The sequence below is a fragment of the Callorhinchus milii genome, unplaced genomic scaffold (assembly GCF_018977255.1).
Source record: "Callorhinchus milii isolate IMCB2004 unplaced genomic scaffold, IMCB_Cmil_1.0 Scaffold25, whole genome shotgun sequence".
Classification (NCBI taxonomy): domain Eukaryota; kingdom Metazoa; phylum Chordata; class Chondrichthyes; order Chimaeriformes; family Callorhinchidae; genus Callorhinchus; species Callorhinchus milii.
The window spans coordinates 859,965-1,102,206 of NW_024704766.1; the positions used below are offsets into that span (position 1 = coordinate 859,965).

General features: G+C 49.5%; 4 protein-coding genes and 1 long non-coding RNA gene across 5 annotated transcripts; 4 read left to right on the forward strand and 1 right to left on the reverse strand.

Moving 5' to 3' along the window:
• The first annotated feature begins 10,945 nt into the window (after positions 1 to 10,945).
• pknox2 (pbx/knotted 1 homeobox 2) lies at positions 10,946 to 28,099 on the forward strand. Its single transcript, XM_042343910.1, has 10 exons — positions 10,946 to 11,049; positions 13,351 to 13,487; positions 17,199 to 17,370; positions 19,721 to 19,909; positions 23,142 to 23,253; positions 24,116 to 24,213; positions 24,839 to 24,961; positions 26,322 to 26,398; positions 27,360 to 27,532; positions 27,750 to 28,099. Exons 1-10 carry the CDS (start codon positions 10,963 to 10,965, stop codon positions 27,992 to 27,994), a joined length of 1,413 nt encoding a protein of 470 aa, XP_042199844.1. The 5' UTR covers positions 10,946 to 10,962; the 3' UTR covers positions 27,995 to 28,099.
• Positions 28,100 to 37,330: 9,231 nt separating this feature from the next.
• On the forward strand, positions 37,331 to 53,312 carry robo4 (roundabout, axon guidance receptor, homolog 4 (Drosophila)). The gene is made up of 19 exons (XM_042343991.1): positions 37,331 to 37,628; positions 39,257 to 39,586; positions 39,849 to 40,006; positions 41,038 to 41,158; positions 41,688 to 41,826; positions 41,997 to 42,124; positions 42,261 to 42,331; positions 42,870 to 43,080; positions 43,310 to 43,431; positions 43,999 to 44,170; positions 44,825 to 45,013; positions 45,312 to 45,354; positions 45,823 to 45,947; positions 46,403 to 46,669; positions 48,105 to 48,249; positions 48,846 to 49,061; positions 49,859 to 50,265; positions 52,311 to 52,586; positions 53,036 to 53,312. Exons 1-19 carry the CDS (start codon positions 37,571 to 37,573, stop codon positions 53,197 to 53,199), a joined length of 3,342 nt encoding a protein of 1,113 aa, XP_042199925.1. The 5' UTR covers positions 37,331 to 37,570; the 3' UTR covers positions 53,200 to 53,312.
• Positions 53,313 to 61,791: 8,479 nt separating this feature from the next.
• On the reverse strand, positions 61,792 to 149,113 carry robo3 (roundabout, axon guidance receptor, homolog 3 (Drosophila)). The gene is given in 30 exon segments (XM_042343889.1): positions 61,792 to 61,839; positions 65,980 to 66,131; positions 66,975 to 67,175; positions 68,403 to 68,491; positions 70,431 to 70,637; positions 71,238 to 71,480; positions 72,101 to 72,236; positions 72,710 to 72,988; positions 73,494 to 73,642; positions 73,772 to 73,814; positions 74,614 to 74,637; positions 75,113 to 75,163; positions 75,166 to 75,303; positions 75,753 to 75,924; positions 77,853 to 77,977; positions 79,035 to 79,251; positions 79,857 to 79,978; positions 80,214 to 80,380; positions 82,502 to 82,670; positions 84,003 to 84,084; positions 88,198 to 88,403; positions 91,788 to 91,956; positions 93,250 to 93,374; positions 98,218 to 98,229; positions 99,763 to 99,890; positions 100,064 to 100,202; positions 100,897 to 101,017; positions 101,423 to 101,580; positions 132,426 to 132,752; positions 149,018 to 149,113. Coding segments are annotated over 30 exon segments (4,224 nt in total). The 5' UTR covers positions 149,079 to 149,113; the 3' UTR covers positions 61,792 to 61,827.
• A 59,033-nt stretch (positions 149,114 to 208,146) lies between these two features.
• LOC103180273 lies at positions 208,147 to 213,619 on the forward strand. The gene is made up of 3 exons (XR_488078.1): positions 208,147 to 208,316; positions 213,096 to 213,164; positions 213,253 to 213,619. It is a non-coding gene; the product is annotated as an uncharacterized LOC103180273 (long non-coding RNA).
• Positions 213,620 to 225,266: 11,647 nt separating this feature from the next.
• Positions 225,267 to 234,017, forward strand: LOC103180274 (myb/SANT-like DNA-binding domain-containing protein 2). The gene is made up of 6 exons (XM_042343822.1): positions 225,267 to 225,409; positions 225,542 to 225,746; positions 227,309 to 227,642; positions 231,188 to 231,248; positions 231,761 to 232,529; positions 233,763 to 234,017. The coding sequence occupies exons 1-6, from the start codon at positions 225,267 to 225,269 to the stop codon at positions 233,763 to 233,765; spliced, it is 1,515 nt and encodes a 504-aa protein (XP_042199756.1). The 3' UTR covers positions 233,766 to 234,017.
• The last annotated feature ends 8,225 nt before the right edge of the window (positions 234,018 to 242,242 follow it).

Here is a 242,242-nt window from a genome sequence, read left to right on the forward strand (position 1 = left end):
GCCCTAATTCAGAGGCAACATCACCTTGGTGCGAGGACGGTAGCCGTCAGTTATCCCACGCAGTGAGTGAGTGAGTGACAGCTGACACTAAAGCAACGATTGACTAAAATTTCATCACATACGTCTGAACGCCCTTTCTCCTGAAGTCTGACCCCACGGGGAGTGCCTAGGTCGGATGCAACCCAGAGCCAGACTCAGACAGACAGACAGACAGACAGACAGATGGACAGGAAGGTCCTGGGTTCATCGTTCTGTCTGGGCTGAATTAGCTGATCTCAGCGAGGACAGCGGTTGTAGCTAAATCGCCCCAACACACAACTGTGAGAGGAGTGATTCAGCCGCATGAGAAATCAGGAGCAGAATGAGGAATACAGGGAGAGGGGATTAATTAAAAAGAGGGAACTCACACAGAGAGAGAGAGAGAGAGAGAAAGGGTGAAAGGAAGAGAGAGAAAGAAAGTGAGAGGGAAAGAGAAAAAAAACAAGAGAAAGAAAGAGGGAGAGAGAGAGAGAGAAGGTGAGAGAAAGAGAAAGAGAGAGAGAGAGAGAATGCAGCGGAGTGCACACTCTGAATCAGTGCCCGGGGATGGTTGGACGTGGGAAGTGCTGCTCTTGGGAGATTCCCACAGCACTGCGCTAGTTTGGCCGTTGCCTGCCGGCCGCGCACACCGCACATTCCTGCGCGCGGAGCAAACCCGAGCTGGGGCTCCGGCACGGCCAAGAGCCGTCCGGAGAATGCGGACCTCCAGCTGGTTGCCAGGGCGACAGACATACCATAACTCTGACCCCAGGGAGGGGTTACATTCTCCCCCCAGCAGGAAGCCGTCAACAGCTGCTCGACAGCTGTGCAACCCCTGGCTCCCCCACAATGCGCCGCTCGCTCACTCGCCGCACGCCAACGACAACACGAAGCAGGAAGCTGGGAGTTGTTTCCGTGCCCTAAACCTGCCTCGCCTCTCCAGTAAAAATAATAACGTTAATAACGACGATCTTTGCATTCGATACGGCGCCTTATCACGTCTTATCACGAGACGCCCCCCCCCCAAGCGCCTCGCAGGTCACGCCGCAAGGCGGACGGACTCTGCTGTGGCGTTGTTTTGTGGGCGAAGCCCGGCAGCCAATTGGGCTGAACGACGTCCCACAAACAGCCGTGGATTAACAGGGGCGACCGACCGCTCTTTTTCTTTCGGAGGGATCATTGCTTCCGGGTTCGGAGCCCGAACCACAGAAGGAGAAGCTGTCCCGAGACACAAGAGGTTCAGGCAACACAGCTCGCAGGAGGGGGTCCGTGCGTGGACTGGGATTGCAGGCAGACTGCTCGCTCGCTGACTCACCTCGGCGGGGCTGGGCTGGGCTTTGCCAAACACACGCTGGCACCGGGGAGGGAGGGAGGGAGGGAGGGAGCGGTGTGATTACCTGCGGCTTGACACAAGTCAGCTCAAGCCTGCGGAACATCAGCCTCGCAAGGAATTCAGGGCCGGGGTGAGGGGCTGGAGATCACAGCAGCTGAGCTGTGAGGTGCCCCCACCCACACACACACACACACACACACACACAAGATACACACCACACAGCCACACTCACGCACACACACACTCACACACTCACTCACTGACACACACAGACACTGACGCACACACTCAATGTGATGAAATTTTAGTCAATCGTTGCTTTAGTGTCAGCTGTCACTCACTCACTCACTGCGTGGGATAACTGACGGCTACCGTCCTCGCACCAAGGTGATGTTGCCTCTGAATTAGGGCTACAGTGAAATAGGAAAACATGTCTTCGCATCGAGGAGGATCAGACAGACAGACAGGTTGTCAGTAGATAGATAAACAGACACCCCCCCCACATGATAATCTAGTAACAATCCTTGCATTTGACACAGCGCCTCATCTCATTGTCGAGACGTCTCAAAGCCCTTCACAGGATATACTGTAAAGTCAAATGACTGTGTATTTTGTGGGCAAAACCCGGCAGCCAATTGTGCGCAGCAGCGTCCCCACAAGCAGTCGTGGATTGAGTGACCAAATTTTTTTCTCCAGTGAGAATCGAGCAGCTATTTGGCAAAGGAATTGATTGATGGATGGATACGTGAGGTAGAGGAATGTCAGGGTATTTATCAACTTTACTTGTCAATGGCCTATTCTGGCACTAGACTTTGCTGTTTTTCGAGTACGTGCCAATGGCTCAATATAGTGATGGTTATATATGAAAGTAGGAACTGGAGTAGGCCATTCAGCCCCTCAAGCCTGTTCCATCATTCTATTAGATCATGAAAGCCATCTGCCAATCGACCAACAAGCGGGTTCCTACTTACTGCTTGGTCAACAGAGGCGTGTGGAGTAAGGAAACTTGCCTGAGGTTTCGCCCGGCACAGGAATCAAACCCGGGTCCTTTTGCTTGCGAGGCGCGTGCTCTAACCACTACTCTACATATAGTTGGTCATACATTTCATGGCTATTTGTGGGACCAAACTGTGTGCAGATTGGCTGCCTATAAATACAGTCACTACACTTTCTAGAAAACCTCCATGAAGCATTTTGAGACGTTTCAGCGTTTCAATATCAAAAGTAAGGATTGTCACTTGTGCATTGGGAATGTTTCCTGATTGACCTCCTGTGAATTATGCTCTCTCTCTCTCTCACTCCTCGCTCACTAATTGCTGGGGCTCAGGGCCAAGAATGGGTGGGGGGGCGGGCAGTGAGGGGACCTGAACATTGCCTTGAACCTCAATAATAGCAATGAATCTTTCAACACATCTTAAACCTGACTCCTGCGATTGGATGGCATCCAACCATTCGCTTGTTCTTTGTTTCACAGAAATAAACATTTGCTGTTTCCATCCAATATCTTTTTCTGCTACACGGAGGGCCAATGGCTCACAGCTGCCAACCAACCAACCAACCAACCAACCAACCTCTGCCCATTCCTCACCTAAATATCTCCAATGAGACTGGACATTCCACAGTTTTATTGCTGGAACTCTCTACTGTAATCCCATTCCCTGCTCTCTCTTTCTGTTTCTCCCCATCGTGTCCGTGCTGGTGCTCGCTCCCCCACTGGACCAGAAACAATGGAAGGGAAGTCTCTTCGGAGCAGATTGGTTAGAAATTGCCTTCAGCAAAGTCTGCGTTCTCTCTGCTAACAGATTTGGCCCCTCAGATTCCCAAGAATTCCAGTGAAATATTTGCGTTGACGAGATCCAGAGAGACTAAATCTGTAAGGACTGGGTACCTTGATAGCTGTGTGAGGTCTTATGGGACCCCTGAGCTCTCCCTCGCTCTCTCTCTTTCTCTTGCTCGCTGTGGTCTCTCTCTTCTCTCTCTGTCTCTCTCTCTCTCTCTCTCTCGCACGCATGCTCTCGGTCTGTCTCGCTCGCTCTCTCCCTCATGACTATATTTGTTGGAAATGAGCAACTTTGACGAGTTGCGCCCCAACACGGTCAAAAATCATTCGAGGAATAAAACATCCTAATCCTGGCTCCAGCTGTTAGGAAGCGTCTGCTTTACGATGTGTGGAGTCGAGACTTCACAGAGGTTTTGATGAACAGGATTCTGAACCAGGTTCCACTTTATGACTCGCTGCACCTCACGTTTTCTCTCTCTCCTTCTCTCGCTCTGCTCTCCCTCTCTTTCTCGCTCATCTCTCTCTCTTTCTCCCTCTCTCGCTCTCCTCCCTCTCTCTCTGCTCTGTTATTCTGTGCTCACTGTATAAGACGGTATTGGTTGCCGTATAGAAAAATGATAACTCGCTTTCATCTCGCTTGACATTTACACCAAAAATATTTTAATTAAAATCAAACAGCATTCTCCCTGCTCAGCTTATCTGCGCTGGACTACAAAACTAGGGGAAAAGCTATCCGTTTGGCAGGTGGCCTGGAATGACTAAACAATGATATACCTGCACTCGATATACACACAGAGGGGAATTTTCAGAGCAGGAGATGGCCATTTGGCCAATTGCACCTCTCCCACGCGAATGATTAATTCACTTGTCAGTGGCTCAGTCGTTAACGCTCTCGCCTCAGAGTCAGAAGGGTTGTGGGTTCAAGCCCCACATCAGGACTTGGAATCCAATACGGTGTTGGGGTTTTGCTGTATTGTTGGAGGTTCCATCGTATGTGGAGTCCTGTAGCCCAGTGGTTAGAGCGCGCGCCTGGCAAGCGAGAGGACCCCGGGCAGGGCGAAACGTTGAGCAAGTTTCCTTACTCCACACGTCTCTGTTTCCCGAGCAGTAAGTAGGAACCTGCTTGTTAGTTGATTGGCAGATCATTTTTCCGTGGGTAATAATCCTTTACGAGAAATGGTGTCACTCAATCCACGGCTGTTTGTGGGGGACGCTGCTGTGCGCAATTGGCTGCCGCGTTTCACCCACAAAATACACACAGTCAATTCACTTTGCATTATATCCTGTGAAGCGTTTTGAGACGTCTCAATGACGTGTTAAGGAGCTGTGTCAAATGCCAGGATTATTATTATTATTTCACGTCAGTACTTTGGTAATCAGATAGGAGGAGGCAGAAGGGGAGGGGGAGAGGGAGTGAGGGAGAGAGGGGGAAGGAGTGAGAGAGCGCCACACACGTTCCTGTGTTTTTCAGCCGGTTTGGCTGATATGAAGAAATTATTTGCTCTTTATTTTCTGCTCAACACCTTGCTGTGATCCCGCCTTGAATTGCCCCCCCAGTGATGAGGAGAGGGAGAGTGCGAGAGGGAGCTGCCAAGTGCGTGCGGGAATGTGTTGTGCATTTGGAGCGACCGAGCAGAGAGCCGGCTGTGAAAGCCCAGCACACACATGTACCTGGCAGCCTTAGGAGTAAGTAAGAATCCGGTTGTTAGTCCATTGGTGGACGGCTTTCCCTTAAAAAAAATGTTTTTCACTCAATCCACGACTGTTTGTGGGGGAACGCTGCTGTGCGCAGTTGGCTGCCGCGTTTCGCCCACAAAACATACACAGTCAATTCACAGTCAATGCCCTGCAAAGGGCTTTATCAAACACAAGTATTATTATTATTCGAAGGAAAGAAACTAGTCAAGTTTCTGAGCACATTATTACAGGATCCAGGACCTGATTTACTGACGCAATGAACCGTGTACTCATTCCCCTTGTCGTTCACCTTCCCAGTGTAACAGGTCGATCCTCGGGGACATATCTGTCTTGTGAACCACACTGAGGCCATTAGAGCCCGGAATGGTGATGTACTGAGAGCTGCCACATAATCTCATCCCAGCCTCGTCAGCAGAGAGGTGACAATCTCAGGAGAGAAGTCAGCCTTGCAGATGGTGTTTGATGATAATAATAATAATAATAATAATAATCAGAACTTTATTTCACAGGGATATACCGTTAAATTTGGCGACTTTGTGTTTTTTGAGCGAGCGAGTGAGGGAGGGAGGGAGAGAAGGAGTGAGCCAGCGACAGAGCGAGTGATGGAGTGAATGAGGGAGTGAGTGTTTGAGTGAACGAATGAGCGATTGAGTGAGTGATTGGGTGAGCGCGGGAGTGAATGAGGCAACGGGTGAGTGAGTGAGTGAGTGAGCGACTGAGGGAGTGAGCGAGCGGTTGGGCGAGTCAGTGAGTGAGCGACTGAGCGAGCGGTTGAGTGAGTGAGCGACTGAGGGAGTGAGCGAGCGGTTGAGTGAGTGAGCGACTGAGCGAGCGATTGAGTGAGTGAGCTGGAAGACAGGACACCGGGGAAAGACTCCTGACGTTGCGGGAAGGGGTTAACACCAGTCCCCCGCCACCGCGCCGGTTTAGCATTTAAGAAAGTCTCTCCGCAATTATGACTATTTCTTTCAATTGGGTCATAACGGGAGTGTCTCCATGGTAACCAATCTCTCCGGCTACCCAGCCAGTGAGCGGAGCCAGCAGCCAATCGCAATCGGGGTTGGGGGGGGGGGATTACGGGGATTTAAGCAGATAGAATTTTTTTTTAATGAAAATGTTAAATGCGGCAGATGAGCCTCAGTGTCCGAGAATCTCTTCTGCATAAAACAGGTTCTGACGTGATATCAGCATCATATCATTACTAGCGATCCCTCCCTCCCTCCCTCCCTCCCTCCATCTCTCCCTCCCTCCCTCCCGTCCCCACCAAAGTAGCTTCATAATAGTAATAATAACAATCCTTGCATTTGATGCAGCGCCTTATCACACCTTCGAGACGTCTCAAAACGCTTCACAGAATATTTCGCCCACAAAATACACAGTCACTCCACTTTACAGTATATCCTGTGAGGCGCTTTGAGACGTCTCAACGACGTGATGAGGCGCCGTGTCAAATGTAAGGATTATTATAACAACAGCAGCAACAAATGACATTTACATGGCAACTTTCATGTCAGGAGGACGACCCCAGGCGCTGGACAGTCAGGGATTTGGACCCGAGCTGGAGGGTTAGGATCAGGAGGGGGTGGAGGGCAGGTTGGGGGGGGGGTAACCGAAGGCGTCGTCGAAGAGGAGGGTCTTGAGACATTCCTTGGAGGCGAGAGACGGAGCGAGGCGAAGGGACTGTGGGATGATGGAGTTCCAAAGGGGTTAAGTACGACATAAACAGCGGCTACGGCTTCTCGGGTTACCCTACTTTACTACTCTCTGCTACTGTTTATGGTTCAATTATTCCAAGCTGCGGAATTGTTCACCAGGCCCCAGGGAGCCAACGTTTGACTTCACGTCCGATTCGGTTACTCCAGAAAAACGTCACTCTCTTATGAACATTTCATCTCCTACGTTTTTCTTATTGTACTTTACGGCTCTTTTCTGTCCCCCCCCCCCCCCCCCATCCGTCCCGAGCGGAGGAGAGGAGACGACTGTGTTTTTTCAGTCCTCTCTCTCTCCTCGTGGGAGGGGAGGAGCGAGCACCAGCACGGACAGGACGGGGGGAGAGGAGGGGAATGGGATTCAGAGTAGAGAGCTCGAGTGGGGGAGCGAGCACCAGCACGGACAGGCAGACAGACAGACAGGAGAGTGCTGAACAGTCTCCTTCTGTGCTTGTAAAGACGCTGCGGATTCCGCCAAGGGGTTAAAATAGTTGTGGCAACGTTGTGAAAAGGTGTGTGTGTGCGTGCGCGCATGAGCGAGAGAGCGAGTGAGCGAGGAAGCCTGGTGGCTCCCAACACTGGCTGCTCTGTTTCCCCTCCAGCCTGTGGGGTTGAGCTCTGGTGTTGTGGCTGCTGGCCTGGCCTGGCCTGGGCGAGGAGCTTCTGGCTGTATATTTTGACAGAAGTCGTCTACTGTGTGTGGATTCCTGCCTCCGACCCAACCAGCCCGGAGCTCTGGCCAAGACCAAAAGGAATGAATGTTGACGGCTGGTTGCGAGGCTGTGGGATCTCCACAGATCTTGGCGGAGTTTCTGCTCAGACCAGGTCCTCTTGGGAAGAGCGGTTTTCAGAAAACACTTCCCCGGGGACCTCGCGTTCTGGCGTTGGGTGGAGGTTTGGTTTGAAACTTCCTTTGTGGTCTGTGGTACCTTCGTAACCACCTGTCCACCCACCCTCCACCCCCGCACCCGACCGACCGACCGAGTCCACCAATCGACTTGGTACAGAGCCTATCACACCAAGAGGATCTCTCAGTGCGCCTCACAGGAACATGGGATCAGGAGGAGGCCATTCAGCCCCTCGAGCCTGTACCGCCACTCTACTAGATCATGGCTGATCTGTACCTCAACCCCAATTACCCGCCCTTGCCCCGTGTCCCTTGATGCCCTGACCTCACAAATATCGATCCACCTCAATCTTGGGAAACGTGAATAGATCCACAGCCTTTTGGGGGAGAGAGAGTTTGTGATTTCCATCGCCTTTGTGTGATAAACTGCTTCCTGAGTTAGCTCCTAAATGGCCAAGCTCTAATTTTAAGATCCAGACCCCCGCACCCACCCCACCCCCCCCTGTTCTGGATGCTCCCACCCACCCACCCACCCACCAGAGGAAATAGTTTCTCTGTATCGGTGGTATTCCTGAATTAGCGTTACATAACCGGCCCACGCTCCCTGCAAGGTGAATCAGGAATAATTATTGGAAAGTTGGTTGTTTGCTTGTGATGTGTTGACAGCCTTAAGTACCGTTTAAGAGTGAATCGAGCCGGCGACTTGTGGCTGTTGGAGAGTGTTGACAGACAGGGCTCTTAAAGCCGGGTCTAAACACCGGCAGTAAATGTGTCTGGAAGTCACCCTGTAATGTTGTCAGGTATAAACCCTCTAATCTCGCAGATTGTGATGGACGGTTTTGAAGCCGCTGGTTTAAGGCACGGAAAGACATGCTGTAGATTTTCCTCGCTGACGCCCAGAAGCCCCGGATTCCGCCCGGTCCTTAGCCTTAAGAGCCATTGTTTCGCTCGCAAAGCACACGATCCACTTTACAGTATATTCTGGTGAAGCGCTTTGAGACGTCTCGACCCTGGGATACGGCGCTGTATCAAATGCGAGGTTTATAATAATATTACTGTTACCGTCGCGAAACTTCAGATCGCGCGGAAGTTTAGAAATCCCTCGGTTTCGCCCGGCATTTGGAAACCGGGATTTTCCGCAGGTCTTGACGAGAACCAGCCTTAAATTTTGCCTCTTACTCTTTCAAGACAATTGCCAGATCCCAATAAAAGTGACCGGGGAGCTGGGGGTGGGGTGCGTGTGGGGGTGAGGCGGGGGAGTGGGACTGTATAGGCAGCTCTTAACCAGGTTCCTACTTACTGCTCAGTAAACAGAGGTGTGTGTGTGTGTGTGTGTGTGTGGAGTAAGGACACTGCCTAAGGTTTTGTGCTGCCCGCCCGGGAATCGAACCTGGGTCCTCTCGCTTGGTGAACTCCCTAACCACTGCCCTACAGGACTCCCAAGGATTAAAGTTGAGACAGTGGAGCCAACAATTCTGTAATATCCCTCACAGATCTCCGCTTAGTGGAGTTCGTAGTCTCGGCTGGACATTGCAATTAGCAATGCTGGTTAGTCAGAGACATGAACCTGTCCGTCCGTCCGTCTGTCCGTCCGTCCGTCCGTCCGTCCGTCTGTCTGTCTGTCTGTCTGTCTGTCTGTCTGTCTGTCTGTCTGTCCAGGTGGCTGTTGAAGATCCCGTGGCGTGACTTGAAAAGAGAAAGAAGTTTCTTCTCTCTCCCTGTGTTCTGGTCAACAATCCCCCCACCTCCCGCCCCAAATAAAATTGGTCATTTGTTTTGTGGCGGTTTGTGGGATGTTGCTGTGTGCACATTGGCTGCCCATATTTGCCGACAAATACAGTCACTTTCTAGGAAAACTCTGTGAAGTGCTTTGAGACATAATGACGCTTACGACATGAAATGGTGCAACAACGGATGCAAAACTATTAAAGTTTCTGCTCAGTTTTGCCTATTCACTCCCTACTGAAATGTATTTTCTTCAGTAAACAACTTTGAGGTCAGTGATTTGCCTCACTTTCTCTCTCTCTCCCCCTCTCCCCTCTCTCTCTCTCTCCTCCCGAGTCTCACTTGCTACTCTCTCCGTTAGTTGGAAACGTGAGTGCTAGTTTAGCTTGGTTTGGTTTAGTTTAAAACTAACTAATGGATCCTTCATCCGTGACTGCAACTGACATAATCTGTCAGCTCAGCTCCTTGAAATACCTTTTTTTTATCCCGGACACTCTCCTTTTGTGCTGCCTTGGCTCAGTTGGAAACGTTCTCGCCTCGATGTCAGAAGGTTGTGTGCTTGAGCTCAGTCTGGGCTCAATTTCAGTGCAACGTTGCTGGCTGGTCTGGGTGAGTGGGAGCTGGTGCGTGTGTGTCTGTGTGTGTGTGTCTGTGTGCTGGATTGTCGGAGGTCCTGTTAAATTAAGGTCTTGTCCTCACAAAAACACGAGCGATCGAGAAATTCCCAAACCGGGAAAACCGCCGGACGCAATTCGTCGAGGGCCGACGCAGAGCACCTCCTTGTGTGGCCGGTTAATAATAATAATAATAATAGCGACAGTCGTCGTCGTAATAATTGCAATCCTCTTATTTGATACTGCGCCTTATCACGTCTTCGAGACGTCTCAACGCTCTTCACAGGATATACGGTAAAGTGGAGCGACGGTGTATTTTGTGGGCGAAACGCGGCAGCCAGGCATGGCGGTGGGAACGCTCGCCTCGCAACACATCTTGAGACGTCTCGAAGATGCGATAATGTGCCACATCAAATGCAAGGATTATTATTATTATTATTATTAAGTTTGCCACAAGATGGGCAGCTTTGCTTTACTCCCGTCCCATCCCGTCCTGTCCTGTCCCTCGTGACACATGCCTGATAAAAATACTCAGGTTGCCATAGGGACCGAGCACACTGTTAATCCTCTGTGATGTTTTCCCAACAGGAAATTAGAAACCAGGAGGGGAAGTAGCTACCCTACATGGTAGATTCAGTGGAAAAGGGGACCTTGTCAATAGGCCCAGCGGCTCGCTTATTTAAGATATTTAATACCCTGCTTTACCCATTTCCTACCGTCCCCGCTTTGTGTAGCTTTCAGGCAGGAAAAGAGACTCGTGGAGTCATTCACGCAGTTTGTGGAATAATAAACAGACCCTGGGTGGTCTCGTGCCAGGGGCGCAGTGACAGATTGCCCACCCTCGCTCGGTTTGAGATCATCATCATAACAATAATAATCCTTGCATTGGATATCATGTCGTCGAGACGTCTCAAAGCGCTTCACAGGATATAATGTAGAGTGAATTGTGTATTTTGTGGGCGAAGCCGGCAGCCAATCATACTGGGTAACATCCCACAAACAGCCGTGGATTGAGTGACCAATTTTTTTGGACGGGATTATTACCCCTGGAAAGTGATCTGCAAATCAACTAATAACTGGGTTCCTGTGTGTGTGGGGGTGGGGGAGAGGCTGTGGGGAGAGGCTGTGGGGGAGAGGCTGTGTGTCGCTGTGTGTCGGACACTATAAGGCGCTGTGAGTAACGTCCCGTCTGTTTGTCTGTGTGTTGTCTCCTCAGGTTCTAGATGTGAAGCAATCCCATGATGCAACATGCGTCCCCTCCACCCTCACTGACCATAATGGCATCTCAGAACGTGCCCCCTCCTTCCTACCAAGAGAGCCAACAGGTAGGCAACGCCACTCAGACCCTAATAGGGTTACACAGCGCCCCTCACCCAGGATAGCGTCCCAGAGCGCTTGACAGAGGAGGAGCCGGGGGACGGTGGGAGGTGACCATAGGCACAGTTGAAGAGGAAGGTCTTCAGGTGCGATCTGAAGATGGGGAAGGAGGGGTAGGGAGGGGGAGGGGGGGAGGGAATACCACAATGACTTAACCTAAGTCTCTTTGTTCTTCGCACGTATTATTCGGTCCGCGAGGCTTTAAGGCTAAACGATTTATAACAAGCAGCCAAAGCGAAAGTTTGACCCCAACTCCAGCCCCAGCCAAGCCACCGAGATCTCTGGGGTGGGTGGGGGTGTGTGTGTGAGTGAGCAGAAACCCTGATATCTGGTGTGGGTGCGACGGAGAAGAATGAAATGAACCCTGTGGAGATGTAAGAGCCGGGAGTACAAAGGAATGTAGAATGGGGTTAGTTAAGTGTGAAGAGTCCAATTTAATTCACACTGAAACCGGGGTTTAAGAATTTATGGCGTTTGAAGGAGCTGGTGATGATAGGGAAAAACTGCCTCATCCTCCTCACTCCCCGGAGAGGCTGACAGACTGGCTAATAAAACAGGTTTGAGGCTGGAGTCCTGCGAGGAATATCCTGAGGAAGCGGGGGGTTTGAGGGGGGAGGGCAGTGGAGAGAGCAGCTTTACAGTCTTCGCGACCACCCCCCCCCTCACTCCTCATGCCATTTCCGGAATTAGTTAAGCAGGATGCGCCCGTCCAGGGAGAGAGAGAGAGAGAGAGTGCATTTCATTCAACAATCTATCTCTGGGGTTTCCACGTGTAGTTGGGATGCGTGGAATTCTCTGCTTGGATTTGGAGACTCTTAAACACGGTGAATGGGTTTCCGCACATGTCAGACCCGCACACGGTGTGGGAAGAGGCTGTGGGGCAGTCAGACCCTAATACAACAGCAACAACAACAACGTGCATTTACACAGCGCCCCGTTCTGGGTGTGTTGCATTGTCCTGTGGCGCTATTCTCTCTCTCTCTGTCTCTCTCTCTCTCTCTCTCTCTCTCTCTCTCTCCCGGTGTCCTGGCCAACAAATCCTCCAAATAAAATAAAATTGGTCACTCGCTCCATCCATGGCTGTTTTGGGGGACATTGCTGTGTGAAAATTGGCTGCCGAACTTCACCCACAAAATAAAGAGGTCCGAGAGGCTGGGGAAGGGTCCGAGGCTACACTCTGCAGTGAAGTACCATGGAGGGCTTTGAGACGTCCTCTCGAAGTGAAAGGAACTGTGTCAAGTGCGTGGATTGTTGTCGTTGTTACGGCGGGAATGAACGTGAGAGCCGGTGATGGGAGCTGGTTGTCTCCTGTTCAGTGGCTGTGCTCACTGCCCCCACTCCTAGCGCCCGGCGTTGTGTAGGTGGCAGCAAATAAATTGGAGCCCATTTAGCTCCTTATGTTAAATGCTCACAGGGTGCAGAGCATGTAATAGGATTAAGAGGGAATATTGTGAGGCAAGAGCGGGTTTAAACACTTAATGTGAGGATTTCATGCCTATTTGAGCTCCACTTCAGCCCCTTAATCTCCGCCGCTTTGTTCTGTCATGTATAAAATCTTTAGATGTCGCTGGGATCGAGCCTGTGATGGGGTGGGTTTTAGAGGCAAAGATAAAAACGAATTGATAACATTTTGGAGTTTCTAATTTTTTTGCTCAGTTTGTCGCCGTTTCCTCCCCGACACCTCCCCCCCCCCCATAATAATAATAGTCCTCTCATTTGATACGGCGCCTTATCACGTCTTCGCGACGCCTCAGAACGCTTCACAGGACACACTGTAAAGTGGAGTGACTGTATTTTTGTGGGTGAAACGCGGCGGTAACAATTACGCACAGTAGTCAGGGAATGAGTGACCAAATTATTCATTCGTTCGTTCGTTCGTTCATTTGTTTGTTTGTTTGTTTACTGTCCCTGGAAAACGATCCACCAATCGACTAACAACCGGGTTCCTAATTGCTGCTAGGTAAACAGAGGCGTGTGCGTGTGTGTGTGGAGTAAGGAAACTTGCCTAAGGTTTCGCGCCGTCCTGCCCCGGAATCGAACCCAGGACATCTCGCTTGCTAGACCACTGCGCTAACCACTGAGCTACGCTAAAAGTTCTGAGCCTGGTGCACAGTAAACCCGACATGGCAACTCCTTACTGAGTAAACTCCCTGGGACAGAACGACGCACAAGACAGAGGATATTGGAGACTGTTGGAGGTTGGGCTCTGTCAGCGGGACATAATGACGGGGATCTTTTTCCATCCACAGATGACTGCCACTCCTCAACAGCCATCCAAGACCCAACCCGGGCACCTCCCAACATCATCAGCCGCTGCTACCCCTGTCCCCAACGTCCCCCTCGACCCACAGGCCCAGCTGGAGTCTGACAAGAGAGCAGTGTACAGGTAACTCAACAACAACAACAACTCGCATTGACACAGCGCCTCTCACCTCATGCAAGGCAGTGTCCCAAAGCGCTTGGGGAGTAACGAAGGGTGGGGAGAAGGAGAAGGAGTCGGGGCATTTGGGGGAGGATGGGGTTGGTCAGGTCATGGGCTGCAGCCCAAAGCGCCCGTAGAGACTGGGAGCAGAGCGATCAGCAGAGCTAATCAATACCCTGAAGAGCGGGGTGGTGGGGGGGAAGAGAGAATGAGAGAGAGAGACTGAGATCTGCTTGAAAGCCTAGTGGAGAGAGAGAGAGAGAGAGAGAGAGAATTCTGAATTGCTGTCAGCCTAGTAATGGTTTTATTTCAGGAGCAGACTGCCAGTCGTCTTATCGTCCTGGGGAATATATTTATGTTTCTGTGCACCAAGGTTGCCTGGTGTGTGAAGTGTGAGCGGCTATATTTAGACGCCCCGTGTTCTATCTTTGAAGTCAGTGCAGTCATTTTTAGATAAACCCCTCAGTGGAAGTGACTATTAAAAAATACACTGTATAAAGTCGCTTCTTTCACAAAGTCTGAAGCCAGTCAACGCAGCGAAATAGTTTGGGACCAGTGTATAACTTCTGATTGTAATAATAATAATCCTTGCATTCGATGCCGTCCTTCGATGAGATGTTAAACCCAGGTCCCGTCTGCCTGTTCAGGTGGATGTTAAAGATCCCGCGGGGCTATTGGAAACGTTTCTCTCTCTCTCTCCCGGTGTCCTGGCCAAGAGTCCCCCAAATAAAATTGGTCGCTCACTCCACGGCTGTTTGGGGGACATCGCTGTGGGCAAATTGGCTGCCACATTTCTGGATAAAATCCCATCCGCCCCCTGCTGCTGCTGCTGCTGCTGCATGGATTAGGGGGAGAGGAGAAGAGAGAGAGAGTCTTGAGTTCTGCTTGGAGGTGTAGTGACTGTGTATTTGTAGGCGGAACTACACTTTTCAGACAGTGAGGCACGGAGCGGGATTCTGGGGAAGGGCAAAGCCTCCTTTAATTGAGTCAACCGCCACTACTTGTGAAATGGCAACACAAACCGCTTGTGTTGGGGGCTGTGCTGGGATTAACGTTGGGAAACACAATCTTGAAAGGATTATCGAAATTATTCATTCAGTGTCCGACTTGTTAAACCCGGCGCTGCCGAATGTGCTGGATTAGCCCATTGCGCAAATTAATTTGCATTTTTTTTTTAGCCAGTGTCAAGTCCCCTGTTTTTTTTCATTAGCTGAGCACAGTTATGACCTCCCGGTTTACAGTAAATGTCAACGCAATTTGTGGTGTGTTTTGTGTTCGGCTGCTGGGGGGAAGCTGGAGTGAGACTCGAGTTGAGCCCTCGCTTGAGCGAATACTGGGCGATGTGACATTTTTTAATTCCCCTCTTTCCTCCACACACCCCCCCACCCACCCCCACCCCTCCCTCCCCCACTCCCTCCCTCCTCACTCTCTCCCTCCCTCAAGTCCTGACCTGGGCTGGTTCCAACGCACTTCATAAAAAAGCTGTGTGTGTGTGTTTGTGTGTGTGTTTGTGCGTGTGGGGAGGGGAGAGGAGATGAGGTCAGACCTGGGAGAGATGTGCCTGGTATTTGACTGCCTTATTAATTCTAAGTAATTTGCTGGCCTCATATTGAGCCGGTTCCAGCCGAGCTGAGCGGCTGTAATTGATCGGGGGGTTGTTAAATGGCAGGAGACATTTGTTGACAGTGGAAGGGTTCATAAGGTGCGGAATTTCATAACGCTATAATACTATCTGGAATTTACCATTCATAACTCCGTGCTGATTCCCCAGGGAAGATTTTCCCCGGGAATGTATTAAAGTGGGATCAGACGGAGCGATTGTAATTTTGCAGACATCGTTCGTTTGTTGGGTGTTTGCCTTGTGCACATTGTGGGAACCAGGAAAGACAGAATCTCATCATCTTTTATTTTTTCTTTGTTTTTCTCTTCGGATCTTCTCCCCCTCGCGCTCCTCAAATCCTTCTGGAGTCCTGAGCGGGTAACTTAGCGGTTAGAGCTCTCGCCTTGCAAGCGAGAGGAGCCGGGTTCGATTCCCGGGTAAGACCGGGGCGAAACCTTAGGCGACTTTCCTTACTCCACCTGCCTCTGTTTACCTCGGAGTAAGTAGGAACCCGGTTGTTGGTTGATTGGCAGATCGCTTTCCGGGGGTAATAATCCCTTAAACAAAGACTACCACTAATAATTTGGTCACTCAATCCACCACTGTTTGTGGGACGCTGCTGTGCCCAAAATACACATCAGTTCACTTTACAGTGTATCCTGTGAAGCGCTTTGAGACGTCTTAAAGACTTGGTAAGGCGCTGTGTCAAATGCGAGGATTATTATTGTTGTACACATAATCACGTGAAAACACAACACACAATCACAAATACACTCATTCATAAACAGGCACACGCAAACACACACGCACATACAAACACATACATAATCATACACACGTATAGATACACACACGCGCACACAAACACCTTCGCTCTCATTCATGTCACTGGAGCAAATGCTCAAAAGATTTTAATAAAGAAAGTAAATATAAAATTAAACTCTTTTCCTGAGCATTTTACGGGGAGATGCAGTTAGTATAGAAAATGTTACCTACAGCCTTCAGTCAGTCGCACTCTTACCACTGGCTCAGACGGTTGAGGTTTGAGCCCCCACCTACTTTAGACTGACACCCCAGGAGAGAAACTATTCAGCGTCCCACAGACTGTTTGGAAGAGCAGAGTGGCTCTCCCCATCCTCTGCTGAACAGTCCTGCCCCGCTCCAATTCATCACAAGAGAGATTAATTGGGCATTTATCTCATTGCCCGTCTATGCCACGATTCTGGTGCAGATTAACTGCCGCGTTTGTCTGTCTAAAAGTGGCGACACTTCAAAGTCATTCATCGGGTGAAGAGCTTCGCATGTTTCAACATGACAAACTGCTGTGACAAATGCAAGGAATATTCAGCTACCTTGTCGCTCTAATCAGGTCAATATCTCACTGGCCACAGGCCAGCTGCTCTCTGCCTCCACACTTGGCTTTGGGAGACAAGAGGTTGGATGGAGCAGAGCGAGGAATGTGTGACACAGGGAGGGATTGTTAGCTTGTGAACTTGGAAGGTTTCAGGAGTAATACGTAATAATAATAATAATACTCGATCCTTCAGATTAGATGTTAAATCGACTCTTGCAACTCAGGGGTTAGAGCACTCGCCTCGCAAGCGAGAGAACCCAGGTTCGATTCCCGGTCAGGGCGAAACCTTAGGCAAGTTTCCTCACTCCACGCACACGCCTCTGTTTACAAGCAGTAAGTAGGAGCCCGGTTGTTAGTCGATTGGCGGATCGCTTTTCCGGGAGTAACAAACCCCGCAAAAAATATAATAATTGGGTCGCTCAAGCCACGACTGTTTGTGCGCAGTTACTGTCTCAGGCTGGACCCAGTTGGATATTGGGACAGTTTATTATACATGTGTCCACCTGCTCCGTTTTCCATTGCCCGTTCCCAGCGATAATCCCGATCAACTGCCTGAACGTCCTCACTCGGGTTTCAATTCAATTTAAAGACGCACGAGGTTGACTTGTCTCCATCTCTGATTCTTCTTCCTCCACCTTTCTCCCCGCTCTCTCGCCCCACTCCTCTCTTCCCCCACCTCCCTCCCCACTGTTTCCCCACCCATTCCCCTTCCCCCCCGCAGACACCCTCTCTTCCCGCTGCTGGCCTTGCTGTTTGAGAAGTGCGAGCAGTCCACACAGGGCTCGGAGTGCGTCACCTCGGCCAGTTTTGACGTGGACATCGAGAACTTTGTCCATCAGCAGGAACAGGAGCACAAACCCTTCTTCAGTGATGACCCAGAGATTGACAACCTGGTGCGTTCCTTCTCTTTGGACCTTGATGGCTTTTCCCCCTCTNCCCCCTCACTCTACCCCTCCTTCCCCCTTCCCTCTTCCCCCTCCCTTCCTCCCTCTCCCCACTCCCTTTCCCCCTTCCCTACCTTCTCCCTCCCCCCTCCCTCTCTCCCTTCCCTCTCCCCCCACCCTCACCCCCTCCCTACCCCCTCCCTCTCTCCCCTCCCTCCCCCCCTACCTTCAAACGTATTTCCCATGTAAATGAGGAGCTAAGTGCGAATGTAATAGGCAGTAAAATATTCTCTTTTAGTGGGTCACGGGTCCTCTAATACTTTTTTAATCGCCAAAATTAATCACTATAACTAGATGTTCCATTACAAATGGTCTTGTGGTTTCTCTCTCAGTGGAAACACGACACCATTAACGACCCTTCTCTCTGATTGCTGTTATTAATCTGGAACACAGCAAAGTTCTAGGGAGCTGTGATGTTGTGGCGGTGGTGGGGGGGGAGCAGTGGGAGGGGTGGGGTGGGGGGAACTATGAGGTGGGCAGTTAAGATGCTGTGGAAGTTACGATGTATTGCAAGTTACGATGTTCTGGGATTTGCGATGTTCGTTATCTATTGGACCGTTGGGTGAGGAACTGAGAAGGAAAAGCACTGAACACTGTCCACGGTTCAGACACTCGTGTTTCTCAGACACACACGACTACACGTTTCGGCCACAAAATACACAGTGACGCCCACTTTACTGTATATTTTGTGAAGCGCTTTGAGACGGCTCAACCCTGTATCAAATGCGAGGATTATTATTATTACACATGGTGTGTGTGTGGGGACGTGTGTTTGTGTGTGTGTTTATCTGTCGCTGGACAGTGAGGGATTTGGACCCGAGCTGGGGGTTGGGATCAGGAGGGGTGGAGGGCAGGGAGGGTTGGGGCAGGAGAGTGGTCGAAGGCGCGGTCGAAGAGGAAGGTCTCGAGACGGGCCTTGAAGGAGGAAATGGAGGGAGCGAGGCAAAGGGATTGTGGGATGGATTATCAGAGGATGGGGGGGCAGAGAAGCTGAAGGCCCAACTACCGATGGGAGGGGGACGTGGAGCAGGTCGGAGCCCGTTGAGCGGAGGGAAGGGGCAGGTTGATATGGGGCTAGCAGATCACAGAGGTAGGGGAAGAACAAAGCCATGGAGGGCTTTGAAAGTGAGAACGAGGATCTTGAACTCGATCCTCTGAGAGATGGGGAGCCAGTGGAGCCGGGAGGGGATGGGGGCGATGGGATCATGGGGCCGGGCTGGAGGGAGCCCGGAGCGGGAGTTCATGGGCCGGGTTTAGGCGGTGAGGGTGGGGGTGGATGGGGTGGGGTGGGGGGGGGGTGAAGTGGGGGCGGGGTGGGGGGAAGGTGGGGAAGAGTACAGCCAGAGTGTTGTGAACGGCCTGTCATATTTTATAATTGCTGAGCTTTCTGCAGGCCTGTATGTACCAGAGTAATTAGGAAAGGTCAGCACTTCTCATTATCCGCTAAATCAGGCAGAAAGTGCTGTGCAGTCAATTAATTTTGCATCTGTATTTTTTATGACCTGCTCACTCTTTATATCTGACAGCAGCTCTGTATTAGGACAGATATACTGCAGCCTCGCCCGCAAATGAGAAGATCCGAGCCAATGATCCTCAATAATTGGCAGATTTATTATCATTTCCTCATTCCACACACACACGCACACACACACACACACGTCCTTGTCAGTGTCTTTAGACATTGCCATCAACTTAGGGAACCATCTGCCCGCCATGACCCAAGTTTTGCTTCGATCTGATAGAACTGGGTGCAAGTTCGACCACAAGGTCTCTTGCACTAACCCGCCTGGTTTTGTTGGTGGCGTTCTCACCTCCTGGCCAAAGGGTTGTGGGTTCAAGTTCCACACACACACGGTACCCCTAATTTGAGCTCACATAGTCTAGTTTGAAACCAAAGTGTTGGGGAGTCCCGTAGAGTAGCGGTTAGCACCTCGCAAGCGAGAGGACCTGGGTTCGATTCCCGGACAGGGCGAAACCTGAGGCAAGTTTCCTTACTCCACACGTAAACGCTGGTAAACTGTTTCCTAGCAGTAAGTAGGGACCTGGTTGTTAGTAGATTGGCGGATAACTTTCTGGGGGTAATAATCTCTTAAAACAAAATACGGTCACTCAATCCACGACTGTTTGTGGGGACACTCCTGTGCACGATTGGCTGCTGCGTTTTGCCCACAAAATACACAGTCAATTCACTTCACAGTATAATATGTGAAGCGCTTTGAGACGTCTCGAAGACGTGATGGGGCGCTGTGTCAAATGCCAGGGTTATTATTGTAGCATCTTATCGTGGTCTACATTACAGATGGTGAAAGCGATTCAGGTGTTGCGGATTCACCTGCTGGAGCTGGAGAAGGTGAACGAGCTGTGTAAGGACTTCTGTAACCGTTACATCACGTGTCTGAAAACCAAGATGCACAGTGACAACCTCTTGCGGAACGACCTGGGAGGTCCGTACTCCCCAACGCCCGTGTCCCACAACCTCCCCTCACAGGTAGGGGCCCCGACAGAACAACAACAACGACGACTTGTGTTTATATAGCACCTCTCACTCAGGGTAGCATCCCAGAGCGGGTTTCAACGGGTCTACAGCTCCCAAGCAAGCCATTCGATCCATCGAGGCTGCCCTCGTGATTTACCCACACGAGGCACTTTCTCTAATGTCACTCTCTATTGGTTAGAGCCTCACAAGCGAGAGGGACCTGGGTTCGATTCCCAGGCAGGATGAAACCTTAGGAAGTTTCCTCACTCCACACAAATGCCTTTGTTTACCCCCCCGTTCTTAACCCCCACAGCCCTGCAAATGTTTCCTTTTCAAGTACCTATCCAATTCCCTTTTGAAAGCTGGTATATTCTGTGAAGCGCTTTGAGACGTCTCGAAGACGTGACGAGGCGCTGGATCAAATGCCAGGATTATTATTATTATTATATCGGCTTCCACCGCCCTGTCAGGCATTGCGTTCCAAACCGTAACAACTCTCTGGGTAGAATAAAATGACTACAAATGAGGTGATGTGGGGGTAGGGGGGGGTGTAAACGCAGGAGTGCCGTGGGGGGGGAGTGTGAGGTTGTAGTCTTCGCTGATGGGATTGGGGCCGAGAGCAGGAATCACTGGGGACGGTTTGGGCCGGGATCAGGATTATCATGTTAAACACGACGGGATCAGGCTCTTTGTTTTTAGTGATTAATTTATTGGGTTTTATTGCTGCTGCTCCTCGGTGTGTGTGTGTGTGTGTGTGTGTGTGTGGGGGGGGGGGGGGGGGGAAGGTGGCTGTAGCTGTGGCTGGAGGGTATGTGGGAGTCAGCATCACTCTCCCTCCACCTCCCTCCCTCCCTCCCTCCCTCGCCCGCAAAATACACCTTACAGTGAAGCGCTTTGAGACGTCTCAACGACGTGATAAGGCGCTGCATCAAGGATTATTGTTATTATTTCCTTTCTCCCTCTGTTCTCACCAACCTTTTCTCCATCTCTTCCTCTGTCTCGCTCCCTCCCTCCCTCCCCCTCTCCCTCTCTCTCTCGCCCTCCCTCCCTCCCTCCCTCGCCGGGAGTGAAGTTATAAACAAGGGGAAGGCTTAAAACTCCACTGGAACGACATCCAGTGGGAATGAGTGGGAACAGTTTGGACGCTCTGCCTCTCTCTATCCTCATACCTCTTTCTGAATTACTCGATGTGTTATTTTTCTCCATCTCTCCCTCTCTCTCTCTCTCTCTCTCTCTCTCACTCTTCAAACCCGCAGTATCTCTCTCTCTCTCTCTCCCTCTCCCTCTCCCTCTCTCTCTATCTACGGCAGTGGAGCGTTGCCTCGTGAGATAAATTAGCAGCGAATCTGCATATAAGGGGGCTCGATAATTGCGAGCCGGGCGTCTACTTTGTAATTTATTAGTTCCTATTATTGCGGGTTCCCGTGGCAACGGCTCACAGACGAGGTGATGGGAGAGATGCTGGGATAGGCGGTGATCAAGCTTCCAGACCCAGCAAATTGAGATGCACATTTTTTATCAGCAAATTTTCTGAAATAATAAGCAGGAGGTTAATGAGATGCAAATATAGCCCGTGGCTGATTCCGCTTGTGTGTCTGCGCGTGTTTTTTTTTTGTGTGTGTACTCATCCCCTCCCCACTGCCCGCACCCAACCCCCCCCACACCACCCCCACAACACACACACACACGCGCGCACATATATGCACATACACGCGCATTCACACAAGCGTACGTACGTACATACATACATAGATACGTACACGCTCACACGCATTCTGATTTTTTTGGGGGTGGGAAAAAAGCAATCTAATTAGAACCCATTGGGCAGAATTAATGAGGATTATATTAATCGCTTAAGACAGAAGGCTGGAGTCCAAAGGGCTTGGAGTGTGCGGGAAAGAGCGAGGCGTAGAGAGATAGAGAGAGAGAGAGTGTGTGTGTGAGAGAGAGAGAGAGAAAGTGAAAACTTTGCCCGCAAGCAAATTTGCCGAGTGTCGGAGATAATCGGAGTGTGTTTTTATTCTTGTTAGGAAACGAGTGTTTTTTTTTAATCTTTTGCGTATTGATTTCAGTTCTTGGGATCTGTGTGTGTGTCTCTCTCTCTCTCTCTCTCTCTCTCCGCTCACAGACCCCAGTCAGAGAACGCAACTGTTAGATGCTAAAACGCTCCCTTTCTCTCTCAGTAAATAATGATGATAATAATCTTTGCCTTTGATGCAGCGCCTTGCCACGCCCGGGGAGAATAGCTCAAAAAGCCCCGCACAGGATTATACCGTAAAGTCTCGTGACTGTATATTTTGTGGGCGAAACGCGGCAGCCAATTGCGCACGGCGGTGTCCCACACACAGTGACCAAGCTTGTGAGAGAGGAGAGGGCAGTGGGGTGGTGGGGAAGGATATGTGGTGGTGGTGGTGGTGGGGAAGGGTGTGTGGTGGAGGGGTCAGTTTCCCTCGGACACAGTTGATAGAAACCACATCAGTTAACGCTGTGTCTACACATCGGGTTAATCTGCACCTGGAGGAGGGCACAGTCTCCATCGCGCTCTCACTCCGCGCTCCCTCCCTGGCTCAGCGCCAGCCGCTGGAACCCCAGGCTCTGAACTGCTGCCCGTCTGCGGGATAATAAAATCAATCCTCTTAACTGTGTTTCTCCTGTGACGGTTTAAAGCGATCTGATGAGAGCCGAGGGGCTGGTGCGAGAAAGAGCGAGAGGGGCAGAGAGAGAGAGAGAGACTCTCTCGTGTTCTCATTTAAATTGGAACCAAAGCGAGAATTTTTTTTCCTAATAAAATGTACGAGACCCAGGCGGATTCTTACTGTCATCGAATTGCTTTGAATTTTATTTTTCCTGCACTTCGGATAAGACGTTAGGACCGAGGTCCCGTCCGCCTGTTCTGGTGGGATTTAAAGATCTCGCGGCGCTATTCGAAAAGAGAGGGGAGTTTGTCTCTCTCTCTCTCTCTCTCTCGGTGCCCTGGCTGACAACCCCCCAGATAAAATTGGTCGCTCGCTCCACGGCTGTTTGTGGGACACTGAGGTGCGCAAATCGGGCTGCCGCCCTTGCAAACAAAATACACAGTCACTCCACTTTACAGTAAACGAGTGAGTGTGTGTGAGTGAGTGTTTGAGCGAGTGGGAGTGTGAATAGGTATGTGTGTGTGTGAGTGAGTGTGTGAGTGAGCGAGTGAGTGAGTGAGCGCGAGTTGTGCACAACCTGACCGTGACCTTGTGGTTTCCTCGTGTAGAACTCCCCGACGTCCCTGACAGTCACCAACACCATGAACTCACAGGGCATTGTGTTGCCCACATCGGCCCTGCAGCCGGGAAACACTGCCATGGCCACACAGGTGGTGACAGGTAAGGCTGTGGGGGACGCGTTTCAATTGTTTCTCTCCCATCTCTCGACCTCTCGCTTCCCCGGTCTCTGGTCTCTGGCAACTCGCTGTTATTCCGAAGAGTATTGGGCGCAGGTTTGGCAAGAGCCAAGACTTGGTGGTGTGTGGGGGGGGGGGGAGCCCAGAGTGTGCGTTGGGGGTGCCTGCTGGAGTGTGACCGGCTAAAACCACGCAGCTTGCCCCGTTTTGTTTCACGTCCGTTCCAAAACCGCCCGAGCAAACAGAGGGCTCGCCTCTCGCGTGCGAGAGGACCCGGGTTCGATTCCTGGGGCAGAGCGGAACGTTGGGCAGGTTTCCTTACTCCACACACACGCACACACACATACACACACACACACACACACATACACACACACACACACGCACACACACGTCTCTGTTTACCAGCAGTAAATAGGAACCCGGTTGTTAGCCGACTGGCGGATGGCTTTTCTGGGAGTAAAAAAACAAATAAATAATAATTTGGTCCCTGAATCCACGGCTGTTTGTGGGGGACGCTGCTGTGCGCAGTCGGCTGCCGCGTTTCACCCACGAAATATACAGTTAACTCACTTGACAGTGTATCCTGTGAAGCGCTTTGCGACGTCTCGAAGACGTGATGAGGCGCTATAACAAATGCGAGTATTATTATTATTATTATTATTATTATTCTCCTTTGTCGTGAAAGGCGGCTACATACCACAGCACTTTCACTGTTGTCGAAGTTTTGCCCATCGTGGTTTGAGGTCGGTGGGGGAGAGGCCCAAGGGATGGGTGTGCGGAGCTTCTGAAAAGAGAATTTCCCCCGGATTCTCAATGATCTTTTCTGTTGTATTTCTTCGCAGGTGGAACAATATACCAACCAGTAACTATGGTAACCTCACAGGGTCATGTGGTGACTCAGGCCATTTCACAGGGTACAATACAGATTCAGAATGCGCAGGTGAGAGAGAGCGAGAGAGAGAGAGCGAGAGAGAGAGAGAGCGAGAGAGAGAGAGAGAGCGAGAGAGAGAGAGAGCGAGCGGAGGTCAGGCTCCAAACCTGGAGTTGTATCCCAATGGGATTCCGTACCCAGTCGCGGAGGGAACTATTACTCCATTCCTGTTAACAGGACCGTTGGCCGGTCACTGGGGGCAGGAATCCTTCCCACTCGGCTCCCGTTAACCCTACAAGCCAAAGGCCAAACAGGGTAGGGCGGTCCTCGCTGGACAAGCAGCGGGAAAGCTTGCCAGAAGGGGTTCTCAATGGGGTTATGTGGTTTTAGCCGGTTAGACTCCAGCAGTTACCCCAACACACACTCTGGGCTCCCCCTCACTCCCCCCCAACCCCAAGCCTTGGCTCTCGCCAACCTGCGCCCAATGCTCTCCTGACTGAGGTGAGTAGGATTGGGACTGAGTTCAGGGTAAGAGTGAGTTAAGCCCAGAGGGTGATCCTCATTGACCGAGGGTCTTGCTACTGTGGTGTAGGGGTGGAGGTGGGGGAGTGGGGAGGCAGTGGTGTGGTCTGTGTGTGCGTGTGTCCGAGCCCAAGCCACTAACCCCGTCCTCGGTTTCTCTTCCTCCGTAAAGGTGAACCTGGAGTTGACGTCTCTGCTGCAGGACGTGGATGACAAGAAATCGAAAAGCAAGCGTGGTGTGCTGCCCAAACACGCCACCAACATCATGCGTTCCTGGCTCTTCCAACACCTTGTGGTAAGTCACGTGGTCCAGGCTGACGCGCTGGGGCAGAGCTCGGGGAGCGCTGCATTGTCTGAGGTGATGTCTTTGGGATGAGACGTTCAACCAGAGTCCCGTCTGCCCGTTCAGGTGGACGTTACAGATCTCCCGGGGCACTATTGGAAAAGAGAAGGGGAGTTTCTCTCTCTCTCTCTCTCTCGGCCGACGAGTCCCCCCCCACACCATATAAAGATCAGCCGTGATCTGACGGAACGGCGCAACAGGCTCAAGGGGCTGAACAGCCTCGTTCTGTTCCTAGGAGCCCGTCTTTATAGAGAGAGTGAAGCTACTGATCAGGTTCAGGCCACACGTCAGGGCTTTGAGTTCATCGCCCGCAGCATCTGTGTGAGTTCAACACACACAGTCTCACTAACTTATAATAATCCTGGCATTGGACACAGCGCCTGATCACGTCTTCAAGATGTCTCAAAGCGCTTCAGAGGATACACTGTAAAGTACAGTGACTGTGTATATTTTTGTGGGCGAAACGCGGCAGCCGATCGCGCACAGCAGCGTCCCCACAAACAGCCGTGGATCGAGAGACCAAATGATTGGACCGCCCACTCCGATCCCGACTGGAGTTATTCCCGTATCTCCGGGGGGGGGTGGGGTGGGGTGCGCGGTGGGGTGCGGGTGGCTTCCAAGGGCTGGACCCGCGGCCTGCAGCTGTTGGAAGCAGCTCAGCCCAACGGCAGTCGCTGGCACTGACCCAGGCCGTGAGTTAGTGGGAAAGAATGTGTAACTCACTGGGGCCGAGATTACACCTCACACAACTCTACCTCCAGCGTAGACTCCCACCACCACCGTCACCAACCGCCTCCCATCCCACCTCCGTGTGCACGACACACTGATCTCAGCCCTCGCCTGCGAAAAAGCACACGCCGTCGCGACACTTTAGTGGGAATAATAATCGTGTGTAATAATCCTTGTGTTTGATACAGCGCCTGATCGCATTGTTGAGGTGTCTCAAAGCGCTTCCCAGGATACAGGGCAAAGTGAATTGACTGTATATTTTTGCGGGTGAATCCTGTGAAGCGCTTTGAGACGCCTCCACGATGTGATCGGGCGCTGTATCGAATGCAGGGCTTATTATTATTAATTATTATCATTGTTAATTATTATCATTATTAGTCCAATGCAGGGCAAGGCCTGGCACAGTGTTGCGCTGTTGGGCGATGAATTGGGTGTGGTAGCGGGCAGCAGATTGCCCTGGCGAATAAGGGCAATGCCTTGCAAGGGGGTTGCGTTGGTGCTGTGTCAAACACTGCATTGGTGCGGTTGCATTAACACGTGCGTGATTCCTCCCCCCCCGCTGTCTCTCTCTCTGTGTCTCCAGCATCCGTACCCAACAGAGGATGAAAAGAGACAGATTGCAGGACAGACAAACCTCACACTCTTACAGGTCAACAACTGGTGAGTTCCTGGTGCTGCCTCCTCCCCTCCCCTTGGCCCTGCGCTGCGAGATGGGCCAGGGAAGCCCACCCACCCACCCACCCCGAGACACAGCCCACAGACACAGCAGATTTGAAGAAGAACAACAACTTGCATTTGCACAGACCCGCCCCCCCCCACTTCGCCCGGAGTGCTCGACAGTGGCGGAGTCTGACCCCGAGCCGGTCGGGGATGGGAGGGGGGGTGGTGGCGGTGGTGGAGAGGAGAGGGAGTGGGGGAGGTGACCGTAAGCGCGGTCAGAAAGGAAGGTCTTTAGACGAACGAGGAGATAAGTCCAGTGATAAGAGAGAATTCCAGCGGAGGAGTTCTCGCACACTCTCGCACTGGCTCGCTTCCTCTCTTCTCTCTCTCGCTCTCTCCTTTCTTTCTTTCTCTCTCTTTCTCACACTCGCGCGCACACCAAAAATATATCTCAGGTACCTGGCTGACCCCTACCCCCCCCCCCACACCCCCACTCACACTCTCTCGTACATTTACTGAGCTGTTGCTGCCACCTCGTGGCAGAGCGCCTGTAATGACCATTATCCTGACCGGTCCAGAGGACCTGTTGCTTTGGGCGACTCTGGCTGTGATTTTCTGATGTTCCTCAGTTTCACTGCCCTCCTGTTCGCCTCCGTGCATCACCTTTTCTCACGACACATCGCTCTCTCTCTCTCGCTCTCTCTCGCTCTCTCTCGTGTCGTGTCAGCGTCCTGGCGTGTCCTCCTGGCGTGAAGAGCTTTATAGGCAAATGCGAGCTGTCGCTGTTGCTGACCATGTAACGGAAACGACAACAACTTTTCGGAGAGCTTAAAAGTGTCGGAGAGAGAGGAAGGGGTGCGGGGGGGGGGGTGGGGGGAGAGGGGGCTGGTGGGGGGGGGGCTGACCGTGTCCGTGGTTGAGGAGTTACATTGCTCTCTCTCACTCCCCGCCGTCTCCGCAGGTTTATTAACGCCCGGAGACGTATCCTGCAGCCGATGCTGGACGCCAGTAACCCTGACCCCGCCCCAAAAGCCAAGAAAATAAAGTCACAGCATCGGCCGACACAGCGATTCTGGCCGGACTCCATCGCAGCCGGAGTGCTCCAGCCAGCGGGCAACCCCACCAACCCCGACAGTGAGTCTGCGTCTGTGTGTGTGTACTTATCTGTGTGTGTCTGTGTGTGTGTCTGTGTACTTGTCTGTGTGTGTCTGTCAACCTTTTTGTCTGTGTCTGTCCGTCTGTCCGCGTGTGTGTATGTGTCCACCCCCACCCACCCGCCAGACACTGTCTAAATCTCTAACATATTGCCCCCCACTCTCCCCCCCCCCCCCCCCCTCCTCCACCGGGGCAGGTTCGCTGGGAGGGGCGCTGGACCCCCTACACCCCCACTCAGACAGCGCCGCACTGACCATGATGAGCGGCCCCGGGGGGGATGGATCTCTGGACGGGACGGACGAGGAGGACGAGGAGGAGGACATGGGGGAGGAAGAAGAGGAGGAGGAGGAGGAAGATGAGGAAGAGGAGGACACTAATGGGGACCTGCCCACCGCCAATGTCAGTGACTTGGGGCTGAACCACAGCGAGACGTTGGGGTAGAACTGGCTCTCGCCCGGCCTGAGCCTCGGCAAAAAACAACCCACGTACACAATAAACTGATCTTTTTTTATTATTATCGACGAAAGAATCTTCACGAAGCAGTCGCCCCCCCCTCCACCCCTCTCCCGCCCCCCTCCACCTTGGAATCGTTGGTGTGTCTCTTCCCCCCTCCCTCCCCCCGACATCCTCCCCTTCCCCGACCCCCCATCTCTCCGTGTGCTGGTTTTATCCTGTATTTTAATGAACGTTCTTGTCAATGTCTCAGTTCATGTTCCGACAACTGTGTGATTTCCCGCCCCCCCTCTCCCCCAACCCCCACCCAACCACGAGGAGACACGGGGAATCTGGGCTGTGAGGGCGAGGGGGATGGTGGGGGGAGAATTGAGGGAAGGGGGACCTTCTGGCCTGTTTGTTTGATCCACAGCCCCCCAACCCCCCCACCACCCCCCATGCTCACACCCCCAGGTTGTAACTGCAATGATTTATACCCTAACTTACTGTCACCCGTGTCCCACTGGAAAGAGAGAAAAGTGGAGGAGGAAAGGTGACTGAAAACATGGTTGAAAGGTCTTGGGGCAATAGGTGTGCGTGTGGGAGTTGGGGTTATAAGCGCGTTTGGGAAAGGGTAGGTGGGAGGGCAGACCAGTCACTGGGTATAGGGTGGTCCTAGCTCAGAGGCAGCGGGTAAACTTGCCAGACAGCGATATCGATGGCCAAGCTATGTGTGGTTTTATCTGGTTAGACTCCAGCCGTTAGCCCAACGCACGCGCACTCTGGGCTCCCCCCCCAAGCCTTGGCTCTTTGCTAACCTGCGCCTAATACTCTCCGGAATTTGGTAAACAGGGAATGCGTCCCTCCAGGGAGAGAGTGTGAATCCTGGCCCAGATATGGCAATTTCCACGTGAGGGTTGGGATGCATGGAATTCTCAGTCTGGTTTGGAGACTCTTCAGCAACAACGGGGACCGGTTTCCGCACATGTCAGACCCCCGGCAAAGGTTTGTTTCAGGACCTGCTTTGGGCTGTTTCCAACCACATTTGGGGCAAATACCGGGGAAGACTTGTGCTGCCTGATTTGTTTTGCATTGAGGCGAAAAGAGCGGAGATAACCAACGTGTTAAATGTTTTACATCCGCTGAGAAATGTCTAACTTTGTTACAAGTGCTTTTTTTTAAAAGGGCTTTTCTCTCTCTTCTCTCCCCCCTCTCTTCTCTCTCCTGCCCCACCTCTCTTTCCCATCCCTTTTGCCCCCTCTCCATCTCTCTGTCTCCCCTCCTTTCTGTCTGTCGCCCTCACTCTCTCCCCCTCTCTCGGCCTTCCTCTCACTTCCTCTCTCTCTCTCTCTCTCTTTATCTCCCCACCTCTGTTATCGTCCCCTCCTCTCTCCATCTCCCCCACCCCCAAGCCAAGCCTCATTGCTATGTTACCCTGTCCAAGCCAGCAGAGGACACAGGTCAAACTACAGATTCCTTAGGGACGCCATGAGATATTTGTTGGCACGAGTGCTTGAGTTGAACACTGTATATATCTGTGTAAAAGAAGAAAAAAAGGGAACGTCCATTTTTAAAAAACATTGTCCTTCTTTTCCCTTCTGTGAGCTCCGCCTGTGGCCATCAGGGAAAACCTTTACAGGGCTCATTTATTGTATTAGTAGAAATGACGTGAAGTAATTTTGACTCTCGTAAAAGTCCTGGTTTGGCTTTCAGAAATCTCCCTGAAACATTAAGCCAATGGTACTCATACAGTTACTTGGGGGTTGCGATCTGGGGGTTGCGATCAGGAGGGTTGGAGGGCCGGGAGGGTGGGGGTAAGAGGCTGACCGAAGAGGAAGGTGTCGGGATGGGCCTTGAAGGAGGCGAGGGGAAGGAACCGTGGGATGGAGTTCCAAAGGGTGGGGGCAGAGAGATTGAAGGCCCAACTGCCGATGGTGGGGTGGGCGAGGCGGGGGACATGTATTTCTGGGGCTCGTTGATTGGCGGGTTCTGTGAGCCGGCTTTTGGCATCGCCAACCTTCCAAAATTGTCTTGGGAGTCTCCGGGAATTACAGATTAATCTCCTGGACGCTGCAGTGAGCGAGGGAGCGAGGGAGCGGGAGAACAATCAGGGAATTCTCAAAAGGAATGACGACCAGCAAATCCGATATCTCCTGTTGTCAGCTTCCTGCACATCCAGAAGCTCTACGACCAGCCAGTGTTTGACATGATATAAGGTAACGCGCTCTCACTCGCTCTCGCTCCAGCTCTCGACCTTCTTATTGGTCTATCGGTGGCGTGACTTATGTTGTCTAACTCCCCTCCAGTCAGCGGTGCCTTCCTTTACGATAGCGACCAAACACAGCCCCCCCCCCTCTCTCTCTCTCTCTCTCAAAGCTCCATCGGTCGTCTGTCCACCCGTTGCCTCTCTGCCCCCACCCTTTGGAACTCCATCCCACGGTCCCTTCCCCTCTCCTCCTTCAAGGCCCATCCCAACACCTTCCTCTTCGGTCAGCCTCTTCCCCACCACCCTCCCGGCCCTCCAACCGATGCCATTACCAGATGGTGCCCCCAGGTGGCAGGCCAGGCACACGCTGGACCAGCCACGGATGGCCGGACTCAAGTCAATGACCAATGTTATCGGGTGCAGATGGATACACCATCTCTTTTTGAGTCTAGATTTTTTTGTCGTCGCAAAGTCTTTGACATCCGTCTTGAGAAGGACGAGGTTAGGCCCCCAGTTTAACGTCTCATCTGACGGCCGGCACCTCCCGTCAATACAGACCAGGGAGCGATAGAGAGAGGTAAGAGAGAGGGCGAGAGCCTCGGAGAGACGCAAATAGAGAGATAGAGAGAGATGGGTGGGTGGGGGGGGACGGGTGGGGACGGGTAGAGAGAGGGAGAGAGATAGACTGCGTGATGGAGAGATCGAGAGAGGAGGAACAGAGAGAGATGGACAGACAGAGAGACAGGGCGAGGGGGAGCGGGGTGGGGGGTGAAGGGGCGGGGGGGGAATGGGATGGGCTGGTGGGGGAGGGAAAAGGGAAGGGAAGGTTGTTGACATCTTAGACGAGGAATGTAAGCCGAATTTCTTTTATAAGCCAAGTGCCGTCCGGGGTAAAGAGCGAGACGTGAATGCAAATTGTTGTCGTTGTCTCGTAGAGTTTTTAAATCCCTTGGGTTATAGCGTGTGGTGGGGGATGGGGCGGTTGTGAGTGTGTGCGGTGCGGAGGGGGAAATGGGTGCGGTGGGGAAGTGGGGGGGGGGGGACGATGGTCGTGCAACTGACGCGCTGACAAAAGGTCCGAAAACGCTCAGTTCGCCTCAAAATGAAAGCAAATTCACTGTAACAGTCCATCCCAACCCAGCTCAGCTCAGCCCAGCCCAGGCCAGCCCAGCTCAGCTCAGTCCATCCCAACCCAGCTCAGCCCAGTCCAGCCCAGCCCAGCTCAGCTCAGTCCATCCCAACCCAGCTCAGCCCAGCCCAGCCCAGCCCAGCCCAACCCAGCTCAGCCCAGCCCAGCTCAGCCCAGCTCAGCCCAGTCCAGCCCAGCCCAGCTCAGCTCAGTCCATCCCAACCCAGCCCAGCCCAGCCCAGCCCAGCCCAGCTCAGCTCAGCCCAGCTCAGCCCAGCCCAGCTCAGCCCAGCCCAGCCCAGCCCAGCCCAGCTCAGCCCAGCTCAGCCAGTCAGACGGTCAGGAGCTGGAGCCTGAGAACAGACTTTATCCCATCCCAGTACAAAGCCTGAGTGAGAGACTGTGAGATCAGCCCCGTTCCACAGCCGTCTTAATTATCCTGGCCAGGGAGAGGGCGCGTGTGTGTGGGGGTGTGGGTGGGGGTGTGTGGGTGGTGTGGGGGTGTGTGGGTGTGTGGGTGGTGTGTGAGTGTGTGTGTGCGTGTGTGGTGTGAGGGGAGGGGGTGGGGGTTCTTTCACCAAATCAAACCACAGGTTTCCTCATTCTCCTCGGAGTCAGAATGCTGTGGGTTTAAGCGCTCCCCCCCCACCCCACAACACATCGGGACTTGGAATCACTTAGTCTGAACTGAGGCTCCGACGCAGCCCTGGGGGTGGGGGGGCGGTAGGCGGTGGGTGTGTGTATTGTCCGAGGTGCCATCCTTTGGATGAGACGTTAAACCGAGGTCCCGTCTGCCTGGAAATTGACGATCTCCCGCGGGGCTATTTGGAAAGAGAAAAGTTTCTCTCTGTCTCTCTCTCTCTCTCGCTCTCGCTCCCTTTCCCCCGGTGTCCTGGCTGACAAATAAAACCGGTCATCCGCTCCACGGCTGCTTTTTGGTGGTGGTGGGGAGGGTGGGGGGGGAACGCTGCTGTGCACAAACTGGACGCCCACACACAGCGTTTCGCCCACAAAATAGCACAGTCGCTGCACTTTACGGTATCTCCTGCGAAGCGCTTTGAGACGTCTCAGTGACGTGATAAGGCTTCGTATCAGACGCAAGGATCATTATTACTATTATTATTGAGGTGGGGGGGGGGGGGGGGGTCTGTTCAACATCACACACTTGTTTTGCACTGAATTCCTGGGCAGAGACAATGACTGACCGGGAGGGAGTGAAAGTTTACAGTAAGACCCTGTGAAGCGCTTTGAGACATCTCGACGGAGGGGGAACGGGGGGGTGGAGGGGTGGGGGGGGAGGGGGGTGTGAGGTATGACGATAAATAAAATCGTCTTTGTAGTCGGGCGGTGTTTGCTGCTGGTGGGGGTTTATTCTCGCCGCCGGACTCACTGTAAAAGTGTACGGTAATAAGTCCGGATCAGTTACAGTGTCGTGGTCTGGTCTGTTAATGTCACAACAACACCACACACACATATATATATATATGTGTGTGTGTGTGTGAGGTCTCGCTTGTCAGTCAGTCACAACGCTTCTGAATCCAATCTGGGCTAATCATAGCCCCCACCGCCACCGCCACCCCCCCCCCCCCCTCACCCTCCGCCACTCTCCCCTCACCCCCCACCCCGTGACCCACTTCCTCCCAGCGACCAACCAACTCTCTCCCTTTTTAGTGGGAAAATAACCGCAACAAAAGCGGAGTTTGGCTGCCGTGTCACTCCCCAACCCCCCCACACACCCCGCCCCCCCCCCCCCATCCCCGGATCGGGAACATTGTCTTTGTTACTGAGGCAGCTGCGTAACGCCTGAATGAGGGAGACAGCAATGACCCTGGCTCTCTTCCCCCAACCCCCCTACTCTTCCCCCCACCCCCCCATTCCTCGCCCCCCCCCCCCACCACTCTCCCCCTCCCCCCCCATTGAGTTCCAGTCACGCGGAACTCCATCACAACTCAGCCCCATTGTCTCAGCACAAAACCCACTCTCAGTCGCTGCCTCCGACCCCTTTTCTCTTCTGGCTTCTGCATTAGGATGTTCGTGGAAATTAACTAACTCTCACAACCATCTGAAAACTCTATATCTGGTCTCTGTTGAGAGGGGAGGGTGGGGGGGGGTTGGGTTGGGGGGGTGAGAGACGGAGACAGAGGGGGCGTGTGTGAATGCAATATAATGGGACCCAGTTGTTAGTCGATTGGCAGATCGCTTTCCACGGTGGGTAACGATCCCTTCCAATAAATAAATACATACATAATGTGGTCACTTGATCCGCTTCTGTTTTGTGGGTTACGTCGCCGGGCGCAATCGGCCGCCGCGTTTCGCATCGCAGAAACACACGGCCGCTCCACGTTGCCGCGTATCCCGTGAAGCGCTCTGAGACGTCTCGATATCAGACGCAGGGGTTGTTGTTGTTGTTATTGGGATTATCAATGGGCGAGGCAGTGTGTCCGTGGAGGACGGACAGGCAGATAAGGAGGGAGAGGTGGGGTTGAGGGTCGTGGGGGGGGTGGGGGGGGCGCGAGAGAGAAATCCTCATAAGCAGCAATAGCTTGTGTGGTCTCGGTCCCTCCGAGCTCACCTGCCGAGAGAGCGCACAAAGCTTTCCTGCCGAGGCCACAGACTCAATCACACTTACCATGTTGCCAGTGTGTGGGGCTGTCAGGCTGCCTGTCAGAACCACACAGCCTCCTGCGGCTCAGCAAAATGGCCTCCCGTAAGGAGGGGATTACACGGCGTTGTTCGCCCACCGTGATGACTGGAGCGTAAATTAGAGGTCAAGTTAGAAGGCAACGAGTACCCGTTGTCGTTTCCGTCAGTTACCTGACAGGAGAGAGGGAGGTTTTCGGTCGTTCTTGGGCCCTGCGAAGGGATTCCCTGGTGAAAGGACGTAGCACAAAGTGGCCCCCAATATCCGCCCGCCCCCCACTGTCCCCCGTCCCCCACAGTCGTTCTCTCTCTCTCGCTGCCGCCCGCCACGAACGGTAGCCGTTTCCGTCAGCCTGTGGCTCGGTCGCTCGCGAGTCAGAAGGTTGTGGGTTTGAGCCCCAGCCGCACGTCGGGACTCAGACTTATGTTCCAATGCAGCGCTGTGCGGGCTGGGGTGGCGGGTGGGGGGTGTGGGGTTTGGGGTGGGGAGGGTGTGGGGGGACGCGGTGTTGCATTGTTGGAGGTGCCGTCCTTCAGGTGAGACGTTAAACCGAGTTCCCGTCTCCTTGTTCAGGTGAAGGTTAAAGATCTCGCGGCGCTATTGGAAAAGAGAAGGGAATTTCCGGCCAACAATCCCCCAAATAAAGTTGGTCACTCACTTACCGACTGTTTGTGGGGACGCCGCAATGTGCGCAATTGGCTGCCGCGTTTCGCCCGCGAAACACACAGTCACTACACTTTCCAGCATGTTCTGCAAAGCGCTTTGAGGTGTCGAGAAGACGTGATAAGGCGCTATATATCAAGCGCAAGGATTATTATGATTATTATTTCTAAAAGTCCCGGCATCTTTTATGCGAAGGGCCGTCAAAACACATCCCATTTAAACCTCTCAGGTTCTGGGTAACAAACAGAGAAAAACACAGCTTCACTTTCCCTCTGATGGACGGTGTGAGTGAGTGTGTGAGTGTGTGTGTGAGAGTGTGTGTGTGTGAGAGAGAGAGTGAGTGTGTGTGAGAGTGAGTGAGTGAGTGTGAGTGTGTGAGAGTGTGTGTGTGAGAGTGAGTGTGTGAGTGAGAGTGAGTGTGTGTGTGTCTGTGTGTGAGTGAGTGTGTGTGAGTGAGTGTTTGTGCTGAATTTCACTCAAGAGAAAGAAATCCGAGGGAACGATGTAGTTCTGTACAATGTGTGAGTAGTTTCCTTGTCTTAAGTCATGTTGGAGAGAGTTGGGGGTGTGTGGGGGGGGGACAGAAACGTCTACTTTTTAAGCTCATTTGATGTCAAACAAGTTGCCAGTCACTATAGCTCCCCCCCCCCCCCCCCCCACACACCCACACAGCGGGGTGCCACAGTCTCTCTCACCCCCCCCCCCACCACCCCCAACCCCCCCCCTCCTCTCTCCCCTTATTCCTCCCTCATTGTCTGGAAAGCCCGTGAAAAAAAAACACAGACAAAAAAAGCACAAAAGCTGTTGCAAACACGAAATTCCAATAATTTACCACGACTCGAAAACAGACAGACAGACCCGACAGAGAGAGAGAGAGAGAGAGACAGCGAGTCAGAAGCCAAGAGAGAAAGAGAGAGGGAAGGAGAGAGCGAGAGAGAGAGAGAGGAGAGAGATGGTACTTTGGTCGAAACTTGCGAGAAGTCGGCTAAAGTTTGCTGAACAAACTCCGCAGTGATTTTGTTTTCTTCTTCTCCTTTTAATCCGTTTTGTTTTATTCGGTTGAAAAACAAACATGCGTCGTCTCCCTCTAATATTCCTCTGCGTCTCGTTCCTGACCGGGGGAGCGATGTGTGAGGTTTGCCTGTGTGAGTGCAAGTGTCCTTCGCTAAGACCCGCGAGACAGACCGACACGCAGAAACCCCGGCGATCGCGAGGTAAGTCGGCGCCGTTTAACAGCAATCGTCGCAGTAATAAGCCTTTGACACGGCGCCCTATCGCGTCGTTGGGACGTCTCAAAGCGCTTCGCGGAACACACTGCAAAGCGTAGTGACTGTGTATTTTGCGGGCGAACACGCGGCAGCCAATTGCGCACAGTGGAGTCTCCCACAAAAACAGCCGCGGATCGAGAAGTGACCGCATTTTTTTTGGGGGGGGGGGGAGGAATTAATACCCAGGGAAAGGGATCTGCCAACCGACTAACAAGCGGGTTCCTACTTACTGCTGTGTAAACCGAAGGCGTGTGGAGCAAAGGAAACTTACCCAGCGTTTCGCCCGGCCCGGGAATCGAACCCAGGTCCTCTCGCTCGCGAGGCGAGTGCTCCAACCACTACACTACAGAACTCGACACGTAATAGTCGATAAAGCAGGTCCCACAACAATCGAGTTGGGAAAACAGAGACTAACAACACTTGTTTTCCAGATTAGCCCTTTACTCCCCATTCAACGGAGCTAATTATAAATTTTAATGACCCTTGATGTCCATTAATACCTTGTCTCATTGGGTTGGAGTTAATTATATCTGCGTCCTTCTCTTTAGACACATACAGAACGCAAACTTTGCTTTGAGCTCTGTTGAAAAAGAAACGCAGCCTCTTTTATACAGAGTCTAACATCATCGAGCAAGTTTCTTTTTCTTACTCACTTCCTATTGAAATGTAGATTTCAGGTCAGTTCGTGTCAGTCAGACACACAATTCAGTCTTGGAATTTGAGACTCTTAAGAAACATTGTTTTGACCGACAGAAATGCTCGTGTTTTTTTTTGCAAAACTCAACACTGCCGTCCGTTGAAAAATTAAACCACCCCCCACGCCCCCACCCCCCACAAACACCTCCTTTTACCTGGATTTCCTTGTGACAGATAGGTTTTTAAACCCTCCGATACTCTGTACGGGGTGAAGGACGCTATATAAATGCAAGTTGTTTTTGGACGGGAGGAAAACACATCAACTGAGTAAGACTGATTTGTGGAGAGGGTTGTGGTGGTGGGGTTGGGGGGAGAGCTGAGCATCTTGATTTCCACCCCCCACCCCCCTGCCCTGCCCTGCCCTGCCCCGAAAACAAAAGGTAACAGGTTGTATTTTTTAAAAAAATGCCAATAATAATTTGTTCACTTATTGCTGCCGCATTTCGCCCACAAAATACACAGCCACTCCACTTCACAGTACATCCCGCGAAGCGCTTTCGAGACGTCTCGAACGACGTGATGAGGCGCTGTATCGAACGCAAGGATTATTATTTCCAGCGGCGCAAGGGTTAAATGTCAGCGAGGGAGGGGCCAGATTGAGTACACAGGGCTGGGGAAAAGTTAATTCAACTTCACTCTGGATCAGAGCAACTTGAACCAATTCTAACCAATTCTAATGCAGAAGAGAAGAGAGGAGAGACAATGAAAACAGACAGACGGACAGATAGATAGACAGACAGACGGACAGACAGATAGGTAGACCTTGTAGGATGAGAGTGAGAGAGAGAGAACGTTGAAATAAGACCTTAGAAGTAAAGGAAGAGCCTTGAAACTCAACTGAACCCGAGCCAACAATAGCCGGCAGGAGGCTGGAGGCAGATAAGCTACGCAGATAGTCTTCGATAAAAGTTTTATGAAACTTTGATAAAAGTTTTTTTGTTGTGGCTGGGTCATATATTAGACCTTTAATGAGCAGGTGGGGATGGAAAGGCTGATCTCTCACTTATTTGTTCTCTGGAAAGTTTTCCTCTTGTTGGAAGGTAAGTCAGAAGATTTTTCTCTTAATATTAATAATAATAATAGTTCTTATAAAAAAAAACTTCAAACTTTTCCCACTGGAAACTAAATTATTTGCATTTATTTCTTATTAAGGTACAAAAAAACACGCTTGCTAAGTACAGTATTTATATTTTTCTCAATATTGATTAAAATGTTCAGTGAAAGTTTTGATGGAGTTTGAGAATGAAGGAGATTAATCTGTTAATTGACATTTTTTATATCTTTTTAGGTTTAATTTATTTATTTAGATATATATGTGTGTATATATATATAGGCGACTTAAACCCTCCATTATAATAACGACAATGGTTAATTATAATAATCCTTGCATTTGATAAAGCACCTTATCAGGTCGTCGCGACGTCTCAAAGCACTTCGCAGAGTATAATGTATAGTGGAGTGACTGTGTATTCTTGTGGGCGAAACGCGGCAGCCAATTGCGCACGGCAGCGTCCCCGCAAACAGCCGTGAAACGAGTGACCAATTTTATTCGGGCGATAAAAGTCTGGCAGGACACCGAGAGAGAGAGAGAGAGAGAGAGAGAGAAACTCCTTCCTCCTTTCGAATAGCGCTGCAGGATCTTTTAACGTCCAACTGAACTGGTGGACGGGACCTCTGCTTTAATGTCTTATCAGAAAGACTCGGCTGTTGGACTGTGTGTCATTGGACTGCAGAAACTCCAGAACAATAGTCCGTCAACAACAGGGATCAACCGGATAGCCTGACATCAGTGCTGCCTGTTATTGTGTTCAACCTTCGGCCAGACTTACACCCACCCACCCACCCACCCCATCGCTTCCTGCCTGTGGGGTAAACAACACCCACCCTCCCCCCAACACACACACGCACACATACACAAACACACACCCTCCCCCCAACACACACACGCACACACACACACAAACACACACCCACCCTTCCCCGTCGCGAGCAGAGCAGTCTTCAACGAGACTTGAGTGAACGTGGACAGCTAATCTCATTCACTGCCAAGTCCGCCATGTACTGCGGAGCTCACCACTGTGTTTGTGTGGGGAGATGGGGGGAGTCACGATCCTTATCGAGGGGTGGGGGGAGTTAAGGGTAATACAAAGGTAGTGGTTGAACAGGAAATTGTGTCTCGCGATTTCCTGTTTCCTCAGCTGCGGTGGGGAAGCAATGTGTCTGTTTCCGTCTCGGTTTCTTCCTCTGCCTCTTCCCGTCTGGAAATTCTTCCTGGAGGGATGTGACGGACACGCACGGACACAGACCCGACGAGTCCCGAACCCTCGCGGGGGAAAGACAAAAAAAAACCCCCACCATCTCACCCGCAAAACCCACAGTCACTCCACTTTACGATATATCCCGTGAAGCGCTTTGAGATGTCTCGACGACGTGCTGCGTCGCTGCATCGAACAACAATATTGGGGCTTGCGTGGAGGCAGGAAACTTGCCTAAGGTTGGCCCCGGGGGAAATGGAGGTCCTCTTCCTTGCGAGGCGACGGCTCTAACCACCGAGGTACAGGACCCAACCCACCCCCCCCACCCCGCCTCACAAATGCATTCACTGTAGTTGGGAGTGGGACGGACGGATGGGGTAATGGATGGGCTAAAGGCCGGGATGTGTTCACAGGCTCCCGGTTGCGTTTGGAGGAATCGCTCCCCGAGATCGTGGAGCACCCCAGGGACCTGGCGGTCTTCAAGGGGGAGCCGGCGACGCTGGACTGTCGAGCCCAGGGCCGCCCGCGACCCATCATCGAGTGGTACCGTAACGGGGAGCGCGTTGAGACCAGTGAGGACCACCCCCAGTCGCAGCGCACGCTCCTCCCGCACGGCTCCCTCTTCTTCTACCAGCTGAACCCGGGCCGCAGGGGGGCGCGGTCGGACGAGGGCGTGTACACGTGTGTGGCGCGCAACCCCCTGGGCATCGTCCAGAGCAGGAACGCCTCCCTGTATGTGGCATGTGAGTAAGCGGGTTGTGGTTCGAGGGGGGGCTGGGTTTGGGGATTTGGGGCGGAGGGTCTGGGGTTGGGGTCGGTGGGGTTGGAGTTAGGGTTGGGGCTGGGGGGCTGGTGTTGGGGGGCTTGGGTTGTGGGGGGTGGGGTGGGGGGTTGGGGCTGGGGGTCTGGAGTTGGGGTTGGTGGGGGTTGGAGTTGGGGGTTGGGGGGGTCATGGTGTGAGAGACGAGGCCGATACCCGTTACTGTTTTTGCTGTTGTCGCCCAGCGCTGAGGGAGGAGTTTCGGCTGGAGCCCAGTGACACGGTGGGGGTGCTGGGGGAGAGGGTGGAGCTGCCGTGTCTACCCCCCCGAGGTCACCCCGAGCCGACCATCCGGTGGAAGAAAGACGGGGTCTGGATCAACGAGAGGGACGAGCATTACCGGGTGAGTCTGTTTAACATAACATAACATTTAGGAGCAGGAGGAGGCCATTCGGCCCTTCAAACCTCTGCCCCGCCATTCAATCATGGCTGATCTTCCAATCTAACTCCGGCTCATAACCTGACCCCCTGCCTTATCCCCATATCCCCCCCCAACCCCCAGCCTTATCCCCATATCCCTTAATCCCTTTAGCAATAAGAAATCTATCTCTCTCAGTCTTGAATACGTTCAAGGACTGAGCGTCAACAGCCCTTTGAGGTAGTGAGTTACAAACATTCACTGCCCTTTGAGTGAAGTTCTTCCTCAACTCAGTGTGAAAGGGTTGGCCTCTGATTTTAAGGTTGTGACCCCTAGTTTTAGTTTCTCAAAACGGAAAAAAATCTCCCACTATCTACTCTATCATTGCCCTTTGACGATCTGATAGGTTTCTGTAAGATCCCCTCTAATTCTTTTATATTCGAGAGAATATCGGCCCAAAATTGGTCAACCTATCCTCGTAACTCATCCCCTCCATCCCTGGTACTAACTCAGTAAATCTACGCTGCGCCCCTCCACGGCAAGTACATCCTTCCTTACATAAGGAGACCAAAACGGCACACAGTATTCCAGGTGTGCTCTCACAGGTGCAGTTGCAGAAAGACTTCCCTACTCTTATACTCTAATCCTTTCATAATGAACTCTTAACACACCGTTCCCTTCCTAATCGCTGCTGTACCTGCAGACTAACTCTCTGTGACTGGTGTACAAGGACACCCGAGTCCCTCTGGACGCCAACACCTTCCAACCTCTCCCCTTCTAAAAAATAACCCGCTCTACTGTTTTTGATCCCGAGGCGGATGACTTTGCACTTCCCGACATTATACGTCACTGTTTACCACCTCCCACTTCGGCTTTTGCAACCCCCCCCCCCAACTCTCCTCTAAGCGAGAGTGTTGGAGAGCAACGAGGCTAATCCCCAATGTTTGTGGGGAGCGGGAGGATCGTGGATCGCTGTTAAACGTCCTGAACTTGTATCTCCCCCCCACACCCTGTAGGTCACGGTGGGGAAGCTGATCATTCCCATGGCCGAGCCGGCTGACTCGGGCGTGTACGTGTGTGTGGCCGGGAACAAAGTGGGTCAGCGCCAGAGCAGTGCGGCGGCCGTGACGGTGTTGGGTGAGAGAGAGCGACGTCCAATACACAAACCCCTCCCACCTTCTCGCTCCGTCTCCACACCCCCCACCCTCCCCTGCTCGGCCCCCTCCCCACCCCATCTCAGTAATGGGACACCATCGCCCCAACCCCAGCGCCACCAACCCCAGCGCCACCCAACCCCAGCCCCACCCCAACTCCAGCCCCCCCAACCCCAGCCCACCCCAGCCTCAGCCCCCTCTAACCCCAGCCCCCCCCAACCCCAGCCCCCTCCAACCCCCAGGCCCCCCTAACCCCAGCCCCCCCAACCCCAGCCCCCCCCAACCCCAGCCCCCCCCCAACCCCAGCGCCACCAACCCCAGACACGAATGCCTTTGGCTGCGCCATTTCACCCACAACATACACAGTCCCTCCATTTTACAGTACATTCTGTGAAGCGCTTCAAGGCGTCTCGTTGACGTGACCAGGCGCTGCGTTAAACGGGAGGATTATTGATTATTGATGATCAATAATCATTGGAGAGTCTGACTCGGGATTTTCTCTCTGGTTGCAGAGCGACCCGGGTTTGTGAGGAGACCTGATGACGTGACGGTGGAGCCGGGCGGCACTGCCCGCTTCCCCTGTGAGCCTCGAGGTGACCCCATGCCCCGCGTCCACTGGCAGAGGGAACGTGGAGAGCTGCCTGCGGGCAGGTGAGTGGCCAAAAGCTCCGTCCGCCTGGACAACCTTCCAGAAACTTTCCATTTCATTCCCAGGAGGTTTCGGTGTTTGACTGTAGTTGACGAGCTCCGAGAGGAAGTATTTACCCCTCCCCCTCGCTCCCCGCCCCTCCCCGTTTCTGACGCTGCCTCGTTCCCCACAGGTACGAGGTGACCCCTGACCACACATTGAGGATTTACTATGTGGCCCCCGGGGACGCCGGGGACTACACCTGCCTGGCGGAGAACGAGGTTGGTTTAGCCTCTGCGTCCGTCCGTCTCGTTGTTCAAGGTGAGGGCCTGTCTGGTCAGTGGGACTTTGCGCGTTATTTGCTGATTAATTGGTGACATTTCACCCTGGGATGGCACCGACCCTCACTGGCGTTCTCACTCCCCCTCTCTCTCTCTCTCTCTCTCTCGCTCCGCAGACGCGCACACTGCTGACGAGGGCCAGAGGGAGCCTCGCGAGGACATCACCCGGGAGTTGCAGCAAGTCCAGGTTTATCTCCACCATCTCCATCTCCGTCCTTCCTGTGTGGATGTTCGCTCTCCTCTCCTCCGATCTGCCATACAATCCCCTCGATCTCCCGGCACAGTCGCTACACTGTGAAGCTCTGCCACTCTGTAAGCGCTCCGAGAGGGATATGGGGCAAAAAATATGGGTGATTGGAGTTGAGCTACAGATCAACCATTATAGAATGGCAGAACAGGCTCGAAGGGCTGAATGGCCTCCTCCTGTGTGAATGCAAGTTTTTTTGTTGTTGTTGTTGCCTGTTCGTGCCCCCCCGCTCAGCTGAGTTGGACTTTGCTGTGTGACCCTCACCCCCTTCGCACCTCCATCCACGGCCGAACCTTCAATCACTGAACCCCTGACCTCAGAAACTCTCTGCCTCTGTCCTTCCGTCTCACCCTCCTCCTCCACCGCACCTACCCTCTCCTCGCCCATCTCCCTCGCTTGGCGTCAACCGATCGCTGCCGACATCACTTCCTGTGCTGCCTGGCTGTAAACGCTCCTGTGTTCTCCCCTCCCCTGGAAGGTGGTCTCGCCCTCGCGGCCTGTGGAGGAGTTCAGGATGTCGTACCGCCCGCTGGTGCCGGGGAGCTGGGAGCGGGCGGAGCGGGGGCTTCCTGCGAATCCCCAGGAACGCAGCGAGTTGCTCACCGGCTTCAAGCGAGGCCACAAGAACGAACTGAGGGTCCGGGAGCACAGCGGCCAACACCGCAGCCCCAACAGCAACTCCGAGGAAGGTGAGAGGCCGCTGTGTGTATAACTTATCATTAAATAATAATAATAATAATAATCCTGACATTTGATACAGCGCCTCATCACGTCTTCGAGACGTCTCAAAGCGCTTCACAGGATATGGTGTAGTGACCGTGTACTTTGTGGGCGAAACGCGGCAGCCAATTTTGGAAACAATAGTGAATAATAATAATGGTTCCAATGTTTTAATGCCTCCTCTTGTTTCCTACGTAGTGCCTGACGCCCCACCTCGTAGCCTTACCGTAGCCACGGTGGGAGGTGGGAACAACAGCCTCTTGGTCCGCTGGGAGCCCCCTCCACCTGCGTCGCACACCGGGATCCTGAAAGGCTACAAGGTGCTGACGGACTCCGTGTATACCGTACATTATTAATCTACTTTATTATTGCAGTAAATCTCACGTTAAAGTCGTATCAGTCGGAGCCATACGTTCCACACGACGTTTGCACACGTGTGAGATACGGTCAAACGTACACAGAACATAACCTCTTGTATGTATGACTATGATACGATCGGTACAGATCAGACTCGCGCGAGTCTCGCTGTGTGCGCAACTGGAGGAGTGCGGTCAGTTGTGGGCACCTGACTTCAGGTAGAAAGTGGGTTGTGGTGGTGGTGGTGGGGGGCGGTGCAGAGGGGGGGCAGGTGAGGGGAAGGGGGAGCAGAGGAGATTCACGCCAGTCAGACCAGGGACCGGGGGCTTCAGGGCTGAGGAGAGTTTGGAGACGTTGAGAGCAACAACAACTCGCGTTTACATAGCGCCCTTCACGCCGGACAGTTTGCTCTGAGAGATTGGTGCAGATTCCAAGGGCCGAATGGCCTCCTTCAGCGCCGCCGCTGCTGCTGTTGTTGTTTTGTTTGTTTGTTTGTTTGTTTGTTGTAAACGTCTGCGATCGTCCGCCAGGTTTGGTGTCTGGGCAACGAGAGCCAACACAGCAGGAACTGGACGGTGGAGGGGGGGAGCCTGGAGCTGGCCATCGATGGACTGACCCCCGGCATCGAATACCGCGTGCGGGTCGCTGCCGTCAACAGCGCCGGGGTGGGGGTGGCCACGGAACCGCAGTACGTCTTGATAGGTCAGTGCCTCGCGGGGTGGGGGCCCGGGGTGGGGTGCGGGTGGGTGGGGGGAAGAGGGAGGAGACTGTTCGGGGTCAAGGCAGTCGATTGGCGGCTCACTTCCCGAGTGTGGGGGGTGGGAATAATCCCTGCAAAAACAATAATAATAATAATTTAGTCACTCAGTCCCGCTCGGACTGTCCAGCGACTTGGGACGTTGTCCCGACGTGAAAGGCGCTCTACACGTGTAATATTGTATTGTTGTCGGGGAGGGGGAAGGGGCTGTGTTTCGGGGGGTGGGGCGGTGGGCGCTGTATTTTGTCGGAGAGTGAGGGGGTGGGGGCTGTGTTGTGTCGGGGAGAGGTGGGGGCTGTGTTTTGTCGCGTGTGGAGGCTGTGTTTTGTCGGGGGGGGGGGTGTGGGGGCTGTGTTTTGTTGGGGGGGTGGGGGCTGTGTTTGTCGGGGGTGGGTGTGTGGGGGCTGTGTTTTGTCGGGGGGGGTGTGTGGGGGCTGTGTTTTGTCGGGGGGGCTGTGTTTTGACGGGGGGGGGGTGTGGGGGCTGTGTCTTGTCGGGGGGGGGTGTGGGGGTTGTGTTTTGTCGGGGGGGGGTGTGGGGGCTGTGTCTTGTCGGATGCTCTGCTGCCTGTGATCCCCGCGGCTGTCGATGTGTTCCAGCGCGGGCCGATCGTGAGGCTCCGGCCCCGGTTCCCCTCCTGCGGCGGGCGCTGTTGTGGCTGCGACGGCCGCTGGTCATCGGTGTGGCCGGGGCTGCGCTGTGGGTGTCGCTGCTGCTGATCTGTGTCTCCGTTTACTGCCGACGGCTCAGAGCCTGGAGGAACCGCAGCTTGTACAACCCCAGCAAAGGTGAGACCTGCCCACAGCCGGCGCTCGCGCACACGCGTGTGTGTGTGTGTCCTGGCTTTGGGTGTGTGTGTGTGTGTGTGTCCCGGCTCTGTGTGTGTGTGTCCTGGCTCTGGGTGTGTGTGTGTGTGTGTGTGTGTGTCCTGGCTCTGGGTGTGTGTGTGTGTGTGTGTCCTGGCTCTGGGTGTGTGTGTGTGTGTGTGTGTGTGTGTGTCCTGGCTCTGTGTGTGTGTGTGTGTGTGTGTGTGTGTCCCGGCTCTGGGTGTGCGTTTCACACTCCCTCCTCCTCTGTCTCTCACAGCGCTGTACAGACTGGCCAGTGAGGACCTCATCATCAAGCACAGGTACGTGAACACGGGGTGGGGTGGGGGAGGACAACAACAGCAACAACTTACATTTGTATAGCGTCTCGGAGGACAGAGCACGATGCCGAGGCGGGGGGGGAGGTGACCGTGGGTGACCGAAGAGTAAGGTCTTCAGGCGTGATCTGAAGATGGGGAAACATGGAAACAGGAGGAGGCCATTCAGCCCCTCGAGCCGGTTCTGGCATTTTATAAGAGCGTGGCTGTCTCTGCACCTCATATCCAGTTACCCGTCCTTGTCCCATATTCCTTAATCACCCTTTATCCGAACAAATATCTATGTGCGGGAAGGAAGGAAGGAAGGAAGGGGGCAAGGTGGAGGGGCAGAGGAAGAGCGTTCCAGAGTTTGGGGCTGTAGTGGCTGGAGCAGGGTGGGGGATGGGGGGTGGGGGGGGGTGTGTTGCTGGTTGGGAGGGGCCGGTGCTGACATCTCCGATTCCCTGCTCAAAGGATGAGGCTGAAGGATACACCGTGGCTCGCTAACAACTGGAATTCCAGCAGCTTCTGCAAGAACTTCAGCCCGACCGTCACTCAGCCTCTGTGGCTCAGCAACGACCAGAGATCGCTGGACACGGGTACGAGGGGAGGGGACGGGGGAGCGAGGGGAAGCTGGTCCCAGTCGAACAAACACCCCGTACCGAGCTGAGGGAAGAGGGACTTGAAGACAGATAGAGGTCGGGGCGGGTGATGGAGGGAGGTCCAGAAATTAGGCTCGGAGAATGGGAAAGGTCACTGGGCGAACCTGCCCGAGTGAGGGGAGTGAGGGGAGTGAGGGGAGGGGAAGATCCGAGAAGCAACGTCAACAACCTGGGCCACGAGGTGTAACGTTGTCACTCAATCCCCGGCTGTTTGCGGGGAAGCTGCTGTGCGCAATCGGCCGCCGCGTTTCACCCACAGGACCGCGCAGTCACTCCATTTTACCGCGTATCCTGTGAAGCGCTTTGCGGCGCCTCGAAGACGTGACCGGGTGCGAGGATTATCATCGTTATTATTATTGTTATATTATATAATTGTTTTTTTCCTCTCGCAGAATCGCTGGAGGAGGAGAAGAAACCCCAGAGCCCCGGAGACCAAGGTGTCCGGATCGTGCCCGATAGTGGGATGTACGGCACGTTTTACGTGGATTTTGGGGGTAAGGATATGAGGCAGTTCAGCGTTCCAGCCGGACCCTCCCTCAACAACTGCGTTCCCCTCAACAACGCCAAGGCCTTGGACACCGAGACCCCCACTTTGCCGTGGAAACCAGCGTTCCCACCGCAGCCTCACCTGGAATCGTGGGATAAAAAACGCGTTAAAGGTGAGAGAGGGGGAACGAGACTCCGTCTGGGAATAACATAAACACCGTCCTTCAAGGCTCGAAGCAAACCTCCGGCCTCGAACCCTCGGATTTTTAAAGTTACCTTTCTCGGAAAGTTCCTGAAACCCATCTCGGTTTGGCAGACGGACGCGCCTGGTCTCTGTTTCCGCCCTCGAAATACACCGGTCACTCCATCCGCTTTACGTCACGTTGCCCTGCGAAGCGCGTCTGAGACGCCTCGGCCACGTGATCAGGCGCTGTGCCGCACGGAAGGGAAGGATTGTCTTGTTTTAAAACGACGATCGTTTTCAGGCCACGCGTGTGCGCGTGCGCGTGTGCGTCTGCGAGGAAAGAGAGCCACGGAGGGAGGTCCGGAAATTAGGCTCGGAGAACGGGAAAGGTCACTGGGCGAACCTGCCCGAGTGAGGGGAGTGAGGGGAGTGAGGGGAGGGGATGATCCGAGACGCAACGTCTACAACTGAGCTACGTGGAGTCCTGTAGCTCAGTGGTTAGAGCACTCGCTTTGCAAGTGAGAGACCTGAGTTCAATTCCAGGCAGAGGGCGAAACCTCGGGCAAGTTTCCTTACTCCACACAGAGCCTAATAATAATCCTCCAAAACCAAAAACAATAATAAATTGGTCATTTTCAATCCACGACTGTTTGTGGGACATTGCTGTGCGCAATTGGCTGCCGCGTTCGCCCACAAATATACAGTCAATTCACTTTACAGTGTGTTCTGTGAAGCGCTTTGGGACGTCCTCTCCCGACGTGAAAAGCGCTATATCAAATGCAAGGATTATTATTATTATTATTATTACAACCTGGGCCATGAGGCGCAACGTTGTCACTCAATGCGTGGCTGTTTGTGGGACTTTCTTGCCGTGTTGTGTGTTCAGTTATTGACCGCGGCCGTTCTCCCCGGACCCCCTTTTGAGCACGACGCAGTGCCCGCTCTCGGCCAGCGGAGGGCACCACGCACCCACAGTTTTGCACCAATATCCCACCTGCGGTCGCTAACTCAAAGCTCTGCGGGTAAAGCCCCCCCCCGCACCCCCCCACCCCTCAAATAACACCGAGCACAACTCCACGGCCATCCCGGGCGACTGTCGGGCTCCTGCGGTGTTGGTTCACAGATCCTGACCTCGTGCGTCAGCCTGGCTCAGTGGGTAGCCCTCTCGCCTCGGGAGTCAGGGAGTCGCGGAGCTGAGACCCCCCCCCACCCCCAACACCTCCCCCCCCACACCACGCGACTGTTCGTGGGGACGTCGCTGGGCGCAATTGGCTGCCGCGTTTCACCCACAAAACACGCAGTCACTGCACTTTACAGTACATCATCCCGTGAAGCGCTTTGAGGCGTGTTCTCCGGCGTAATAAAGACGTTATATCAAATGCAAGGATTATTATGATTAATATTATTATTATCATCTCCGGCAGGGACAGGGCGGAGCATGATGAAGACTTTCTGCTCCCCAAAACTCCCCCCTCGGGCTGTGGGGTTACAGCTGGTGGACGTGCTGCCCCCTGCCCCGCCTCGCCCCAGGGAGGAGCAGGAGCCACGAGCCGAGCGAATGATGGAGGGGTGAGTGAAAATTGCCGGTGTGGGGGGCAAACATAACTGGGGAGGGGGTGGGGCGACGTGATGTGATGATTAACACGGCATGCAACATTCTGTACCCGGAGACTTCCCAGTCGATGCAGATAAAATTAACCGTTTCCCTCCTGGCTGTGTGTGGGACATTGCTGTGAGCAGTTTGGCTGCCGGGTATCGTCCACAGAATCTGGTGTGTATGTGTGTGTGTGGTGTGAATTGTGCGTTTGTGTGTATTATGTGCGTGTGTTGTGTGTGTGGTGTGTGTTGTGTGTATTATGTGCGTGTGTGTGGCATGTGTTTGTGTGTGTTGTGTGTATTATGTGTGTGTGTGTGGTGTGTGTGTGTTGTGTGCATTATGCGTGTGTGTTGTGTATGGTGTGTGTGGCGTGTGTTGTGTGTGTGGTGTGTGTATTATGTGTGTGTGTTGTGTGTATTATGTGTGTGTTGTGTGGTGTGTGTGTGTGTGTGTGTGTGTTGGTCGATGATCACAGCGAAAGCTCTTTGAGTCGTTCTGACGTTGTATTAAATACCAGGATTAATACGACTGTCAAATGAATAAAAATGGATCCGCTTCTGTACCCCAGGTCAAACAGGCCTAAGAATCTTCCGGAAAAGTCCCCAGAAGTCCGCAGGAGGGATGGACTTTGGTCTGCTCGGGGAGACGGCGAAACCTCCGCCCGGTACAGCCGTCTCTCCTCCGTCTCCGTCTCTGTCTCGGGCGGCGATGAGAACGAGTCCGTCCTGACGTGGGAGCGCGCGTTGCGGAGTCTGGAGCTCGCGAGGGAGGAGTCGCATCCCAGGTGAGCGTCGCTGGGGCCACGTGAAGTGGAGGAGGGTGTGGGGGGTGGGAGGGGGGAGCTTCTGCCTGTGCCATCGTGGGGTCCGGTCCCTGTAGCTCAGGGGTTAGAGACCTCGGCTCACAAGCAAGAGGACCTGGGTTTGACCTAAGGTCGGGGTGAAACCTTAGGCGAAGGAGGGAGGGCGGGAGGGAGAGAGGGAGGGAGAGAGGGAGGGAGACAGGGAGGAGGGAGGAGGAGGGAGGGAGAGAGGGAGGGAGACAGGGAGGGAGACAGGGAGGGAGGGAGGGAGGGAGGGAGGGAGAGAGGGAGGGAGACAGGGAGGGAGACTGCAAAGATGTTACGCACACGCTCTCTATCACCTCCACATCTCTCTGACCTCCTCGCGTCCCACGGCTCACCTCCTCCTCTGCTCTCCCAACTCCCAACTGTGCTTCGCAGGAGGGTTTCCGAGATGCGTTTCCCTGCTCCCCTCTTCCCCCCCCACCCCCCACCCCCCCAAAAAATAAGGGCTGTATATATTCCCAAAGCGCTTCCCTACGGAACATATTGCAGAGAGGATAGACTGTGTGTTTTATATCTGAGACAGACGTAGCTGCCACCGACAAAACCAGGTAAGGTTTGTGTTCCTAACCCCGACATCTCGCGGAGACAAGGTCCATAAGTTTGGGACACGACGTGTCGATGAACGCCGGGGGGGTGGGGGTGGAAGGTGAACCAGACGGACCTTTTCGGTCCTCTTTCCTCCAGCGAACGCTCTTGTTCTCGGTGTTGTTTGTCGTTTTGTTGCTCCACCTCAGGCACTTCACGGACACTTTAACCCTTCGAAGACCCTCCTCGCGCCCCCTCACCTACGGCTACATCTGCGGTCCGACCCTCTCTGACCTCGAGGCCGACTTTGCCGCCGCCGAAGACGAGGAAGAGGACGACGAGGACAACGAGATGGCCCGCGGGAGGCCACGCCTGCTCCTCCGGGGCCTGTGCCGGGCTCCGGGATCCAGCGAGAGTGGCGGCAGCTCGGAGGCGGGGTCTCTGGCTAATGGCTGGGGGTCCGAGTATGAGGACCCCGGCACCAGCGCCCGCTGCAGCCTCGTCAGCTCGGACGCCTCCTTCCTCATGGACGCCAACTTCGCCCAAGCCCTCGCGGTGGCCGTCGACAGCTTCTGCTTCGGTCTCAGGAAAACCGAGCCCCGGAACACTTGCTCAGGTAACCGGGAAAACCAGGGACAGCCTTCCTACATCAACATCTCCCTCCGCACTGTGCGTCCACACTCCCAGGTCAGGGTTACAGACACAGTAACGCTCCCTCTACACTGTGCGTCCACACTCCCAGGTCAGGGTTAGAGACACAGTAAAGCTCCTCTACACTGTGCGTCCACACTCCCAGGTCAGGGTTAGAGACACAGTAATGCTCCCTCTACACGGTGCGTCCACACTCCCAGGTCAGGGTTAGAGACACAGTAATGCTCCCTCTACACGGTGCGTCCACACTCCTGTGACAACACAAAACCGCTTTTTAAACCCGCTGCCCGAATCGAATCGGGGCCAGATGGGAGAGAATGTTTAGTTTGGTTCAGTTTAGTTTGAATTCACTGCAATTCATTTGCATGAGGCCTATTATGTGAATATGGTGCAGATGTGGATAAAAGGGGAAAGAGCAATTCTCTCGTTCTCTCTCTCTCGTTCCTGCAGAGCAGATTTGTAGCCTTGTTAATCCATCCTCTGGTCTCCTCGCTCTCTTTCCACCCCCACCCCCCCTTCCCCGGTCTCTCATTTTCTCCACCAATCTCTCTCGGATCGCTAATCCGAGTATTTAACTTGCTATAAATAGCGTTAAAACCCTCGGAAAAAAAAACAACTCTCACAAACCATTTCGTGCGAGTTTTTAATGCCCGACATCAGGGCAATTTAATGCTTCATTTTCATCGTCGGCCTCGACAAATCCCTGTCCGTCAGTGTGATTCTGTCCCAACACTTCGCAGTCAGTCGGCTGGTGCGGGGAGAGAGGGAGAGAAGAGGGGAGAGGGAAAGCGGTGGGGGAGGAAGGGGGGGGGAGCGAGGGAGTGATAGAAAGGGAAGGGGTGAAACAAGAGAGGCAGAGCGGAGGGGAGAGAGATAGAGAGAGAACGAGGTGGTGGGATGGGGGGGCGGGGGGGGGGGTGAGACGTGAAATATATCTGTATCTGAGAGCCTGTATCCTGGGGAACATTATTTACTGCCGTTTACAGACGTGTGTGTGTGTGTGTGTGTGTGGGAGAGGGGCGGTGAGGCCGGACTGGGTGTTTATAAAATTCACTGCTATATTATTCATGTAATTGAGAGGAGAAACCCACCCCCCCCCCCACCCCCCTCACCCCGACACACACCTCTCGCTGTCACTAACACCTTGTTACAACACACTTTCACACACCGGTATTTACCCTCAACACCCTGTTCTGCGGACCCCACAGTAGCCCCTTTCCCCGGGCGCTCAGCTTAACTCAGGGGTCCGCGGGTTAGCCTGCGTGTAGCCCACTCCCCGTCCGATCGCATCGCCTGACCTTTCGGCAGTCAGAGCCCGTTTCCCAAATGGCCCGGAATGCAGATGAAGTGAAACGTAAAAGTCTGGGTTTTTAATTGGAATTGCTCGCCTGCTCATTTAGCAGCTCCGCGTAAAACCCACTTAAATTGGGGTCAGTCGTCCCTTATTGGATTTGTGCCTTGCCTGAAGCCCCGATACTTTACGACCGGCATTACCGAGAGCGGCTTTGCTGGTCTGGCCGCCCCACGGAACTGCTGACGGAGCTGCCCAGACCAGACAGCACTTCGATTAATGAATCTGCTGCTCGCATCCGGTCTCTCTGGCCCTGCGTTCGGTCAGCCTACTGCTCGCTGAAGCCTTGCCCTGTGTTTCCGTGTGCGCGTCTCGACGTTTTACAATGAAAGAGGTGTCCGTTTAGAAGAGAGATAATAATAATAATAACAACAACAATAATAATAATTTGGTCACTCGACTTCGGTGTGCAATTGGCTGCCGGATTTCGGCCTCAATTCACTTTTTAGTGTCTACACCCGGGTCCTCTTCGCTTGCGAGATGAAGGTGCTGACCACTATGTTACGAGACTCTATACATGTTCAAGTTGTTGTTGTTGTTATTGGTCCCCATTAATTCCTCCTCTTCCCCCCCCCCCACCATTGGGCCCTTTTCCTGGGCAAGTCCAATTTACTGACCGCCTCTCTCTCTCTCTCTCTCTCTCTCTCCCCTGAACCCAGACCTCTCAGCCGCCTCCTCTCGACCAGGCTCCATCCTCGACTCTGCCCTGTCTCACGAGCCCTCCGAAGGGTCAGAGGTCACCGGCCGGTTCCCGGAGCCGGAGATGGAACCCGGTTGGATCTGGGAGTGGAACCCGTCGTGGGCCGGTCAACTCAGGGACCGGGGCCCCCCGAGAGGGGAGGCAATGGCACGTAACCCAACACCCGTTCCAACAAACCCCGAGGGAACAGGGAGATTGCCAGACGAACACCACCGACGAGGCAGATACATTGCCGGTACGATAGTCAATAGTGTTGAATCTCGTTCAGTGTGTTGCTGCCCCCGCGTGAAGGGGGTCCATGTAAACACAAGCGTGTGTTGTTGTTGGTACGGTAAAACTCGCTTAAGCCTGATCTGTATAAATTGTGCACTTGCGTCTTAAGTCGGACATAATAATAATAATAATAATTTGGTGGCTTCAATCCACGGCTGTTTGTGGGGACGCTGCTGTGTGCAATCGTCTGCCGCCTTTTGCCCACAAAATACACGCGTCGCTACACTTTACAGTATATTCAGCGAAGCGCTTTGAGACGTCTCAACAACGTGATTAAGAACGAGGGCTCTGTATCAAATGTGCGGTTTATTATTATTATTATCATTATCCACGTCGTCTGCTGATCCTCAGTGTTTGGAGAGAACAAGTGAGAAGCAGTAACACTGCCCCCGTTTGGCTTTTGCTCTCCAGATGTTTACGGCTGCGAGCGGGACAGACAGGCGGAGTCGTGGGTGGGAGGACCTCAGGTCTCGGTGGCTCCTGTCCGTGTGCCCGGGGCCAGGAGGGAGCCGGAGCGAGCGGGGGCAGGAACCTTCCCCACTGACCCCAGCGCTGTCACCGTGGCTAAGGTGTAGGAGCAGCCAGGGCGGAGACGAGAGCGGTTCGGGAACGTTCCGGAAACCGGGCGCGGTTCTTTGTACATACGGATTGCACGGACTTGAGGGGAGCTGAGCGAGAGCCACTACACGAGATGGAGATGGAGATGGAGAGAGAGGATTGAGAGAGAGAAGCCATATTGGGCCACACCAGGCCAATATGGTTCAATAGCGATCAGGCCTCTGCCTGAACAGTGGCTGTGCGGGTGTGGGTTGGCATTGACGTAGCTCCTTGGTGAGGAACTCCCAAGATCCCAAGACCAAGCTCCGAACTTGTGGTGGGTTTCCATAGCCAGGAGTCCTCTCTGGCTGGAGGGTGGGACTGAGCAAAGGCCAAGTCCCAGGGACAGAGGAACTGGCTTGTAGATTCTGTAGATGGGCATTTGCTGAGATGATTGAGAGGGCATTGAACACCGAGGCAAGTAAGTCTGTCAACCCAGGGGCACCCGAGTGTGAACATATACAGAGCGCTGCCAACCCCTGGCTCGTTACTAACCAATCTAACAATTATATTTAAATTTAAACGGCTCCAAGGCTGACAGGTAGATTCGCCCCCTGCCTCCCTCGTCTCCTTCAAGAACCTCTGCTTTGACCGCGCCTTTGGTCACCCTCCCTGCCCTCCACCCCCCCTGATCCCCAACCCCCAGCTCGGGTGCAAATCCTTAACCTGTCCAGCTCCTGACGTGAAAGGTGTGTAAATGTGATTTGTTGTTAAAATCTTAGAATATCTCAAATATACGCAAAAGTACATTTGCGCCTTGCGGGGGTGGGTGGGTGGGTGGGTTTGGGGAGAAGGGGGTTCATATGAGCTGCGAGGCTGGTGTTGTGACTGACTAACGTTGGGAAGGGAGTCAATGTGAGCTGCGAGCTGCCAGGTCTCTGTTGGATCTCTCTGATGTTTAGTGTCCGTGAGGCGAGACGAAGGTTCCAGAATGTACTAATTTGCCCTCGAAGCCTCGCCGAGCTACAAGGCTGGTTTTGCGCTGCCCATCGTTGGCACAGACCGACTTAACCTTAACCTTACCTGCCCCAGTGTTAATCAATCTAACTACTGACCGATTCTGCCATGGACACGTGCCATTAAAGTAACACAGAAAGGCTTGGCTTGGCGTGTGGATTATTGTGTACTCGGGCTTTGTCTCTGAATAGCAGCTCTGCGACAAAGTAAAACCACACAGCGGGCTGGTCAGAGTGAGTGTTTCACCCTGTTTCCCCAGATAGTGGCTTAAAAATAATGTTAAACACCTTAAAAGCTGGAGCTAAAGGCCACTGTGGTGGCTAGAATTTTAACAATTTCCAGGGGGATCTTTAACAGTCACCCGAACAGGTAGACCGGACCTCGGTTTGACGTCTCATCTGAAGGACGAAACCTCCAACAATGTGGCTCTCTCCCCCCAGCACTGAACTGGAGCATCAGCCTGGACTGTGAGCTCAAAGTTCTGATGTTGGGTTTGAACCCACAACCTTCTGACTCCGAGGCTACGAATACTACAGACTGAGCCAGGCTGACACCTGAAATCACATTAATTCAGGATTAGCACCAGAAGGGGGAAAAAAAGGAGTTGGTTCGATGTGTCTTATACACAGAGAGAGAGAGAGAGGGGGAGGGCGCGGGTGTGGGGGGTGGGGGGTTGGTTAGAATATCGAACAGCTTTAACACAGTCAAAGCTGAAACCGTAATCGCATCTGAAAGGGAAACGGATAACTGCTTGTGAGGAAATAATAAGGGCGTGAGTGAGGGGATGGGATTAGAGAGTTCCAATGGGGAGTTAGCACCAGCACAGACACCACAAGGTCAATGGCCCCCTCCTGTGATTTTGTTTTTCAGGGTGGGGTGGGGGGGGGAACCGGAGCAGTTTTACATAAATTCACATTTACCGGATCACAAGAGCTTGAGTTTGTAATCAAACTGGATTCCATGAGCTGCTGTCACTATTCCAGGATCAACTGCAACAACCACAACTTGCATTTTATATAGAGCCCTTAGAACATAAGGATTTGCCGGACGAAAGAAGACTGAGCTCCATCCAGTTCGCCTTCCACCATCCTGGCCGTCGCTTGACATGTCGTGTCCCAAACGATGCACTGTAATAACCCCGGGATATTATTTCCTACAATAAATCTCTCTAATTTGTTCTTGAAAACAACAGCACTTTCTGCTTCCACCGTCTCCCTGCCATATCACCTGCCCGGTTTCACCTGAAGACCTTCCTCTTCGACCGAGCCTACGGTCACCTCCCCTCCGGCTTGACATCAGGCTCCGCCACTAGCCGTGACATGACCCCGAGAGCGAAGGGTGCTGTGAAAACGCAAGTTGCTGTTGTTGTTCAATGGCCTCCTCCTGTTAGGAGATGAAAGGGGACTTTGTTAAATTACCCAGCACATTGTTGTTGATTGTTTAGGACCAAGATGAAAGCGTTAGGAGCTAATTGCTTGCTTCAGTCCATTAACACGGGCAGTGAATGTGGATGGGAGTACACCTGAGGGAGCTCTCTCACCAGCTGCAGGTCCCCATGTGATTAAAACACTCACCATAAAATCCACCGTCAACGTGACAAGGCAAATAACTGTTATTTTTACTAATTAGTCCAGGAATTGGGAGGCATTAATCCTGCTCCAATCCAGTTTTCACACAGCAACTGTCTGCACAGTAGGAGAGGCTGTTCAGCTCATCGTGTCCATACCACGGGAATCCTGTTCTTCTAAATCATCTTTGTGTTTTAAATCATCTCATTTCCTCTCTCTCTCTCCTCACATCCCTTAATGTTCTCACTGACTATTGAGTGGCCTTTTGTCCGACTCCACTGATCAGTAATTACTTGTGGAGTCCCGGTAGCTCAGTGGTTAGAGCCCTCGCCTCGCAAGCGAAAGGACCCGGGTTCGATTTCCGGGGCAGGGTGAAAAGTTGGGCAAGTTTCCTTACTCCACCCGCCTCTGTTACCGAGGAGTAAGCAGGAACCCGGTTGTTAGTCAATTGATGGGATCGCTTTCCGGGAGTAACAATCCCTTCAAAAAAATTGGAGGGGGGAAAATGGTCAGGGTGAGGGAAGGGAGGGAGCAAGGAGGGGGAAGAGAGTCGAGAGGGGGGGGGGGTAAATGTACTATTTACATTTACACAGTGCCTTTCACGCAGAGAGGACATCTCAAAAGAGCCTTACACCCACTCCAGCCCAAGGGGTGTGTGTGTGTGTGTGTGGTGGGTTGGGAGGGGGGAGGGAGGGAATAAATGACCAAAAGCTCGATGAAAGAGAATAAAAAATGGAGGGGATGGGGGCGGGTGGTGAGATTGCAAGTGGGTCATTTACGAAACCGAGTGAATGATGAACGCCAAACCCGAATGTGGGTCACCTAAAAGCAAGCCGACAGAGAAGAGATTGAGATGAGCTGGACACCAACAGGGCAGACGAGCGTGGAAGGTTATTGTGGGCCAATTGGCATCTTCTCTCTCTCTCACACCCGCCCTCTCTCGCCTTTGGAATCCAGAAGCAGCAAAACCTTTCCTGCCGGCACAGTCAGGCCTGTGTCGATCACGTGGTGACTGTTAATTGTTTATCTCAACCAGAATATTGAGGTCAGGAGAGGATCGGGAGAGAGGATAAGAGAAGAGGGGAAAAACAGGCTCAACTTTTCCAACCCTTCACGCCGACAATTATTGCTTCTCTCTCTTGCGCTCTCTCTGTTTAGATCAGCCAGGATTTCATCTCTTTCGTTAAGCCGACAGGGACACAAACAAGTTAAGATTCTTTTTTTTTTACAAAAAAGACCATCCAGCGAAGCGACAGGGAATGGTATCTGATTGAGAAGTATCTGAGGCCAAGCTAACGACGCACTTCCTGTCTGGGATCAACCACTTCCTAAACCACAAACCCTGCTTCGCCCACAAAGCACACAGTCACTACACTTTACACTGTGCCCTGTGAAGCGCTTTGATACGTCTCGAAGATGTGATAAGGCGCTATATCAAAATGCAAGGTGTTGCTGTTATTATTATTATTATTAACAAAGACTAGTTCTGTGGGAGAGGAAAAGAGCCATGAAAGAGGAGAAGAGCAGGGAGGCCGAGCAATGAGGAGATCGAGGGGAGAAGGGAGGAGAGGGGAGAGGCAGGAAAGAAGAGGTTCGAAGAGAAAAAAAAATTTGAAGCCCGAGAAAACACAACTTTAAGTAAATTTCCAAACGATTCAGAAACACCGAGAATGTTTTTTTTTTGGGGGGGGGGGGGGGGGGGAGAGCAGGAAATAGTAAATGAGAGAGATTCAGTGAAGACCTTGCTCCTCAAGCTCAGCATGACCTCAGTGGCCGTGATTTCACAGAGAGCAAATTGCAGCACTCCCCCAGACGGATGACTCCGAAAATAGCAGCCGGGTTACCAGCAGATGATTGACCTCGGCAGAAAACGATCATTCAGACCCGAGGTGACCGAGGTTTCTCACTGATCAGTGAGGAAGGAACACAAAGAGCATCAATTCAGACAATAACCAGGTGGCCACGGGAAGATTAGAAGATCTTTCTCACCTACGTCTGGCTGAGTGCGTCTCGTTTAAGGGGAATTGGATAAGGAATTCAGTTAAAAAATAGTATAGTTCTTACAGACTGCTGATTGCTATTCAGGGATGTACAAGGTTAGGGTGTGCGCGACTTTCCCTGTGAATCCTTCCACCTCCCGACCCCCTCCCCCTCTCATTCTGTCTTCGTATAAAAAATTGTCAGCACCTTTTTGATTGGGGAAAAAGGCTGCGTTAAAGTCGCATCTCCCCCGGGGATGTTGTTTTCCCCAGTGATTCATGTCATCCTGTCACACGCAGGTTTTGCAAACAAACAGAGTGTTCGAGCCAAACACATTTTAAAGAGGACGGTGCCCTTTAAATCGTGGGATGAAGGAAGGAATGAAGAAATTAATGAATGATTAAACAGTTTGGCCATGCACATTCGGACACCGGTCATTAATCAAACCCAAACTGTGGAGATTGCAATCCTGGATCCGCTCCCTGTTTATTTGCCCGTCAGGAAGCCCTGATGGAATCTGGTTGAGAAATTGGGGAGGATTCCACAGACTTAATGATCACAAAGGCTCCGGTGCCGAACAGAGGGGTTTATTCCCAGGAACAATGGCACTTTAACGTGGGAATATCCGCGTTTCCCTGCCCTCGGATCTGTACGGAATAGTTGGGGAGTCGCAGCTTTTTTTAACCTCGTAAATTTAACACTCTCCCAGGGGGCGAGAGAACAATAAACCAGGAGTCTGGATGGGTTTACGACTCTAATATATAAATAAGAATAATCCTTGCATTTGGTATAACCTAACGCTAACCCTAATGTTTTGCCCACCAAATACACAGTCAATTCACTTTGCATTACATCTTGTGAAGCGCTTTCAGACGTCTCAACGACGTGATACGGCGATTTATCAAATGCAAGTTATTAATATTATTATTATTATAGCGCCTTTCATATCAGAAGGATGTCTCACTGCGCTTCGCAGGATTTTACCGTGAAGTGTAGAATCATAGAATCTTGCAGCACGGAAGGAGGCCATTCGGCCCATCGTGCCTGTGCCGGCTCTTTGAAAGAGCTGCCGACTAGTCCCACTCACTCCCCTACTCTTGCACATGTTTCCTTTTAAAGTACCTCTCTAATTCCCTTTTGAAAGCAATTATTGAATCTGCTTCCCCCAGCTTTTTAGGCAATGTGTTCCAGACCGTAACAACTCTCTGGGTATATAAAAAAAATTCTCGTCTCAACTCACATCTCATCTCACCTCCCGGCTCACTCCGTCCAGTAACAATTTCTGTAACATTAGGCTCACCGCCTTGATGACAGAAAGTGATTTCCTGGTCGCAGCAAAGGAGGAAATTTAATAAATTCCTGCCCCGGTCACTGAACCCACAGACGGGAAATGGCGCAGGAAGCCGAGTATCTTACCTCATGTTTCCTACAGATCCCAACTCTCGAAGCACCCGGTGTCCTTGGTTTCAGAGACGTCTGTGGAGTCTGGGCCCCATTTTCCTTTTGTGGGGGCTCGAAGGGGTAGATTTCGGAACCAGGAACTCAGGGCTGTTCACTGTAGGAGCCAGGAGACGATATTCAGTTAGGTCAAACGGGCACCGACAACACAATACAGATTTACGTTTACGCAGTGGCTTTCGTGTCAGGAGGACTTCCCAAGGTACTTAACAATTGGCTCCCGAGCTGGGGGTGGGGATAGGGGTGGGGAGGGGAAAGATGGCTGAAAGCAAGGTCTCAAGATGGACTTGGAACGAGTTAAGGAGAGGGAGTCAGAGGAACTCTGGGGTGGAATGTCTTGACACACACATGGAACCCTATCACCGTGTCTCCAAACCAGATAAGGTTCCACATGCACATAAACAGGGAGTCTTCACCATGTCTAATGTGGAGGTTACACAGTCCCCTCAAAAGGGACTCACCTGTTCACCTAATCCCAGAAGGTATTACCGCAGGACATCAAGAGTGTGTGTCGAGGGGGTTGTATAGGAGCTGTGTACTCACCATTGTCAAATCGTAGGTTTACAAGGCCGTTTGCGCTCGATCCATCAGAACAATGTCGCTGTAGCTTCTCCCCTGGAGTCGTGCTCTCTCTCTCTCTCACTCGACCCTTTTCTATTCTTACTCTTCAATTATTTATTCATTTCCTTTTTAACTGTTGTTATTGTCTTGGCTTCCGCACGGCTCGCAGACAAGTATTCCGTGTTCAAGTGAGGCTCACACGCCAGCGGACACGTGTACACTTACCCTGACGCACACCCAACTACACACGCGCACACACTCACGCATTCACCCTCACACATACACACACGCACGCGCACACACTCACGCACACACTCACAAGCCTACACTCGCACACGCATTCACCCTTACGCAGTCGACACGCTTGCACACTCGTGCTCGCACTGATTGCACTCGCCCACGCACCACAAAGAGACAGCGACGGATCCCCTTTTGAATCTTTTAAAATGTTTTAATTCTTTTAAAAAATTATAGTCTTCGGGTTAGAGAAAACCAGAGTATTTTTTGGTCAGGTCTAACAATAGCATTATTTTTTTGGTACAATTTGACTTTACATCGTAAACCGGCAACAGAAACCACGGAAACCCTGTCAGCAGCCTGGGCAGGAGCGCGGCAACGGCTCGCAACACTCAGGGGACGGGTGACAGGGGTTGGGCTGATCAAGCCAATGGGTTCCAAGGCTTTCATCCTACATCTCACTCACCAGCAACCGCCCCAGGACTACCATTGCGACAACACTTCATTGTCCATCTGGTTAACAACTAGACCTGCCTCTGACCCCATCTCCCAGTCCCACAACGTGATTGACTTGGGCATTGTGGGCAGATATCGATCGATTGGCAACGATGAGGGGGGAAGTGGGGGGGGGAGAGCAGTGCTGCTCCACCAGCCCACGGGATCGCTCGCCCGAAGCACCTGAAGTCGCCCACTTGAAAACCACTCTCTGAAAACCAAAGCTAGACGGTGCCTTTCAATCTTGACAGACACCCACCCACCAATCTTGCGAGGTCCCAGTCACCGCTTCATCTCCCGCTAACTCCCGCTTTGAAAAAAACCACAGCCAATTCTCCCATCGAGTCTCGATTTCTGAAGCCTCCGATATTCTTAAGAAAACGGTTTCCGGGACCGGAGAGACCGAATTGGGAGGAATTGGCCCCCGAATTCCAGAGGAGCCTTTCCCCAAATCCTGCGGTATCTTAGAATCTTTCAAGTTTTTCAAGCCAGACTCCTAAGGATCTGGGGAACCTGGGGAACTACTTTCCTCCTTTTAACAAGCGTGGAAACCCATCACCGTGCTGAAGAGTCTCCAAACCAAGCCGAGAAGCCCCCGCCTCCCACCCACACATGGAAATCCCAGAGATAGATTGTTGGAATGGAATTCTCTCTCCCTCTCCCTCGCTGGAGGGACACATCCTGTTTACCTAATTCCGGTGTGTATTAGGCGCAGGTGGGGGGGGGGGGGGGGGCGGGGGGGGGCCCAGACTGTGAGTTGGGGTAACTGCTGGAGTCTGACCAGCTGTGAGCGCCCCCTGTAGTTGGGTTGCTGTTGGGGTTGTGCTTGTGTGTTAACAAGTGCAAATCGAGATCCAGCTGTTAGGTTTCTGAGACTCGCACTTGCTGCTGATAAAAAGATTGGCACATTCAGACATTCACTATGATATCCAACATTATCCTTACTCGCTCCCACCCCCCCCTCCCCCACCCCGCTCAATTTCCCCTCCCTTCCCCCTCTCTCTCTCTCTCTCCCCCTTATTTATAAATACGCTCTCACTGGAAAGCCAGGAAAATATGTGGAGAAACCAATTAGCACCGCTCCCACCCCGAAACCCCCCCCCCCCCCCACTATGTACAAAATGAACACGAGTTTTTTCCTGACGTCTCAACAGTACGGTCATAAATTAAAACGGAAACCTTTTAAAATGTTGCTGACTTTCTTTTCAAACAAGGCAACAAATTCTGTACAGCGGCGGGGGGGCGGGGGGAGTTTAGCAGGAGCCACTTCCCCTCCCCCACCACCGAGCCCCCCCCCCCCCCCGCACCCCCAATCCACCCTCTGCCCCCCAAGTGTCTCAGGTCTTCTCTTCATCTGGAGTCCTGGGAAGGAAAATAAAAACAGTGTGAGATTCAGAGCCCAACTCCACACACAACACAGACCAGAGAGGAAGACTTTTTATAGCTCCATATTCCCCCAAAATGAGCGTCTAAGGGAATAGCGAGGTGTGAGAGAATAATAATGATATAATAATAATTCTTGCATTTGATGTAGCGCCTTATCACGTTGTTGAGACGTGTTAAAGCGCTTCACAGAATACAGACAGGAACTTGGACCTGAGCTGGGGGTTGGGCGCAGGAGGGGTGGAGGGCGGGGAGGGTGGGGGTAGGAGGGTGACTGAAGGCACGGTCGAAGAGGAGGGTCTTGAGATGGACCTTGTCGGAAACAAGGGAGGGGGTAAGGCGGAGGGACTGTGGGGGTGGAGTTCCAAAGGGTGGGGGCAGAGAGGCTGAAGGCCTGACTACCTCTTTGAGGGAAAGAAAAGTGAGAGAGAATTCTGATTAAACGTATCAACCGGTGTCTCGCGGCCTCTGTTCTTGGATGGTTTAAATATTTCAAGTTCCAAAAGTCTCCGGTTAAGGGGAATTGTAGATTGCGGGGCGTTAACTGAACAAGAGTGAAATGTAATCAGGCCATTGACATTTGCTGACACCTGGAACAAAGGCTGAGATAGTTTCAATCTCTGAGGAAGGCCCCAGCCTCAACCTATCTCCAATCTTATAGGAACTCATCACTCCTCTCCCCGGGGGAACGAATGCTTTGAATAGATCACAATTAAGACACGAGGATTTCACCCCTGATGCTCCGAGTCAAAGAGGATCATTGTTTGCAGTGTTGCTGTCAATACAACACACCCACACATACACACACACACACCCACATATACACACACACACCCACCCACATACACACCCACACACACACATATACACACACACCCACCCACACACACTTACAAAACACGGTAAAATTGCACTTAACTAAATCACCAGACAACGTTTATATTTCTATACCGCCTTCACACAGGGTGACGTCTTAATAAAAGTGCATTAATAATATTTTATTATCATAAATAATAATAAAATTAATTGATAATTATTACCCCCCGGAAAGCGATGCGCCAATCCACTAACAACCGGGTTCCTACTTACTGCTGGGTAACCAGAGGCGTGTGGGTGGAGTAAGGAAACTTGCCCCACCTTTCATGTTGCCCGGGAATCAAACCCAGGTCTCTCGCGAGGCTCTGACCACTGAGCTACAGGCGATCAGCAACTCAGTCCAGAGAGTCCAACCTTGACCTGCCGCTCACTCCACGTGACAATGCCTTAAGCCACGGCGGGGAGGAGTGGGGAGCGGGGGGGGAATTGGTGAAGCAAGAATTTGAGTAGCCTCTCAGGACATTCCCCCACTTTGCTCCCTGACAATGTCTCCATTCACTCCCAGCAGCTGATCTGCGGGGGGCGAGGGGCACGACAGCGTCAGGGAGTTTCCCTCTCCCCACACCCCAGCCGAGTGTGTAACAGTTGCCGGCCATTTGTCCATCTGCCGGGGAGAAAAGCTGTGACCTCTGAACGTTGGGAGTCAATCAATTTTAGGGCTGTCACGTTCCTTGTACATTGTACTGCACCGAGCAGAACAGATCAGAGATTTACAGGGTGAGATTTGCCTCCCAGTGTTTTGTGGCTTGTGATATCCAAACCTGTTCCTTTTCCTCTCCTCCTCCACTCACCCCCCCGCCCCCACCCCGCACACACACAACTAAGTACCAGCACCTTTACCCCCCCCCACTCCCCCTCCATCACGCACGTTCACACACTTATACACACACACAGTCAACATGACGTCCAGCTCTTGGGATCCAAGCTCTTGTTATCGGATCCCCCCAGCACCTGCTCACAAAGGCAAGGCTCCCCTCAATCTCACGGCCTTAACTAAATCCTTTAAAGATGTCTCTTACACACTGCAGGAAAAAAAAGGATCGGGCTAAAACAACAGTTTCCCATCAGACGTCCGAAAAAAAAAGGAGTGGGTTTCGGTTCTCATTAAACGATCGTGTTGCAACGACCCTGATATCTGACTCCGTTTCACATTTTTCTAGCACTCCTGACCTCAGGCTAAACAAAATAAATTCCTTCACTGCCACCGAGCGGCCTTTGAAGTCTATCCCATAGATTTGTAATTCATATATTAAAGGCATGTTCAATTCATTAGAACTTCGGGGAAAGCTTAATACATTCTGTTCCCCTTTAGGGTGCGATTCACCGTCAAGGCTTGCGAGAAGTTTATCATGCACACACAGGCCTCAGGTTACATCTGCGACAGAGCAACTTAGGCCAACTGAGTGTTTTCAGAAGGAAAACTAATATATATTAATTTCCAAATACTCATAACGGAATGTTGGCTTTGCAGAAAGCTCACGTCCGCACGATAACAAAAAATTAAGATCTAATAATTGCCAAAAATCTGGGTTTGTGTGGGGCCTACAAACCCATCGAAAGTCTGGCTACTGGAAAAGCGTATTAACAGGACGTGAAGGTCTGAATGTGAGGCTGCTGTCAAGAGCGATGGGCCTCAGAAACCCACCCGCCCGCTGCGGTTTTCATTGAAAAGTAAGAGGTGGATTCAACTCTGTCTGTAGTTGTTCAGAGGAAGCCCGTTCAGCCCTTGGCGGGCCCCAAATAATGCTAACCAGCTCTGCTCAGGAAGAGTTTATTGCTATGATTGTGACAGATTTGGTCTCTATCCAAACAGGTTGCCTGAATGTACTGCTTTCCATTAGTTCATAATACAAGACAACTCCAGTCATGTAAAGCCCTTGCTACTGGCACTGACTATCACACTGACTACGACATTGATTATAACATTGAGCATCGACAATATCAACAACAACAAATGACATTTACGCAGCATCCCAAAGCCCTGGATATACAAGAATTTGGACCCGAGCTGGGGTTTGGGGGCTGGGATCACGAGGGGTGGAGGGCAGGGAGGGTGGCGGTAGGAGGGTGATCAAAGGTGTGGTGGAAGAGGAGAGTCTTGAGACAGGCCTGCCTTCAATGGACAATATTCTCTTGTGAATCCTGTCTCGTACATTTGTGGGTCGCTTCAGATGTCTCCTCGCTCCGTAAACTCGAGCCGACTGCATGTCCCTCTCTACCCCCCCCCACCCGTGCTTCCCGGCATCAGCGGGGGCGAGCTTGTTTAGAACTCGAATTGAATCAAACCCCCGTCAAATCTCCTCAGAAAGCACTCACTCCCATGACAAACACACACACAAACACACACACACACACACAAAGGAAAAGTGGTTCGAAAGAGCTGTGAATGATGGAAGCCTCCAGCAGGAGGGGGAAAGAATTGACAGCTCTATGCAGCTGACATCGCTCTCACAAACCCATCTTTTCATTTTCAATGGCAGCCTGAGTCAGGCGGTATCAGGTAGATAAGGAATGAATCTTAATACAATGATTAGCTTTGTAATTTAAGCTGGGTAATAGAGCTGTAAAGCACTAAGGATTCCTGACACAGTTATCTGTAAATACTTGCCCGCAGGAACGGGTCATACAAAGCAGCCACACAGCACTCGTCAGCTAACCGTTCCTCCGCTTCTGTAAGCAGTGATAAGTTAACTCTTAAAAGGCAACTGCTCGTTTTTTATCCTTCTTTTTCGGTGCCCGTTTCTCCTTTTCTTCTCTCGTTCCCCCGCGTGTCCACTTTGTGCATCTATAGAGTGAGTCTCCAGGAGGGGGAAGGGGAGAGGATGTGTTGTTGGGGACGCCCCGCTTTTACTGATGAAGCTGAGGTGCCCCATCTCAGGTGGACGTTAAAGTAGCGTAGGCTCCTGTAGTGTAGTGGTCAGCTCGTTCGCCTCGCAAGCGAGAGGATCTGAGTTCATTTCCCGGGCAGGGCAAAACATTAGACAAGTTTCCTTACTCCGCACGCCTTTGTTTACCTAGCGGCAAGTTGGAACCCATAACATAACAAAACACTTACAGGTTATGGAGGGAATGGGTGGGCCAGATGAAATTGGAGGAGGGGGAGCGGCGAGACAGAATCGGTCCACCAGTTGGATCACCCTAGAATAGAGAATGGCATCTTCACCCAGTTTCCTGGCCAACGACTAGGTCTCAGCCTGGCTCATGTTGGCCGGTAAGAATTCCCTGGCTCCAAGGCCCACTCACCTCAGCACAGTCTGGCCCTCTGTTGCGCCCCGCTCCGTGGCTCCGAGAGCCTGTTGAACCTCTGGAAGATGAGCTTCCTGTAGTGGAGCAGTTGCTGGAGACCTGTCCTCGCGACAGGTAGGTGGGCTTACTGTACGGTATCACGTCATCGTCTGCAACCACACAAACAGCAATCAGAGGAGGTATCATCCAACAGCACAACATCCCCAACCCCAACCTGCTCGAGGAGAACACAGTAAAACCTGCGGACGTCTGATCTGTGTAAACCTTATGGTCGCCTAAATCATGGGCATCATCCAGCCCACCCACTCCCCCCTAAACCTGCAAACGTTATTTTCTCAAATGGGGTTTTTTCTGGAATTCCTGTTAGAGAGTGTGAGAGCCACTATCTCCCTGCCTAACCCTAACCCACTTCACCCAGATGACACCAGCGTTAATGGTTATGGCTATGAAGATGAAACTCAAGTCTTCACTGGAAGAGAGGAAGTTAATGGCGAGTTAGCAGAAGCTTTCACAACCTCTGGGGCGGTTTGGAGAGGACACAGATTGTGAGAGGTTATTCCCGCTGGTTGGTGAGTCAATAACTAGGGAGCCTGAGTTCAGGATCAACCCTGGAGGAGTTAAGGAGGAGGTTAGAAGAAAGCTTTTCACTCAGAGGGTTTTCGGAACAAGAACGCTTTGGTACAAGTAAATTCTGAGGCTGGGATCGTGAAGACAACTGTGAGAGAACTGGGTAAACATGAGAAGGAGTCAGCAATCAAAAAAAAAGAGCGAGGCATTAGGATTAGAGTACGCAGCTCTGTTTAGCCCACTCGAGGCTTGATAGGCCGAATGGCCTCCTTTTCTCTCCCTAACCCAGCACTCTTAAGGACAACACAACCTTTTCTGAGGTTCTGATCTAACGGAGTAAACGCTGACTGTGGATGAGGCTCAACTCCAGTCCATTCCCAGTGACGGTGTCCATCCTTTCCAAGTTCTGCCACCTGTCCTCTCACCGTTTTTGTGCCTCGCCGACCCTGCTCTGCCGTGGGGATGCCCGCTCTCCGTCCGCTGATCTGCCGACGGCCTCCTCTCTATGGACAAAGAGCTCCCTTCGCGGTCCAGTGAGGTCAGGCTGCTCTCCGTGCCGGGGGACTGTAGGTGAAACCTTTCCGCGGATCCCTCAGCAGGGGGGGGCTCGGGCGGGGGAGGCAGGTCTGTCCAGGACAGAGATACACGGAGTCAATATATGGTCCCTCAACCAATTGGCTCCACCTCCACTCCGGCCAGGCATCCAGTCTACTGACCATCTGACCAGGGATCTACTCCACTCCTCGCAAGTGATCCACTTCACTCCTGGTCAGGTGTCCAATCCATTCCTGACCGCCCAGGAATCCACTCAACCCCTGGCCCGCGATCCACTGCCCCCCACCCTCACACCCCTGGTCTGTGATCACCTCAGCTCCAATCCAGAGATCCACTCTCCACTCGGCAAGTGATCTACTCACAGTTAGCCATCCACTCTACACCATATATCCACTCCATCTGTGGTCAATGATCCACTGTACACCCACCTGAGATCCACTACGCACTCGCCCAGACATTTCATCCCGTCCTTCTCCATAGATCCACTCATTCCTGGCCAATGATCCACTCACCACCTGAACAGAGATCCACTCTACTTTCTCAGAGCCAGGGATCCCAAACCCGTGACGAACTCCATCCACAACCGGTAACCCAATCCCATGCAAGGTATCTGCTGCACTCCCGGTCAGTGATCGACCCATTTGCCATCTGGCCAGAGACCCACTGACAAGTGATCCATTCCAATCATGGCCAGTGATTCACTCCACAACACAGATCTACTGCATCCACGGTGGCTTGAAAGCCACTCCACCTGAGCCACTGATTCATTTCACTACTCGCAAGGGATCTGCCCCATCCAGAACCAGAGATCCACACATCTGGCCAGGGATCCACTCACCCCTTCATTTGGGACATTTTCTGCACGGAATTTGGTGGCCTTTTCCCATGACGTCTTGTTATTAATCCCATTTCCCAGCTCTCTCCCCACATCAGATGTTTTCTGATCCCATTGATCCAGCCTCAAACAGCTCTTTGTGGGATGACATCCCAAACCCTACCCAACCCACTGAGTGAACAGATTCTTTCTCACCTCCTCCCTAAATCTTTCCGGAAACCTTTACAGGTAACGGGTCTGTGTGCTGTGTTTCACTTGAACCAGGTGTCAGGTACAGAATTCTACGGTGTCTTAGCCTGTGTGACTCTTACAGTATATGAGTAATTCAGGACATGACATGTGAATGTGACTGCCAGGATGGTGGAAGGTGAACTGGATGGACCTTGGTATTTTTTTTTGGTTGAGCATTTTCCTATGTTGCTAACTGTCCGGACAGAGAGGCCGGACATTGTCTCACACTCACCCCCCTGAGCGAGGTCACGCCGGTAGTGGTTGGACTTGGCTTTCTTCTTGGCTCGTGCTTTCTGGCTGGGAGGTGTGCTCACGCCTCCGCTCCCCACCCCTGGGGGTGTCTTGTCTTCCCTGGTAAACGAAACAGAGCAAAATGATGTTGAGAGAGAGAGGCGAGTAGAAGGCGGGGATGTTTTTAAATGTATTTTTGATCGGCTGACCCATTCGTCTGACACACGCGGAAACCCGTCACCATATTAGGTGCAGGTTGGCAAGAGCCAAGGCTTGAGGAGAGTGTTGGGGTCACCGCTGGATTCTAACCAGCTAAAAAAAAGACATTGATTGTCATTGATATCGCTCTCTGGTAAGCTTTCCTGTGGCTTGTCTGGCTAGGACTACCCTACCAGTCAGGGCTTTGCAGGAGATGGGGAAGAGGCACTGACACTGGAGTGTCAGCCTAGATGTAGGCCAATGCTTGTCATTAACCTCTTCTCTAGAGACCTGAACCCTCTCCCTGCAGTACTGAGCTCCATTCCCAGACCCCCATTCATCACAGCTTTCGCAATGTAACATTCCACTTGGCTCCATCAGATCAGACGCCCGATTCATTCAGAGCTTCAATAAACCAGAATAAAATAATTATTCATTTATCGGTAATTTGCTGTCTGTTCTCCCCAGTCAGTCGCTTCCCTCCTCACTGATTTCCCTCACGTGCACATAGTGTTATCTTTGTTTTTCTTGTCGAGGGGGTGGGGGAAGTGGGGGGGGAGAAGGGAGTGGGCGAACACACGATTTGAATGAAAACACAGAAGCATTGAGCGTCTCCATTCGTGCAAGTTCCAATAGAGGTAATTGAGTTAAATCTGTGGCATTTCTATAGCATTCACTCCTTAATTAAGGGTTGACACGTGTGTTGAACCACCGCATCCACCCATGATTTTGAATAAGCTGGGACGCCACCCTGTGAGAGGGGCCCCATGTAAATGCAAGTTGTTGTTGTTGTTGAATAATGGACGCACCCAAAGGTGGCTGGTAATCTTGGGAGCCTTTCTTTCGCATTTCCCACAGTCGTTACGGCTTCTAATCTAAGACTTGATTTGAAAAGGATTTTCGACCAATTCTGGTTCCATATTAGCATTCGAAGGGAAAATGGCCTCGCAAGCTAAGACCAGGTGGAATTTCGGGCCACCAGAGTCCTAACGTCGTTTAAAATTGCGTGCCAGTTCTGGGCACATGACTCCTTGTGTTTCAAGCGACTCACTCATTTTAAAGATGATATAATGGGATTAGAGTGTATCTCATTTGGCCTCATTACTCGGGCACAGAGCTACGGCTGCTTTCAGACTTGCAATTACGCAGCCTATTCACTTACACACATTAATAGGACAGCACATGAAATGGATTCCTGGCTGACAATCCGACAGATGAAATGCTTTGCTCGCGTCACCGGCTGTTTGTGGGGCTTCTCAGTGTGGGAATCGGCTGCCATGTTCACCTACAGAACATGCACAGTCACTTTCACCCTTTACGGTAAATCTTGTGAAGCCTCGTCGAGACGTCTTCTTGACGTGGATTGACTGTGGCATTTTGTTGCGTGACTTTTATTTGGGGGGATTTGTCGGCCAGGACACGGGGAGAGAGAAACTCGCTTCTCGTTTTGAATAGCGCCACCAAGGGATCTTTAACGTCCAACTGAACAGGCGGATGGGACCTCAGTTGAATGTCTCATCCGGAGGGCGTCGTCTCCGACAATCCAAACACCCCCCGCCGCACAGCACTGCATTGGTGCGTCGGCTTAGATTGTGTGATTCCTTCCAGGTGTGGGGGGGATTGAACCCAAAACGTTCTGACTCATATATATATATATATATCATAGGTGAGAGAGGGAGTGCTGCCGACTGAGCCAGGCTGACACCACAGAGATGTCGCTCCTGATCTCTGCTGGGAGGTGCGAGTGAGGGTAATTTATCTGGAGGATCATTGGCCGGAACATGAGACACCACTCTCTCCCCCCCGCCCCACCACCACCACCACCAACGACCCCCAGTTGTTGTGTTTCTCACCTGCTGCTGATCCGCTGACGTTCTCAGTACTGCCCGCGTGTGTCTGGCTCAGGTTGCGCTTGTGCCCGTGCCTCTGGGCGCTGCCAGATTCGGATGCCAGGTCCTTCTCGGTGTTGGGGGTTGGGCTCTGGGTCAGGGGAGGTGTTGGGGGTCTGGGCAGAGGGACCGGTCCGATGGCTAATCTCCTGAAACAGCAATAACAAGCAGTGAGAGGCTGGGAGCCTGGCACTGACCTGGGAGTTGTGCAAAGACAACAGTATTGGAGGAGGGAAATGGGCTGAATGGCCTCCTGCTGTTTAGAAGGTTTCTGTGATTCTCTGCAGGACTATTGCTGGGCTGGCCTGGGATGTGGGAGGGTGGGGGGTGATCGGGCAAGAATTTTGCTCGCTCTAAGGTCGTATCTATATGAGCTCTTGGGTTAGCTTTTGTCACCATCTAAACAACAGGAGCTTTCATCGAGCCTCGCTCCCAGCACTCCCAGGTCAGAGATAACACGGATTAGAGACAGAGTAAAGCTCCCTCTACACTGTGCATCCGTCCACACTCCCAGGTCAGGGTTAGAGACACAGTAAAGCTCTCTCTACACTGTGCGTCCACACTCCCAGGTCAGGGTTAGAGACACAGTGAAGCTCCCTCTACACTGTGCGTCCACACTCCCAGGTCAGGGTTAGAGACACAGTAAAGCTCCCTCTATGCTATTATCTATCACCGATGGTTGCTCCTTCTCTAGCTTGTTCCAGGTTGTTACAGACTTCCCCTCAGCCCTGCCTCTTGCCCACACTCACCGTGGCAGCTGTGGGATCTCAAACTGATGTAGCCTGGGAATATCCTCGGACACACTGGGCCCCGCTAGGCGGGCTTCATCTCGCGGCGAGGGGGTCAGGGTGGCGGTGGACTGCTGCCCATAGGACGTGGCGGGCGAGGATGCCTCTCCCCGGGGTGGGGGCGGTGGGACTTCTTCATCCTGCTGTCCGTCCATCAAATAGGTCCTCTCCGGGAGTGGGGGGCACCACTCCTCATCTCCAGACCTAACGCACAAAGAATGACACTGAGGGGAACGTCAAAGAGGAAACAGCCGCTCAACCTTCACGTGCTCATCATCGTCGCCCCCAGAAGTTTCCCACCAGCTTCTCAGGCAAATAGCGCTGGGCAGCACCCAATAATCCCTCCCAAATAAACCAACCGACAACATTTTGGTCACCCAATGCACGACTGTTTGAGTGGGGCACTGCTGTGCGCAATTGGGCTGCCGCGGTTTGCCCACGAAATACACACAGTCGCTGCACTTTACAGTATATCCCATGAAGTGCTTTAAGACGTCTCAACGATGCGATAAGGCGCTGCGTCAAATACAAGGATTATTATTATTATTCAAACATACACAGCGCAGGTCCACACAGACCAGAACAGCGATGGGGAATTCTCAAACCTCTGGAACTCCCTCCATCAGTCCCTGTCTCTTTCTGCCTTTAAATCCCACCTTAAAACCCACCCCTTTTACTGCGACTACGGTCACCTCCTCCCTGCCCATCTCTAACCCGGCTCGCGGTGGCTGATCCCGGGTCACTGTGCTAAGCTACGCTCAGGCTACACTATGGCTAACACTGCATGGCCTCTGCAGTGCCGAGCCGAGGCTCCCATCACTCACCCTTCCTCCTCTTCCTCTTCATCATCATAGACGTCGAGCTGTGTGGTGGGAGGGGGAGGCGGCAGCAGGTCTGTCCAGTTCAGGTTTGGACCCTTCACTGGTTTAGCGTTTAGCTTCTGCTTCCCACTTTTAGTGCCTGTGCGAGCGAGAGCGGGGGAGAGAGCAGGAGAATGAGAGAGAGCGGGAGAGCGGGAGAGAGCGAGAGCAAGAATGAGAGTGAGAGAAAGAGAGAGCGGAAGAATGAAAAAAGAGAGTCAGGGAGCGGGAATGAGAGAGAGAGCGAGAATGAAGGCACGAGAGAGAGAGAGTGAGAGCAGAGAGAAAGGGAAAGTAGGAGTGAGAGAGAGAGAGAAAAAGAGTGAGATTTAGCGAGACTGTGAGAAAGATCGAGAATATGAGATAAAACGAGAGAGAGAGAGAAAGAGCGAGAGAGAGAGAGAGAGAAAGAACGAGAGAGCGAGAGCAAGAGAGAGCGAGAGGCAAAGTGCGAGAGCGAAAGAAAGAGATCATGAATTAGAAGGAAGGGCGGCTGCAGATAACCTACAGTGTTCCTCCTGTGAGAGACCACCCAGCCCTCCGTGACTGTGACTTTCCTAAACCAGCTCTTACCAGGCTCTGGGCGGCCTCTCTCGGGCTGAGCGTACTGTGGGTTGGAGGGTGCGGGCTGGAGCCCCCTGTGCCCGCTCATGGGGTCCGGGCTGTACTGGCTCTGGGCAGCAAGGGGCACCACGGGGGTGCTGGCGTAGAGCGTGGTGGGCTGGGCTGGGAAGCCGCTGTTAAAGGTCCTCATCTCGTCGCTGCCGGAGTCGATGGTGCTGTAGATGGGGCCGTCCGAAGCCACCGTCCCAAACTTCTCGGTCTGAGCGATGTAGTTAGAGATCCCTGCGTCTGAGGGTAACGGGACACGAACAGCGACAATCAGCTAGAATAATAACCCTCGCGTTTGGTACAGCGGCGCCTTCTCACGTCGTTTTGAGACGTCTCAAAGCGCTTCACGGAATTATACTGCAAAGAGGAGTGACTGTGTTTTTTTTGTGAGAGAAACGCGGCAGCCAATGGCGTACAGCAGCGTCCCCACACACATGGGTCGTGGGTTGAATGTTGTCTTCTTGAGGGATTATTGCCCCTGGAAAACGATCGCCCGCCGATCGACTAACAACCGGGTTCCTACTGACTGCTCGGGAAAACAGAGGCGTGTGGAGGAAGGAAACTTGGCAAAGGTTCCGTCTCCCACCTGGGAATCGAACCCGGGTCCTCTCGCTTGTGAGGCGAGCGCCAACCAACAACTATACTACGGGATTGCCAGTGGCCTTGTCATGGCTCGACAGATTGGTCAGTGAATCTTCTTCCCCCCACCCGATTGGCGCAGTGATGGGTGTCTTGACTCCCTCACCGTTGTAGAATCGTTCCGAGACGTCCAGCTTCACGGCACAGCAGTTGGCCGCGGCATCTTTCCCGATCCCGTTCCGCACCAGGTTGGAGGCCGGCCAGGAATCCGCCAGCCAGGGGTAACTGGTCACGTTAGCGTTCAGGATGCCCGGCCTGGGAACACACCCCACCCCCCCCCCACACAAGGTTAATGATCACCAGCGCTCACCACCAGCACCCTCGGGAGCAAATAACGGGAGAGAGAGAGAGAAAAAAAAACGAGCGTAAAGTACACGAGGTTACCTTCCGTTTATGGCTCCTGAACCCTCTGTCCGTGGGAAAGCCACTGCGTTAAGAGAAAGAACCGGTTAAATTGGAACAAACTAGTCGTTACTTTCTGACAGATCTGTGGTCAAGAGTTTTAGATATTCCGTTTCATTGGGATTTATTTATTCATCTGGTTATTTACTTATTTATTTACGACTTTTTTTTATTTGGGGGGGAAAAAAAATTGTAATTGATTAATTAATCAAATTAGATTTTTAAGTGGGCAAATTTCCCTTGGTTTACCAAGTCTCTTTGTTGCAAAAATATCATTTTAATAAGCCCGCAGTTACTGTTTTCCCCAGTGACAAAGCTCGCTCGAAAATTGGGTAAGTAACTTGATGCCTGAACAATCTGTGTTAATCCAATTCATTTCATGAAAAACTGTTCAATTGAACGCTTTGTCCTGTGGGGCAGCTATCCAGCCGGCCGGGCTATCCCAGCAAACATTCGGCGCTATAATAATAATAATAATCCTTACATTTCATATAGAGCCTGATCACATCTTCCAGACGTCTCGAAGCGCTTGACAGAATAGACTGTAAAGTGGATTAACTCTTAATATTTCGTGGGCAAAACACGGCAGCCAATTGCGCACAGCAGCGTCCCCAAAAACAGTCGTGGACTGATATCCAGTGAAGCGCTTTGAGTTGTCTCAACGACGTGATAAGACGCGATATCAACTGCAAGGTTTATTGTTAGTCATGAGGCCGAAAGATTTTCAAATGAGGAGCTTTTTTCATTCCGTTGCCTTTGTTATGTGTGTTTAAGCGCTCGGTCCCATGTGACAGACAGAGAGAATGGAATCATTGCTCACATACCTGCGGGTGTGTAGGCAAACGAGGCTGTGAAGGAGGGAGAGAGAGAGAGAGAGAGAGAGAAGGGGGTGAGCAACATTGTGGTGTGTGTGATTGTGAGTGTGTGTGAGTGAATAGGTCAGCGCGTGTGGTGTGTGTGTGAGCGAGGGTGTGAGTGTGTGTGTGTGAGTGAGTGAGAGCGAGTCAGTATGTGACTGAGGGTGAATGAGTGAGTGTGAGTGAGTGTGTGAGTGAGTGAGCGAGGGTGTGAGTGTGTGTGAGTGACTGAGAGCGAGTCAGTACGTGACTGAGGGTGAATACGTGAGTGTGAGTGAGTGTGTGAATGAGTGAGTGAGGAGCGTGTGAGCGTGTGAGTGAGTGAGTGAATGAGTGAGCGTGTGAGTGAGTGAGTGAGCGTATGAGTGAGCATGTGAGTGAGTGAGTGAGTGAGTGAGTGAGCGTGTGAGTGAGTGTGTGAGTGAGTGAGTGAGTGAGTGAGTGAGTGTCTCGGTGGCTCTCTGACCTGTGTAGTGACTCATCTCTTTCCTCTTCTTGCGCCGACAGTACAGCCAACACTGAAGCCCATGAGGATGAGCCAACAGGCGCCACCGATGCCAGCGATGAAGGCCGGCTGCTTCACCACGTCACTGATCTGCTCGGCCAGACTGACGTTCTGCCCCTCCGCGGGGACGGAGGCCTTCTCCGGCAATGCTTCTGGGTGGGGTTGGGGGGTGGGGGGGCGAGGAGAGGTGGGGGTGACTCACTGCAACAGCTCACACTGCCTGCCCAGCCCATGTCACAGGGTCTGCCTCACACTGGGTACATGAACATGGTGATCACCAACACCCCCCCCACCCCCAACACACACACACACACACACGACTCCTTCCCCCACCCCCACACCCCTCCACCCACACACACACACTCACTCCCCAAACCCTCCCGAGACACACACATACTCCCCTCCCCACCTCACACACACACACACTGTCCACCCCCCCACACCCCCTCCTCCCACAACCACACACAGAATAACACGCGTGGCCGGGACAGCAAGCCTGTGTGAGTCTGATCCTGTCTCGCCACACACACACGCACATGTTCCAGCAGGGAGAGGTTCCAGGACACCCCCACCCCACTCCCCCTCCGAGCCTGTGACTCACTGATGAGGACGGTGACGGGGGGGCTTTTCACTCCCACCCCTGCACTGGTCGCCGCTGCCACCAGCACCTGGTACAGGACCCCGGGCACCAGCCCCCGCACCACAGCCGACTCCAGCGTCCCCTCAGTCGTCTTGTTGACATGGAAACGGGTCTCGTTCCCCAAACACCAAATCTGCCACAAGGAGAGAGAGTGAGAGAGAGTATGTGAGAGTGAGAGAGAGTGAGAGAGAGAGAGAGTGAGAGATTCCCTCTGGGGGATAGCAAGTAAGTAGGAACCCGGTTGTTAGTCGATTGGCGGATCGCTTTCCGGGGGTAATAATCCCTCCTCAAAAGAATAATAATAATTTGGTCTCTCAATCCCCCACTGTTTGTGGAACAATCGCTGCTGTGCCCACTTGGCGGCCGCGTTTCGCCCACAAAACACACGGTCACTCCACTTTACAGTATATTCTGCGAAGCGCTTTGGGACGTCTCAATGACCCGATAAGGCGCTGTATCCAATTATTTCACCCCATCAGCAAAACACAGCTCATGTTTCGAACTGAAAACAATTAAAACTAATGGGGGGGGGGGACCGGGGAGAATCCTATAATCTTATTTACACCTGTGCTTCACCTCTCTGCCCGTTTGTGGTCTGTAGCTGTGGCTAAGGTTTGCGCTAGTCAATGCTTTCAGCTCAGCGTTTCTCCACCCAAATAAGAACAAAACTCTTAAGTTATTAACGTGGAATTAAGCGATTAGAGACCGAGCAACAATGGAACAGTCTGGAACATTGTGCAACAAGCGAGGGATTAATAAAGACTGACCCCGTGGGGTAAATTATTAAATGGGTTATAGAATCCAGCAAAACATTGCCACAACACAGAAATCTGTGCCTCTTAATTGAACACCTATTACTTTTGGAATTATTGTTATTTACAGAAATTAAAGTGAAAGATTGCCGGCGTTTTAATGTGTTTTTAATGTGTAGCTTAATAATAACTGCCTACGCTCTGGCTACAGATTGTGTTAAAAGTGCCCTCAGACTGTGTGTCGGGGTAATTACTGCCCCAACAACCGATCCCTGTGTCTCTTTGATAAGTTTCCTGTCTCTGGTGAGATCGTTATTGAACCGGTGATCTCTCGGCGCACAAACAGCCCTTTTCCTCCCCGTCATATTTCAACTACAACTTGAATTTATTAATTACAACGATAATAATCCTTGCATTCGATACAGCGGCTCGTCACGTCCCCGAGACGTCTCAAAAGCTCTTCACAGGATATAATATAAAGTGGATTGACTGTGTATTTCGTGGGTGAAACGCGGCAGCCAATTGCGCACGGCAGTCGTGGACTGAGTGACCAAATTCTGTTGTTGTTTTTTGGAGGGATTATTATCCCCCGGCAAAGCCATCCATCCGCCACTCGACGAACAACCGGGTTCCTACTTACTGCTGGTAAACAGAGGCGTGCGGAGTGAGGAAACTCAATCCACGGCTGTTTGTGGGGGGAGCGCTGCTGTGTGCGATCGGCTGCCGCGTTTCGCCCACAAAATACACTCAGTCGGTCCACTTTAACAGCAAATCCACGAAGCGCTTCGAGACGTCTGAACGCCGCGATGAGAGCCGCTGTACCAAACGCGAGGATTATTATTGTTGTTGGAATTACGGTCAGTTTTAAGGCAACACAGCCTCACAGGATAAGACCAGGCAGAGCCTCGGGATGCGAAGCCCTCTCCGCGTGACGCCCGCTGCCCCCCTTTTAAGCACGTCTGCTGCTGTGGGAATAAGGATAAATTCCGCTGCGGAGCACGTGGCACAGGTGGAGCCTTTACGATCGTTAAAAGGGATCAGCGAAGAAATGCCGGGTCCCTGAGGACTGCAGGAATATTCCTCGCTCTTCAGTCTTCATTCTTCAACCATGAAACAATTGCCATTAAATTCCTACATTAGCGTCCCGAGAAATTAGGACTAATATGTTCGCGGAGGATCGATCATCAGCTCTCAAACCCACCCCCTCCCCACCCCACCCCCTCCCACCCTCCCTCCAACGCCTCCCACCGCCCCCCTCCCCTACCAAACCCCCCCCGTGACTCAGAGCAGTTGACTTGTCCGGACTCACCCAGTACTCCTGGATGATCCCATTCTGCTCCTCGGCGGGGGGGGGATCCCAGGACACGCTGATGCTGCTGCTGTTGCTGGAGCCGATGGTTGCGACGGTGACGGCTCGGGGGGCTCCGCTGGGGGCTGGGGGTTTGCGGGGAGAGGAGAAGAAACGGTCCTTTTAAAAGCCCACGAGAGCTCGCGGCTCTGCGCCGACAGCGGGGAGGATCCCGGCGCTGGATAGCGGATGCGGTTCCCGAAGCGCTTCACCAGGACACGCCGCGGCGGAGCGGAGCGGAGTGACCGCGCCGTTCTGTAGGCGAAAGGCGGCAGCCGACTGCGCCCAGCGACGTCCCCGCAAACAGGCGGGGATTCCCGGGCGGGTCAGGGCAGGGCAGGACCTTAGGCACGTTTCCTTACTCCACACACATACACACACACACACCCCACACTCACACACACACTCCCCCCCATACACTGACACACACACTGACACCCCCCCCAACACCCACACACCCACTCACACTCACTGACACACACACTGATACCCCACACCCACACACCCACTCACACTCACTGACACACACACACACCCCACACTCACACACACACTCCCCCCCATACACTGACACACACACTGACACCCCACACCCACTCACACTCACTGACACACACACACCCCACACTCACACACACACACTCCCCCCCCATACACTGACATACACACTGACACCCCACACCCACACACCCACTCACACTCACTGACACACACACACACCCCACACTCACACACACACACTCCCCCCCCATACACTGACACACACACTGACACCCCCCCCAACACCAACACACTGACACACACACTCGCCATGGCTTACCCAGCAGTAAGTAGGAACCCGCTTGGTAGTCGCTTTTGGATCTGGGGGTAATAGTTCCCCCCCACCCCCCTCCTCAAAAAAACCCAATAATAATGATTCGGTCTCTCGACCCACGCCTGTTTGTGGGGGGAGACGCTGCTGTGTGCAATCGGCAGCCCTGTGTCGCCCACAAAATACACACAGTCACGTAACTTTACAGAGTATCCCGTGAAGGGCTTTGAGACGTCTCGACGACGTGATGAGGCGCCGGGTCAAACGCCGAGATTATTGTGATTATTGTATTATTATTATTGTACGCTAACCCCCCGCTGTGTATGCTGTACCTTCCTCTGGTGTGCGGACAAACACGGCCTCACTGTCCATCCCCTGGAACTCGTCGAAATACGGCCGTATTTTGATCTCGTACTCGGTGCCTCTCTTGAGGTTGAGGAGGACGGTGCTGCGCTCGGTGGGGGCTCGCACGTCCTGCACCAGCCAGGCACTGCTCGCTGTGCGGTACATCACCCGGTAGCCTTGGATAAACTGGGCCTGACGGTCCACCTGGGGTGGGGTGGGGGGGAGAGCGGAGTGTTGAGCCGGACCAGGCCAGGCCACAGCTCAGCCTCTCCACCTACCCGGACCCTCGCGCTCGCCTCTGCCTCGTCTCTCTTTATCGTCCACCCGACTCTAACAAACCCCCTCCCTCTCTTGCTCTCGCTCTCACTCTCTCGCTTGCGCTCTCACTCTCTCGCTCGCGCTCTCACTCTCTCGCTCGCGCTCTCACTCTCTCGCTCGCGCTCTCACTCTCTCGCTCGCGCTCTCACTCTCTCGCTCGCTCGCTCGCTCGCTCACTCACTCACTCGCCCTCCCCCCCCTCCCCCCCATGCATGTTGTCTCTGCCATCCCCCCCCACACCCCACCCTCCCCTCCAATCGCTCGGGCTCCCTGTCTCCCCCTTCCCTCCCCCATTCTTTCTCTCTCACCTTCCTTGCACGCTCTCCCCGCTCATGCTCGTACTCTCTCTCCCCTTCTCCACTCACGCTCTCTCTCTCTCTCCGTTTCTGTCCCTCGCGCTCCCTCCTTCCTCTCCTCCCTCTCTCTCCCACCGCCCCCCACCCCCGCCTCTTGCTCCCAAGTCCACTCTTGGGTTACTCTGCGTGACTTACAGTCCAGGCCACTTGGATGGTGCTGGAGGTGAGAGTGAGCGGAGGCTGCAACTGCACGTCCACCTCCCCCAGCTCCCGCTGCACCTGACGATGATCCACTCCCTGACCCGTGGGGCTCACATCTGCGGAGGAGAGACAGTCGCAACACTGAACCCCGCACACCAGCACCTGAGCCTGAGCCAACGCACTCACACACCGTCCAGACGGGAATCTTTGTATTAATCACCAGAAATAACCACACCAACACACTCCATCACAGGACAAGATTCGTGAGGGAGGGAGGGAGGGAGGGAGAGAGGGAGGGAAGGTGAGAGGGAGGGAGGTAGATATTGGAATCTAATCTTGGGGGTGTGATACCTTGTGTGCGGACGGGCTCCGAGATGGGGCTGGGGTCTCCCAGGCCATGTACATTGACCGCTCGCACGATGAAGAGGTAAATGGTGTTGAGGCTCAGGCCGGTCACCGTGTGCTTCTCCTGCTTCACGTACTCCGCCACCGTCTGCCATGTGCTGCCAGCTGACTGGCTGTCGGGAAAATAATAATAATAATAATCCTTGTATTTGACACAGCGCCTCATCACGTCGTTGAGACGTCTCAAAAACCTCCCAGGATACACTGTTTAGTGAATCGACTGTATATATTTGTGGGTGAAACGCAGCAGCCAATTGCGCACAGAGCGTCCCCACAAACAGTCGTGGACTGAGGGACCACATTTTTTTTTGAAGGGATTATTACCTGCGGAAAGCGATTGGCCAATCAACTAACAACCGGGTTCCTACTTATTGCTGGTAAACAGAGGCGTCTGCGCGCGCGTGTGTGTGTGTGCGTGTGTGTGTGTGGAGTGAGGACACTTGCCTAAGGTTTTGCCCTGCCCCGGGAATCGAACTCAGGTCCTCTCGCTTGCAAAGTGAGCACTCTAATCACTACTGGACTACCACTGGGCTATATGTAACGCCCGACAGTGAATGGGCAAACGGAAGCGAGGAAACAGAGCCACTGTTTCAGGGCAACTAACAGGGACAGTGCAGGTGAATGATTAACCACTGCTTCTTCCACAGTGAAGATTAAAGCCAGCCTTAGGTCTCTGGACTTCGTTTAAGGAGCAAATGAGAGTTCCTTGTAAAGTTGAAGGCTGTTCGGTGATGTATTTGCTGAACTGAAAGGTTGCCTGACACTGATCGGGTCTAATTTACGGTGCAGACCGTTGGTACTTTACTGCCTTGAGATCAAACCATTGTGGGTTCAGACACTAAGTGAGGCTCCAGAAATAGAAACACTTTTCAAAACATCCCTCTCTGTAGCGCGTCGTAAAAATAGCCGCTGAAATGGTTCATTTTTCCACACGTTCTATTACATCCTGACACAAGGGAGTCAAAGGTCTCACATTCCCAATGAAAAGCAGCAGGAGTTCTCCCTTTCTGCCTGGCTTTGCTTTGTGACACCGTCCCACGCTGCCTTTGTGTCAGCAACACAAGAGCCTTGTTTTACACCGCGTTTAAATGGGATTTCAACAATGCGCGTGCGACGGGAGAGAGAGAGAGAGAGAGAGAGAGAGAGAGGGGGGGGGGGGCTGGGCTCTCAGATAAAAACACAGTTACTCGATCTCCGACAGAGCGGCCGAGGACAATGTAAAGGGAAGGCGACGTGCTGGGCGGATGGCAGTGATGGAATTTGCAACATACCAGTTGGAGCGTTCCTAATTAAAGTTCCAGTTAAACCGTATAGTGTAGTGACTGTGCACTTGGCAGGCGATACACGGGGCAGATAATTTGCGCACCGCCACGTCTCACAAACTCTAAGCTCCAACTGCAGGTCTGGGTGAGTCTAACTAACCGAACACAAAACCGGGGAGGAGAAAATCACAGAGATTGGGGAGTGGGGGGGTGCGGGGAAGGCTATTACTTCTCTGCGAACAAACTGCACCAGCCATAAAACTGCTGGATTGAATGGCACATTTTTCTTTAGGATATTCCAGCAAGGCTGGGTCTGTAATGGGTTTCGAGGCCTCCTTAATGTAGCTATCAATCGTGTACCTGGGAGGGACCGAGGTTCCGCCTGATAGCCTATTCCCTGTTAGCAACACACGTCCAACCACAGTAATTCAAGGCTATTCCTGTCATCTCTGTGACAGGCAAACCTCTCTGTGTGAACAAACACATTCACCACCTGAGCAAGCCTCATAAATCTGCAGCCAATTGGCAGAGAGCGAAGCCTGCTGCCCCTGAACCACACCGAGATGGTTTTTCCTCTGCTGAAAGCGTCACGGATGTTCTCAATGACACGGAGTTCCCTGTAGCTCAGTGGTTAGAGCCCTCGCCTCGCAAGAGAGAGGACCCGGGTCCGATTCCCGGGCAGGGCAAAATCCTGAGGCCAGTCTCCTTACTCCACACACAGGCCTCTGCTTACCTCGCAGTAAGCAAGTAATTACCCTCCAGAAATGTGCTTGAAGGGATTATTATCCAGGGAAAAACGATCCGTCAATCGACTGACCAACTCACTGCTTGGTAAACACGAGATGTGTGGAGTGAGGAAATTTGCCTAAGGTTTCGCCCGGCCAGGAATCAAAACCAGGTCCCCTCGCTGGCGAGGCGAGTGGTCTCACCACTGAGCTACAGGAATCCACCAGTATTCTTCTCGTCTCCTACCTGAAGGCCTCGATGATGTAGGAAGTGACCTCGGAGCCTCCCTGGTGCTGACTCTGCTCCCACGTCAGGGTTACGCTGTTCCGTGTCACGTCCAACACCACCGGTTTGGATGGAGGTCCCGGGAGGAGGTCTGGCTCTGATGACAGGATCCGGGTGGGGCTGCCGTTTTCTGTGAGGGGGAATAACATCATAATAATAATCATTGATCTAGCGTCTGAGTGTAGTGACTGTGCATCCTGTGGGTGACCTCTCCCCTGGATCCATCAGCCTTATTTTCCTCCATTGATTTATTCCATTGTAGACGCAACTTCTACAGCCGTTTATGCCGAAACACTGCACATTCTGACAAGGGAAAGGTCGCGTGTAAAAGATACACTGCAGCCTTCCCTCCGTTTCCTTCTGGTGTCAAACCAGAATTGATGGCCTTTTGGTCCAGACTGACCTGCTGATCTGCGGAATCAGTCTCTCTCTCGCGCTCTCTCTCTCTCTCTCTTCCTTTGTCACGTCCAAACCAGTCGTAATTTTAGAAAGCTCTCCTCTCCATAAACCTTGTTTCTCCACCAAAAACAAGTCCCCCAATTTTCCCCACTATCTCACCACGTCTCTAAACATTGAGGAAGTTTCTGATTCCGAACAAGTCTTAAAAGGTCCAGGATTACGGTGGGATTAGCTCATCCTCACCCTATTAATTTGTTTCCATGGGAACCATTGATCTCCACCAAAGCGCTGCCCGCTCAACGATGCTCATTTAGCTCATGTCACTCCAATGACCCCATTCCCATTCCGGGTCATATCCTGACACTGACGAGGAGTGGAGCCCGCCATCCCAGGCTAGGGTGGCTTCATTTAATAGCCATTGTGAGGAGAGTTCGGTGATTTATCAGCCCGTCCGGCGCTGGGGAAGTGTCCTCACCCGGGGACAGTCGGGCACCTTGTGAGGACGAGAAATACCAACAGGAGATGTGGAAATCCACAACAAGTTCATCAGCACTGGAGAGAGGGGAGGGGGCCATTGATTTGGGGCTGGTTCTTAATTCAAGCATCGCTGCCTGATGTGGAAACCTCACTTAGTCCACGCTAATTCAGACAACAACTTGCACTTACACAGCGCCCCCTCAGTCATGGCAGCGTCCCAGAGCGCTTCACAGCAGCGGAGCACGAAGCCGAGCCGGGGGGAGGTGACCGTAGGCACGGTCCCCAAGGGGAAGGTCTTCAGGCGCAACCTGAAGATAGCGAAGGAGGGGGCGAGGCGGAGGGATAGAGGGAGAGTGTTCCAGAGTTTCAGGGTGTTGCGCGGCTGCCGATGGTGGAGCGGTGGGACAAGCAGGAGGCCGGAGCCAGTCGAGCGAAGGCAACGGGTAGTGGGTTGGGGAGTGATTGAGGGTAAACCCGGGATATTTACGCACAGCCAGTCTTGATCGCGGAGCAACATTTGGCCAAGAATAGAAACCCCCCCAAAACACCGACATAAATCACTGTCGGATATACCAGCGGCGCTCACCTTGCACCTCCAGGTACCCGCTCCAGGTTGTCTCTCCACTTGACCCCGTGGCAACGCAGACGTAAATCCCGGTATCGGAAACCTGGCAACCAAAAGGAACACAGGTGTATGAGTAATTCGAGACCTGACATACAGTAAGCGCATTACGGGTTGGAAGAACCAGTTTGCGTTTGATCTTGGGTTCCCGAAGCTTCCCACCGCGCTGTAGACCAATCCATACAGAATTAATTGCTATCAACATCTGCATTATTGTCGCAAGCGACTGCTAGGGATGGTACAACGTGAACTGGAGCGATCCGGGTCTATTTTCGTCTTGCAACTCCTACGTTCTCACGTCTTCTCTTCAATGTGTTACGGGCTACAGGATGCTTCGGTTTTGCCAGCCCTGAGGTGTGCAAGCCTGACCAACGACGATAACCCTCACATTTGACATGGCGCCTTTCACGTCGGGAGAACATCTCAAAGCGCTTCAAAGGAACTTGCTGTAAAGTGTGGCGACTGTGTTTTATAGGTGAACGCAGCAGCCAATTGCCTAGAGCAGCATCACATAAACAGTAAAAAATAATAGGTCACTCAATCCACGACTGTTTGTGGGACACTGCTGTGCGTAATCGGCTGTAGCGTTTCGCCCGTAAAATGTACAGTCACTCCACTTTACAGTATATTCTGTGAAGCATTCTGAGGCGTCTCAACGATGTGGCGCTATATCAAATGCAAGGATTATTATTGTCATCGCAAGCAGACCGCTGCTGTTTGGAAACATCCCTCACATCCTTCTCCGTTACAGAACAAGGACACCGCAGGAGAAGGTCAAAGCTCGTATGGAAACTCACTCCCAGCAAATCAGATTAAATCATCTTCTAAAGATGTAAATTATATTGAGCTTTAAAGGTGATTGATTCAGAAAGGCAGGCTGCCGGCTGAGGTCCCCGAGTCAACACAGGAGAAAAAACACAACCCAATCTCTCATCTTATTTCCATTTCATGAAGATTTGCTGTTTTATCATACAAACAAGGTAAATCCCTCCACGGCTCTCACTTCACTCCTATCCACTCTATCTCTGTCTACCTAACTCTATCGTGACCCAGCCGCTCTCTCCGCTCAGTGAATAGCAGCCTGCTTCATGTCCTCCACCCGTCTCTCACCATCCCACTCAACTCCTGTTAAGCCTACAAGCCAAAGCCCTAATGGGTAGGGTGGTCCTTGCTGGAGAAGCAGCGGGAAAGCTTACCAGACAGTGATATCAATGGCAAGCTATGCGGTTTTAGCTGGTTAGACTCCAGCAGTTACCCCCAACGCACACTCTGGGTTCCCCCCCCACCAAGCCTTGGCTCCTGCCAACCTGTGCCTAATACACTCCGGAATTAGGTAAAAAGGATGCATCCCTCCAGGGAGAGAGAGAGAGAGAGAGAGAGAGAGAGAGAGAGCGCATTCCATTCCAACAGTCTATCTCTGGAATTTCCATGTGTAGGTGGGACGTCCTCCCAAAGTGAAAGGCACTATACCAATGTAACAAATGTTGTTGTTGTTATTATTGAGACGTCATAAAGCATTTCACGGAACATATACTGTCACGTGGATTGACTGCGTATTTAAGAAATACTTCCTGGTGTCTGTTCCTATGATTGCCCTCTGGTGTGGTTGGCTTTGACGTACGTGGACAGGATCAGACGGGCTGACCTCCCTGTTACACACCGGCTGTGTGTGTGTACGTGTGTGCGTGCGTGTGCATGTGAGAGAGAGCGAGAGAACAAGAGAGCTGCCAGCACTCCTCACCTCCAGCCACTGTATAGCTCCCATTCTGTACGCGCTGAGATAGCAGATTGTCTCTCGCTCTCTCTTTCTATCTCTCTCTCGCTCTGTGCTGGGTCACATGGCTGATCCCAGTAGCCCTGAATCACTCGGATCTGATGAGGCTGCCTCCCAGAGGACCATTAATTCACAGTCGTCTCAGAAACTGCGTGGCAGCTCTAATTTTGTCTGGGCAAACAGCCACACTAGCACTAAAATGATGCTATTACCCACACAGGGACAGGGGAGATGCATTAACCTTCTGACTCGGGGACAATGAAAGCACAAAAACGTTAAATATTTCACTCCCAACAGACTTCAGCATCAATTTTTAAATAAATGTTCTGCGTGACCACAAGCTTTTATGACTAATGCATGAGTGGCCCCTGTTTTACCTCTCCGGGTGAACATGATGTGATCGAGAGAAGGCTAGCGAGTGCCACAATGCCTCGATACACAAAGCGCTGGAAACACACACACACACTGAGTCTCATCCCCGCACATAATAATAATAATAATAATAATAATATTCCTTGACGTTTGATATACCGCCTTATCGCTTCACAGAATATCCTGTAAAGTGAATGGAACTGTCTATTTTGTGGGTGAAACGCGGCAGCCAATTGCGCACAGCAGCGATTGTCCCACAAGCAGTCGTGGATTGAGTGATCAAATTACTGTAATTTTTTTTTGAAGGGTTTATTACCACTGGAAACCTCAATCGACTAACAACCGGGTTCCCCCTTACTGCTGGGTAAGCAGAGGAATGTGTGTGGAATCAGGAAACTTGTCTAAGGTTTTGCCCTGCCCGGGAATCGAACCCGAGTCCTCTCACTTGTGAGGCAAGAGCACTAATCACTAAACTACAGGTCTCCATTTCAGCAACGAAATGATTTTGAAACCTGCGCAATACAGCATCGTCTTTTTCTCTGATCCTGTGATGTGAAATGTACTGTGCATACACGTCCAATTCTAATGGTGCTCTTATCCAGGCATTTTCCTCTGTGTAGAGATGGGTTCCACTCTGTGACAGGAACATGAGCAGATGTGTAATAGCTAATAACATGCATGTAATGTATGATATGTACAAGGGCATTATATCCAGTACATGGTTGCGGGATTATGTAATACCTATAGGAGCGTTATACTCTGAGTAACACATGGTGTGTTATTATATAATATACAATCAACTAACTTTACAGTTTACAGTGTATCCTGTGAAGCGTTTTGAGACGTCTTGAAGACGTGATAAGGCACTGTATCTAATGCAACGATTATTATTATTATGATGATTATTATATTCATGAATTTTGCCCCGACAGAGCTGATCTGGGGAGCAGTGTGATTTACGCTCACACAGTGTAACTGTGACGGTTCCATCCGCAGACCAGCCCACTCCCCGGTGCCTCTCGCTGGCTCCCCCTGGCTTTGCTGGGTGATTTGTTAGGTTACCAGCGAGATGAGCCAGAGTTTGTGCAGAATCCAAAGCCTCCCATTAGCTGTGACGTCCCCGTCAGACTTTAGCATAAAGTAGGTTTGCTGCTTCCCACGTGTATATGGTACAGCACAAGTGTAACAAGGGACGTCGGGGGTTAGACAAGATGAGGTTACGAGGGAGAGAAGCAGAACCTGAAGGAGCTGGTCCCAAATCAGCCAACATTAGGAGCTGACAGCAGGAGCAGAGCTCTGAGACTGAGACAGCAATGTATTGCCCTGCGCTGACACATTCTCAAGATTAAACTCTTTGTGCAGGTGTTTTATAAAGAGCCTTTGACAGGAGGGCTGTATCCCAAAGGGTGAGAGGAGAGGTAGACTGTCATGCCTTTGACAGAGCAAGTCCCTCTCTCTCAGCACTCACTGATCCCATCTTCTCGCGTCCCTCCAGTGTTGATTCTTTCATTTCTTGTGTCCAGTGTTCACTGACAGTTGGAGAGAGTGCGGTGAAACAGGAAGGGACAGACTGCGACACACCAACAATTTACACGATATTAATGCGATTTACGTAACATCACTGTCTGTGATATTCTCCACAGAACCATAGAAATGTAAAGCATAACAGAAGGCCATTGCATCAGTGTCAGTGTTTTCACGACTGGGGTGGACAGATGTTTGTCAGATCAGAGTATCAAGGGATATGGGGCAAAGGCGGGTAATTGGAGTTGAGGTACAGATCAGCCATGATCTAACAGAATGGCTGAATGGCCTCTCCTGTTCCTATAATCCTCCAGGAGAGCTGTCTATCCTAACCCCTTTGCCTGTCTAATTCCCTTTGAAATGCTCTCAATTGACTATGTGCCAACGTTTGCTCCTGGCAAGTTAGTCCACCCTCTCATGACTCTACGGAAGACAAGGAAATCTTCTGAACTCACCCAGGATGTGACGTGAGGAATGGCCTGCTCCTACCTGTGTGTTGGTGATCTGGAGGGTCCCGTTGTTCAACATGCTGATGCGAGGGTCGTTGCCCAGGATTCTCTGTCCGTCCTTCAGCCAGTGCACGCTGGGGAGGGGGTTCCCTGTCACGTGACACTGGAGCTGAGCCATGGAGTCAACGGCGAGTGTCTGGTTGGCCGGTCCCTGGCGGATGATGGGTGGGATCCGATCAGAGGAGACTGGAGGAACAGAGAGGGTCAAGTGAGGCACGTCCACCATTGGCGATTTATTAAGCTGGAACCACAGCGCTGTGATGGGCTGCACCGTGTCACACGGAGATCTGCACCCGCCCTTCGGATGAGACGTTAGACCGAGGTCCCGCTGTGCGCCCGTTCAGTCGGACGTTAAAGTTATCACGGCATCACCTCGAAAAGAGAATTAAGAATCCTTGCATTCCATACAGAGCCTGATCACGTCTGCGAGACGTCTCAAGGCGCTTCACAGAATATACGAGACGACACTTGTATCGCGCCTTTCCCGTTCAGGAGGATGTCCCAGATACTGCAAAGTGGATTGACTGTGTACTTTAAGGGCAAAACGCGGCAGCCAATTGCGCACAGCAGGGTCCCTCGGCACTTTCAGGCAGTCGAGACGGACTGATTCCAGCTGTATCTGTGGCGTTCGAACAGTCTTTACACTAATCTTAGAGCGGGTTTGGCACCTTCATAGCTGGCTGCAGACAGCCAAGGGCTCTCAGACACATTCCATTTCAGAAGGCAATGCAGTTTGACCTCACACCGTGATTAAAAAGCCAATTAATGAGGAAACATTAATTGATTGCTCAATAATATATGACTCTTTTTCTGCAGGCACTAAATGTGTCAGCAAATCTCTTTAATTAGACTGATGCCAACCGCACTTACTTTTAGACAAGGGCGTTTTAATAAGCCACTAATCTTACAAGTGCTTTTCAAGGGCTTTACACGAATGTTAATTAGGGGAAAAAAATCTTCTCTGTTTTATTTAAATATGTTGCGTTTCTTTTCAATTTTAATTAATAAGCTTGGGGAAAGGTCTGAATGTCAAAGCCAGTGAGCCTTTGCGTGCGATGCTTCGTTTAGAAGTTAATTTTACTCCAGTGCTTCGGAGTTACGAGATGTATTTTCACAGCCTGAACCGATGCCTTCAAATCCCTTCATGCCCTGGCACCTCCCTCCCTACCTTTCCGACCTCACGTCCCAACCCACGATCCACTACATCCTCCGCTCAACTGGCTCCGGCCTCCTGCATGTCCCCCGTGCCCTCCGTTCCACCATCGGTGGCTGCACTTTCAGCCATGACATCCCCAGACTCTGGAACACTCTTCCTCTATCCCTCCGCCTTTCCTCTTCCTTCCCCATCTTCAGGTCACGCCTGAAGAACTTCCACTTTGACCGTGCCTACGGTCACTTCCCCCTCCCCTGGCTCGGTGTTGTTCTCTGCCATGGTCAAGCGCTCTGGGACGCTGCCCTGTGTGAGGGACGCTGTGTAAGTCCAAGTTGTTGTTGTTGACGTTGTCAACATCATCATTTTTGAACACCTCATCCCTCAGGGTCAGATGGTTGTGGGTTCAAATCCCACGTCAGATCTTTGAGCTGCATTGGAAGGAAACTGGCCTAACGTTTCGCTCCGGCTGGAGTCCAGGGCTCACTGTAACTCTGAAAACCTTTGGCAATGAAGTTTGTCTCAATGTGGTAAGGCACGTGGTGGTTTGGTTACACATCATGTGGGTTTCATTTTGATCTGTGGTAATACCGAGTGTCTGAGCCCAGTGTTTGCTCTGTCATCTGTCTCTGTGCCTCTTGAACACACCCTTTCTTGCCAACACCTAGCAATTAAAGTTCACCCTTGTCCAATAATAAGCAATCATTTATATTTCCAAAGGCCCATCTGTCAGACACGCTGACATGTAGTGGGAACAGTTACCGCTGACCATTAAGGGCCAAGTTAATCTTGTTATTTCTGGAGCACGCTGCAGTTTAATACCTAGTCCTTTGCAATCTCGCTGGCCTCAGATCAATCTGACAATTACTCCATCTCATTTCCCACAGTGTCACTGAGTAACGCCATACAATCAATTTCCATTGATCGGCTGTGAATTCTCTCCCACAAGCCACCGACTGCTCAGGCTCGAGAGGCCGTTAGCTTTTCAGAGAGAACGTGGGCCTTTTTTCCGCTAATCCCTCTCCAGAAACCCCGCGGCACTTTGAGCAGTTATTGATATTCTGTCTCTGACTTGAGGCCAGCAGGAGAGGAGGACCTCAGTGGGAATCGCAGCAAAAATCCTCTCTTTTTCACTGGAATTCTTCAAAGTATCCTCTCTAATCACATCGCTCGCCTTTGAAACTGTGCCTTTTACGCCAGACTTCCTCAAAGTGCCTTAGAGCAATTAAAAGTAACTCTCCTTGTGTTCGATGCAGCAGCTTTCACGTCAGGAGGACGAGAAGGCTATTATCCCCACTGAGAATGAGTGTTGTGCATATTTTATTGAGCAGTAAGTAATTAGGAACCCGTTTGTTAGTTGATTGGCCGATCGCTTTCCGGGAGCATTAATCCCTCTAAGAAAAAAATACGGTCACTTCAATCCGCGACTGTTCATGGGGGGACGCTGCTGTGCGCAATTCGCCCGCAAAACACAGTCGATTCACTTTACAATCGATCCCGTGAAGCGCTTTGAGACGTCTCGACGACGTGATGAGGCGCTGTCTCAAATGCGAGGATTATTATTATTATTATCATTATCACATGGACCTGAGAGTTCCACAACTTCTTAACCTTGAACACAACAGTCCTCCAATTTGATGAAATGATTGGAGTTGAGGTGCAGACCAGCCACGATCTGATCGAGCTGCTGAACAGGCTCGAGGGGGTCTCCTTCTGTTCCTGTAGAATTGTGGAGACAACACTATGGACTGGCTGTGATGATGTGCTGCCAAACTCCCGCCGCCCGGGCTCCAGCGCGAATGAAGAACGACCACTTAAATGAAGTGGCAGCGGGGTGACATTGCAACGGGAGCTCGGAGGATTGATCACGGCACGAGACCTGTGACGGGGAGCGATCTCCCGGAGCCACAGCGCAGAAGTAACAGCGTCGTTGGCAGGGCTTCAAAACGATCAATAGCTCGGAGAGGAACAGCCACTGGGTGCCAGCTCAAAGCAAACTCAGGCCCGGCCACGAGCTTCCCTCACAGAGACAAATTACTGCCATCAATTACGAGGGAAAATGGCACAGGAGAGCTCAAATGCAATTGGATTTTCCAGCTGCGGCCAGCAGGAAACAGGGTGGGGGGTGGGGTGGGGGGGAAAAAAACAAACCATACGAGGAGCTGATTTTGCTCAAGAGATTCTTTCGTGCATCTCTCTGCCCGTCGGCTTTGACACACGGCGGAAGTCAGAACGCCACTGGCACCTCACGGGGAAATGGGGTGCTGGAGATAGGAACAGGAGGCCATTCAGCCCCTTGAGCAGGTTCCGCCACGTAGCTCGGTTTCGTGATTCATCCGAAGGATGGTGTTCCCCAACAGCGCACGGTACCCCTCGCACCCCCCCCCCCACCCCCCACACAGCACTACATCGAGACTCACCGTCTTCCACCTCCAGGAGCACTTTGGCCAGGATGCTGCCAGCCACGCTGATTGCCTGACACATGTAATATCCCGAATCCCCCGACTGGACGCCCGTGATCGCCAGCTCTCCCTTCGGGGAGACAGAGAAACGTCCCGAGGGCTGGGGCTGGCTGGGAAAGAGCAGGGTCTGCAGGAGAGAGAGAGAGAGAGGCAAAGATCCTTCGTTACACTTATCCCAGGTCTCGCTGGCACGGCCTCAACGTATAGTGTCCAATGCGATGTGTCTGACCCGCACACTCATTCTCCTCAGCACCAACAGCTTCACAACCCGGTTCTCAACATCTAAACCCCGCTTCCCGCGCTCCTCCAAACTGATACAGAGGCACATTTCGTCTCGCTAGAGAGTGATTACCAGCGCCTCAACTTGTCTTCGAGACACAGTCCAAAACGCTTCAGAGAATATACCGTAAAGCGGAGCGACCACGTATCTTTTTCGTGGGTGAAACGCGGCAGCCAACTGCGCGCGGCAGTGTCCCGCCTACAGCCGTGGATTGACTGAGCGACCACATTATTACGATTAAAGTATTTCGAGTACTTTAAGGCGTTAAATTATTACAGTAAAGAGATTAATGTTTTCCCAATTGCTCCGCATCAGCCAACGGCAGGGGTCCCTCCCCGGGGGAGGAATTAAGCAAAGGCGAGAGGGTAGGTCAAAACGCCAAGCCAATTAAGGGAAGAGGACAATGGGGAAAGGGTCCTGGACTGCAGTCCCTGGCAGCGGCCCTGCTAATAGCAACAAGGTGCTTTACACGGGCCGGCTAGTTTTACACACTAACACACTCGTTCTGCAGATGGAAGTTATACACAGGAGACTGTCTTCCCTGAGAAACGCAGTCTCATCACTTCAGTAACCGTCCACACTCCCCAGAGAGAGTCTCGATTTCAATCCTCAGCTTGTTCGCTCACACCCTGATCCAGTCCAGTGATTCCTTGAAATCCCCCCATCTCTCCCCGCCCCCCCCCCACTTCGATTCCCTCCCCCCAAACCCCTTACAGAAGTCAGCCTCAGAATAACAAACATCAAAACCTCACGCAAAGACCCTCAAAGTCTCCCCATTCAGAGGGAGGTGTCCGTGCAGTGACGTGTCAGCCTAAAGCAGAGAGGACCAACCATTTGGCTGCTGAGGGCTGGATGCCCTGTTTGAGGCTGTGGGCCCCATAAGCAATATTTTTGTGTTTTCCTTCCAGAAACGTAACATAACATTTACGGGTTATGGAAGGAGTGGATGGGCCAGATGAAATGGAAGGAGTGGGGGGCCTGATGCGGTCCGCGAGCCACCAGTTGGACCACCCTGGCCTAGAGCAAGTGATGGGAGTTTGTGGCTGGACTATATAGATGTTTCTCTGCCTTTTCTGACTGCCCACTGACTGGGTGAAAGTTATTATAACACAAAAGACATGGTGACCCCCTGCCTCTCACCTGGCTTCCCTCCTTCTGCCAAAAGACCGCTGGTGGAGGGTTTCCCTTTGTCTCACACACAAAGGTGACCGAGCGACCCTGAGCGATGATCTGGTCTCGGGGTCTCACCACGATCTGTGGCGGCACTGGAGAGCGAGAGAGAGTGAGAGTTACTTCACGGAGACACTACAGGATACAGGCTCCCCCCTCCCCGCCCCCCACTCCCGTCCTCCTACACCCCCATCCCCACCAATCTGCTCGTTTAACACACCCGAAAGGTTAAATATCATCATTGTGGAGTCCTGTAGGATAGTGGTTAGTGCGCTCGCCTCACAAGCGAGAAGACCCGGGTTCGATTCACAGTGAAGAGTGTCTTTTAAGTCCAGAAAAACATGCTCCCGTCACAGAATCAAGCTGTTATTAAACGAATCCCAGCGTCCTGGCCTCAACCACCTGTTTTTTTTGTTATCCTCTTTCCATTAAGTCATTAATTGCCTGTCCTGAAATTGCCTTTATCACCCCTGAACCCATGCCCTCTCGCTTTGCTGCCTCAGCGCATCTGAAAGGATGTTTTCTAGGTTTTACGCTCTCAAGCCCATTTGGAATCTCCTTTGCCTGTATAAGGTCCTCTCCGAGAGAGAGAGAGAGAGAGATGGAGATTGAGATAGGAGGGTATAGAGGAATCTAATGGGAATAGCAGGTTAATGTGCAGTCTTTGTGAGACTAACTCGTTGACAGGTCACACACAGATCGATCAGGACTAGCAGTGAAGAGGTAAGAGCAGGAATGGAACACACGCACAGACCCCATTTGCTTGATAAGTTATCTCCCCGCTGGCTTTCTGCCTGATGAGATTGTTTCGGTCGGAATGATCAAGTTTAAAAGCTTTGTGTGTCGGTGTCTCTGATTGGGGAGTTGCCTGCGCCTTTAAGCACTGACTGGGTTTTTCTTACGAATTCATTCAAAATGACAGAGTGGCTCGAGATGGCTAATGGAGTCTCACTACAGGACTCCACTTTGGGCTGAAAGTGAAGACAGAGAACAGAGTGAAATGGATAGAGAGAGAGAGAATGAGAGAGAGAGAGAGAGAGAGAGAGACGGAAAGAGAGGGAAATTAATAGACGGGAAATGGAGATTCAGAGAAAGGCAGATAGAGAGAGAGTGACATACAGAGAGAGAGAGAGAGTGACAGACACACAGAGAGAGAAAGAGAGCAAGAGAGAGAGAGTGACGTACATAGAGAGGGGGACGGAAAGAGAGAAAGAGAAAATAGAGCACAAGAAAGACTGAGAGAAACAGATGGACACAAAGACACCGAAAGACAGAGAGACAGAAATAGATGAACAGGACGGGGAAAATTGAAAGAATGAGGGAGACACATAATGAAAGAGAGAGAAAGACGGAGAGAGAGAGAGAGAGAGAGAGAGGGACATCCATACAGGCCAAGACAGCAAGAGAGAAGGGGAGCGGTTAGGGGTACACCATATGGGGGAAGAGGTGGGGAGGGAGGGGGGCGGGGGGTAGATAACGACTGGGGGGGGTAGGCTCCAGACAAAAGGAATTGTTCCACTCCCCAATCAAGGTGTTGGGAGGTCAGAGGCTTCTCTCTCAGCGCACGGCTGCCAGTTACACTGTTCTTTTGGCCACGACGGTAACAGACAACAACAATGGGAATGTGGGTCACTCAGAGTTTAGTGAAATTATTTATGAGGCAAAACAAGTATCAGAACACGAGGGGGTTTGGTGGAGGGGGGGGGGGGGGGGGGAGGTGCCACAATCTCCCTGATATGATTAACTGAGAGGATTGTTCCCTTAGTGTCATCAGCGACCCACTCGCTCTCGGCCTATCTTGCTCTGAACTTTGCTTTGGACCTTATATTTTTCGCCTTTATACCATAATAATAATAATAATAATCCTTGCACGGTCTCTCATCGTTTCAACGAGACGCTTCAAACCCCCCCACCCCGCAGGTAAATAAGGTCAAGTGTGGCGACTGTTCCTGTATTTTGCACACAGCAAGGTCCCGCAAACATCAATCATTTCACCCAGTTGTGTTTGCCTTTGGTCAGCCGGGGCTCTGAAACCCACCCCCGTTACTTAAGAGTCTCCAAACCAAACCAAGAATTCCCTGCGTCCCACCTACACGTGGAAATCCCAGAGATAGATTGTTGGAACGGAATGAGCTCTCGTTCTCTCTCTCTCTGGAGGGAGGGACGCCTCCTGCTTACCTAATTCTGGAGAGTATTAGGCGCAGGTTGGCGAGAGCCAAGGCTTGGTTCGGGTGTGGGGGGGGGGGAGCCCTGAGTGTGCATTGGGGTAACTGTTGCGTTTCATACTCTGATTGGGGAGGCGAGGGCTAGAACGGGAGGGGCTATTCAGCCAGACACAAGGACGTTTCAATCTCTGATATGCCTGACCGAGGAAAAGTGGGTGATGAGGGGAAATGGAGCAGATTGCATCGAGACCCCCCCCCGCCCCCCCCCTCAAGGGGATTGTTGGCTGTCCTCTGAAATATGTGTTCGGGGGCTGATCCCTTCGCTAATTAATTTTGCTGCTACAGATGATGCTGAGAGCGAGCAGCGAAGAGATAAAGGAGGGAATGTCTCACAAATGCTAATTGCGGTCGATCATCAGCCTGTAACGACCCCACCCACAGCCTAGGGGGGCATGGGGAGGAGGGGGATGGGTGGGCGGGGGTGGGGGGAAAAGTGAGCCGCTGAGGGAGGAGGGAGAGAAGGAGAGAGAGAGCATCAGGTGCTTATTCTTATGTTGATCAGCTAAGGTCCTGTGTTAATGAAGCTGCAGATATGAAGATAGCTCATCTCTGGCCTTCAGGCAAAGCTGTTCCCACGGGCAGCCAAGGCACATCCCAGGTTCCCCTCCGCGGATCAGACATTAAACCGAGATCCCGTCTGCCTGTTCAGGTGGACGGGAATCGTGGCACTATTCGAAAAGAGACTCGGCAGACATACAGCGCTTAGGATATCACGTCGTCCTGACCGACAATCCCCAGATAAAATTGTCTGTTAACTTTATGACAATAATCTTTGCGTTTGATATAGCGCCTTATCACGTCGCTTTCCTGACGTGAAAAGGAGCTACGTCAGACACAAGGAATATTAACGTTCTCACTGATGGTCAGGCCACCCCCCCCCCCCCCCGGATGATAAGACGGTGAAGTGGAAGGCAGTGTGAGAGGTGTGAATCACCAGTTATCAGTGGAGCAATCCCATCCCAGCCCCTGACCATCTCCACTTCAAAGAGACGGAAGATAAGAATGGCCTCCGTGTGACAAAAGAACGCTCCAATTTCTGGTGAGAGATGAGCGGAGCCAGATAAGGAGGATTGGAATACATTGCTGGGGAAATCAGGGCACATCACAGTCACTCTGCGAAGCCTCCTTTGAATTCAACCCGCGATGCCAGCCCAGATTGCATCTCTTTGAATTAATTGTTTGACAGGTTTCGAGCAGCAGCTTGAGAAAGGCTTTTCTGTGAACGCTGGTCGATCTCAGTCTCCAATCTGTTCTCCCTTCCATTAATCTTCCACTGGCTGTCACCAGCACACCAGAGAGGACTGAGCAGACAGCCCCGACCGACCCATCACTTGGCTCAGTCGCTAAAGCTCTCACCTCTGGGTCAGAAGGTTGTGCCGTGGCCTAGTGGTTAGGGAGCTCGCCTCGCAATTCCCGGGGCAATGCGAAAGCTTTGGAAAGTTTTTACACCACGCGCCTCTGTTTCCCCAGCAGTAAGTAGGAACCTGGTTGTTAGTCGATCGGCGGATCGCTTTCCGGGGTAATAACCCCTCCAAAAAATACATTTGGGTCACTCAGTCCACGACCCACGGGTGTGGGACAACACCGTGCACAACTGGCTGCTGCGTTTCGCTCGCAAAATACACAGTCACTACACTTTACAGTATATTCTGTGAAACTCCTCGAGAGACGGCTCAACGACGGCAACCAGAGAAAAGTGGGAGAAGGGAGTGAGGTCTATTTTTAGGTATTTCAGAACAGAATTCTCTGGACAACAGGAATCTTTCCCCCAGTTTGAGGCAAATTCAGTTCTAATAGCAAACGTCCTTTTAAGAAGTTAGTCTCTTTCCAACTTCCTGTGGTTTGGAGGCTCAGTGTCCTGTCTGGATCAATAAAATACCAGGTTATTTTTAGACCATTTGAAACCGCAGACAAGGGGAAGTGCAAATGCCAGGCTCGCTGGGCAAAGCAGCAGCAGGATACACAGGATCCACTAGTCTTTATGGCGTTGATCAAGTCCAAATAAACTGGGAGTACTGGAACATGGCCTGCCTCACCACAACGTACTCTTCAAGACGAGTCTATAAGGCTATTTAAAAGGCAATTTGATAAATACTTGAGGACAAATAATATTTAAAGGGGAGAGAGCAGGGGAATGGGGTTAGAGTGGAGAGCTCCAGTGAGGGAGCGCGAGCACCAGCACAGACAGAAGGGGAAAGGAGCAGGAGGTAATGTCAGTGGTGACGCGATGACCTGAAAATTAGCCTTTTTTTAAGCACGGGACCACACATGGGCACTGAATGAAATCCACACTCCGCTCGTGCTATAACCAAACCAGCCTTCTACCGAAGACCGTTATAAAGACGTTCTTCTGCGGATTGTATCAGAGTCAAGTTCCATTTGGGTTGGCGAACTAGTTACCGGAAAGCGCGCACCATTTGCAACCGGGAGTCCTGGAGAAGAAATCGCTGTCGGAAAACAGCGCATTTTGGACTCATGTACAGACAAGACTTCACCAATAAGAGTACGGTCACACAAGGGGTCAGACACGCGCTCTGGTTAAGAAAAAGCAGTGAAACTTAGGTCACGTCTTTATAGCAGGATTTCCTTTAAGAAGTCAGGATGATCCCAGCCTCGCTCACAAGCACCGGTTAGTAGCATCTCGTCTCGCCCGCCCGCCCGCCCGGATGGCATGCACGCACGAGGAAATGAATGAGGTGAAATGGATACTCACTGAATGGACCGACTGAAGAGGAGAAAAAATAACATGAAAGAAAAACAAGAATGAGATGTTAAGGGAAATTCATGAATGATTATTATACACACAAAGGCAACGTCAGTCACTCTCGGCTTCATTATGGAAAGTGATACACAGATTGGGGGGAGGGGAAGGGGGTAGGGGAAGGGGGGTGAAGAGAGGTGGGGTGGGGGGCTCTAATATGCAACATTCACACCTTAACCTGGCCGTACTCTCCAGGATTTTGCAGTTTGCCAATGGCACATTTTAGACCCAGTGGAGGTGGCAAATGTAAACACGGGCGACCGAGAAAGACTGAATGTAATGAAGAGCCATTCGTTCGCGAAAGCGGAGAGACTGAACGTGCTCAACCCCTCCTCACCACCCCCGCATTAAGCCGCGTCATAATCGTCTTTTAAAAGTATATAAAGGGTCGTGTCAGGGCAGCAACGAGCCATGATGGATACCACACGTCAAAAGCCCAGCAGAGCTCCCCATCAACCTCTGTCCTGGTGATTAATGGCATCCGCTGTGTCCCTGTAGATATCTATCTTATTCTCCATACTGCCCCTGACACCCGCTATTCAAAACCAATTGCTTCGCATCATATTTCAACAAATTTATGTTTCACTCACATCCACAAGCCGCAGAACAATGAGATGATCAGAATCGCAGGCACCCCCCTCCAACCCCCACCCCCCCAGCCCTGACCAGGTAAGCCACAACAGCAACAACAGCAGCTGGCACTCAACAGCTCCGCTTGAAGCAGGGTAGCGGCCCAGAGCGCTTGACAGTGGCGGAGCCTGATGCAGGTTGCCTGGCAGTCAACCACAATAACAAGAGGAAGCGTTGAGCAATAACTGTAAGGATGATTTTAAGTGGGGGCTTCACACGAGGAGAGAAGGCGGGGGGGGGTGCGGTCTGGTCCATCTGCTTCCTGGGTACCATTAAGCTCTCAGCTATCATTCCTTTATTGCAAAGCCTTGCAGACAATCAGACCGTTCTGTGCCGAGCTGACCCTCTAATTGAATCTAATTCACACTCCACATCTCCCGTCTCTCCTGCCCAACGCGAGGAAATCCATCCCACAAACTCCCAGTGCCTCCACTCGCAGCCCACTCCAACCTCAAGTGGGCTCCAGCTGCCGGCACAATCCACTCCACTTGAAAGGGAGTGGGGGGGGGGGGGGGGGGAGTCTGTAATTACTGGCATTATTCCTGAGCTCAAAGAGTAGTGGTTCCACTCCCCCCCCTCACCCACCCCAGTGCCATGTGCCAATTATCACACCGCTGGTAAATGAAACACCAAGGTCAACCTATAACAAGAGTGCATTAGTGTGCCTTCCCTCACCCTCCCCCACTAAAAAAAAACTCCAGGCTTAATATCCCCACCCCCCCCTCTCCATGGCCACCACTTTACCTTCACCCCCGATGCCGTTCACGAATGCCGAGCAATGGTTCCTGGTGCTCCCTCCCTCCAAATTCCTCCCACTCCCACCCGGGAAACTCCGAGCGGGTGTCAATGGCGGAATGAATACCTTACCGTGCACGGTCAAGGTGCCTGAGAACTCCACCTTGCCCACGCTGTTCTCCGCCACACACGTGTAGGTCCCCTCGTCCTCGCTGCCCACCCGGGCGAGACGCAAAGTGTTGTCGCTCTGAATCTCAAACCTGGAGATGCACGAAATGGGAGCAGAGTNAAAAAAACAATAAAACTCAAGACTCAACAACAACAACTGCGCAAAGATGGCGCTTCTGGGGTCCAGTAATGGCCGTCCAGGGCTTTGAGCGGTTGTGAGGTTGAAGGGTGTAAAGGGTCTCTCTCTTTCTCTCCAAGCGCTTACCGTCCACGGGGCAGCTCACCCTCCTCCTTGCGCCAGCGAGTGGTGGGCACAGGGTCTCCCTGGACCTCGCAGTGAAAGTCCACTGTGTCATCCGCCAGCACCACCTGGTTCACTGGCCGCTTGGTGAAGGTGGGTCTCTCTGCAACAACAACCACAGCAACAACAAATGACGTCCCAAAAGCGCTGGACAGTCAGGGGTTTGGACCCGAGCTGGGGGTTGTGATCAGGAGGGGGAGTGGTGTGGAGCGCAAGGAGGGTAAGGAGAGGTGGGTGACCGAAGGCGCGGTAAAGGAGGAGGGTCTCGAGACGAGCCTTGAAGGTGGCGAGGGAGGGAGCGAGGCAAAGGGGACAAACCGAAATCCACACCGATACTGACATCAGTGTCAAAACGGTAGAACAAGAGGTTTGCAGCTGTGAAGGGGAATTTCAGGACAGACACCAGGAAGTGTTTCTTTACCCAGTGATGTTTACAGAGCAGTGGCTCAAACCCTTTCCCCTTCACCTGGCGAGGGACAGACCTCACCACACAGGGACTTGCTTAGGTCAGTCAGCCTCCCAAAGGAGAGCTTCCTGTGCAGGTTGTGTGCGTGTGTGTGTGTGTGTGTGCAGGTCCAAACATGCATGACTATGTGCGTGTTAAACCTATGTTTTTTTACATGCATTTATGGATGTGTGTCCATACCCGTGTGGGTGCGTGTGTTCTCTCCCTGTGTGTATGTGTCGCCCGGATCTCATTAGTTGAGGCCCAGAAATTTGATTTGACTTTGCAGCAACAAATTACACTTCGATAGCGCCCTTCACGTCGAGGATACAGAGGACGAACATTCACTCACCAAACACAACCAGCTCAGCAGTCTCGCTGTCCCTCTCGCCCACCATGTTGGTGGCCGTACACACGTACATCCCGGCATCGCTCTTCCTGGTGTCGGAGATCATCAGTTTCCCTCCTCGGATCTGAGGGAGGAATTGCCAGAAGGTCAGCACGGGGGGGGGGGAGAGAGAGAGAGAGAGAGAGAGAGATTCCCTGTATCCCCGGCACCGTCAGAGAGGCCTGAAACCATCTGCAGGTGTCCCTGACGTCCGGACACAGCGCCGAGTGGACACACACCTGAACCTTCCTTCACAGGTTAAAGGGAGACTCAATCCACCGAACTGTCAGCCTAACATCAACTGTGCACCAGAGAGCGCGAGTGGTGCGAGTCCGAGAGTGCTCCAGCGGGGGGTGTGGCAAAGAGCGTCAATAACAACGACAACAGGGTCCTTCCTCCCCCTCGCCCCCACCCCTCACCCCCACCCCTCACCCCCACCCCTCCCCCCCACCCCTCCCTCCCTCCCTCCCTCGCTCGCTCGCTCGCTCACCGTCACCCGCTCCTCTTTGTCGTCGATCCTCGCTCCGTTCTTCTTCCAGGAGATGCTGGGCTCGGGGTGGCCGCGGGGGGGCAGACACTCCATCACCGCAGGCTCTCCCGCCGCCACCACGATGTCGCTGGGCGTCTGGCGGAAATCATCCCGCAGGACTGCGGAAAGAACCGGGAACGCCGTTAGCGGGAGAGTGCAATTCTCTCGGGACCTGGGTGGGAGGGGGTGGTGGGGGGGGTGGGCTACATTTGGTGGATCAGACGTTAAACCGAGGCCCCTTCTGCCTGTTCAGATGGACGTTAAAGATCTCCCGCAGCGCTATTGGAAAAGGGAACTTCTCTCTCTCTGTTTCTCTCTCTCTCTCTCTCCCGCTGTCCTGACCGACAATCCCCCACGGCTGTTTGTGGGACGTCGCCGGGCTGCAAATATGCCTGCTGCGTCGGCTCTCAAAATACGCACAGTCACTACACTTTGTCGTGCATCCTGTGAAGTGCTTCGAGATGGTTCGACAACATAATAATAATAATCACAATGTCAAATATCAAAGGCAAAGATTGTCTTTTAATCTCTTTGGACGTGGGTCGCAAAGGTTTCTCTGTCCAACCTCACCACACCCTCGGAAAAATAACAGAGAGACACGATACCCCTTCTCCACCCCTTCCCCCCCCCACACACATACCCCCCCCCCACACACACCCACACACAGTCTAATTCAGGTGAGAAAACTTTCTAGTCTCATTCTATCCAGGTTGGTCCGAGCCCATGAAACACGTCAGCGTTTCAGACCGAAATTCTTTGAGAAAAGAGATTTTCTGCGTCTCCGAGCAGAAATGATGGCAGACGGCAAGTTAAGCGATTTCAGGTTTTGTTGCTCGCTTACAGAAACAACCTAATCAGCATCTATCAGTAATTCGCCTATTTATTCATGCTTTAAAACAAACAGCTCCATTAGCGAGTATAATGTCTCCCGTCCACCCTTGATCTGCCTGTGTGTTCGTCGTTCCTGCAGTCTGTGGCAGGTGACAGCACCCTGATTCCAACCCTGCATCGGTAATTCAATTTACCCTCTGCTATTCTGAATTAATGAATATTCCCGATCAGATGGATGGATGAGGCAAACATTCATTACCCAAAGTAAAACCTGTCATGGCACACAGTCAAAAAAGCATTCGGAGGATTAAAGTGGATTCATGGCTTGTAACCAGCATATATTACAGCAATGGGCAGCCCAGCAATTAATTACATCTATTGGACACTTTGCCAGACGTCCCCTGGGAAAGCTGGGACAGCGAGCTATTGTTCTTTGTGCCTTTGATTGAGGAGTTACCCAACGCTGGTTTGAGCTGCAGCCTCTCTAGAAAGAAGAGTCAGTTCGTTTTGCCTTTCAGGTCGTTTCCCCCGTGATCCTGTGCGAGTTTGCCTTTCTCCCACATGGAGACTTTGGGATCAGTGCAGCCTGACACTCCTGTACTGTACCGGGGGAACACTGTATTGTCGGAGACCCCGTCCTTCGGATGAGACGTTAAACCGAGCTCCCCGTCTGGCTGTTCAGGTGGACGATAAAGATCCCACAGCAGCATTCAAGAAGTGAAAGGAATTTCTCTCTCGGTGTCCAGGTCAACAATTGCTCCCCCCACACAACCCCTCAACCCACCCACCCTCAAACACCCCACCCTCAACCCCCCCCACCCTCAACCCCCCCACCCTCAACTCACCCACCCTCAAACACCCCACCCTCAACTCACCCACCCTCAACCCCCCCCACCCTCAACCCCCCCCACCCTCAACCCCCCCACCCTCAACCCCCCCCACCCTCAACTCCCCCACCCTCAACCCACCCCACCACCCCAGATAAAATTGGCTGTTCACTTCATGACTGTGTGGGGATCGTTGCTCTGTACAAATCTACTGCTGCTGTTAATTTGTATTATGAGTGATGTGCAATTATCTGCACCGGTTACTTATACGCAGTCGGTGTGATTAATCATCTCTCTATTTATCAATAACCACACTCATCAATAAGTTTTGTTCCTGTCTGACTCTTTCATTTGAGTTGTTGAAGGTTATTTTATTAGGTATCAAATTCTACCTTGATTTATTGACGCAAAAAATCCCCCCCCTTCCCCCACACACCCCAAAAATCCCCGGGTGTTTTTTTTTATGAGTACAACCCAATTTGAACGGTCTTTTACTGATCTTCTAATCCCATTTCCTGCTTTTTGTGGTGACTGCTCTGTCTAATTCGGTTAAATTGGATTCGGTACACCAGTTGTGTCTCTGTTTGTGAATATCAATTTGTGGCTTTTTTCCAACTTTCGGGGGGAATTTCACCAAAAAACGTATTTTACCGTTTGATATAGCGACTTATCACGTTGTTGAGACGTCTCAAAGCGCTTCGCAGGATGCGCTGTAAAGCGGAGTGACTGTGTATTTGTGGGCGAAACAGATACATGTTATATTTAACATATCATTAATGATTACTATTAACACTGTTGTCAATATTATAAATTAACATATTATATAGCTGTTTCATGGGTTTGATTCCAGCGTTTCTGAAGTGTCAGAGTATCTCTTCACGGTCAGAACAGCAGTAGAGACTTTTATCAGGAACCAAAACAAAGGGGGGTAATTTTAAAGAAAAGCAAAATAATCTTATATCAAAAGACTATATATGTATATATATATATATAAGGAACTTGCACTTTTATAGCATAACATCTCAAAAGCCAATTGCTGCGAAATGCAGAGAGCTTTTTGTAGGCACAAGTGACAGCCATTTTGTCCTGAAAAATAGCCAAGAGGTGAATGAATGAGCCATTAAATGGGGAGGATTGTGGGGCCGGGAACACACTCCCTGCGCATCTGTAAACCAAGGCCTTGGGCTGGGAAGTGAAAGGGGGTTTAGTCCTCCTCTCCGCAGAGTCGCAGGTCAAACTGGGAGATATCAAGGAGGGCTCGTGCCACGGGGCTGAGAGAGACGCTCCAGCACTGAGAGTTGCTCCATGGTTCTCGCTCCCCAGACAGCTGTGGTGTGTACCTGAGTGAAACCAGTTGCTATGAGCTGCAGGGCAGCCTGTTCCTTCGGGAGCGTTGGGCCTGCAAGGCCATTAACCTCCTTCACAGAGAAAACGCACGGGCCAATTAAGACCATTCGCGTCCAAATCCACAGCACCGACTGTCCCATCCCACCCCATCCTCCACAGCCACTCAACGCAGACCTGGAGGAGGGGAGGCAGTGTTGGGAGAGGAATAGCAGCTAATCACTAGTTATCTGGCTGATTCTGGTAGGAACTCTCATCCTGTCAGTGTCTAACAGGCCGCTGAAGAGCTGCCAAAATATTTTTTAAGAGGCATTTTTCACTTTGACGCAGATGGTAGATTACTGTGTGTAAATGTTTCAAAGCTGGTTCTCTCTGTCTTGAGCACAGACAGCACTTACACTCTGCTTCGAGGTGGGTGGGGGGTGGGGGGAGAGGGGAGGTTAGACTATTCCCGGTTGTTAAGCAGTCGTCTGTATTTGGGACCTGGGATAAAAGCTGTCAGGTTCCCTTTTTCTGACCCCGGTGAGGTGGGAAGAGAACATATTTCACCGTTCATGTTAGATAACGTTTCAAAGTGTTTTACAACGACAATGTGTGGATCACCGAGCAGGTTTGGGAAGACGGGAGCTAGAAATGTTGACTAAATGCAGGGCTAAAGAGAGAGGTTTTCAACGGGTTTTGAAGGTGAGGAGACAGGTTATGAGGCTAAGGATTTTAATAATAATTATACTAATAATATCATACGACTACCACTAGTAATAATCCTTGCAGTTCATATAGATCCTTTCACATCAGGACAAGAACAACGACAACATATTTTATTTGTATAGTGCCTTTCACATCGGGAGGATGTCCCAAACCGCTGGACATCTCAAAGCGCTTCACAGGATTTACCGAAAAGTGTAGTGACTACGTGTTTTGTAGGTGAACGCACAGTCGATTTGCACAGAACATTATCCCACAAATAGGCATGAAGTTAATGAACGACCTTATCTGGGGGATTGTTGGCCAGGACACTTGGGAGAGAAAATAGCGCCGTGGAATCATTAACATCCACCCGCACAGACAGACAAAATGGAAATATTCAAGGCTACGGACGCAGATAAGAGAGCTGAGGCCTGAAATTCCACACAGACCATTAAACCCAGTACGAACTTGGGAGGCCAATTAGCCTGTCTTCAGACCATTTGTCTTACCCAGTCCTAAAGAGAAATGAAGGCAGGAGAAGACAAAACGGTTTGACGGCTAATGGGCCTCAGTGAAGAGATCTTGATGGGGATGGCAGAGAGAAGGACGGAGAGAGAGAGAGAGACGGACGGGCGAGGAGGGGGTCATTATCGGTAGAGGTTGGGAGTAAGGTCAGTGCAAGCAAACAGGGTCGTCGGGCAGCGTTTAAGGAACATCTGGGCCAGCTCTTGTAAGAGGCCCGTCAGGGGCCTGACACACTCCAGCACGTACAGTAAACAAGGAACTGATTGCGCTAAACAAATAAAGGCTTTAGCAAGAAGCAAATTATCACCATCTGCTGACGGACGCCACCCAGCAAGGCCGGTGAGCAGCACAGATGGGAAGGGAGCTGAGAGTAAACGTGACCGTGTGCTGAGAACACAGAAGGAGAGGAACTCGCAAGTCGCAGCACCTCGAATAAAGGGCGAAATGCCTCGCAAAATAATCGATTTGGAATTTTTCAATGTTTTTTTTGCGACACGAGCGGAAACCCATCACCGTGCTTAAGGGTCTCGAAACCAGACTGAGATTTCCGTGTACAGGGTGTTCACAAAGTCCTGTTACCCCCCCCACCCCACCGCCGCCGCCCTGTGTGTGTGTATTTTTCTTACAAAGCATTTTTATTTTCTGTTGAAGAAAGACAAGTGGAGTGTAACAAGGTCTGGTCCTCATAACTTCCTCCTCACTTGCTCCATGTGGTGGATGTTGCACTGAACATGGTGACGGATCATTATCTGCCATGAAAATGAGGGCGCTCACACACACATACTCGCACACACACACACACTCACACCATACACACCACCCACACACACACACTCACACCATACACACCACCCACACACACGCACTCACACCCACACACACTCACTCGCACGCCCGCATACCGATCCTCTACACATCCAAATACAGTTAAAACACTTGTAACTGAATACAATTAAGTACTTCTAAATACAATCAGCGTTCTTCCATGTGTTTAAATTGTTGGTTTATTTACAGGGGGGAAAAAAAACACGGGCGTAACAGGACTTTGTGAACCGACCGGCGTGTGAAGGGCGCTATATAAAAGCCAAGCTGTTGTCAAAACCTCCCAGTGTCTACTACACATTCTCTCTCTCTCTCTCTCTCTCTCTCTCGGGAGGGGCTGATCACCTCATCCCGGAGAGCATTAGGCGCAGGTTCTCAAACGCCAAGGCTTGGGGGCCCTCACAGTGTGCGTGTTTGGGGATAGCTGCTAAATTAGGAATTGATTAGGAACGAGAGCCGGGGCTCTAATTGCCAGCGCGGCAGCTAATCTGGACCAGCCCGTCCCGCACGCAATCTGAGGTGCAGCCAATTCATTTGGGGCTCAGCTGTTGGCAGAAAATGGGGAGGTTCGAGGGGTTTAATTCCGTGTTAACAATGATTCTATCCTCCGTAACTTTCTGCCCTGAAGTTGGCATTCGGGCTGCAGTCGTCTCACTCTGTCGCCACACATGAGAAGCCATTCGCTGTCAGGGAGAACAGGGAGGGTGGGTAGGAATTCAACGCGGGGGTGGGCATTGGGGGACTCGGCTGAGCGTGGCTTTCTGATGTACTCACCGTTCAAGCCCTCCACGATCTTGCTCCTTCCTAACTCTCTCTGCGACCTCTTAAACCTCCACCAGTCTGCCCGCTCCCTTACCCTCTGCAGGCAACTGACCTGCTCGGTGGTCGGGCCTTGAGCCTCTCTGCCCCCATCTTTTGAAACTCCATCCCTGAGCCCCTCCCTTGCCTCCTTCAAGGCCTATCTCAAGACCTTCCTTTTCGACCGTGCCTTCAGTCATCAGCCCTCCTCCCCCCTCGTCCCCGCCCTCCAACCCTCTCTCATCCCAACCACCAGCTCGGGTGCAAACCCCTCATAGTCCAGGGCCTTGGCACGTCCTCATCACGTGAAAGGCGCTGTGTAAATGCAACGTGTTGTCTGCTCTGCCTGTTCAGGTGTGCGTTATAGATCCCAGACACGATTCCAAACAAATAAAGAGAAGGGAATTTCGCCTGACCTCCTGCCCAACAATCCCCACATAAAATCGGCTGTTTGTGTGTGTGTGTGTGTGGGGGGGGGGGCGGGGGTGTGTGTGTGTGTGTGGGTAGTGGTTTGCTCTGTGCAAATTGGCTGCCTAGAAATTCGCAGTCACTACACCCGAGAGTAATTACGCGTGAAGCGCTTTCATTCCCGCGTTACGGGGCTATAAAGAGAGCGAGGCTCTTCTTTGCAATCAGCATCAAACGTCGCTGGCAATACTGCCAGGAATAACCGTGCAGAGCGAGGACATGTGTAGTGGAAGCTGGGGCTGTCTGCAGTTAAAGGAATCCGATCAGCGTTTAAACTGTTCATTAGAAAGAATTGCAGACAGAATTCTGAGCTAATGTCATGGAGCTGTCAAGCAGATAGCACCTCGCTCTGATTAATGTCCCCGGTTTTTAATGAGTGAACGGCGTCTGACAGGGGCTTAAATTACCTGACGGGTAAATATGATTTTAATTTTTAATGGCCTGGTGTCAGTGCAATGTTGTTTGCTGTCAGGAGGACACGGGGCGTGTGTAATTCACGGTAAAGAGTGGAGACAGCAGGCGTGTTACGAGCACCGCCTTCGAGATGGCTGACTCCAGCTGCTGTCTCTTGCCGTTCGGGGGGCTGTGGATTCAGACGGGATCCCAAATCGTTTTAATGATGTCGTCTCCAGACGGGAGCTGATTAAATTAATAAAGCCTCCCAGGGTGGGCCACGCTACAGGTGACATTTCAGCCCCAATCGCAGCCTCTCGCCATCGAACAGGGAGAACATTGACTGGACACACAGCCACGGAATAATAATACTACTAATAATAATCCTCACGTTCGATACAGTGCCTTATCACGTCATTGGGACGTCTCAAAGCGCTTCACAGAATGTACTCTAAAGTGCAGTGACTTGTATTTTGTGGGTGAAACGCGGCAGTTAGACCCCAATTGCTCCGCTCGAACAATCTTCACGTGCGTCTCAAAGACACCTGTGCAGCGCTGTGGGGCTGCGGGGTGTGTGTGTGAGGGGTGGGGGGGGGGGTGTTGTGTTATCGGAGGTGCCGTCCTTCAGATGCGACTTTAACTGAGGTTCCAATTGGCTGCCGTGCTTCGCCCGCAAAATACACAGTCACTCCTCTTTACAGTGAAGTGCTCTGAGACGTCTCGACGACATGACAAGGCGCTGTATCAGATTCAAGGCTTATTATCACTGAAATTGTTGGGAGTGAAGACACGTTAAACCGAGCCATGGTTCGCCTGCTCTGGTGGACGTCAATCACCCTGCCAGTCGCCACAGTTTTAATTAAAGAGGCAGAGAGGCTACTTGGGGTGTGTCATGTCGACACAGTGCTCTATCACTTAGCGACACAGATATGTACATTCCATACAAGCCCCGCACTCGCCCCTCCGGACTCCGGGGAGGGGGTGGGGGGCACAAAGTAAATAATAATAATCTTGCATTATATTTGAGAGGTTAAATACCATGTAATAATCAATCATTACAATCCTTGCATTTGATATAGGATTTGATCTCCTCGTTGATACGTCTCAAGGCGCTTCACAGGATATACTGCAAAGTGCAGTGACTGTGGATTTTGTGGGCAAAACTGGCAATTTGCGCACAGCGATGTCCCACTAACAGCCATGGATTGAGTGATCAATTTTATTCCGGGGATTGTTGGCCAGGACACCAGGAGAGGGGGAAACTCCCTTCTATTAAATCCCATTTCCCATCTCTCTCTCTCTCTCTTTCTCTGTGTCTCCACAGCGCTTGAAGTGTTTGCACTGCTCAGCTGCTTAATCAATTCCCTCTTGATCGATTCTATTGATCCGGCCTCGATAGTCACTTGTGGTAACGGATTCTGTACCCTCTGGAGTGAAGCCCTCTCCACACTCTGCCTCCACAGCCAACAAAGCCAAGCTCCTGTTAAACTCCGCAGTCGGCAGAGGGACAGTCAGTGACGTACTGAGGGTCTCTCTCTCTCTCTCTCTCTCTCTGTATGGCCTGGGGGCCCGGAAAAGTAGCCTCAAATTAAAAAAATGCTCCATTGGGAATTTCACCATGACATCCCACCCCCCAAAACAAATGTACTCATTTCCTTTTTATCTGCTGGGATCTGCTGCCTGTGGGGGTGGGTGAGGAGGGGGAGAGAGATAGAGAGAAAGAGAGATCAGTCTTATATGAAGTGATTTCATCTCAAGGGACTATTAATACCTGATTCAATGCAAAGGCTGATTTAAGGACCAGCACTGAGGCCTCCCAGGGAGATGTTTCAGCCCAATCAGTGGGATCTCCGGCTGAACCTTGGCTCCCAGTTTTGGGTCTGATTTCATTATTTAATTGAAGTTTAGGATTCCTCTCGGCCATTGTTTGACCTCCGGTTAACCTGTTCCTTTTAGGATATTCATTGCAAGCTTCAAAGCAGCTTGCGAGTTCACCACACAGCAGATCACAGGATCGATTGGAGCGAAGAAGACCCTCTGGCCCACTTATCTCATCCTTCCAGAATCCTCACTCGACCGTCTCCCACCACAGCATCTCTGCGTCATGGGCGCTACATAAATAATAATAATCCTTGCATTTGATGTAACGCCTTATCGTGTCTTCGATAAATTATTGTTTTTTGGGGGGAGGGATTACCCGTGGGAAAGCGATGTGCCAATCGACTAACAACCGGGTTCCTATTTCCTAATAGATAAACACGTGTGTGGAGTAAGGGAACTTGTCTAACGCTTCATCCCACCTGGATCTTGAACCTGGGTCCTCTCGCTTGCATTCCCAACACTGAATTGGATGCCTGCAATGTGAGTTTAAAGCTCTGACGTGGGGTTTGAACCCACAGCCTTCATCAGAGAGCAGAGTGCTACCAACTGAGCCTTTGTGTTGCTAATGGAATTTCCTATTCTAAACACAGAACCCAAAGTTCGCTGGTGTTAATGATCTTTGCGTAAACAACTTTTGTATATTTATTGATCTTAATCGTTCTCCCTCTACTGTTGGACTCAGTAACTCTCTCTCCCGTTCTCCCTCATGTGTTATTGACTGCATCTCTCTTGATATTGCTCCAAACTCTAATTCAATTAATTAATTCTAATTCAATGCTTCGACAGCGTGATAAGGCGCTGCATCAAATGCAAGGATGATTATGATGAGCTGGCTCGCATCCAGCTCAGTGTCTCTTCACAACCAATTCTATTTGGAAAAAGACTGGAAACGCCATGCGCCAATCGATTAACAACCGGATCCCTACTCACTGCGAGGTAAACAGAAGGAAACTTGTTTAAGGTTTTGCCCCGCCCGGGAATCGAAACCAGGCTTGTGAGGCGAGCGCTCTAACCTCTACCCTACAGGACTCCAGAGTTGGTCTCACACGCACAGCCTGACCGCAAGCAACGCCTGAACATCAACAAGTTCCAAAATGCCCTCAGCCATCAACCGAGCCCTCAGCGCTTCCAATAAAAAAAAGACTATCTTAATCAAATCTTAAGAGGCAGAGACTGGGGTGAAGGTCACACCTCCCGACTTGTCGCACGCAATATATCAGCCAGATGCTCAGCAGATTTTCTGCGGCGGGGAGAGGGGGTGGGGGGGGGGCAGCAGGAGGAGGGGAGGGGAAATAATCAGAAATACGTTCGTTTAACTAGAGATTAGAGACTTACAATTACCCACAATGCACTTTAGTTATTGGCAGGTGATGGCTCTGACCCCCGGCCCCCGGGGTCCCCTGGGTCTTCTGTTGCTGACAATGACAAAAGGACACGAACAATCCCGATCCCAGGCTCCGGCGGCCAATGAGCAGCGTTTACACTGTTTGGGCTCAGACCTAACAGATGAAGATTTAATCCGAGGCTTTGTACCTGCTGCTGGCTCAGTGTTAACAATAATAATCCTTGTATTTGACACGGCGCCTTATCGCGTCTTCGAGACGTCTCAAAGCGCTTCACAGGATACACTGTAATGTGGATTGACTGTGTATATTTTGTGGGCGAAACGCGGCAGCCGATTGCGCACAGCAGTGAGTGTCTCACACACACAGTCATGGATTGAGTGACCGAATTATTATTATTATTATTATTTCATTTATTTTTGAAGGGATTATTAGCTCCCCCCCGAAAGCGATCCGCCAATCGACTAACAAACGGGTTCCTACTTATGCACGTTCAGGTAAACAGACGTGTGTAGAAGTAAGGAAACTTGTCTAACGCCCTGCACGGGAATCGAACCCGGGTCCTCTCGCTTGCGAGGCGAGCGCACACTAACCACTACATTACAGAACTCAGACCTAAGAGATGAATGTTTAAACTGAGGTTCCGTACTCGCTGCTATATATCAGAGGGCGGGAGGAAAGTCTTCAGCTTGTGGACACTCCGCAGCTGGTCTTAGCCCCTGTTTCAGAAGTGAAGGAAATGCCTCGAATTAAAGCCCATTGAGGCAACCAAACACCCCCCAGGCGAGTGTGTGAGACAGCGCATCAGAAAGGTCAGTCCACGTGTGAATATTAGCCACGGATCAATATGTGTCTTTGTCCCAGCAACAGGCCTTCATTAGTGGGACAGAGAGGCAGATGGTCGCCCACCCCCCTGGGAGCTGGCATGCTCCGCATTACCAGATAGAAGTGAAGGACTGACTCTCCCCACAACTCCCTCATCGCCGCCCGCCTCCTCCAACCCCCCAACCCCCACTCCCTCTCCGCCCCAGCCCCCTGAGAGCAAGGAACCCTTAATTAACGGGCCGGACATCAAACCGGGCCAGACAAACAGTGACATTCCAGCGGAGAGCAGTAACAATCCCAGGCTTGGAGCTGGCCTGAACAATAGACACACGTTGTACGTGCGAGCTTCCCAGCATCTGTTCCCTTCGCCTCCACCGCTGACTCCCCAGCCCTGGACATCAAAGCCTTCCCCAGTTAATGAGAGCGGAGCCCAGTATGACTGCGGAGAATAAGTTCAGACTGCCTGAGGGCGAACCCATACAAAACCACAGCCACAAATCTCCTCTGAACAAGGGCACTCATTCCGCATGACGCCATTCGATTCCAGGGCCCTTCCAGCTCCATTCAATGCTCCCCCTCCCTCCCCACCACAACCCCCCCCCACCCCCACATCACCCCTCACATTTCCCCCCCACACAAGGCGACGCCAATAATTTAAACATAAATAATCCGCTGCACAATTGCCTGCACGTTGTAATTGCATTTGCTCTGATGTTTAGTGCATTTAAAATTAATTCTGGCGTAAATTAAGATGTTCACGAAGGAAAAGTGCAGCAAAAAAAAAATCGACGCCTTTCATAGAAAGAAAGATCTCCCAGGATCTTCCTCTCATTAACAGGAATGAAGGTGAATGGATGTAAACCATTCGTTCACAAACAAATACAGAAACTCAGAACAGGGGAAAGTGATTGATGTATCACGCAAATATCACGCAATATCATGGACTTCATGCAAAATACACACACTGACTACAGCGCTAACTGAAAGATATTCCATCAGGTGTTTAGTGGTGTCAGATTATCAATTACAAGTGAGAGGACCCAGGTTCGATTCCCGGTTGGGGCAAAACCATAGGCGAGTTTCCTTTATAAAAATAATAATTTGGTCACTTCACTCCAACGACTGCTTATGCGACGCTGCTGTGCGCAATTGGCTGCCAGGTTTTGCCCACAAAGTAGTCAATTCACTCCTCAGTACATTTAGTGAAGCGCTTTGAGACGTCTCGAAGACGTGATAAAGCGCTGTCTCAAATGCAAGGATTATTATTATAATTATTATCTGAATATTCGAGGTCAGACAAAGGGGAAGATAACGGAGGCCCAGATGAAGCAGGAAGTGGCGGTGAGATAAGGGGACGTCACAGAGGGAAGAGCGGGGTTGGGGCGTTGAAGTCTTGGGAAAGAATTTTAATCAATCCACTATTTGATTACCAAACTAATCAATTGGCAGAGGCTGCAAGGGACAAGCGAGCTGCAAGCGTACAGAACCAGGGGCAGCTTATAGCTGTCACCTGTCCATCAGCCGCCGAATAGCAGAACTGATTAGCAGAGAGCGCAGGAGGCGAGTCCAATCCAATCATCTGGAATGGATGAAAAGCTATTTCATGAGTCGTTAGAGATCGGTGAGAATTGGAAACTCTTCACTTATCTGAGACCTGAGCAGTCTCGCTGATAATGCAGATACCAGACACGCCCATATCTTCCCTTCACAATGCTCCACTTTCATTCCCTAAATCTTCAGTTGAAATTCTTTGCCCACCCCGGCAAATGTCCTGCTTAGAACTGGCTTCTACTGTGTTCCTTTCCCCATATTTCCCTCGGGATCTCTCTGCTTCCACCGTTCCTGATCCCAACCCCCAGCTCGGGTCCAAATCGCCTTGGGATGTCCTCTCAATGTGAAAGACTCTGTGTAAATGTCATTTGTTGTTTTTATTGTTGTTCCCTCAGGGTATCATTTGTCTTTCTCTGTGCTTCCTGTCCCTCTCGCTTTTCGTTTCTCCCCTTCCTCTCTCTCCCTCCTCTTTCCCCTTCCACCTCGCTCCCTTTCTCCTTCTCCCTCTCTCCTCTGCTCAGCGTTAAGCCATACTATGTCATCCTCGCACAAAGATTTCACATTTCCCACCAGCCAAACGTATCTGTGTTCTCTTTAAAATCCAACTTGATTCGATCCCTGGACCTCTCTGACGAGGAACATTCCATGCCTCACAAGCCTCTGTGTGAAGAAACATCTTCTGATCTCACATCTAACCAGACGAGCTCTAATTAGAGATTTAAGATCTGTTTTGCCAGAGGGAAGAACCATTCGTTCGCTATCTCTCGCTCATTAATAACCTTGATTATTTGGAAATACCTCAAGATCGCCAAATCAGATCACCCCTTAACCTTCTCGGATCTATGGAGTGTAACCCAACTCTGTCCATCCATTACCAGAGGAAAGCTTGGTCCATTATCTCGCTTGCTGCAGGACTTGTATGTTGCTTCCCTTCCACAATCACATCTGCAGGAGCCAGTCACTGTAGGCGTTATACCTGTGGGTCGGTCTCGTCTGATTCCAATTTACTTTCCTAATGACACTGTCCAGACGACACACATCACTGAACTCTCATCTTTCCAGATATATGCTACACGGAAAGGACTACAAAGCGTGGAGTCCTGTAGTGTAGTGGTTAGACTTTTCTAGGGGTAATAATTATAATAATAATCCTTGCATTTGATACAGCGCTTTTCACGTCTTCTCGACGTCTCAAAGCGCTTCACAGAATATACTGTAAAGTGAATTGACTGTATATTTGTGGGCGAAACGCGGCAGCCAATTGCGGACAGCAATGTCCCACAAACAGTTGTGGATTGAACTGACCAATTTAATATTATTTTCTTTTCTTGAGGGATTATTATTATTAGGCGTGTGGAGTAAGGAAACTTGCCCAAGGTTTCAACCTGTCTGGAATTGAACCCAGGTCTCTCGCTTGAGAGGCAAGTGCTCTAACCGCTGAGCTATAGGACTTATGCGCGCACACAAAATTACACCCAGGGTCTCGCACGTGAAAAGCACATCCTTGACCACTGAGATACATGCATGACCCAACTCAAGCAGCCAGTGATCCAAACAACTGGTCGGGTGTGTGTTGTGTGTGTGTATGTGTGTGGGGGAGTGGGGGTGCTGGGAATGTGGGTATGTGTGCGCGTACGTGTGTGTACTCGGGTCCTGACCCAACTGTCCAGCGCCTTGGGACGTCCTCCCGACGTGAAAGGCGCTCTATAAATGGAATCTTGTTGTTGTTGTTGTTGTATGTAGTGTGTGAGTGTGCGTGTATGTGTGTGTGTGTTTGGCAGATGCCCCAATGACTGAGGGATTGGCCTCTCTAATTCATTTCCTTTTTGAAAAGAGCTCCAGATTTCACCACAAACTGCTAACTGCAAGGCTTCTTAACCCCAAAGCACCCAGCAATCTCTGCTCGGTTATGTTTGAACTAGAAATAGAACGATTCAAATGACTGAACGGTTTGGCATTTTTCCTTTCAAAGACCCCCACCACTCCCCCCACCCCACCTCGCCCGCCCCCATCTTTCACTGAAGTTCATCCAGACATTCTCTCCTTCACCCCACAATTAATCCCGAACCCAGTAATTACAGATAACGCCACATTGGATGTGGGAGACGATGGAAATAAGTCGAGTTGGGACGGGATTGAGACGTGATTTTAAAACAGACATCACTTTCCATGTTTATCGTGCTTTCAGCTATACTACAACCCAAAGTTTTGGAACTTTCCCCCCCAAACTCCCCGCCTCGCCACCCTCCTTTAATTCAGGACTGAAGACATTCCTCTTTGACCGTGCTTACGGTCACCTCATTCCTCCCCCCACCCCCACTCCGGCTCAGTGTCAGGCTCCGCCACTCTTAAGCGCTCTGAGACACTGCCCCACCTGAAAGGCGCTGTGTAAATGCAAGCTTAATAAATAAATCATAAATTTTATTACGTAAAAAAAAGCTTCATGAGTCACATCAATTATGCTGACAAATAAATAAATTTGCCTCAAAAAAAACATGTGGTCACTCAATCCACGGCTGTTTGTGGGGACGCTGCTGTGCGCAATTGGCTGCCGCGTTTCGCCCGAAAATATACAGTCAATTCACTTTACAGTCTATCCTGCAAAGCGCTTTTTTGAGACGCAAGGCCTCAATGGCACGGTAAGGCACTATATCAAGCATTATTATTATAATGATTATTGTTAAATTGTTGTTGTTTCAGATTGCCAGGAAAAAAAACTCCAGATAATGCAACACAGCAGCTCTGTATCAGAACACATTACCTGCTGCCTTGTGGCGTCCCAGTGTAAACAGGGTTAAGATGGTTATTGCTGCAATGGGAAGTCAGTACGTGTGCCTCTGCTATCAGCACCAACTGTGTAATTGCTCGGGAATAAGAGGATTAGACTAATCTGCCAATGGACCTTTTATTGGAAGTGGAGATGGAGAGGGGGGAGTTGTGGGGGAGAAGGGAAGGAGTGAGAGAAGCTGCTGGAATCAGGTGAATTGCGAGTGTGAAAGACGCCTGTCACTTTAGTGGCGCTAAAAATCAGCTACAAATGCAACCAGAACTTTCTTATTTTATAGATTTTTTTTGTGCTACTTTTGATCAGGTTGTCAGTACTGGGGACACAAGCTTTTATTTTATTCCTTTTATTTGAAGCACGAGCTAGAGACAGATTAAAGCTCCCTCTACCCTGTCCATCCACACTCAAGGTCAGTGACAGGACAGGTTAGAGAAGGAAGTTTCTCGTGGAGAACTGGACAACAATTCCTGGATTTAAAAAAATTGGTCTTTCACTCTATGGCTGTTTGGGGGACATTGCTGTACACAAATTGGGTTGTGCGTTTGCCTGATAACTGCACAGTCACTATGCTTTATAGAAAATTCTGAAGCTGGAGAGGTTTTGATGCGATAGGGCACAATGTCAAATGTATTCATCATCGCTCAAATCTTCCTAACTCCACAGGGCAGCATCTCATTCGGCTCTTATCAGGGATTGAGTCATTGCTTAAACCCTTTTCTGAACAGTCTGGCGTGAGTGACCGACTCAAAACCCCAAGACAAGGCTATTATCTGACAGGCTCTGAGCAACTGTGGGTCCATTGCCAGCAGAAAATGAGAGGCTCTTTGTACCGGCTGTGGTTTGAGGCATGCTGCTGTGTTCTACTGAGAAATTTTAACACCTCCTGCAGGATAGAGTGAAAACAGCCCTGGGTCAGAACAACAGGTCCTCGAGTTGTTAACAGTGAAGGGAATCTGCTATTTATAAACCTTCCCCCAGGTTCAGCGAGCGTTGTCTGTGCTGCAGTTTGGACGGACCAAATGCTTTCAGAATCAGTCCTACATTCCTGTGGGCCTCAGCTCTCCACAGGGTTCCTCATACAGATGGCGGACGTGTCTGGAGATATTTAATGGAGTGTGGGAGAAGAATAAATATTAATTCCCGTAAAAAAAGAGCGAAGCTCCATTTTAATCGCCTTGCTTCACTCTGAATTCCTCACTTCCAGGCTCTCCGCAGACATTACAGGCCTGAAATTCCAGCCTGCTCAGGCCATTTTGTCTGAACACTTAACGTCATGCAGGATTGTATAAGATTCTTGAAATTTCAACTTGGATCGGGAAGCCGCTTGCTGAAAACACAGCTTCAAAATAAAAGCTAAATATAGTAATAATAAAAATTCTTGCGTTATATAGCACCTTATAAGGACAGGGTAAAACCTTAGGCGAGTTTCCTTGCTCCACACGTCTTAGTTTACCCGGCAGTAAGTAGGAACCCGGTTGTCAGTCGATTGGCAGATTGGTTTCTGGGTGTAATAATCCATCCAAACAAATAAATAAACAATACTTTGGGTGCTGAATCCATGACTGTTTGTGGGACACTGCTGTGCAATTGGCTACCGTGTTTCACCCATAAAATATACAGTCAATTCACCTTACATTATGCACCTAAGGTTTTGCCCTGCCCGGTCCTCTGGCTTGCGAGGCGAGTCTGCTAACCAATTCGTCCACAAATATACAGTCAATTCACTTTACAGTATATTCTGTGAAGCGCTTTGAAAAGTGCTATATCAAATGCAAGGATTATTATTATTACTACAGGACTCTACGTGATTAAGATATTCCTTAGCCTTTGCTTCTCCAGCATGAACATTCCCAGTGTCCGGGACAGGAGGGGAGGCAAGACCTCAGGTTACCCTTCAATTGAACCAAAGGGGCAAAGTGGTGGTCAGGTCCCTTGGCAATGGAAGGAGAACATTCCAGATTGCCTTGACGAGCATCAGCTGTTCCTCGAGTTATAAAGTATTGACTTCAGGAGGGGAAAAAAATTCTCTGCGGTTGAGCAGATATTGGGATGTGGGAGTAATAGTGTGGTCAAGTCTCATTTATTTGCAGCTTGCCTGATCATCCCTGTCTGTGGCAATCAAGAGGCGCCCGACATACAGATGTGTGGCCTCAAAGCAGAGAGGCCACTCCTAATGTGTGTTGACGGGTCGCCTTTCATTTCAGGGACACTTCCTCTCATCCATCAGCTCACTTATCCATTGACTCCCCCGCCATTGACTCGGACAGGCATGGGTAGTCAACCCACAAATGGAAAGCAAATGGGTTTCAGGATTTCTTATAAAGGTTTTTTCCTCCCAACTGTTCAGGAGTTTATTATGGTAAATGCTTAAGAATAGGATTTTTTTTTGGAGGAAAAAATCTTGAGCAAGTGTCTATAGTTCGAAGAGCAACACAATACACCCAATATATAGACGTCTTGAAGATGTGATAAGGCGCTATGTCAAGTGCAAGGATTATTATTAAGTTATTATCATTTAACACTGTGCAGTAAAAGCATTCAGAGTTATGGGGAAAAAGAGATTAATAAATACTTATAATTATATTATAGCCAATGATACAGGCATGGACTCAATGGGCCGAATAGCCTCCTTCTCTCCTGAAAATGTCAACGTTCTTCTGTCAACGTCATCCAAAATAACTTAACCACGCCACCCCCCCCAACCCCCCAAAATTGTATTTGTTTCTGAACCAATTCCCATTAACAATCTGAGAAGATGAAATGTGCTCTCAATAAATGTTTGATGAAAAGTATTTTTTTTAAACAACACAATGTATTATATTGACCTGAACCCACACCTCCCGGGGCAGCCATTTTGTGTTTAAAAAAAGGGAGTGTCACAAAGGGTAGCTCAGGCCTCCAGAGAGCTGGAGGCAAACATTCAGTTAGCAAAGCCTCTGCTCGTTCACTCTCCGGGACCAAACCTGAACTGTGGAAGAGGTCAATTTAGTGATGGCTTAGATGTTGCCTGGAGCAGAGATACCTGGAATTACAGGTTGCCGAGCTGTGTGAGGCAATGACCCAGTCTCATTAACTGCATATAGATACTGTAATCCCATCACTATCTCCCCAGAGACAGAAGGTTAATACAGTCCATCCCAGAGGCTTTCAACCTGACCTCAGGGAATCAGCAAAGAAGTCCTCTTTAACCTTTAATAATAATAATCCTTGCATTTGATACAGAACCTTATCACTTTGTTGAGACATCTCAAAGAGCTTTGCAGAATATATTGGATTAACTGTGTATTTTGTGCGTGAAACAGGCAGCCAATTGGGCACACACAGTCGTGGATTGAGTGACCAAATTATTATTATCCTTTTCAAGGAAAGCCAATCGACTAACAACCGAGTTCCTACTTACTGCTTTGCTACGTAAACAGGCGTGTCGAGCGAGGAAACTTGCCTAAAGTTTCGCTCTGCCCGGGAAGTGATCCCGGGTCCTCTCGCTTGCGAGGAAAGTGCTCTACCCACTACGCTAGAGGCCTCCATGTGCTGGGGGAGGGGAAGAGTGAAGACGAGGTGGGTGGGGGGGAAGGAAGGTAAAATGGATGTGTGAATGATTCACAGTTGAACTCTTAATCCAATGCTCGACAGCTGGAGAATTAATCTTGTGCCCTGCAAATAGCTGATCATCTGTTCCAGGCAGGAAGCCCTGGGCTTGGGAAAGGGGGCACGACCCCCCCCTCCCCAGCCCCCAGGACCCCTCTACCCACCGACACCTGTTGACTGCCGGGTCCTCCGTTGACCGCAGCTGCCGAGACTTGACCATCGGGGTCGTCCCAGTTTCCCGGCATTCCAGTTTGGGGAATTTTTACGAGAATTCCTTTTTGTCCCCTTCACCAACTGTGACTTGAGGGTCACCCTGAGCTGCTTAATGTCAGCTTCGAGAACCACCCCCCCCCCCCATCCTCCCCGCCTCACCACTCCCCCACCGTTAGCTATAAATCATCTCCTTCAAAGATAAAATTATTTCCTTTCACCCACAAGAACACGGTCACTCCACTTTACAGTGTATCCTGTAAAGCGCTTTGAGATGTCCCAACCTCTTGATAAGGCGTTGTGTCAAACGCAAGGATTATTATTATTATTATTATTATTATTCAAGATAATAACAATCCTTGCCGTTGATGCGTCACCTTTCACATCGGCGTGACGTCTCAGAGCGCTTCACAGGATTTACGGTAAAGTGCGGTGAGTGCATATTTCGTAGGCAAATGTGGCAGCCAATTTACACCGGCCGAGTGAATTTTATTATTAATAATAATAAATGGGACACTTGTTCGAACAACTAATGGAAAATGGTGGGTTTGATTTGCATTGGGAGGGGAAAAGGCCTTTAAATTACAAGTGAGATTCGCATAATTAAAAAGCAAAACATTGTCCTTAACTGCACTTTACACCCAACTTACATCAAATGCTTTTTTTAAACAAAATCAAACTCCAGCTGCACCTTATATCTGAACTGTTACAGAGTGGTTTAAACCTCTCTAAATTTCTCCCATTATGCTCTATAAGTCCAGCCGCAAGAGTGATGACTTTCTAAGCGAGATAGTCACAAATTCTCAGACCGAATTGACAGTGAGAACCTCTCCAGAGATAAACTCCGCCACTTCATTTTAATCGAGTCTTTGTGAAGATAAATCATGTTTAAAGGGTTTCTGCCTAGAGTCCCAGCCTCCTGGGCACCCAGAGGAAGAGCAGATGCCCTGGGAGGGGTTGTCAGATAAAGACCCCCTCCCACCCTCCCTGCCTGAGCATGTCTGCTCACAAATATAATATATCCCATTGGAAGGACGTCTCAAAGCGCTTCACAGAATACACTGTAAAGTGAATTGCCTGTATATTTTGTGGGCGAAATGTGGCAGCCAATTGCGGACAGCGGCGTCCCCCACAAACAGTTGTGGATTGAGGACCAAATTATTATTAATTTTTTAATATAAATCTATAAATCCGAGAGTGAGATACATGACAGGAAGAAGAATGGGAGAGTATTAATAGAGAGATCAATTCAATCCAATTATTGGTTTTACCAAATGGCATCAATGAACAGCTCAGCCTCGCACAACGAGCTGTAAGTTGCCCAGTTGTAAGTGGGCAAATGAGATTTAATGGAATTTTTCCCCGGGTCTCCGCTCGCTGTAACCACATTCCGAGTTATATTTAGCAAATGTTAATTGCATTTGTCCCCCTCTCATTCCCAGGCGAGTTGCACAGTCAACGCACCCTCTGGGAAATGTCCGTGAGAGAGGATTCCCTGCCCCTGTGGAGACCCGGGGAGCAGATCAGCGACCAGCTGTCGTGATTTACTGACACTTGTAAACACACCACCACATGCTGCTGATCTCTGACCTCGATGACTAACCAGCGAATAATTTACTCAACAGTATGTAAGTTGCTCAAACTTGTCAAACAGTGACATTGGGGTGTGTGTGGGTGTGTAGGGGAGGGGGGAATGGGAGAGGGGGGGGGAATGGGGATATATCATAATCATAATGATCCTCGTCTTTGATGAAGGACCTGTACCATCTCAAAGAGCTTGGCAACGCTTCTGTAAAGGGTAGTGACTGCCTATATAAACGTCAATTGTTTTGTGTTGAATTGTAATGATCCTCGCATTTGATCTATCACGTCATCGAGACGTCTCAAAGCGCTTCACAGAATGTCCTGTAAAGGGAATTGACTGTGTATTTTGTGGGTGAAACACGGCAGCCAATTGTGCACAGCAGCGTCCCCCACACACGCAGTCGTGGATTGAGTGACCACATTTTTTTTTGAAGGGTTATTACCCCAGGAAAGCGATCCGCCAATCGACTAACAACCGGGTTCCTACCTCTAGGTAAACAGAGGTGCGCGTGTGGAGTGAGGAAACTTGCCTAAGGTTTCGCCACATCCTGCCCGGGAATTGAACCCGGGTCCTCTCGTTTGCGAGGAGAGTGCTCTAACCACTGCACTACAGCTGTAGGCAGGACTTTAGGTGTAGTGATTTCAGGGGATGTGAACTCATTTAGGAATTCCGTGAGGAAATTTGTCACATTCGTCCTGTAATTCTCAGCTGTCAGTCAGCGAGTCAAGGGCTACAGCAGCTGACTAGAGACTTCCTGTGAAGCACTGAATCACGGGCCCTATCTGTGGGAAATCAGGGAGTCTTGACACAGAGAACTTAGCTAACTATCCCAGGAAGTGATTAATCTGCCGTCAAGACATCATGACCCCGGGTTGTGCTGAGTAAGTATATAACGTTAACAAAAGTCCAGTAGATTTCTCCTCCCCGCCCCGCCCTAGGCCGCCTGGAGATTATCTTCTTATTTGTAAAATGTTATAAATTAGAACAAAGCTCAGGGTGTTGCCTGTGGAAGAACTCAAAACTCAGCACTTCCAGGTTACACACTGAGCTCCCTCTACACTGTGTGTCAGCCTGGCGCAGTGGGTAGGTCTCTCGCCGCTGAGTCAGAAAAGAGAAGGGAATTTCTCTCTCTCCCGATGTCCTGGCCAACAATCCCCCAAATAGAATTGGTCCCTCACTCCATGGCTGTTTGTGGGACGCTGCTGTGCGCAAACTGGATGCCACATTTCACCTTCAAACTACACTTTACAGTATACCCTGTGAAGCGCTTTGAGACGTCTCAACGACATGATAAGTTACTATATCAAATGCAAGGATTATTATTACTACTACACTGTTTGTCTACACTCCCAGGTCAATGACAGACAGCACGGGTTGGAGACAGAGTAAAACTCCTCTGGCTTCAGTAACACTGACCCGCACATCTGCGAGCCTGATATATACAGACTGACCAACAGCGTGGACACATTGACAAAGACAGACTCCAGGCTACGTTACATCTGCCAAGCCGAGGCTGGACACTGGTGTGAGGAGCAGAATATCTGCGGGAGATACTGCCTAATGAATGTCAACATGAGGTTACCAAGTCTTTCCAATTTTAGCTGAGACACTGACACAGGCCCCTGGTGATCTGCTCCAAGCTCCCCCCACCCCACCCACTGAGAGCTCTGACGCTTCACACTCAGTGACCAGCTCTTTGCCTCTGTGGGTGGTCCCATTCACACGCACACACACTCGTTCCTAAACATGCTACATCCCAACAACTTTCACGGAGCCGCAATCCACCAGAAAAATGTTCGGCGCGCCTTGCGGTTATGATATAATGTTTTATCGCGTCTTCGAGAAGACTCAAAGCGCTTCAAGGGATTTTACTGACTGTGTGTTTGTTGGTGGACGTGACAGTCAATTTGCGAACTGCAAAGTCCCATAAACAGCCATGGAGTGAGTGGCCAGTTTTATTTGGGGGGTTGTTGGTCAGAGAGAGAAACTCCCTTCTCTCTGGGGCAGAGGCCAGGCAGTAAGACTGGTATTGACTTGTCTCCATGCACATGAATATAGTGAGAGATCCAGCCGTGTGGATAGACAGCAAATAGCCTGAAATTCATTCAATTCCCAGGTAGTAAATCTCCCAAAGCGAGTATTCATCTCTCTCTTCAAACATTAATGGAAACAATCTATTTCTAACACAACTTGGGAAATATTAAATCCCAGACACAGACCTGGAGGTTGAATATGATTAGCTCAGTCCATGGAGGGATTTCATTCAAATCTGAATGTTAAAATAACTGGCTGCTTAGATTCTCTGCAACGTGATGTGTGTCACAAGAAACAAACATACATTAATGATAATAATTCTTGTATTTGATACAGTGTCTTCAAGACGTCTCAAAGCACTTTACACAATATACTGTAAAGTGGATTCACTGTATATTTTGCGGGTGAAACGCGGCAGTCAATTGCACACAGCAGCGTCCCATAAACAGTCGTGGGTCAAGTGAATAAATTATTATTTTAAAAAGGGATTTGAGCGGATTATTAATCCTGGAAAAGTGATCCTCCATTCGACTAACAGCCAGGTTCCTACTTACTGCTGGGTAAACAGAGGCATGTGTGTGGAGTAAGGAAACTTGCCTAAGGTTTCGCACTGCCTGGGAATCAAACCCAAGTCCTCTCACTTGCGAGGCAAGCGCTCTAACCACTGGCCTCCACAATGATTTGTTTATTTCACTGGGTTTAAAAACATTTTCAACAAACTCACAGTTTGCTTCATCTGATTTAAAGACAGATACCGCACATATATAAGCTCTGAAATTCGTCACGGGCTTCGTTCTGCGTGTTTGTGTCTTGGGACAAGCCACTGAACCTCATACTCGACAACTAGACCTTGTTTTAAGTGATAGCAAAATGGGTAAAGAGGGCAAAGAAACAGTTTGCAATGGCAGTGTCTTGAACCCTTGACCTTCTGTGACTCAGATCACAGAGCTAAGGAGACATCTGAGAAAGGGAGAGCGAGAGAGAGAAAGGGGGAGGCAGAAAAGGATGCACAGCACTTTGCAATTGGCCTCACCAACCGTGCTAACTCCTCGCAGAGATGCCAGTAATACTGTTAACCCTTTGTCCCACAGTACTTTGGCCAATGCATTTACCTTCCACCTCACTGTCAAGTTGTTCAGTGGCTGAGGGTTGGCATCAGCTTTGCTGGGGGAGAAAGCATCAGGCAATGGACAACTTGACGTGAGGTTTATTGGGAACAAATACTCCTTGCAATTAACGCCTTGCCTTTTCCGTGCCTGAATTCCCTCTGATTTCCCCGGGTGAAAGGAATCACTCTGCTCTTCTACGCTGACATGTCTGAGCCTTTCTCTCTCTGCCAATTCCATTGTTGTTTGGCAGCTGATTGTTGGAAACATGGAGTGGGGAGAGGCAGTGGGGGGAAAGGGGGGCTGGGGGGGAGGATAGTCTTTACGCTCACTCCCCCTCTCGGAGGGCTACAGGGGCGACCCTCACCAATGTATTCCCCCCTCGCTTTGAGTGACTTTGCAGCTGAAATGAGCATTCGTTGAACCATGACTTAGAATCCTCTGAGGAGCCTGTTACAAACTGTGTGTTTGCTCCATCCTTATTAAATGACAAGAAAGGATTTCTTTAAACAAAGCGGTTTCCAAGCCCTCCACGGCCTTGTTCGTCCCTATTTCTCCGACCTGTTTAACCCTATATTGGCCTGTCCACTCCTTCTGCTCAACGGACTCTGGTCTGCTCCATATCCCCCCGCCCGGGCCAGACCTGCCCGACCCACCATTAGGGGTCAAGCCTTCAGCCTTTCGGAACAAGGAGAGTTGTGCCATTACACAGAGCTCCACTAAACACAGGTAGGAAGCGGAGGTTAAGCTGGGATCAGTGTGATAGACTGAAATGTGTACACACGGATCCTGGGAATCGCCCGAGTGGGCAGGGAATCACCTCGCTGTTTGTTCTAGCTGGCCTCACCTCTGGCAAGGCCGCTCCGATCAAAGCTAACGTTTGCCTGGGAATTGTGTTTCCAGCTTAAAAGGAGGCAAGACACCTGATCGCCTCTCCAGCACTTCAAAAAGATCAAGAGGGAGAGAGAGACAATCCCCTCGGAGCTGCTCACAGCTTCACTGAGCAGCACTTTGCAAAGCAGAATCGATAGCGGAAAACCTAGAGAGGGCTTCAGTTCTCCTGAGTGGGAACGTAGGGAGACGAGACTCCAGAGAGCAGAAGTGTAAAGCAGAATTTGTACCTGGATTACGGCGGTCCCCCCGCCTGATGGGCGCTAGGTACATGCCAGTTGTTGGCTTTGAAGTATTTTCACTCGCGAGCGGTTTTGATCAACATTGATGTGTATCCCGCGAAGCGGTTTGAGACAGCGCCGTGATGCGATAAGGCGCGATATCAAATGCGAGGATTATTAATTTATATCACGTTATGGTGGTGCTGGGAATTGGTGGGGGGTGGGGGAGGGAAAGAGATTGAGAGATTCTGGGAGCACGTCTCCACCGTTAGGTTTTAAATACAATCAGGAAACTATTTGTGGTTCAGCCCAGTGCCTCACAATAGACCTGCGACACTGTCATGTGGTGTAACTATAAACAGCCTGACTCAGACAGCATTAAACCAGGCAGCGGGATCAATAGGAAAGGATAGAGTTTCTCTCGGAATACTCAAGCGGTGCTTATCAACGATCGAATGCCACAATTAATCCATCACTGAGACGGGCTGTTACAGGCACCTCTACGCTGGCTGTCCCACAGCTTCCACCACTCTCCTGGTTCTAGACGACTGGAGCTGAAGATGGCTCAGGTTTGTCTCTCCAGCGAAGGAAACGACTACAGTAACAACAAATTACACTTGTCTAGCACCCTCCCTTCACGTCGGAAAGACGTCCCAGGGCGCTGGACAAATCAGGCGTTCTGGACCCGAGCTAGGAGTTGGGGTCAGGAGGGGTGGAGGGCAGGGGGAGTGGGAGGGTGGGGGTGGGAAGGTGGCCCAAGGCACAGCCGAAGAGGAAGGTCTTTAGACGGGATTTGAAGGGGGCGAGAGAGCGGGGGGTGAGGAGGAGGAATTGCGGGGTAGAGTACCAGAGCGTGGGGGCAAAGATGATGAATGCCTGAGGGGAGGGAGGGCGGGGAACCTGGAACAGCAACAGGAGCTGAGCGTTTGGCAAAGGTGAAGACACAGCAGAGGTGCAATCATCAACACAAACGTCACTCTCCTGGGTGCGAAGGAATGTTACCTGCCCTGGGAATCACTCTGCGCTCCCCCCTTCACTCCGCCCCACCTCTACCCAAAAATAGAGAAGATGTGAAGACCCTGAGATCTGGCTGTGTGGGGCGGTGGGGGAGGGAGTGGGGAGGGAGAGAGCAGCTGTGCTTATATTTTGCACCATTCCACTGGTCTCTCGGCCTCTACGATGGTCCACAGGTGTACAATAATTTATCTGGAAGGTGATAAGACCTAATTTTCCTGTGTTTACCATGGTTCAGCCGCCATAAAACCATTAGCTGACACAAAGCCTTAAAAGCTTCACTTAATGGCAAGCAGGAGGCTGGATGATAAGGAACCGACTGTGTAACTAACCTTGGGAGAGAAGAGCTGTGTTGACGGAGGGAGGGGGAGGGGCAGGGGCTTTGCTCGCCACTGGCTTGAGAGCGGGAATTTGGGAAGTTTATCTCATCTCTCGCCCCGAGGCAAACACCACCCGTCTTCAGGTCCCTGCTTCTGGGAGACTATTCCCACATTCAGACGCAAAAATAGAGGGAATGGGATCCCAGAACGGGTCTTGAGACGGTGCTTGAAGAAGCCAAGGAAGGGAGTGAGGCGAAGCGACTGTAGGATGGAGTTCCCAAGGGTGGGTGAGAGGATGAAGGCTTGGCCGCCGATGGTGGGGAGGGCCGAGCAAGTTGGAACCCGGTGAGCGGAGGGAGCAGACACGTAACGGATTAAAGGGGAAATCCAATTCCCTCCCTCACAAAGAGGCTCAAATAAAATGTTGCCCGACAAGTTAAACAGACTTTGAAATCGAGACGTGTAAAAGGGGAGGCTAACGGGTTACTTTTCATGCCCAGGGATTTTACACTTGAGGCTAAGACAACAGCCGCGTTTAAAGGGGAATTGGATAAATATTTGACGAGCAGAAATATAAAAGTGCACAGGGAAAGCGCGAGAGTTGTCAAGCGTGCATAATAATAATAATAATTCCATGCATTTCATATCGCCTATTCACGTCGCTGAGGCGTCTCAAAGCGCTTCACAGGATATACTGTAAAGTGTGTGCTTTGTGGGCGAAATATACAGGATGGCTCCAGTGAGGGAGCAGGCACAAGCCTAGGTTTGGGGGGTGAATGCGCTGCCGTTTCCGCAGCTCAATTAGAGTGAGCGCAACATCGCAAAGTACCGAGGAAGGAGACTTGCAAGTAACTGAGCAAAATTCTGCCACGTCGCAGTTTCTAATTCTGCTCGTGTGTTGGGAATAGTAAACCGCTTTCCTTCAACCCTCTACGAATTAAACGCATGGAACAGGCTCCCTAGGGAGACAGGCGGTGGAGGCAGAAGGTGTCGTTTGTTTCAAGAACAAATGATAGATTTCTGTTAGGAAATAATATCTGGGGATGCAGTGTATAGTGTGGGACACGACATGTCAAGCGACTGCCAGGATAGTAGATGGACCTTGGTCTTCTGTGGCCTTAGTAAAGTCTTATGTTCTTTGTTCTGCCCAGCGCTGCTCTACCTGACGGGAGCGGTTTGTAAGTCGCACTCCACTTCCCATCTATCAGGGCCCCCTTTGTTGTGAATGTGTCACCTCACCAGCAACGCCTTCAGTTGTCAGATGGTGACGAGGTCAGGGAAATTGCGAGCTTCTCGCTTTAAGCAGCTTCTGATCTCTGACCCTGGGCTGCCATCACACCTACTCCCTTTCCCCCCACACACCCCCCTCCCCCCCCCCACCCAAGGTCTTTCCAATGGACTCGCTCATGTGAAAGGCGCAGAAATTGCAACACCCCTCATCCCTGTGAAACGTGCCTCATTCCTGACTTACTCAGCTAAACACACTCGCTTTCTCCGCTCACGTCTAAGTTTACGTGACTTTTTCAGTTTTTCCCTCTTCCTCAACTGTACATCTCTCTCTCTCGCTCTTTCTCTCTCTCTCTTCCAAGTCTAGAGAGAGAGAGTGTGCGTGTGTAGAGAGAGAGAAAGTACGTGTGTGTGTGTGTGTGTCTGTGTCTCACTCTTTCTCTTTCCTCCGGTTGCAGTGAGTATTGTGTTTGCTTCCTCTGTGCATTCCCTCTCCCCCACTTCACAGCAACTCAGCAGAGAATGATTAAGATGGATACCACACATGCGGCCACTTCCCGAACTGAACACTTGTCAGTAACACAACCCATGCAGTCCCTCCCCACTCATTCTTCATCTGAGCAACCTTGGTTTAACGGTCTCCAACTTTCCGGGATGAGGTGAGCGAAGGGCGTCCCTCTGGGAAGAAAGCGCGAGCTCCATCCAAGGCAAAGGGAAAAGTCCAAGGATATGTGGAACTCTCTCTGTAGTTTGGTTCAGGGACTCTTAAAGAATGGGGATCATAATAATAATAATAATTCTTGCATTTGATACAGCGCCTTAGCACATCATCCCTATATCTCCGACCTGTTTATACTGAATATACTGTCATGTGGAGTGACTGCACATTTTGTGGGCGAAGAACGGAAGCCAACTGTGCACGGCGGTGTCCCACAAACAGTGTGGATTGAGTGAACAAATTTTATCACCCCCGGAAAGCGATCCATCAGTCTACTAATAACCGGGTTCCTGCTTACTGCTAGGGAAACAGGAGGAGTGCGTGTATGTGTGGAGTAAGGAAACTTGCCTAAGGTTTCGCCCTGACCCGTGCGGGAATTGAACCCGGGTCCTCTCGCTTGCGAGACCTCTTTGTGATGGGTCAGACGGCCAGCCGCCTAAAACAAAATCTGAAGGACGGCACCACTACCGATGCAGCTCTCGCCCCAGTGCCGTGTTGGAGAGTCAGCCGAGACTGTGAGTTCAAGCGCTGACAGCGGGCTGCAGCTCACAGCTCTCTGACTCTGAAGCCATAGCTCAGCCAACAGGGACGGCTTAATTAAAATGTACAGTAAGATGCTACAGAGATAGATTGTGCGGCAGGAATAATCACACACTGAAACCACATCCTGCTGTGGTGGGGTCAAGCCATGATCTCAGCCCATATAATGTACAGTGTATTTATTTTCTCTGCCGTAAATTCTTTTTCCCCCCCCTTTCTCCGCTCTCTGGGTTCAGTTAGGAGCACCTGACCTCAACACCTCTGAGTTTGGGAGGGGGAGTATTAGCCAAATTTTCCCGGCACTGATTGCCAAGCAGTGATCCACAATCTGCCGACCACAGGAATTCACTGCTGGCCTTAAGTTTGAGATCAGAGAGTTGGTGGGGGGAGGAGAGAAGGGTGGGGTGGGGGGGGGGGCGGCTTAAAAGCGATGAACATTGATTTAATCATTAAATTGCCTCATTATTTTGGTCACAGTCAGGTACATACAGTCACACAGGGGAGGAAATGGGATGTGGATTCGCAACTGCACATCCAGAAAGCTTTGCAATTGGCTGCTGCGTTTAGGCCACAAAATACACGCAGTCACTACACCTTACAGTATATTCTGTGAAGCGCTTTGAGGCGGCTTGAAGACGTGAGAAGGTGCTATATCAAAGGCAAGGATTATTATTATTATGGTGGGTTCCTTTCCTAATATTATTGACGATTTGGTCACTCAATCCACGGCTGTTTGTGGGGGACGCTGCTGTGCTCAATTGGCTGCCGCGTTTCGCCCACAAAACACACAGTCAATTAACTTTACAGTACATTCTGTGAAGTGCTTGGAGACGTCTCGCCGAGGTGATAAGGCGCTGCATCAAACGCAAGGATTATTATTAATATTTTTATTAACTTCTGCCACGGCAGAGCTGTGCGTTACTGACACTGTAACTGCACTAAGGTTAGTCCAGATGCCTGCCCACTGCCCCTCCAGATCCCCAATCATGTCAAGGCCATTAAAGCGAAAACATTTTTAAGAGATAACCCAGAAGGATATTAGTTAATCAGAATTCTATTAACTCTCCTTGAGTAGCACTGCAGCAACATCTGTAGCTAATGGAGCAGATGGCTGAGTGGGGCTGGCGGTAATGGGAAGGGGGTAGATTTGAATTTCAGATGGAAGATGAAGAACATTCTTTGTTTGAACTGTGTGCTGTTTCTTTAACCAATGATCTAATCTCGTCCTGCGGACAAAGGACATTTTCTGTCTATCCCAGCAGTTTTTGTACGCAGTCTGGAGTGTGTGGGTGGGTGGGTGTGTATTGGTGGTGGTGGGGGGGGTTGGGAGGGAGAGAGGGTGCGAGTGGGGGGCAGGAGGAGGAGGAGAGAGAGAGAGAGAGAGGAGGGTGTGTGGGGGGGGAAACTTTAATCTGAAAGACCCGACAGTTCCCTCCAAGTCGCCATCATCAATTTCCAATCCATCACAACCTGCAATGTCAAGCTCTGCATTTCTGCCTGTCCCCCCAACCTTCACCCCACCCCCCACCCCTCCTGTCTTGTCCCAAAGACCCTCAAAGCCCAGTGTTTATTAACCAGCGCGCGCCTGAGTTAAGCCATTGATTGGGGGATCAATAATCGCCCGGCTGAGCGCCGGAGGAGATGAGGGTCCCAGTGTCAGAGGGCAGGGGCCAGCACTCGGGAAACACTAGCACCCAGGTTGGGATGTCAGTGTTTGTGAGGTGTTTCCAAGAAGCCTGGCTGTTGCTGACAAGGCCGACACATTAAGGCCTCTCCTCAAAGACCCCGTCTCCTGTTGTGTTGACAGCTCGTGTCAGGCGTTAACCCTTCGAGAACCGACACGCTAACGAAATTAAATATTTTGACTTTTTTTTCCCACGTTGACTGAAAGGCAGCGAGTCCCAGCCTCCCTCGTTCCTGATTAACGGCCCTGACTTGCGGTTCCACAGTCACTGGCTGGCTCACCGGTACTTCGACTCTGGAGTCCCACGGCGAAGTGGTTAAAAGCACTCGCCTCACTAGCAAGAGGACCGAGGTTCGATTCCGAAACCTCAGGCAAGTTTCCTCACGCCACACGCGCGCCTCTGTTTATCAGCAGTGAGTGGGAACCCGCTTGTTATCAATTGGCGGATCGCTTTCCCCGGGGGGTAACAATACCAGCAACTGGGTACTGCGGGATTATGAACAGGCAAGACAGGACCCTTGGTTTGACAGCTAATAGATGGTGTCTCCTGACATTGACTGCAGACCCCCAGCACTGCACTGGAGCGTCAGCTTAGACTATGCGATTCGAAGCCCTGACCTGGGGGCTCGAACCCACAAACTCCTGACCCAACAACAACAACAACAACCACAAGAAATGACACTTGTCTGTATAGTGCCTTTCAGCCGCAGACCGACCTCAGAGAGTGATGGGACGAAGGCACTTACTTGCGACTTCCAGCGATGCGTTCCTGCTGACGGCCTCCCCCAGGTAGTTCCTGGCCACGCACACGTACACCCCCTCGTCGGGCTTGCTCCTGCGCCCGTGGACAATCCGCAGGAAGAAGAGTGAGCCGCTGTGCAGGAGCATGCGGTGGGAGCGGGGATCATCCTTGTCCGTCTCCACCCGCTCCCCGTCCTTGTACCACTCCAGGGTGGGGGTGGGCCTGCCCTCGGCCTTGCAGTTCAGGGTCGCCGGCTCCCCCTTCGATACGATTAGGTCCGACGGATGCTCCACCACCCGGGGAGGGAAGTCCTCCAGACGCAACCTCGAGCCTGGGCGCAACAGGGAACAAAGAGTTGGTAGTGTCCTTCGCTTCAGCGTCCTGGCTCACAGGACGACATTGACCGCAGACTCCCAGTACTGCACTGGAGCGTCAGCTTAGACTATGCGATTCGAAGCCCTGACCTGAGGGCTCGAACCCAGGGCCACGGTTTAACATCTAATCTGAATAACGGCACCTCCGACAATGTAAAAATCCCCCCCACCCCCAGCGCTGCAATGGAGCATCAGCTGAGGCTGTGTGATTCCAAAGTCCCGACCTGGGGCTTGAACCCAACAACCTTAATAACTTGAGCTGCCATAAAATGCAAGTTGTTTCTTCTCAAATGAAGATTTCTCATTGGCGTGTGTTTCAGAGAGAGACCTTGAGACACCCAGACCAGACACTATGGTCAGATCAGACCTTATGGCTATCAGGCCAACCAACCCTGACACCATGCGTTACCTGCCAGCCACGTGCTTAACTCAAGTCTCCCCGTCTGGCTGCAATTTCAATGTCTACTTCACCGTTAAGTGAATCTCATTTTGGTGACAAACAGATTAATCAGCTCACAGAAAGCAAAAGTGCACTTATCTCCTGTGGCACTGATGGGCCCCACAGGTACATTACTGTGAACAGCCATTCAATTTCACTGGTTTCCTTATCTGCCCCAAACCTGGCTCTGTCTCAGAGAGAAACATCTGATGCTAATATCCTCCACTTAATGACATTGTAGGGGGACATATTCAATGTCTAATGTGCTCTTCACAAAAGCATAAAGAGTCCATTACTGTGAAAACAAACAGATATGCACTCCACTAGGTATTTATTTAACGCTAGCCCAGGCTCAAATAATGTTCTCATTGTGGCTCTCTCTCTGTAACAACCAGACTGCCAGCTTTAACACTCCAGGTTTTACACTCTCTTGTTACATACCCTCCATAGGCTCGTTATAATACTCTGTTACATACTATAATAATAATAATCCTTGCATTTGATATAGGGTCTGATCACGTCGTTGAGACATCTCACAGCCCTTCACAGAATACAACAACAATAAAATTACATTTGTGTAGTGCCTTTCACATCGGGAGGAAGTCCCAAGGCACTGGACAGACAGAGTTATGGCCCCGAGCTGAGGGTTGGGGTGGGGGAGGGTGGAGGGCAGGAGGGGAAGCAGGGAGATCGAAAGCACGGTCGAAGAGGAGGGTCTACAGGTGGGTCTTGAAGGTGGCGAGTGAGGGGCGAGATGGAGGGACTATGGAGGGCTTTGAAGGTGAGGACCAGGATTATCCTCTGTGTGATGGGAAGCCAGTGGAGTCAGGCGAGGATAGGGGTGATAGGGTGACGGAGCCCGGTGCGGCAGAGGACACGGGCTGCAGAGCTCTGGATGATCTGCAGCCTATGGAGGGCGGAGTTGGTGAGGTCGACAAGCAGTGAGTTTGCAGAGTCGAGCCGCGATGTAATGAAGGCGTGTCTGAGGGTTTCGCACCCTGTCGTGTAAAGTGAATTGACTGTGTATTTTGTGGGTGAAACGCGGCAGCCAATTGCACACAGCAGCGTCCCCACAAACTGTCGTGGATTGAGTGACCAAATTATTATATATTTCTTTTGGAGGATTCATTACCTCCGGAAAGTGATCCACCAATCGACTAACAAACGGGTTCCTGCTTCCTGCTAGGTAAACAGAGGCGTGTGTGTGGAGTAAGGAAACTTGTCTAAGGTTTCACCCTGACCCGCCTGGGAATCGAATCCATGTGATTGCTCTGGGGATACTGCCCTAGTCCTGCCCGGTCGGTCACCAACGACCAAAGCCATTTCATTGACTCAAATCAACTGCTGTCAAGTGGAACCTTTCCTAAATGCCGGGGCAATGCTGAAGAGAATCATCAGCTCCAATGGAATTTGAGTCTCCTAATAACCGGTGTAACATTACAAACCACAAAGTGCTGGGAGCAGAACATGAGGACAAAGCTTGTTATCTGATCTCTCACCTTTAGCCTCCAACCATCCCCCCTCCTCTCTCTCTCCCCCTCTTGGTCGCAAAGCTTCTTGTCTATTTTATCACTACGCCACCAGTCATTGCTCCTACGAACTTACCTCTCTCGTTCCTCCTAAACTCCAAACCATTGTTCCTACGCACTCTTTCTTTCATCCGCAAGACACACAATCACAACACTTATACAATAATCACAAGTATATTCTGTAAAGCGCTTTGAGTCGCCTAAGGTTTCGCCCTGCCCGGGAATCGAACCCAGATCCTCTCGCTTGTGAGGCGAGGGCTCTAACCACTGAGCTACCGGACGCCATACTGACCGGCTTTTAGGGGTTTGAAATTAGGCCTTTTTACTTTCCGTTGTTGGCCCCAAAGGTTCAATAATTTTTAAGATTGGGATGTGAAAAAAGTAGCACAACAGGTGTGGCTTCAGTGGTCAGCCCTTGTAGGTGTGTGCTGCGCTGTCAGTATAAGGAGGTCTTAGCATACAGCAACTGGGATCGCATGCGTTTACACATCCATTCCACTGTCTACCACCCCAGCTGTCCCCGGCCACCCACTGAGATGCTTCAACCGTTATACACGAACCCCCCCCCCACCCCGACCCTCCAACCCAAAGTTTATGACCTGCACTGACAACTCTTAAAGCAACGATGCAGAATCTGTGTCGCTAGCCAGGAATCAGCTGCTAATTCACCAACTCAACATGGGAGAGGGGAAGATCATCAACAACAACACTATAGTGCCCCTCGCCCAGATCAGAACTTAACCGTCGAGACGTCTCAAAGCACCATGACTGTGTTTCCTGTGGCGGATCGCTTTCCGGGGGGGGGGGGGTAATAATAATCCCTCTTAAAAAAACAATTTGGACACTCAATCCATGACTGTCTGTGGGACACTGCTGTGCGCAATTGGCTGCCGTGTTTCGCCCACGCAATACACGCTTTACAGTATATCCCGTGAAGTGCTTTGAGAGTCTCAGTGACGTGACGAGGCACTGTGTAAACACAAGGAATATTAATAATTACGACATGATTCCAACTCCACCACCCAGCCAAGTGCCCTGTGTCACCGGGCACCTCGCACACAGCTCAATTCCTCCCACTGTATTATCATCGGCAACAACAGCGGTTTGCACAAAAGTGTTGAAAAATCACCTTAATTAGACAATGGGCTGTGAATGTTAATTCCCCGCAACTGTCTGATGGTTACAAAGTGGTCCCGACAGCCATGTGCACAGCTCAAAGCCTGGAGCAACCCGTGTTTGCTAAATTGCTGCTGTCAGCCCTCACATGAGTGATTATAAATCAAAGCTGTGTGATTAAACACACAGCAGCGTGCACGGTGCTGTCTTTCTGGGCACTGACCCACTAACTATGCACTACAATGTAATTAAATATTGACCAGATGATGCGGTTTCTATCAGTTTAACGGACCGCTGTGCTGATCAGAAGTCAGGCTGGAAGCTCTGTGTGAGAGTATCTGTCAGCGAAAGCATCTTTTTGTGCCTTTGTGTTCGTGGGCCGCAACAGGCAACAACCTGGCTCAGTCTTGCCTCCGAGTCAGAAGGTTTGCAGGCACAGTATTATGTTTGCAGTGTTAAACCTCTTCAATCAACCCCCCCCACCCCCTCCTTGTTCAGAGTCTGTATCTAAGTGTCTTTGTCGAGCCCTGTAGAATAGTGGTTAGAGCGCTCGCCTCGCAAGGAAGAGGACCGAGGTTTGATTCCTGGGCGCGGCAAAACCTTAGGCAAGTTTCCTTACTTCACACGCCTGTTTGCTCAGCTGCAAGTAAGAGGAACCTGGTCACGTCACTTGTCAGTTCAGTCGCTCCCTGTCTGATTGACACAACACTTGGACATCATCTGTGAGGGAGGGGCAGACACACTGCGGGGGCTGGGGGAAAAAAGAGGAAATGCCTCTCACTTGAAGACTCCCATGTCCACAGTCCCCAATGCTGCCCTTCAAACCCTGACGTCAGTCTTCCCCTTTACGACTCAAGTCTCGGTGGGGGAGAGCGAGTTGGAGCACAGGCCTGGCACTTCAAAGGAACAAACCATCCATCATCTTTGACGCACTTCATGAAAATGGAACCCAGGAGGTAATCCAACAAGTGCCATAAAACAACAACACCTCCCTCCCCTCCCCAACCATCCCCTCCTCTCCCCTCCCACCGCCTAGGGTAAAGGGTGTGAGCTGGAGTTTGAGAAAAATCAAAGTCCTCTGGTAGTGAGAACCTTCTCCTCAACTTAACCTCACGCCTTGACTGTACCCTAGTCCGTGTGGCAAGTGTTGCTAATTGGAAGGAAAGCACCAACGGCACAATTAGTTGCACTGATCAATGTTGGCAGGTGAGATATCAGCTGAGCTCGGTCTGTGGTTGCTCTACAGGCTCGAATTATACAATTTGCACTTATACCTCGCCTTTCAAGTGGTGGGGGGTGGGGGGGGGAAGAGGTGGGGGAAGAGAAACATCTGTCTTAATAATAATAATAATCCTTGCACTTGATACGGCGCCTTATCATGTTCGTCAAGATGTCTCAAACGCTTCACATGATTTACTGTAAAGTGGAGTGACTGTGTCAATGCAAAGATTATTATTATTTTTAGCTTTTCATAACTTTTGAGATGGAGCTCAGTTTGTCTTTTCGTGTCCAGCAAGTTTATGTGACCTGCTCAGGGTACGAGAGAGGGAGAAGAGAGAGAATAGATAGCAGCACAAAGGTGGAGGGGAAAAATCAACCACTTGTGTTGGAGGGAGGGGATGGTGGTGGGGCTTTAGGGACCGTCTGACACAGGAACGAACAAACCAGCTGGAATAATTATTCCGAAGCTGCAACAGGGAAGCAGCTCGACCCCAGAGAATCTGAGCTCGGAGCCAGGCTCAGTCAGACGATTCCTAGCAGAACAGAGCGTGGCAGTGTGAAGCCACAGGGCTCGTCTGGTGCTGCCTCCTCCCCGGCTCACTCGCTCAATTACTGCTCTGCCAGTCAACGGGAAGCAAATGCCACGTCCAACCATTTCGCTTCGGAAGCACGAACATGCGGGGCGGGTGATTTTGAGGTTCAGGCTTTTCCCCGACGCTACCCTGCACAAGGGGCGCAAAGCAAATGCAAGTCCCGTGCTAAGGACCTTCCTCTTCGACCGTGCTTTCGGCCAACCACCCACCCCCACTGCCCTCCACCCCTCCTGACCCCAACTCGGGTCCAAACCTCCTGGTTGTCCAGAGCCCCGGGACTTCTTTCCGATGATTGTTAACGGTTTCTTAACGAAAAGAAATCTGTCTATACGTCTCGCACACTCAAACCATTTCCTTCTCCCTCTACCCCACCACCCCTGCTCCCTTCCCTCCTACCCCAATGTTGATTTTTACACAGCTGATTCACCTGTACTACACAGGAGCATCAGCCCAGACCATGGGCTCAAAAGTAGCCCAGCTGTGGAACTTGAAGCTACTTTCGGGAAGAACGAGACACAGTGAGAACGATGGGGGAAAAAAAGTCCCGAATCCAATGAATGTTTTCCACTGAATACTAATGATTCAGTCACTGCTATTCCAGCTCGTGCCTAATTACAGTTTAACCCATGGAGGGTTCATTAGAAAGTCTCCCTCCGCTCAGCGGTGCTCACTGGAGCGATCCAGATCAGCTCTGAGTGTCTGATGTCAGGGAAGGGGCTCGATGTCTGGGTTCCAGGGAATTAAAGATCCCGAAGGCATCTGAGAGGAAATCGCTGGGGACATTGCTTGTGTCTGACTGGATCCTTGACCAGGATTGTGGAGTCCTGTAGCTCAGTGGTTAGAGCAAGTGAGAGGACTCGGGTTCGATTCCCAGGCGGGGCAAAACATTAGGCAAGTTTCCTTACTCCACACGCCCCCGTTTACATAGCAGTACGTAAGAACCCGGTTGATTGGAGGATCGCTTTCCAGGGGAAATAATCCCTCAAAAAATAATAATAATTTGGTCATTCAATCCATGACTGTGTGTGGGACACTGCTGTGCACAATTGGTGTTTTGCCCACAAAATACACAGTCACTCCACTTAATATATTCTATGAAGTGCTTTGAGACGTCTCAACCACATGAAAAATCACGATATCAAATGCGAGTATTATTATTATTATTATCTTTAACGCCCACCTGAGCAGACAGAGACAGCTCCTCAGCATAACATCTCACCCAAATATGGTGTTGCCCCGAGCGCTAAACTGGACCATCAGCCTAGACCACGGGCTCAAAATCCCCAACGTGGGTCTTGAATCTATAACTTTCTGACTCAAGAGGAGAGAGCGCTACCCACTGAGCCGGGCTGACACTGATGTAAGAGGCTGGTGGAATGAACACGTGTCTGACGCAGCCAGACAGCTTGCCGTACACGAGCACAAATCTACGCACAGCAGCAACCAAACAGGTACAGCAAACAGCGCACGGCTGAGCCTCCGCCCTCCCTTCCCTCCTGGCTTGAACTCTTCGCAAACTGGAGACTGTTTTCGCTGCAGACAGAAAAGGAATTGCCGACGACATTCACGACGTGAGCAACGCACAGCGGGAGCTGAGGCAACCTCTTCAGGGAGACCTTTGACGCGCTGAGAATATCAGATGAAAACTCCTCAACTGCTGCTCCAATCAACTTGAGGGTTAATTTAAGGAATGATTGCCAATGACACATTGTTCTATTCTGTTAAAGGGATTTGTTTAGTCCAAAAATACACAGTCACTCCACTTTACTGTATGTCCTGTTAAGCGCTTTGAGGCGTCTCAATGACGTGATAAGGCCCTATATCAAATGCAAGGATTATTATTATTAATATTTGCATCTGAACTCAGCTGTGGGAATGAAACTGCCATTGTTAAATCTCTCCGAATCAATTCAGAATGGCCAACTCCGGTTAAGTACAATGTGATAATAATCCTTGCATTTGATATAGCGCCTTATCACGTCGTCGAGACGTCTCGAAGGCGCTGTTCGGAGGAATGTTCCTGTGACTGTTTAACCTGGCGAGAGCGAGTGTCCAAGCCAGCAATCCAACAGTGGAAACAATCAAAGCTTTTAACAATGAAATAAATAATCCTCGCGTCTGATATCGCGGTGGAGAGATGCTTCGCAGGGTTTCACCTTAAACCGTAATGAATGTGTATTGTTTAAGCGAATTTAAGGGAATATTGTGTGAGTGTGTGTGTGTGTGTGGGGGGGGGGGGGGGGGGCAGACGGGGGGGGGGGAGAACGGGAAAATGAAAGGCAGAGGGACTAAACCGACAGCTCTTGCAACACAGCCGCGATGGATTAATAGCCTCAGCTGAAAGATTCTCTGATTCTGCGACTGAAGCAATTTCAGTCCCATCTGCACAAGGACAGAATAAAGAGATACTCCCCCCCCCCCCCCCCCCCCGCTATTCCCTTTCTTCAAATTCAATTCCGTCGCTGAGTTTCTCTTCATTATCTCAACCGGGATCAGGGGTCTACAGCTGACCTCAACCCCAACAGTCCCCCAGGAACCCGGCTCGCACGTCTGATCAGCGCCATAGATGTTTTCAATAATTCCCAAACACACACACAGCGAGCTAGACACACACACCTATCCACACACACACACACACAGCGAGCTAGACACACACACCTATCCACACACACACACAGCGAGCTAGACACACACACCTATCCACACACACACACACAGCGAGCTAGACACACACACCTATCCACACACACACACAGCGAGCTAGACACACACACCTATCCACACACACACACACAGCGAGCTACACACACACCTATCCACACACACACACACAGCGAGCTACACACACACACCTATCCACACACACACAGCGAGCTAGACACACACACCTATCCACACACACACACAGCGAGCTAGACACACACACCTATCCACACACACACACACAGCGAGCTAGACACACACACCTATCCACACACACACACACAGCGAGCTACACACACACCTATCCACACACACACACAGCGAGCTACACACACACTTATCCACACACACACAGCGAGCTACACACACACTTATCCACACACACACACACACAGCGAGCTACACACACACACCTATCCACACACAGCGAGCTACACACACACCTATCCACACACACACACCTATCCACACACACACACACACCTCACCACACACACACACACCTATCCACACACACACACCTATCCACACACACACACCTATCCACACACACACACCTATCCACACACACACACCACCACACACACACACCTATCCACACACACACCACAACACACACCTATCCACACACACACACCTATCCACACACACACCTATCCACACACACACACACCTATCCACACACACACACACACACCTATCCACACACACACAAACACCTATCCACACAAACACACACACACACACCTAACCACACGTACAAACACAGAGCCAGAAAGGCATCCCAAAACAGACTGGATTATTTTCGGAAAGTGCCAGAGATTCTCACAATGCCTGACTGCATACTTGTCACCCACCACTGTAATTAATTGTGTTTCGCATCAAAGGAAATCACAGTCATAACAGAGAGAAATGTACATTTTAATTAGTATTGATCTGATCACGGTGTTCCACCTCTTGGTGAATCCAGGCGGGATCGGCATTGAGCTCCCCATGTCCCCAATTACTGCCCTCGTTGATTCTGCACCTAATTTTTCTTCTTGTTGCTATTCAACACCTTGAGCACAGTCATTCTTCACATTCTCCCTCTCTCCTCCTCTCACTGACTTAAGCTCAGTCCAGACTCTCACCACTGGATCAGAAAGTTATGAATTCAAGCCCCACGTGAAGATTTGCGCCCACAGTCTGGGCTGACTCTCTCGTGCGGGGGTGAGGGGAGGCGGGAAGGATTTATTATTTTTTTTTTACCCAGAGAGTTGCTGTGGTCTGGAATGCACTGAAAGGGTCGGTGGAAGCAGCTTTCAAAAGGAATTGGATAGGTACTTGAAAATGAAACATGTGCAGGGCTACGCTGTAAGAACAGGGGAGTGGGGACTAGTCGGCAGCTCTTTCAAAGAGCCGGCACAGATACGTTGGGCCGAATGGCCTCCTTCTGTGCTGTAAGATTCTATGGTTCTATAATGAAACTGTCGGCTCGAAATAAAGGAGGAAGGGAGAATGGTACGAACGGGCGTTCAGAGCCAGTTAGGTGGGCAATGGCTGTCCTCAGGCCGTGAGGAACAGTCAACGATTAAACATTTTGCAACTGGATCTGTGTGTGTGGGGGGGGTGTGCAGCCTGTGAGCCTCGGAGGCTGGTGTTTTATGGAGATTGTGATTACACTGACCATTCACACACAGCAGCTGGGAGCACTTGTACCTGACAGTTCAGACAGGAAAATGATGATGAAGTACGTGTGAGTCAGACAATAGGTGAGAGACGAGAGTATAAAGGAACATTATACCATAATGGCATGATTGGGGACCCGATGGAGGGAGCGAGGAATGTCAATATAGGAAGTGGCGATAAATGTCTATCCCATCATTTCCCCTTTAACCCTCTCATGTCTGATTCGTCCTTCATAATAATAATAATCCTCGCATTTGACATAGGGCCTTATCACGCTTGAGAGAGTGTGGACGCTCAGCTTAGAGGGAGCTTTACTGTGTCTTTAACCCTGATGTGGGAGTGTGGACGGACGGTAATGAGGGAGCTTTACTGTGTCTCTAACCCTCGCTGACACTGACTTAGTGCTGGATTGTAACTGAGTGCCTGAAAAGGGAAAGGGTTACATTTACTAGCACTGACATGCTCACCTCAATCAGCAGGAAGTTTACTAAATGCCTGAAATGGGAACGAGGGCAGGAAGAGAACGTGAAACTGCTGCCGAATAAAATTCAACGCTGATCTCATCTCAAGACAACTGACACTCTGGAGGATACAGCAAACTCGTGACCGCAACACATCCCGATTCAGAGAGTGAAACACGCCGAGTTCCAGCTCTCTCTCTCTCTCTCTCCAGCCCAGAATAGCTCTGGAGGCTGAAGACGATAATAATAATCCTCACCTCGGATACAGTGTCAAGAATGACTCAAACCACTCCACTCAGTTCCGCCCATAAAGCACACAGTCACTCCACTCTACAATACAGCCCGTGAAGCGCTTTGAGATGTCTCAACAACGTGATACGGCGCTGTGCCAAATGCAACGATGATGATTATTATTATTACTAAGCTTCTATAAAGTGTAGTGACTGTCCATTTCGTTAACGAACGCGGCAGCCAATTTGCACCCAGCAACGTCCCACAAATAGTAATGAAGTGAGCGGGCGATTGTATCTGGGGGATGGTCGACCAGGACACCGAGAGAGAGAGAGAGAGAGAGAGACAGAGAGCAACTCCATTCTCTTTTCCAATAGTGCTGCAGGAGATCTTCAACATCCACCAGAACAGGCCGACAGGACCTCGGATTAACGTCTCATCCGAAGGACGGCTCCTCTGATAATACAGCGCTCAAAAGACGCCAGGAAACCACATGTAATGAGGAACGGTGAGCTTCAGTCACACAGGGAGAGCGGTGAAGGGAGGGAGACAATTCCTTTAAAGACCAGGTAACAATACAAGGCCCTCCACAGAAGCCCTGGTTTACGCATTATTCAGCCCCCAAGCCAAGCCCATGTAAATTTCAATTTGTTTGCCACAGTTACTTTCCCTCTGGCCTTTGGCTTGCTCACATCCTACATTAGATGTGACTGTTGCTATAGCGTTTGTGTCAAACGAACATTGAATGCCCTAATCAGCCTCAATCCCAATCGCTTTACTAACGCACAAGTATTTAAATAATATCTCTGCCCTTGTTTATGGGCCCTTCGCTCACTCTCTCCCCAGTTTACTCTCCATACCGCCTTCACCCCCCCCCACCTCAACTTGCCCCCTGCATACACTTGTCAAACTCCCCGCCTATAAAGCTTTATAGCACAGCCTTACAGCTAATGGATGGGAATAATCCATCAGGACCCTTTGGGAGGGTGGGAAGCGAGAAAGGGTTACCAGGAAGTGGGGTTGAGACCAGGACACTGGGACTCATTTCCACCGAGCTGGATGCTATGATGGGGGTGTGGTGGGGGGACAGTCGGGTGGGTGTTCTGGAGGGAGGAGATCAGATCCGATCCAAATCAGTGATGCCCGTCACTGGTTAGACAGGTTAAGCTGCTCCGTTGGCCTCTGCAACAAGTTTCCATTTATAATCAATATCATTATTATCAGTTGCGCTTCGTAAAGCGCCTTGAGACGTTGATCCTCAGCAGGAGAGACGCTCTATACGTTAGTGTCGCTGTGCGTGGGACGTGGCTGCTGAGCACGGATTACACGGCCCCGCTCTCCTCCGCGACAAGATCCCACTTCGTTCCGAGTATGGCCTCATTCTGCAAAGCGCTTCCAGAGATTTCTTTCGCGCGAAAGAGTATTTACATAAACATGAGCTGTTGTTGATCAACGCTGGAATCAATTTGATTTGAACTGATTTGCATGAGCGGGGATTGGAGTGAGAGCACTCCTCGCAGGAGGTGGGAGGTTGGGGGAGGATAAGATTCTCCTCGGGCTGATAATTCAGTTCATATCAAATCGATTCCAAACTGGCTTCATCAACAAGGGCTAAAACCTCCAGCTCTTGACCCTGTACCAAACCACAACAGCCAACACCGTTTAGTTATTTCAACACCAACAAACAGCCTGACTTGCAGCTTCATTTAAAATGACCTCCCCCCCACCCCTCCCTCCCTGATCGGGTTAGAGCACTCGCCTCGCAAGCGCGAGGACCTGGGTTTGACTCCCGGGCAGGGCGAAACATTAAGCAAGTTTCCTTACTCCACACGCCTCTGGTTACCTAGCAGTAAGTTGGAACCTGGTTGTTAGTTGGTTGGTGGATGGCTTTCCAGGGGTAATAATCCCTCCAAAAAAATAATAACTTGATCAGTCAATCCACGACTGTGTGTGGGACGCTGCTGTGAGCAATTGGCTGCCGCGTTCGCCCACAAATATACAGTCAATTCACTTTACAGTGTGTTCTGTGAAGCGCTTTGGGACGTCCTCCCATCGTGAAAAGCGCTATATCAAATGCAAGGATTATTATTATTATTATAATAACTGACGTCAACATACACTGTGATTGACCGGCATTTAACACGAAAATATGAGCCATGTATCAGTGCTCCCTCTCAAGTCAGTGCTTCCGCACGTCAGAACCATCAGCCGTGCACCAGATGTGAGTGATGAATGTTGACGCTTTGCTATCGATTGCTCGGAGCGGGTTGGGACCAGGCAACGCAGCACTAGACAGAGGACACGCGATGTCACATGCAGGCAGGAGCTCGCAGCCGGTCAGCAAACCGAGGGAGCCAGGGAAAGATGCTGTCAGACGAGGACAAGCTGGCTTCTCTTGCCCAGTTTGTGTTGGACGGTTACAGTTCGGGTGACTCGAATGAACACGAGTCCATGGTTTCTTCTCTCTATCTTTACAGCTGAGAGTCTGAGACTGAGGGCGAGACAGGGTCTAAATCCCTGACTTGTCCAGTGCCTCGGGACATCCTCCCGACGTGAAAGACACTGTGCAAATGTAATTTGTTGTTATTGTTGTGGGAGGACGTATAAATAACAAAAGAGTGTTACAAAAACAAAAATTTGTCCAACAAACACACAGTCGATTCACTTGGCAGTGTATCCTGTGAAGCGCTTTGAGACGTCTCGAAGACGTGATGAGGCGCTGTATCGAATGCCAGGATTGTTATTGTTATTATTATTATTTTAAATCACTTTGATTTAAACCTTCAAACTGAACTGCAGCCAACAGCAGCTGCTGAGCCGGGGGTTTCAGGGACGGGTTTTGACGTGCGGATCACGAGACAAGATTTAATCAGTGTTGTTTGTTACATGTCAACCAAAGACATTAGCATTGAATAAACCACAGAACAGTAATAATAATACTCTTTCCATTTAATACGGCGCCTTATCATGTTCGTTGAGGCCTCTCAAAACGCTTCCCAGAATATACTGTGAAGTGTAGTGACTGTGTGTTTTTGTGGGCGAAACGCGGCAGCCAAGTGCGCACAGGAGCGTCCCACAAACTGTCATGGATTGAGTGACCAAATTAGAGTAGGGTCTACAGCAACAGGAACAGTCCTTACATTTTACACAGCGCCTTTCCTGGCAGAACGGCATCTCAAAGCGCTTCGCAGGACATCGTGTAAGGTGTAGTGACTGTGCGTTTTGTGGGCGAACAAGACCCAAATGGGTGACTCCCTCTGGTCTGGGGTGGGGGCAACAGATGCCGTTTCAGCGGAGCCTGATAACAGTGGTGTTATCTCTGGTCCTCGAAGCTTTATAACTTAATCCTGTTTCTTAGTGAAATAATTACGTTCGCTGCATGTTAATGCCCGCAACTCGTTCCGAATGTTTTGTTCCGAGTGCTAATCGCTTAATGATGAATTTGCAACCGGAGGTTCTGAGATGTTGTCGGGTTTCTCTGGAGCTCGCGCCCTAATCCCTGAACAAGCAAACAAATAGCGCGGCTGGAACCAGGGGAGGCAGGAGGAGAGCAGTACATTCCCAACGTTTCATCAGAAGATGCAGCGGGGAGCAGGGAGACAAAGCCAGAGCTGGTGTGCTCCCCAGCTGAGCTACTGATTTGCCTTAAACGACTGCGAGGAAGTCCTGAGGAGAGTTTATTTTTCTTTGCTCAGCCGGGTGTCTGACACATGCGGAAACCCATCACTGCGGCTTAAGAGTCTACAGACCCGACTGAGAATTTCCACATATGTGCGCCACCTACTCATGGCAATTTCCCTGCGTCTCGAATGGAACGGGCACGCACACTGTCTCTCTCTCTCTCTCTCTCTCTCTCTCCCTCGGGATGGAAGCACCCTGCTTACCTAATTCCGGAGAGTCTTAGGCTCAGGTTGGAGAGAGCCAGAGAGTGCGTTGGGGGAACTGCTGGAGTCTAACCAGCTCTAACTGGACGAGTCCCACCAACATGGGGCTTGAACCTTCTGACCCAGAAACAAGAACTGTTGTGGAGGAAGGATGGGGGCAGAAGGGAGGACAATCACTCATAGGAACAGGAGGAGGCCATTCAGCCCCTCGAGCCTGTTCCTCCATTCTATTAGATCATAGCTGATCTGTACCTCGATTCCAATTACCCGGCTTCGCCCCACTTATTTAATATAGGGTTTACAAAGCAGAAAGCTGGGGTCAAGCCTTACGGCCCTCAGCCTTGAGATACCCAAAAGGGAGACAAATAGACAGACCGACCGCCAAAGCCTAAATCAGTTCAAAAACCCACCGCAAAGAGACCGAGTGATCGCAGGACTCTTAATTAAATAAGCTAAATAAACAGGTCGGTATTTGCTGACCATTACACAGAAATGAACTTCCCCAAACCTGGGTAAACTGTGGAGACTGGGTATAGTTTGCTGACAATGGTTTCTCTCTCTCTCTCTCTCTCCGCTCTGAGAGTTAATAATAAAGTGCCACACTCCCCCCCCACCCGACACACACACACCACTGGGTCCCTTTGTGATTCCAGCCCACGCGCCTCTCACACACTGACCGACAAAAACACACACTCCCCCACTTGCGCCTCAGTGTTTGTCAAGATGACCATGTGCTTTGTGGCAGCTCTGGTTAACCCCCACCCCAATATACACACACACTGCGCCCCCTCCTCCCGCACACACACACACACTGCCCCGCCATATACACACACTGCCCCCCCCCCAATAAACACACACACTCAGACAGTTTCGAAGGCGTGATAAGGCGCTGTATCAAATGCAAGGATTATTATTATTATTATTATTATTATTATTATTATTATCAACAGAAGGTCTCCCCACACTGTACATTCCACGGAGCCCTGAGACGCGCCTCATCCCAGGCAGTGGTTGCCCCTTGCAGTGAGTTTGGGGGGGAATTCTCTACCCCCTTACCCTCAAAACCCACCCCACCCCACATACACCTCCACAGCCTCCTGTAAACTCTCTCTCTGCCCCCCCCCCCCCCCCACACACACACACACACACACACTTTCCCCCCTCTCTCTGTGCATTGCAAGTCAAACATCTGTGTGTTAAAAAAAACACATCTTTAACTTTCTTTCTCAGTTTGGGGATTTTTAACAGTATTTTTTTTTACAGTCTCTCTCCCCCTCCCCTCTTTCTCTCTCCCCCTCCCCTCTTTCTCTCTCCCCCTCCCCTCTTTCTCTCTCCCCCTCCCCTCTTTCTCTCCTCTCTCTCCCTCCCCCACACGTCTCATAGAAAACTACACTAAATAAAGAAAAGTGCTCTCTTTCTCTCTCTCTCATTCTTTGTGAGAAGGGCTGAATCAGCCCAGTCCTGTCCTGTGTCGGAATAAAACTCCCACAGCTCTGCTCTCAGTCCAGACTCCTGTTGCCCCTCTCTCCCCCCTCTCTCCCCCTCTGCCTCTCCCATTCTCTCTCTCTCTCTCTCTCCCCCCTCTGTCCCCCCCCAAAAAAAAACAACACACAATAACAATTACAAACTCATTTTAACAGATAAGAAAACCAACGGAATAAATATTAAATTGCTATAGTATATATATATAAACAATTGTATGGCGTTAGTCTCGATTCAAGGGGGGGGTGAGGGGACAGAGAGGGGGGAACAGAGAGGGGGGGAGAGGGACAGGGAGAGGGGAGGGGACAGGGAGAGAGGGACGGGGGGGGAGAGGGACAGGGAGAGGGAGAGGGGACAGGGAGAGGGGAGAGGGAGAGGGGAGGGACAGGGAGAGGAGGGAGAGGGGAGGAGGGACAGGGAGAGGGAGGGGACAGGGAGAGGGGGGGAGAGGGGACGGAGGGGGGAGGGAGAGGGGAGGGGGAGGGAGAGGGACAGGGAGAGGGGAGGGGGGGAGAGGGGACAGGGAGAGGGGGAGGGGGGGAGAGGGGAGAGGGACAGGGAGAGGGGAGAGGGACAGGGAGAGGGAGAGGGGAGAGGGAGAGGGAAGGGGGAGGGGAGAGGGACAGGGAGAGGGGAGAGGGACAGGGAGAGGGGACAGGGAGAGGGGAGAGGGAGAGGGAGAGGGACAGGGAGAGGGGAGAGGGACAGGGAGAGGGGAGAGGGACAGGGAGAGGGGAGGGACAGGGAGAGGGGGAGAGGGAGAGGGGAGAGGGGACAGGGGAGGGGGAGAGGGACAGGGAGGGGGAGAGGGACAGGGAGAGGGGAGAGGGACAGGGAGAGGGGAGAGGGAGAGGGAGAGGGAGGAGGGGAGAGGGGAGAGGGACGGAGTCCTTACCCAGAGCTGAGTTAATGATGAGAGGCAGGAGAACAGGCAAAGCACCACCAGCCCAAACCATGGCGATCTCTCTCTGTCTGTGTCCCTGTGTCTTTCTCTGTGTCTCTCTCTGTGTCTCTCTCTGTCTCTGTGTCTCTCTGTGTGTCCCTGTCTGTGTCTCTCTCTGTGTCCCTGTCTCTGTGTCTCTCTCTGTCTCTGTGTCTCTCTGTGTCTCTCTCTGTGTCTCTGTCTCTCTCTGTGTGTCTCTCTGTCTCTTTGTGTCTCTGTCTCTCTGTGTCTCTCTGTCTCTCTCTGTGTCTCTGTCTCTCTCTCTGTGTCTCTCTGTCTCTCTCTGTGTCTCTGTCTCTCTCTCTGTGTCTCTCTGTGTGTCTCTGTCTCTCTCTGTCTCTCTCTCTCTCTGTGTCTCTCTCTCTCTCTGTGTCTCTGTGTCTCTCTCTGTGTCTCTCTGTGGGAGTGAGAGGGGATGTGAGCAGCAAAATAATTAATCTGGAAAATGGTTTATAATTCTCCTTCCGAACCCTCTGGTCCGGGACTGGGATCCGGTCCCGAAATACAGCCACAGCATCACATCCCAACACAGCAGTGTCTGTCTGTCTGTCTGTCTGTCTGTCTGTGGGTCTCTCTGTCTGTCTGTCTATGTGTGTGTGTGTCCCCCTCTGTCTCTCTCTGTGTGTGTGTGTGTGTGTGTCCCTCAGTGTAATGGACACGCGGCTGTACTGCCTCTTTCTCTACGTCTCCTCTCTCTCTCTCTCTCTATCCCTCTCTTCCTTTCTTTATCCCTCTCTCTCTCTCTCTCCCTTTTCCTGTCTGTCCTTCTCTTTCTTTCCTTTTCTCACTATCCTCTCTCTCTCTCAATCCCCTTCTTTCTCTCCCATCCTCCCTCCCTCTCTCCTCTCGCTCTCCCTTCACCCTTTCTGTCTATCCTTCTCTTTCTCTCCTTCCCCCTCTCTCCCCCTCCCCCCCTCTCTCTCCCCCTCCCCTCTCTCCCCCTCTCTCCCCCCTCTCTCCCCCTCCCCTCTCTCCCCCTCCCCCCTCTCCCTCTCTCCCTCTCCCCCTCTCTCCCTCTCTCTCCGGAGTGCAGATCAGTGGGAATGTGCTCCACGTTTCCCTGTGTCCCATTCACCATCCAATCCATCGTCATTCATTCACACATTCTCTCCAGTCCCCCCCTGTCCCCCCCAGTCCCCCCAGTCCCCCCCAGTACCCCAGTCCCCCCCAGTACCCCAGTCCCCCCCAGTCCCCCCAGTCCCCAGTCCCCCCCAGTCCCCAGTCCCCCCCAGTCCCCAGTCCCCCCCAGTCCCCCAGTCCCCCCCAGTCCCCCAGTCCCCCCAGTACCCCAGTCCCCCCCAGTACCCCAGTCCCCCCCAGTACCCCAGTCCCCCCCTGTCCCCCAGTCCCCGTTACCCCAGTCCCCCCAGGCCCCCCCAGTACCCCTGTCCCCCAGTCACCCCAGGCCCCCCCAGTACCCTGTCCCCCAGTCCCCCCCAGTCCCCAGGCCCCCCAGTACCCCAGTCCCCCGCAGTCCCCCAGTCCCCAGCCGTACCCCTGTCCCCCCCAGTCCCCCCCAGTACCCCTGTCCCCCAGTCCCCCCAGTACCCCAGTCCCCCCCAGTCCCCAGTCCCCCCCAGTACCCCTGTCCCCCAGACCCCCCAGTACCCCAGTCCCCCCAATCCCCAGTCCCCCTGTCCCCCCAGTCTCCCCCCCAGTCCCCCAGTCCCCCCCCAGTCCCCCTCAACACACACACACAGCCCCAACACACACACACACACACAGCCCCAACACACACACACACACACACACAGCCCCAACACACACACAGCCCTGACTCACACACACACCCACACTCGCAAAATGCTAAATAATCCTTAAAATGATGTACCCCAAAACCAAACCACCCCGCAGTGTCCCATCCCAGTCGTGAAGCAAGTAATCCTTTCAAAAATAATCCTAATAACTTTGGTCACTCAATCCACGGCTGTTTGTGGGAGACGCTGCTGTGCGCAATCGGCTGCCGCGTTTCGCCCACAAACTATACAATCCAATTCATTTCGCAGCGTATCCTGTGAAGCGCTTTGAGACGTCTCGAAGACGTCAAACGTGAGGACTATTATTCTTTATTACCATTATTAAAGCGATAAAGCCAAAAATTAAATAAGAATGATCAACCGAGAAAGTTTGGGTAGAGGAAGGAAGGTTCTGGGGGGAGAGAGAGAGAGAGAGAGAGAGGGGGGCAGTGGAGGAGAGAGAGAGTCGTGAGAGACGGTGGGAAAGACAGTGAGACACGCTTCGAAGTAACAAAAACACATGTCGGCCCAGCTGTTTCAAAACTGAACGCTTCTCTTCTGGTTAACATCAAAGAGCTGAGCCGGGAGCGGTGAGCTGAGGGCGAGGCTGAGCTCTCAGTTTCACGCACAGCGGAATCACGACAGAGACAAACAACGTGCCTTTTTATAGCGTCTTATCACATCGAAATGCCTCAAAGTGTAACCTTCTCTCGCTCACAGCCGGGTCCTGCAATCAGCCGCAAAGCGGATAAACACATTTATCCGGGGATCGCCGGCCAGGACACAGGGTTACGGAATCTTTAAGAGTCATCTGAACCGACACAATGGCCTCAATTGATTAATAATAATATAATATTGATAATAATAATCCTTGCATCTGATATAGCACCTTATCACGTCTTCGAGGGGTCTCAAAGCCCTTCATGGAATATACGTTATCATGAATTGACTGTGTATTTTGTGGGCGAAACGCGCACAGCCAATTGCGCACAGCAGCGTCCCACACACAGTCGTGGAATGAGGGACCAAATTATTATTAGTTTGAAGGGACTAATACTCCCGGAAAAGCCATCCGCCAATCGACTAACAACCGGGTTCCAATTTAATGGCAGGTAAACGGAGGCGCGTGGTGTAAGGAAACACGGCCAACGTTTCGCCCTGCCTGGGAAGCGAACCCAGGTCCTCTCGTTTGCGAGACGAGCGCTCTAACCACTGAGCTCAGGAGAGAGAGAGAGAGAGAGAGAGAGAGGAGGACATTTGAGACTGAATAAAATCCTGCAGATCTTTTCCCCGATTGTTAGTGAGTGACTGGCAGCCGAGACACAGAGCGAAAGCAGCCGAGCTCCCCTTTTGAGTCGAACCTTTTATCACTGTGTCTTTGGTTGGGATCAGCGGGGATTGGATAAAAAACTAAATAATTTACAAGGGTGTATTTGTGATATAAAATATTTCAAGTGGGGGGGGGAAAAAAAATTCCGATCTTTACAGAAATAAATATCCCCAGGCGTCTTTAACCAGCTGGCCGTTTTATTTATTTATCACTTTTAAATATTAATTCATGTCTCTTTGCGGAGATGTTATATATTGATAATAATTAGGTAATTATTTCGGTAATGTAGCTGGTAAGAGTCTGATGCGTTCTGGGAGTGCAAATATACCGTTAACATCCATTCCTGGCAAGTTATGGCCAGTTCAGAGCAGAGGTTTGTGCCAGAATAGAAGTCACCGGGATTTCCTTTCAGAATACCCATCGACAGACAATCTTCTCATTACACCATTGAGCTGTTTCTGCCTCAACCACCCGTCCTGGTAACTCATTCCAGCTGTTTGCTTTTGGCCGACCGAGCGTCTAACACACGCAGAAGCCCATCACCGTGCTTCAAGACATCGGTGCCCGTGGGACAGAAGTGGCCCTCAGAGCCGTCAAAAACTGCCCCAACCCCCACGCCCCCACTCCCCGCCCCCACCCCCACCCCTCACATCAGCACCAGTCTAAGTAAGTCCTTGTTCGATCGGTTACAGGGTTTTCTTTTTTCTTTTTGATTTTCTCAATGATACTAACCCTGGCATTTGATATCGCGCCTTATATCACGTGTTCGAGGCGTCTCAAAGCCCTTCACAGGATATACGGTAAGTGAACTGCCCGTGTATTTTGTGGGCGAAATGGCTCACTTAGCAGTTTGGAACTTTCCCGGTGTCTGGAATGGAATACGCACTCTCTCTTCACGGAGGGACGCACCTTGCTTACCTGATGCCGGAGAGTATCTGGGCACAGGTTGGTGAGAGCCAAGGCTTAGGGACACTGTGGAACTCTCCCCAAACCAGGGGCAGAGAAGCATTAAATTGAATTAATAATTGGACACGTTATTTTTTTTTAAAAAAGGCGGTATTTTAACGAGCAGCGAGGTCTCCCTGAACAGGGGAGGGTGAGAGGAGACCTGAGAGAGGGTTTTCAAATTATAATTTAAAGAAAATTATTTCCATTGGAAGGTGAGTCAGTAAATGAAGGGTCTTTTCAGGGATTTACTGTGGGAGCAGAGGGAGAGGGTTTGAAGAATTTGTTTACGCAGAGAGTTGTTAAATAAAAATAATAATCCTTGCATTTAGCGTCTTATCACGTCTTCGAGACGTCTCAAAGCGCTTCGCAGAATATACTGTGAAGTGAATTGACTGTATATTTACCTGAAAAGGATAAATAAAAAAAAAGGTGTGTGCGCGAGTGTGTCTGCGTTTGCGTATGTGTGTTTTGGGGTCTATGCGTCTCTATATTTGTGTGTGTGTGTGTTTTTTTGGGTTGGGGGTGGGGATTGTTGGCCAGGACACTGAGATAGAAAAACTCCCTTCTCTTTTCCAACTGTACAGTGGATCTTTAACATCCATCTGAACGAGCAGAGACAGGGCTCAGTTTAACATCACCTTAAGGACAGCACCTTCTACACTGCAGCTCTGCCCTGTACCCGAGGATCAGTTTGGCCTGCGAGCAAATGTCCCAACAGAAAGCTTGAACCTTCTGACCCGGAGGTGAGAGAGAGAGAGAGAGAGAGAGGGAGCGCGACTGACTGAGCCTCGCTGACATCCGAGATTTCTTCTCTCGAGTGACAGCCATTTGACTCGTTTACATGGAGTCCGTCATCGAGGTTTCTCAGTCCAGTCGGAATGCACAGACCAATTCTCACCCTGACTTGGAACAGCCGAGCTGCTGACAGACGACTTAAGTTGATGAAGGACGTACTGACTGATGCCTCGTTTATTCTTGAAGCTGGAAGTCACTCTCACTTCGACCCCGTGTGTGTGTGTGTAGCTGCCCGTTTGTACCGATGATACACTGGTCAAAACATCCAGTGATTTCATGGCTTTGCCCACGGGATAGTCACCATTATATTATTATTGTATTTACATTGATAAAACATTGGGGCGTCCCAGTCATTGGGGAAGGTATTCTTCCCACTCGTTCCTGTTAACCCTGTAAGCCAAAGCTCTAACGGGTAGGGTGGTCTTAGCTGGACAAGCCGTCGGAAGCTCAGTGGATGTTTTAGCTGTTCCCTCTCTTCATGTCCTCTCTGGGCTCCTCCAAGCCTTGGCTCTTGCCAACCTGTGGCCTAAACATTCAGTGATCGGTTAGTAGGGTGCTCCCTCCAATTCAGACACAGGGAAATGCCCACGTATACGTGGGCCTCTCGGTTTAGTTTAGTTTGAGTTCTTGCGCGCGCGGCCATGGGTGTTGCGAGTGTGTCAGACACCCGGCTGAACAAAACGAATCTCAAGTTCAGGCTTTTTCTTAAACACCCCCAGTGCCAATGGTGTCGATGTGTGCAGAGTGTGTTCGGACGGTTATAGCCTGGGACGTGTCCAGTGATCACTCTGTGTTGTGACACATGTTCTGTGGAGGAGGTCTGGCTCCACATTGCCCTCTCTCTGTAGCACACAGAACACATATTACCTGCCTCCATTGTAAAGTGTCACATGGCTGTTTTAACTGAAAGAAAGAGAAAGAAAGAGAGAGAAAAAGAAAGAAAGCAAACAAGCAAGCAAGAAAGAAAGAAAGAAAGAAAGAAAGAGGATTGCGATTGCATTTGCATTTCATTTTTTCCTTTGATACAGCGCCTTATCACATTGTCGAGACATCTAAAGCGCTTCACAGGATACACTGCAAAGTGGGTTGACTGTGGACCTTTGTGGGCAAAACTCGGGAGCCAATTATGCACAGCTGATCCCCCCCCCCACCGTCGCCACCGCCACACACAGACAGCTGTGGAGTGAGTGACTGATTTTATTTGGGGGATGGTTGGCCAGGACGCCGGGAGAAATTGTGTCTCTTCTCGGAAAGCTCCGTGGGATCTTTAACGTCCACCTGAACAGGCAGATGGGGACCTTAGTTTAACGTCCCATCCGGAGGACAGCACCTCGGTCAAGGCAACAGTGCATTGGAGTGTCAGCTTAGACTGTACGATTCCAAGACCCAATGTGGGCCTTGAATCCACAACCTTCTGGCTCAGAGGCGAGAGTTCTACCACTCAGCCAAGCTGACTTACTTGGCAAAGTGTAGTGACTGTGTATTAATGTGGGCAAACGTGAGACACAGAGAGACATGCAACAAAGGGGCAAATGAGATCCGCACCTCAACAGAACTAAAAAGGAGTCAGAACATGTTTGGACAGAGAGGATGGTGGGGTGGGGAGGTGTGTGGGGGAGGTGGGGTGGGGGGGGGGGGGGGTGGAGTGATGGGCGAGAAGATTGAACAAAGAAATAAAAGCAGGGATCATTTTGATTTTAGAGCAGCCTCTGTCTGTTTTATAGTCTTTTCCCATAAAACATGCAGTGTTTGTTTCATGGGCAATTCATAAAAGTCCTCGTTGTTAATGGCCTGACCTTGACATTTATCTGATTGTGTCTCTCTTGCTTGAACGCACAGCCCAGCGCGGCAGGTAGTGGGATAAGCCGTCGGCCTGAGAGACAAAGGGGGAATGTCTAGATCCTCGCAATGGATCCAGTTTCCGGCTCTTCAGATGGGATTATTTGCCAAAATAATAATAATAATCCTCCCATTTGACACAGTGCCTATTACGTGGCACCACCTCAAAGCATTCCACGGGCAATTTCAGTAAGGTGTAGTGACTGCGCCTTGGTAGACGAGCACGGCAGCCGGTTTGCAAGCAGCCGTGAAGTGAATGAGCGATTTTATCTGGGGGATTGTCGGCCAGGACACGGGGAGAGAGAGAGAGAGAGAGAGAGAAATTCCCTTTCTAATTGAACGGTGCCTTGGGATTGTTAACATCTGCCAGAACAGGACCAGTCAGGAGCTCAGCCTAACACCTGATGTGAAGGACAGCACCTCCGACAATGCAGTGCCCTCCCACCATTACACAAGAGACAGCACAGATGGAGCTTTGCTCGGTGTCTAATCCATGCTGTAAGTGACCTGGGAGCGCTGGAAGGGAGCAAATCAACAGTGGTACCCACCATACTCACCCGCACTCCACTCCACACCCCCATCATCACCAGCTCTAGCCGGGCTGCACTGGCTCCCCATCACCGAACTGATCAATTTCAAGATCCTCTCACTCGTTTTCAAATTCCTTCTCACCCTGGCACCTCCCTCCCTCCCTTCCTCCCTCTCTCTCTGACCTGCTTACCCCCCCTAACCCACTACCCGCTGCCTCTGCTCGACTGGCTCCGGCCTCCTGCTTGTCCCTTGTGCCCTCGGTTCCACCATCGGTGGCCTCGCTTTAAGCAATCCTGCCCCGAAACTCTGGAACACTCTCCCTCTATCTCTCCGCCTTGCCCCCTTCCTTCCCCATCTTCAGAACATCCTCTTCGACCGTGACTATGGTCACCTCCCCCTCTCCCCCTCCCCAGCTGGGTGTTGTTGTTATGTTCTACTCAACCCACACAACCTCCCAAGCCAAATCTTCCCTGTGTATTCTCTCTTTCTCCCCCCAACCTCCGCCCCCCCCCCCACCTCGCCACCAATAAATGAAGCAAAATGCTACAATCACATCCTACACATTGAGCGGTAAATTGCAAGATTGCCAAAGGAGGTGTAACTAGCAAATCCAGGCCGTGTCTACCTCCGACCCTCTGGAATTCTGTCGGCCATAGGAATCAGAGCCAAGCCAAGCACAGTTCCCCAGGATTGCATTGCAACACACTCAGGAATCGTGTCGTGTGTGGGGGTTACAAGTTCCTTTGCCAATCTCGCAAATTAGCTCCCGGTTTTGTCTGTCTGCCTTTCTCTTCTCAACAACAGATTACGGTTGTACAGCGCCTTTCACGTCGGGAGGACTTCCCGAGGTGCTGACACGCGCCCGAATCCAAGATCCTGTTCCACGGGAGATATGATTTATCTTCCCCCCCTTTGATAGATATAGGAGTAACATAGACAAATAGAGGTGAAACGGAGAGGATTTGGAGAGAGAGAGAGAGAGAGAGCGCGACGTAAACACTGCCGGTCAGATTAGATTGATTTCTCAAGGGCAGGGAGATATTACAATGCCATTAATTTCACACGCTCTCTCTCCCCATCGCTCACACACACACACGCTGTAATTAGCAAGCACACACACTGCCATTGTTATCGCATCTGACAAGGTGTCCTTCATTAACACATCCGAATTGGGATTCACACCACAGTCGGTAAGAGGAGTTATCTGAATACATCCGACCCCTGGCGTGGATCAGCTCAGCACAGGCTCAGCACACACCAGAGAGACCTTCTCACAAGAGCTGAACCACATCAGCATTCTGTACGCTAACAGCCTTTAGTTGCCCTCTGATGAGCTCAGATCTGGCCAGGGACTGAACAGGAAGCGGGGGAGAAAACAGGCGCTAGCTTCGCGAATTGAATTATAATAATAATAACCCTCGCATTTGATACAGCGCCTTATCACATCTTCGAGACGTCGCAAAGCGCTTCACAGGATACGCTGCAAAGTGGATTAACTGTATATTATGTGGGTGAAACGCGGCAGCCGACTGCGCACAGCAGCGTCCCCCGCAAACAGCCGTGGATTGAATGAGCAATTTTTTTTTCACGTTTATTTTTGAAGGGGTTATTAGCCCCGATTCGCTAATCGACTAACTTCCTGCTGGGCAAGCAGAGTGTGCGGAGTGAGTGTGGAGTAAGGAAACTTGCCTAAGGTCTAGCCCTGCCCGGGAATTGAACCCGGGTCCTCTCGCCTGTGAGGCGAGAGCTCTAACCACTACCCTACAGGACTCCATAAATTGCTTTGCTGGTGATGCAAACTCAGTTCTGGGAGGATAGATGAGGAAAGATTATTTCAGCTGGTTGATAAATCAGTCTGAGGTTACGGGGGCGGCTGAAAGACTCTCTTTCAGGCAGAGGGTTATTAGAACGTGGAATGTTTTGACACAGTAAAGAAAACATCACTTGCATTTTTAGCATCTTTAATGTCAAATGGTCCCAAATTACTTCACTAGTAATTACTGTCGAGTGTAGTGTTTTTTAGTTGTAGCCATTTTGCACACAGGCAAAGTCTCTCAAACAGCCGTGAGCTGACTGAATGAGCGATTAATCTGGAAAATTGTCAAAAAAATAATAATGATAATAATAAGGTGGTCACTCAATGCACGACTGTTTGTGGGGGACGATGCTGTGCGCAGTCGGCTGCCGCGTTTCGCCCACAAAATACACAGTCAATGCACTTTACAGTGTATCCTGTGAAGCGCTTTGAGACGCCTCGCAGACGTGATAAGGCGCTGCGTCAAATGGAAGGATTATTATTATTATTATTATTATAAAACCAAGAGAGAGAGAGAGAGAAAAGGAGCAGAGGAAACGTGGTCCTCAGCTCACTCGCATGTTGGTTTCTGCGAAAAGGTACTCGATGACTTTTAATTCAGCCGGTTGTTAAAAAGTGTTGGCTTTCATCCCTCTGCACTTGGTACAATCCTTAGGGAAATTAGAAAAATCACAAAGGCAACTGTTTGTAATTCCATAGCTGGTTGCAGACAGAAGGATTAGTGAAATCCACCCAGATGAAGAAAGGCAGTTGGATTTTAATTGTGCAATTAGCTTTAGTCAGAAGAAACCAATACTCTGCAAATATTTACCAGAGCTCTGAGGATCTCAGTTGCTGCAATAGAAATCCGATCTAACGGCAGATAAAATAGCTTCGCGCTTAACGTTACTGTGACGGGTCAGAGATTATATTATCCCGCGTCCTCTTGAATTTGTCACCGCCGACTGGTTCCCTGGTCAAACAGTTCCACGCGTTCGCTAACCTCTGCGCAGAGAGGTTCCAGTCATTACGAGGTCCTCAAATTCCTCGCTGTCTCAGGCTTAATGACGTCATAAAATCCAAAATCTCAGATCGTGCAGAAATGCAGAGCGCTCTTAAATTTAGGCTTAATTTGGAGGTTCATCTTTCCGTCGTTCACATAAAGAACTGCCTTCAAAATAGGAATTTTCCACAATTTTGTGGCAATCTTAAATTATAACAATAATCCTGGCATTTGATACGGCGCCTTATCGGGTCTTCGAGACGTCTCAAAGCGCTTCACAGGATACACCGTAAAGTGAATTGACTGTGTATTATGTGGGCGAAACACAGCAGCCAATGACCCACAAACGGTCGTGGACTGAGTGACCACATTTTTCTTTTGAGGGAGTATTACTCCTGGAAAGCGATCTGCCAGTTGACTGACAACTGGGTCCCTACTTACTGCTGGGTAAACAGATAAACAACAGCAACACAAATATGCATTTATATAGCGTAGGGCAGCGTCTCGGAGCTCAGACCAAGTCCTGGCTGGGGCCTTGAACCCGCAACCTTCTGAGCCAGGTTGTCACCCAGTTGTGACTAGCTCGCCGTCCAACAAGTCCAGTGCCAGGGCGAGCGAGGGTTAAAATTCTAAAGCGGGGAACAGACTGGCTTGTCGTGCGGCCAGAATGTAAATGAGTTTGGCGCTAGTGCAGCCCGCACTCATGGGCACATATTGTGCCCCGATGTGCAGGAGTCTGAGTGGCAGGAGGCAGCCTGTACTGAGAGCACTGAGCACTGACAGAGGTCAATACCCTTGCGTAGTGTGATACGGCATGGAAACAGGCCATTTGGCCCAACTAGTCCGTCCCACTGTTCGTGCTTCATCCGTATTGTGGAGTCCCGTAGCTCAGCGGTTATAGCACTCGCCTCGCAAGCGAGTGGAACTGGGTTCGATTCCCGGGCCGGGCGAAACCTTAGGCAGGTTTCCTTACTCCAAACACACGCACGCACACACACACACACACGCCTCTGTTTACCCAGCAGTAAGCAGGAACCCGGTTGTTAGTTGATTGGCGGATTTCTTCCGGGGTTAATAATTCCTTAACAAAAAATTTGGTCACTCAATCCACGACTGTTTGTGGGACGCTGCTGTGCGCAATTGACTGTGTGTGTTTTGCTCATAAAATATATAGTCGATTCACTTTATAGTGTATCCTGTGAAGCGCTTTGAGATGTTTCGAAGACTTGATAAGGCGCTGTATCAAATGCAGGGAATATTATAATCGTTATTCACATGAGTCCCCATCTCTCCTCTTCCCCTTTTTCGCGCTCCTTTATTCCCTCCTCCCTCATCCAGGCAACATTATGGTAATTACTATGAATTGGTTATTGAACCTAGATATTGAACACTGTATTACAGAACTAAATGGTGAGTCATTTTGTGCATTGCAGTAGAACTACACCAATGGGATTTGATGCAACGAGTGTCAATGGGAAGTGATTTAGTCTATTGTGATTCTATCTGAGAGGAAAGGGGATGGATTTGGACCATAGATAGTGTATTCAATAAGAGTAATTGGGACCTGATGTGGTCTGTTGGGAGCCGATATATTTAGAGTGAAGAGGATAGATTTGGTTCATTGGGACTCAGTACTTGGTTCTGAATTACATGTTTATCAGTCAGACTCTAATCTGCTGTTGATGTGCACAGCACATCGTGACTTTCTGCAACCAGAGAGAACATCTGTTCAGTTAATGCAAATTCTCTGCTAACAGGACTTAGCAACAGGAACTCGAAACTCCTCAAGTTTGAATGCCTGGTCTGCGCTGTGAGCTAATCTCAGTCCAGGGCAGCGATTGAAGCCACAGTTTTCCTCAGCAGTTATGGGTTAGGTGGGAGGAAGTTCAGACAGGTTCACCCAGTTCCTCTGCTGGGTGCGTGGACATTGGGTGGGACGAGGATGAGAGTTGAGTTCAGGTGATGCCACCATCATGGCCAAACAAGCTGGAGACCTGTAGCTCAGTGATTAGAGCACTTGCCTCACAAGCGAGAGGACCTGGGTTTGATTCCCGGGCAGGGCGAAACCTTAGACACGTTTTCTCACTCCACACACCTCTGTTTACCCAGCAGTAAGTAGGAATCCAGTTGTTAGTCAACTGGCGGATCACTATTGCGGGGTTGATAATCTCTTAAAAGAAAAAAAATTGATCACTCAATCCATGACTGTTTGTGGGACACTGCTGTGTGCATTTGGCTGCTGCTGTGTTTGGCCCACAATCCACTTTACAGCATATTCTGAGTAGCGCTTTGAGACGTCTCAATGACTTGATAAGGTGCTCTAGCAAATAAAAGGATTATTATTATTATTATTAGGCTGCTGACATCCACTGCTCGTGATTCACCCATGAAAAACAATGACTAACAAGGTTTGATACCCAAGGAACCTGAGGAACCTGTATCAACAACAACAACAACATTACATTTGTATAGTGCCTTTCACGTCGGGAGGACGTCCCAAGGCAATGGACAGTCAGAGTTTCGGACCCAAGGAGAGAAGGAAATAATGGGAGAAACATTGCGCCTTTCACCCCCATTAGGTGTTAGCTCCATCACGTGTGCTGAATGTGCGACGGGGCAGCGGATTCCGGGAGCAAACTCGAGGCTGAATGAGTGCAAATGCCACTTGTGCTGAAGTCAGAGTAACAGAGCTTTCATTAACGTAATAAACTCCACACTTCGGCAGCAATTTGAGACCTCGTGACCTCACAGGGGAGGTAAAGGCGATGGAATGACTGAGTTAATATTTTATCCACACACACAGAAAAAAAAAAACACCTAATGTGGGATTTATCTGCTCGGGAACCAGGTCCCAGGTCCGATCAATAAGGCAAGGCGAGGTTTTCATTTGGGGCGTAATTAGTAAAAGCGAGTTTGGTGTCAGATAGAATAAAGGACCTGAACGTGGGTTAATCATGTCTGTGCCGTGGTGTCACAGGTCACTTGTTTTATGCTTGGCTTTGGCTCGTGGGGGTGAGATCAGCATTTTGTTCCGTTGGGTTTGAAGAGAAGCAGCTGGTGAGAGACGCTATGTGCAATTATCGTAACCCACTCCCACCATCTTATCCCGGCTAAATGCTTCGAGACGGCCTCCTGACATGAAAGACGCCAAATGAAATGTAAATTGTTTTTTCTGATAATATCTGCGAGTGGGGACCCGCAGCGCAGTGGTTAGGCCGCTCGCCTCGCAAGCGAGAGGACCCGGGTTCGATTCCCGGGCGGGCAGAGCGAAAACTTAGGTAAGTTTCTTTACTCCGCACACACACACACACACACAAAAAAAAAATTGGGTTCACTCAATCCGTGATGTCCCACAAACTGAAATGATATAAGCAAATAATTTTATTGTGCGGTGGGAGGGGTGTGGGGGTGGGGTGGGTGTTGTCAGCCAGTGCAAGGAACATTTTGAGCAACATTGGCAACAGCAACAGCTTGCATTTACACAGCCCCCGTCACGCAGGATAGCGCCTCAGAGCGCCGGACGGTGACTGGGTTGGACGGCAAGGAAGGGAGGGGAGAGGGTGTGACTGTAGGCGCGGCCGAAGAGCAAGGCCTCCGGGTTGGGATTTACCCTCAGAAAAGCGAGGCCATTTCTACTTTGCAAACAATCCCAAGATCCCCCTTTGCTTCCTCAAACTCGGAATCGATTGGGAGAGGAAATCTCTCTCTGACGTCATATTACCTGAGAAACAAGATGTGCTTCAGTGGGACCTGGTTGCTAAGGCAGCACTGGCGCCACGTTAGGACACTCCTGGCCTAGCAGTAGGGTTGGCTCCAGGCCAAGAAACATTTATTTTAATTAAAAGCGACTCAAAAAAGACGAGCAATTCAACTGAGCGACTGTGTTGCCTAATGACGCTGTTATTCGCCACTCGCTCGCTGAAAGACAATAATAATCTTTGCAGTTGACGCAGCGCCTTGTCACGTCTTCGAGACGTCTCAAAGCGCTTCAGAGGATATACTGTCAAGTGTAGTGACTGTGTATTTTGAGAGAATATGTGAAAGAACGATAGAGAATGTGTGAGAGAGAGAGAGTGAGAGAGAGTGAGAATGATCATAATAATAATCCTTTGCATTTGATATGGCGCCTTATCATGTTGTTGAGACGTCTCAAAGCGCTTCACAGGATATACTATGAAAGTAAATCGACTGTATATTTTGTGGGCGAGACGCAGAAGTGGGAGAGAGGTGTCGTTTTAAACTGCATTAATTATTAATAAGATCCCACCAGGTGATGTGGCAGCTCCAACATCTGTGGAAAACCCCATTAATTGCAGGAAATATACCTAATTTACTGCTGAGTGACGCATCTTCGGGCTAAGCAGATGGTAAGCATTGGAAATTTACAGCCACAACACATCAAAGGGAGCCTTCTCTCTCCCAGCGCCCACAATGCTATTCGGAATCAAATTTATCGAGTTTACAGAGGCCCTGATTTCTGTTTGATGTTCCCCACTTGAGAAGGGCTTTGAAAGAGATAGAGAGAGAGAGAAAAAAAAGACTAAAATGGCAATGGCTCGGATATTATGTGCGTGTGTGTGTGTATATGTGTGAGAAGTACAAGGGATTGTATTGCTCGCTAGTTAATTAAGTTTCTTCGCTATGTGTTAATGTTTCATTGTTCTCAGTAGGGGGCTGATGTGGGTTTCAGTGTGACAGACACTGGAGAGGGATTTTTTTCGGTCAGCCGGGTGTCTGACACATGCGGAAACCCATCAGCCTGCTTGAGAGTCTCCAAACCGAACCGAGAAGTCCCTGCATCCCGCCTACACCTAGAAATCCCAGAGATAGATTGTTGGAATGGAATGCTCTCTCTCTCTCTCACTCTCTCTCTCTCTCCCTGGAGGGAAGTGTCCCGCTTACCTAATTCCGGAAAGTATTAGGCGCAGGTTGGCCAGAGCCAAGGCTTGGGGGTGGGGGGGGGGGTGAGCCCAGAGTGCGCGTGCGTTGGGGTAACTGCGGGAGTGTAACCAGCTGAAACAACATAGCTTGCCATCGAGAGCACTGCCTGCAAAGCTTTCCCGCTGCTTGTCCAACTAGGACCACCCTAACCGTTAAGGCTTTGGCTTGCAGGGATAACAGGAACTGAGTAGGAGGATTCCCTGTCCACCGTGACTGGTCTGCCCTCCCAGGTCCTGCCGATGAGCCAAGCCGGGCTGTGCTGTGATCAGCAGTGTCCCAGAGAGGGAAGGGTGGATGTGCACAGGAAATGGACGTGGTGTGTCTATGGATAGAACTGGAGGGAGCGAAGAACTAAAACAGGAGTCGCCACAGCTCTGCTCACAAGTGCACGCACACACACACACACCCCAAGCTTGCTCACGGATGTATCAATAGGCAGCTTATTCGCCGTTCAAGGAAATCTGCAACTGAGATCTTCTGAAAGGCTTTCAGAGGATAATGTGAAAGATTATTCCCGCTGGCTGGTGAATGGGGAACAAAGGGACATAAACTGAGGCTTGTCTCTGGGAGGAATTACAGGGGACATGAGAAGGATTGGCGATGCTGATATGGAAACGCTGTATCATAAGTGGCTGTTCAAGCTGTAAGAACATTCAAATGCAATGGGATAAATATATGAAGAGGAAGTGTGCATGTGCAGGGGAATGGGATTAGAGTAGAGAGCTCCAATGGGGGAGCAAGAGAGGCTTGGGGGGGGGGGGGAGAGAGGCGGGGGGAGCACTGGGGGGAAGGAGCAGGAGAGCCTTGGGGGGAGAGAGAGAAAGGGGGACTTGGGATGGAAAAACTTCCCAGGACACAAAGCAATGAAAGATCAACCTTGAAACCAGCATTAGTCGGTGAGGTCTATAATAGCTTTGGTCTCCTGAGCTCTATTGCTCGCCTCGGATAAAGTCTCCGTCGCCAGTTCTCGTACAAATCCTGTTGACAATGTGGAGCTCGAGTGAGATCTCGCTGGGTCGAGACGGGACTAAACCCGCTCAACACACGGTTAGCCTGCCAATCCAATGATTCGTCTCTCCCCGTCCACTTTCCTGTCGCTAAAGAACAGCTTAACTCCAAGATCAATGGACAATAATCGTTCTGCGAAAAGTCCACGTGAGCTAAATGTCGGGAGAGATGTTGAGCTGAGCTCCCGCCTGCGCCCTGTTCAGGTGGACGTTAAAGATTCGCAACGAGAAAGGAGTTTCTTCCTCTCTTTCTTGGTGTCCTGGCCGACAACCCCCCCCCCACCCCAAGTAAAACTCCTGCCGCGTTGCCGCGCTCAAATTGTCTGCCGCGTTCACCCGCAAAATGCACAGTCACTACACCTCAGGGCAAATCCTGCGCTTTGAGACGTCCTCCCGACATGAAAGGCGCAATATCAAATGCAAGGATTAATCTTGTTGTAATCCCTGCCTTTGATCCACTGACTGGAATGTCTCAAAGGGAGTGCCGTCAAGTGTAGTGACTGTGCGTTTGTAGGCGTACGTGACAGCCAAGTCGCGCGCAGGAAAACGCAGTAATAATAATAGTAATTCCTGCATTTGATGCAGCGCCTTATCACATGGCCGAGACGTCTCAAAGCGCTTAATAGAATAGACTGTAAAGGGAATTGAGTGTATATTTCGTGGGTGAAACGCGGCGGCAGCCAATCACACACAAAAGTGTGTGTCCCACAAACAGTGGTGGGTTGAGTGACCACATTATTATTTATTACTATTTTTCTTCGCAGTACATACATACAGCAAGATTCAAGCTCTCTCTCTCTCTCTCTCTCTCTCTCTCTCGCACTCTCGCTGTCTCCCTCTCCAATCATTACATGCCGGTGTTCAAGCTTAAGAGAAAGCTGCTATTTCAAGGCAGGTTAGAGATATAAGACGGGTGAATCAGAGTCTACGTGACGCGCGGCAAAGGCCCTGACATGGGTTTACACAACCGAGGAGGATTTACGGCAGATTCACCCCATCTCTGTGTGTTGGGAGTCAGTCCACGATTAGGCAATTTGGATTGTTATTACGACTCGCGTCACGTCACATGTAAAAACAGCCGTCTGACAGGCAGCCACTGTGACAAGGACACAAGGAAAGGTCATTTGGCAAACTGGGATCCATCCTCTCGTACATTAACCCTCTCCTGGTCTGATCCCTCCACGTACAGACACCTCCAGTCTGTGCTACCACAAGCTCAGATCAATCTGTATTGTACGCTTACAGCCCGGCACAGGGCCATTTGGCCCATCGCTTCGGAGTCCTGTAGCGCGGCGGTTAGAGCACTCGCCTCGCAAGCGAGAGGACCAGGGTGCAGTTCCCGGTCAGGGCGTGACCTTGAGCAAGTTTCCTTACTCCACACGCAGGCCTCTGTTTACCTAATAGTAAGTAGGAACCCAGTGGTTAGTCAGTTGGCGGATCGCTTTCCGGGGTTAATGATTCCTCAAAAATATAAAATATGGTCACTCAATCCATAACTGTTTGTGGGGACGCTGCTGTGCGCAATTGGCCTCCACGTTTTCGCCAAAAGAAACGCAGTCACTCCACTTTACAGTATATCCTGTGAAGCGCTTTGAGACGTCTCAACAACATGATAAGGCGCTGTGTCAAATACAAGGATTATTATTATTATTCAGCTCTCTGACAGAGCTCTCTGTCCTGTATGGCTTTTCCCCCCGCCCTTCTTTATATAGTAAAGATCTGGTTAGTTTGCATGTAAAATATTTTACAGACTTCCATTCAGATCCACTCGTTGCCACCTTCTTTCCTGCCCATTAACCCTCCACAGCCCGATTGGCATGAGCCCCGACACAGTCGCCTCAGACACAGGCGATTGCGTGCAGCGAGAACCACACCAACATGGAACAAATCAGTGAAAAAATGTTCCCCGTCCATTAGGGGAGATCTGCAAATGTTTATTTTTAACGCACGGAGAGTGAGAGCCTCCGTGTCTTACCCTCACAGAGCAGGAGCAGCACGCACTAAACACTGTCACTGTTATTGGGAGTAGCTGACACACTAAGCAAACGTCCAGAGTCATGTTATTTTGTTCTACGTCAAACCTCGTGGTTCAGTCGTCTCACAGAGTAGTAAAGGGAACCAGGACCTCTCCCCCTGGCCTGTGCTGAGCTAAGATAATCTCAGCTGGGCCAACTGAGAGTGTTGAGCAGCTAAGAGCAGGGGGGAGGGGGCTTTCTCACAGAGCTTCTTTGGGGATTTTAATGCCTATTCGTGGGCGCAGTGTAGTTGTTGGCCGAATCCCCCCCCCCCCCCCCCACTCAGTCAGGACTCACTACCGGAGCTAACACAAGAAAAATGGCCAACTGGTGTACCAGGGGGTGAGATACCAGGGGTGAAGCAGACCAGTCACCGGGGGCAGGGGATCCTCCCGCTCAGCTCCTGTTAACCCCGCAAGCCAAAGCCCTAACTAACGGGTAAAGGTGGTCCTAGCTGGACAAGCAGCGGGAAAGCTGACAGAAGAGGCTGTTGAGGAGGTGGTGTTTAGGGGGAATCGGGAAGAGATGGTCCCTATATCTTCTGGAATGCTGGGATTATTGAGCGATCACTCAGTCTAGAGGCAGAATCCACACACAGCTTCTCAGGGACAGAGACATGAAAGATACACAGTGAAGAGATCGACGAGAAGCTTTAATCTGTCTTGTGACACATGGGTCTGTTAAAATAGTTTGTCACTAGAGGCTGCGACTGATGTAAAATCTAATTGCAACGATGGGCAAATATTAGGACTATTAAATTCCCTGTAGAATTGGAGAATGTTTTTGTGATTAGATGAGATTTTCTAGTCCAGGAACAAAATATATTCACTCTTAAAACAGCAGGCACACAGGCTGCTCCTGGTTTCAGCATTTCCATCACTGAATGGGGACGTTGGTGCTTTCAATAATAAATAATAATAATCCTTGCATTTGATACAGCACCTTATCATGTCGTTGAGACGTCTCAAAGCGCTTCACAGGATAAACCCAGCAGCCAATTGCGCACAGCAGCGTCCCACACACAGTCATTGATTGAGTGAACAATTTATTTTTTTGTGAAAGGATTATTACCCTCGGAAAAGCGATCCGCCAACCGACTGACAACCAGGTTCCTACTTACTGCTGGTAAACAGAGGCGTGCGGAGTAAGGAAACTTGCCCAACGTTTCGCCCTGCCCGGGAATCGAACCCGGGGTCCTCTCGCTCGCGAGGCGAGCGCTCTAACCGCTGAGCTCCAGGACTCCACAGGCGACCACTCGTGAGCAGTCAATGAGGTTGTATTTTTTTTAGATGTGTTTATGGAGGAGAGAGAGTGCGGTGTGTGCGTGTGTGTGTGTGTGTGTGTGTAGAGAGCACTGTTGGTGCCAAAGGCATGTTATCCCTGGGTGCCCGGTGCGCAGACACAGGTGGGCAGAGATGTCACGGTTACCGCTGGGATGTGAGATGTGATCCAGGACAGAGGGAATCCAGGTGAGAGATGTCAAACGTTCCCCGAGGTCAGGTCCTCATGTCCTGCAGCTGTTGCTTTATTCAAACTGGAAGACGCTCCTCAGACCAGAGAGAGCCCAACACTGTGTAAGGACAATCGCTGTTGGTAGGGAATGAGCGCCCCCTGGGGTTCAGTTGGTGGTACATCAGCACTGCCAGTCCAAGCCAAATAGTAGAGCATCAACTTCACACCCATCGCTGCAATAATAATCCTCGCGTTCGATACAGCGCCTCAACGTCTCAAAGCGCCTCACGGGATAGACTGCAAAGTGAATCGACTGTGTATTTTGTGGGCGAAACGCGGCAGCCAATTGCGCACAGCAGCGTTCCCCCCATGAACAGTCGCGGATTGAGTGACCGCATCTTTTTTCTATGTAGAAATTATTACCCTCCGTAAAGCGATCCTCCAATCCACTAACAACCGGCGTCCTACTTACCGTGACGTAAGCAGAGGCGGGTGGAGTAAGGAAAGTTGCTTATATATATATATATTTTTTTTTTGCACACTGTAAAGTGAATTGACTGTATATTTTGTGGGGCGAAACGTGGCAGCCAACACTCTCTGATACACCCCCCACACCCCTCACTCGCACCACATACACACAAGGTCCTGAATAATAAGTCGTTCTGTTGAGACTGATTCATTTACATGAGTGCCACCTGCTGGGAAAAATCACCACCTGCTCCTCAATAATATTCTGTACCGATGTTTGGTTTTGCTGGAACAAGACTATAAGTAGGAGCAGGAGGAGGCCATTCAGCCCCTCGAGCCTGTGCCCCGCCATTTGATAAGATCATGGCTGATCTTCCAACCTAATTCCATTTACCCACCCTATCGCCATACCCCTTACTCCCCATATCCCCTAAACAACCTCAAAGTGCTGCAAAGATAAGCGCTTTAAGTGAAGTGACTGCGTATTTTTGTAGGTGAACATGGCATCCATTTATCCCACAACAATGTCTCACCAACAGCTAAGGAGCGAGTGACCAATTTTATTTGGGGGATTTTTGGCCAGGACACCGGGAGAGAGAGAGAGAAACTCCCTGATCTTTTACACTAACGCCAAGGAATCATTAACGTTCACCTGAACAGGCGGAGATGGCACCTCCAACAACGCAACGTTTTGAGATAATCAACAAGTAATAAAAGATAAGTAACAATACAGAAATAATCAATAAATAATCAACGAATACAAAATATAAGTAATAATACTGGAATAATCAATAAATAATTGATAATCAAAAAATAACAAAACATAAGTAACAGTGAAGAAATAATCAACAAATAATCAATAAATAATAAAAATAACAAAGTATAAGTACTAGTAAAGAAATAATCAAAAATAATCAATAAATGGATAATAAGTGCTTTGAGACGTCTCAACGGAACGCAGCCATGAAATAAATGAACACGATGACCCCCCCCACCCCCCCACCCCGGGGTTTGGGGTTTGGGTCAGTGTCCAGCAAAGGTTCTGAGGTATTGAACCATCACTAACATCGCTCAGCACGAGGGGGCGCTCTCTCCCTTCCACAGTTTTGCTGCATCGAGTTAAAATAACAGTTTCGCATTAAATTAAAAGTATTTTCTGAAGCAAAAGATGAGCCCTTTTCCATCAAATTGAGTTTGATATCGATGGGCGTTAATGATCCCACGGCAATACTGGGGAAGAGAACAGAAAGAGAAGGGAGCTTCTCCCTTGTGTCCTGGCCAACAATTTCTCAGAGAGGATAAGTCGCTCACTTCCCCGACTGTTTTTGGGGGGGGAACGTCGCTGTGCGCAATTGGCCACCAACAACGCACGCAGTCACTACGCTTTCCAGTAGAGCCTCTGGAGCTCAGCGCTGATGCGAAAGTCTCTGTATCACACACAAAGGATCATTATCGGGATATTAATTACATCACAACAAGTGCTTGTGGCAAAATGACACCATTATTAATAGTGAACGATCATCAGTGATCAGCTACATCACAGTAAAAAAAACACAAACTTTCAGTGAGTCGATTTGCCGATTGCTTTCCGGGGGTAATAATCCCCCCCTCCCCCCCAATAATTGTCACTCAATCCATGACTGCTTGTGGTTCGCTGCTGTGCGCAACTTATTTCACCCACGAAATACTGCACTTTACAAAATATTCTGTGAAGTACTTTGAGACTCTTGAGGACGTGATAAGGGGCTATATCAAATGCATGGATTATTATGCGTGTGGTGTGTGTGTTCCGTGTGATGTTTGGTGTGTGGTGTATGGTGTAGTGTGGTGTGTATGGTTTGTGGTGTGGTGTGTGGTGTCTGTAGTGCGTGTGTGGTGTGTATAGTGCATGGTGTGGTGTGTGTGGTGTGTGTGTGTGTGGTGTGTGTGGTGTGTATAGTGTGTGTGTGGTGTATACAGTGTGTGGTGTGTGTGTGTGATGTGTAGTGTGTATGGTGTGTATAGTGTGTGGTGTGTGTGTGTGGTGTGTACGGTGTGTGGTGTGAGTGTAATGTGTGTGGTGTGTGGGGTGTTGGGGAGTCTGTGGCTGTGAATAATCAACGGCATTTGCTGTTGGCCTCATTAATGGAGAGTGTGAGAAGGGCTTTGAAACGAGGAGATGGGGGTGGAGGTTGCAGGCGCTGATACTCTGGCAACAGGTCTTTGGCCACAAACACTCGCTCGCGAAATCCGAAATGCCAGAGGAGAGAGAGCGGAGAGAGAGAGAGAGAGAGAGGAGCCTTTGATGGAAACTCTCTCAGAAGTGAACTTTTACGCTGACATTTCCTTTTATGTGGCTCGTTCCTGTCGGCCACTTTCAAATGCAAAATACTTTCCCGGCTTCTTTGAACCGAGAAGCCTGGTGACATTTTTTACAGCAGAACTAATCGGAAACCGAGAGGCGACTGCGATTAGCCAGGAACCTGGCCTGGAATAATAATAATGCCGCATAATAACCCTGGCATTTGATACGGCGCCTTATCATGTCGATCAAACGTCTCAAAGCCCTTCACAGGATACACTGCAAAGTGGAGTGACTGTATATTTTGTGGGCGAAACGCGGCAGCCGACTGCGCACAGCAGCGTCCCCCACAAACAGCCGTGGATTAAGTGACCACTTTTTTTTTGGGGGGGGGATTATTACCCCGGAAAGCGATCTGCCGATCGACTAACATCCGGGTTCCTACTTACTGCCGGGGAAAAAGGAGGCGAGTGCGTGGAGTAAGGAAACTCGCCTAGGGTTTTGCCCTACCAGGTCCTCTCGCTTGCGAGGCGAGTGCTAACCACTACACTATGACTCCACGCCTTGGTCCAACACAGAGAGAAAAGGCCTTGTTCAAGTGGATATTCTCGTGAAGTGCCTCAAATTCCAAAATAAATAGGTTAGATATTGAAGGGTTGTTGACTGCATTAAGCTCCTGGAGTGTCTATCGCACCGGCAATGAGCGCAGCGCCACATCTCAATGAGAGGCCTCTACCTGCAGTGCTGTCTGTAGGAGATTAAAACGCTAATTAATAAACTCCTCACAGCGAGAGATCCTCGTTAATTCCCCTCACCCAACCCGAGCCGGGAAACACAGAGCGACGGGACTGGAAGTCAAGGGTCAGTCACAGCCATAAGTCACAGCCCCGAGTGTGGGAATCCGATATCAAACCGGTTCCCCACCTGCGATCGCATCTGTCTCCTCGTCGATCAACCCATCCATCTGACATAATGGGCTGAAAATTGCCATGTTTCTTAACAGATTTGATGTGTTCATTAACAGGTCGATTCTATTAAATTTGTCATTGAGACACCGCATGTTATCATCACCACTTCCAGTTGATTGCTAAATACAGGCTATGGGTGTGATCACACCCCCCACACCCCACCACCCCTTCCAAGAGTTCGGGCTGAAGCTTTCTGTCGTGTTGCATTATAATAATAATCCTTGCATTTGATACAGCGCCTTAATATGTCATTGACCGTCTCAAAGCGCTTCACAGAACATACTGTAAAGTGGAGTGACTGTGTGTTTTGGGCGAAACACGGCAGCCAATTGCACATAGCAGTGTCCCACAAACAGTTGTTGATTGAGTGACCCCAGAACTTTTTTGGGGGAGGGATTATTGCCACCAGAAAGCGGCGCCTCGGGAACTCTCTTCCTGACTGACTCCCTCTTGGTCTGAAGGTCTCTTGACAGATTTTCTGTCTCCCATCTCTTTCGCTGCCCGTCTCCCTCAATGTCTGTCTCCATCTCTCGCTGTTTCTCTCCGCCTCTCTCTCACTCTCTCTCTCTCTCGCTGCTCTGTCTCTCGCTGTAAGTGCTTTGAGATGTACCTGTACCTGTGTGAAGGGCGCTATACAAATGCAAGTTGTTGTTGTCTCTCCCTCTTTGTCTGTCTCTCTCTCTCTCTCTCTCTGCCTTTCCCCCTCTGACCCTCTCTCTCTCTCTCGCGCACTCTCTTTCTCGCTCTCTGCCCACGCTGCTCTTTTCTCCTATCACCCCGGGCGTGACTGCCAATTCTAATCGGCGTTATAATTCCCAGCGCTGTCCAGAGGCTGAGGTCTCCGTGCTCAGGCACAGCCTCTCGCTGATAAACACTGACTCGGATGCACACGAACCAACCAGCAAATAACGTCGCTGTTTAATCTCTGCCCTTTCATCCTGATTTGTTTCAGGAGTCCGTCCGAACAGGGCCCAATTGACCCCAGCGATTCCCTCCCGCACCTCGTCCTGTGTGTGTGCGTGAGAGAGAGAGAGAGAGAGAGAGAGAGGGGGGGGAGGTCGCATTTGACTTCTCACTCACTCACTCTCTCTCTCTCTCTCTCTACAATTTACTGTTTCGTGCATATGGTCGCCCGGTGGGAAGCTAATTGTTTCCAAGACAACGGAGATTGAGACCCTGAATGTTTCACAAGTGGGAGAGAGAAGGCGCTCGGAATGATATCCGGGCTTTACACACCGTGTAATTAGTAGCTAATATCACCACAAGCTGATGCTCTCTCTCCCTCTCTATCTCTCTCGTGAGCTGGCAGCACGAGACACCTATGTCGATGGCATTGCTGCCCGCAGAGAGCGCGAGAGAGAGCGAGAGAAAGAGAGCGAGAGCGAGAGAAGAGGGAGCTGCTGCAGTCAGGGTTGTGGGGGCAGAAGTGAGATGATAGATTTGTCAATGTCATTAAACAAATAACTTGTTTGCTGCTGGCAGCGGTGTTCGCTTAACACAGTCACATATTAAACTCCGCTTCATGATGGTGTTTAGTTTCCCTCGCTCAATTTATTCCGCTCGCTGATCCTTGCCTCAAGGCACTCACTCACTTCCCGTGATCCCCGCCCCACCCCACCGCCACCGCCACCGCGCCCCACCCCACTGCCACCCCCCCCACCACCACCACAATCCCCTCGCGCTGCTCTGGGGAGTGAGCTCGGGGTATGTTAAATAATGAACGACAATCCTGGCGTGTGATACGGAGCCTTCGTGTCAGGCGGCCAGCCGTCTCGGACAGCTCCACGGCGTTTTACTGTATTTCATAATGTTCTTGGGAACCTTGCTGTCTGCAAATTGGCTGCCACCCCCCCCACCTCCTGGCCCACCACCCCCACCCCCACCCCTTGGTCTATTGTAGTCAGGGCAGCCATTCCCTGTTCGAGCCCTCGCCTCGCAAGCGAGAGAGAACCCGGGTTCGATTCCCAGGAGGGTGGGCGGTACATGCCTCTGTTTATCGAGCAGTAAGTAGGAACAAGGTTGTTGGTTGATTGACGGATCACTTTCCCGGGGGGGAATAATCCCTACGAAAAAAATAAAATATTTGGCCACTCAATCCACGAGTGTTTGTGGGGACCCCCTGTGCGCAATTGGCTGCCGTGTTTCGCCCACAAAATAGACAGTCAATGCACTTTACAGTCTATGTTCTGTGAAGCGCTTTGAGGGTTATTATTATTATTATTATTATTTATTATTAAATTTGAGCTTTATTAGGATTTTATTTGTAGCCAGGAAAGTTGTGCTGTTTTGCCCCGTTCTTTCTTCCCTGTTACAGAACCGATAGCAAAGTATTATTCCTTGTTCTGTTGATAATGATTTGCTCCACCTCCCGGTAAGGGCTGGAAGTAGAGGGGGGACGGTTGAGCTGGCCCTGTGGTTAAATCTCTCACTGCTTCTCCTCTCAGTCTGTGATCGCCCTCGGTGTCAGCCCCAGCAACACACCCCCCGCAACGGCCCAGTAGGTTAAAAACTCCACTCAGATATAGAGGCTTATCACATCGTTGAGACATTTCCCCTCTCTCCTCCCTCCCTCTCTCTCTCTCTCTCTCTCCGGCTCAGCGTCAAACTGCACGATTGACAACAACAACGACGGTAATTCTTGCATTCGATGCAGCGCCCGATCACGTCGTTGAGACGTCCGAAAGCGCTTCACAGGATCCGCTGTAAAGCGGAGCGACTGTGCATGTTGTGCGCTGAAATGCGCTCAACACAATTTGAGTATTTATCCTTCAGCCTCCGCTTCCTTGTTAATAACTCTGTCAGACTCCACGAGTCGGCTTGTCAGTGAGTAACTCTCTTGCCTTTGGGCCAGATAATTGATGGTTCAAGCTCTCCGTGGAGACGGGAGTGTTTGTCGCTGGAGGGGAGGGGAAGGTTGTGTTATCACGGGGAAGTCTTTTAACCGAGCTCTTGTTACCTTGTGCACTGTAACAATGTTCGAAAAGAGCGGGCGGTTTGGTTCCTGGTGTCCCCTGGGCTTATGGTCACCTCCGACAATCCAACACCCCCCACCCCCAACACTGAACTGGAGCATCGGCTCAGACCGTGTGGGTTCAAGTCCCGAAGTGGGATTTGAACCCATCGCCTTCGGACTAGAGAGGCGAGAGTTACAAACCTGACAGTTACGCATACAGACGTTAACAGTAAAATCCTGTGAAGGTCTCTGGGCTGTTCCTACCGAGGTGAGAGGCGCGGTATCAAACGCGAGGATTACTCCAAGCCGGAGATTCCCTGCTCTCGCTCGTGCTTCAACAAAAAATGCTTAACAAAGCTCCCAGTTCTCCCAGTGCGCTGTGGCTCCCGTCTGTCAGCAATGGCTCGTGTTTAATGAGATGCCACTTTATTGTCAATAAACTGCACTTTATGGTTTGTTGCCAAATGTCAAAACAGTGTGTAAAACGATAATTGTATTCCTAACCTTTAATGAGGACGAGGAGGTTTGATTCCATCTTCGATCTTTCTACGTGTAGCTTAAATCTGGGCAACACCCCCCCCACCCACCCCCACCCCAACCCCTCAACCCTCATCTGTCCCACCATTGACGGGCGGGTGAGCTATCAGTCGTTCTGCCCCACTCTATAGAGCTCTATCCCGGAATCCCTCTGACTCCCTCCCTCCCTCAGCTCAAGACTTGGTGGTGTTTTTGGTCATTTTTTGGGGGCTCCCACGCCCGCCCCATTGCCCCCTCCCCTTGCATTTGATACAGGTCGTGGAGACGTCTCAAAGCGCTTCACAGATTAGATTGTAAAGTGGAGCGACTGTGTACTCGTGGGCGAAACGTGTCTTTAGAGAAAAGAAAAACGTTTTCTAAATTAAGACTGATTTCAAAGGACGTTTGAAAGACAAAGCGGCCTGGCAGGCTAAGGACTAGGTGGAACATCAGGGGTCGCAAGGGGCAGGCTATGGGACAGTTTCCCACAGAGCTATTGGGGTGAGCACGGCAATTAGCTCGCTCCCCGAGAGAGGCAGAGAGAAAGCCTGATTCCTTTGAGATTCAATTACATTGTCTCTGGTGAATAGGGGGCTGGCGCGTGCGAGAGCGATAAAGGAGACGTCAATTTTACAGTCTTCGAAAACACCATTAATAATAAAAGATCAATAATAACTGGTGTTTTAATACAACGGCTGAAAGTGCTGACGCAACGGGGTCCAAGCAAATTGATGTGTCCCAACCCCCGTGAAAGTCATTCCCTCCACCCAGCTGTCTTCAGATCCCGTCTAAATTCCTCCTACGCTCTCGTTCCTACTGTCAGCCGTTCCTCTCTCCCGCTCAGTCTCCCTGTAAACCGCTCCGAGATATTAATAATAATAATCCTCGGGTTTTCGTGACGTCTCACAGCGCTTCACAGAATGTACTCTAAAGTGAATTTGTGGGCGGAACGCGGCAGCCGATCGCGCGCAGCGACGTCCCACAAGCAGTCGTGGGTGGAGCGAGCAAATGATTTATTTTATCCTACCTGAGCGGATTCCGGGCTCCAATCTCGGGGCTGAGGATATCAAATTCACAGCAATTAGATAAGAGACTTCAGGGAAATGGCGAATACTCACACGGGTTGTGTTATTTCTATACACCGCTGGCTTACTCCCAGGGCTGCGACACATGCAGGAGTCCATTAATTAGTATTGTTCTCCCTATCTAAGCATTAATTAAATGTGTGATGAATGATTAATTGAAATGAACTGGAGGTGGGGAGAGAGCTTTAACCTAATCTGAAGTGCTGGAGATTTTTGGTACAGTCCCGGAGTTTGAGGAACTATCAATTACGCTGAATTTATTGGGCAATTTATCTATATAAAGAAACAAGAGTTTTCAATGTATTTGTTGTGTGATTAAAACGCACGGCTGTGTTGCTGAAATCGCATAGCGAATAAATAACAATGAATTTGCACTCCAATCTTCATACCAGTCTCGGAGTCTTGGGAGAAATGGGATTAAAAGATCTGCTGTGATCTAATGGACTGGAACAGGCTCAGCGGGCTGAATGGCCTCCTCCTGTTCCTGTGGTATCATTCCGAGGATAACTATCTGTCTGTTGGGGTTTTTAATGGGATTTCGATTTACGTGGGTCACAAGGTGGCCCTCCTAAACTTATTGCAGCTTAATTATCAACGGGTTTAAACTCATTGTTAATGGGTTTAAGAATAGCACACAGGCCCATTAATTCACCTCAGGGAGCTTCACAGAATACACTGTAAAGTTAATTGACTGTATATTTTGTGGGCGAAACGCGGCAGCCAATTGCGCACAGCAGCGTCCCCACAACAGCCATGGATTGAGAGACCACATTTTTAGTATTACTATTTTTTTGGACGGATTATTACCTCCAGAAAAGTGATCCTCCAATCGACTAAACAACCGGGTTCCTTCTTACTGCTGGTTAAACAGAGGATTGTGGAGTAAATTAAACTTGCTCATCGTTTCGCTCCGCCCTGGGAATCGAACCCAGGTCCTCTCGCTTGCGAGGCGAGTCTAACCAGAGGTCTAACCACTGAGCTCCAGGACTCCATTTACATTGTAAATGAGAATTATTATATTCCAGTCGATTAACCCTCTATCATCACATGTTAAACTTTCCTCTGTACTTTACGTGTCTCCTCGCTGCCTCCCTCCCTCCCTCCCCGGGGACTCCCATTGTATACCACATTAAGTGGTGACACCATTGAGTTCCTTGTAGATTAATAGCTGCTTTGGTCACTCAATCCACGACTGTTTGTGGGACGCCGCTGTTCACTTTACAGTATATTCTGTGAAGCGCTTTGAGACGTCTCGAAGACGTGGAACGCGCTGTATCAAATGCAAGGATCTATTTATTATTATGTTATTATTATTTTTGTTTCACTATTATGTTCCTAAAATGTCCCAAGTTTGCCAACAAATACTCAGTCACTCCACTGAACAGTAAGACGTGTGAAACGGTTTGATCAACGCTGTATCGAATTAAAAGATTATAATTAATAGTAATATAATTTCAAGCCTCTCTCTCACTCTTTCTCTCTCCTCTTGCCTCAGACAACTCAGTCTCTATTATTTCTTGAGACGTCTCGAAGACGTGATGAGGCGCTCTATCAAGTGCAAGGATTATTATTATCCTTGATTTTGATTGCTTTTCCTTCCGCGTGTTTGTTAAGTGTGAAGCGTATTTCTGGTCAGTTTGGTAGCAGGTGTGTGTGTGTGTGTGTGAGACAGTGTGTGAGTGAATGGACCCCAGTGATATGTTGATGTCCCATCATAGCCCCCAATTGGGTGGGACCAGACCAGAGAACCTCTGGTGTGTGTGGCCCCGCCTAGTGGCCGAGCTGGTGCCCGACACGCCATCTCGGGGTGAGAAACCTTCCCGGTGTCCGCCCTTCCCTCCGCAATGCCCTTCACTCCGCATCGCCCTTCACAACGCCGGCGCTCTTGTCGTATCTGTAAGTGTGTCCCTGGATCCCACTTGGCATCTCATGTCGGTCTGTAAGTTTCCCTATAAGGCCGTCTTTTCAGGGCTCAAGGGTTTGAGCTTAACTAGTCATTGCTCACAGCTCGTTCATGCGGGATTGATGGATCAGCGAGGCTGGGACACAGAGCTTGCCTGCGCTATTATAAAGGATAAGGGGAAACAGGGTCAAGAGCACAAGGAAAGGCTGGCAATGCAGACCCTGCACCACATTACAGGTGATCATTGCAGTTTTCTCGGCTCTGTCTCAGGGGCCGGGATAATTGAACACGGTTGGGTTTATTGTTGGAAGAGCTGCAATCTTACACCGTGCAATCATTTCCCCCCCCCCACCAGCCCTCCCCCAACACCTACAGGCACACACCCACACACACTCAGCCACATATACCCACACACACTCAGCCACACACCCACCTGTCAGATGACATTAGTTCAGTGAGCGAATCTGTGTGTAAGTGCGCGTGGTGGTGGGGGGGTGGGGGGAGGCGGGAGATGTGTGTATTCTTGACACCCTCGCGCTCGCAGACACTCGCACAAGTCTACAATTACATTTCTTAACCCGATTCTTGTGGGACGAGTGAGTTACATCACTGGGTGTTTCTCCCCCAAGTGTCTAATTCTAACAGATAAATTGTCCATTCATCTCAGGGTTGGAGCGGGAGTTTGCTGGTGAACATGAGCCGCAAAGCCTCCTTCTCTCGCTCTCCCCCACTCTCCCACCCTCTCACCATCCCACTCTCTCCCTTCCTCTCTCCCACTCTCCCTCTCTCTCTGCGGCCAATGGCCAGTGAGGCCCAGAGGCTGTGGGATCATTGTTCAGAAAATCAAACGCTTTGGGGGGTCTCGAGCTTCCGCCTGGTTCTTCCGCCGTCTCCACCCGCTGGAGAACAAGCTCCTTAGCCTCGGCAACCTCTCACTATTGCGTCTCCATAGTGACCGACCCTGGCTCTTGCCTCGTGCCTGCGTCCTGGCAAATCCCTGCCGCACACTGCTAACCTTCTGAACACTGAGGCATTCGGATCAGAAGCCTGAAGGGGTGGAGGTTGCGGGGGGAGAGAATGTGTGCCCAAGCCACAGATATCTGTGTCTAGGGTGTCCACAAAGTCCTGTTACCCCACTCCCCCCAGGTTAAAGCGACACGAGGCTACAGAGGGGCTAAAACAAGCCGTCAGAGATGCATTTCGCTTTCTCACTCCATCCATGTCATCTGCCACAGAAATTATGGCACTCACACACACTCACACACACACCGAGCCTCTGGACGTCTAAATACAGTTAAACACTTGTAACTAAATACAATGAAGTAATTCTAAATACAATTATCAAATTATCATCATTCTTCCACGTGTTCAGTTGTTGATCAGCACGGGTGGGGGGGGGGGAAGGCGTGGCGGGAAAGACATGGGGATAACAGGACTTTGTGGACACCCTGTTACTGTCCATTTGGTGATAGTAAAGTATAAAGGGAATTGGAACCACTGGAGCTTTCTACTGCTCTCTCTCTCCCCGTATCGGTTCTGTGTTGGGGCTCGCTCCCTCACTGGAGCTCTCTACTGTAACCCCATTCCCTGCTCTCTCTCTCTCTCTCCCTGTATCGGTTCTGTGTTGGGGCTCGCTCCCTCACTGGAGCTCTCTACTGTAACCCCATTCCCTGCTCTCTCTCTTTCTCTCCCTGTATCGGTTCTGTGTTGGGGCTCGCTCCCTCACTGGAGCTCTCTACTATCTAATGTCAAACTTTACTCTGCTCTTTCCTCACATTTAATAATGTTCGAGACAGAAATTTATAGCAACGTCTCATAAATAACCTCCACAGCCTTGAATTTGAACTCAAATGAAATCTATTATACATCACATGTAAACTATCTGTAAATACTGAAGGTGTATTGCATGCCAAGTGTAAACATGGGTGTATTATGTGTGTAAATTAATATGTACCAAGGGAGACACAGGTGCCTTTAATTATCTAATTAGCAACCAATGAAAATGATTAATTATACCATCAACAACCAATCTTTTTATTGGTTACTGTCATAATTAAGGACACCTTTAATTCCCTCCGTGGACATTTATTTACACACAGCGCACATTGTGTCAGCATTTACACATGTTTTACACATCACGCAAAGTACGTCTGTGGTTAGACATGGTTTAGGCATTTGTTTACATATGACACACACAACACTGGCGTTGAAAACATCGCTGACACACGGAGAATAATGCAGGACACGTGTATTGCACATTGTTGACACATAATAAATAGTCCTTGCATTCGATATATCCCCTTATCATGTTGATGAGACGTCTCAAAGCGCTTCACAGAATAGATTGTGAAGTGGAGTGACTGTTGTTTTTGTGGGTGAAACGCGGCAGCCAATTGCGCACAGCAGCGATTGTCCCACAAACAGTCGTGGATTGAGTGACAACTTTTTTTTTTGGAAGGGCTTATTACCCTTGGAAAGCGATCCACCAACTCACTGCTGGTAAACGTGTGTGTGTGGAGTAAGGAAACTTGTCTGAGGTTTCGCCCTGACCCAGCCGGGAATCAAACCCGGGTTCTCTCGCTTGCGAGGCGAGGGCTCTAACCTCTACCCCACAGGATTTCCCTAACTCTGGGCATTCAGACCATGAGGTCAGTACACATTAGGGCGCTGGTGACCTGCTATGCTGTGTTTTGGCCATTGAGCAGAGCTACGAATCTCGTCAGTTTGCTTCATGGCAAACAGAAGCCGCTGGAGAAGTTCAGGATTAATAACCTTGCTGTTTCATCTCTCTGTGCAGGGAATTGCTCCTATATTACACAATTCCTGGCTCCGAACTCGTTCTTCCTGACCCCAGAGAAATGCTCTCTGAACCTTCCGGTATTTACTTTATTAAAGAAAAGTTTTTTTTTTTTTTTGATTAAAGTTTTCGAAGATTCATTTCACTTACAACTCATCGTGTCGCGGCAACATTGACCTGTGTGCCTGGTTGTCAGGAAATGTGATTCTTCCACATTTGTTTTGCCTGCGGAAAACAGTCACTACACTGGACAATCATTACATGCGAAGAGCTTTAAAGCTTGACGTTCCACTGTTGCTCTTTGACCAGAAACGTAACACCGTCGCTGAATAACTGCGCAGCGATTCAGTTGGAACATACGTGGCTGTTTTATCTACAAATGCACAGTCGCTACACCTCACATCGAATCCAGTGAAGCACTTTCTTTGAGGCCTCCCCCTGACACGAAAGGCATGGTATCAAAGGCAAGGATTATTATTACTTCCCTCGGTGGTCTCTGGTCGATTTTATTTTCTCCTGAAGACATTTTTCCCTTACACGGAGGTCTGATTCCTCATTGCACCCAACAAAGAGAAGCCTTTCAAACAGCTACTGGTCATTCAGTTATGGTGGTGGGAGTGGGGGGGGAGAGGGGGGGAGTGGGGGGAGAGCCCAGATCACTCCCGCCCCAACCAGTGTCCAGATTGTACCAACAGGCAGCAAGTGGGGCTGTTTCTGATTAGCAATTAGCTGAAGGCTGGCTCAGTCCCACTCAGACCCACACCCCTGCTCTCTCCCCCCAACCGAGACGCGATTGAGACATCCCACGTGCAATATGAGCATAATATTAATAATAATCCTTGCGTTTGATTTGGCACCTTTCGCCTTGATCTCATTTACTGCAAGGTGTAGTGACTGTGTATTTTGCAGGCAGCCAATTTGCTCGCAGCATACACAACAGAGTCAGCCGGCGCCTTGGGACGTCCTCCTGACGTGAAGGGCGCTAAGCAAATGTGATTTGTTGTTGTTGTTGTTGTGTTAGCAATTCCCAAATGGTGGCGTCGCCGAGACTTGGAGCGTGGGTGACATTCAGGGATATGAAAGTGATTACAACCAGACTTCTCAGTCTGGATCACACGTATAGTAGCTCCAGCACCAGTTGGTTCTGAGCTAAAGAGCATTTAATGAAGTAAAACTGGTAACCCTTTGAATGGCAGGTCCGCTCTAACATAACGAGGGAATAAAGGGATTAAAGGCTCAATTTATTCAAAGAATGCAATTAGCAAAGATTTGTTCCTTGCATTCGTAATGCTTTAGGGAATTAAATCTAAGGATTTTATTTTTTGTTTTCGGTGAGAAACGTTTACTTTTTTTTAATGAAAAACTGTAGGAAAGCAGGATCAGCTTTCAAAGCACATTCATTTAAAAAAAATCTGGATTTTAGGGAATTATCGGGAGGTGGGGGGGGGGCAGAAACAGATCCAGTGGGATCGGGAACTTTTCCAAATTGTTTGACAGGCGAAGAAGATTCCAATCCCTCCTCGTCACAGGAGCAAAATCAAGCACAAATGTCGGAAATACTTATGGTCAATATTATTGGGATTATTTCGCTCGCTCTGAAAACATGAGCTCTTTCCCCTCCCGGCAGTGGTGTAATAATAATCCTCGCATTTGACATAGCGTCTGATCACTGAGACGTCTCAAAGCGCTTCACAGAATGTACTGTAAAGTAATCAGAGTGTGTATTTTGTGGGCGAAACGCGGCAGCCAATTGCGCACAGCAGCGTCCCACAAACAGTCTTGGATTGAGTCACCAAATCATTTATTTATTTATGAGGGATTATTACCCCCGGAAAGTGATCCGCCAATCGACAAACAGCCGTGTTCCTACTTGCTGCCGTTAAGCAGAGACGTGTGGGGTACGGAAACTTGGCTACGGTTTTGCCTCGCCTGGGGTCACGAGCCTGCTCGCTCGGCGAGGGGGGGTTCATTTTTGACACCATTTGACATCAGTGCATCTCAGGACTTCCTTTAACATAACAGGTTCCCAGCACCCACCCACCCCTCTAATATCCAGAAGGTTTTTTGTTTTTTTTAAACTGGACGTTTGACCAGTAACATGGGGTCAGGTAATGTTTTATTCATGGCTCGGTTGGGATGCAAGAAAATTTGAGTTCTCAGCGCCACCCCTACCGCAAGTGCTTTACACCCCCGACCCCATCGTGTGGGGCACGAGACCCATTTAGTTTGGGGGTCTGGACATCAAGAAGAAAAAAAATAATAAATTGGTCACTCAATCCACGACTGTTTGTGGGGACGCTGCTGTGCGCAATTGGCTGCAGAGTTTCGCCTCTGAAATACACAGTCAATTCACTTAACAGTGTATTCTGTGAAGCGCTTTGAGACGTCTCGAAGACTTGATGAGGCGCTGTATCAAACGCGAGGATTATTATTACTCATATTATTATTAACCTTATGCCTGCACATTGGACTCTTGGCCTAAATTAGAATTCTTATTCCAATAATTCTCTCTGGTAGACTAAGAATACTCAGCAGATAAAATACACAGTCACTGCACGTGAAAAGTGAATCCTGTCAAGCGCTTCGAGATTTCCTCTGGACATGAAAAGCACCGTATATAATAATAACAACAACAAAAATAGTCCTTGCGTTTGATAAAACGCTTCATCAAGTCGTCGAGACGGATCAAAGCGGTTCGCTGAATAAAGTGGATTGACTGTTTTGTGGGCAAAACGTGGCAGCCAGCAAACTGTAGCAAATGCAAGGATTATTATTTGTTTTTGCTGCGATGAATAAGATTAAATGTGTGTTTTTTTTTTGGAAAACAAATCGAGTTTTATTCCAGCCTTGAAATCACAGATCTCTTGTTTTTTTTTATTAAAAAAAAACACCAAACTGTGAAATCTCCGCACTTTGCACGTCAAAAGGTTGATGTGTGAGGATGAAGAAATTAGATTAATCTTCCAGGTTTATAACGATAAATTATTCTTTTAAATAATTAAACATCGCTGGTTGGTGGGAGGTGGCGGGGGTGGGAAACATAAAGGGTCTTAATACATTTTTCATATCAATAAGATTTAACAGCTGGAGCAGATGATGAGTCCTCAGAGATCAACACTACAGCGAAAGTTTTTATTGTAAACTGGAGATGAAATATTGTTTTCTTTTTAAGGATTGCCATTTATTATACTCCGCGGAATCAAAAAAAATCAGATTCTGAATCGATTTTAAATTTACAACTCGGGGAGAGGAGGGAGAGAACGGAAGGTGGTGGTGGTGGGGGGAGGAGGGGGGGGCAGAGACATCAATGCTTTTAAGATCCTTCGCAGCCTTCAACTGAGCGCTGTAACTTTGCACGACTCAGCACTGGTGATGTTGCTCTGCCCCTGCACCGCTTTGAAAAGTTTGCACATCGTTTGGTTTTAACTACAGGACGCGGAGTCCTCTGGAGTAGTGGTTGCAGCCCTCGCCTCGCAAGCGAGAGGACCCGGGTTCGATTCCCAAACGGGTCGGGGCGAAAGCTTAGGCAAGTTTGCTTACACCAAATGCACGCGCGCACACACACACACACACACATTTCTGTTTACAGCAGTAAGTAGGAACCCGGTTGTTAGTGGATTGATTGGTGGATCGCTTTTCCGGAGGGTAATAATTCCTCAATTAAAAAGAAAATTGGCCACTCAATCCACGGCTGTTTGTGGGGGACGCTGCTGTGCGCAATTGGCTGCCGCGTTTCGCCCACAAAATATACACAGTCAATTCACTTCACAATATATCCTGTGGAAGCGCTTTCAGACGTCTCAACGACGTGATGAGGCGCTGTATCAAATGCAAGGATTATTATTATCATCACTATTAACTACGCACAGACTTCGGTGGGTCTTAAAACATTGTCTCTAAAGAAAAAAAAAGTATCGGGGGTGTTATTTGGAACAAACTCTTCGAGAAGAGAGAGCGAGTCACTCACCGTTGATGTAGGTCAGGTTGCCGATGTCGGTGATGTTGTCGGGGAACGTGGTCAGGCTGGAGTTCAGGGCGAAGAGGGCGTCGGTGCCGTTCCTGGAGTCGGCTGCGAGCGAGTCGGCAAACAGGTTCATCTGGAGCAGAGTCTTCAGCAGGTAACGCAACATCATGTTGGATTCGAACAGACCTGCGGGACCGGGGCAGAGAGGGTGAGCGATGGAGGTTCACCTGAGCCGAGGAGAGAGTAACCCTCCTTCTTTGAACAGAACACACAGTCAATTCACTCTACAGTCTATTCGAGACGTCTCAACGACGTGATAAGGCGCTGTATCGAGCGCAGGGAATATTATTATAACTTCAGGGTGTGTTGGTGTTCAGCCTGCGAGGCAGAGTCTGCGTGTGGACGTTCATCTCTGAGGTTAGCACCAGACTGATGGTCTTTTCTTCCTCTCTGTGTGCTCTCTCTCTCTCTCGCTTGCCTTTGCTCTCTCTCTCTCTTCTCTCCCCACTTCCTGTGAGTGTATGATGAGGGTCTCCAGGGAGAGAAAGAGGCAGAAACCAGGTGCCTCCACCAATAAATGTTTAATTATGAGATTAATAATGCTCCCCGAGGAGAGAGAGCAGCGTGACTTACAGGCACAATCCTGCGCTGAAATGCAGCCCGCTGATCTGAGGGATAAAACCTCCCTTCTACTCCATCTCGCTGCAAATTCCACCTTAATGAGAGGATGGGGAGGATGAAGACAGACGCAGCACTGGAGATTTTTGTTTAATGAAAACTTTAACTAATTCTCCTTTTACGCCACTTGCATACAGATACCTTGTCTACCATCCCATCTCAAAAATCCCTCTCCGAATTCATCGAGGTTTCACAGCTCAGAACTGGACCGGCTGCACCTTATGTGCCAGGGCTTCAAGCATAGCTCCTCCTGTCTCTGTGAATAGTGTAGCTATTTGCATATACTTAAATGCATTCATTCCATTTTTCTTCCAAAAAGAAATGTTCCTTAATTGTGTTTTATTCCCACCAGAACACACACACACACACACACACACACACTGCCTGGCTCTTTCATCTCCAAGCAAAGTATTACTGCTGCTCGCTGCAAAATAAAGATATTGGAAATGTGAGATTGATTTTTTTTAAGGTTTAAAGGTTTATTTGGAGCAGGCTCAGCACCTAGTTGTCACCGAGTAGTGGTGCTGGGGTGTTATAATATTAGTATAATAATCCTTGCCTTTGATATAGCACCTTATCACATCATCGAGACGTCTCAAAGGGCTTTGCTGAATATACTGTGAAGTGAATCGACTGTGTGTTTTGTGGGCGAAACGCGGCAGCCGATTGCGCACAGCAGCGTCCCCCACAAACAGCCGTGGATTGAGTGACCAAATGGTCGACAATATTATTTCGTTTTTTTTTTTTTTGAAAGGATTATTACCCCCCGGAAAAGCGATCCTCCAATCGACTAACAAGTGGGTTACTACTTACTGCGGGGTAAACAGAGGCGTGCGTGCGTGTGCGTGCAGTGAGGAAACTTGCCTAAGGTTACGCCCTGCCCGGGAATCGAACCCGGGTCCTTTTGCTTGCAAAGCGAGCGCTCTAACCACTGAGCTACAGGAATCTACCGGTGAACCATTAACTCCGATTTTTTCCGCTTATTTTTCTCTCTCTATTTTCTTCCATTGCTCCTCTCCCCCTGCTGCAGTTACCCCCCACCCCCCCCCCCAACCCCACCCCCCTTCACCCCGACCTGCAAGGCTCCACTCGGTGGAGGGGGCTTCTAAGTAAGCGGTTTCAGGGTGTAGATCCCACTGTACCCACCAGAGGGCAGGTCACAAACACAGTGAAGCCTGGGGTCTGATTGACTGACTGACTCCAGCGTGTGTCACGTAAGCAATCACGCCGGCCTCAATTAATCCTTCCATCAAACTTATTCGGGTTAAAAAAAAAACACATTGGACATCTGCTTCCATGGAAAGTCCCCGCTCCGATGTGCTGTCGAGTTAATTTGACAAACCTGCGCGTGGCGAAAAAAAAAAAAACCAAACAAACAGAATTCAATATTCTCGCCTCCGATTAATCATAATAACATTTGCGCTGCATACAACGTCTCATCACGTCTCATAGCTCTTCACACAATGGATTATTTCCAAGTCCTGGGACTGTTATTGTCTAGGTAAATGTGACAGCTAATCTGCATCAGCAACATGCCACACACAGCGATGGTATAAAAGATCGTTCCATTTGCTTTTCGGAGGGTATGAATATATGGCCAGGACATCATCATCATCATCAACAATTTGCATTCATACAGCGCCCCTCCGCAGGCTAGCGGCTCAGAGCGCTTGACATCAGAACTGTCTGCTCTCCTTCCAAACCCTGTCTTGGTACCGACATCTGTGTGGGAGATTGTTTTAACATTTTATGCCACGAACAGCGTCTCTGTTAGCGCAGAGCTACCTGAGCAGTCACCGCCTCCCCCAACTGTTTCAGCAAAGCCGAGTAGTTGAACAAATTAATCCCACCGACAATGATTGCCTCCTGAATCTGTCATTTTCTCTCCTGCCCTCAGGGCTACAAAGGGAAACTCTTTGTAACAACCGCAATTTTCATTTTATTTACTGACTGCGGGACTTTCAAGCGCTATTTGTCAGATGTAATCACCGTGATTGAGGACAACAGAGGAATCGAGATACCTTTCCTGATCAGCGGGGTCTCACTGCAGGAGGGAGGGATCCCAGTGTCTCGCTGATTGACTTGACGTCTCTGCGATGTTGTATGACAGACACTGTCGCAATTTCTATTATTTCAGAGAAGAGCCTACAAAGAGGATGTAGAACTGAGTGAATCAGGGAGGAGGTTGCATCCGTCTGTGAGGTATACTTTCCCGGGCAACAAATTGCGACGGGATGTGTGCACGGCTGATAACTATCACGTTAACTGTTTTCGGGTCGGCCGGGTGTCTGACACACACGGAAACCCATCACCGTTGCTTAAGAGACTCCAAACCCAACTGAGCATTCCCTGCCTCCCACCGACACGTGAAAACTCCAGAGATAGACTGTTGGAATGGAATGCGCTCTCTCTCTCTCTCTCTCTCTCTCCCTGGAGGGAGGCATCCTTCTTACCTAATTCCGGAGAGTATTAGGCGCAGGTTGGCAGGAGCCCAGGCTTGGGGTGGGGGAGGCCAGAACGTGCGTTGGGGGTAACTGCTGGAGTCTACCCCTGGAATTTCATTGAATGGGGTTTAGTATTTTAATATGAGAACTATCAACACTCCAACAACTTTATATAGCACACTTGTATAGGAGCGCTTAGCAGTGATGAGCAAGGTAGAAGGGGGAGAGAATTATAGGTATGGTCAAAGAGGTAGGTTTTAAGGCGGGATTTAAAGACGGAGAGACAGTGGTCGAGGCTGAGGGATTAGAGGCAGAGCGTTCCAGAGGTTAGAGGCATGGAGACTGAAAGCTCGGCCACTGACCGAAGGGTAGGGGACACGTATTAGCTTCGTGTTAGCTGAGCGGAAAAAAAAGCAACCAGAGGAATGGACAACACAGCACATGGTCTCGAAAAATCCAAGCAGAAATTACACTGATGTTATTGTGCCTCCAATCGCTCACTAGGGCCAGATCAACACCGGAAACGGTGCCCTGAATCGTTCTATGTATTTATTGCTGTAAATGCAGATCCTCGTGAGGACAATGCAAGTATTCAAATCGCGCTCACAAGGAATTAATCTTGATCTTAATTATCATAATACGTCTCCTGACCAGACTAGGTTTGCGGCGATAGCGGGGTAAACCCAAAACACACACCGAACCACGCAGACACAAAATGATTAAAGTCAACAATTTGTCTTTCAAATTGTGATGAAGTGGATTTAGCAGTTGTGAAGTGTGGGCTTAGCCGGTTAAAATAGGGAAAAACTCGAGGGATGGGAGCAGATTAAACACTGCTCACAAACAATAGCATCCGCAAACGCTGTTTGAACACGGGCCCGAATAAATCATCCGACATCAAACACGTTCTCATCTCCATAAATCCTGAACAAATAGGAACTAAACAGGAGAATAAACTGAATAAACTAACAATTAGCTTTCCTGTGTAAGTGCATTTTACTCAATCAATAAACCACTCTCACTTTTACCCTCAGCTCACGGCATACATCAGCTTTGTCACGAGTTTTGTAAATGATAGTCACTGCCTCCTCTAACTCCACGGATTATAATAATAATAGTAATAATGGTCCTTGCATTTGGTATCGGGTCTCATCAGGTCTCATTGCGCTTCACAAGATTTACAGTAAAGAGTTTTTTTTTGACTATTCTGTGGATGAAATGTTGGCAGCCACAAAATACATTTGTACAGCGCCTTTCATGTCGGGAGGACGTCCCAAAGGCTGGACAGTCAAGGACTTGCACCTAAACTGGAGGTTGGGCTCAGGAGGAGTGGAGGGCAGGGAGGGAGGGGTGAGTGGTGGGAGGGTGACTGAAGGCACGGTCAACGAGGAAGGTATTGAGACTGGCCTTGGAAGGAGGCAAGAGTGTGGGTGAGGCGAAGGGACTGTGGGATGGAGTTCCAGAGGGCGGGGGCAGAGAGGGTAGAAAGGAGTCGGGAGAATGAAAAGATCTCAGCCGAGGATCAATCCAGTTTGATTCAGACGCTCATTTGGCTGTTGGCCAAAGGATCTCTTGTTTCTTGTCACAGCACAAGATTTAAACACGAGCCGATGTATCAGACAGACAGTCGAGTGCAAGCGGTCAAGCAATAGAAGGCTCTACGCATTAACAAAGCCAAATGGAATTAGATGCTCCTGTATCGAGAGAGAATAAATTAGGGCAAGACAGAGAGGAGATAGGAAGCAAGGGTCTGATATCAAGCCCTGAGCAAATAGGCTTTAATCAGCGAATAAACTAACAATTAGCCTGGATCGCAGGGACATTAACTCAACTAACAAGCCAACGGGAGCCGCTTTATTTTGTCTCCGCATTTCCCTGTAGAAGCGGCCTCGCCAATAATCCCAAGTCTCTTTAATTAATGTCAGCTCCGGTTCACACTCAAAACCAGATTTTTTTTTTAAAAAAAAGCATTTGATTAATCTTGAATGTTTTTTTTAAAAAAACTCACGACGCACCACAAATACCAAGACTGATTTTTCTCCCCTTTTCACCCCTTCTTGAAAGGTAGAGACAATTAGGGTAGAGAACCCGATATCCACACTTAATGTGACGAGGACTATTGTGGATACGGAAGCAGTAACATGTCAGGTCTCTGTGTGCGTCTTTCTCCATGTCTTTCTAACTATATTTGTGTGCGTCTGTGTCACTTCCTCTTTATCTCTGCGAGTTTGTTTCTTTCTCTCTGCGTTTTTGGAACTCTGGAACGCTCTTCCTCTGCCCCTCCACCTTGTCCCTTCAGGTCCTGTTGTGACGACCTTCCCGAGCGCCTGTGTCTGTGCGCGTCTCTGTATTTGGGTACGTGTGTGTCTCTGTTTCTCACGTTGCTCAGAGAGAAAAAAAAATCTCAAACCGAGATACCTCGTGTCACAGGACACTCTTTCTCTCGCTTTCTGCCCCCTTCCCTGGCAATTTCCGGCACCTGCAGAACGACACTGGTTCCTTTGCCTCAGACTCTGAGGTGAAACGCAATCACAAAAGTACAGATGAACAAACCGTCTGGTGGAGTGCGCTGAGAGTATTGGAGATTCTCAAAGCTGGGTTTTGTCAGTTTCCATCTGACCGGCGTAAGTAGATTGTCAGGAGACGTTTGCCAAATCAAACAGCAAACGGGGAAATCTGAAAATCTGAATTCCTCGTCACGTCTCAAAGCGATTCACAATAAATTACCATCCACTGCAAATTCCTCTCACTTTGTAGCGACTGTTTTTGTACTTGACGCAAAAGTCACAGTGCCAGCACGGACCCACAGACACCCATGTGACGATCGATCAATTAATCTAGAGAACGATTGGCCAGAACATCAGGAGAAACTCCAAACTCCAATAATTCCTTGCGATCTTTGCGTCCACATGGAGACAGGAAACTGGCGCTAAAGCGACATATTGTCTTATTCTTGCCTCTGATAGAGAGCCTTGGCTCATCACCGAACATCTCAAACCACTTTAAGAGGCCATTTGCAACCCTGACATGAGATCAGCTACCCCAACACAGACCGACACCTCTGTCTACATGTATCAGTATTCATAATAAGAAGAATCTTTGCATTTAATACAGCGCCTCATCACGTCGTTGAGACGTCTCAAAGCGCTTCACAGGATATACTGCAAAGTGGATTGACTGTATATTTTGTGGGAGAAACGAGGAAGCCAATTGTACACAACAGCGTCCCACAAACAGTTGTGGTTCGAGTGACCAAATTATATCTATGTATATTTTTTGGAAGCATTTATTACCCTGAAAAACTGATCTACCTAACGACTGGGTAAACAGAGATGTGTGGAGTAAGGAAACTTGCCTAAGGTTTTGCCTGTGAATCATACCCGGGTCCTCTCGCTTGTGAAGCGAGCGCCCTAACCATTGAGCTATAGGACTCCACGAAAACGAAACATGTCAATAACGGGCTGGTACTTGTATTTCACTCTCTTCCCCCAATGACGCAACGCACCTCGCACTCCACGCTGTCGCCTATCGCTGTCTCTTTCCAATCGGCACTTACCCCAAATGAATTTCCGTGCTGATTGGAACAAAACGGCTCCAGGTCTGTTCCCCCCCTTTGGAGGCAGCCATGCCTGTAACCAATGTGTCAGTCACTGACTGGCTGCCTCGAGGTTAGTCTCCAGAGGCTCCGCAGACAGAAAATGAACCTGTCCCGATTAATGCAATCACACTCCGGCCACTCACTCGCTGAGCGTGAGAGAGCGAGAGAGAAAGAGAGAAAGAACCACAGGCAGCAAAACTTCATCACGTCACGTCTTCGAGACATCTCAAAGCGCTTCACAGGATACACTGTAAAATGAATCGACTGTATATTTTGAGGGCAAAACACGGCAGCCGATTGCGCACAGCAGCGTCCCCCACAAACAGTCGTGGGTTGAGTGACCGCATCATTATTTATTACCCTGGAAAAGCGATCCACTAATCGGCTAACAACCAGGTTCCTATTTACTGGTTAGGTAAACAGAGGCGTGTGGAGTAAGGAAACTTGACTAACACTTCTCCCTGACCTGGGAATCAAACCCGGGTCCTCTCGCTTGCGAGGCGAGTGCTCTAATCACTGAGCTACGGGACTCCAATACAAGCTGTGATTGTTCACACACAAGTAGTGGAAAAAAACTCGCTCCGAAAACTCAATTCACTTACAAGGCACTTTTTTTTTTTGCTTTCGAGTGAAGTTATGCAGTGCGGTCGCAGATGTACGTCGAGAGCTGCGCTGAGAAGTACCAGGACGCACCTTAACCGGGCAGTTTACGGGCCGGTCTCAGCTGGATGCCTCTCGGCGTGATCAGAGTCCACTCCATGATTCCCTGCGTGAATGTATCATCGCGTGAACAATGGCAGGAGACAGCCGCAGTAATTTGGCGTGTGATCAGGGGGGCGCTCCCACTCATTGTCTCCCTTCACCTCCAATATCACTGGCCCAGCTGGCTTAATACATAATGTAGAGAGGGCTGGGGGGGGCTTATAATTGGTTCTCATTGTATCCCAGCCGGTCATGGTCACCCTCTTGCTCTGATCCCCTATTAACTGCAGCACAAACACTCCTTCTACTTAATTAAGCTCAGCTTTGATGCTCTCCTTCTCAATGAGGTTTGTTCCCCAAACCCGCCACACACACATGGTCTTCTACCTGTTGCTCGTCCTCCCTCGCTTGTCTCTCACCTCCCACTGGGAGCCCAGCTGCCCGTGCGCGTAGGTCCCGTGGGGGAACTAAAGTGATATATGGTGTTTGGAAACAGTCTTTTAAGGATGTTCAATAGTCTCTTAATAAACCCCAACTGCTAATCCATTTTGCACATGTGGCCCCTGCAATTGTTTAAGCTTATTTTTTTTGTTGTTACTTTTGGATGAGTTCTAAGATCCATCAGAGTCCTATTTACAGGCAACATGACACTATTGAAACATATGTCTCTGTGTTTCTCCTATTCACCTTCTTGCCTGCCAGTCTCTTGCAAACTACGAGTTACTTTCCTCGTTTCCCGTAACCCTCTTTGATTTGGACTTCTGTTTCTTTTCTTTGCTGTTTGACTGACAATTATTGGACAGATACAAAAAATACACAGTCAATTCACTTTACAGTATAATCTGTGAAGCGCTTTGAGACATCTCAGAGACGTGATAAGGCGTTGTATCAAATGGAAGGATTATTCTTATTCTTATAGGAATGAAATGAAAATGCACGTGGAGTAAGGAAACTTCCCTTTCGTTTCGCCCTGCCCGGCCGAGAATTGAACCCTAGTCCTCCTGCTTGTGAGGCGAGTGCACTAACCACTATTCTACAGGACAGCACATTTATTGGTCAAACCTTACTTCCGAGCTAGAAGGATGCAAGCCCTACTTCAGCGCACAGAACAGGCTGACATTCATGGCCAGTCCTACAGGAGTATTGGAGGTCCCATTCTTCAGATGAGATGTGAAACTGAAGCCCTGTTTACCTCTAAGTTTGGACATTCAAAATGTCATGATGTTATCTGAAAAGAGAAGGGAGTTTCCTAACTGGGGCATTGCCTTGACCAACAATTCCCCCAGTTAAATTGCTGGCTGTCTGTAGGATTTTCCTCTGCAGAAATTGGCTGGTGGTTTTGTTCATCAAAATCTTTACACAGCAGCAATCATTGTGATATTTACAAAGTGCTTTGTAATATTTCAATATTACGGACAACATAAAAGAGAGCCCTCCCTTCCTCTTCGAAAGAATGATTTACTTTGAACAAATACACAGTCAATCCACTTTACAGTATATTCTGTTGATTGGCGGATCACTTTCTGGGGGTTAATAATCCCTCAAAAAAAAAATGCGGTTATTCAATCCACGACTGTTTGTGCGACACTGGTGTGTGCACTGAATTGCTGCGTTTGGCCCACAAAATACACAAACACTGCACTTTGCAGTATGTTCCGTGAAGCGCTTTGAGACGTCTCAAAGACATGATAAGGAGCTATTTCAAAGGCAAGGATTATCATTACATTATAAATCTGGCTTTGTGGAAACTGTAGTATAAAAGTCATCCTTCGTCAGTGAGTTTTTTTTGCCTACAAAATACAATCATGACGTGAGATCCTGTGAAGCACTTTCAGGTGGCTTTCCTGATGTATAAGGCGCTACATCAAAAGCAAGGATTATTTTTGTTATTTGCGCAATGCTGACCTAATGGGCTGGTTGGATTAATCACCTGGCCCTCATTTGCTGAGGTATTTTGTTCCTTCAGTGTTCCCTGTGTGTCCCATTGCTCCCGTGTACATCTCTCAGGGGCACGAGCTGGGGCTCCCTCCGTTGTAAACAGTTCTAAGGAGAGCTAAAGGTCAGGGCCAGGGTCGAGATTAGCATCACAGTCGGTCTGTTTACTGGGTCAGGGTTAGTGTCAAGCTCAATGTTAATTTATTTGCTTTTTATCTCCGCTGGAGGAGACGACAGCAAAGTCACACAATACGCTTCCAGTGGGGGTCGATTTTAATACTGTGTCCAAATAGATTTCAGTGAAACTCGCACGGCCTGGGCAGCTGTTAGTTTTCTGCGAGAACCAGTTTGTAAAAAAAAAATGCTCGGATAGTGTCAGGTGCCAGTTAGTGAGGGAACGCAGGTGGCGTTTATTCCTCTCTGAGAACGGTCAATTCCAATCACAACCCAGAGTTGCCGTCCATTGAGTCCTGGTCCCCAGCTGTAGTGTCCAGGAGAGGTATGGATACTGGCGATACAACGGCCTTGATCGAGATCTGATCGACTCCAAATGGCTTCTCTCTTCACTGTAATCTTTCTTGTGCTGCTGTTGGTTACGGCACTCGCCTCGCAAGTGAGAGGACCCAGGTTCAATTCCAAAGCATGAGTTATACCTTACGCCAGTCATGTTAATCTACGGTCCCAACTAATATGACTTACGTGAGGTTCACTGTACAACTGATGTCTTTCAGATCTGAATGAAAGCCTCAGTTCTTCAGGAAGAGGGCGGTGAAAGAAAAATGTGAGTGTGACAAGGCACCTGTGATGAAGATTCATTTTGAAGAGGAAGAGTACAGAGAGGAGGAGATGGCACAGGGGAGGGAGGAGCAAGGTTGTGAAGCGGTGAGGATCTCAAAGGCAATTCACTCAAACGGTAGCGGGCGATTCATCTCTGAAGAATGTTCAAGGTATGTGGGAACTAGGAAACTGGGAGAGATGGGTATTAAATCCTAGGTAAACTTATAATTTAAAGGCAGTGTTACTCTCTCTGCATTGTATTGCTTAAATCATTGCATTCTCTATTCTCTTTGTAATACCGGCACATCTACATTAAAAACGTGCTGTTATTCTCTTTCATTCCCTCATCAAAGTTGGATTGAAGAGGTTTGTAATGAAAGGGAAGCTTCAGATCTGACAGGAACTCTTCAGATTTTCTCACTGACATGAATCTATGCAAAGAGCGAAACGATCAGTACATTTGATATCTACCGCGCTCTATTGTCGAACCGTCTTGAAGCATTTCACGGGGAATCCCCGTTTAAGTGTAGTGACTGGGTATTTAGGGGCAAACGATGCAGCCAATTTGTGCGTAGCAAGGCCACACAAACAGCCATGAGGTGGATGGCTGACTTAGCTGGACATCAGGAGAAACTCTTTTCCAACAGTGTCATAGGATCTTTAACGTTCCTCAACAGCATAGCGCTCTTCAGGCAGCGTAACGCCTCGGAGCGCTTAACAGTGGCGGAGCCTGATGCCAAGTCGCCTGACCCCGATGAGCTTGAAATCTGTTAACACACACGTGCACGCACACACATGCACACACGCACTCACACACACACACACACACGTACGTGCGAACACACGTGCACACACACACATGCACACACGCACTCACACACACACACACACACGTACGTGCGAACACACGTGCACACACACATGCGCACACACACATACACACACGCACACTCATACACGCGCGCACACGCGCGCACACACACACGCGTGCACCCACACATACACACACCTTCCATCAGGTAATCACGGCTGACTGGTTTCCCCACTCCCTTACTCGTGCTGCCGAGGCTAACAGTAGCCCCGGTTTCTGCTTTGAGGTTCATTAAGATCTAGTTTATTTGAGTGTGTGCCGTTGCCGCCTGGTGTTAGTGCTGGCCCTTACCCATTATTAGTCGGTATCTGCTGGGAAGCCCATAAGAATAGCAAGTACAGAGGAAGGATGGGCTATTGTGGTCTAGCTGGCTGGTTGCATAGTCAGGATATTAATACAATACAAATTTACATTTATATAGCTTCTTTCACGTGGGAAGGCCATCTCAAAGCACTCAATAGTAGTGGCTGGGCACCCGAGCTGGGGGTGGGAGCCAAGGGGACTATCCACTGACAACCGATAATTGATCCACTGTGTTTTGTTTCCCAGGGAACACAAGCTCCATGTTAATAAGTAATATTGCTGCTGAGTTGTGTTTTTTCACCTTGCCAAATTTCCTGATGTTTGACTGCTTTTTCCATCCGCTGGGGGAACTGTTCCACAATCGCTCTCCTGTACCTCACAACATCACAAGAGAGGTGTGCGATGAAGAGAGAGACTTTTGACCCCTTTGAACTCAATCTCAGAAAATGTACCCCACTGTCCTTCCATCAAGCTGCTTCTTAAGTGAGCCCAGCCTCCTTGGTTTATTCCACGGTTGTTTGTGGGACGCTGCTGTGCGCAATTGGCTGCCGCGTTTCGCCCACAAATCACACAGTCACTCCACTTTACAGTATATCCTGTGAAGCGCTTTGAGACGGCTCAACGACGTGACAAGACGCTGCATCAAACGGAAGGACTATTATTATCATTTATTATTATGATGACTTGAACACACTTCCTGCTAACCCCATTCCAGTCGTCAATTAACCTCCGAGTAAAGTCGTACTTTGCGGTGTCTGTCCTGAGTTTGCATTTGCAGCCCTGAAACCCTCGAGTATTGTTCTGGGTTTACTTCCTCAATCCAATTTAGAATCTCAAAGACCACTCTAAGATCTCCTCCGAGACATCACTGTTCAAGGCTGAAGAGCCCTCACTTGTCTAATCGTCGCTAAGGCCTGAACAGTCACCTTGTCCCAAGTGGCCATTACTCAATGTGGATGGCGAGTTTGACCACAGGGGGCATCACAGCCAAGCACAGTCCTGTCCTACCTGACATCCAAGCGCACGACTTCCTTCAGGAGCAGATTTTTCCCCTTCTGGATGTTTTTTCTCTTCTCAAACCCAGGAGATCTGGGTTATCAACCCGGAGAGATCAATTATAGCCCCAACTTCTGCCCCGCCTGAGATCAGCTAAATCAACACACGCACATGCATTCAAAACTACACCTAACGACTAGACAGTCTATATGCACAGCAGTGCCTTAAGGTTGAAACTGTAAAGGGAGCTGATTTACATGTTGTAGGTGGAATAGGAGTGAGGGAGAAACGTGGACAATTTCAGAGTAAAATACAAAGCACCCCCTAAACTAATCCCTGGCCGAAACCTGATTAGAGTCATCTTCTCAGTTGCGGGACATAATGTGTATGACACTGATGTGGCATTCCTCAGATTAATTGGTTGCTCACGTCACAGCTGTTTGTGGGGTCATGCTGGTAAAAATGGATGCCATGCCGTCTATAAAAAACAGTCACTATCTTTGACAACAACGATCTGCAAACGGGATAAGGCGGAGTAAAAAATACATAATAATAATAATAATCCTTGCATTCGATATAGCGCCTCATCACATCTTCAAGACGTCTCAAAGCTCTTCACAGAATATACCGTAAAGTGAATTGACAAATTGCACTGTGCATTTATGCAAACTGGCAGATGAAATAACATATATATATATGTGAACATATAACAATACTTGCATTTATCACGTCATTGAGACGTCTCAAAGCATTTCCCAGGATTTTAATGTGAAGTACGGTGACTGTGTATGTGTAGACTGTTTGAGGTGAAGGAGTGAGTGCTAATATTTATGCAGTTTATTAATTCTCTCGCAGACACTGCGCGCTGAATTCCACATCCCTCGCCCCATCTAGAATTCCTGACACATCGCCTCACTGCCAACTCCAATTACTGCATTGTTTTAGAAAAATAGGAATTTCCCATTTACATACTGCTCGGGCATTCACTGTGAAGTGCGATCACTCGCTTATTCTCTTTATTGTCTGTCCATCAAGGTGAGGGGAGGACTGTGCCAAGCACCCAATGCTTTGTATTGTGTGTCGCCTAGTCAGGAGGCTAACCTCTGCCAAACTCTGAATGCGCACAGAATTCGCAGCAAGAGAAAGTACGAATTAATCAGATTTTTTTTTAAAGAAGTTTCCTGTTTCTTCTTACAAAGGGATAATGGAATCTGAAAATCGGCAATAATAAAGACAATAGATGCACGGACACACGCATACAAATGCTGCTACTTAATACTTCACTGATCTCATTCTCTCTCTCTCTCTCTCTCTCTCTCTGCTTTACTGTTTAGGGTTACTTGCAATGTTTTATAACCTGCTCCTTGTAATAGGAGTCAGCCTGGCTCAGTTGCTGACACTCTCGTTGGAGCTTTGAACTCCCAGTCTCGGCTGACCCTCCAATGCATTGCTGCGGTGCCTATTCTGTTGTAGGATGAGATGCTAATAAAAATAATAATAATAATAACCTTTGCATTTGACATCGAGCCTTATCAAGTCGCTGAGAGGTCTCAAAGCGCTTCACAGGATATACTGTAAAGTGACTTGAAGCGCTTTGGGACGTCTCAATGGATGTGGTAAGGCACTATGTCAAATGCAAGGATTATTATTACTATCAGGTTGTTCTGTCTCTCAAAGCGATCCACAGGATACGCTGTAAAGTGAATTGACTGTGTATTTTGCGGGCGAAAATGAGGTCCTGTCTAACCTCTCCAGCACAATAAATTACAAGGGATTTTGTTTGTCATATCGTAAATTGGTTGGTAATAATGGACCTCGGTATCTGGTTTATATTTCAAAGCGCACCTATCCAATAATACATTAGCCAGGTCTGCACAGGAGTCAAGTGCTCATTTACTTGACTGTCAGAGCTATCTTCTATGGCTTTGGGACCTATAACTTGTGCACCATATGACCCTATGTCAAAGTCTAGCTATTGCTGAGGATTTATGACAGATAAGCAGGCGTGGGAGAAGGAGACAATAGAATCCAAACTAAATCGAGTCTCGCCCACGCCTGTCCTTTTAAGAGAGTTGTAGGCACACCAAGTATTTTAGCTGGTTCGGGAAAAGGAAGGGGTTAACGGGCCGCAGTCAGGCAGGGAAAGAGGATTTAAATGACAGTACGACTGCTGACAATTTAGGAAAATTCGCTCGGGATCAAAAGTTGCACGCCACAGCATGTACACGTCACGAGCCAATCTGCACTTGTTTGGCGGTCGGGGGCATTAGAAATGGTCTGGATTTAACTCAACGGCTGAGAATCAGGTCAGCGTTTTAGTAATGATTTATAATGAGGACAAGCACACAGGATGTGGGGACTGTGGCCAGAGTCTGACAAGTTTATTAGACTCTGTGTCATGTATCTTATCGATCAATTTGCTGCACCTGGGACCAAACCACAGGGCATATTGGGGAGGGGGTGATGGGAGAAGGCATCAGCTGTTCTTCCACCCTCCCACCCCCTTGGGAGCATAACTACTTTAAACTGCTCCCCGCTGCCCTGATGGTAAAATATTAGCAATGAACATTTCAACAAACAAGGACAGATGCCACAGCTCGACGCAGTGTGAGGTGACTGTTTGTGACTCAAGCCAAATGTTCGGTTTCATAAATTTGGGATATGAGGAAGGACGGGTATTAATTAGCGCCCCGAGTGGGCACAAAGCGCTTCTCAAGCAAATACAGTCGAGTGAAGTGACTGATATTTAAGCAAACCGATTGTTGTCCATTAAGTGGAGGTAAAGTCCCTTCTCTCTCGGGCGAGTTATTTCACGGGAGCTTTAAATGTTCACCTGTGTAAGCAGATGGACTCTGGCTTGACGTCAGCTGAAAGATGGCACTCTTAACAAAGCAGGGTGTCAGCCTGCATTATGGGCTAATTAAAATGATTGGCAAAGGGGAAGATTAGGAGGAATGTTTTCATGCAGAATTAAGATGCGGAATGGCCTGCCAGGAGTGGTGGTCGAGGCAGCATCCACGTTAGCCTTGAAGAGAGAACAAGATAAGATAAAATCAATTCACTTAGGGTTGTGAAGCGCTTTGAGATGTTTCAATGATGTGGTGAGGCACTACATCAAATGTAAGGATTATTATTATTATTATTTAAATTCGCCCAAGACATTATCCTATGTGAGGGGTGCTATGTAAATGCAAGTTGTTGTTGTAAAAAAGGGGTGCAGGACAAAGGCAGGTAAATGGGACTCTAATGGATTGCTTTTTAAAGAGCCGCTGAAGATATATTAGGGCAAATAATCTTCCTCTATGCTGTAAATTTCTATTGTGTTTAAGTCCCAACCCAGAACCGTCAGACCCGAGAGTGCGGAACCAAGCTGATATATTGACTTAAGATATTAGCTTGATCAATATTCTAAATGTTTACAGTTCCAGGAAAAACACTCACTAACCCATCAGTAAGGTAAACGTTAATCGCCACGTCACGGTGGAATCTATGCAGGCCTCTCAAAGTGTATCCCAGCTGCGCAGTCAGCTGAATTGGAGCCCGTCTGCATTCAATGGCAAATACTTCCAATATTCTCTGATCTTAATTGGAAATCTGTTTGAGGAAATATCTCAAAATCAACCCTAATCTCTCCAGATCGAACCATGACTGACTTCTGCATTCTGCACTGCATTAATATCAATGGCACAAAATATACCCCTATCGATGTGATATCACTTTACGTTGGGTCTGCGTTGTGAATGAGGTGGGCGTAAAGGAACCACCCTCTTGTCATTAACTCAAAGTCCTTCTCCTGGTTCATATTCCCCCACTGCCATCCAAATTTACCTCCAGGTGGGAGAGGTTGTGAGGTGCCAGGGCATGAAAGCATTTGAAGATCTTGTAACCTCATATTTAGTGGCCATTGATGGACAAGCAGAGACTCAGAGTTTAGTATGAAGGTTCCTGGGTTTGCACCTTCCTCCTGTGTTATATTAATAAATCAGCCTCCGTACCACCCATCCCACAGCCTCTCCACAAAACCTTTTGTCACAAGAACAATGTGGACTAAAACACGTTTTCTCTGAATTAAAATCCCTCTGTTGTCTCTGCCTTGTAATGAGAATTTCACCTCTCAGTGAACCCCCGCTCACTTTTCCCAAACACTGGGACCGAGCTGTTCAATCATTACCAATGGTTCAGGGGAGAAGGATTATATCGTTCCCTCCCATTCTCAGAACAGGCTACATGGAATCCTAACCAACTCAGTGGTTAGAGCACGCCTCTGTTTTCCTAGCAGTAAACGGGAACCCTGGTTGTTAGTTGATTGGCAGATTTCTTTCCGGAGCTAATAAGCCCTTCAAACAAATAAATAAATAACAATAATTTGGTCACTCAATCCACGACTGTTTGTGGGGACGCTGCTGCGCGCAATTGGCTGCCGCGTTTTGCCCACAAATGGCACAATCAATCCACTTGACAGTGTATCCTGTGAAGCGCTTTGAGACGTCTCGAAGCCGTGTTAAGGCGCTGTATCAAATGCGAGGATCATTATTATTATGCAGCAGACTGGGTCGAGGAAACGGTTAATCTTTCCATTTGGAACAGATTGAGAAGCACACGGAAAGGCGTCATATGTGGTTATTGTCTGCACCCGTTGTTTCTAACTGGGCAAGAGTGGGCACTTCTGCTGCTTCCTGTAACCGACCACAAGTGAAAGGGTTAACTCCTTGATGCCCAGCGAGTTGCCGTGATTTAAGTACAAAGCTGGTGCGAGGGTTAATGAGTCAGGGAAGATTAATTTTGCGCTGCTTCTTAACAGATTTCTTAATTATGAAACCTAAGTACGTCAGCAGCTAGAAGTACGTCACCCATGTCACTTTAAACAGAGGCTCCCCACTAACCAAGGGTAGCAAATTAATGATGAATTCTCATTCAAGCAAAGCTATCCAGTGCCAAGGTGTGACTTGGAGACGGGTTAATAGTTAATTCTCCAGTTAATAGACCGGAGAATAAATAAATAACTTTCTTTACTTTTGGCCGTGTGAGTCATGGTTATGGAACACCTTAAATTTCACCCCGAGATTCCTGTTAACTACAAAAATAATTGGCTGCCGCGTTTTACCCACAAAATACACAGTCAATCCACTTCGCAGTCTATTCTGTGAAGGGCATTGCGACGTGATAAAGGCTCTATATCAAATGCAAGGATTGTTATAACTTCCATTTGATGGCAGAATGGTACCTTCTTATCAGATCCTAAGAGAGGTTCAATTGGCCTGTTTGATCTCTTTCTCCCAGAACACGCCACAAAGCTGTTTCTTAAACAAAGCCTACATTGCTCGAAGATTAAACTGTTGTTGAGATCTTATGTAATGAATAGACGACATTCTCCCTTGGAGACTGAGTTAACGTTATCGAAAGCTTCACCGTACAGAAATGGCAGGGTTCATTTACTTAAAGTTCAAAATCTAATAATCTGCTAATTTAGAAAGAATTAAGTTGCTATTTCATTATTTTAATTAAATATTCATGGCCACAAAGTAGTAAGTGGCCAGACTGATGAAGTGATTGTTATTGATTCAATACCAGGTCCACATGGTTTCTCTAGGAATGCTATTGTGTGGGCAAATCTCATTAGGTATGGACGGCACTCTTTAAACACACTTAGATGGATTCCCTTCAAATCAAAGGCACAGACGGTATATTACCCAATATATGTGGAGTCCTGTAGCTTAGTGGCTAGAGCACTCGCCTCACAAGCAAACGAGAAGACCTGGGTTTGATTCCCGGGCAGGGCAAAACGTTGGAAGCTGTTTTTCAGAAGTTCTTGAGAGTTCTTCGCCCACAAAAAACTCTTCAAAATCCACTTTATAATATACTCTGTGAAGCACTCTATGAGACTTCTCAATGACATAAGGCGCTATATCAAATGCAAGGGTTATTGTTATTATAAATAAGAACTAACTTTCAAAGTGAGACACAATTTAAGAGATTTCCACGATTTGCTCCCATCTTAAATTTTAAGACAATTGTTTTGTAGGTTAAGAACAGGAGGAATTTGGGCGCCTCAGGAGCCTTAGAATTAGCGGTAGGAGTGGGTGGGGGGGAATATCAGTTCCTCTTTATAAAACCTCTTCATTTCCTGATATACAAAAGTAATTAGTTTATCAAAGGAAGAGATGGTGTCAACAAGATTAATGAGCCTGTCCATTGACATCTGCCTCACTTCAGCCCAGCCAGAGCTCAGCTACATCGCCAAGCTAGAAGGGGCTACTGAAATGTAGATGCTAATTTGTATGCAGATTGGAGTGAGCGAGGTTAAGTACTGAGATACATCATGGCACTGAAAGCAGGAGACAAATCTCATTAGGGACTCTTCCTAACCTGTACTGGTATTCACACATCACCAAATAACTTGGGAGAGAGAGCTCACTGATGGAGAATGTGATGAACTCTCTGTCCACTGTGGAACTGTGCCACACAGATAGTCAGCCTGGCTCGGTTGGTAGCACTCTGAGTCAGAAGATTGTGGGTTCAAGGGACATGTACTCACACGGCTGATACTCCAATGCAGAGCTGGAAATGTGTTATAATAATGATAATAATAATCCTTGCATTTGATATAGCGCCTTATCACATCTTCGAGACGTCACAGAGCGCTTCATAGGACCTGTATTCACTGTAAAGTGAATTGACTCTATATTTTGTGCTGCATTACCAAACCCAATAGAATCTATTCCTTGTGCTGCCTCAGAAAAAATTAGGGTGTGTCACCAGCTGAGACAGATGTAATATAATAATAATAATAATCCTTGCATTTGATATAGCGCTTTTCACGTCGGAAGGACGTCCCAAAGCGCTTCACAGAACACACTGTAAAGTGAATTGACTGTATATTTGTGGGCGAACGCGGCAGCCAATTGCGCACAGCAATGTCCCACAAACAGTCATGGATTGAAAATGACCAATTTATTATTGTTTTTGGTTTTGGAGGGATTATTATTAGGCGTGTGGAGTAAGGAAACTTGCCCAAGGTTAAGGGGTCCTTTGCATTGTTGGAAGTTCTGTCCTTCAGATGAGACATAAATGAGTTATCTGTCTGTTCAGGTAGACATTAAAAATTAAAGTTTCTCCCAGTGTCCTGGCCAGCAAACAGATTATTAGCAGTTCATCTCATGGCTGTTTGTGGATGAAAATAGCAAGTGGATTTTCACAAAGCTGTTGGGGAGTTCTGCTGTTGTGCGTAATGTCTTTGAATGATATGTTTAAACTGAGGTCCTGTCTGCCTGTTCTGCGGTGATGTGTCGAGCTTACTTTATGACCGGTGTATAGCCCAGGGCTGTATTGAATGGGAACTTGCTCTCCTCGTATCGATAAAGTGCAAGGACTGAATTTGATAACCAAATGAAAGGACAGTCAGTGCTGGACGGAAGCAACCTTGAGCAAGTTTCCTTACGCCTAATAATAATCCCTCCAAAACAAAACAATAATAAATTGGTCATTTTCAATCCACGACTGTTTGTGGGGACACTTCTGTGCGCAATTGGCTGCCGCATTTCGCCCACAAATATACGGTCAATTCACTTTACAGTCTATTCTGTGAAGCGCTTTGAGACGTTGAGAAGACGTGAAAAGCGCTATATCAAATGCAAGGATTATTATTATAATGACAGAGAGTCACACTGGGGGGATTGCTGATTGCTCACACGGCAGAAGGTATGCTCCACAACACACATACTCCTCAAAATCAAAAGTCCGCAAACAGTATTGAATTCTTTCACTGTACGACCCTAGTCTCACAACTATTATTATACATATTATGCAACTTTATATTTACTTGCAAATTGCCTTAAAGCTCTTTACAGTAATTACTATCAAGTGTAGTGACTGTAAAACTTGCATTGCTTAATGATGTCTTCTCCTGCTTCCCTGATATGCCGCATTTCAGCATGCAAGGGCTCAGAACGTAGCTCAGAAATGTTGGCACTTTGATTAATTAGGAGTCAAATGATCAGAATTCTAACCAGTCCAAAATTATTCCATTGCCATCACTTATTACTATGCAGTACATCTGCCATTCAGCCCTTCACCATTAATGAAGCTCGTCCTCATAATCAGTCCAGCTGCTCTTGATGTATTGCTTAGTTAACATTTAACCCTCAGCCTGCTACCTACAAATTGCAGCTTATAGTCTTAAGTTTTGATCGGAGGCGTAGAGTTAAATCTGTAGAAACATACATTTATAGACAAGTAACACACACCAGACCGGGTGCTGTTCCCACGTATAAGACTCCACTGTTAACACATTCCGGCTTGTGCCTACAGCCACTTCCCCCACCCCCGGCTCAGCATCGGGCTCTGTCACTGTCGAGCGCTCTGGGACGCTACCCTTTGCGTGAGGGCGTTGTGTAAATGCAAGTTGATGTTGTGCATTATCCTGTGTGTAACCTACTCCAGCCTGCATGTTGTCTGGTGTGTAAGATGGTCTATTTGGTGAGAGTATTCCATCAGTAAGGAGTCCCTGGCATCTGCTTTTCACTGAGTGAGGGCTCACTCCTGCATTGTTGGCCGTCTAATAACCAACTAGTGACTATCCTTCTGGGGTGGAAGTGGGTGGGGAAGTAGAATATGTAGTTCCAATGTGGGGCTTGAACCCACCATCTTCCATCTCAAGACTCATTTCTCCAACACTGGGATCAGCCCCCCCCCCCCCCCCCCCATGTCACGATAACTAATACTAATACAACTGTCTCATCTCTTGCCTCCTTCAAGTCTCGTCTAAACATCTTCCTCTTCGACTGCACCTTCGGCCGCCCTCCCACTCCCATCCCCAACCCGCCCTGCCCTCCTGACCCCAACTTCCAGCTCGGGTCTAAAAAATCCCTGACTGTCCAGCGCCCTGGGACACCTTTCCAACGTGAAGGGCCCTATACAAGTGTAATTTGCTGTTGTTGTTGTTGTTGTACGCAGTGCTCTGCAGTAGCCAGAGGACTGTACACCTTGGGAATAACTTCTGGGGGAAGCTGGTTGGGCTCCATAACCTTGTGGGCCCTGGCAACACTGCACCACTTACACCAATGTAAGTTACGCCACTGGATCAAATTCTGGACTTAGCTGGGGGAGGGTGGCGTTTCACAATGGAACCAATTCAATCCCACAGTGACCTCACTTACTTCCTCACTCGAGCAAAAATAATTCTGAGATTTTGACATTTATTTACTCGACCTCAACAGGATGAAGTGACGAAGCCAGAGCTTTGTGAACCCAGTGCGACCGAGTGAGTCAATCAAGCGTTTGCCTTCTCTGCGGCAGTTTCCGTGTGAAGGAAGCGGAGCATCAGAAGGTCCCCGCACATCAACAAACCAAATTATTCATCAATCGCATCCCACGGCAGATCAAGTGAACTTCAAACAGTTGCTCACAGCAGCCAGTGCGGTGTGAGGCCACAGGACACACTGAGCACTTAGCGATGCAGTTACATTCCGTCTTCTCACACTCCCAGAGAAGGGCACTTGTTAAAGCACTACACTGTTTAACATTACTAAAGGTGCCAAAGAAACACTGAGTAAATCCTGATTAAAACTGTTGAGATTATTTAACATATCTGCCCTTTACTAACTCGATTGGCACTGAATTATCTGATTACCAGCATGAATAAGGGCTTATCATAGTCAGGATGGATTAATTTCACAGCCGGATCTAGATCGGTTTTGCTTGTAAAATGCCTTCCTCCCAAACAATTGAAATTTAATTATCTAAATCGCTCATTAAATATTTTAATCCCTCCGCTGGTTTGAAATGCCTCAAAAGCGATATTGTGTTTTGGCACTTTGAAATGTTTTTGTGCTATCAGAGTTCTCATGGAATATTAATATACGAGACTGGGTGACTCAGTCATTTGTAACACCCGCTTTTTAACCTCTGGGACCTTGATTTGAATCCAGTCCAGGCTGATCGGAGTAAAGTCACCTTTATCTAGGCTCGAAGTTCCCTTTTTGAATTAGTTCAGGGCAGTTTCGCCTTGCAATCGAGACACCTGGGTTCAATTCCAGGCATTATTATTATTATTATTATTTCAACCCAGCTAAGCATAAGCTGATGCTCCTCTTCCTTCACGCGGAAACTGCCGCAGAGAAGGCAAACGCTTGATTGACTCACTCGGTCGCACTGGGTACACTGCAAGATAAGATTGGTAATAAATTGATGACAATGATATTCCTAGTGTTTGATAAAATAATCCTTGCTTTTGACACAGCGCCTTTAACGTCAAACATCTCAATTTGTTTCACAGGTAGCTGCTGTCAAGTGTAGTGACTGTATTTGTGGGCAAACACAAGCATTGACTTCACCCACAAGTTTCCCACAAATAACCATGGAGTGAATGACGAATTCACACAGAGGGATTGTTGGCCAGGACACCAGAAGAAACATCCCTCCGCTTTTCCAATAGTGTCTCAGTTTAATATTTCATTCGAAGGATTGCACCTCTGACAATAAAACACTCCCCCAATACTACACAGGAATGCCATCTTAAAACAATGGGCAACAAGTCCCAATTTGGAACTTAAATCCACTGCGTTCTGACCAAGGGAGTGCTGCCAACTGAACCAGACTGCCGTCACCTCAAACCAATTCAAAGTAAGTGACATCAGTGAGAGAAATCACAAAGATACTTGCTGTTTAGTATGGAAAGTCACGAATGTGTAGCCGTGCTCACTTCAGGTCTGAAGGAGATGTTTTGTAGGGATAGTGTAAAAGAAGCCTTTTCTCCATACCTGGGCTGTGGTTGACCTGGAAAGGCTGGACCAAGTGGTCAGAGTTATGACCCCTGCTGGATCAAGTATATTCAGCACTGATATCTCAGGGAGCAAAAGGTACAATGATATTTATGTGCATATGGGTTTGTTTATGTCCGTGTATGTGTGTTTGCTTATGTATGTGCATATATAATGAATCTGTGTTTGTGGAGTCCTATAGCATACTGGTTAGAGCACTCGCCTCGCAAGCGAGAGGACCTGGAATCGGTTCCCGGGCAGGGTGAAACGTTGGGCAAGTTTCCTTACTCCGCACGCCTCTGTTTACCCAGCAGTAAGTAGGAACCCAGTTGTTGGTCGATTGGGGGAACGCTTTTCCCGGGATAATAATCCCTTCAAAAAAAAACATGTGGTCAATGACCGTTTGTGGGACGCTGCTGTGCGCAATTTGGGCTGCCGCGTTTCGGCCACAAAATGTAGAGTCAGTCCACTTTGCAGTATATTCTGAGAAGCGCTTTGAGACGTCTCGACGATGTGATAAGGCGCTATATCAAATGCAAGGATTATTATTATGTATATATGTGCAAATGTGCGCTTGTGTGTGAGTGTCCACCACAAAATAAATGAGATTTCCTTTCAAAGCAATGAAAAACTCCTCCTTTGGAATCCAGGTCCGATTGCCAGATTTCAGAGGGATTTGAATTCCGTTCTTAGGGTTGTTTATTCAGCGAGGAAAGATGAAACGATATGGCGAGGAAAGTAGTTTTCTTTCCACAGAGCAGAGGGAAGTGGGGCTGAGCACGAGACAAGCTGCTGTACACTAAAGGTACAATGAAAGTTTAATTACTTGTAGCCTGAGGGGTAATGATATGAAATGAAATGGAGCTGCAGTGTGTGGGAGGGCAGATGTCATTAACAATTCTTCCTATCATGCGAATGAGAAAGAGAGCAATCAGATATCTAATTGTACAATTCTAATTACATGGATTATCATGATCGCGGCACATTCCAAATCACGGATGCTTCAGGCGACTGAATAGATTAACTGTGATGTGGAGTTACAGAGCTCCCAGTGTGACTGGCTCCCCGTCACCTTTGTGCCAAGCAGAAACAGAGATAAGCGTCGCAAAGCCTTTTTATTTGCTGCGTGGAAGCGAATTCTGATTAGAGGGGACTTAGGCTTTAGTCATGCATCGGTTAAGGCGGATTTTGATACCTTTTCTATTGAGTGATTTTCCAAACAACTTTCTTCCTTCCCCTGGCCTCCGCTTCGTAAAAAGGTATAATAAATAATAATATTTTCAGATTTTTTTTTTGAAGTTTCGATTCATTTGACCTTACCCGCTTGAAGGTGAAACATATAAGCGGGGTCTAGTTTGCGGTAATCCTGAACAGATTTCTTAACAGGAAAAGTGTAAAGAAGCGAAGTTTTAGAACATGGAATGCGCTGAAGAATGTATTTATTCCGCAGCACTTTTGATGCTTTCAAAATTCCACAATTGCACATTTCTGATATCAGAATCCGTTCTGTGTGGCTGTGAGTGGGAAGGGTAAATCTTGGATTTGAGAAGGAATAATAATAATAATAATAATCCTTGCATTTGATACAGCGCCTATCACTGAGGCGTCTCAAAACGCTTAGCAGAATATACTGTCAAGTGGATTGACTATGTATTTTGTGGGCAAAACTTGGCAGCCAATTGCATACAGCAGCGTCCCACAAACAGTCGTGGATCGAGTGACCAAAGTATTTTTTTTTGAAGGTTGGAGGAATTATTACCCCCGGAAAACCGATCTGCCAATCGATTAACAACCGGATTCATCCCTTAGTTTCCTGCTCCTCCCAAACACAAATTATCCAGTGGTTACTTGGAATCCAGTCCAATCCCTTACTTTAGATACAGCACCAACAAGTCAATAATTCTATCATTCTTGCATTTGATACAGCGCCTTATCACTTTGTTGAGACGTTTCAAAGTGCATCACAGAATACATTGCAAAATGGATTGACCGTGGATTTTGTGGGTGAAACGCGGCAGCCCAATTGCGAGCGAACAAAAAAAAACAGTCGCTACACTTTAACTCTACAATGTGCTTTGTGAAGCGATGTATAAGACTATGAAATACAAGGATTATTAGCAATGATATTACAGTAATCTTTGTATCCGATAGTTAACAGTCTTATGGTGGGGCATCTCTAATTCCTGACTTTTGGTTCAATGATTCAATGAATGATAACTCTCCTCTGTGCAAAGTGAATTAATTATTAAAGTCTTCTAAAGTATTCTTGTGTCAACTGCTTCGGATGGTGGGGAATCAATTAATAACTCTTATCAATTATTCTGTCAAATGTCTGCAGATGACTCTATTCAGCTTCAGTGTGTGGGTTCGAAGGCCTGTGGTGTGTAACCGCAGTCTCAGATGCTGTCCTCAGGAGAGGTCTAGGTTAAACAGTGCCTCCAGAAACCCTGCAGTGTGGTATCAGCACACACACAATTGGTTAAAATTATACCGGGCCACAATTTGGCAAGTCTCATTTTATCCCTGAGAATTAATCAAATACATAACTTGCATTGGCTGCATCTCCCTCAAATTATCAATGTTATCTCTCTGTGCCAAATAATAATAATCCTCTCATTTAATACAGCGCCTTATCACTTCATTGAGAGCCTTCTCAAAGCGCTTCACAGATAATATTTTGTAAAGTGAATTGAATGTATTATGTGGGCGAAACGCGGCAGCCAATGGCACACAGCAGCGTCCCACAAGCAGCCGTGGATTGAGTGACCAAATTATTATTTAAAGGGATTATTACATTAAAAAGTTAAATCACATTGCAAAATATAAAACAAACATGATTGGTGATAGATGGGTTTAAAAGTGGCAAATATTTCCATCAGACAAACAGTGGCAGAGCGGAAACCTACTTACTCTGAGGGTCTTAATGAAGCCAATGACATTTACTCCGAAATATACGTGATGTCTTTTGGCAACGTATGTTGGCAAGAGATAATATAGTTATCGCAGGCGGCATGACTTCTGTTAGTCCATGGGTCTCGCAGATTGCCAGGCGACTGTTTCACTGGGGAAAGAAACCACTTATGATTGAAAAGAACTCCTGTGTATATACATGGGATCATTACCACACTCTTCTTTTTCCCCACAGTTTACTCTTGTTAAGTCAGGCATGCGCTCTCTCTCTCCCAAGAAGAGCCCTCTTCAGAGCAAGTGCCTGTCTGTCACTTGCCTTAACTCTAGAAGAACAAGGGAATGTGCCCAATATGATTACAGCTGCGTATTTATAACAAGAAGCTCCTCTAAGCAGTTGGGAGAGAGGCCCCCAACATGATTTACATTACCGAAGACATCTTTGCTAAATGCATATTTGGCTACCGTCAGCTACACTGCTGACCATATGGTGTAAACTTAGCCAAACATCCACCTACTGTAAGGACAAACATTCTCGCCAATTCTGGGTCCTGTGAAATGCGTATTAATAATAATAATGATAATAATAATCCTTGCATTTGATGTAGCGCCTTAACCTGTCTTCGACACGTCTCAAAGCGCTTTGCGGAATATACTGTAAAGTGAACTGAATGTATATTTTGCGGGCGAAACACGGCAGCCAATTGTGCAAAACAGCGTCCCACAAACACTCGTGGGTGGATTGAGTGATCAAATTATTATTTTTTTGATCCGTCAATCGACTAACAACCGGGTTCCTACTTACTGCTAGGTAAACAGAGGCACGTGTGTGGAGTAAGGAAACTTTCCTAAGGTTTTGGCATGTCTGGGAATCAAACCCAGGTCCTCTCGCTTGTGAGGCGAGCGCTCTAACCACTACTCTACGGGATACCACAATTGACCATGACAGAACCACATGGACTTGTGAAGCGGACAGATTAAAAAAAAGGTCAGAAGATGTCTCTGTCAGTTTGGCCAGGTCATGACCTGAGGCCATAAGAGCCTCATGCTGAGCTGCTGACAATGGGCTGGCTTCTGTGTGTGTTTGCGTTGGCTTCCAACTGAGAGAATAATTAAAACAGACGGAAAACAGAGGTGATAATGTGCATTCTCTGAGGCTGGTATCTGTTGTAGTTTGATTAATGATGTTGAGTGATACGGAGACACAGATGTACTTGCCGGGTAGACATCACAATGGCCCTCAGAGACCTAACTACAGAGCTGCAGGCCTGATCGATGGGTCTGTCCCAGGGGGAATGTGGGACCAGCTGGGCAGAAGTCCACTCTCTAAGCATTCGCCTCGCTCCTTCCACACTTCAGGCATTCATTCCCTTTCTTTGCCATGTTAACCTTATGAATGCCAACCTTCCTTTGCCACCTCAAGCAGGACATCAAGACTGTTAAGGTCCCTTCATTGTCCTGCACCTCGGGACGTCCTTCCGACACGAATGACGCTATTTCAATGTTATTTGTTGTTCTTGTTGTTGAGACGCAAGTTAAAGAAATGAAGCTATCTCTGTGCCAGCACTTATACCTGCATTACCTGATGTAATACAAGTGTAATCTTCAGATCAGTGGGGATGTACTGAACAAAGTTGGCCAGTTCCACATTTTGTGTAGGTTTTGCCTGCTGAAACTGTCTGTGTGCTTCACAAGATCATGTCTGGATCCATAAGGGAATGTTCCTTTGTTACAGCTAAAAAGTCTGTGGAGAACAAGTGAGCTGGAGAGACGTGAACAGAATATTCTGTGAAGCACTTTTGAGGTATTTCAATGACGTGATAAGGCGCTATATCAAATGCAAGGATTATTGTTAGTATTATTATTATTTACTAATTTTTGTTTCTGATCAGTTCTTACGAGCTCAACATTGCAGATCTGAAGACTATTCTTGATGGTGTTTGGAAAGCTGAGCGGTTGGTGGAGAACGAGTGAGTCGGAGAGAAAGAGAGTGAGAGAGAGAAGCTGGGGGAATGACAAGCACAGGTGCATTCAAGGAATGGACCATAGAGAAACAACACTCAAAGGAAACCAGAGCATTGCAAAGAGGAGTCTGCTTTAACCTTGGCAGAGTTGCCACACCCTACCAGATGGGCAAAGGCGCAGAGAGAAGGGGAGGCCAACAGGCAAACAGATGGTCCTTCGGATCTGACAACCCGAGTCTGTCCAGAAATCCCCTAATGAGTGGCGCTATGGCTTTAAGAGGGCTTACATATGCTACACCTCCTGAGGTAATTGATTCAGAATGCTCCAGGTTTATTTTCAAAAAAATAGCAAAAGCCACTGTCCTGTGTGAATGGAGCAAGTATTCTACTCATTACTTACACTGTGACTTCTGTTCACAGGAACACTGTTGGCTGGTGCGCTTGACCAGTGAGTGTCGATAGCCAACTGACCACAGGGACCATTGCAGCTCAGGGCAATCCAGTCCTCACTTGAAGTCTAGTTACATTCATTTTCCCACAAGGGGTCCAGGCTCTAGATGGATCTGGTTTTGAATCCTGGTGGATTCTTTTGACTTTTGAAGGCCGATTAAATTCAAAATTATGCCCCTGTTACGTACCTTATTTTAAAGCCACGGCCTTAACTTGGTAGGTGAGCCACACAGCTGCTCGTTAACTCTGTCTTGTGGGTCTGCCTGATTTTCAAAAGTAAATAAAAATTATAAAAGCACACGCGCACACACACACACACATGCAATGGTAAAACACGATTCCTTTGCTCGTTGCTCGAAGCTTTGTATGGAGATGGGCAAAACAGTTGACTTACTGTGAAGGAAGGACATAGTCTGGTTACTGCTGATACCCATCTTGATTTTGTCACCTGTGCCTTTGATGTCGTCATTGCTTGGTGTCCAGATCTCTCACCTGTCCTCCCTGTCACTCAGAAGTCACATGCCATAGCGTGACAAAGTTTATGGTGTAAGTTTCCCATCGACTTCAACCATTGCCTCCACCGCTGTGTAAATGAAATATGAAGCCTCTATCCGGTTTAGTTGGCAATAAACTAGACATTGTCTGTCTCTTCAAAGGTTTTTCCACTAGTGCAGTATCTCAGGTGAGGTGTGGGAGTGCTCACTCTGCAAGGGCAGGAGCAGTGACATTTGCACATGAGCACTTATTGCATAATGAAATGTTAAGCGGACCCATTTAAATGAACATCTCGAGAGATTAGCATTTGCAGAGGTGAGATTCAGCCTTTAATCTGCTGCTGCTGCACCTTCCTCTCTTTTTGTATGCAAATGACCTATGTTTTTTGTCTACTCAACAAATCCAAAGGAAGTTCTGGGTCTTCTTAATAACTTTCACTGTTAATTTCCCTCCTTGCTCCTCCTCTCCTAAAGTCATTTGATTAAATTTCCCTTCTAATAAGTACTGATATCAGCATTGAGAATTAGGTGAGGGATTCACCTCCAGCACATCCAGGGGATACTCTGTCAAATGTATTGCTAAACTGACCCCAACATTACTTTTATGTGAAAGCAAAGTTCAAGTGGAAAGGAAAAGCTACGGACTGGGTTGTGGAATCTTTCTAATCGTCTGTTTAATTTTACCCCCATTGCTTCGGTGGCTGATCTTTTCAAATGAAAATAAACAAACAAACAAATAAATAAATACATAGAATTGGTCACACGACTTATGGCTGTTTGTGGGACAATTGCTGTGCGCAATTGGCTGCCCTGTTTCACCCCAAAAAGACAGTCAATTCATTTTACAATGAAGCACTTTGAGACGTCTCAACGATGTGATAAGGCGTGATTTCAAATGCAAGGATTATTCTTATATGTATCACACTCAGCTCAACACTGTCCGTACAGCAGCTCTCTGAGACAAAGCGTGTCACGTTAATGCATCAGAACTGGCAGGAAAGGGTCAGCACCCATCTTTCACAGAGTTGGTCTTGTCGAGCACATCAAAATAAACAACCTTTTAATGTAGTCTCTACAAGGTAGCAGCTTTCTGATGATCTCTTTAAAAGGTCTAAATGACAAAGATTGTGGAAGGTTGGTGCGATCCGGTCATTCATCCTAATTAAACTTCCAGTTAATAATCCATGAGCATTGTCCACAAGGATAATGTACCAGTAATTAAAGCTATGAGCAGACAGCAGTAAGAAGCGATTGAGAATTGAAGCCTTATTGATTAATTTGTTCGCGTACATTGTATATCCATTTAAGGATCTATTAAGTGAATTGCTTTGGCTTTCAGCAGTGGCTCAGTTGGTGAGTCTTTGTTCATTGCGAAACTGAGCTGAACAGATCTGTACAGGAAGATCTGGGTTTGATTCCTGTAGTTGATATAGTGTCCATAAAACCGAAACAACTGAAAGTTTCGAGTTGGCTGATCTCAGTAAATAAATGCCTGAGGTGTAAATCAGCTGGGGTGTCCTCCACTTGATTGCAAACCAGAGTGTCCCCCCGACCAACCCCCAAATCACACGCAAAAGCTGTGTTTAATGTTGGGAGAGGATAGGATTGAGTTTTCCTGTGATTAACTCCCTTCAACCACGGTCAAATATCCGTCCACAGTGTGTCAAACCTCACACCTGAAGTACAGTCGCTTACGGACAGCACCGGTGCATGACCAACATCAGGAGCGCTGGGTGCAAATTAGCTGCCACATCTGCCTACAAATACACCATCACTGTTCTTGACAGGATTTGCCTGAGATGCTTTGAGATGTTTCAGTGTTTTGAGATGTTTCAGTGTTAAAGGCGCTATATCAACTCCCAGACTGATTACTGCCCATTATCCTCCCTATTCTACTTCTTGAAAGTACAATGTGTTGAACAGTTGGACACGGCATCAGGCCCTATCTGTAATCGTTCCCTTTCCTCTACCTCATTTAAATCACTGACTGCATCTTTACGCTGACTCAAGGAGAATTTGCCAGTTGTGTAAGATACCAGAGGGCTACTGGTACCCAAAGAACAGTATCTTCAGTCCCAGTATGGGCTTGAGGGTCTGAATGACCTAATCCTGTTCCTATGACTCATTTCTAGAAGATGGGGGAAAATTGAGGGGTGGAAATGACCTTTGTTCAAGTAGACAAGAGAACAAACAAATACCTACGTTAAAACCAAAGTTCCATCTGTTTGGTAAATTTTATGTGTTCATCACACAAATATATCAGTGACCTGAGCAGATGTGGCATCGATGATACAAAGTGGAAAATCAGGTTTGGTCACTAAGACTTTTGGAGAAATTAGCATTGGTCACATTCAGTGACATCTTCCTTTCACCCTTGAACTGACAGCCATTCTGTTAGTCATTAGTAAGAAGATCAGCTGTTTTGGTAGTACATATTCCCTCATTAAGATGCGCCCATTACATATCAAACTAATGAGGGACTGTGTAATGTAAAGTCTGTTAAGCATTCTATGTGTCCGCGTGCGTGTGTGTGATGAGAGATAATAGAGAATTACTCCAGTGTCTGCTGTCTTTCCAGCACCTGATCATCGCTCACTCTGGGGACTCAAGCTCAAGGTGCAGGACAGCCTCTTGGGACAGGGCTCAGCTGGGCATGAATTTGGTAACCAGGCCCAAGGAGAAAAGCTGGCAGCAGACGCCTCGCTGATAGATGGAACGCTGCAAAAAGCCAATCGCTCTGGTCATTGCTCTGGTTCCGAGTTGGGAATTGCCTTCCTCTAGGGGAAATGTGAGGCACTGTTTACCCTATCGAAGTGCTTCTAACTGCCCCTGAGAGGGTAATGGTTTTGGACTGAGGCCAATGAAGATGAAAGTCTGCGTAAATTCTTGCTGCTGTCAATGACAGGAGGAATTAGAGGCACACTCCATGAATTTCTATGGACAGAGAAAGGCAGAGGACAAAGAATCCTAGCTAGGACCTTCCTTGGCATTCCTCTTTGCAGTGCTTAGCCATCCACTGAATGTATTTAACTCTTCACCGACTCATATAAACTGATGTCTTGCTGCAACTCGTTGTAAAATTATTTCTAGCTGTTTCAAAAAAGTTCAACATCATTAATTAGTGCAGGAACAATTTGGGACTATTAGGAACAGAGGAACATTTAGTTTAGCAAGCTTTTTCTACTATAAATTTATATCCATATTCCTTGCTTCTGATGTATCTATCTCCCTTTATGTGGAGTCCTGTAGCTCAGTGTTAGAGCACTCGCTCTGCAAGTGAGAGACCTGAGTTCAATTCCAGGCAGAGGGCGAAACCTTGGGCAAGTTTCCTTACTCCACACAGAGCCTAATAATAATCCTCCAAAACCAAAAACAATAATAAATTGGTCATTTTCAATCCACGGCTATTTGTGGGACATTGCTGTGCGCAATTGGCTGCCGCGTTTTGCCCACAAATATACAGTCAATTCACTTTACAACATATTCTGTGAAGCGCTTTGAGCCGTCTAGAAGACGTGAAAAGCGCTGTATCAAATGCAAAGATTATTATTATTATTAAATAATCCCATTTGATTCTGCATCTGTACCCTTCTTGGGCAGTGCATTCCATATTCTCACAGCAGAGATTGAGACTGTGAAAGTGTCAAAGACCCAGAGAGAGAGAGAGAGAGAGAGAAAAAGAGAGTGAGAAATAGAGACACAGAGAAAGCAAGAATCTGGGACATGGAAAGTCAGTCACAGAAGAGAGGCACTCTGTGAGAAAACCATGGCACACTCAAGATTTCTGCTCTGAAGCACTGGAATTAAATCACAAAGTTCCCAACAATTGTCCGTGACATGTTAATGGTAGGATTCCTTATCAGTTACTCTTAATGAATCCCACGACAGACCGCCCACTATCCCCCCCTTCTCCATTGTTAAGCCAGTGACAATTCCATGTGTGGTGTATTTGAGGATTGACGGTGAAATTAAACAACACAATGATTGTACTTCAAGGAAAGTTGTATTTATTGTTTTTAATTTGCAGAGAGGCATGTAGACGAGAAGCTTAACAATGTAATAATAATCCTTGCATTTGATATAGCGCCTTATCACGTCTTCGATTTGTCTCAAAGCACTTCACAGAATGTACTGTAATTTGAATTGACTATATTTTGTGGGCGAAATGAAGTGAAATGAAGCTTATGAATACACCTGAACCGCAATATCAGGTGTGTGAGGGAAATGAAAGATTCAGAATGACCAGATAGAAAATTAAGTCAGGTGGCCATATATAGGCCAGTTGCACTGCTACCAGACTGACCAACATAAACCTCTAGCTAGATATATCTTTTCATTCTAGACTATGCTAGCGATAATTGTTTGATGGACAATTTGACCTGATGCAAGATGTCTGTATCGGTTGGTGACTAAGTGATTAACTTTTCTGCATAGAGGTGCCCAGGAACCAAGGTGATGACAGGTCAGGCATGGCTGTGACACCTCCAACATTTTAAAAAAATCACTGCCTAGGTTCCACACGTAACCCAGGCGTCAGGTTCGACCCCCACATCCGGTCCCTCACCAGCACCACTTTCTTCCAACTCCGACGCATCGCCCGTCTCTGCCAATACCTCTGCCCAAAAGTCGCTGAAACTCTGGTCCATGCCTTTGTCACCTATCGGCTGGACTACTCTAACGCCCTTCTCGCTGGTCTCCCCTCCACTACCATCCATAAAATCCAAATCATTCGAAACTCTGCCGCCCACATTCTCACCCGCACCAAACTGCGCTCCCCGATCCCCCCAGTCCTGGCCCTCCCCTACCCCCACACCCAAACCCCACTCCCCGATCCCCCCAGTCCTGGCCCTCCCCTACCCCCACACCCAAACCCCACTCCCCGATGCCCCCAGTCCTGGCCAGACTGCACCGGCTGCCTATCCCAGAGAGGATCGATTTCAAGATCCTCACCCTTGTATTCAAGTCCCTGCACTCCTCTGCACCCCCCGACCTCTCCGACCTCTCTCCTCAAAACAGTACCCGTTGCCTTCGTTCCTCCGGGTCTGGCCTCCTCCTCATCCCCCGAGTCCTCCACTCCACCCTCGGCGGCCGTGCCTTCAGCCGCTATACCCCGAGGCTCTGGAACTGCCTTCCTCACTCCCTTCGCCTCACTCCCTCTCTTCCTATTTTCAGGTCTCGCCTGAAGACCTTTCTTTTCGACCGCGCCTTTGGTCACCTTCCCCCCCCCTCCCCCTGGGCTTGGCCCCGGGATCCTAAATTGTGAAGCGCTCTGAGACGCTGTCCGGCGTGGAGGGCGCTATATAAATCCAAGTTGTTGTTCCGACTCAAGAAATTCCACTTGGGCAAGGTGCCGTGTAACAGTATCCCAGTATGGTAGTGCCTTCAGAAGATAATAATAAATACATTCTTTAATAAATTCTGATCACTCCACTGGTAAAGGCAGTGCCAAGTGCAGAACAGAACAATAACGTACCATTCTGGGTAAGCATAGCTGACCTCAGGTGTGGTGGAAGTATGAGTGGTGGGTCAGTCACTGAGCCACTGAGAGGCAAATCAGCCAGTTCCTGCTCCTGATTATTAGCAAGTCCTGCTGCTGGATAGTGGGCACATCCCCATGTGATTAGCTGAAGTGAGCTGTGCTGATTAAGGATGTAACGTTTTCTAAGCAGTCTCACGTTTTGCGTACCTGAGAGGGAATGTTTCACTTACAGAAGGCATTTAACTAGCTGCTGAGATCTGGATGGTGCTCATCGCAGTCGAGGCTGCTGGGTTTGAGAGACAGCACTGAGAATTGAATCACTAACCATCTGGTGGAGGAGCCTGCTTTACCCAGCTCCTGACACTGGGTCTGCAGGCTTTCTTTATTTCTCTCCAAAGGTTTCCTACCTCCCTGGGCAGGGCAGATGGGGCTGTGTGGATTTTTCCTTAAATGCTGCTGCCACTTCCTCACTGTGCAAGACAAACGGTGACATGTTCTAGTGTTACAACTGGCAAGTAATGTTGGGGGAATGGGTGAGGGGGGGGGTACTGGAGATGACAGAGGATAGCAACAGAGGATAACAGATGACAGAGGATAACAACACTGAATCGCAGGTGCTCAGGAGACTTGAATCTGCAGTTTTGTACCTGAGATATAGTACAGCATCAGTATATGGCGTCAAAAGGGTAAAGAGTAGTAGAAATCTGGTACTCTCTCTCTCCCCCAAAAGGGTGTGGATGCTGGATCCATTCACATTTTCAAGATTGAGGTGGATAGATTTTTGTTAGGTCAGGGTACCAATGGATATGCGGGCCAAGGCAGGTGAATGAGAATTGAGGGACAGAGCAGCCATGATCTAATAGAATGGCTGGAGGGGCTGTCCCTACGTTAACCTACACTAATCACCAAGAGAGTAAAGGGATAAGTCAGAATATGTTTCAGACAATCGTCGTTACAACGATTTTACATTTATATAGCACCTTTCACTCCGAGGTGGCATCTCAAAGTGCTTGAGATGATTTGGACCCGAGCCGGTGGTGGTGGGGAGGGAGGGAAAGAGTTTATGCAGCCCTTCCTAAACATGGTGGTTAAGGCAGAATCTAGGAGAAATTCGATTAATTTGAGCCGTTAAATAGAAATTAAATAAAAAATCTCCCAAGGAGAAACATTGAACATAGTCCAGGCACAATGGGCTAAATGGTCTCCTTCTGTGCTGTAAATTCTTATGGTTCAAATAGTGCCGGCTCTAATTTGCTTTAATTTCCAGCCGTGAGCAGCAATTGTTTTAAAATGTAGATTGCCTTTTGTGCTGAGCTCACGAGCTACGAAACATGGGAGAAAAACTCCTACCTGGCATTGGAAAACTCTTAGCATATTAAGAACTTGTCTCTGAATCCGGAGGCTGGAGCCTACACCGGGGCGTGAGGTTAGAATCCAGTTTGATGCTCCATTGTAGGATCCTGGCAGTCCAGGCAGCACCGAGGAAGCGTAGTGCACTCGAGTGCAGCACTAATGTGCACTGCATTGTTGGAGGCATCATCCTTCGGCTGAAATGTTCAATCAATGGTCGCTAAGGATGTTAAAGCTGTCTCCGCACTATTCGAAAGAAGAGCACAAAGGTTTCTGCCACTGCCCTGGCCAACATTCTTCTCTCAACCTAAACAAAAGGCCATGTTAAGTGGGGCATTCATCTCACTGAGATTACTTGCCAATTTTGCCTACGTAGCCAAGGTCGTTAAACTTCAGAGTAACTCATTGTGGTTTTTGAGACGTTGCGATACGACACGAGGTCAAACTCTAGCTCCCAATGCTAACTCGGCAAATTTATTCAGTGAGCTGACAAGTTTAAATTCCCCAACAACAATTTTGCATTTATGTGGTGCCTTTCACTCCAAGGTGACATGTCAACGTGCTTCAGATGATTTGGACCTGAGGTGTTGTCAAAAGAATAGGTTTCGAAGACGGGGAGGGGGCAAGGCAGACTGCTATCCAGCTTCTGAATTCTCTATTCCTTCCCCACGTTATTGACCAAAAGCAGTTAATGTTAAAATTCTATAAAGTGCTTTCAGATCTTGTACTATGCAGAATAGAAGTGTAAGTTTTTCTAGAGCTATGAAGTTCCTTTAACCATTAAAAATGCTGTATTTTTCCATGTGTCAGCCTGGCTCAGTCGGTAGCATTCTCGCCTCACAGTCAGAAGGTTGTGGGTTCAACAGGTCTCACGTTGGGACTCGGAACTCATTCGGTCGATGCTGGCATTCCAATGCAGTGCACGAGGGTGTGCTGTGTTGTTGGAGGTGCCATCCTTCAAATGAGATGTTAAACAGGTTCTGACTGCCTGTTTCAGTGGACTTTAAAGATCCCACAGCACTATTCAAAGCAAATTTCTTCTGCTGTCCTGACCATCAATCCCCCAATAAAATTGGTCCACATGGCTATTTGTGGAACATTGTTGTGAGCACATTGGCTGCCCCATTTGCCAGTCACTTCACTTTACAGTATATTCTGTGAAGCATTTTGAGACATCCTACCAACGTGAAAGGTGCATTTTTAAATGTAAGGATTATTTTGAGTGAAGGGGTACAGACATCGAATCAGTACATTTGGGAGGGTATTCAATGATTCTTCGGTGGATAAATTGAATGAGTACGAGAAATAATATTTATTTATATTTATACAGATATTTATTACTTTACTTTGGGACCAGCCACATGGCCTTTCCAATCCTGTACATTCTGATGTCTTCATACAGTAAACATGTTGAGATTCTTTCTTTTCACTAGGTTTTGTTCTCCCGGATTGGCACATCACTGTATGGACTGAAAGATAATAACTGGAAATGAAGCGCTTGTCCCAGGGGAATTGAGCTGTGGTTTTTCAACACATTCCTTCTTTATCTAGTTAGCCACAAAAGCTATTCATGATTCATGTAATCATTCCTATTTATTTTGTATTCTTTTCTTCCTTTTCTAAAAAGTGTTTTTAAAATCTTTTTTCTGTTATGTTCACATATTTCATGTGTTTTGTTTCATTTAATGTGTTCCCCCACAAAATATAGTCAATTCACTTTACAATATATTCTGTGAAGCACTTTGAGACGTTGCTACGATGCACTAAAGCGCTATATCAAATGCAAGCATTACTATTATTAGTAATATTCATTCATTTTGTTATCCTTACGATTTTTCAGGATCCTGGTTATTGTTAAACCAGAACAGGTGATGAAGGAAATATTGATCAAGTCACTGAAAGAACTCACTACTGTTCAAAATAGTTCTGTGGAATACTGGTTTGTCTGAACCATCAGATGGACGGACCTCCGGTTAATATCTAATCAGGAGACTGCAGTGCTCCTTGAGCACTGTACTGGAGCGTCAGCCTGGGTTAGGAGCTCAAGTTGCGGTGCGAGGCTCAAACTTGTGATCCAGAGTCTAAAAGTGCTACTGACGCTACCTGGAGCTTTCCCACTCTTCTGCAATGCTCCATCTCTGGCACCACACAACCGGTGCACAGAATCTTGCGTCTGCAACCTTTCGATTTTATTGAATTTCACGTCCCATAACATCACTGCTTGCAGCAAAATTCGCAGGAACCAATGCTGCCACCTAGCGTCGTGTGACAACTTCATACCTGACAGTGATAAAGACCAGGGAGAATTATTCTCGGCCAATATTCAGTGCTGTATTTTGCACAGCCCAGAAGCGAATAAAGTTTTAAGAATAACTATCTGTTCCCACAGGTGTAGCTGATGTGTTGGCATCTGTGCCACAGACACAATCCAAGAAATGTTTTGAAAGCAGAGAGAGAGAGAGAGAGAGGGATAAGACACAGGGATTTCTGAAGAGCCCAATGATGATGAGTGAAACAAACTGGGGATGTGAAGGATATCAGAGTTGACCGTGCACACTTCACAGAGTCAGCTTGAAACGTCAGTGTCTTGTTCGACTCTCAACTACCCTTTAAACCCCACGTCCTAGTCCTGACCCACTTCAGCTTTCTACCTCCTACCTCCTCGACATTCCTTGGGACGTCCTCCTGACCTGAAAGGCGCTATATCAATGAAAATGCTGTTGCTGTTGGCTCACCTCCCTACCCCTCGAGCCGCTAAGACCCTCATTCGTGCTCTCATCGCCGCAACTCTCTGCTCTTCGGACTCCCCAGCTCCCCCTCCCTCCACAAACTGCAGACTATGTGCCCCTTTTCCACTCCAGGCTCCGCGAGCCCATCATTCCCCCCACCCCCATCCCGAGGCCGGCCCCCACATCCCTCAGAGGATCAAGTTCCAGGTCCTCATCCTCACCTTTGAATCCATCCGCGATCTTGCGCCGTCCTCCCTCTGTGACCTTACCAACCCCACCCGCTGACCCCGCTGGGCAGGCGCTGGCCAGCGTCACATACCCACCACACCTTCTCAGCATCAGCAGTCGGCCTCAGCCGACCCTCAGCCCCCCCCCCCCCCACCCCAACCGCCCCAATAATAATGATCATAATCCTCGCCTCTCGCAGCGCCTCATCACGTCTTCGAGACGTCTCCAAGCGCTTCACGGGGCATCCGTGAAGCGCGGTGCGTTTCGTGGGCGGAAGGCGGCAGCCAATTGCGTCCCAGTGATGTCCCCACAAACAGCCACGGCTCGAAGTGACCAAATTATTGTTATTATGCGAAGGGATTATTACCCCCCGGGACGCGATCCGCTAACCGACCAACAACAGGGATCCTAAGGGCTGCTGGTAAACAGGAGCAGTGTGTGTGAGAGGGGGGGGGGGGAGAGCGGCCTGGGGGTGTGGGGGGGTGTGTGTGGGGGTGGGGGGGGGTGTGTGTGGGTGTGGGGTGTGGGTGTGTGGTGTGGGGAGGGGTGTGTGGGTGTGGGGGGGGTGTGTGGGTGTGGGGGTGTGTGGGGGTGTGTGTGTGTGGTGTGGGGAGGGGTGTGTGGTGTGGGGAGGGGTGTGGGGTGGGGAGGGGTGTAGGGGGGTGGGGAGGGGTGTGGGGAGGGGAGGGGTGTGGGGGTGGTGTGGGTGGGGGTGGGGGTGGGGAGGGGGTGTGTGGGTGGGGTGTGGGGTGGGGAGGGGGTGTGTGTGGTGGGGAGGGGGTGTGTGGGTGGGGAGGGGGGTGTGGGGAGGGGTGTGTGTGGGGGGAGGGGGTGTGTGGTGTGGTGGGGGAGGGGTGGTGTGGGTGTGGGGGGGGGTGAGTGTGTATCACAGTAATGGCCTCAGGTCTCTGCCCGCCCGGGGGGGGGGGGGGGGAGGGAGGGGGGGTTTTCCCCCTTCGCCGCCGCGCCGCAGTTCGTTGCCTGACTGACTGACTGACCTGACTCTGAGAGGGGGGGGAAAAAAAAACCAACCGTCACCCGGACTCCGCCGCGCGCTCCGCTGCGTCCCGCTCCCCTCTCGCGCCGCGCCGCCCCGCGCCGGCGGGGTCTCCCACCCCCGCCGCCCGCCCCCACTGCGGTCCTCCAGCCCTGGTCCTCCAGCCGCCCCGCTCTATCCCGGCATGCCCGCGGCGCGGGGCCCGGATGCGCAGGATGGCGGCGCGCGGCTCAGCGGACAGCAGCCCCGCAGCCTCCCTCAGCGCCGCCGCCGCCGCAGCCCCGGCCCGGCCGCCCCCGCCGCCGCCCGACCCCCAGGCCTCGGGCCTGCTGCACCTGCCCGACCAGAGCCCGGCCCGGCTGCCGCTGCCGCTCCCGCTCCCGCTCTGCCCCAAGGCCGAGGACAGCAGCCCCCCGGCCCCCAGCTGGAGCAGCGCCGGCCACCCCGACCCCTCCTCCGCCGCCGCCGCCGCCGCCTCCGCGGCCCCCAGCCCCAGCCGGCCGGCCGCCGCCTGCCGCGGCATCTCGTGGACGCCGGCCGAGACGAACGCGCTGATCGCCGTGTGGGGCGACGAGCGGCTGCAGGACGTGCTGGAGGGCAACCTGCGCAACTCGCACATCTTCGACCGCATCTCGCAGGCCCTGCGGGAGATGGGCTACGAGCGCAGCGCCAACCAGTGCAAGGAGAGGATCAAGGTACCCTCCCCCCACCCCAACACAGCCCCCCCCCTCCCCACCCAAAGCCCCCCCCCTCCCCCCACCCAAAGCCCCCCCCCTCCCCCACCCCCACCCCAACACCAGCCCCCCCCACCCCAAAGCCCCCACCAGCTCAACCCCCCACCAACTCAACCCCCACCCCCCAAAGCCCACCCCACCAGCTCAACCCCCCACCAACTCAACCCCCCACCTCCCAAAACCCCCCCACCAACTCAACCCCCCCACCCCCAAAGCCCCCCACCAACTCAACCCCCACCTCCCCAACACCCCCCCACCACTCAACCCCCACCCCCAAAGCCCCCCACCAACTCAACCCCCCCACCCCCAAAGCCCCCCACCAACTCAACCCCCCACCCCCAAACCCCCACCAACTCAACCCCCCACCCCAAAGCCCCCACCAACTCAACCCCCCACCCCCAAAGCCCCACCCCACCAACTCAACCCCCCACCTCCCAAGCCCCCCACCAACTCAACCCCCACCCCCAACTCTTAACTAGTTACTCCGACCCGGTGACGCTCTTAACTGAGCGACTTAACTGCTAACACTCTTAACCGGCAACTTAACTGGTGACATTCTTAACTAGCGACGTCACCGGTGACAGTCTAACTAGCGAACTCCCCCCCCCCCCCCCAGCCTCAACCAGGTAACTCACTCACTTAACTGGTCACCATTCTTTAACTATCGATCCCTCCCCCCCCCCTCCCCCCAGTCTTAACTTCACCAGCAAAAGATGTCACAGCCGTCAATCGGACTGTAATAATAATTGTATTAATCCCTGCGACGTGTCAAAGAGCTTCACAGGATATACTGTCGAGAGGGAGTGACCGTGTTAAATAATAATAATAATAATTGTTGCATTTGATACAGCGCTTTTCACGTCGGGAGGACGTCCCAAAGCGCTTCACAGAACACACTGTAAAGTGAATTGACTATATATTTGTGGGCGAACGCGGCAGCCAATTGCGCACAGCAATGCCCCACAAACAGTCGTAGATTGAAAATGACCAATTTATTATTGTTTTTGGTTTTGGAGGATTATTATTAGGCTCTGTGTGGAGTAAGGAAACTTGCCCAAGGTTTCGCCCTAACCTGCCGGAGATTAAACTCAGGTCTCTCACTTGCAAAGCGAGTGCTCCAACCACTGAGCTACAGGACTCCACGGTGGGGAGAACGCCGGTAACTAGCATAACTAGCGCCATCTCTTCTCCTTTTGAGGGATTATTACCTGAGGCAGGTTTCCTTACTCCACACACACATACATACACACACGCCTCTGTCTACTTAGCAGTAAGCAGGAACCCGGTTGTTAGTCGATCGGCGGATCTCTTTCTGGGGGCGACAATCCCATCAAAAAAAAAAAAATTTTTTAAAAAAAATAATAACCGGCTGACCACTAGGTTCCTACTTACTGCCAGGTAAACCGGGGCTTGGGGAATAAGGAAACTTGCCTGACGCTTGCCAGGCGAACGCTACCGGACTCCTTTTTTTTAGGGTGTCGGGTATTTTGCATTCGTTTAAAATCGTCTCCGTTTCCACCCAGACTCTAAAGAGGTGTTATAGCCGAGTAAAGGAGCGAGGCCGTGGGAAGAGAACTTGCAACTACACGTTTCAGCAACTGGAGCAGGTCTTCGGGCGGGTACCTATGATGTGGGAGCCTCATGCCTATCAGCCGGTCCTGATTGACAGCAGCGGTTTGTACCAAGACGCTGAATCAGACACGAGTAACTTGGGCGAGAGCCGCGATGCCCAGCCAGCGGAGCTGGAGGATTGGGGAAACCAGAAACCGGATCTGCAGCTCAACCAGAAACAGGAGTCGCAGATCTACCAGCACAATCAGGATCTCTCCGCCTTCCAGGACTCCGATGTGGATATGGGTGAGCGGATCTTCCATGTTATGGCTGTTCATGTGCTGAAGATCCTTCAGTGCCTGTGGAGTCCTGTAGAGTAGTGGTTAGCACACTCGCCTCACAAGCGAGAAGATCCGGGTTTGATTCCCGCGTGGTACTTACCCCCCCCAGTAAGTCGATTGGCAGATTGCTTTCCCTTTCCCTTCAAAAAAAATAAATGATTTGGCCACTCAATCCATGATTGTTTGTGGGTCACTGCTGTGTGCAATCGGCCGCCGCATTTAATAATAATAATAATAATCCTTGCATTTGATATAGCACCTTATCATGTCATTGAGACGACTCAAAGCGCTTCACAGAATACACTTCAAAGTGAATTGACTGTATATTTTGTGGGCGAAATAATGCAAAATGTAAACAGTGTAAAAGGCACCCGTCATTATTACTCCCATTTGGTGCTTAACCCACGGAGTCACTGGGAGACTCATTTTCTCATTTTCTTGTGCGCTGTAAATTTGGGGTAAGGACAACTACCCTCATAAAAACACGAGCCTCGACTCTGTTCACCTGAAAGTACAAGCAGTTGATCCCACTAAGAACAGAGTTTTTCTCTCCTCTGCCTCCAGGCATCTCTAGGAATAAAGTCAGGTGACCGACACACAGGTTAGTGGCACTATGTGATTGACTGTACCTCAGCAGGTTACACAAACTCATGCTATTATGTTGGAAAGACCCAATAACAAACAGAATCAGTCTTTACTGAGCGTTGCTCCCTGAAGCACTCTGCTGTTATGTTTCTGTGTTCAAGGGCTTCTTACAGTCATGCTTTGAGCTTCACGATAAGAACATAACATAAGAATTGCTAGCCGAAAGAAGACCAAGGTCCATCTAGTTCACCATCCGCTATCCTGACATGTCGTGTCCCAAACTATATACTGTATCCCAAGATATTATTTTCTAGCAGAAATCTAGCTAATTTGTTCTTGAAACGAACAACAGTTTCTGCTTCCACCGTCTCCCTAGGGAGCCTGTTCCTTACATTTACTATTCGATGTAGTGAAAATCTTGTTAACTCTGGTGTGAAAGCTGCAGTTGGCTTTTTATGGTTAGTTTACGTTCCTGGAAGGGAAGTGATATCACCTCCAGCAGTGGAGTATTGTGAAATGGGAGGCCTGATGAAGACGTTCCTCAATACATTGACCGGGCCTTGAGGAAATCCTGTTACCACTCTCCCTATCACTGCTCTGTGTGCATCAACTGCACACACGAAGCTCCAACAATGGGTGTTACTATAATAGATAGCATTGAAGCACGTCTTGACTGTATGTGTACTGAACTGACGTGAAAGACGCTTTATCCTTGTAAGTTGTATTGAATTGAAATGGTTTTCACCCACAAAATACACAGTCAGTCCAATTTACAGTATATTTTGTGAAGCGCTTTGAGACGTTTCAACAGCGTGATAAGGCGCTAGATCAAATGCAAGGATTATTATTGTATTAAAAAAATTACGCAAGCTAAAAGAGAACAAGGCATCTGACCCAGACAGACTGCACCCAAGAATCCTGAGGGAAACTCAGGGGGAGATAGCTGAGGCTTTAGTGTATATATTTACGAACTGTGTAGAGAAAGGAATCTTGCCAGCGGACTGGAGAGTGGCCAATGTAATACTCATTTTTAAAAAGGGCGATAGAGCTAATCTAGGCAACCTCAGGCCAGGCATCTTAATGTGGGTTGTTGGCAAAGTACTGGAATCTACAATAAAGATAAAGTGACTAGTTATCTGGAGAAGGAGAATACAATTAAGAGCAGCCAGCCTGGATTTACAAAGCAAGGTCATGCTTGTAGAATTCTTTGAAGATGTAAGAGAGAAAGTAGATGAGGGCAATGCAGTGAATGTGGCCAACTTTCTCCAGTTAACTGTTGATGAGGCTTTTTTCCGCAAGTGAAGAGATGTTTAAGTGGCGGGGAGTGGGGCAACCTGATCAAACTACTCAAAAATTCCGCTGGTTGGAATCGGTAATCGGGAGACACAAGTGTAAGATAGCGATCAGGGGATCTAAAAGACAATTTAGTAGGAACTACTTCCCGCAGAGGGTAGCGAGATTGTGGAACTCGCTGCCTGAAGTGTGATTGAATCGGATAGTGTAGATGCATTTAAGAAGAAGCTTGACCTTCACATGGGGGAGAAGGGAATAGAAGGGTGTGGAGGGAGTGAGGGAAAGGGTGAAGACTCGTGTGGAGTGGAAACACTGGCACGGATTGGTTGGGTCAAATGGCCTGACTCCGTCTGTACATTCCTTGTAAATCATTGAAAAGTGAGTGCAGTACAAAATGAGTATTGTATTGTGTGTTTGTGTGTCCGTCCTTGAATTAGAGATAGTGGGGAGTTGTCAGGAACCTTAAAAACAAGGTAAAAATCAATAGGCTTTGTGCTGGCTGTGTGTTCAGTTTGAGAGGACATGGCCTTGGTATCAGCTTGTGAACCAATCAATGCTGTGTACACAGTCACGCTGTCTGGCTCCAGTAGTTTACTTAAGAGTTGGCGTAACTGCGGGCAGAATGTAGCACAAGTACAGGTTTATGTTTTTAAAGAAAAGTATTTTAAAAATTACTGCTATTTAAGATTGATTGCAGGGTAAGATTCAGGCAACAAAACAGATTTTTGTGTACATCGGTGGCTCAGTCTGTTGGAACAGCTGAATACTCTGCTGAGGAACCGGGTGCTGCCCTGTGTGCAAACAGATTGTTATCTTTCACTAATTCAACAATTACTTCACAATCTGGTTAATCATTACTACGTGCGGCCTTTAAAGCAGCTCGCAAAGCCCAGCGCAGTTGTTTGGGTTTATGAAGCGTGTCCAATTGAAATCCATTTGGTATAATTGCAACGACTCGACTAAGAACCCACCAGAAAACCTTTCTTGTTTGTCGGTCACAGAGCCAGAAAGGTAAGTGTGCCTACCTGTGTCTTGACAACCCACCTCCACTCCCTCCTTTCCTCACTACCTCTTGCCTCATTTTAATCAGAACTTGTGGTCCATCTGCACAGACCCTCTGAGACGCCATAGTTCAGTTACCAGAGAACTGCTAACTAATTAGATCCATTGCGAAGAAACTCTGCTGGTAGAAGTCTGCAGCTGGTAGACAGTGATCAGATCGGCAGATCTCTTGAGTGATGGATGTGCTCAGCTTTGGGCTCACAAATAGCGTGTTCCCAAATCTAGTCCAACGTGGCATCAGGATTTCAGGCGTTTAATATCACACAGATCCTTTCATATGGCACTTTGAAATGTTGCGGTGCTTTGCGTACGCTCAGTGCTGGAGCATTAAATTTAACATTGAATAGAGAGGTGCTGGGTTGAGCATTAAACTCTCATATTACAGAATATCAGAGTACTGTAGCGTGTTGGTTAGAGCAGTCGCTTCGCAAGCAAGAGGATCCAGGTTCAATTGACTAGTCTCCCACACTAGTTAAGCGGAACTGAATGTATTTAGATCAGCATGTCTTTCTGGTGTCAATTTTTATTCTGGTTCATCTTAACCCCTCTCCTCCTTTGTGTTTCCTGCAGAAGAAATGAGTTTTGTGAAGAAGAAGCCACAGGTGCGGCGGGACTCTATGGAACACATGCAGTAAGTAGGCACTGATTCTGCAGTGTAAACCTTTCAAGCGCTCTGGGACGCTACCCACATTAATGGAGCTGTATAAATGCAAGTTGTATAAACTGGGCCAGAGAGGTGCATTGCGGAATACTGACTGGAGAATCAGTAGCAAGAGAATGAAACCTAAGGATTGTCAGTAGGAAAACTGGGGGGAGTTTTTATTTCTTCACAATGGATCTAATTGTGGAGTCTTGCAGCATAGTGGTTAGAACACTTGCCTCTCAAGCGAGAGAACCTGGGTTTGATTCCTGGTCAGGGCGAATACTAATACAAGTTTCCTTACTTCACAGACCTCTGTTTACCTAGCAGTAAGTAGGAACCCGATTGTTAGCCGATTGGCGGATTGCTTTCTGAGGTTAATAATCCCTCAAAAAATGTACTAAGAAAATTTGGTCACTCAGTCCGTGACTGTTTGTGGGACGCTGTTGTGGCAATCAGCTGCCAGCGGTTTGTGATTCTGTTTCTCTCCTCTCTTGCTCCAGGAAGCCTGAGATTGTGCAAGCGCTCATGACTCTGCTGGACTCCATCCAGCCCAAGTGGCAGGAGTTCCAGTGTTGGGAGGACTTCCCTCAGATCTCCTCCAGCAAGCTCGGCATCTTCGGCATCGGCTACAACACCAGGTGGGTCGAGGACATCCGGTACCACTGCGCCGAGATCAGCTCCCACATGCCGGTGGGGAAAAGGCTAAAGGAATATCTGAACCCAGAGAAGGCGGAGGGCAAAGTGATAGCAGGCAAGCGTCAGAAAATGAACTGGAAGAGCGTGTTTTACAAATACTTTGAGATCACAAAGAGCGAGGCCAGGTGCTTGGAGCTGCACTTTGCTTTCGAGTGGATACCCATAGCCCTGTCCCGCGCCGTAGGAGACAGCGTGGTCCAGTATTTGTTCCCGGGCGGGATCCCGGACACAAACGGACTGTATGTGATCGGCTGCGAAGACGCCGAGGGCGAGGTTTTCACCCCGCGGAGGGATTACGGGATCCGGGTGTTGCCCCGGGTCTCGCTGCACCGGGAATCGGGGGGCGCGGCTGGTCCGTCAGTGCCGGACAATGAACCAGGCGACCGGAGCGAGAGGATCCGTTACTGCTACCTGGGAATGGCGGAGGACAGGACCATTCGGCAGTGCATACTGCAGCACTTCCAGCCACCGGTCAAGACTCTGAGCTTGGAGACGGGTGCCATTAACACCTTCCTCTCCGAGAACTGCCGGGCGGGAGCCATCTCCAGGTCGATCTACATCAAATTCATAGAGGTGGAGAAGGATTCTCTCTCTGCGGGCTGCGTGACTGAGTGTTTGGAAAAAGCCATGGGGTATTCTTTAAGGTTCACCAAGTAAATCGCCTGCGCTCAGCTGTTGCGACGTGTGGATTCTCCTGGTCACGTTCGGGGCTGGTAACGATAATGATTCCTGGGGTTTGGGGGCGCTAAGCTTCCAGCACTAGCCGTGCCGGAGTGGCTGGGGCAGGGGGGAGGGGAGGAGAGAGGCAGGGAGGCACGGAATCGCGTCCGCGAGGGTCCATGGTCAGGATCGCGGCGGAATTCAGGTCAACCCCAGAAAGGGAAAGCAAGTTGGAACCTTAATGCTCTCCCAAAGCTTGAATGTTCTGAAGTCTCGGCTCCAGCCCTAGTGATGTACAGTGTACAGTCTACAGCATAGGACAGGAATCAATACAAACAGGGAGAGAGGTGACTTGCTGTAGTGATGTGGAGCGATGGGTTACAGCCCTTGCTTGCACTCTGCTCCCCGGCCTGCTCAATGCTCCGTTCCACTGGCCGCTATGGAATTTTATTGGGTCAGAGCTCAAACCGTACAGCAATTTCTCCAAGAAGCCAACAGACATTTGGACAAAGTGGGTAGGAAGGAAGGAAGGAAGGAAAGGGAAGGAAGGAAGGAAGGAAGGAAGGAAGGAAGGAAGGAAGGAAGGAAGGAAGGAAGGAAGGACGGACACACAAAAACCTCGTGGGTGGGAGGGGGGGTGGGGGGCGGGTGGTGGTGTTGCAAAATTGTCTCTCTGCTGGTGTGGTCACCACCTACCACACCCGCTCTGACACTTCAGGCCCTCACCCACGTGCACAGTGCCTTGTAGATGTGCTGGGTTTGGTTCCAGCACGAACCAAACCCTTACGGAGACGGGACGATAGCCGGCAGCAGGGGAGGGGGGAAGGGGAGCTACGTAACTTACGGAAAAAGAGTTGAAACCAAAGAGAGCAGCTCAAAAAATGTTGATCAGAGGAAGCCCTGTGGAGAACTGTGTTGCTGCTCTCCCTCCGTACATCTGTAGCGTTCAGCGACTAATCAATCAGACGCTTTCATTGACCGTTTAACCCAGTGGAATGTCCTGTCCGAGCAGACAACAGACCTGACTGTGGGGACGTGATCAAGCAAAGCTCCTCGGAACTATTCGGAGTATCTGTAACTGTTTTTTCCTTTTAGGTGCCCTAAACTGATTATTTATATTTTTTTATGCAATCTTATGTTTTCCAGTAAGCCCTGTATTTATTCATTAACTACCGACAATTGCTTCACTACCAGACGAAAGTATTAGGACCAAATCATTTCCGGATCAGGACGCAGGACACAGCTGGAACAGACGCAGGCTGTACTTACGGAGATATTTCACCTGTAGCGCAGTACCCAAAATGACAGATGTGTGTGTGTGTGTGTGTGTGTGTGTGGGAATGGGTGAGGTGTTTGGTTTCTGTGCTGCTTTGAGTTATGGATAAATCATCCACCATTGAATGGTGTTTCAATTGACTAATCCACAATATGTGATTGGTACAAAATTCATTTCTTGAGTTCTCGCCAAGGCAAACCGGAGCCGTGGGACCCTCCACATATTTAGCCTGTTTGACTGACATTGTTTCTCAATGACTCAATCTTCCTGTTGTAAAATGGCCAAAGACGCCTTAATCGCCATGAGTTCTTGCCCATCAGCTTGGGCTGAAGATACTTTGAAGGGACCTAGAGTGAGTAAACCACTGCCATCCACTCACCTCTCACGCCTGCTGTTCTTCCTGATCCCAAGCTCTCTCCCAATGCTCCCACGTGCAGCGTCCGACTGTACTGTGGTCATTCATTTACTGAACATGTGTCTTTGCATGTACAGTAACATTCTACCCGTTATCTCATGGTTCTTAAGTATAACACTACCTACAAAGAATTTATAAAAACTGAGACTGGACCTGAACTGAAAGAACTCCAGCCATCACGTTAAAAAATGTCCTGGCTTACAGCGTAGCTCTTAAACCTCGATATTATAACAAAGTTTGTTTTTAACGTCAGTGAGGCAGTTATATACAGTCAATTCACTTTACAGTGTTTTCTGTAAAGCGTTTTGAGGCGTCTCGAAGATGTGATAAGGCACTATATCAAATGCAAGGATTATTAGAAGTTGTCTGAGGTTTCCTGCATTGTTTTTATTTGTTGGTGATGCTCTCACTACCTGAGAAGCCACAATTATATCTTCCAGTGAGAGGCGTGTTAGAGTGAGGGGTCTTTCAAGCACGTCTTCTGTGACCAAAGGAAAGGTGATGTCCTGTACTGTCCTGAGAGTCAGGTGTTTTGTCCAAATGATTCCAGTACACGACTTTTCTAGTGCAGTGCGAGATTGAAAACGAGTACCGTAATGCACGATACTCCTCAAATCCCAAGGCGCTTTGCAGAGAGCTGAGTTGTGTGAGGGTGTGGGAACCTGTACAAGTCTCCCGGATCATTTGATCCATGTCTGAGGTGGAGACCAAAGGGATGTGGGAAATTTCAACCCGTCTCCCAGTGGTTTTAGAGAAGGATTCCTTGTTGAGCAGTCAGTGGCTTTACTCGTGACATTGGTGCAGAGGGAATTGCAGTGTGCCTTTAATTATGTAATTAATTTGGGACGACCTCCTGATGCGAAAGGCGCTATACAAATGCAATTTGTTGTTGTAATTAACCAATGATATTAATTTATTAGAATGTAATCACCCACCCATCACTGGTGGAGAAGGATTTATGCTTTATACATGGCTCACGAAACACATGTATTTACACACTAGTAGCAGAATGTAGTCTAGTAGAATAAGACAGGATGGTGCTTGGAGTTTCACTGCATTCTTGCACTGTACAGACTGTGACCTCTTAGTTCATGCAGTAAATGCCTGATAACTCAACCCTGACTTAACTCGTCCCACTACCACTGTAACCATCAATATCCCCGGCCACATTTATTTATGTATTTGTACATATGCTTAACTCGCCACACCGGCTAACTTATCACTGAGCCATTTCCCCCTGGGAATGACGACTTGTCAGCAGTTTACTGTACTAATCTCCCTGTAGACACAGTACCTTCAGTGAAGGTTGGCTTTGAAGCTTGGCTTCTTGATGGAAATACTGCCATTTTGATTCAGAAGGGTCCCGGAAGGTGAGAAAATGTCTCCCGCAGTTCAGTCACCCCACCTGTACGCTCTAAAATTTCACTAGTAACTAGTTCTCCTCTCGCCTCAGCAAGTGTCGTCTGGAAGTTGTTTTGCATCACCAGGAGGTAACCAGCTTCTGATATTGTACCACACTACTACTGCTAATCAGCTAAGCTTGTTTTGTCTTTCTTGCTTCTCCCAACAAGGTAATTGCGATCAGGCTATAGCTAATTTTAAATGATCTCAGCTTGACCTGAACACATCTAGAACACGCTTAGATTCCCCTTGCAGAGCGTTCTAAGCCAATGTGCAACAGAAGTGACCTCAGTTGAACGCTGTTTCTGTCATTTTAAATACACTAGAAGTTGCATTTCCCTACACTGAACTGCTTGTGAAGTACAGCATTTGCAGATGGCAAATATCTTGGAAGAATCAAGTCATTTGAATCTTGTATATACAGTATTTATCCTCCCAGCGCTGAGCCCTGTGCTGTCTGCTCACAGTAAGTTGCGCTACTGCTTTTATTTGCTAAATCAATTTACACACAGAGGACCTTTTATTTAAAGAAAAACAGTGAGCAGTGGACAGAGAGAGAAGGAAAATCCTTACTTCCAATGCACTTTGAAACTCTGTCACCAGCCTTCAGATTGGGAAATGGAGTCATCGCAAGAGCCAGCTATTAGTTTAAAGCCTTATTTTCTTGGCCACTCAGATTGCTGCACAGTGCAACAGAGAGTGTCCAAACACTTCAGCTCTATCTTTCACTCGCAACTGTGAGAAACGGAACAGCAATATACTATACTTTTGTGCTTCCAAACCTGAATTTTGTGTAGGGAGAGGATGTTTGGTTGGCGAAACACAAGGGCGATGTGAGCTTACAGGTCTGTCACTGAGATTGGGTGTTGGGAGCAATTTGAGAGGATTAACCGAGAGCCGTATTGCACAACAAACACATTTGAGACGTGCTGCCTTTACTGTGATTTTTGTTTTGCCCCTACCCATTGGAACTCCATCCCACAGTCCCTTTGCCTGCCTCCTTCCCTTGCCTCCTTCAAGGCACATCCCAAAGACCCTCCTCTTCGACCACGGCTTTGATCACCCTCCTACCTCCCTGCCCCCAGCTCGGGTCCAAATCCCTGACTGTCAGTGCTTTGGGACGTCGTCCTGAAGAGCAAGATGCTAACACAAATGTAATTTGTTGTTGTTTGTACTGGAAAATTTAAATCAGCGACAGAACTGCGGAAAACAACTTCTACAGCATTACTATAGTGCCCTTCACATGGGTAGCGTCTCGCAGTGCTTACACACAATAGATTGTCTTAAGATCTATTGCCCTTAAAATGATGTTTAATTGCTGTGTCTGTCAGGGTCATGGTGCTGGATGTATGAAAAATATAATTACAAAGAAGTACAGCATTGTCATTCTTGCCCACGCGAAAATTAATCTGGATCGACTCCCAGATCTGTGTAATAATGCGGTTTGAATCAGTTTGAATCATGTTTGAGCCCTGAAGCGTGGTTCAAACCAACCTGTTTCATAAGAACATAAGAATTTGCTATGCGAAAGGAAACCAAGGTCTATCTAGTTTGCCTTCCACTATCCTGCCAGTCACTTGCACATGTCGTGTCCCAAACTATAGACCGTATCCCGAGATATTATTTCCTAACATAAATCTATCTAATTTGTTCTTGAACAAATCCTTGAACAAATTATCCTTCATTCATATTTTTGTTTGGGGATAGAGGGCGAGGGGGCAGGCAGATAGATAACGGTAACCCAAATGGATCTGAATTCAAGTTAGAAGCTCAATATCTTATTCTACATTCCTTTGGAAAATATTTACTTCCAATACTGTTGCTCGCAAGTATCCAACTGCTGTACATGCTGGACACTGCACACCTAAAGGCAGGTTAAAAATAAGAGGCTCAAGTCTTCAAATATTTTAAAAGTTCTTAAATTACTGAGATAGTTTGGAAGCATTTCCAGTCTCCAGGCTCTGAAGTTGTTCCAATAAGAGCTCCATTTTTTTTTAACCACTCGGTGAAGTTCCTGACGTGTCTGGGTTTAGTCCCCTGCAAGGACAACACAGGTAGAATCCTATATGTTTGTCCCGCCGCACTGCAAACACATCGAACATGTACCTCGGTGATGGTGGAAATCAAAAGCCTGGGCTTTTCCATCTCAACTAAAGACCAAATAAAATAGTCAACTGACGGAACCCAAATTGCTGGGGGAAAGGAACAAGCTGAGCTACCAATCTTAGTACAGACACTGTTGATCATATAGAAAAATGAAGCTATAATTGATGATATACCTTTTTTTTTAAAAAAAATGTATTTTATTTTAATTTGTCTTTCTCATCTGATTATCTCCCGAATGTTTTATTTTCTGTGACGGAGAGATTTTTAAAAAAGATTATTTTGGGGTTTTAATTTCAATTTCAACTCGCACATTTTATAACGTGAAGATTTCTGATTCCTGTTCAGCATGTTCAGCAGAGCATTGAAGCCAATGGATGGAGAGACTTAAGAGACAGATGCCAGTTTATTTGTGAAGACATTTCAATGGCAGTCAGTCTATAAAGAACACAACAAACTTCCTAATTTAAAAAAAAAACAACACTGAACGACAATGGAGAAACATTGAGCAATTTCAATTTTGTATTTTCATTATATTTTCCCTAAACTGAAATTATTATGTGGTATTTATCTCCTGCTGTTATTGATTATATTGTAATATTTTAAGGAATGATTTTATCCTTTTGAGAGAGAGGAAGAGTGACTTGTTCACTCAGCAATGATTGTGTCTGACAATAAAGATCGATTTGAATGTTGGTTCCGAACTGGGAGAGAGATTAACAAAAAGATGCTTTGTGGAGTCCAAAATCCTCCCTACCTGTACCTGATGACCTGCACCTCATTAATTGTTGAATTCTATTATTTTTAATAGGATTTCTCAGGTGCTACAGGCTGTTGGGGAGGGGGCGCACGGGGAGACGTGTCTTTTTATTCTCCTTAACACAGCATTAAGCTATAAATTATTAGATAATTAAAAGATCATTGTGAATCTTTTCTAACCTTTTTATTCTGCGTGTGTTTGTGTGTGTGCGTGTATATTGAGGTGGGGTGTGGGGCTGTCGGGGGTATATTTGAGGGAGAGGCAATGATTTAGTTTGTCGGAATCAAAAAAGTTTTATTCCACATTATGAGTAATAATCACTTAAGGTTCTTTTTGTGGAGTCCCGTAGCTTAGTGGTTAGAGCACTCACTTTGCAAGCGAGAAGACCTGGGTTCGATTCCCGGGAGGGGGTGAACAACGTTAGGCAAGTTTCCTTACTCCACACGCCTCTGTTTATCCAGCAGTAAGCAGGAACCAAGTTGTTAGTTGATTTTAAAAAAAGAAAAGAATTTGGTCACTCAATCTACGACTGTTTGTGGGACACTGATGTGCGCAATTGGCTGCTGCGTTTCATCCACAAAATACACAGTCAATCCACTTCGTGATATACTGTATTCCGTGAAGCGTTTTTAGACGTCTCAACAACGTAATAAGGCTCTATATCGAATGCGAGGATTATTATTCTATGTGCTGACAAACTTCAACGTCCACTAGCACAAAGGCTGAAGCCAGGAACAGCTTAACAAGTCTGCTGCTGATTTATTGCCGTTTCCTTCCTCTTTTTCATCTCCGTGACCCAGCCACTGTTTTCTCCCAGATTTGCAGCTGCTGTGTCTCCGAGCCCACACGTCTGGGGAGCTGCGATAGTGTCAGCAGCTTCCTGTCCACACACAAACAATGCTGAATGAGCCGAAACAGGAATAAAGTCGCTTTCCAAATCCCGCTGTAAGGTTGCTGTTCTGTGAGCGTTAAAAACAGGTGTTCAACCAATAATTTACAGGGTGGACTGTGTCTGTATTGTGTGTGTGTGCGAACTTGTGACCTAAAATCCTTGTGCCGTTTCATCTGCACGAGGATTTTGGGCGTGTGATTTTAATTTGCTGTGCGAAATTGGCTGCTGCGTTTTGCCCACAAAATACACAAGTCAGTCCACGGTGCAGTATATTCTGTGAAGCGCTTTGAGACGTCTCGAAGATGTGATAAAGGGCTACATCAAATGCAAAGGATTATTGTTGTTGTCAGTCTGAATATTGCGATCCTTTTTTTACATTTGTATTTGCGGTAAATATTAATCCACCACCAAAACAGTGCGATTCACCTGCCACCAGAGGGCAACAATAAACCAGAAAGTCAAACAGCAATAACCTTAAATTGGGTTTTACCAACACACCAACTGGTAAATAATAATTCAATAACCCACGCATTTGATACAGCGACTGCAACATCTGAATGCCTCAATAAGGGAATTACTGTGTAGTGACTATTTATTGGCGGTTTGCACAGAGAAACCTACCACAAACAGCTGTAAAGTGAATGATGAATTCTATTTGTGGGACTGGGAGAGAGAGAAACCCTCTTCTCTTTTTCACAAGCATCACAAGAGCTGTAACGTCCGTGTGAACAGTGTTTAGTTGCCTGAGGTGTTGTCCTTCGGACGAGATGTTAAACTAACGTCCCCGTTTGTCTGTTCAGGCGGACGTTAAAGAAGTTATCGAGAAGATGAACATTCAGTGGGAAAATTAAAGAGAAATAAACAATCGCAGAACAAACGGTTTAATAATATTAATCCTTGCATTTGATACAGGCGCTTTATCATGCCGTTGAGACGTCTCAAAGCGCTTTACATAATATATTGTAAAGCAGATTGACTATTGTTGTGGGCAAAACGCGGCAGCCAATCGCGCACAGCAATGTCCCACAAACAGTCGTGAATTGAGTGACTGATTTTTTGGGGGGAGGGGATTGTTACCGCTGGAAAGCGATCCGCCAATCGACTAAAAAGCTAGACAAACAAGAGGCGTGTGGAGGAAGGAAATTTGCCCGAGGGAATCTAACCCAGGTGCTCTCACTTTCGAGGCGAGCGCTCTAACCAATACACTCCAGGACTCCCTTTCTTGAGACGTTTAAACACGATGAACAGCAAGCGAGCGTGTTGTCCATAACTCATCTCTGGGACAGATCGTGTTGTTCTCAAAAGTTCTAATTACCTATGGTGCTCCCCAGGCGTCTATTGGGATGGCCTTGGGATGGCCTCCTGACATGAAAGGCTCCATACAAATGTAAATTTATATTGTATTGTATCTATTAATAATAATACTCACATTCACAAAGAGAAGGGCGGTTCTCTCGTCAGGCTTCCTGGCCAACAATCCTTCTGACAAATTGATCATTCACTTCAGGACTGTAGGGACATGGCTGAGGGAAAACTGACTGCTGCATTCACCCACAAAATACACAGTCACTACACTTTAGTGCAAATATCTATGAAGCGCTTTAAGATGCTTCGGCGTAAGAGGCGCTATTTCGAATGCAACGATTATCATATTATTTTGATACATCGGCCTTGTCGGTGTTGAATCGTCATGAAGTGCTGCAAACGTACCATTCATTGTTGGGGTCAGGCGGGTGTCTGACACGTGCGGAAACCCATCACTGAGCTTGAGGGGATCCAAACCAAGCTGAGATTTCCCCGGATCTCACCTACACGTGGAAATTCCACAGATGGATTGTTGGACTGGACTGCGTTCTCTCTCTCTCTCTCCCTGGAGGGACACGTCCTGCTTAACCTAAACCCGGAGAGCACAAGGCACAGGTTGGCGAGAGCCAAGGCTTGGGGGGAACCCAGAGTGTGCGGTGGGGTAACTGCTTTAGTCTAACCGGCTAAACCAGCATATTATTCATATTCTTATAGGAGACAACATTGACCGTCAAAGTCACTCCTGCAAACAGTGGAAGATTACCCTAAATGAACTTAGAAGTCACTCGATCCCATTGCAGACAGATCCATCCTCACAAATAGACTTATTCACCTCCGGCTTTCTCGCTTCCTCGCCAACCCCCCAATCTTTTCCCAGCACAGAAATCACTGGCCCCAATCAATTCCTGCAAACTGCTCCCAGACAGATACTTATCCAGATCTTTGTTTGAATGAGTTAATTGCGAGTGAGTAGGAAGGGAGGGGGAGGGAAGTGAGTGAGAGGGAGAGAGAGAGAGAGAGAATGTTCAGTTGTTTTAACAACTTGAATTCATACAGAGCCATTCAAGGGAAAAACAAACATGTAAATGGCGTTGCGTTAAATGAGATGGATTGGAAATGAACTTGATGTTGATGTGGAGGCATTTAATTGGCGCTGTAAAAAAAATGGGTCATCGGTTTAGATCTTTACTCATTTTGTTTTTTGGCAGATAATGTCGACCCTTTATATTTGAACTTGTTTTGCTTTGATTTTTAGCGATCTTTTCGGCCAGGAGGAAAGGGTGTCACTTCCTGCGCCACGAGCGGGAAGCCATGTCAGTGCGGGCGGCCCGAGCCCACAGGAAGCGTTGGCTCGCAAAACGCACAGTCACTACACTTCGCTGCGTATTCCGCGCAGCGCTCTGAGATGCCCTCCCGAAAGGCGAAAGGCGCTGTATCACTTTAACTAATCCCTGTAGTCCTGTAGCGTAGTGGC

Bases quoted from the DNA above. Each gene is read 5' to 3' on its own strand.
- pknox2 (XM_042343910.1), top strand. From the start codon at position 10,963: ATGATGCAACATGCGTCCCCTCCACCCTCACTGACCATAATGGCATCT. The intron at 13,488-17,198 runs GTAACTCAACAA...TCCCCCCCGCAG, and splicing joins GACAAGAGAGCAGTGTACAG to ACACCCTCTCTTCCCGCTGC. The intron at 23,254-24,115 runs GTAAGGCTGTGG...ATTTCTTCGCAG, and splicing joins GGCCACACAGGTGGTGACAG to GTGGAACAATATACCAACCA.
- robo4 (XM_042343991.1), top strand. From the start codon at position 37,571: ATGGAAAGGCTGATCTCTCACTTATTTGTTCTCTGGAAAGTTTTCCTC. The intron at 44,171-44,824 runs GTCAGTGCCTCG...GATGTGTTCCAG, and splicing joins ACCGCAGTACGTCTTGATAG to CGCGGGCCGATCGTGAGGCT. The intron at 46,670-48,104 runs GTGAGAGAGGGG...CATCTCCGGCAG, and splicing joins GGATAAAAAACGCGTTAAAG to GGACAGGGCGGAGCATGATG.
- LOC103180274 (XM_042343822.1), top strand. From the start codon at position 225,267: ATGGCGGCGCGCGGCTCAGCGGACAGCAGCCCCGCAGCCTCCCTCAGC. The intron at 227,643-231,187 runs GTGAGCGGATCT...TGTTTCCTGCAG, and splicing joins GGACTCCGATGTGGATATGG to AAGAAATGAGTTTTGTGAAG. The intron at 231,249-231,760 runs GTAAGTAGGCAC...CTCTTGCTCCAG, and splicing joins GACTCTATGGAACACATGCA to GAAGCCTGAGATTGTGCAAG.